The sequence below is a fragment of the Equus caballus genome, chromosome 13 (genome assembly GCF_041296265.1).
Source record: "Equus caballus isolate H_3958 breed thoroughbred chromosome 13, TB-T2T, whole genome shotgun sequence".
NCBI classification, from domain to species: domain Eukaryota; kingdom Metazoa; phylum Chordata; class Mammalia; order Perissodactyla; family Equidae; genus Equus; species Equus caballus.
This window is the reverse complement of record NC_091696.1, coordinates 44,434,230-44,676,079: the sequence shown is the minus strand read 5'-3', so window position 1 is coordinate 44,676,079 and position 241,850 is coordinate 44,434,230. Positions and strand designations below refer to the sequence as shown.

The window sequence follows — 241,850 nt, the reverse complement described above, 5'->3', positions numbered from 1 at the left end:
CTGACTTCCTCTTCAGGCACCAGCCAGAGAAAATGCTGCCCTCGTAAAGGATTTGTGTGATCAAGTGAAGCCCATGGGAGAATCTGGTTTTTTGTAAAGTGAACCACGTCATGCAACATAACCCAATCGCGGGAGCAAGATCCACATATATACACATCCTGGGGGTTAGGCGGGGCGGCGGGAAGCGATGGGGCTCTCTTAGAATTCTGCCTCAGCCTCTGAGAGCCGGGGAAATTTATACACAGAAATAGGAAATTAATGCAGTCGCTGATGGGTTTTCCAATATGAAACTCACGTCCTTCAGTTTTAGAGAATTTCTTCTCTCTGTTTCCTCTGTTTCTCTCTTTAACTCCTGTCAGTCGGGTGTTATATCTGGTGGAATAATCCTCTAACTTTCTCATCTTTTCTCTCGTATTTTCAGTCCTTTCCTCTTTGCAGATTTCCTCAGCCCTCCCTCCCAGGGCGGAGGTTCCACTTTTTCTTTCTGCTCCCATCTCTCTGGTCCTTCCTCGTTCTAGGAACGTTCCTGACATGGCCTCTTGTTCTTGGGTGATAGATGCGGCATCTTTTATTTCTCTGAGGGTTTTTTTGTCATCTTGATTTTTCCTGCCTTTGCCCCGCACTGGCTCTGTTTCCTAGAAGTTCTTTTCCTCTGTTGATTTGCTATCTGGCTTTCGTTTTACAAGCTTGCCTCCATGTCTGTGGATGCTCGGCGATGAGTTCCCATTGAAGAGCAGAAAACTGAGAACGGTCGGAAGCTCTGTGCCTGCGGGCGGGGTGTGTGGACGGGTGAGTGTCACCCAGGTGACTGGGCAGGGTCTGGCTGCCACTGGAGGATCCCAGAGGCAGCATCTGAAGCGTCTCCTGCTGGGCAGGTCAGAAACTCCTGCCTGGGGGAGAGCAGGGCTGCCAGCTTCCGGGGACCAAGCCGAGGGATGAGGAAGGGGCATCTTGCTGATGGGCACGTGGCCTTTTTCTCCACCCCTGATCCCACCCTCCACTCAGCCTGGCGCCCTCAAGTTCACGGCCTCCAGCACAGTTGTTATTTGGTTGGTGTGTTTATTAGGGGTGTGGGGAAAGAGGCGGATATAGAGACTGGGGGGCTGAGAGCCTCACAAATTATCCCTTGGCATCCCATGATGGCAGGTGGTGGGGAATAAAAATGAACCAGACATGCTCTGCTGTCAAGGTTGAAGACCTACTAATTTCTGAGCACCTACTGTGTGCTGGGCAATGAATCTGGATCACGGTTTTGCCCCTCAGGGGTACATTTGGCCATGTCTGGAGACATTTTTGCTGTCACAACTGGGGTGGGGGCTGGTTGGGTATTACTGGTGTCTACTGGGTGAGGCCAGGGATGCTGCTGAATGCCCCACAATGCACAGGACGGCCGCACAACAAAGGATTCCCCAGGCCTGAAAGCCAAGAGTGTCAAGGTGGAGACAATCTGTTCTAGGATTTCCTGACTTCACGGGAAAGGAGCAAAGAATTTCTATGTCCTCAGCACCAACTATGTGTTTTCTCAGCAACCTACAGCTTAGGGATCCTCGGCCCCACTAGGTGGCTGGGGAATCAGAAGGTGAACCAGCCTACAAGGGGACACAGGGGACGAGAAAGCTGGCAGGGGACAGCTCTGCTCTCTGCCTGCGCCAGGTATGTGTTCGGGGAGCGGGGGCCGCAAACGCCCGCCTTCCTGCCCAACCCCCTCCTCCCGACGGCCCCGGGGAGGGGGGAAGAGCAAGGGTGGCAGCAGCTGCCGGGGTGCGAGCCGGCCCAGACCTGTGGCCCTGCCTGACGTTTGTCCCCACCGAGCCATGTGACAAGCCCAGGCCACAAGAAAGAGGTTTCAACAAGCGTTATCGCTTCCTGGAACTCCGACGCGGCAACTTCCCCGAAGACCGGCTGTGCCTGGCGGGCGGGCTGCGCGCAGTGGGGACCAGGCTGCCCTGTCCTCCTCCGCTGTCTCCGCAGCTGCCACCCTCTATCTCAGTCTGACTACCTGGAAATGCTCCGCCCCTCCAGGCCCGGCTTGGCCGTCAGCTCAGCAACATCCTCAGGAGCCGCGGGGTGGGGCTGGACCAGAGGGTCCTCCCAGCGGCCTCTGGGATGCTCGGCCCGGGCTGGACCAGGCTGGGACCCCCGATGTCCAGAAACACAGCCCCTCTCCTCTCGGCCCCTGACGAGGGCAGTCGGCAATCAGGCTGGGCACAGTGGCCTCAGTGTTACTGGCAGCAAAACGGACACACATCTCCCATCCCGTTTCGTCTGCCCGCCAGCCAGGGGCCACTTGCAGGCAGGCACACGATTTCTGTTCCTGTCTTGCTGCTTCTGGCCTTGGAAATCCAGAGAGGTGGGAGAAAAAAAAAAATCCCATTTTGGTGAGGGCAGGGGGGTCAGTCAGAAACTCCGAATTCTTGGATGCCCGTTATCTCTGGGGTGGCTGTGATGACTCTGGAATAAGTCATTTCCTCAGTCCCCAGTTCACAGAAACCCCGGGCCGTAAATAGAGAGCCGACCGCAGAGGGGCGGGGTGGTGGGTGTGCGGGTAGCCAGAACGAGAAGGCGGGTGAAGAGGGAGGGACCAGGGACAAAATCGGAATCCTCGGAGCAGGCAGACCCCTCCTGGCCCCGCCAACGGGGTTCACTCAACCTGCGACATGAAGATGCTGTTAAGGCGAACCGCATGAAATTGCCAACACGCTGGTGTTTTTCACCTGCGGAAACGGCAATTTCGTGTGATTCAGCCTCACAGGCGCTGCCCGGAAGATGTTTGAAGAGTTGAAGGCGCTCCCGGGAGGCGCTCAGCACAGGGCCTGCCTGGCACACATGCTGAAGAAAGAGCAGCCCTCATGCTACCTTATAATGCACACTTTCTATCTCCTGTCTAGCAATAGGTGGCCAGTGATAATGATGGTAAATATTCCTGCCTCTTCCACCCATCCTCCCCTTGTCGATCCCATAGCGACTTCCATTTATGGAGCATCTCGCACGTGCCCGGGATGGGCGTCAGCATTCCCTGTTGTCACTAACGCTCGATGTCACGCAGGATTCCTGAGCACGCCGTGTGCAGGCACGATGCGATGGCTCACCGTTCGTGCCCACGGGGGACATAAGCCAACACCGTCACTGTGGGTCACTTCTCATTCTGAGCATCCCGGCTAGGAAGGTCCTCTTGCCGCATGAACTTGAGCAAGCCGCGCTGTGCTCACGGTTTGTCCCGAGCTCATGCTCAACTAGAGTGTGAAGGCCAGAGGTCACCCTGTCCCAGGACGATTGATTCTTTTAGCCCCAGTGTAGGACTTTGCATTAATGACTTAACTTTCACCTTGGCGCCCGCTCAACGTCTTAATCCAGAGCTCATTTGGGATCCTGATTCTGCTGGCCGGTGGGTTCGCCGTCCTTGCGGTAAACAGATTGTCTCGATTCCTAGGAAGGGGTCCAGGAAGACGGAATGAAGGACGGAGCTGAGGCCAGCGCTCTGGGGCACACCCACCGCTCAAGACCGCTCAGCCAGCTGGCCTGTGTGCGTGCGTGTGCGTGTGCATGTGCGTGTGTAGCTAAAAATTTACAAAGTCAGCGGCCCAACCTGGATGTTGATGCTTCTGCCTGGATTCAGACCTCACTGAGGTCTAATTCTGGTTTTGTCACCCATTAGCTGTGTGACCCTGGGCAAGTTGCTTCATTTCTCTGGGCCTCAGTTTCTCCATCTGAGAAAGGGGGCTAATACTGGTCCGGCCCCTATAAGGGGGTAAGAGGATTGACTGAGACCGTGTGTGTGTGTGTGTGTGTAGCTCCCAGCACCCAGGGGACACGTCACACGGGCTCCAGTTTGAGGAGTCTGAGGCATGACGCACTTCTGCACCAGACACATCCTAGAAAGTGAAGCTGCAGGGCGTGCATGGAGGCAGCACTCTAGCCGAGGCAGGGGTAAGGCGAGGCTGTCCCCCAGGGACTGGAGGAGCACTCGTGTCCCCACAGAGGGCCCCTCGGAGGGCCAGCCTCCCTCCTTTCCCCACCCCGCCCAGGGGTTCGGGGTCCCTGTGCCAGAGTGACAGCGGCTCCCTCAGCGGCAGTTTCCCCATCCATGAAAAAGGAACAAAACCTCAGTGGACAGTGAGAACATTCGATGAAACGTCCACCCCAAGGTCAAGCCTGGGCCCCTCCCCTGCTCCCACTGGGCCCCCGCTTCCTCCCCATCCTGCCTTGTCCGCTGTGACCTGGAGGGCTGCTCATGAAATGCTAAGTAGAAAAACTCGGTGACAATACGGGTCATAAAGAATCGTGCCCTTTTCTTTTTCAAAGAAAAAAAATCTATGTCTCGGTAGAAATCAGGAAAATATATATGATGCATTTAATACTAACATTATTGGTAGATGCTTTAAAAAATTTAAAAGCAAATGTGGAAATGAAAACGTAATGTGGATTGGTGTGGGATGTCGAACGTGGGGGAGGCTGTGCCGTGGAGGGCGGTGGGTACACGGAAAGTCTGCTTTCCATTCAGTTTTGATGTGAACCTAAACCTGCTCTAAAAATAGTCTGTTTCAAAAAATGGGAAGGGAAAATTTTTTTAATGTGGAATTTTTTTTCCAAAGCAAAGAAAGTAAGCTGTTAAGAAGAACCACGAATCCGGAGGTGTGAGCGTCTGCATTCCAACAGACATCACAGAGGGGGATCCCCGTGGGCCCCAGCTCCTGGCAAAACCAGTCTTGCCTCTTCCAGACCAGAGAGCTGTTTTGTCTCTTCTTAGGATGCGTGGCTCCGTTTCCCTCACTCGCCCTTCCTTCCAGCCAAACCTGACCCCGACCCTTGCTGCTCTTCAGGCTCTGATTACCCAGGGCTCTTTGGGTTGCAAGTGACAGAAACATAACTCGGACAGGCATAAGCAAAAAAGGAAACTCGTGGTGTGTCTAACAGGTAAGCCCAGAGGTGGGTTTCAGGCATGGCTGGATGCAGGGGCTCATACAGTGCATCAGGGCTTGCTTGGGCTCCATCTCTCCCACCCCTTTGACACAGTGAGCACAATGGCTGCCTGGGGCAGTAACACCGATGACGGGAGATGATAACATAGATCACTTTGCAAATGCTATTCCTCTGCCTGAGATGCCCTTCCCCACAGAGGCTGCCCAGGGGAACTCCTTCCCACTCATCCTTGAAGACTCAGACACTGATGCCTCCAGGAAGCCCTTCCTGACTCCCAGTCTCCCACCCTCCTCCCCACGATTCCTGGGCCTAATTACTTCTTCTTTTCTTGATGCCACCCCAACCCTCCAGCCACCTTCTTGTGGGGCCCGGATCAGGCGGTGCTGAAACCCTGTCTGTCCTTTTCTTCTCTCCGAGCGGCTCAGGTTCTCCTGCTCCGCCCGCATGTGCCACACAGGAGACGTGAATAAACATTTATGGGATCTGTGTGTGACCGTCACGCATCTGGGGAGCATGCTGCTGGCTCCAGCACGGGCCTGTCTCTGCCGGCGGCGTGGCACCCGCCAGGGCGAGGGGCCCCTCGGGTGCAGCTGGAAGCCCAGGCACCTGACTTCTAAGAAACCAGCTGAGGGACAGGAAGGTTGGGCAAAGCCCTGGACAGCTTTTGCTTTCAGTTTCCTGGGGCTGGAGTCCAGCAGGTGCCCAAGGTCCTCGGCTGGAGGGGAGAGGGTTGAGGGCACAGCTTTCCAGCGTCCAGGTTCGGAAACACGGTCACCACTTCAGGACATGGCCCAGGCCGGAGCCCAGAGAGGTCCTGCATCGCCCAGACACACAGCCATGAGGGCTGGAGCGGGCGGCTCCCGGGGCCAGGCGCCTGCCACCTGGCTCGGCCACCCTTGCTTCCCCTTCCTTCATTTGCCCTTTATTTTACGAGTCTCGTATTGTTTATTCCTTCGCCCGCTCATTCACTCATTCATCCTTTCACTCCTGCATTCCTTCACCCATCCACCCTGTGCCCCTTTTTTTATTCTCACACCCTCTCTGTTTCTCCCGCCTTCCTTTCTTCCTCCTCATCCTCCACCCCCCTTCTCCCCTCTCCCCTCTCTCTCCGTCCTGCTCTCTCTCCCTCTGTCTCCGTCTCTCTGTCTCTGTCTCTCTCTGTCTCTCTCTCTCTCACCCTCTCGCCCTCTTTGCATGTCTCTCCCCATCGCCATCTCTCTAGCGCCTCTTCCCTCTCTGTCTCTCTCTTTCTCTTTTCTTTTTTCACTCCAGCATTTCTCAAACTCCATCCTTCACCTAAGACATTCTTTACATTTTCTAACCAAATGCTCCTCCCTCAACTTTTTAGAACCCTAAATACCTTTAGTCTTGTCTCAGGCAGGAATAGCCACGTCAGGTTCAAGGTGCTAAGTTTTCCCTAATACACATTGCAATAAACATGCAAGAGAATTTTTGCCAGTTTTGTGCCTCACATATCTGTTGTGTGTGGGGGGAGGCACCCCTGCACCTCGGGGAAGGGCGGCGTTAGTGCCTCCTTCACGGGGGGCCCTGGTACCCACTTCTCTCTCTTTTCTCATTGCCCCTCAGTTTACTGTCACCTGTACTCATCGTGGATTGTTATTGCATTTCTAGAGAACTTTGTTCATACCAGGCATGCTTCTAAGCTCTGGACAGGCATTAAGACATCTACTCCCCCTAACAGTCCTGGGAGATAGCCACGATAATAATGGGGAAACTGAGGCACAGAGCAGCTAAGTAACTTGCTTGTATCACACAGCTAACAAGTTGGTCCCTGCCCTCCTGGCACTCACAGTGTTGAAGACAGAGCAAACCTCTCGGCACTCTGACGTGGGCTTTGACAGAGGCAGGAGAGAGGCAGTGCGGGCCAGCAGAGTCAAGGAGGGCTTCCCAGGGGAGGCGATGGCTGAGCTGGGCTTTGCAGATTGAGTAGGAGTTCGCCGGAGTGAGGAGGAAGCAAGGGAAACATCAAAGGCTCTCCCTGGCTTGCTCGAAAGGCCTAGGGAACGATGGGAAATTGGGATGATGGAAGCAGACGGGGAATGTACAAGGGATGGTTTGGCTAGAAATGTACATTGGGACCCGTGGTGCAGGACCTTGCCTCCACAGGAAAGGGGTTAGAATTTAGTGTCCAGCAGTTGGGCGCCACTGGAATGCTCCGGAGTCATCTTGCTGGGACCACATCTGCTTCTACTCCTTTTACCAGCTGTGAGATCACAGGCCTTAACCTCGCCTGAGGCCCCGAAAGTGCTGGATAACAGGGAGCTAATAGGAATCGTCATCGGCAGCGGGGGCTCGCTGTGCGTGTGATCAGGCGTGGGAGTGATTGAATGCGCAATTTGGGCAATCAGGCCCACTTGCCTCCTAGTGCCTGCAAAGGGGCCAGAGCCCGCCTCCCTGGTCCTCAGTATCCCCATCTGGAATCCAGCACGGGGGAGGCCCACTCATGGCTCAAGTGTGCATTCCCGCCCTGCCCCCACGCCCCTGCCCGCCCGGTGGGGGAGCCCACAGCCCCTCCCAGCTGGACCTGAGCGAGTTTCGCTTTGATCCACCTTCCAGGAACTGTGGCCCTTCCTGTCACCAGGCTAGCACACAGGGGACTCGGCGAAAGATGAGACAAATGACACGGAGGAGCCCCAGGCCGGGCACGTTGGGGTTTCATTTTCAGTGTCCCCAGCTGGGGGTGGGGGGCCAGGTCCCCGACAAAGGGCCCAGCCTGCCCTGCCAACATGGGGCTTCTTACTGAGCACGTCCTCTGCACTCAACGGTTTACATCACTTCCTTCAGTCCTCCATACCCTGTGCCATCCAAACGCTTACCCCGTTTCACAGGTGAGGAAAGTGACGCTTAGGGTCAGTAACGGGACTGCCTGCCCAGGACACACATCTGGCAGCCAAGCTGGGCAGTGTTTCTGGGCTTGAGATGGGTACCCTGGAGAGTCTCTGGATGATGGTGTTAGGTCTTTTCTTTCTTTCTTTCTTTCTTTTTTTTTTTTTGCTGAGGAAGATTGGCCCTGAGAGACCATCTGTTGCCAATCTTCCTCTTTTTGCTTGAGGAAGATTGTCGCTGAGCTAACATCTGTGCCAGTCTTCCTCTATTTTATGTGGGATGCTGCCACAGCCTGGCTGGATGAGTGGTGCTAGGTCCGCACCCAGGATCCAAACCTGCAAACCCCGGGCCGCCGACGCAGAGCGTGCAAACTTAACCACTATGCCAGCCCCTGCAAGGTCATTTTTATAAAACATTGAGCCCCCCCACCCCCCCTCCCGCCAGGAACCAGCAGTTTCCTACATTCATTCCCTTGCCATCTTTCTGCTTAAGTCAAGGAGAAAGTCCCATGGGGGGGCCACTGTGTTTTAAGCACCTCTCTGACACGTGACATATCCCGCTCTTTGCCTCCCTCCTTCTCAACCCCACACAGAGCTGACCTTCTCAGAGCAGAGCGAGCCGCCAGTACCTAGCTGGGACTCACGAACGTGGTCTGCATTTTGCCGCATCTTTCTAAGTGTCGCCTCTTTGTGGCCGGTGGCTCTGGCTTTCCGTGTGTGGGAACGCTGCATTTCCCTTGAAATAAGACTTCCTTAAGGAAACCGAGTAACTCCCCTTGCGGAAAATAATAATGGAAGGACAGACTAGCTGGAACGTGGATGGATCTGGCAAAAATCCTACAAGTGGAGCTCCAGGGCCTGACGGTTTGGCAGCCTCCGCTTAGAGCTTAAAAAGAGGGAACGGCTGTAAAATCGGGCTGCCTGTGTTAGAATCCCCTGGCTTCTGCCCTCTATCTGCTGTGTGACCCTGGGCACTTTCTTTAACCTCTCTGTGCCTGAGTTTCCTCATCTGCCAATGGAGGAGCATAAGAATGATTGTATCTGTTTCATAGGGTTCTTTGAGGATTAAATGAGATACCAGGCATGGAGGACATATGACAATGCTCACCGTCCAGTGAGCATTCCATGGGTTGGAGGCCCGGCAGCCAGCGCTGGTCTCAGCCAATGGCAAGCTGGGAACGGGAGCAGGTGTGTCTGCCTTGATGGCCATGCTGATTCAAATACATCTGCGCGGCTCGTGTGATGCGAAATGATAATTATTATTATACTTCTTTATTTGAATGGTGATGCATTTTGCCTCCACTTACATTAAATCGGTTGGTCCTGCTGACCCCTGGGGAGCAGAGCAGAGCGGGGGTAATCGAGTCTACTGCTTGTTTTACAGATGAGGCCACTACAGTCGGCAGGCTCAGGACTCGAACCCAGGTCCCTGGCAGCTCCTTCCGCTCCTCCTGCTGCCTCCGGGGTGAAATGCTGGTGGGGAGGGGCCAGCCCAGGCTGACCTTTGCAGGCCTCGCCCCTTCCTCTCCTTCATCGCACCTTTGGCTGCCCCTCCCGGCTGCACCCGGGTGTGGGAGGGCATACGCATCTCGTCACACAGGCCCCTGCAGGTCCCCAGGTGGAGCCGGCCCTGACTGCCACCCTCCCAGCCCTGCCCTGGCCCGGGATCCAGCTCTCTGGCTCACGCGGTCCCCTCCCTGTGCAGCGCCATTTGCATCCACAGCCTCATTTGCAGCCAGACCCACCGGCTCCCAGAGCCACTCCCAGGGTCCCATCTCGCCGCCGCCGCCGTTCTCCTAGTTCTGATGCAGCCTTGTGGATAAGCTGCCAGCCCACGGCTTCTCCCGGCTTCCCGGCCTGTGCCGTGGGGAGAGGGTGGGCCAGAGAGATGCTCTGAGCCCCAGCTGGGCCTCGGGATTGCTCTGAACATCCTCCAGGGGGGTCCTACGTGTCAGAGACGGAGCGCAAACCCATGAACCCTTGAGCATCGTAGTGGTAAGATCACGAACTTGGGCATCAAGCACCTGGAGTCAGATTCCGGCTATGCTATGCCCTGGACCCACGCGGGGCGGTTCCTTCCCCTTTCTGAGCCTGTCCCCTCACCACGCACCTGGTGAGGGGTTGGCACCCACCAGGTGCTCAGTAAAGGGCATTCTTTTAAAACAGCAGTAGTGCAAGGACCAAGAAGCAGAGAAGGCCAGTCCCGAGTATTGGAGGCACCCTTTACTTGGCTGCTCCCAGGGGGTGGGGACACTCATCCATCCTGTGTCCAGGCGAGGAGATGCTAAGGGCTGTGAGTCCGGGAGGCAGGGATCCATGTGGACTGGGATGGGGTGAGGTGCTTTGCGGTCTCTGAGGACTAGAGGGGGCGGGGAGACCCACTATCATGGCCTTGACCTGGCCTGCCCTTAGGACACACACTCTCTGGGCCCCGGTCTTCCCAGAGCCCACAGATGGCCCGCAGATGGCCTGTGAGCAGCAGCACGGGGAGGCCTTAGGACCCCATGGAGGCGCAAGGCTGAGGGGATCTGAGCATTGGTGCAGGAGTCATCGGCGCATGTCATCACCACATGTCGGCCAGGGGCACAGCATGTGCAAAGGCCCGGTGGCTGGAGGGCTCATGGTGAGTGCTGACACCAGACACGTCGGCAGGGACCACCTGCAGGCCTCGAGGGTCCTTGTGGGTCCTCGTGGGTGATGGGCCTTCTCCCAAGTGTGGCAGGGAGCCATTGCAGGACTGGGGCTTGGCGATGTGCCACCCCACACTGGGTATGTGGGTTGGGGAGGGGACCGGGTTGTATGGGGCCAGTCGGTGTACAGCCGGGAACCCAAGTTTCCCATGAGGGTGGTCTGTCATATCCCATGGCCAGGGGCAGGGTTGGGAGGGGCAGTCTGAGTGCCCACCTTGGGCACCATTGTCCCTGGGTGAATTTGCTTTGTTGAAAATTCCACTCCCCTCTCTGCAGGACCTTGAGACCCCGGAATCAGGGGAAGCCCATGTGATTCCCTGGAAGCCTCGGGCCCTGGGGAGTCTCTGGATGATGGTGGTGGAGGCCAGGGGAGGGGCCTGTAGAGCGGGCCTCCAGGTGGCATGGTCACACCCACCCTGTGCCGGGCCTCAGTTCACCTCCACTGAGGGCCTCGCATCCTCCCCCAGAGTTGAGGCCACCCCGCCCTGCACAGGTGAGCCCCACCTGCGCTCACCTGCACTCTGGGCCCTGCTCAGACCAGGCCGGGGGGGCTCAGGTCTTCCTTGGAGTTTCTGTGTGACGCCTGCCCCAGGGCCGGCCGCCCCAGGCCTGGCCCACGCTTGGTCCTGTGGCTGTCCCTGCCTTGCTGTTGGCCTGACTGCCTGGACGTGAGGGGTCTGGCCCAGAAGGAACCGGCCCCCATCCCTCCCCCTCCCCGGGATACACACATAAGGCAAGAAGCCGAGGGCCGTGTCTACCCAGCGGTCACCCCCAGGCCCTTGTCACACTCCACATCCACACTCCTCACCACGGCCCCCAGGGCTCCGGGCCTGCCCACCCATCCCACCTGCTCTCCTGCGCTCGCCTCCTTCTGCCCCTCCAGCTCGGCCAGCCTTCTGGAACCTTCTGGAAGGTGCTGAACTCCTCCCCAGCCGACTGCCTCTGCCCTTGCGTTCCCTCTGCCTGGAACTCAGCAGGTGCTCCGTGAGTGCTCATCACTGAGTGCTGAGATGGGCTGCCAGGTGCTGTTCTAAGTGCTGTGTGCATCACCTCAGGAAGAGGCACAGCTCGCTACTTCCTGGCTGCGGGACAGGGCCAGCTCCGCTCCAAAGCTGGGGAGGATCAAGCAGGTCGAGGTGAGGCCTAGGAATATGCCTTTTCACAGGCTTCCTCCCCTCCCCTCCCCCACTCTTTAAGAAACAATTGCCTTTAGAGTCAGCTGGACCCGGTGCCAGTCTTGGCTATCACTTTTGAGCTGTGTGACCCCAAGTGAGTGACTGTACTTCTCTGAGCCTCTAAAATGGGGATGAGCGTCCCCGGCTGCGGGGCGGCTTTGATGTGGGTGGAAGGCCACTCCCGCACCTGTACACAGTTCCCATCGCTCTCAAGAGCCGCTCCCTTCCCATCCTGCAGGCCCCATGCTGCCCAGCTCGCCCCCTCTGGGGAAGGACACCTCAGAGGCACCTGGGCCCCCAACCCGGGCCACCACCCCCCACACACACACACACACACAAACCCTCCTCTCACTTTTCATTCTTGTAAATTGACGTCAGCACTGCTGAATCATGAAGCTGAGGTTTGAGACAGAGAGAATCTGTACCTCCGGGGAAGCCACATGGCACCCATCGCCCCCGGCCCACCCCAGCCCTCTCTTCCTCTGCAGCGCTGTCTGCACACATCTGTGACACGGGCCTGCAGTGCGGCCCACTGTACACGGCTTAGCATAGATCTTTTTGAAAAGGACTCACAAAGAGAAGGGGCCGCCTCTGGGGAGCGTGCTCAGATGGGGGCCTCAATTCTTAGCTGCTGGGCTCCAGGTTTTCTAAGAGGAAGGGGTTTGTGGAAGGAAGATGTGATTTTTCCACTTTTTTTTTTTTCAAGGAGGAAAAAACCCTGAAAATATTGGAAACTACCTGCAAATTCACCCCTTAGATGCGGACCTGGTTCCTCATCTGTAAAGCGGGGATAGTCACAGGCCCTAAGTCATACACAAGGCGGGGGTGAAGGCTGATGTTTTAATATCAGTCACTAGGGGTCTGGAGTGGGGCCGGCAGTGACGCTATCTCTAAAAATGTCAGCAGCTGCTGCTGTTTATTCTTCTTATTATTGAAACCATTAGGCCCTCGTGGGAGGCTGTGTTGCCTTGTGGTACCCAGCCGCTGAAGCTGTACAAAGTTTGAAAATCTGGCTCCCCTACTTGCTGTGTGTCCTGCTAGGCCTCTCTGAGCCTCAGTCTTCCCATCTGTAAAATGGGGGAGCGGTTTTTAGCTCACAGGCTGGTTGTGAGGACTCAGCGAGGGAGCTCAGGACCCGGCATGCGCAGCAAGCGCTCCCTCTGTGTCTGTGATGTGCCCAAGCATCGTCTCCTTGGACCTCTCTGTCTCCACGCACTGCCCAAGCTGGCTGGGGGACAGGGAAAGTCAGGCCCAGGGCAGCAATGGATCCACACAGCCGACGACAAAAGGCAGGGAGGTGGTTCAAAGAAAAGGCACAGAGCCGAGCGTCAGCTCCCTCACTCCCAGCCCCTCATTAGAGGATGAAATTGCGGAAACTCTCCGAGATCCCTCCTCACCGTCCTTCACCTGGAGGCCTGGAACCTCTTTAATCCCCGAGACAAGCCAGGGCCGCTCCGGCTCTCCGACGCTCAAGTTAATTTTATGCTGCACTTTCGAGGCGGAAAGGTATTATTAAATATTAGGACACTCCATTAGAAGCGTGCCCAGGGCTGCAGAGAGCCGTGCCAACGTCTCGGAATGAAGCACAACGCGCCCGCTTCACCCTAAACCCAAAAGGGACTCGGTTCACTGGGGACAGCAGTCCAGCGTGGCTTATCTGTCAGGCCGGCCACAGACACAGGAGGAGCCCTAAAACCCGGGTCACAGGCTCTTTCTGGGGACGCGAGCCGGCCCCACAAACATCCTGGAACAGCGGCTCCCTCCCCTGCCCTTGCAAACATCACCTCCTCCGTAAGATGCAGACTGAGGGTTCCAGCAGACGCCTCCTCCTCCAGCAAGCCCATTTCGGAGGCAGACACGGAGGCCCCAAGAGGGGAAGGGAATTGCCCAAAGCCACCAGCAGGGCCCTCCTGCCACCACAGCCCACAAAGCCGCTTTCTGGCTCCAAGCTGTGTGTTCAGCGAAAAGTACATGAAACAGAACAGGGTGGGAGGGAAGTCAGGCCCAACCCCGGGTCCCCATCCCATCTAAAATGTCTCCCTTGACTCCGGGGTTTCAGAATGTGCCACTCCTCCTTCCACAAACTCATCAAGCGTCTCCCCCACCCCGGGTTCCTGGAAGTAGCTGTGGTCACAGAATGAAAGCAGTTTCCTCTCTGTCACCCATTTCAAACAGATTCTGGGTGGACAGCCAAAAAAAAAAAGACCCAAGTGTCTTCTGGGACACGGGAATGACCACAGGCCGATTCACCCCAGCCTTGGTTTTCTCTCCTGTAAAAGGGGGCTAAGAGGTGGCTTCACAGGGTTGTCTCTGTAGGATTAGATTTGAGCCTGTAAAGCACAGAATCGGGCCCGGCACACATTAAGCGCTGAAATGTGAACTTGCGTTTTCCCGGACACAAAATACCAAAACCAGACCCACGTCCCCTCGGAGCCCTGAGAGCTGTGGGTGGCCCCCAGCCAAGGAGCACCTCCAGCCAACCACGGCAGCCTTAGGGCCCCCCTCTCCCCGGCCCTGTTCACAACCAAGGAAAACCTCGGACAAAGCACACGCTCTAGAAACCTTGTTTCTTTAAAAAAAAAAAAACTTTCATAATAAAGTTTATTCCCTAATCTGGTTGTAAAAAATATAAAATAGGTTTCTGCACAGCAGAAAAATAACGCCAGAGGCCCTCCCCCAACCCCTGGTTTGTGCAAAGATAAGTGGGTATATGTAAACATGAAGAGGTAGGAGGTTCCGGCGCCAGACACAGTTAAATTAAGCTGCTACAACAACCAGGGGGACCCAGAGGGAGCACCTGGAGGGGGCGCGCCCGCCCCAAGAGCTGGGGAGGGGTCTGCGGCCTGGACCCCCGGCAGCCAGGGGGAGGCGCATCGCCCCCCCCCCCGCCCGCTCCCTCCAACCCAGGCGTGGAAGGCACCCCCAGCCCCAACGTTATTATTCCGGGGAAATAATAATTAATAATGGGAAATAATAAGGAGGCGCCCCAGTTAATGCTGCGTGCGCGGCCGCTCAGATCTGGAAAGGGAAGGAGCTCAAGTAGTCGCGGAGGACGGGGTTGAGGGGGATGCGCGCCAGGTTCTCGCGGCCCACGGTGGCCACGATGCGCTGGCGACACAGCTCCTGCAGCGGCCGCACGCGGCGCTGGCGCAGCGGGGCCCCCAGCATGCGGCGCGGCGCCGCCACGTAGTGTTCGAGCAGCTCGAAGAGGCAGTCGAAGGTCTCGCGGCTGCCGTCCAGGTGGAAGCGGCCGGCCTGGAAGTGCACGCGGATGCTCGTGGGGCCCGAGGCCATCTTCACGCTCAGGGCGAAGAAGCAGTTCCGCTGGCGGCTGTCGCGCACCAGGAAGGTGCCCACCGGCTCGGCGCGCAGCCGCTCGTGCGCCCCGTGCACGCTCAGGGGCCCCCAGTAGAAGCCGCAGGCGTCGAGGAGCGCGCTGGCGCGGGTGATGCGCCGGTAATCGGCGTGCGAGCGGAACGTGCGGAAGTGCGTCTCGCCCGGGGCCGGGGCCGGGACCGCCGGGCAGGGCCGCAGGCGCGCCGGGGCCGCGGGCGCCGCGGAGGAGGAGGCGGAGGAAGAAGAGGAGGAGGAGGAGGAGGAGGAGGAAGGCTCTGGCCGCCGTCGAGGCTCTGCTGCCGTGGAGATTGCATTGTCGGCTGCCACCTGGTTGTGTGCTACCATCCTACACGCGGGGCCGGCCGGAGGGGTGGGCCATAGCGTCCGGGGATGCGCTGATGGGGAGACAGAGGCAGTGAGCGGAGGCGCCGGGTGCGGCCGGGCAGGTGGGGGGCCGCGGGACCACTTGGAGGGGTGGGGCTCCAGGCTGAGCCGACCCCAAAGCGCCGAGGGCGGAGGATCAAGGCGGCGGGGCCCCTTGGAGCCTCAGTGGACGCGTCTAGTAAATGGGCTTCCCCATCCGCCGAGGGCTTCCAGGGTGGGTGCGGACTCCGGGTGGCGGGGAGGCGGAGTCCAGCCTCCAGGGCGCTCGGAGTTTGGGTAAGAGAAGGGGGCGTGGAGAGAGGTGCCGGGGAGAAGCCAGCCCCGACTCCGGCCACCTGGCCCTCGGCTCGCCGCCCCGCGGCCGCCGCCTGCCGGCCACACCGGGGATTGGCCGCCCGTCCGGGCGATTTGGGCAGAAGCAGGAGAAAAGCGGCGCTGCGGGAGCCCCGCGCGCGGGGGGCTGCCAGGGTGGGGCCGGCGGGAGCCAGGGGCGTGGCGGCCGCGACCCCAACGCGCAGCCCCCGAGGCCGGCCTGCCAGCCGCGATCCCGTCCTCCCCCGGCCTCCCCTGTCCCTCCCGCTTCCTTGCCCGGTGCCTGGCTCACCTGGCGGCGGGGCGCGGGGCCGCGGGCGGGGCGGCGGGGGGCTCCGGGGCGGCTCTCGCGCATGCTCCGGGGCCGGGAGCCGTGCAGCAGCCACGGCCGCAGCTCGCTCTGCCCGCGCCCGCCCCTGCGCCAGTCTTTTAAACCGGCGTGGGGGCGGACCCGGCGACAGGCCCCGCCCCGCGGGCTCCGCCCCCCCCCCCTCAGGACCCGCCCTCCCCGCCACTTTCGGTTTCTTTTTCAAGGGTGGCGCTGGCGCGCGGCGGGCCCCCGCCAGCTAGAGCTTTTCCAAACCTCCGGGGACCCGCTCCGCGGAGGCCCCCTACGCTGACCCAGGCTGCACAGCCCTAGGACCCGTCCATCAAGGTCTCCGGCCCCGCCCCTGAACCCGCTGGCCCCTTCTCGGGCGCCCCCTTGGGACCTGAAGTCCCTGCTTTTGCCCCCAGGACGCTCGATCGCGGGTTTCTGCATCCAAGCCCTTAGGATGCTCTGCACGGGTCCTGACGCACCCCTCGCCCCCGCCAGGTCTCTGTCTTCTACTCCCCTCGAGCTAGACCTCTCCACCGAGCCTGGGGTCCGGCCTGAAGGTCCGGGCCTCCCGCCCCTCCGCACTGCTCCCGCCGTCGCCCTGCCCCCAGGGTCCCGGGGTCCCGCCCCCGCACCCCTCCCGGCCCGTCGGCGTCCCTAGTCTAGTCTTGGGCTTCCCAGGAAGCGGCGGCCTGACCGCAGGCTTCGGAGGAATCCTTCGGCGGCGGGAAGGGCGCCTCTACTGCGGGCCGGCCGAGTTCCTCGGAAACCGGGCGGGGCGGCGAGGCCGGCGGCTGCCTCGGCTTGCCCTCGCCGCTGCTCCACTGCCGGGGAAACTGAGGCCCGGGCGGGGCCGTGATTCGCAGCGACTGGCACCTCGGGAGCTCTGCACGAGGCACACCCTCCGCGCTCTTAGCTTGGGGACAGGAGCCGCTGGGCACCTCCAGACGCGCTTTGGAGCCCAATGAAAAGATGGTTCATTTTCAGATGCCGTGGTTCCAAAACCTGCTTTGAGTTTCCCGGCCAGTCCTCCGCTTCCCCCACCTCTGCCTGACAGATTCCCCTCCCGCTGCCCGGTCAAGCATCTACCCGGACCCGCAGCCCCACCTTGGGCTCCGGATGATGGGGGTGGTGGTGCGGGCTATGATTTGTACACTGGTGTGTGTGAGCGATCCTGGGTCGTGGAAAGGGGCTGGCACATGTAATTTTTCAAGGAGAGAAAGAACAAATGAGGGTTGGAGCTGGTGGGTAAGTAGTGTTGGTCTCAGGGTCACACAGAAGACAGGCCAGGCTGGGGGCACGGTGGCTGGCCGCTCATTGGGGCACACTGCCCTCTACAGGCTGCAGCCCAGCCGGCACCTCTCCTTGAAGCCCTGGGTGCCTTTCTGGCCCTTTCCTTCCCTGGCCCCAGGCAGCTCTCAGGTCCCCTGTGTTTCCTCCTGGACACGAGGGAGTGTCCCCGAGCCAGCGTTTCTTGGGACCTGTCGGCTCCCTGAATTCGTGTCAGCAGCAGCTGGTGGTGGCCATTGATGTGGTCGCCCTGGGTCATGCGCTCGCACGCTCCGTCTTGTGCAAGGGGATGAGAGAGAAGACGCAGAGCCGAGCGTGTGCCAGTGGTCAGGTGCTGTGGTCATTCCAGAGCAGTGCTGGGGCCGTGCCTGTGGGGGGGTGCTGAGTAAGATATAAAGCAGTGCTTAAAAGCCACACTTTGGACCCAGACTCCCTGGATTTCAATTGCAGCTCTGCAAGCTTTCCAGCTTTGTGACCTTGGGCATAACTTAACCCCTCTGCCTTGGTGTCTTCGTCTGTGTGATGGAGATAACAGTAGCACCTCCTTCAGAGCGGTGGGGGTTGACTAAGTGACTGTGGGTCAGGTGCCTGGGACAGTCCCCCGTGAATAATCAGCTTGCAGTGGGCGTTGGCTGTCTGTCACTGTCTCTCATCCGAGGGTGCCTGTGGGCGTGGCAGCGTGTTGGAGCCTGCAGGCACGTGGCCTCATCCCTGAGCCCATTTGAGAAGCCAGAGAAGGCTCGGGTGGAGTGGAAGGAGGGGAGTTTTGGGGGTAAACCAGGCCCCTGGGTGCCAGCACTGGGTGGTGGGGGGGTGGCACCTCCTTCCCACTTGAGCTGAGGGCAGTGGTCCAGGCCCAGAGATGGCGGCCATGCTGGGCTGACTCCTGTATGACTTGTCTTCCTTGCATCGTGTCTCCTTGGCAGGCCTCTGCACGCAGGGAAATCTATAAATAGCTAATGGCCCATGTATCTCCCGTCGACAGCCTCGACGGCTACTGGGGACAGTATTTATTTTTCCCCGGGGACTGAGGCCTCCTCTCGGCCCCCCTCTTGCTGCCACACTCCCACCCATCGCTGTGGATCCCTCTCCTTCATTTCGTTTACTGCGATATATTGGCCTAAGCTGACTGAGCTCAAGGCTTTCCAGTCTTTAGAGCACTGGATTGGCACAGCCATCCAATCTGCCCATTTCACAGATAGGGAAACTGAGGCTCACAGGGAGAGTCACTTGCCCAGGGGCACACGGCTCAGAGCTGACACTCATACCCAGAATGTCAGATCCCAAAGCTTTTGCCCATGTCCACTGTGCTGTTAAACTCCCTCCACCCCCGGTTCCTGGTGGCCTTGCATCCTGGTCTGTTTTCTGGGAAAATAGTAGATGCTGAAGAAGTCAGAGTCATCCGTGTGTATCCTGAGGCTGCCTGGGGAGGAGTGGGGACTTCCCTCTCGTCTGTAAGCTTTGGGCCCTTCTGAGTCTCAGATTCCCGGCCTGGACGGTGGGCCTGGCCTTCCCTGACCGGATCCTGCTTGTGAAAGCTGTGGTGACTCAGGCACAAATCAGCCAGCACGTGTGTGTTCTCCTCGCCACCAACAGCGACAGTTGCTATGGCTTTGGTTTCATTTTCTGAAGTCCTGAGTTCTTTTGAAACCAAATCCAGATGCCAGAAGAGACAAGAAATGAGCTGATTGACACACATCTGCCTCCTGGACGGCTCTTGTGGAGGACCAGGGCTAGGCTCCCAGGAAGCCAGGCGGGGGTGGGGAGCCCTGAGGGGCTGCCTTCAGACTCCAGGCCTGCTGCTTCCCAGCTGTGTGACCTCCGGCAAGCCACTTGCCCTCTCTGGACCTCGTTTGCCCCATCTGCAAAATGGGTTCTGGAAGTTTGGTGCCTCACAGAGCAGCAAGGCATGCAGAGCTGGGAGCCAAGTGCCAGGCACAGGGAAAAGTGCTCAGCACAGATGATTTCCTGTCACAGGGCCGTTGGGACAGCCCTGTGTTCACAGCTTGCTGGACCACAGCCAGATGTGCGGGATGGTTCCCGAGGAGTGAGGGGCCCAGCCAGCAGCTTGGACGAGTCAAGATCCTGGCCCGGACAGCTAGGTTTTTCAGTTTCTCTTTCCAGCTCTGGCACAGTTCTGCTGGGAACAGTGGCCGCGGGACAGGGCCTGTAATCCTGAAACTGCCCTCTGCCCCCGTGCCCCTCAGCCCGCCTTTTCTCCGAACCCACGGGGCAGCCTAGGTTCCCAAGGGAGCCCGTGCCTCTGGGGGCCCTGAGCTGTGTGGCTTAGAGCCTCGATTCTGCCATGAGCGGCCTGAGTTTCAGTCTGCCACGTAATAAGCATGTGGCCTGGGGCAAGCTTCTCCATGCCTCAGTTTCCTCATCTGCAGGATAAGGGGAATAGCGTATCTATTTTCCTCCTTCAGTATTTATTCTGCAAGTATTTATAGAGTGCCTCCTATCTGCCGGCACCAGGGGCCCAGGGGTCTTCGAGCAGACAGGCGGCGAATTCACGCCATCATCTCAGATGGTGGCAGGTGCTGGGGGGCAATGAACAGGGAGAAAGGGAGCGAGGAGCTGTTGGTGCAGTGCGGGAGGAGTGAGAGAAGGCAGTCAGGGAAGGCCTCTTGGAGGCGGTGACAGCAGAGTTGAGGTCTTTCTAGAAGCCGGATAAAGAGGGCTCTAGGGAGAGAGAAGAAGTCCCAGTGGTGGGAGTGCTGGGCACACTGGAGAACCTGGGGGGAGCCGTGCGTAGCTGGTGTGGAGAGTGAGGGGGGGGGCAGGCCCTTGTAGGGGTGGAGGCATTTGGATTTTCCCCCTAATTGCAGGAGACACTGCAGGATTGGGTGTGGGCAGAGCTGCCTGGCGCTGGCCTTCCAGGCAGCTGTGGCGTTAGCCTCAATGACCTGCAGTAGAGGCCTTGGAACACACCCCATGTTGATCCCTGACCCCTGTGGGGGTCGCCACGCTAGCCCCTGAAATGGGTGCCACACTGGGACGTTGATGCTTTGTGGAAGAGAGCACTGCTCGGGGAGTCCACGGCCTGGGTTCTGGGCTCAGCCCCCGTACCCCGGGAGACCTGGGAAGGAACGGCTGTTTGCCGAGCGAGCCCCTGCTGGGGCGGGGCCAGGTGGCAGCTTTGGGGTCTGTCGCCTTATTTGCTCTGCCCCTGGTTGTGAGGTGGAAGCTTCATGTCGCCATTGGCCAGCTGAGAAAGGCTCTCCTGGAGCCGGTGGGACTTGGTGGAGGTGATCTGGGGGGGCCCCGGGGGTTGGCCAGACCCCGCCTGGAGAGGTGGCTTTGCTGTGCCGGTGGCCCCGACAGCCTGAAAGATGGCATGTCTCAGTGGGGGAGGGATGTGCTGTGGGGACACTCCAGCCCAAGGAGAAACTTCTCTGGGACAGAGGAGCCTGACCGGCCCCGGAGCGATGACAGGAGCGGTGGCTGGACTCCAGGTGGTGACAGGCTGGCTCCTCGGCTGTCCTCGGAAGGCTTGATGAGAAGCTGCCAGTAGACCCGTCATCCCTGTGTGACGGGGAAAGAAGGGAGAGATCAGGTCAGAGAGGCTGTGAAGTGTTAGCCGGTCGCTGTTATGGTGTTAGTGACACCAACACAGGAGGGGCCCGAAGGAGGACTGCTGAGAGCCCTGGTTGTGGAGTCTAGACGCCTGTTGCCATCCCAGCACCCCACCCCCACCAGCCCCGTGGCTTCAGGCAAGTGGACTTAACCCAGTGGCCCAAAGAATAGTGCCAAAGCCCAAACGTGGCAGAACCAGTGTGTTTTCGTCAGTAGCTCCCTCAGGACCTCCTGAGAGTCCATTTGTCATGTTTTCACACGCTATTCTAACAAGCCGATCTGGTACCCTATGCCATCCCATAGCTGCTGAGGACAAGAAGCAATCGCAGTTTCCTTTGGGAGCTGAACGTAGAGGGGAGGAAAGAATTTGCAAAAGCTGCGAGCCTGGACGTGAGAAGGGACCACACAGCAGGCCGGGGAGATTGAGAGGCAGAACTCAGTGTCCCCTAGCCACGAGAACGCGGTTGAGAGTGGCAGGCACGGTGATGAGAGGTCGGATCCGGCCGGCCCTCTCTGTCTGGGCAGGCCTGTTGTCTCGGGGCACACAGACAGGGAGGCCGTGACGTGGGAAGCCCAGGGTGCTGACGCAGGAAGGGGCGCCTGGCCAAGCTGGCAGGGCCCGGAGGCAGGCTGGGAGGAGGTGATCCTTGACCTGAATTTTAAAGATCAAGCGGGACTAAGCCAAGGGTAGACAAGGGAGAACATCCTGGCCGAGCCCAGCACAAGCAAAGGCGTGGAGACGAGAATCTGAGGACCCCAGCGGCAGGTGGCGGGGGTCGGGGAGTGGGGGAGGGGAGAAGGTAAGACGGCCAGCGGCCCCGCATGCCAGACCAGCTGGTGGTTTATAGGGTGGTCCATAGGGTGAGGCTGATAGGGCGAGGTAGGGCTGGAGGAAGGCAGGGCCTGGGCTTGGCTTCTCCCTGCCCTGGGGCAATGAGTCCCTCTGCAGAGAGCCTTCTGTGTCACCTTGCCCAGACCAGCTAGCCCAGAAAGGGACCAAAGCCATTGGCTCAGAAGAGATAATAACACCACTTTGCCAGCACAGAGTTTATATTCAACATTCCTGTACTATCTCTTTTCAGAGTCCGCAAAGCTTTACTAAGCACCCATCAGAGACCTCTCCCTGATGCTCGTTCCTTTTTTCCTCCTTAATTTGCTCTCTCAATTCCTCACGTAAAATAATTAAATCAGTTCCCCTCCCCAGACGTAACTCCAGGCACCAGCTTGGTCCCTGTCTTTCCAGATCTTTTTCTCTGCACCTCCATAGCTGCGTTTTTCCCCGTAAAAATACAGTGGCTCTGTGTAGAATTTGTTCCTCTCTCGCTGGTTGTGTCTTTCTCCATCTTGCTCTTTTCCTCCCGGACAACAGATCCTAGCCACCTGGATAGATCACGTGGCCATCACCCCATTATTCTAAAAACCGCCTGCTATTCCTCAATGAACCTTGTGTGTTCGTGCAGCCATCCCCTGGATGGACACATAGGTTGTTTCCAGTTTTTTTCCTCTTGCAACAATGTGACCCTTAACCCTCCCAGTGTGTCCTCTTGGCCCACGTGTGTGAGAAGCCCTTTATGGATTCGCAGACGCTGCCCAGTGTCCTGTCTGTGCGTGTCCCCCCGTCGGCAGCCGTGTGCGACAGTATCTGTTTCCCCGGGATGTCGCCCGTGCTTCTTGTCATCAAACCTTTTCTCATTTTGCTCATTTAATGGGTACACAAGTAGCATCTCACTTTTGTTTTAAGGCTTGCTCATTTTTTCATTTATTCAACAAAGAGTTACTAAGCTTCTCCTACGTGCCAGGCCCCCGTGTTAAATACTGGGGATGCGACAAGAACAGGATGCTCCCGTGGACCCCGTCACAAAGCATGAGATGCAACTAAGGCTCAGAGAGGTTAAGAGACAGGCCTAGGGTCGCCCAGCGAGGAAATGGAGGAGCTGGGAGTTGAACGTGAGTCTGTGTGGCTACAGTTTGAGGTCTTTTCCTCCTGAATTGGACCTCAAATGGGCCTCTCGACTCAGGCTCCGAATCCTCTTCTCTGACCACCCCCCTCCCCCAGGACTGCTGCGTCCCGTCCCGTTAGTGACCACCAGGGTGGGTGGAATGACAGCCCCGGGCAGCTGAGTGGGCAGGCCCACTACAGGTGGGGCCGTATCTATTTCGCAGACTCGCTGCACCCCAGCCCCCCAGCGAAATTGGATCTCTCCACCCAAAGGACGAGACAGGCCTGCTTCAGCCTCTGCACAGCTCTGGGCGGCTGCGTTTAGCATCTGTTTCTCTTTCCTGAATTTGGGTTTCCAGCAGGCCTGCCCCCAAAATAGCACTGCCCCACCCCAACCTGAGCAAGCGAAAGAATGAATTTGTGGTTTGATTTTTTTCCTCTCATCATCGTGTGTCTGGCGGTGAGAGGGGAGGGGTGTGGCGGCGAGCGCTTGTGTGCTTCAGGCTGTGGGAGGGGAGGCCTGGGAGAGTCTGCATGCATGCGTGTGTGCGCGCGCGCGCGCGCGCGTGTGTGTGTGTGTGTGTGTGTGTATTTGGGAATTCACACGTGAACCTAGCTCTCTGTGTCTGAGCGGATTTGAACGGCGACTTCTTTGTATATGTGACTGGCTATCTGTGTGTGCTTGTGCCGCTTTCTTTCTGAGTGCTGGTTTCAGGGAAATGTGAGGTTAATGACGGGTCCATAAACCACGCATGTGACCCAGTCTGTCTGCTTTCCAGTTGACTTCCTCTATTATAGAAATCATGTGTCTATAATAGATCCCCTGCTTCCAGTGATCATATCACAAAAGGACACCATCCAAGGAATAGGAGGTCTTTTGGTGAGCGGGGCTCAAAGTCCCTGACCTTATCCTCTGACCCTCTGTCTCTGTCTCCTCCCTTAAAACATGCTCCCTGGAAGGGCTTCCCAAACTCTGTTGCACTGAGGTGTTAATGACTATCATGGCATCATGGGGCCTTACATTTTTAAGTGGGAAACGGGATCCTGGGCAGAGCACTGACCTCTGATCGCAGACCTGCCCTCCAGGAGACCTCAATCAAATCATTTCACCTCTGAGTCAGCTTCCCCACCTATAAAGTGGGAACAGGAACTCTCCTGCTGAGGGTGTGTGGATTCAGTGGAAACACTTATGCCAAAGCATCTGGTATCCAGTAGGCGCTCCATAAATGGGGATTTCTCCCGCCTGCTTGGGCCTTTCCCCACACCCTCTCATGGGGTGCATGATGCCAACCTGGAACCTGTCCCTGTGGTGAGGGGAGGTCAAGGACCCCGGGGTGCAGACCGTGGCCCAGGCCCTCTGCTGGATACCCGCATGTGTGGGCTCTCAGTGAACCCCCCAAGGAGGCTCTTTGCCCTGCCATTTTCCAGACGAGGAGACCGAGGCACACAGAGGGGAAGTGACTTTCTGAAGTCACACACCGATCTGAAAGGAGACCTTCCCCTGCAGGCCACGGCCCGGGGCGGGCTCTGCTGAGCTCGGGGGCCTGCACAGCTCAGACTTCCTTTTTTTCCCATTGAGATAAAATTGACATCAAACATTCTGTTAGCTTTGGGTGTGCACCCCAGCGACTCGATATATGTATAGACTGCCAGGTGATCACCACCGGAGGGCGTTCCCCAGGGCTCCCCCGCGATGCTTCCCGGTCCCTTTGCCTCCGCCGAGGACAGCCTCATCATTTCCACGCCCGCCCTGCCTCCCATCTCCGCGTGCTCCACCCTGTTCCTCTAGCCCAAATGCCAGATGTGACACCAAAGGGACAGCAGGCAACCATGTGCCCCGCCCCATGCTAGGTGCCCTCACCGTGTCGGGCTGCTATGACCCGGCTCCGCCCCCCTCTGCCCTCTCTGCTGGCCCTCAGCCTGACCCCCGCACAAGCAGGTGCTCCCTCCCGCCCACCTGTCTCGGAAGATCTCCGGTGTCACCCTTCCGTCCAGGCCAGTGGTCCCTCTCTCCTGGCCACACCCGGCTAGCAGCTCTTTCTCTTGTCCCTTCTGTCCTCGACAACAGCCTCCAACAGCATCTTTAGAAACACGCTGGACCTTGTCACAGGGCCTTGTGTGTCTTCTGCGTTCGCAGAGCCTAGCACAGCCCCCAGACACATTCGGTTCCTTAGTAAAAGTTTGTTGAAACAAGTGTGGCTCAGAGAGGTTCATCCCCAGCCCAAGGTCACACAGCAGGGCAACTCAGTGATCCAGGATTCAAATTCAGGATGCTCTGGACTGCAGAATGCACATTCCTGACCCTCTTCCCGCCTGTCTCCCGCCATGCTCCTGGGTGGACTATTGCGTGGGGAGCACATAAACAGTGTGCGGGCCCATGGACATCCCCTGTGTGTGCACCCAGGAGGGCTCTGCCCAAGCAGAGTGTTGCTTGTCTACTTCACAGGCTCCTCGGAGTCCCCACCCCTCATTCGTTTCTGCCCCTGTGCCAGCATTAGCTCCTTATGCTTTCCTGAGGTCACGTGGCCTGTCCCTACTCCCTATGCAGCATCTTCCCGGCTTCCTGCTTCCAAACCAGGGCCCCGAACGCTAGACACCTTTAGTGCAATTAAAATGCCAACACAAGAAGAGTCATCCAGTGTGCAAGCTTTAATCAGTGTTGCATAGAAATCCCTGTAGTTAACGTGTTCCTGCAGAACGCTTTCCTTCTAGCGTTCCACGCGGGATGGCGTCCTCATTTGGGTGAAACCGACACAGGAATGAGCCGCGGGGTGCCTCTCAGTTGTGTTTCCGCCCTAAGGAAGGGAATGAGAAAGGGGCCCTTTAAGAGCTGAGTGTTTCCTGAAGTCACTTAACCTCTCCTTGGGGTCGGCCTGCTCCTTTGTAATGAGATATGCAGGGTGGATGGTGCTTAGACCATCGAGGTCCTTTTGACTTATGTGAATCCATCCATCCGTTTATCCCATTTATCACCCACCCCTCCGCAAGTTCACCCAGTCCGTCCATTTACCCGACATTAATCCAGGCTGCCCATCGAGCCCAGACGTCCGTTCTTGCATCAGTTGGTCCATTCAATTACTCCCTCCATCCAATTAACCGTTCGATCCGTTCATCTACCCATCTTCCAGCCACCCAGCAACCAGTGTTTGACCAGTTCATCAAATGCCCACCCTCCCATCAATACTCATACCTCCATCTTTCCAACTACGTCCAACCAAGTCACCATCCGTTCACCATCCACGTCCTTCCAGCCACGTCCAACTATCGTGGATCAACCGTTACCCAACCAACTAATTTCTTTCTCCCACCAGTGCATCGATCCAGTTCAGCTAACCACATCCATTCGAGTTGCTGGTCATTCAACAAGCATTTCACTCCACCCTCCCTCCCTCCCTCTCTCCCTCCCTCCATCCCTCCCTCCATCTCTCCATTCCTCCCTCCATCTCTCCCTCCCTCCATCCATCCCTCCCTCCCTCCCTCCCTTCCTCCCTCCATCCACTCAAGCAATCACGTAACCCTTCTATCACCCATGCCTCTACCTAACCAACCTTCTAATTTATGGATCCACCCTGCCTCTCATCCACCAGCCAAGCTTCCATCTAGCTAATCTGCCATCTGTCCATCCTCCCAATAACTCATCCAATTTATCCAAAGGACTAGTCCAGCAATGCATCACATATACAACCAGCCGGAGCCACCATTGCCCCTCCCTCTTGGCCCTTGCCTGTCGTTCCTCTGTGTTCCCCCTTGGAGGCTGCAGCCTTCTCCTCCCTGCCCCCGAGGTCCAGCTGGGCTGCCGCCCCTCCCCTGGGGCGCCCTGTGGCCCTTCCCGTTTGAAAGGTACCTGAGTGCCACCTCTGTGTTTTGCCAACCCGCTGGCTCCTCTTCACCACCTTCCTCTTGCTCCCCTGTCTTTTCAGGTTCTTCCTCTTCTTGGAGTAGCTGCAGGAGTGGGTGATGGGCCGTGCGGGACCGGAGTGGGAGTGCGTGGTGTGACTGTGATGCTTTGGCGCGTTGGGGCTTGACCTCTGGCTGCAGCGGCCAGTGGCGAAACTCTGGCTACAGTTCTGGCAGTGGTGGCTGCAGTCGCACTGGCTGCAGGTGTGGCTTTGGGGCCGAGAGTTGCTGTGGGGCTGAGAGTGGGTGACAGGGAGGCCCTGTGCTTTGGTGTCCATGGGAGGCCACGTCTGGAGGGGCAGAGGCCTCCCCTCCTGCTTTTCCGGCACGTCCAGATTTACAGAGGCCCTGGCAGCCCCTGGTTATATAGCTGGGGCCGATTGTGATGGCACAGGTCACAGGGGTGTAACAGATACTGCTCGGCTGGCACAGAGCCCTCTGTCCCTGCCCCTAACCTGCAGGGCGGGACAGGTTTCAGGGGCACTCTGGGGTCGTCCCATCTCTGGTTAAGAGTGGGGACCTGTGGGTCAGCTCGAGCTGAGTCTGCAGCCCAGATGCCCTCCTTCCTTTCCTTCTGGACACTCACCTCTCCAGGTCCCTGTTTCCCATTTGGTAGAATGGGGACAGCAGGAATACCTACCTCCTAGGGACATCGGACGGATTAAACGGGAGCCTCCGTGTCCAGCCCTCGGCTCAGGTCCAGCTCACCGGAAGAGCTCAATAAACGTTGTGTATGCTTTCTCGGGTGTTTGTCTTCTTCGCCCAGGCAACTCGGAAGCTGGGAGCCCAGGGCAGCCGGCCGGGGGGTGGGGGGGGGACAGGGTCGATGGGGAGACGACCGGGGCTCAGGCAGATGATGTCGGATGAGTTGGCTGGCTTACCGGATGGACAATGATGAGAGGAACCCAGTGGCCTGGGGGGTGGTCCTGGGGCCAGCCTGGCAAGCCCACCTTGCCAGCAAGACTGAACGCCGGGAGCTTTAGAGCCGGGTTCGAACCCCGCTTCATCCTAATGTCCAGTCTTGGGTGGGTCATTTGGTTTTCAAGGCTTGGTTTCCGCATCTAACAAAGAGATGTCATTCCTTCCTTCCTGGTATTCTCGGGAGCCTGAGGTGCCTGTGGAGCCGCCAGAGGCTCCTGGAAGCTGTCTTCCTCCCTCGGCTCCTGCCTCCTGACTCTACTCCACCCCCTGGTAACAAAGACCCGTGGGACAGCTGGAGTCACGCCATCCCTGCTCCGGCCTCCCAGCACCTTAAGAGGAAAGCCCCCATGTGTGGGCACATGAGGTCCCCTCGCCTCGGGAGTTCCGTCCACAGCCCCCCACCCCATGCCGTGGCCCACGCCCTTGGGCTCAGCTCTCGGCTGCTCTCCGCCTGTACCTCCCTCTTCTCCACCCACGAAACTCCCTCCGTCTCCATCTCCCTTCCGCCAGCCAGCCCCCCATCTGGACGCCATAGTCCACTTCCACTCCTGCACAACTTTGCCACTTGTTACAAGGATTTGCTGTCATCCGCTTTTATGGCAGTTTCTTTCTTTCTTTTTTTTTCTTGAGGAAGATTAGCCCTGAGCTAACATCTGCTGCCAATCCTCCTCTTTTTTGCTGAGGAAGACTGGCCCTGAGCTCACATCCGTGCCCATCTTCCTCTACTTTATACGTGGGACGCCTACCACAGCATGGCTTTTGCCAAGCGGTGCCATGTCCACACCAGGGATCTAAACCGGTGAACCCAGGGCCGCCGAAGCGGAATGTGAGACCATAACCGCTGCGTCACCGGGCCGGCCCTATGGCAGTTTATTTCTTAATAAACATGTCACATTGTTGAGGGTGGAAACATCCCTCATTCACCGAGCGCCTCCAGTGAGGCTGGGCTCTGGGTCCCGCCCTCTCTGGGCATCTTTGTCCTCGAGCCTCACAAGGACCCTTTGTAAGTGGGCTGAAGGGTGCCCCCAAAAGATAAGCCCACATTCTAACCCCTGGACCCGGCAACACAACCGTGTTTGGAAAAAGGATCTTCACAGATGTGATTAAATTAGGGATCTTGAGGGTGCCCTGGATCGTGCGAGCGGGCCCTGGACCCAATGACGTGTCCTTATAGGAGCCACAAGAGAAGACACACAGGGGTAGAGCCCGTGGGGAGGCGCGGGCACAGGGTAGCGTCATGCAGCCACAAGCCCGGGAACACCTGGAGCCGCCATGAGGGGACAAGCAAGGAAGGATTCCCCCAGGACCTCTGGAAGGAGCACCCTGCCCACACCTTGTGTTCAGACTTCTGGCCTCCAGACTCCAGGATAAGTTTCTGCCGTTTTAAGCCACCAAGTCTGTTATAATTTATTACAGTAGCTCTAAGAAACCAATGCACTCCGTGAGATAGGTACGATTGTTACATTTTACAAAGGTGGAACAGGCTCAGAGAGGTTGAGTCACCAGCCCGGAGTCCCACAGCTAGTCAGCAGCAGAGCTCGGATTCAAATCCAGTCCAGCCTTACGGTCACTACGGGATCCACAGGGATTACAGAGGGCTCCCGCGGCTCTGTGCTAACGGCCCTGCCTGTGTGGGCTCGGTGGGGCAGGTTGGGGCCGGGCGGGTACTGGGCCACGCTGTGAAGACTTTCTGGGTCTCTGGACATTCTCCCCCACTCCCTGGACCCTGGAGTGCATAGTAGGACGGAAAGTGTTTTTGATTCACGTTAGGGCCCCTAGTGACTGGCACGGTGTGTGGCTTACAGCAGGGGTGTGACAGGTGTTTGCTGGGCGAAAGGATGGGCAGGTGTGTCAGGGCGACTCGGATAAGAGGACAAAGCTGCTGACCGGGATCCCTGGTCAGAGGGCGGGGGCAGGACTCACGGGCCATGAGGCCCCCACCTGCGGACGGCGCTCGCCTCTGCCGCCTGCAGGCTCACACATGGTGCCAAAGGAGCAGGCCTCCCCAGGAGCGCCACCTCCCCCACCCCGGGAGCCCTGACCAGGGTCCTTGTCGCCGATGGCTGGTGCCCCGGGGGACTCCTGAGGGAGGAGGGTGGGGATCACGTGTGTCATGTTTTTCGGGAAGAAAAGGGTTAAGGGAGCCGGGGGCAGGATGAGAAGCTTCTGGAAGGAGAAGGAGGTAGGGGAAGTGGGCACAGGGCCTGGGTTCTGCAGCTTCCACAGCCTTCTGATGAAGGACCAGCTCTGTCTCCATCACTGGACCCCTTGATGGAGGCCGAAGGGAGCTCCTGGTGGGGGCATGGATGGCCCCCTGGAGCGTGAGACAGCAGCCGAAGACTCTGGCTGAGAAGGACTCGGGCCCCTCCACAAGCCCCGACCCCAAACCAGGGCTGGCTCGGTGGACAGACCCACCACGACTCCAGCACCAATACTGGTCTGACTCCAACACTCACCATGTGCCAGGCCCGACCCCACCAGGCATCTCAGTTCATTCTCCTGACCACTGACCTGTGGGGTAGCCATTAATCTCACCCTTAAACAGGGAGGGGCCGGCTGAGGATCAGAGACAGGCAGTGACTCACTCAAGGTCGCACAGCTAGCAGAAAGAAATTTGAACCCAAATCTGCTGAGCTCCAAGCCAGCCCTCTTTAAGATAAGACTGTCTGTGGTTAGAGTGGGAAAATGGGGGTTTGGCTGAGGGGGTTGCTCTGTCCCATGGGGTGCTGTGTCTGCTCAGATGTGGAGGAGAGCCTCCCCCCGCTCCCCCTGGCCTGACTTTCCAGCCAGGCCACCGCGTTTTCCACCCCCCAAAGCAGGAGACGGCGACAGAGACGTCACGGGGATCGGACCTTGTGACAGCTTCTGGCTGGACATCAGGGACAGGGGTCACTGACTCCTGCCCTTCAACCTCCCTACACACACACACACACACATGCACACACACGCGCCCGCACACATGCACCGGCACGGGGTTAGGGACACAAAGTAGGAGCAGCCTTTCTTGGAGACTCTTTATTGACTCTGTTCTGAAAGCTCTCCTCGCTGGAACGGCGGCGGGCACCTCGTCCTGGGCCGTCATCGCGGGTCAGGAGTGTGTCTGCTTGGGCTCCGGGCTCTCCTGGGCCGCCTCGGCGTCGTCTTCGGCGCCCTCCTCCTCCTCCTGCTCCGCCTCCATCAGCAGCAGCTTCCCCTGCACCGGGAGCTCCTCGTCCTCCTCTTCCTCTGCCTCCTCCTCTTCCTCGCCCTCCGATGACAGGGAGAAGTTATCTTGACTCACGCAGGCCACCAGCTTCTTCATGGAGGATTCGTGGCCCCGGCTGTGGCCCGTGCCCAGCTTGGCACAGTGGGAACCCATCGCTCACTTTGGCTTCCTCTCTGGACTGGGAGGGAATGCCACTGAGGGGCAGCGGAGGGGCTGTGAGGGTGGCGGGCAGGGCGCTGACATCACAAAGGGGCCCCAGAATACCCCTCCCCCACCCTGGACACCTGAGTCTGGGCTGACACCTGACTCAAACCTTGGCTACCAGTGGCCCCGCTGGGTTCCGGGAGGCAGAGGCAGGATACCATGTGACCCCACCACATGGCCTCCTCCATTGGGCCCCACCTGGCAAAAGTCCCCCTTTGAGCTGGGCGGAGAGTTGGGGGTAGAATTTCTGGAAGCAGGAGAGCACAGATTCCTCCCCACATCCCAGAAACACTCAGCCCAAGAGAGCTGTCGGCAGGACATGAGGATGGTTAGAACAGCGGCAACCTGTGTGGGGGGCTGGAAGCGCTGGTTTCTTGACCTGAGCGGTGCCTACACAGGTGCACTTAAGACCCGTGCGCTCTGTGTAAGCTTTACTTCTAGAAAACTAAAGAAAACCCTACTAACCCCTTCTCGTCCCCAAAAATCACCCTTTAAAGGCAGCGGGTCCTAAGCTTTGGAGGTTACAGGGCTCTTTGGCTACACACACCCGTACAACACAGTTCCAGCCCAGGAGAGGGGTGTCCCCTGGGTCATTTCTGAGCACTGGGGGTCCATTTTCCAGCAGGTCAATGAGGTCTTGCCGATTTTGAGCCCCAAGTCCTCTGTGGCTGCGGTAGGCTGCATGAGGACCCTTGCTGGATTGTCTGGGCGGGCCCTCCGTACAATAGCCTGCGCCCCTGTGAGAGGCAGTCAGAGTCCACACGGCCAGCACTGTGACCACGGATGGCGGGATGCGGCCACAGCCGAGAAACACTAAGGATTACGGGGAGCCACCAGGAGCTGGGAAGAGGCAGGAATGGATTCTGTCCCGGCGTCCCCAGAGGGAGCGTGGCCCTGCTGACACGGACTTCAGAAGTGCGTAGTAGTGCAGGGTCCCATCAAAACTCTAGCGACCCACAAGGCCCACACAATTCAGCAGCTTGTCTTTTATTCCCTCCGTGTTGGCCTTTTCTTGCTGGAGCATGCCAGACCTGCTTCCCACCTCGTCTACCCAGCATCCCTTAAGATTCTTTGGTTGTGGAATAGCATTGTGGTCCTTGGCATCATGGAAGGCCCAGCATCAAACCTTGGCTCTGGGTGATGGAGGATGCCCACAGAGTAACATGCCAGCATGGTGCCTGGTGCCTAGGAGGGAGCCCTGAGCCCCAGTCCCCCTTCCTGCCCCCACCCCCAGAAGAATTTGTGCCATTTGCGTAAAGAAGACCCTGACAGGCCAGCACGTTTCTTTTCTCAAGCTTTATTGGGTCGATGACTTTTGGCTCGTTTTATTCAAGATCTTGTGGGCTCCTTGCAAACTCAGGGCTTGAACATCCAACGTCGGGGGGGGATTGCTGTGGTCTTGAGAGGTGGTCCTTCGGCAGGTGACTTTCTCTTAACTTCCAACCAGGAGCAGGTCGGGCCCCGGAAGGCTAGTACCGCCTTCTGCATCTTCTCCTCCGCCTCACCCTTCTGCAGACTTTGGGAAGAGAAAGTCCCGGTTATGGGGCCATCTAGGGGATCCAGGCAGAGATGGGGGCAAGGATGGGGCTTGGGGACTGTCAAGGTGGACAGGGTCCCGGTGCTGCCCGAGCCACCCACTGCCCCCCGTGCCATGGCCTGGGGGTGTCAGGGTAGGGAGAGGGAGCGAGGTGGGGCGGCCGACCTCTGCGATGCCTCCGGCGCCTGCAGGGGCGTCTCCGGCGTCTCCTGGAGGAGCGGTAGCGCCGTCTACGGAGCCTGTACAGCCTCCTTGGGGAGCAGCGCCGTCGTCTGTAGCGGTAGTAGCTCCCGGCGGTCCTCCGAGCAGCCTCGATATTCTCCAGGGTGTGCCCCGACTCCTGACCCTGGTCCTCGCCTCCGTGCTGCTGCCCAGGCCCCGACTGGGGCCGTTCGCTGGGACTCCGCACACGGTATCGGACCATGGTGCTGACGGGGCAGGCGGCTCAGGCTGAGGCTGCAGCTGACCTTGGGGACAGGGGGGCCACGGCTCAGCCTGCCCTCCTGCTCTTGCTGTTACTGTTGGGCTGGTCTGCCGGCCGCTCGCGGGGGACTCGTATATAAAGGGGGCCCCCCACTATGACCCGGCGGCCCCGCCCCACTATTGTCCCCGCCCTGGCCTGCGCACAGAGGCAACACAGAGCCCGGGCCACAGCCAGTCGGGCCCAGAAGGGCGAGCCACCCCCTTGTCTTACCTGAAAACGTGTCCCTGGTCCCAAGGAGCAGGTGCGACTCTCGGGCCACAAGAAGGGCGCCAACTCTTTCTGGTCCAAATCCAGGCCCTCGTCCCACCCCACTGGTGGGAATCCATACATAGTCATTCCAGAATCTTCCTCACCACCTTTGGGGCTGTGCCGTGGGCGGGGGGGCCTTCATTACCCGTTATCTGTCCACACAGTTATTTAGGGGTTACTGTATGCCAGGCCCTTATTTACTTTCCACATACCCATTCACTCCTCATTCTTAGCCCCGTTTTCCATGGGGTGAAACTGAGGCATGAAGAGGTTAAGTGACTTGCTCAAGGTCACTCTGCAAATAAGTTGCAAAGCCGGGCTTCGGAGTCCGTGCCTGTGGCCCTCCGCCCCCTTTCCCAGCCCGAGGACGCCCTGCCCTCCTCCAGCTCTGCCCTCCTCCTGGGCCTCTCACGGTACAGGGATGACCCCATTAAAACCCCGAGTCAGAATCCTAGCAGCTGAAACACTGTGGTTCCCCTTCCACAGAGGGCCAGGAGGACAGCGTAGACAGAGGAGAGCCTTCCTCCCGAGGATGGCGGGGCCCTGATCCCCAACCCTGGGCATGTCACTCACATGCCAGAGTGGGTGAAGGGTCTAGAGTTGGGGGATCATCTGGGACTATCCAGGTGGGTTCATTGTGGTCACATGGGTCCTCCTAAGATGGAGAAGGGAGGCAGAGGGTAGAAGGGAAGACACTATGCCTCCGGCTTTGAAGGTGGAGGGGCCATGAGCCAAGGAGTGCAGGCGGCCGCTAGGAGCTGGGAAAGAGAGCATTCTCCCTTAGAGCCTTCAGAAGGAACACAGTCCTGCGCAGACCTGGATTGGAGCCCCTAAGCCTCATTTGGGAATTCCGACCTGCATAACTAACATAATAAATGTGTTTTATGCTATGAAGTTTTCAGGAATTTGTTACAGCGGCGACACGAAACAGATACGGACGGCTCAGTTCTGTCCTGGCGGCCGCGTGCTGCCTCTTGCTGAGGCTCCCTAGGGCGCTTGTTAAAAATACAAATGGCCGGGCCTCACCCCCAGACCCTGCCAAACCAGAATCTCCACGGCCAGAGCTGGTCTCTGCTCGGCCATCCTGCCTCCATCTGCCTGGGATCGGAGAGGCAAGCTAGGAATTGGGGACCTGGAAGTGGGTTCAGCTCCCTGCTCAGTGTCCACACTTGAAAAGATGGGGTTGTCCATACCTGTCCTGGAAGGTCGGTGTGAGGCCGAAAGTGATGGATGTGGAACCCCTGTACGCTTGATAAATGGAAGCCGCGGCCGTGACATTTCTGAGGTGCTGGGTGGCCCTGTCCTTTCAGGGAAAAGGGTCTCGGAGCTCCCGGTCCCTGATAAATGCCCTGGGCTTTGTGACCGAGCTCCGTGTCAAAGGATCTGACAGTTCTCTGAACTGAGTTGAGCCAAGTAAACTAAAGTCCACTGGGATCCCCTTTGTTGGTATTTTGGGAGCCGTCCTCACGTCTCCGGGCTTTGAAAGCCTGGGCGTGTCATGGGTGGAGCGGGCAGACGAGGTGGGCGAGTTGCCCTGTTTCTTCAAGTGAGGATGCTGTGCCTCCATCCATGAGGATTAACGTGAAAGCTCAGCTCAGCTCCCTGGGGGCAAGTCATCCCTCTACCCAGCGGAGCCTGAAACGTCTAGGGCTGCAACATGAAGAATGGGAAGTTCTGAAGCCACTTTTTCAGAGTGGGACTCTGAGCTTTGGGCTGAAATAAACCTGTGTGGGCATGTTGGGGATTGGTGGGGTGTAGTGATGGGCTAGTAAATCTCAAGCTGGTAAACGTTCAGCCGGCCCTCGACAGTGGGGCGGGAGGGACGTACTCAGAAACCAGCATGACCAGGCTCCTCTCCCCACCAGGGAGGGGTCCACAAAGGAGTGGTTGGGGGGAGGCAGATTTTGGGGTGTGACTTGGGAGCAAGTCAAGAGTCCGGAACAAGATCCAGTGTGACAACCGTCACTCTCGTGTCCCCTCTTCCCAGCATCCCCAAGCCCTCTCCCCACTTCCAATCCCCGAGCAGCAGCCCCCTCCCCTGAGCTCCCTCTCAAGGCAAAGAGACAAGAAGTGCAGTGATGTCCTCAACATTTATTGACAGGCGGCATTGTTCGCTAGCAGGCTCCTGTTCATTTCACTGGGATGGTGGCATTTTCAAGATGTGGCAAGGTCTTGAAGGCTGGTAAAATTTCAGGCAGGAGTGTGGTGGACTTGCTGTCTCGTGCACTATCGTCTTCTCCTACACCTCAGGACAGTGTAGCGGCGGCAGCACACTGCGGGGGGAGCGAGAGAGGGTGAGAGGCGATTCCGGCCCGGGCTGAACCCCCAGCTCCCCGCTCCACCCTTTTTACCTCTCCTCTGCCGAACGGATCTCCTCCTTCGCCTGCGACATCTTCGTCTCCGGCGGCGACGGCATCTGCTCTGGCTCTGGCTGCGGCAGCATCTGTATCTGGCCATGGTGATGGATGGAGTCGGCCCGGGTGCTCAGAGCAGGGGGTACCACCCTGGTTGAGCCAGCCAACCTGTGAGCAGGTGGAACTTCGTGGGCTGTGAGCCAGGGGCCGGCTCCCGGGCCCTCTTATAGACGCGGGGGAGGCCCAGGGCATTGTGAGGTCGCAGAGGCCTGGACCTCGCAGACCAGAGCTGTCCTGCCTCACGTCCGTATATGGGCATGTGGGGGGCCCTGGGAGAGGGCAGGGCCGGGTCATGATGCAGGAGGGCCTCCCGTGTCACCAGCCGAGCGGGGACAAGAGGACATCTCTCCAAGGGCAATCACTCATTCGTTCGTTCAGTCAGTCAATTAACAAACTATTATTGAGCACCTACGGCGTGCCACATTCTGGGCTAGGCCCCAGGGTACAGTGATAATAAGGCAGATGCACTGCTGCCTAATAAACTTTATAATGTAACTACGGGGAAACACGAATGAGATAACCACACAGAATAATTGTAATTGTGAAAAATGCTGAGAAGAGAAACTGCAGGTTTTTATGAGGGTGTGTGTATGGGGGGGGGGCATGTGACCTCATAGGAGGCCCTAGGACAGCCCCCTAAGGAAGTGCTGGTGAATTCCTAAAGGATGAGTCAGAGTCGGTGGAGGGAAAAGCATCGGGGAAGAGGGAACAGCAGGGGTGAAGTTCTGAGGCGGCGCACGGTGTGTGGTTCCCTTTATCAGAAGTGTCCAAAAGAGAGAAATCTGTCGACAGAAATCGACGGGCAGCTGCCCAGGAATGGGAAGAATGGGGAGTGACTGCCTATGGGGACAGGGTTTCCTTTTGGGATGACGAAAATGTTTTGGAACTAGATAGAGTTGAAGGTTCCACAACAGTGTGAATGTACCAAATGCTGCTGTGTTGTTCACTTTAAAGTGGTGAATTTCACGTGACATGAATCGTACCTCAATTGAGAAAAAAAAGCAGTTGTCAGGCTGAACCGTGTTTGGCGGGTGTAGAGAGTCAGAGAGGCCCACGTGGTGGGAGCAGAGAGCCCGCGAGAGCGTGGGCAGGATGGTGCTGGACCTGAGCTTTGTCTGGTCCCTCCCACATGCCCGTGGGGGTTAGGATGAAGAGGGTATCAGTTAGAATTAGACTGGGTTACTTAGAACAGAAAACCGAAATAAGTGGCTTTTGCATAGAAGTTTGAGGTTTCACTTAAGCAGAGGTGACTTGGATGGTCATTGGGGTGTCCTTGTTTTGGGGACACACACGGGAGTATATCGGGATCATGGGCATTGTGTTTGCCAGCTGCTCTCAAGTGATTCAGAAAACGAACAGCAACAACGGGTACACATCTACACAGAGAAGGAGGGAGGGAGGGACGGAGAAGGGGCTGGTGGAGTGAGCGGAGGAGAATGTTACCAATCGACCCATCAGCTGGAGGGAGTTCTTGGGTTGATTGTTGCAACTTTTCTGTAACTTTGAAGCTATTAAAAAATAAATTATTTTTTTTTAAAACCAAAAGGAAAGAAATCCGGAGGAAGACCTCCCAGGGCTGATGTAGGGGCTCTGCCCTTATCAAGGGCCCAAGCATGTTTCGTCTTTCAGCTCTGCCTTCAGCAAGTGCTTCCCATGTTCAAGGTTGCCTCATAGTCCAAAATCAGGGCTGCCATGGACAGTTGTGCAGTTCGTGTGCTGCTCAAAGCTCTCAGCCAAAGGACTGAGTGGAAAATGAAATCCAGCCTGTGCTCTGCTTGCCAAGCCAGGCCTGGCACCCGTAGACACACTTCTGCCCGTAGGAGCTGTCTTTTTTCTAATGCGACTGCTCACAGTGGAAGTCTTTTTTCTAGTTTGAACAAAGGCACGCTAAGGGCTAGCCTCGGGCCTGCTGGAAAATCACCCATATCCACTGTCCAACCAGAAGGAAGGGGGAGGGGGGCACGAGGAGTCCTGACCCTGGATCATCTGCCTTATGGCGAGAGCACCCTGCCCCTGGGAATGAAGCTGGGGTTCCTAGGGAGGAGAAAGGGGCCAGTGGATAGTTAGACAGCTAGTACTCTGCCCCAGAGGGGGTGCAGCCAGAAACTTCCAGAACCCCACCCCCTGACCATGATGTTGAAGCTGACATCCGCCGAGTTACTAGGAGGGCTGCCCGGGGCACACAGTAGCCTAGCCCTAAATTTTCATTTATTCATGCACGTCTAGATCGCCTTACAATTATCACCCCCAACCCCATAACACTCGATGCTTTTTATAGATGGGCTGCGTGGTCCCGAGGAGCCCGTGGGATGGCAGGGCGGCTGTTTACCCAGGAGACACATTTGAGACCTGTGGGCTGGCTCGCACCTTCATTCAGGCTTTTATTGAGCACCTGCTGTGTGCCAGCCACTCCTCCAGGCAGTGGGAACACAGCCCGAGCTAGAGGGACAAGCGTTCTTGTCCCAAGAAGCTTGCCTTCTAGTTGGACAGACAGCATTCACGGGAACAGAAAATGATCCAAGACTTCCAAGTTTATGACAAATGCGCAGAGAGTCGGGCGATGCAACGGAGAATGACTAGAGGGTGACTTTAGGGGCCGAGAGCCCTTTTCAGGAGGTGACATCTGAGCTGAGAGCCAAGTGACAAGAGGGGCCAGCTGTGCCAACATCTGTCCAGTGCGGATGTCCCAGCTGGGGAGGGAGCCAGTGGCTCTGCCGCACGCAGTCATTCAGGGCCTCAGGCCGACCAGCTCTGGCTTTCAGACACACAGCTTCCCGCTTGGCCGGGACGTCCACGTCCGGCCACTGGACGGAGGGAGACAGAGTGGGGAGGGCTCCAAGGCCTGGCAGTCAAGACCCTGAGCTGCGCTTCCCAGCGGCGTCACACCGCGGGAGGAAAGTGTGACTCTGGTGTGCTTCTCGCCCTCTGCCACAGAGCTGGAGGGACCCAGGGCCCGGGCGTGGACAGTGTGGTTGGTCGGGTGCCAGAACAACAAGGAGGGGCCACAAGGTCGCTCTGAGGAGGGGCGTGTGAGCTGAGACTGGGCTGGTGGGAGCTGTCCTCGGCAGGGGGACAGGAAAAAGCTTGGAACTGCAAGGGGGCCCTGTGGCTACAGAGGAAAAAACAAGCCTTGGCCCTACAGCTCAGTGCGGGAGGCGGCATTAGGGCCATCATTGCAGAAATGGGTTATACACCCGGGAAGAGGCCCGTGGAGCTGTGAGAGGGGCAACCGGCCTAGCCTGGAGCCGGGACTTCAGTGGCCATCTGAATTGTTGCGATTTGCTTGTTCCAGCAGCTGGCCGTTACCCTAAAAAATGCAGCGCTTGCCACTAAGTGGTACTTATTGCATTTATTTGTGTCCAAGAAGAATGCAAGTCCTATGAGATCAGGAACTCAGTCCCGTTCACTGTGGCACTGCCAGTCCTGGGAGTAACCAGTATGGAGAAGAAATCCAAATATTTGTTGAACGAAGACCTGAATGATTAATGGATGCTTTCTATGGGCAAATGCTTTTACGGTCATTTTCCAAATGCAAGATCACGCATGATTTTGGAAATGTCACGCACCCGCTCCCTGCCCGCTGCCCCAGTGCTGTGGGGTGTGGCCTCAGGCGGGAAACACAGCACTGACCACCGAGACCCCCACCAGCTGAACACACGCGGAGTCTCAGAAGGACGTCCAGTCCTGTCCCCTGAGGTCCTGGTTGGTCAGTCACGCTGTGTGCCCTGTCCCACCCCGACATCTTGATGTCACAATGGCCACCCACAGCCGCCTTGGTCAAGGAGAGATGTCAGGAAAGAGGTGAAGGCAGGGGTTGGGCATGGGGGCTCCCTCTGCCTTGAGAAGGGTAGAGCCGGGCAGTCAAGTCCCAGGATAATGAAAGGACCTTTTGGCAGTAAGATGACAACGTTATAAACATGCCATTGCCCCCACAATTCCGCAGCCAGGGGTCTGTCCTGCAGACGGTCTCACACGTGTCCGTAAAAGTGGGGTAGGAGGACGTGCGCTGGAGCATTGTTTGTGGGAGGAAAATTGGCAGTAACTTCTTACTGTCCACTCACCGTTCATCTTCAGGAAACGGTCAGTCAGTTGTCACTATTTGCAAACAGCTCGCAGCCGTCCAGAAGAACACTATAGAGAGATGTGCCCTGAGACGGAAGGGGTCCACAGTAAGTCCAGTTGCTCAAATGCAGGGCATCACCCCATGTTGGTAAAGAAATTCTAAAATAATTGTTCTCATTAGGGAAAAGTCCAGAATGGAATATATTGGATTAGCGGTGGGGAGTGGCATGATGAAAGATTTCACTTTCTATTTTACTCATTTTTGCAGTGTTTGGAATTTTTTGTCAGTCTGAGGGCCAGCGCACTGCTGAGTGTCGAATGAGTTATTTCCGTGATCAGAAAAAAATAACCACGCCCGTTAGCGCATTATCTGAGCGATTGCTATGTATCGCAGTCCCATTTAGGTGTGGGGTTATTCTTTTTTCTTTAATAAGCTTTTTCTTTTGGGAAAAGTTGGGAAGTTAGCTGCAGAGAGTTCCTGTACACGTCCCACCCGGTTTCCCCCGCCGTTAACATTTTATAGCACGGTGACACGTGTCACAACTAAAAAGCGTCCCAACTCCAGACTCGATTTGGATTTCACCAATTTTCCCACTAATGCCCATTTTTTGTTCCAGGATCCAATTCATGGTGCCACATCCAGTTCTCCTTATTTTTAACATCTTATACCAGGATGGCACCTTTGTCACGATTAATGAACCAATTTTGATCCTTTATTATTAACTAAAGTCTATGCTTTATTCAGATTCCCTTCATTTTTCCTTAATGTCCTTTTTCTGCTCCAGAATTCCCTCCAGGATACCACACCTCCTCAGGCGCCTCTGGGCTGTGACAGTTTCTCAGACTTCCCTCGTCTTTGATGACCTTGACAGTTTTGAGGAGCACACATCAGGTATTTTGTAGAACGTCCCAGAATTGGGATTTGTCTGATGTTTTTCTAACAGTCAGGCGTGGGGTCAAGGGGTCCTCCATGCCTCCTATCGAGGGCGCATGCTCCCAAGATGACCTACCACGGTCGATGTTGACCTTGCCCACCTGGCCGAGGGAGCGTTTGTCAGGTTTCTCTGTGGCAGAGGTACTCTTTTCCTTTCCCCGTTTTGTACAATATTCTTGGAAGGAAGTCACTCTGTGAGGCCCCCATTTAAGGGAGGGGACCTCACGTCCCACCTCCTTCAGGGCAGAGTACATACTTAAATTCTTTGAAATTCTTCTGCACTGAAAAACGGTCTCTGCTCCCTCACTGACTTATTTAATCATATATTTATAACAATATAGACTCAGGGATATTTCGTACTTTGGGCTACAATCCAGTACTCCTTTATTTATTAAGCTGTTCCAGCTGTGGCCGTGAGGAGCTCCTTCCGTTGGCTCCCGTGTCCCTTTGCCACGCCCCCATCATTGTGAACTTTCTCGCACTTCCTTACTTTCTGGCCCTGGGAGATGCTCCAGGCCCACCCTGTGTGCTTCCTGTCGCAGACCTAGAAACAGCCATTTCTCCAAGGAGCCCCGGTGCCTTGTTGGAAATGGTGTTAGAAACCATGATCTGGAGGCTGGGTGGCTCATTGCTATGGGGTGGTGTTGTCTCAGCTGACAGAGCAAGAAAATGTGTGTGTGCATATTCTCCTGCACATGTATGCAAATCTGTCAATATTTCTACGTGTAGCTACCTGGATCACTGTTAAAACCTGGATCAGAGTTCCGGCTGATGTCTCCAGCTGTAATCCACCAGCACGTGGGTGTTCTGGCCTCTTCCCTTGCTTGGCTGTCACCTCCCACCCCAGGAGTGGGAACCCTGGCACCTGTCCTCCACCGTCCATTTACTGAATTTTTCAATTCCAGCGTACCTGCATAGTGGCTTCAGAATTGTTAACCTTTACCCCAATCCCTTTCCATTTATGAATTTCTTGAGTTAATATTTATTGAATGCCCGTTGTGCTGGGCGCGATTCTAAGCAACATAAACAAAACAAAGATCCTCACCCTCATGGAGTTTATATTCTAGTGCAGCAGACAGAGCAAGCAACATGATAAATAAGGAAATGTATAGTATATTGAAAGGGAAACAGGAAAAGCAGAGTAGGATGAGGACAGCTAGGCTTGCTGTGGGTGACTGGGGATGACAATTCAAGGTGCTCAGGGCAAGCCTTGTTGATAAAGTGACATTTGAGCAAATCCTGAAGGCAATGAGGGAGTCAGTCATGTGGATGTCTGGGAAGAGTATCCCAGACAGAGGGAACAGCCAGTGCAAAGGCCCTGGGGTGGAGATGTATCTGCTGTGTTCAGGAAACACTAAGGAAGCCAGTGTGGCTGGAGCAGAGAGAGGTAGGGGGTCAGTAGAAGATGAGGTCACAGAGGTGGGGGGGACACCACTTAGAGACCTGAGGATTTGGCTTTTACTGGGAAGGAGATGGGGACCAGAGGAGCAACATTCTCTGACTTAAGGACCCCTCTGCTGCTGCATCGAGAAGACCGCAGGGGCAGGGGTGGAGGCAGGGAGCCGGGTAGCAGATGGGAGGGGCAGGCGGCTCAGACCAGGTGGCAGCGGTGGGCATGGCGAGGAGTGGTCAGATTCCGGCTCCGTTTTGAAGATGGAGCCAGCAGGACTTACCGGCAGCCTTGATGGGGGCAGGAAAAGACGAAGAGGAGTTGGGGATGGTTGTGAGGCTTTTGGCACGAGCACCTGGAAGGAGGGAGGCCCCATCAGCGGCGTCGGGGAGGAAGGCCCAGAACTGGGGCGTCTCAGCGGAGGCATCGAGTAGGCAGTTCGGTATCTGAGCCTGCCGTCTGGGCTGGAGGTGACCCATTCGGGCCTTGTCAGCATGTCCGTCTTGAGACTGGATGAGATCGCTGAATTAACGTCTGATAGCTGCTGTCACCAAGCCCCACAATTTCGCAGCGTAAAACAGCACAGATTGATTATCTTACAGTTCTGCAAGTCGGAATTCCGAAACAGGTCTGTGGGGCCGCTAGCAAGGCGTCCCCCGGGCTCTGATCCCGTCTGGAGGCTCCGGGGGAGAACCCGCTCCCCGGCCTCTGGCAGCTTCTGGCTGCCCACATTCCTGGGCTCGTGGTCCCTTCCTCCATCTGCAAAGCCGGCAGGGTAACATCTTCAGATCTCTCTGACTCTGACCCTCCTGCCTCCCTCTTTCCCTTCTAAGGCTCTCCCGTGATTACATTGCGCCCACCTGCATAATCCAGAATAATCTCCCCAGCTCAAGATCTTTAAGCACGTTTGTGAAATCCTCCTGCCGTGGAAGGTAACAGAGTCATAGTTTCAGGGATTAGCTCGTGGACGTCTTTTGGGGCCACTGCAGCCCCGAGGGGGTGGATGGAGATGGAGAGGAAGGCAGTCCCCATAGTCCCCAGCAGCAAGCCTGGGGACCCCCAGCGTTAGGAAGTTGGGGAGCTGAGGAGCAGCCAGAGAGGTCTGAGGGAGCCCGGAGAGTGCACGGGGTCCAGGGAGCCACATGGACCAAGGGCTCCAGGGAGGAGAGAAGAGAGCTGCCTCGACTCACTCGGCAGAGGGAGACGGGGAATTCAGGCCTGGAGGTGGCAACCTGGAGGACTCTGGCGACCTTGGGCACAGGTCGTGCGAAGGGGTGGGGCGAGGAGAGCTGGTGGGAGCGGGTTTGAGAGGGAAGGAGAGGAGAGGAAGTGGAGAGCCAGCGCTGACAGCTCCTCCAAGGACTTCCACTGCAAAGAGGAACAGGAGCTCAGGAGAGCGGGGCCAGAGGAAGTGGGCCCACGAGGCTGGGTTTGGTTTGGTTTTGAAACGGGAGAATCAAGCATGACTGTTTCCCGGCAGGAGTGAGAAGGAACAACAGAGGAGACCAGACTGAGGAGAGCGCGGCTGGAGCCCTGGCCCCGAGCCAGAGAGAGGACGCAGGACAGCAGGACGCTTGTGTCGGCCGGCTTCTGAGAGGAGCAGCGAGGCAGGGGCTGTGGTGCTGATGCTGCCGTGTGGGCAGATGAGCCGGCTCGACTGAAGGTCCCTGCGGAGAGCTTCCACTTTCTCATCGGAGGATGCTGATGGGGTCTGCCAGCGCCTGCTGCCAGGCCTCCAGCATCCCTGGTCCACTGCAGCTCTGTGCAGGCAGGAAGCATAGTGAGCCCGGTTTATAAAGAAGGGAAATGAGGCACAGAGGTTTGGGGAGCTGCCCAGAGTTGGGATTCCAGCCCCTGCCCTTGGTGCCACCTCCAGCTGAATTTTTGTTACTTAGTAAATAAGTAAACATCCTTATTAAAAAGAATTTGCACGGGGCCAAACCAGTGGCGCAGCGGTTAATGTCGTTCCATTTCAGTGGCCTGGGGTTTGCCGGTTCAGATCCCTAGTGTGGACCACTTGTCAAGCCATGCTGTGGCAGGTGTCCCACATATAAAGTAGAGGAAGATGGGCACAGATGTGAGCTCAGGGCCAGTCTTCCTCAGCCAAAAAAAAAAAAAAAATTTGTACCATTCAGAAGAAGATGGAGTAAAGAGTGGTGGTCCTCCTTTTCTGGTGCATTCACACACGTGTGCGCGCACACACAGAGACACACATAGGCACGAAGTTTGTTATCTTTAAAAAGAAGTAGATCCCACTGCATTTCTGCAACTGACTTTTGTTCAGTTACCCACATACCTCAGCAACATTTCCACGGACATTACTGAACTGAGCAATTCCACGTGCATAAATCCATCCTCTCAGTCAGGGCCGTCCAATAGAAACATAACGCAAGCTACCAAGGCGGGGTATGGGCCAGCTTAAATTTTCCGGTAGCCACCTTAAGAAAAAATCGCAAGAAACAAGTGAAATTCATTTTAATGTTTTATTTAACCTGGTATATCCAAAGTATTATCTTCTTAACATCATCAGTATGGAAATGATGAGACACTTTACATTCTTGGAAATCCAATAGATTTCACCCTCACGGCTCATCTCAAGTTCAACGAGCCACGTTTCAGGCACTCCAGGGCCACGTGGGGCTCGTGGCTCCTGTATTGGAGAGGGCAGCCCATGACGATGGACTGTGGACTCTCCCACAGGAGCAAAGACCACGTCCGTGACCAATTCATCACAGCCCTGCCGGTGAGAGCCGCACCGTTGCAGCCAACCTCAGCGTCCCTGGCAGGGGCTGGCAGGGAACTGATGGCCGGTCCTTCGAAATGCCACGGGCGGCCAGAAAGAGCAAGTTTAAGGACGGCTCTGAGAACGCTTGTGTGATTGAGAGCTGCTTTTCATTTAAAAAATATTAAAACATCTGTTAAAGAAAATATTCATTTTAGGGTTAATTTATTTATTTAAATTAATAGACTTTTTTTTGAGGAAGACAGGCCCTGAGCCAACATCCGTGGCCATCCTCCCCTACTTTATATGTGGGACACCACCACAGCGTGGCTTGACGTATGGTGCCACATCCGTACCCGGGATCAGAACTGGTGAAACCCCGGGCCGCCGAAGCAGAGCGTGCAAATTCAACCGTTAGACCACCAGACCAGCCCTTAATAGGCTAGGTTTTAAGAGCAGTTTTGAGCTCACAGATAATTGAGCAGAAAGTACAGAGAGTTCTCATATACCCAGCTTTCTGTCCCCCTCCTGCCTCAGTTTCCCCTGTTATTAACGTCTTGCATTAGTGTGGCACATTTGTTAGAATTGATGAACCAGTATTGACCCATTATTGTTAGCCGAAGTCATGGTTTACATTAGCGGGAACAGTCTCTGGGTTTGGACAAAGGCATAAAGCCACGTGTCCACTGTTACAGCGTCCTGCAGAGTGGTTTTACTGCCCTAAAAAATCCTCCGTCCTCCGTCTCTTCCTCCCTCCTCCAGCCTGGCAGCCGCTGATCTAATCACTGCCTCCACAGTTTGTCTTTTCCAGAATATCACGTTCATTATTTTTAAGGAATGCATAGACCCGGCTTTGCAAGTTTATTCACCACATATTCCGAGCAGATCTGGGATCGAAATGAGGGGCCCTCGCTTGTAACTTTAGATGTTTCCTATGAATCATTTTTAAAGAGTGTGTATCCATCAAAATCATTTTAATGAAGCTTCTCAGTCCTGTCAAATGTCTTGTCCCCAATCTCTGGCTTGAAAACGCACATTTTAACGAGATCTGGGTCCCCTTTTCACGCCTTGCTTCCCCATCTCATTCCCTGTCCTCCGTCTCTCCCGGGATATTGGTGTCTGTCACTCCTGGGCCCGTCTTTATGTACATGCGTGTGTCCCCAGGGAGAACAGTCTTGGGGGCTGAACCTTTGTCTGGCATCACACCGCGTGTCCCGCAGGACCTGCTCTGTGTGCCGAGTTGTGTGTGTGAGGTTCCCCCGTGGACACACGGGGCTGAGGACGAGCAGGGCTGGGCCTCAGTTGCACCGTTGCAGAGCCCCGTGCAGCTGCCGGCTGCATCTGCTCCCGCCGGACCCCGAGGCTGTTTCCAGTCTTCCCCCGTGACAAACGGGGACCAGCTTTGGGCCTGTGCACAGGGATTTCTCTAGAATACATTTGGCAGACTGACAGTTCTCAGCTCTCAGCATGCATCAGAATCTGTGAAAACACCCATTGCTGACACCCAACCCAGAAGTTTGGCTCTGGTTTTTTGCCTTGTTTTTCAGTGTGTTTGGGGCAGAGCCTGAGAATCTGCATTTCTGACAGGTTGGTCCAGGGCCGTGCTAGGAGTCCCCACAGTGGAGGGATGTGGGGCCGAAGGGCGCCCCCTTTTGAACTGGACCCGCCGTCCTCGCAGGCTGTGCAGGTGCTGGTACCAGTTCACTCCCACCCCGTCCTTTCTCCACACCCTCACCGACCTCTGGTGTTTCCAGGCTTTATCTTTCTTACCAACCTGATGGGTCTCTGTTTTAAACTTCTGTGTTGGCGTAATGTTGGATGTACAGAGAAGTTGCGAGGTTGGTAGAGAACGTTCCCACGCTCCCCTCACCGCGCTCCCCCATTGTTCACATCTGACACCACCGCGGTACGTTTCGCAAAACGACAGACACCAAGTTGGTCCGTTCCTAGGTCCGTTCCTATTAACAACATTGCAGACTTTATGCAGATGTCACGTTTTGCCGCTAATGTCCTTTGCCTGTTCCAGGATCCAGACCCGAACCCCACAGTGCATTTCCTTTTAAAATTAGTATAAGAAGCAACAAACCTGGGGACAACCTCACAAGTAGGATGGGTTCCCGTGAGGAGTGGGGGAGGGGCAGTGCTCCAGGGCCCCGGGGGGCTTGGCCCCACCCAGTGGGCCCCCTCCTCTCCGCCCAGGTGGGCTGGGGGTGGGGGGTGGGGCCTTTGTCAGCCCTGCAGGCCCGGGGTGGGTGGGCTCCCAGTGCAGCCACCATAATAAGAGGGGTTGGGGTACCCTGGGCTTTTATACCCTGGGGAGCAGGAGAGGTTGGGGGACCTCCGTCGGGGACCCCGTGCAGAGGAGGCTGGGGTAGGAGAAGAGGCTCTGAGGGGTGTGGACTCAGACTCAGGGTCTTTCCCTTGTATGGTAAACGTGGGCCTCCTGTGGGCCAGCCCTGTGCTGGTGCCAGGGGTCAGTAGGGAGCATGACCCTCCCTAGGCTCCCAGCAGGGGAGGCCCTCGGTGTACAAAGAACACACAAATCAATATGTAAAAGGAATTGCCAATTGTGCTAAATGCCACAAAGGAAAAGGTCAAGATTGTAGAGGAAGAATGAAGGGGAGCGACTGAAGTTGGGGTGCAGTCTGGGAACTCTCTGATACGTGACAGTGAAGCTGAGACCCCCCAGGGCGAGTAGGAGTTGGCTGGGAGGAGATGGGGAAAGGCGTTCTGCACAGTGGAACAGCAGGGAGAGATGCCCTGAGGAGGGAGAGAGTTTGGAGAGTCAGAGGACATGAGAGAGGACCATCGCCTGGGGTGCAGTGAGGGCACAGGGCACAGGTTGGCAGGGGACCTTGGTCAAGTCACCTGTCACTCCTCTAACCTCTCACCCACCCAGAGTGTGGGCAACCCTCTCGGGCTGGACATGGAGGTGCCAGATTGTCACTGCCCGGAATGGAGGGCCTGGGATCCCCTCACCCCCGAGTCCCAGGGGCCCCCAGGGCTGGCCTGAGACCAGACTCCCCGTGCCTCTCCCCTGCACACACCCATCTTCACCTCCCTCACCCTGCCTGCTGCAGAAACCGAGGATCCCGAGGGCCACCTGGCTAGTCTTCCAATACCACAAGGTGTTCCAGCCTCAGGGCCTTTGCACCGGCTGTTCCCACTCTCTGGAACACTCTGGCTCCATAGCTTTGCCTGGCTGGCTGGTGCTTGTCTTTGGCTCTTCAGAGAGGCCCTTCCTGGCCCCCTCTTGGATGTTCCTCCTTCTAATCTTTATCACATCCCCTGGTTTGTTCGCCGTAGCCCTGATCACGATCTGAAGTCGTCTTTGTGCAGACCTTGTTGGTCTTGTCCCCTGCCACATCCCCAGGGCCCAGAGCAGGGAGCCAAAGTCCATTCTGAATGCTTCTCGAATGAATGAGTGAATGCCTGCTGTCTGCCCCCTCCCTCGCTCTCCATGGTTCCGAGTCCCCGGCGCCCTCTCCCAGGGAACTCCTTCTGGGGCCATCCAAGATTCTCCTTCCCGATGCTTTGGAGGCCGAAGACCACCTGTTGGAGAACTGGGAGAAAACTACGGCCTGGCCCCAGCACTCAGTATTTTGCAACTGCTTTCAGGGTGCCCCTGGCCCTGCAGTCTGGGTGAGGGCACCTGACAGATGAAGAATTCTGGAAAAATCAGGTCAACAAACATGGGCCAGGCGTTCAGCATGGGCCAGGCATGCAGGGAGTCAGGGAGGCCCCGGACTGTGACATAGGCTCCTCAAAAGCAATATCCATCACAGTACCCAGAGCTCTTCTCTAAGAGGGTGTGACATCGGGGCCACACATCAGGCTTCTGGACAGAGGGACGAGAGAGGCTACTAGAGGGCTTCATGGAGGTGTGGACCTTTGAGTGGGGTTTTGAGGGGTGAATAGGAGTTCACAAAGTGGGTGAGGAAGGGAAGGTCATCCATGAGATGCTAAACGTATGTCTTGTTCATAAAAATCTCCCTCCAGATGAAAAACAGTTTGGGAAGTCAGTTCTTCTTCGTCAGACTGCCCCACATTGCTGAGAAACCAGTAGACCCACAGAGCAAATGAGTCCCTCAGGGCCAGATAATTTCAAAAAGCAAAATTAGAAAAGCCTCTGAAAAAAGTGTTTTTACACCCCCCCCCCCAAAAAAAAGATGTTTAATGTGGCTCACGGGTCGTATTGTAGGTTTGCTATGATGTGGAGTGGGGTTCTCCTTGCGAAGTCCTGCCGGGGCCTCCAAGGTCTTCAAACGGCTCGGTGCAGCCAGGGAGGAAAGCGTTGGCAGTTTCTCATAAAGTTTAACACACACCTACCCTGCGATCCAGCAGTCCCAACCCTCATTGTTCACCAAGAGAAGAGAAAGCTCATTTCCACACAAGGGTTTGTGCACGAGTGTGCACAGCGGCTTAGTTCCTCATAGCCCCCAACTGGGAATGGCCCAGACATTCATCCCCCGCAGATGGCACAAACAACTCAGACCTGTCTGTGCCAGGGGACAACGGTCAGCAATAAAATGGAGCAAACTATGGATGCACGAGGGCACACGTGACCCTCACGTGCGTCACACTTGGGGAAAGACACCGGACAAGAAAGAGTTGTACCGTGTGACCGCTTGCTCTGTAGGCACTTTCAGGACAGGCCAGGGGGGCTGGTATTGGAAGAAGGCAGAGCAGTGGTCAGCTCTGCTGGGGGACGGGGGGGGGAAGACACAGAAAGGAACCTTCTGGAAGGTTTGGGATGCCCTTGGTATTGATTTGAGTGGGGAACACATACGTATAAAAAAATCATCATGCTGGATATGTAAGCTTGATACGGTTCATACACTTTACTCTGTAAACGTTCTTCCTTGAGAAAACAAATACAAACTGGCTCCCGCTGGCCCCGATACGCACACAGCCCCGCGGACGATAAGGCATTCGATTGATGGGAAAGAGAAACTCAACCTCCAACCGCCCGCCCCCTCACCCACAGGGGTTTATTTTCACTTTCCTGCCGGTCTGCGGTGGGCTGTGCAGCTGGCCGCCCCATGGGGAGGCGAAAGGTGAGGCCCAGGGCGCGCGCACAGCCGGTGCCTTGCACAGGTCCCCCCAGGGGAGGGCTGCAGAGACGGGGCGCCACACGGGGGGCACAGCCCCAGCAACACTCCAGCAACAGCTCTGACTCACTCCAGGCTGGGCCTCAGTTTCCCACCTGCAGAAGGGGATTCAAGGCCCCATCTTGCAGCGTAGCGATGGAGGCCTGCACAGCGTGGGTCGGTGCTCCGGGTGGCGACGCTGGGGGCTGTCGGAAAAAGAATGCAGAAAACACGAATGGTTATGAGTCCGAAACTCAGACGATGTCCACATTGGTTTGCTTGAGAAGAGAGAACGGTGTGACATTTGTGTTACACCAATTGCTAACATCATTTTTCCCCAGAAGGCTGGATTTAAGGAAGGGAGAAGATGAGCACGTGAGCACTCGTACCCCTGTCCTGGGGCACACGTTTCAGCACACGTGGGTAGTAGTTTTGTCGTTTCACAAACAAGAGAAAAAGCTAATAAATGAGAGGAAAAGTGAGCACCATTTCTAGCTGTCCCCAGCCCCTGCGGTGAGGACCCCCGGGACCTGTCACAGCGCAGGGGTCTGCGTGTCTGGGAAACCCCAAATGTGTGTCTTCTGGTGCGGGCGGCCATGGGAGACACTTCCCACACGTCTGCTCTGCAGAAGCCCCTGGGATGGGCGTCATTAGCCCCAGTTTAAAGACGGGAAAACTGAGGTCAGCACAGTGTTCAGACTGGCCAGGAAGCCGGAGCAGGCTCTCTCCTGCCCAAAGCCCCTCCTGGAAGCCCCCGTCTTACAGATGGGTCCACTGAGGCTCAGGGAGATGAACTGACTTACCCAACGTGGTGACTTGGGTCTGAGGTTCTTTTCATTACCCTGGGGAGGTCTGGCATGAAATTCGGAAGATGGCCCTTTCGCCATCAGGACGACGGGGTTGGGCAGCCGCCAGCCCTGCCCCTGCCACCGGGGGCGGCGGGAGGGCATCCCTTGTTTTCCTCTCGGGATGATGAGCAAGGGTCAGGTATCCGTCCGCCACCTGCTCTAGCCGGGCCGGCCACGAGGTAACCAGCCACGCTCGGGGCCCCCTGGACGTGCACTGCTGGCTCGAGCCTCCCGGCTCCCCAGCCCCAAACCCCAGTTTTGGACCAAACGCCTCTGCCGAGGGAGGTAAAGGATGCCGCTCATGGAGGCAGGTGGCAATTGGTCCTCTGAGCCTCAGTTTCCTTATCTGGAAACAGGGCTGGTAAGAGGGACCTTATAGGTCTGGGTAAGGGTTAGAAACACCCCCAGAGCAGGGCCTGGCATGTGTGCCAAAGGGCAGGCGAGGGTGGCGGTTAGAGCCGGGGTCTAGAGAGGCTGCTTGGGTTCAGACCCCAGCTCTGCCCCTACCGGTCACATGAGCTTGGGCACAGGCCTTAACATCCTCTCTTCATCCAGTTCACGCTCAGCCGAGGTTAACTGAGCGCCTGTGGTTCACCAGACACGGCAGGCGCTCTCTTGGCCTCCGTCTCTCCATCTGTCAAACGGGAATGACAACGGCCCTGGCCTCATGGGGTTGTTGGGGGGATTAAAGATCATTTGACCCGTGAAGCCTGAAAGCCAGTGGGTGCTTGGGTTTGCTGTTCCAGGACCCGTGGGCTCCCAGGATGCTGGCTTGAAGGCCAGGAGGGCAGAGGCCACACACGGCCAGTCCTGCCTCCAGATCGGGCCTCTGCGCCCTCGCGGGGCCAGAGTTTGAAGCTCCTTGCTCAGGCTGGCTGGCCGCTCTCATTCCTCTGCTTCTGACGCTTTACGGCTTCCATGGATATTTTCTTCCATAAAAAAGAAAAAAAGAAAATTACACTGTACGACCGCATTGGTATAAAGACGACTATAACCCAGGCTGGAGTCATTCCTACATATTCATCATTACCGTATTTGTTTTTCCCTTTGATTTGAAAAGCACCTAAAATTAAAACATTTCCGTGGGCCCCAAAAAGGGTCCTGGCCCAGGCACGGGGCCTGCTGAGCCCCACAAAGGGGTCAGCCCGGGTTGGCCTTTTTCGGATCATAAATTGCTCCCTGTTACCTCTTCTGGGGAGGCCTCCATCGCTGGGCTGGAAACCCGGCTCAGAGTTTTCCAGGGAACGGAACCTCAACCCCGGGCTCCCGAGACCTACGCCTTGTCGCCCTTTCCTGAAGGGAGGGGATCAGAGGGTCTGGACAGGGCTTGCTGAAGCCATTCGACTCACTCTGAGATGGGAGCCACGACACTGGAAGTGCCCGCAGCTGGCATTGATGATGACCTACTGTGCGCCCACAAAGCGCCTTCACTTATATTCTCTATTTTATTTAACTATTGGTCATCTCATTGGACAGATGAGGAAACTGAGGCCAGAGGACCCGAAGAACTCGCCAGCCTTACGCAGCAAGGGATAGATTTGAAATCAGGGAGGCTAAGCGAGGAGTCCCCTAAAAGTCCTTGGTCCCCCCCATATCAGTATAAAATACCAGCAAGAACCCTCGTGCGTGTGAACTTAATAAATTGCGTTCATCGTCGTTCGTTTCCGAGGGCTGCCGTGACAAATACCACAAACCGTCTTAGCGTACAGCCCAGGGCCCGGCACACAGCCAGTGCTCCCAAGCCGTAAACACCGTATTTACATCGATGAAATGTTCCGTCTCAGAGAAAATAGTGGCATGCTCCAGTTTTGCCCACTTTAGAAGTTTTAGCAAAGCCAGCAGGTCTGCCTCCAGCTGGGACCCCCTCTCAGGGCTTCGTTGAAAACATCTTTAGTCTCGTTTTCTGTTTGGCAAACAACCACGCCTCGTGCGGCCGTTTCAGGTCGGTGCAAGCCCCACATGTGACTTTTTATCTGCTGTTTTCCCAGCCTATGGCCTTGGCCCCATGCCTCCCCCTCGCCCCCTCGGCTGTTGAGGTGTATTTTGTAAAAGGTGCTCAGTCTGTCCACCCCCAGCTCCAAAGGAACTCAGCCCAGTCTGGCCTGTACGTTGCCATGTCCTCTTGCCTACAAAGGAGCCAGATGTGAAGGTTTGTTGATTGACTAGTTGAGATCTTGCACCCTGCCCCCACCCACCTCTCCGAACCTGGCGTCACCCTCTTCCGCATCCATTATTATGCAGGGTTCCTGAGATTGAAATCATGTTCTGGCCTCAGGGCCTTTGTGGGGCTGTTCCCAATGCCTGGAATGCCTTTTTTATCATTCCGATCTCAGAGGAATGTCACAGGCCTGCCCTGCCTCCCAAGCCCGGCACAGCTGTTAGCATCCACTTATGTTCTCTGCCCGCCCCACGCCTGGATGGATCTGGGGTGCTTTGTCCAGACTCTGTCTGTTTGCTCTGTGCCTCCTGCCCCAGAACCTAATACTCCTGAGAGCAAGGATATCATCTTGCTCACGCGTGCATCTCCAGCGCCCGGCCAATCGTAGGTGCTCAGAAAATACCGTGTGCAACGTGTAATCACTTTGTGCTCTCTCTTTAAGACAAGGACTTACCGCGAACCGTGGGTTTGCAAAGGACAGAGAATCTCCTATAATTGCAGGCAAAATATGGTCCTTGCAAAAAGTGTTCTGGGGATGGGGTCGCGTTGTGTCCATTCAATTCTCGAGGGAGTCAGCGCTCCCCAGGCCCTGGGAACCATTGCTTTGTCTAAAACGCTGATGAAAACATCACCTGTCCATACAGCTCCTCTTCCTGTGTGTTCTCGCGTCATTCCCCTGGTCAGTAAACGGAGGCCAGGCTTTCTGCGTTGGTCAAGGATGATGAGGATTTTAGGCTGGTTAATTTTAAAACTGCAGAGGAGAAGCAGGCTCCGAGGACTGGAATTTGCTTGCTCTCTGATGAGAGATATTTGCATTTGTGAAGGAAGGGGGGGATGGCCTTATCTCTGGAAACTCTTAATGGGGAAGGCAAGAACTTAAGCTGTTTACTGTCTGGCAACCTCAACTCATGTAACTGACCCCTCCCCCCCCCCAAATCCTCTTTTGTCTTTAGCTGAGGATAATATTTAAGTGGTGCCTTCTGCCATTTACTCAATCCGGTTTGATTCTTATCTAAAAGTTGTGGGACTGCCCAATGGCCGGACCCTACCGGCACTGGTACCATTTTAACTTTTTTTTTGTCTTGTAAAGAGATAACTCACATACCTATGCCTTAAATTTAGCCTTACTCTCCACCCATGTTTGCAGCAGAAGCGGCAGCAGCAACATGCCGGCAGCAGTTCTGCCTGCCCATGGCTTCTGTCCCTATGCCAGCGGCGGCAGCAGCAGCTCCCCATGCCAGCCGCAGCTCTGACTGCCCGTGGGTCCTGTCCCCATGCTATTCCATACTATTCTCTAAATAAAAGAGCACTACTGCCAGATCTTAAGAGTCCAAGAAATCTTTCGACTCCTCGGCTCACTGACCCGGCATCAAAGGACACTAAATAATGCGAGGGAATGTCTTAGTCTTGGCCATTTGGATCCCCTAGTGCCAGGCATACAGTCGACGCCTCATTAATGCTGGCCAGCTGGAGGGAGGAAGTCAGATCCACTTCCGACTGCTCTGTCTGTGAGACCCTGGGCTGGGGACGTGTCCTCGCTGAGCCTGGATTTGGTCTGTGAAATGGTGCTCGTGAGACCTGCCCTGGACGCTCGAAGGAGCGACAGCCGGGATTGTCAACCTAGGTGGCGGATGGAACCGCCCCAGAGGAGCTTTACAAATCTTGTTGTCCTGCACCCACCCCTCCGACAAACTGGATCAGCGTGCCTGGGGCGGGGCGCCAGCCTCAGCGTGCTTTCAAAGCTCTCCGGGTGTATAACAGAATAGTGTTATTTGGCGGTAAAAATGAATGAAGTTTGGATACAGGCTTCAGCACGGATCAGCCCTGAAAACAGGCCACGAGACAGAAGCCAGACACAAAAGGCACGCATTCTGTGATTTCCTTTATGTGAAATGTTCAAATAGCAAATCCGCAGAGGCAGAAAGGAGATGAGCGGTTGCCTGGGGCCGGGGTAAGGGGAACGGGGCGTTGCCGCAAATGGTTACAGGCTGTCTTTTTAGGGTGATAAAATGTTCTAAAACTGACTGTGGGGATTGTTGCGCAACTCTGTTCGTACACTAAAAACCACCGTCCCTGGGTGAAGTGCACGGTTTGTGGGTTGTATCTTAATAAAGCTGTTATTTAAAAGAATTTCCACAATAGCTAAACTTCTCACGCTGCTGAGAACCACAGGGCTGGAGCCGAGGAGCGAGGAGGACCCGGCCCCCCAGGCCCCCAGCGGCAGAGGAAGCTGGGGTGCGGTGGGCACGGTGCAGCTCAACGCGGGGACTGGGGCCCCTCCCTCAGTCTTCTTAAAATGCAGGTTCCGGGGCCCACCCCAGCCCGCTGAATCCCAGGCTGTGGACGGCCGGGACTGGGAATGAGGACTTTAACAGACCTCCTAGAGAAAGGGCTAACCCCTGGGTTTAAGACAACAGTGTGTGTGTGAGGGGCACAGATGCCCTCGCACGAGCCACTGAGACCTGTGGACCCTTGGCCCGGAAAACCGCACGCTGCATTCTGCCGAGATTCCAGGGGCTCCGGGCCCCCTGAGCCCTGGGGACCCAAGACATGCCTGGCCAGCAGCTTATAAACTTTTGTAACCTCAGGAGAAGTCAGCGTGGTGATCACAAAGCATTGGAGGGAAATAGACTAAAGTTACAACTGTCCCACTTTCAAAGACCCTCGTTCACTCAGTTCCTAGGAAGGGGCCCTTCACCCGCTGAAAAGCGATTAGACCCTGGAATGCCATTCGCCTTTGGGAAAAGAAGGGAAGGCAGCCTTTGCCTTCTGGATCACTTTGGGACTCCTTAGGGGGTCCTCCTGGCTGCTGCACCACTCTGTGAACGAGGGAGGTCAAGACCCTCTCTGGGGTCTGCGGGACTGAGCGCAGAGGCTATGCGAGGGGCGATGATGGCGAGAATGCTAACGGCAATAGCTGATATCGATGGAATGCCTCCTGTGCGCCAGGCCCGTGCTGAGTGCTCTCCACGCACCATTTCACCAGCCCCGTAAGAGGGCAGTGAGATTATTCACACCATACAGACAAAGACACGGAGGCTCAGAGAGGGAAAGTGCCTGGCCCAAGGTCACACAGCTAGTCAGTGCCTGGCTGGGTCTTCAGCCCAGTCTGACTCCAGAACTGAGCTTCGGAACCTCTGTCCAGCCTCCCCCTCATTCGCGGGTGTGAAACAGTAAAACAAAGTTGTGCATTTGCACACTCAGGTTCGTAGCAGCGTTGTTTGCAATCGCCAAAAGGTGGAAGCAACCCAAGTGCCCATCAACAGAGGAATGGATAAGCAAAATGTGGTCTATCCATACTGATGCAGGGTCGGTGAGCCGAGGAGTCGAAAGAAAGATTTCTTGGACTCTCAAGGTCTGGCAGTGGTGCTCTTTTATTTAGAGAATAGTACAGAATAGCATGGGGACAGGACCCATGGGCAGTGAAGAGCTGTTGCTGCTGCTGCGTGGGGACAGGACCCATGGGCAATCAGAGCTCCTGCTGCTGCTGAGTGGGGACAGGACCCATGGGCAGTCAGAGCTCCTGCTGCTGCTGCGTGGGGACAGGACCCATGGGCAGTCAGAGCTCCTGCTGCTGCCCTGAGTTGAGGGTTAGGGCTAATTTTATAAGGCATGGGTACGTGACTTATTTTTACTGGAAAAAGAAAAGATGATGTAAAAAGTCATTAAATGGTTTCAGTGCAGATGGGGTCTGGTTATTGTACGGTCGTATAACTTTAGATACGAATCTGGTCATATAGATCGGCATGTAGGTGAGGATGCCCTGGGCTTCTCTCCCTGGGGCAGCCCTAATCCATACCATAAAAATCCACCGGGTCGTATAGTTTGGCATGTAGGCCAGGTCACCTTGGGCTTCTCTAACTGGGGCAGCCTTAATCCACATCACATACGATGGAATATTATGCAACTTTAAAAAGGAACGAAATTCTGACACATCTTACAACCTGGATGAACCTCGAGCACATTATGCTCAGTGGAAGGAGCGAGTCACAAAAGGACAACTATTGCATGACTCCACTGACGTGAGGCCCCTAGAGTAGTGAAATTCAGAGACAGAAAGTGGCATGGCGGTTGCCAGGGGCTGGAGGGAGGGGTATGGGGAGTTTAATGGGTACAGAGTTTTCGTTTTGCAAGATGGAGAGTTCTGGAGACTGGATATCCAACTATGTGAATGTGCTTAACACCCCCGAACCGTGCACTTAAAAATGGTTACGATGGTACCTTTCATGTTATGTGTGTTTTACTACAATTAAGAAGAAAAAAGAAAATAAATTACCGTGGCATAACGTAAAAGTACAGTGCCCGAATCTTCGATGGAACTTTCCACGTGGACACGCTCCTGCGGGGACCACTCAGACGGAGGCAGAGAGGATGCAGCTTGGGGGCTCTGGCGGGCCCGGCACGGTCAGTGTCTCTCCCGACACAGGTCCCTGGTGTCAGGCTCCATCCGCAGAGCATCCCCTCGTGTTCTTGAACGTCATAAACGGAACCGTGCCGCGGGTCCTGTTTTGTGTCTGAATGTCTGTGTGCTTTGCTCTGTTGACATGAGCAGTTTATCTATTCATTCTCACCGCTGTAGAATATTGTCTTGTGTGAATAGACCACGTTTTTTATCTGATCTGTTGTTGATGGGTTCCGTGTTCCCAGTTCCGGCTGTTAGGAAGAGCGCTGATCTGAGAGTTCTCGCCCTCATTTCTCTTGGGCATACACCCAGAAGTGGGATTTCGGGGTCTGTGCATGTGTCCAGCCTCAGTAAACACAATGTTGTGCCAACCCGTGCTTCCAGCAGCCACGAACGGGAGTCCAGTGGGCCCCCCGTCCACCACACCTGCTCTTGTCTTTTTCGTTTTTCCCCTTCTGATGGGTGTGATGTGAGTGGCTCCTCATTTGGGGTTGGGGTCACTGGTGAAGCCCCGGCCACCGGCCATGGCATTGGGGGTTGGCATGCTTGAGACCTTTCTTGAAGAATCCTTGGTCTGAGGGCCTTGATGACCAGCTCTTGTCCTGTAACGAATCCTTAAGGAATGTAGATAGCCACCGCTAATTGGCTTTTGAGAATGTTCTAGATGGCTTGTAGCAGCCGTTCACACAGTGTGGGCCCCAACCCCGACCCACAGCACAGCATCAGCTGGAGCTTGTTAGAAATGCAGACTCTGGGGTCCCACCTCTCGCATGCAGGGTCAGGAACTCGGGCATGGGGCCCAGCACGGCGTGTGGTAACAAGCGCCCCCAGAGGTTGGAGCACGCCCACGTGCGAGAGCCGCTGCCCATTGCTCAATGGTCTCACCTTGATGTGGTTCTTACCTGTCTGGTCTCAGTTTCTTATCCGGAAAATGGGCATACTAACCATACCTACTTCACAGCGTGTTTTCAAAGGATTAACTGAACTAATGTCTGTTCTGAGCTTGAAACGGTCCTTGGCGCCAAGGTGGCCCTCAGTAAGTAGTTGTAAAATTAGCAGATAAGCGTCTGCCCGGCCCAGGGGTGCTTGGCACCCGTGTGGCCTGACCCATCGCTGCCATGTAACTATCGGTTAAGTGAACACACAGAAAGCCTGCTCCTCCAGGCCCTGGTCCAAGACTGAGATGCTTCGAGGTGTGTGGGTGAGGGTGGGGGTGGCACAGGGCTGTCACCCCAGGCGAAAGGGAGGCCCCGGGTCCTTATCTCTGCAGCGGTAGCCACACAGCCAGGTCCCTCGTGCTCCAGGAGCCTGCAGCAGCACCAACACCTTCCTCTGGTTCCACTTTCAGTTTCTTGGAAAGCACGGGCCTTCTCTCCTCCGGGCCCCTCCCCTCAGCCCCCACCCAGGATCTGGGCACAAGAGGCGCCAGACGTTTTGAGTCCTGTCCAAGGCTGGCAGATAAGAAATGCCCCTTGGATCTGCCAAGGTCGAAATCACACACACCCGGCGCTGGGCGGTCCCACGTCTGGGAAGCATCTTGCAGAAGGGCTCCAACCGCAGTGCAAGGTGGCTGGGCCCAGCATGCTGTGGTTGTAGAAGATTGGAAACGACCTGTGTGCCCAGCCGTCCGGAAGTGGCGGGGTGAACGACGGTATATCCTTAGCACAACCTGGGTTTTATGTGCAGATGGAGAGGCAAAGGGCAGGATAGTAAAAACAGGTCTGGATGTAGAATATGTTACCATTTGTCTAGGTGAGAAGACAGTATGCATTTCCACGTGCTGATACACGCAGAGCATCTTTTCTGAAAAGCCATGCAAGACATTGATCACAGTGGTCGCCCCTCCCCCCCGCCCTGGAAGACAGCTGGGAGGCTGAGGAGGGGGTGGGAGGGAAGCTGTTTCCTGCAAAGCCTTGGGATGCTTTGAATTTTTGTTTAAATCATGTGCATGCATTATTGTTGTGTGTGTGTGTGTGTTTTAAGGAAGAAAGAAAACAAAGAAGCGTTGTTTCTTAGACTGGCTCGCTGGAGAGACACCCCACGCTGCTCATTTTCTGAGCGATTTAGGTTAAAATCACTTAGGGCTTTGGACTCAGCCTGGGTTCAGTCGGAGGCTGCCCCGCTTTGCAGCTCTCTCGGGCGGAGCACCTGACCTCTCCAAGCGTTGGTTATTGATATGATAGTCATATTCATACAGTGTTGATATTAATTAGTATTGATATTAATATGATAATAATATGTCCTGCCGTATCAGCTTGCTGTGTGGCTTCAATGAGCCACTGTAGGGACGTGCTTGAGAAACAGCCGAGCACGTCACCAGCCCCCAGTGGACAAGGTTCCCACTGCTATGGTGGCCAGCCAGGCAGAGAGCTTTATGCCTACTTGCAGATGGGTAAGTTGAGGCACAAAGTAGCAAAGTCCAGGGCAAGAGGCCTGGTTGGGGCGACTGGTGCCTTGGATCCGTCAGTCACCTGCTGTGTGACTCCCTCCGGCTCTCGGGGAATCGAGGGGGCTGGAAGGCTCTCTTGGCGGGGGGGGGGGGGTTGTGAAATACCCCGGGCGCCCGGTCTGGGTGATACAGAGAGGTCTAGGGATGGCCAAGCCGCTTCAAGGTCCAGGACATGAATCCCCTGGGGTCTTGCTCAATGGAAGGAGGATTCTGACCCAGTAGGTGCGGGCGGGGCCTGCGTTTCAACAAGCTCCCTGGAGAGGTGGGTGCTGCTGGTCAGAGGACCACACTGGGAGCAGCAGAGTCCCAATCTTGATCTGGGACGTGGTTTATGAGCCGGTACATAGGTGTAAAAATTCACCGAGCTGTGCGCTTCAGGTGAGCTCACTTTACTGTGCGTGGATTATACCTGGATGGGAAAGATCATGCACGTGCGTGCACATGCACACGCGCGCACGCACACTCACCGATGACTTTAGGTGCTACGTGGACAGGGAATTAAACAACATTGAAAAAAGAAATCCCAGCCCAAGAATGGTCTCCAGAGGAATGCAGAATGGCTAATGAGCCGTCGCCTGGGCCTGACCACCCACCATGCTCCCCAGACGCCCCCCTGCCCCCCCCCCCCCCCCCCCCCCCCCCCCCCCCCCCGCCTTCCTCTCCCCGACCCCATCCTCTCCATTTCCTCCCCAGACCCCCAGCCCCCCTCCCACCAGGTGCTGGGGGGATGGGAGCACCACACACCCCAGCCAGCCCTGCCTTTCTCAGGAAATGCGTGTGGTCCCCGGGCTTTGTGGATTCGCCCCAGAAGGAGGGAGGAGAGAATTTCCTTAGGACACCTTCCAAGAAGTGGGAGTACTGCTTCAAAGGGAGCGCAGGGTTGAGGGCACTGATAACCGCCAGCCGCCAGCCGGAAGAGGCCCAGCCACGCCTCCCTTTGCCCAGCAAGGGCTGCCCTTCCCTCCCGTGCTGTTGGTGACCCCTGGGGCCTTCTGCAAGTGGCCTCTGCCCCCTCTGCCCACCCCACCTGCTCCCCGACGTGGGCTGCCCTCGCTGTGTCCTCACCAGCGCCCCCCCCATTCCTCATTTTCTCGCTGTCCTCCAGGGCTGTGGGGCTGGGTGTCACAGAGTGTGGGCTCTGCAACCAGCGTTCGAGGTCAGAATCAAGCTCCCCATGGACTTGCTGTGTGACCGTGGGCCGCTACTTAGCTTCTCTGTGCCTTAGTTTTCTTGCCTGTAAAAACCGACCTCATGGGGTTGATGGTGAGGGTGAAAGGCACGAAGACAAGCGGAGCCCTTAGAATTTGAGACACATGTCACTCAGTAATGGCCCAGCTGGTGTCCACGCGTCGTCACTCCCTCCCCCAATGCGGGCCATGCCCGCTGTCTACCCGCAGTGCTGTGCGTAGTGCTGGCAGATGTACTGGCCCCAGGGCCCTCCTCCTGCTGGTCCCAGTCGCCTGCAGTCCGCTGAGGACTATTCCCAGGACATGCCTGGCTGCCTTTGGAGGCCCCCTCCCGCCCACAGCCTCTGAGTCCCTCCGCTGTGCTCTCTGGGGACGACAGACAGAGACCAGAGCAAGGATGGCACGGGTGGCTCCCTAGAATTCGGAGCCTCCCAGGTCGGGAATATGAGCCCCTGTTTTGGCTGCAGTCTCTGGGTTGGGGGTCTGCAGCTTGGCCCCGTTCTGAGACTGCTGCATCCAGGTGGCCTGCCTGGGAATCGAGGGGAGTGGGGGGCCCCCAAGTCCCCCCTGTGGTGGCCGGTGAATCCACTGGGGCTCTGCCCCTTTCTTCTGCTTCTTCCATCAGAACCGGAACCTTGGCGGGGTCGGGAGGGATGGAGGATGGGCATGGGGAGCCAGGGGGCCCCGCTCCTCAGCCCTGATCAGGTCAAGTTGGGGGTCGGGAGTAGCGACTGGGGCCCCCGAGGCCCCCAAACCTTGAAATCTCCTGGGCTTTGAGGTTCGACACCCCTGGGTTCGAATCCTTGCTCTGCCGCTCAGCAGCTTTGTGACCTCAGGCCCCGAGCTTCGGCTCTGAGCCTCAGTTTCCTCATCTGTGCAATGGGCGTGCTCGCTCCTTGCAGAGCAGGCAGCTGTGAATGGCTCTTGTCACTGTCATCGTCTCTGCAGTGGCTTCCCAGACCCAAGACCAGCCGTTCCCAGGCTCCCTGCGGGTTCCCTCTGCCCAGGTGAGGTTCTGAGGAAACGCAGGATCCTGGGGTGGCCCCACCTCCTGGAACCACCCGTTCTTGCTTCCTTGCCAGGGGCAGCTCAGTGACATTTCCATGGAAGCCCTGTGGGGCTGGCACTCCACAAGGGCCCCAAGAACAAGCTCCCAGCGCCACCTCAGTGCCCGGGGGCGATCGGGGAGCCTCGGTTTCCCCACTTGTCACAGAGCTTCCGTGGCCTCTGACCTTCGAGCATGGGTTCCCTGATTTTAGGATTTCACGGGTCAGCAGACCTCAGGGGCAGAGTTACTTGCCAACTTTAAAAAGTCACCAAGGGTGGAGTTCTGAAGAAACCAGCTGATGGCTACAGTTTTCATCCCTTCTCAAAAGGCAGGATGTGTGGTGTGCACAGGCATGCGCACGGAAACTCGTAATGTCAGATGGAAGCCAGTCCCTAAAATGGAATCTTCGTGGTGATGAGCTCTCACACGGTGCCAGGTGGGGCCTCACGGAGGCCCCATGAGCCAGGCGGGAAGTGGATGCCTGGGGACGTGATGTGCCCGAGGCCACAGGGCTGTTAGGTGGCAGATCAGGGTGCTAGCCCAGGGAGGCTGGCTCTCCCTCTGTGCTTTGCGCCCCCAGGCTGGCGGTTCTCAAACTTTTGTGGGCATCTGCATCACCTGGACTGTGCCGCCTGGAGCTCCTAGAACTCTAGGGCAGCCTGAGGGAGTTAGTTCTGACGAGCCCCCAGGTGGTGCCGATGCTGCTGGCCTGGGGACCACCTCTGAGGACCACTGCTCCCCAGGATGAGCTTTTGCTCCGTGAAACCCCTGCCGACTTGCCCTGCTTTGCTCTGTAGATGTCCTTGGGGGTCAGACATAGTTAGGGAGCCGGCACGTGGGACCCTCGACTGGGGCCAGGACTCCAGGTTTGGGGCTGTCCCCCGACTGGGGCTCAGTGTTCCCATCTGACAAGTGGGACTATCATGATCTTCTCTCTCTCTCTCCGGGGGGCAGGGGAGCAAGGAGGAGAACCCAGGGACATGCTTGGTGAGGAATCCTCTGCACCAGCCACCCCTCAGACAACATGGAGCATTCGCAGTGTGCCGGACACAATTTTATATGTTTATTTATCAAACATTTATTGAGAGATTTCTAGGTTCTGGTCAGGGACCATTCTGAGCCTTTACTTGTATCAACTCATCTAATTTCCATTATGAGGTAAGCACCGTCTTATCCTCCTTTTACAGGTGAAGAAACCGAGGCACAGCGAGGGTGAGTTCCTTGCCTGAGGTCTCACAGCAAGTACGAGATAAGGTCAGGATTCCAAGCCAGGCCAGAAGGCTCCAGAATCTGCCACTTGTCCCAACTGTGGTCTTGCAAATGATATCCCATATTAGGGCTGGGATGTGGGGAGGGCTCTGCCTGGTCCTACCTCTGGCTTACTGGGTGCAGTGGGTTAAACAGTGTCCCCTCGTAACACAGGGGCATGCCCCAACCCCCAGAACCTGGGAATGTGACCTTATTTGGAAAAAAGGTCTTTGCAGACGTAATTCAGTTAAGGATCTGGAAATGAGAACATCCTGGTTTTAGGCTGGGCGCTAAACCCGGTGACAGATGTCCTTATAAGAGAAAGACACAGGGAGATTGGAGACACAGAGACACGGGGCTGGGGGCGGGGGCGGGATGTGAAGATGGAGGCAGAGATTGGAATCGTGTAGCTCCAAGTTCCAGGCCTGGAGCCTCTAGCAGCTGGAAGAGGCAGGAGGGGTTCTCCCCTGGGGCCTCCGGAGGGAGTGCGGTTCTGCCGACACCTTGGTTTCAGATGTCTGGCCTCCGGAACTGTGGGAGAATAAATTTCTGTTGTTTTAAGCCATTGAGTTTGTACTAATTTGTTACAGCAGCTACCGGACACTGGTGCACTGGGTGACCCTGGGCAAGTTCCCTCCCCTCTCTGGGCTTCTGTGTCCTCACGTCAGGCCCCACCGTGCAGCTGCCAGGTCCCCTGCTCACGGGTCCCTGAGGCCAGCAGGCTAAATACCCCTTCAGGACCTGTAGGGGGATGTGGGGAGCCGGGGATCCTCTCCTGGGACAGCCCTGGGAGGGCGCTGGTGTGTGTGTGCCTGGACCTGCCTCCCTGTGCAGACACGGGGCTGGGGTCAGGAGGGGCGGGCTCCCCTGCAGCTCCTGGTGACTTGGACAAGACGCCCTTACCCTTGGGGCCTCAGTGTCCTCGCTGTGAGATGAGAGCCCCCTTGCCTCCTGGGGTTGCTGTGACCGTTCACGGGGTTCCACCTGTAAACATGGCAGCCCCTTAGTCTGTGGGAACGTTGTTTCTGTTCCTTTGAAGAGCTTTTATTGAGCACCTGCTGTGTGCTTGGCTGGCCATGCACACCTTCTAAGGAAGCGGTTGCCTTTATGATCACAATGATCCGGGCTTTAGTGAGGAGCGAGACTGGGGCCCACGGAGGTCCCATCCTTTGTGGGAGGCACCAAGGGAACAGAGACAGACCAGGACCCCCAGGCCAGGGCTCCCTCGTTCCAAGCAGCTCTGATTGCTGCGGGGGCTTCCTGGTGGGTGGGTGTGGAGAGGGGGCGGCCACTTGGGATGGGGCGGTTTGCACGGAGAGGCAGGTGTGTGCCCTACATGTGCGTGCCCAAGGGCATCTGTGTGTGTGCTTGCACATGTGTGTGTGTGTGTGAGTTTTGCTTTCACATTCGCTGCGGCCAGGCCCCGATTCCTGTAAAGCTCGCGGCCGGGTTTCCAGCAGACGTGCGCAGCAGGGGCAGTGGGCATGGTGACCCGGGCTTGGCTGCCTCTCGCTTCCCCTTCCCCACCTCTGGCTGCAGGGCGTGGCGGGGATGTAAATAAGGCAGGACATCTGGCCCCACTGCCAGTTGCAGGCCCCGCCAGCTGTGGCCTCTGCAGCATGAAGCCAACCGCAGGGGCCCCGGGGGAGTCACGCACTGCCGGGGCCACGAGGGAAGAGCGGTCTCAGGAAATGTGGGTGCATCTGGGCGACCCATCTCAGGGGTCACCAGGGCCCAACTGGCCAGAGAGAAAGATCTGTGGAGGAACCCACCCGCAGCAACTCCAGCTGTGTGGCCTCGGGCCCAGTTTCCCCTCCTGTGCAGGGGTGCATGCCATCATTTATGCATCCATCCGGGGAGACCTCGGAGACTCAGCCGTGAATGGGACCGTCCTCCTGGTGGGCGCAGCCTTTTCCTACCCTCATATGTGCTACCCCAAGTTAGCACGGAGGTCTGAGCACGAAAAGGTCACTTCTGTTCCCCTGAGAAATAACACTAGCTCACCGTTGTCCCTGTTTCTTCTGTTCCAGGAGCCAAATGAGGGAGTGCTCCTTTCTAGTCCTGTAGCTACCGCCGTGTGGTCGGTATTTCTGTTTTCAATCCCATTTTGCAGATGAAGAAATCGAGGCCCCTGAGGAACTTGCTCAGGATCACGCACTAGGAGGCGGTCCAGCCGGCTTTAGAGTCTCTGCCCTGGCCAACCCGCCAGAGGCCCCCTTAGAGGGGGCGGGGCCTCCACGCAGCCCAGGAGGACGAAAGGCACTCTGGCAGGAGGAACAGAGTGAGCGAAGGCCTGGAGGTGGGCCCCGGAGAGGGTGGGGAGAGTTCTGGACCTTGAGGAGCAGCGTGAGGTCAGGATGGAGGGGCAGCAGGAGGTAGGGGCGCAAGGTCCCCAAGTACCCATGGGGGCCCTCTGAGCTTTCCTTCCGGGGTGGTGCGAGTACCAGGGAGAAGGCAGGATACTCAGTTCCTGGCTGGGTGACCTTGCTCACGTCACCCTTGTCTCAGTCGAGGGACCTGTGTCCACCTGGTTGCCCGGGCCCCAAACCTGGGCATCAGCCTTGACTCCTCTCCTCACGTCCCGCCACCAGCCTGCTGTGAGGCTGAGCCATCTCCAGTCCTGCAGTGCCAGCCTCCTGGCTGGGCTCTCTGCTTCTCTGCCCCCCGGTCCTTCTTCCACTCAGCATCTTCCGAGAGCATCTCCTGAAAATGAAGATGGGAGCGCGCCCCTCTCTCCCCCGCTCTCTGTTGCATTTCAACGAAACGAGAGTCTCGGCCAGATCAGGTCCCCACCGACCTCTCGGCCTCACGGCCTGCTGCGCCATCACTCACTACACTCATCCCCGCTAGCCTGTCTGTTCCTCGCACACAGGGTTGTCCCTGCCCAGGCCTGGGGCAGCCCTGCTGTGCCTGGCATGCCCCTTCGTAGAATCACTGGCCTCCTCTTCTCATTCAGCTCTCAGACTGAGCCTCACCGACAGGATCAGGGCCCTCTGACCTCCCTGGTTTATTTCCTCCAGGTGCACACACATCACCCAAAACGGTCTCTTTCTTCCCGTCCATCCCCAAACTATAAACTTCATAAAATCAGGTCCTTGTCTGTCCTGTTCGTACTCCTCCCAGTGCCTGGCGCATCGCAAGCCTTCTGCCAGTTCTTGTTGGATGACCAAACGAGTCAAGAGACCAGAGTCCGTCTGTCTTTCTCTCTGTAGAAGGGGGCCCCTTCAAACCCTCCCGGCAGGGGCGTGGGGGGGCTCAGAGGGAAGGCCTGGACGCAGCCAGGGATCTCTCCCCTCGCCCAAGGGCTCCCTGGGCCACCCGTCCTGGAGCCTGGCTCCCTGCAGCTCCCCCAAGGCTGCTGTGCCAGCAGCAGGTGCCTGGGCAGAACGGCCATCCTAGGAGCTCCCGAATGGCACTGCCCAGTCCCTCTGCAGCCAGCCGTCTGCCCATTGGTCCCCGAGGACGGCAGGGGTCGGTGGGGGGGGTTGGCACCCAGAACCCAGCCCCAGGTTCATATGCAAACTCTCTCTCCCAGCCCAGCAACTGTAGCATCCTAAGTACAGCCTTTTTTTTCAAGAACCTCTGATGGTGACTCACACTTCCCTTGTCCCCAGCTGGGGTCACCCGAGAGTGTCGCTGTTTTGCAAGGCTGAGGTTTGGGTCCTCCAAAGGCGACCGCCGGGCAGGAGCGCTGTACGCCTCAGTGAGCTGTAAGCAGGGTCATGCCCCCCCAACCCGAAAACCTCAGCCCCAGGACAGTTGGGAAACTACCGCTTTCTGGCAGTTGGGGCATTCCGGCTTGGAGAAACAGCTTCGGCGGGCGGCCAGCACGTCCATCCCCCTGCCTCCCAGCCTTAGCCCACCCAGAACCCACCAGAAAAATGCACCTGCTGCCCTTGGCGGGGGGGCCGGCCACGTCTCACGTCGCCTCTTTGCCTTCCCGCCCTGTGAAAGGAGGCATTCCCATTCATGGCTTTTTTCTGTGCCGTGTGCATGGGGATGCTCAGTCCTGATTTTCTTGAACAGTTCCACTTTCACAGAACTGCGATCTTTTCAGAAAAAGGGGTCCCTTACGGTTACCACATGTTGGCCCGGGTTTTTTGGGTTTTTTGTTTACACGCTGCCAAGAATTTTCACATAAATCCGGCCACTCTGCTCAGGGGGAAGGAAATCCTGGACTGGACTCGGTGCCCCCAGTTTTGCTTTGGAAAAGGTGTTCTTTGAAGCCACGCATACGCTGATCCGAGGTGGTCCATGGGGCAGGGGAGAAGGAGTTGGCCAGCGCATCGGGTAAATAACCCATCCTTTTTTTGGGTGATTTTAACCCATTTTATCGCGTATGTCCAGTGGAAAGGACTCAAGCTTCAGAGGCAAGCTGATTCAGGGTCAGCCGCCTACTGGCTGTGCGGCCTTGGGCAAGTTACTTAACTTCTCTGAGGCCTGGGTTCCTTGGGGTAGATTTAAGCCATGGTTATCCCTGAATACTTTTTTTTTTTCTGGTTTGAAACTTTTTTTTTTTAAATAAAGATAAAATTCACATAACATAAAATTAACCATTTTAAAGTGTACGATTCAGGGGCATTTAGTACCTTCGCTATGTTGTACGACACCCCTTTTGTCTGGTTCCAAAACGTTTTCATCACCCGCAAAGGAGATCTGTGCCCATTAAGTCACTCCCCACCCCTGATGCCCTTTAACTTATGTACTGTTGGACTTTCTTGGGTCTGCTCGGCTGAGACCCCAGAAGAGCAAATGGTACTTTCCATCTGGGCCACAGCCAGTGACAACAGGCAATTTGCATGGAGACAACCAGCCCCAGGTCTGGGACTCTGCTCTCTGCGTGCATGCGTGTGTGCGTGCATGCGTGTGTGCATGCATGTGTGTGTGCGTGTGCACACGTGTGTGTGTACAGTTCTACAAATTTAAACACAAGGAGAGATTGGTATAACTGCCACCTCAACCAGGACAGCAAACAGTGCCATCCCCCACTTTGTGGTCAGCTCCCTCCCCCCGCCCCTGGCAACCCGTGATCCGTTTTTTTGTCCCTACAGTTCCAGCTATTCCAGAATGTCACATAAATGGAGTCCTACGGTCTGCGAACTTCTCAGACTGGACTTTTTGCCCCACAGAATGTATCTGAGGTCCATCCCAGTTGCTGCAGGTCCTGGTTGTCCCATCCTTTTCAGGGCTGAGTAGTATTCCTGGTGCACACGTGCCGCCATCCGTTTCCCCACTCGCCTGTTGAACGACGTGGGGCTTGCCTCCAGCTTTGGGTGACCATGAACAGACTGCTGTAACATTCGTGTTCTCGTGTGAACCTGTGCTCATTTCTCTAGGGTGGACGCCCAGGAGGGGGAACCCCGGGTTTTCTGGTGAGCGTCTGTGATTCTAATCTGTTCAGCCGTGGGTCAGTTAAGCCTCTTTGCCTCAGTTTCCCACATCTGTAAGATGGATGTAGTAACAGTGCCGGCCTCATCGGGTTCCTGTGGGGATGAAACGAGACAATGTGTGTGAGGCACAGACGTGCGTAAGTGCTCAGAGATTATTGCCTCTTGCCTTTATTTTGGGGGTGCGTCATCCACGTCTTTGGCAGCGTTTTTGCCTACCGGCCAGGGCTGGCATGAGAGGCGAGGTGTGAGGGTTTCCCTGGGGCCAGAGGTTGAAGTCCTGGGAGTCCACGGTCAGGTCTGGGGTGGACAGACACCCTGCCTTCAGGGAAGCCAAGAGTTAGGGGGACCCGACCCCTTAATTCCACACAAGGGGAAACTGAAGCTCAGAAACGGGCAGAGTCTTGCCCGAGGTCACCCAGCCAGGCAGTAGCAGAGAAAGAGCTGGTCCCAGGCCTCCTGGTTTGCCTCTCAGGGCCCCTCCGCCTTGATTCCAGGGCCAGAGTTTGTGCACGAGCAAATGAGCGAGTGAGGGCCGTATAGCAGTTATGGACACGATGCTGGAGCCACTCTGCCAGGCTCTCAAATCCAGCTCTTCCACTTACGAGCTGTGCGCTTTGAGCACATCCCTTGACCTCTCTGATCTATAAAGCGGGCACATGATTTTGTCCACCGTGTAGGGTCATTGAGAATTAAGTGAGGTGAAGCGTGCCAATGCTTCTCACACCGCCAGGCACACAGTAAGTGCTCAATAAAAGGTAACTTTCTTAAGGAAGGCATTAATGACGAGAGCGTGGCGGAGTTGCAAACAGGCTTCAGGGAGTTCATGAATCTGCCAGAGACAGAACAGATCGCCTTCTCGGGGGTTTGTGATTTATCGGAAAGTCCAGGGAAACCTGGGTAAGTCGTGCCCAGGGCCCTGTGGCCAGCAGCTGTCTAACTCAGTAGCCACTAGCCCCAGGAGGCAACTGAGCACTTGAACTGTGGCTAGTGTGAGTTGAGATGGGCCGTCAGAGTCAAATACACAGCAATTTCAAAGGCTTGGGATGTGCAAAGGTCCTGAGGCAGGAGAGTGCCTGGAATGTTTGAGGAACAGCAGGGAGGACAGCAGGGTTGGAGTGGACAGAGTGAAGGAGAGAGGGGAGGAGATGAGGCAGAGAGGTGACCTCATGTGTCTGTTTCTGGGTCTGTCCCCGCTCTTGGCTGTTGCTCCTTTGAGGAGGAGGCTGGGCCTGCCTTGAACATCTCTATACCCCTAGGGGCCAGCACGGTGCCTGCCATATAGTGGGTGCCTGCTCCGTGCTTGTTGAATGAATGAATGCAGGTCGGTGGGAACTAACTGCAGCTGTGCTGAACCATGCATCAGGGAGGGAGAGGACAGCAGCCTGCTATAGCAGCCACTGCGCTGTGTGCCTGGATCCGATCCGCCCTCTGGACTGAGACAATCCTCAGCTGCTGGGAGAGTGGGTGGCTGATGGCGCCAGCTGAGTCCCTTCTGGAATGGCCCCAAGTCACCTCCAATGATTGGTCCATATGGAGCCCAAAGGCGCAGCCTGCCTTCCCCCTCATAGGAGCCCTCTGCAGGGCGGTTCCAGCCCCAGCACTTCCCATGAGGTGGGGCCCACTTCAGCTCCTCCCTCGGCCTGTCCTGCTTCCCTCACTCCCTGGCAGGCGCTGCTCTAAGAGCAGCCCCCCAGGACACCTCCTGCTCGCCAGGCTGCCAGCTTCCCAGGGAACCCACTCCCCGGGGAGCCTGACCTATAACTCCTGCCACATCATAACCTTGTGTTCATTCATTCTTTCAACAAACATGTATTCAACAACTGCTATATCCCAGGCATTGTTCTGGGATCCAGCAGCAATTCCAAACAGACCAGGACTGTTGGAGGTTTTCAGATTTCACCAAGACCCCCTCATCTCCTGGCCCACCAGCGCCATGCCACCCCCAGGGGATACGACTCTGCTTCAGTCGCCGGGCTGGCCCGTAGAGGGTGTGGACGTGTGTCGGGGGAGTCAGGGAGCAGACCCGGGAAGCTCAGGTCTCTGGAGTCTGACAGATCCGGGCTCAAATTCCAGCTCAGTGCTTGTTTGCATTTCCCTAATGACCAGTGATGTTGAGCATCTTTGCACAGGTGTATTCATGTGCCATTTGTGTGTCTTCTTTGGAGAAAATTCTACTCAAGTCCTTTGTCCCTTTTTGGTTGTTTGTCTTTTTGTTATTGAGTTGCAAGTGCTCTTTATATATTCTGGATACTGGACTTTCATCCGAGATATGACTTGCAGATATTTCCTCCCATTCTGTAGGTTATCTTTTCACTTCTTTATCATGTCCTTTGATCACAAACGTTTTGAATTTTGATGAAGTCCAATTTATTTTTCCTTTCCTTTCTTGTGCTTTTGGTGTCATTTCTAAGAACTTGCCACATCAAGGCCTTGAAGATCTAGCCCTCGTTTTCTTCTAAGAGTTTAATAGTTTTAGTTCCTACATTTACGTCTTTGATCCATTTTGATATGGTTTGAGGTAGGGGTCCAACGTCCTTCTTTTCTTGCTGTTCCAGGTGCCATTTGTGGAATGAACTGTTCTCTCCCCGTTGAACGATCTTGTCGACCCTTGTCAAAAAGCAGCTGGCCCTAGATACATGGGTTTATTTCTGGACCCCGATTCCATTCCATTGATGTGAATGTCTGTCCTATGTCAGTACCCCATGGGTTTCATTGCTGTGGTCTTAGTGCCTTTTTGAGCCTCAGTTTCCTGCTCCGTAAAGTGGGGTGGAGGCAGGTCCCTGGCAGGGGTTTGTGGATGAAGCAAGCTGATCTGGATCCAGCAGCTGGCACTGTGCCTGGCCTGTCATAGAAGCGGTGGAAGCAGTTGCTGGTATTTTTATTATTAGCCTGGAGGGAAGGCCCTTGCTTCCGAGATGTAGGTTGGGCTTACAGGCTCCTCCAGGAAGCTGGGTAGGGGCTGGCCACCCGGAGTGCGAGGCGGAGACGGCCTCGGCATTGGTGCAGAGGGCCCAGGACTGTCGGTCATCCTGCCTGGAGCACGGAACTCTGCCTCCTCCTACCTGAGCCCAGTCCAGGGCTGGCCGGGTGCCATGGCTTCCATGTCTGGGGCTGCAGGAAAGAGGACCCCATGCTCTGGCATGGAGCTGAGAAAAAGGGGCGCCAGAGGCCGAGAAGTGTCAGTGTATCCAGCGACCTCCTGCTGGTGTTCTGCGAGTGAGGAAATAGGATGCCTGCTTGTCACTGGGCGGGGAGGCCGTTAGCACCAGGCGGCCTGGGGCTCCGAATCGCCCTGAGCTCCCACTCCAGGGATGGTGACACAGGAAGGCTGCAGTGTGACCCTGAACCTACAATTCTCCCGACGTTGTATTATTGGAAGAATCGTGCAGTCAACACCCATCCACTCACCACTGAGATCCTACAGCGAACTGTGAACGCGCCTACGGCCCATCGCTGCCCCTGTCTCCCCATCCACCCAACACTCACTTTACTTTTGGGTGCATTTCAAAGGAAGTTGCAGACATCAATGCACACCCTTGCCCCGTGCACACTTTAGTGTGCATTTCATCAACTACAGCTCAAGCTTTGTCTTTCTGACAGAACCTGTACTTTAAGAAATTTCCCCAGGTAATTCTTCCCTGGTGACGACCCAGGATGGTGGATAAGAGCCCCCATCACCTGGGGGCTTGATTTTTTTTTTTTTTTTTGAGGAAGATTAGCCCTGAGCTAGCATCCGCTACCAATCCTCCTCTTTTTGCTGAGGAAGACTGGCCCTGAGCTAACATCGGTGCCCATCTTCCTCTACTTTATATGTGGGACACCTACCACAGCATGGCTTGCCAAACGGTGCCACGTCCACGCCCGAGATCCAAACCGGCGAACCCCGGGCGGCCGAAGTGGAATGTGCGTGCTTAACTGCTGTGTCACCGGGCCAGCCCCATGGTGGGGTGGCTTGATTATTGAAAGACTCCTGAGAAGGCCCTTGGTTCTAGGTGGGGATGGGGATCCCTGGCTCTACCTCTTACCAGCTGTGGGGTCTTGGGCAGGTCACAAGGCCTCCCCAGCCCTCAGTGTCCTCATCTGTAAAATGGGCTTAAGAGAAGCACCCCCTTCTCAGGGCTGTCGTGAGGAGTGACTGAGACTCTGCACAGGAAGCCGCTGGCATGGTGCTTAGCACATAGCAAGCGCTCAGCGACTGAGAGCTGTGGCTATTTTGAAGATGTCACTGCATGGATAGCCTTCGAGAACAACCCGCTTTTCCTAGAGCCACAGGGTTCCATCTTTGTTCGCGTGACCAGAAGCCTCTGTGTCCTGATCTGCCCGACCCCCAGTTAAGGAGCAGGTGGAGTGTGAGGCCAAGCCCAGAACTCCCTGCCTCACTTGTGTCCTCGGGGGGCAGGAAATCCCCTTCAAGGGGCTTTGATCTCGCTTGGCAGCTGGCACCCAGGAGGGCCTGCACAGGGGTTGCTCCAGGCCCAGGCAAGGGGGCGAGGGGAGAGGGACTAATCCTCCAGGCAGCCAGGGCTCACCCAGCATGTCAGCATGTGTCCACAGTGCCAGTTGTCTGCTCAGGACAGCAATTTAAGACGCCAGCTTTGCAACTCGGGGAGCTGGTGAAACGCCGCAGCCCCCCGGGACATTTTGCAGGAGGTTCCAAGGACCTGCGTGTTAGTTAACACGCAAGCCGCCCGGGGGCCAGGGGAAGAGCCTGCATTCTAGGGCCTGGAGTGCAGAGTGGCTGCCCACGGGCCAAACCCCCCACGGACGGCTTCCAGGGCCACCCGGCCCTCAATTGTTTGTTTTAGAATTGAATGCATTGCCAGCATTTCTTAAAACATGGAGCTTATACATTCAAATGTATTGAAAAATCAAATCTGGCAACCCTGGGCCCACATTCCCGGGTGGCAACCATCGGCTGACGGGGACTGGCCGCTTTATTGGGACACATGAAGGCCAGCTTGTCACTGCCACACTGGGGTTACCTGCCTGGCTGCTGTTGGCATCTGAGTTTGGATTCCTGGTCCAGCCAGTGAGATGGACCCAGACTCAAGGATTTATGGCTCAAGAAAATGCAGCAAGTGTCCAAGGGCAGGGCAGCAGCTACCCAGAGTGGATGATTTAGGCCTCCAGGGGACATGCGCAACGTCTGAAGCCATTTTGGGTCACCACGGGTTGAAGAAGGTGCTACTGGCGCCTGGTGGGTGGAGGCCAGGGATGCTGGTCAACTTGCTACAGGGCACGGAGTACAGCTCCTACCACACGGTGACCCAGCCTCAGATGTCAACGGGGCTGAGGTTAAGAGACCCTGGGTTATGACCAAAAAGTGGGCCGGGGACATGAACAGACATTTCTCCAAAGAAGGTATACGGATGGCCAACAGGCACATGAAAAGATGCTCATCATCACTGATCATCAGGGAAATGCAAATCAAAACTACACCAAGATATCACCTTACACCCATTAGAATGGTAAAAAAATAACCAAAACAAATAGTAACAAATGTTGGAGAGGTCGTGGAGAAAAAGGAACCCTCATACACTGCTGATGGGAATGCAAACTGGTGCAGCTGCTATGGAAAATAGTATGGGGATTTCTCAAAAAATTAAAAATAGAAATACCATATGATCCAGCCATGCCACTACTGGGTATCTACCCAAAGAACTTGAAATCAGCAATTCCAAAAGTCCCATGCACCCGCTATGTTCATTGCAGCACTATTTACAATAGTCAAGACGTGGAAGCAACCTAAGTGCCCATCAACTGATGATTGGATAAAGAAGATGTGGTATATATATATATACACACAATGGAATACTACTCAGCCATAAAAAAGAATAAAATCATCCCATTCACAACAACATGGATGGACCTTGAGGGTATTATGTAAAGTGAAATAAGCCAGATAGAGAAAGACAATCTCTGTATGACTCCACTCGTATGTGGAAGTTAAACATGTGACAAAGAGAACAGATTAGTGGCTACCAGGGGAAAGCCGGGGTAGGGGTGGGCACAAAGGGTGAAGGGGTGCACCTACAACATGACTGACAAACAATAATGTACAACTGAAATTTCACAAGGGTGTAAACCATCATAATCTCAATAAAATTAAAAAAAAAGAAGAAGGTAAGAGACCCTGGGTTGGGGGTGTCAGCCAGCTGGTCTGGAAGGGAGGGATAAACTTGAGTTGCAAGGCTCAAGAATGGCTCCCGGAAAGAAGCGTTCTTGGTGGCAGCAGGCACTGGTGACTGAGCCAGATTTCCACCCAGAGAGCCTGGGGGAAGGCATGTCAGGCAGAGGACAGCATGAGCAAAGGTACGAGGCATCTTTGGTGGGGGGAGGCAGACCACAGCGTGGATGGTGAGATGGCATTCGTGGTTCAACGAGGTTGAGGTTTGGGGAAGATGGACTTGACTTTGAGTCCCGGCTGTGCCTCTGCCTAACCATTCTGCCTCAGGCTTGTCTTGATCTGAACCTCAGTTTCATCATCTGTCAAATGGGGATAAGAAATGAGGTTGGGGAGGTCCAGCCTCGTCTACCCAACTCCTCCATTGCACTCTGCATCTCAGCCATTCTGAAATACTGGCAGTATGCTGGGTGCTTCCTGCTCTCTCTCTCCTCTCTGGGCCCTCCGTGCGCAGGTCCGTCTCCTGGAATAACCACATTCTAGCTGTATGGATTATACCACTAGGAGGTCATAGACCGGGCACTGCTATGCCCAGACTTGTGTTTTGGAAAGATCACTCTGCCAGCAACACAGTATGGGGCTTGAGGGGTGTGTGTGTGTGTGTCTGTGTAAATTTGAAGGTCAAGAAAATGGTGGGAAATTCCCAGGCTCAGACAAGAGAAATGGGAGCCTCAGCCTTTACCCCAGCTCTCCCATCACTCCTCTGGCCTTCAGGGGCCTGGGGGAAGGCCAGTGGAGACCCACCAGGCAAGAAGGGGTTGGATTTTTCTCTTCGTTAATCTGCCTGCTCCCTTCTCAGCCCAGGAACCTGGTTATCTACAGCTCAGGGCGAGGTGTAGAGGGCAGGCCCCCATGGAGGCTACTTCCAGAGAGGCCGTAGGCAAGCCGCCTAGCTCCCGTGAGTCTCGGTTTCCTTATCTGTGTAGAACAGGCTTTATAGGGTGTGGGAGTCCGTGGGATGCTGCCTTCAAAGCTCTTAGGATAGGGCCTGGCTCAGTACGTCTTAGCTGCTTTATAAAAATCAAGCGCTTGCTGAATACCCTCCGCGTGCCATCTGTCTGCAGTGTCCTCTGCACTGCAGGAGGCCCTGGGGGGACAACGTCGCCTAAGGACTGGTCTTGACTTGAAGGATTGCCTGATTTAGCATTGTGGATTTTGCTGACTGGGGACACCCCATTTTTTGGAGCAATTCCATTTCTAGGAATTTATCTGAAACACGTGCACAAAGATTTAGCTCTAAGTACGTTTACTGTAGTGATTTTATAAAGTGAAGAGTTGGAAATAGCCTTAATGTCCAACTATAGGCTACTGGTTAAATAGGTGATGAGACAAATAGAATGTTATGGAGCCATTCAAGAGGAAGCAGAGGGATATTTGATGATATGGAAAGATGTTTATTATTAAGTGAAAACAATATACAAAACAATATTTATATATCAAAAATATATATGTGTATACATATTTTAAAACATGGACACTAACACACCCAAAACTTAACAGTGGCTATCTCTGAGTGATTTTTAAAGTTCTTTTGTGATCCCCAGATTTCCTTTTCTAAATTTTCAGCAATGAATATGCGTTTCTTTTGTGAAAAAATATAGTAATACATTTTGTTAACTTTTGTTATTAAAATATAATAAATAAAAATCGTAATAAAAGAAAGGGCAATTTTACTAGCTGTCCCTGTCCCTCATCCCAACCTTCTCTCTTGATTCGATTCTTGATCGCTCCCAATAAACATGGGTTCACGACGCTGCTATTCATTTCAGTATTTGCCAGGATTTATTAACCTCAGAGTGCCGCCCTATGCAAGGAGGTTTAAAGATGAGACCTCACATTCTCCAGGTGATTTGCACGCGGTCCAGATTTTGAGGTGCGTGGAAACGGAGTTCTTTACCTCCCTCCCTTTATTTATTTATTCTCTCTCCATTCATTTCGCCCATTCATTCCCAGCTTGGGGGCGTTTATTTACTTGACGTACGCATGCGCACTCCTGGCGGCTGGCTGGGGCCCAGCGGCCCCGCCCCCGACGCCGCCCATTGGCCGGCTCCGCCAGCGCCGCCGCTGATTGGCGGCCGCGGCCGAGCCCCACCGCCTATCAAAGTTGGCGGGAAGGCGACGGCGAGGCAGCATGGCGGCGGCCGCCGCGGACTCCTTTCCCGGCGGCGGCGGCCCGGCGGCCGTGAAGCTGCCGCCGTCGCCGCCGCTCAAGGTGCTGGCGGAGCAGCTGCGGCGCGATGCGGAGGGCGGCCCGGGCGCGTGGCGGCTGTCGCGGGCGGCGGCGGGCCGCGGGCCGCTGGAGCTGGCGGCCGTGTGGATGCAGGGCGCGGTGGTGGCGGCGGGCGGCGGCGAGGCGCGGCTGCGGGACCCGAGCGGGGCCTTCTCGGTGCGCGGCCTGGAGCGGGTGCCGCGCGGGCGGCCCTGCCTCGCCCCAGGTAACGCCGATCGGACCCGGGGCCGGGCCTGCGCCCGGGGGCCGTCCTGCCCCTCCCCCAGCCAGCGCCACCCTTGCGGATCGGATCAGCATCACCTGCAGCCGGTTCAGAAACACAGGTTCCTAGGACGCCCCCTGCCCCCTGGGGGGAATCTCCGGGGGAGGGACCCCCAGCATCTGTATTTGCAACAAGCCCCCTCCCCACAGGTGACTTTTTCCCCCTTCCATCAAGTTTTGGAAAATACTGGAGGAGGAAGCTTCTGTTCCTGGTATCTTCCTCTGGGAAGCTCTCCCCGACCCCTAGGAATGGGGAGCCCCTCCTCGACCTCCCCTTCATGGCGGGGTCTCAGGCTGTAGCTCGCTAATGCTTGCCTCTTTTTTTAAACTAGTGGGGCTCAAACCAGCATGCATCAGACTCACCCCAAGGGCTTGTTAAAACTCCCAGGCCTGGGCTCCACCCTCCTGCTCTCCGAGTCTGATTTCCGCAGGTTTGGGTGGGGCTGAGAATTTGCATTTCTCACCAGCTCCCAGGTGATGCTGATGTTGCTGGCCTGGGGGCCACACCTTGAGAACCGCTGGGCCTGGCTGCGGGAGGGCCAGACTGCGCGTCTCTGACCACTATCCTCAACCCTATAGGTTGAAGTCTGGCCCTGCCTCTTTCCAGCTGAGCTCCCTGGAGCACTTTTCTTAACTTTTCTGGACCTGTTCTGCCTTTTTGAAAACGGCCAATAATTCCTGCCTTTTGTTTGGATTCAATGTATAAAAAATGGCCTTAACACAGCTCCTGGCTGCTAGTGAGGGTTCGAAAAATTGTGCCCATTGTTACTTCTTATAGAACGCTCCTCCTCCCTTCTCGCGCCCCCTCCTGCCCCGTCTTTCAGGCTCCCCTCTCCCTCTGCCCTCTGCTGCAGTGATGTTCCAGAACGGGGTCAGCAAACCACAGGCTGCCACCTCCTTTCACATGGCCCGCGAACTAAAAACGTTTTTTACATTTTCAAGTGGTTGAGAAAAACCAGAAGAAGAAGAAGATTTCCTAACATGTGAAAAGTATGTGAAATTCAGATATCAGTGTCCATAAGTAAAGTTTTATTGGAACGCATTAATTGAGGTCATGTCTGGGGCTGTTCTCATGTTACAGTTACAGATTTGAGTAGTTGCCAAGAGACCTAGGGCCTGTAAAGCCTGAAATATTTAGTATCTGGCCTTTTGCAGAAAAAGTTTGCCGGCCCTTGGCCTAGCTTGTGACCCGTGCTGTTTGGTGTCTTGGCCTCCAGGCAATGCTCCTTGAAGGCAGGCTGGGGGCGTCCCCCGTGTGTGGTCCCAGCCCTGGCTTAAGGTTGGCAGTGGTACAAACCTTAGCGGTTAAACATCCAGCACCGGTGAACCTGTCTGACTTCCACTGGCCTGTGTGCCTGCAGGCAGGGGCTGCACCAACTCCTCGTGCTCATTAATACCCAGTCTTCATTGACAAGGCCGGTCACTGCCTTCTGTTTTTCTGGCAGGGAGCCGGGATAGTAAGCAGGCCACTAAAACCCAAAGTTACAGCATCGTAGGCCTGAGTGCAGGGTGCTGTGGGCGCAGAAGGGGACAACTGATGCAGGCCTGGGAGCCCAGGGAAGGATGCATTGGAGTTATCTGTAGGGACCCCCTCGCCCAGCTTGCCTGAGACTGAGGGGGGTCCTGGGATGCTGGACTTTCAGTTTTAAAATGGGGATGGTTGTCGCCCTCTGTGTGCAGTGGCAGGAGGTTGTGCAGGTCCATGGAACAGCATATGCAAAGGCTCAGGGGTGAGAGAGAGAGCGCAGCGCCTTTAGGGAGCCTGGGGCAGAATGGGGGGCAGGAGCGAAAGGTGGGAGGGCTCCCATCCTGCCGCCTGCTTCAAGGTGGCCCTTAGCCATCTTCATCACATCAGGACTGTACCCTGCTGCTTCTCTGGAAACACCCAGCTTTTGTCTCCCCAAATGCCAGGGGCTGCACAGGCAGAGTTGAGTCTGAACTCTCCCTGCCCTCAGGTTGCTCCCAGTCTGCAGGATGAGAGGGGAAAAACGGACGACTATCTAGACTGCCCTGTGATCTGGGGAGCCTGGACGCGGGAGCTGCATTCGAGAAAGATGGCGGCAGCAGCTGGGTGGGGATGGTTGTGACGAGGAAGTAGACCGACGAGAAGCCACTGAAGTGGTCGAGGCCAGAGGGCGAAGGCGTGCCCGAGGGAGGGAAGGGGGGACAGCGGCGAGGAGAGGGCGACAGGGGAGGGTGTGGGGAGAATGAACAGACTAGCACCCAGGTCTTTGAGCGAAATGTGTTTGAGCTCGTCCTTCTAGCCGTGTGCGCCTGTGCGGAGATGTCCTGTTCCCCCCGGTTGGGATCTCCTTGGGCTTGATCTTCCTTTCCTGGGTCTTCCGTCCTTCTTTTTCTAAGGGTTCCATCTACCAGCACCTTGGGACCATTCAGAGGGTATGGCAAGTGTATTTTTAGCACTAGTCCCTGTCACCAAGAAACCCCACGTAACCTGCTCAAGTAGACTCTGGAGATGGGTTCAGAGAAACCTGAGGACCCGGGGCCAGGGCTTGACAACAAGGGGGTCGGCAGTCAGCTTGCCTGGCTTCCCTTCAGTCTGAGCTCTGGGGCCCCCACGCAAGCTCAGCCCTGAGGCTGGAAGCCGCTTGATTCAAGCGGCCTCGGCCTCTCCGGGGCGGGCAGTGGGGCTGGCAGCCTGCCTGCTCTTCCTGCTGTGTTTGGGGTTTTTTACACAATTGAGTTTTGTGTGGTTAAGACTGGCCAAGTGTTGCTTTCAAGGAGAGCCACTTCCCTAAGGACTAAGAAGAGCAGCTCGGTTATATGTCATTAGGTCATCACCGTGGCAGCCTGCGCTCCTGGAGATCTGCTTGCGTGCGCCCAGCCGGTGGCCAGGATAAAGCGGGAGGTGGCAGGGATTGGTCCTGGGCAGTTGGAACGAGTGGGCGGCATGGGGGGGGTTGCCGCCTGCCCGGCTTTTTGGCAGCATCAAGGGAAAGTTTGGGATTTGCTTTGGTGCTGTCAGGGGGTGTCTTTGCAGAAAGAGGACGGGTCCTGTGCACAGAGACCGGTTACACACTCGGGCACCGAGCGGGGAACACGGGTTAAGAGAAAAGCTTGAGATTTCTCCCCTGCCTCAGAGCACTGTGTCTCATGATAACTCGTGCTCAAATGTGAGAGTCCTTCCATTCCTTGGGCTTGACTGTTTTGTGCACAATGGGTGCTGCGATTTCACTGTAACATTTTTTCGTTTTTAAAGTAAAAGGCTTTTTTTAAAATAAAGATTGACCCCAAGCTAACATCTGTTGCCAATCTTTTTTTTATTCTCCCCAAAGCCCCCTGGTATATAGTCATATATTCAGTTGCAGGTCCTCCTGGTTGTGCTGTGTGGGGCGCTGCCTAAGTGTGGCCTGATGAGCGGTGCTAGGTCCATGCCCAGGATCCCCGGGCCACCGAAGTGGAGCGCGCGAACTTAACCACTGGGCCGTGGGGCCGGCCCCTCATTTTAACCTTTTAAAACCAGAAACCAAAGAAGATACAGATGTCATCCTCCAGGTTCAGTGTTGAACTTATTGTCAATATATGTATTTTGGGGGTCGGCCCTGTGGTGCAGCGGTTAAGTGCGCACGTTCCACTTCGGCGGCCCGGGGGTCACTGGTTTGGATCCCAGGTGTGGACATGGCACTGCTTGGCAAGCCATGCTGTGGCAGGCGTCCCACATATAAAGTAGAGGGCGATGGACATGGATGTTAGGTCAGGGCCAGTCTTCCTCAGCGAAAAAAAAAAAAAAAAAAAAAGAGGAGGCTTGGCAGCAGACGTTAGCTCAGGGCTAATCTTCCTCAAAAAAAAAAAAAAACGTATTTTGATCCCTGCCTTGGCATTTTGATATCTCCTGTCTGCATTCTTTTGCTCCAGTTTGCCTCTGACGAAGTGAAGCCCTCTGAAGGACGAGGTCTCCATTTTGTTTTCCTTTTTTCTGATCCACTTGAACACCACCTAGGCTCTTCTTCTTCTAGGAAAGTACGCGATGGTGATGGGATTGGTCCTGGCCTGCCGCCCCGAGCCGTGCCTTCAGGCCGTGAAGATGACAGACCTTTCCGATAATCCCATCCATGAGAAGATGTGGGAACTGGAAGTGGAAGATTTACACAGGAATATTCCTTAGATGACGTTTGGGACCTTCACAAAAACACCCGGAATTCTGCAACGACTTAGGGTCTTAAACCACGTGGATTTCACGGACATCCCCCATTGTCTCTTTCTCCAGAGTTTCTCGGAGCGCTTTCCTTGGCTGATCGAGAAGACCGGATGGAGGGTCTCAAAATGCTGGGACGTTCCAGTGAACTCAGCCCCTGCTGCCCCTCGCTCTGACGACTGCTGATGAGAAGCAGATGTTGTGTTCTCGCTCTCTCTCTCTCTTTTTGGTTTATGCGTGTTAATTCTCTCTAAAGCACACAGAAATCCCGCGCTGCGTTTTCCAAGTTTTACATTTTCCATTCCCGCTGCGACCCCATTTTAAACAATGCAAAATGTAAACCTCAGCCATTGCCCGCCGTGATGAAAGTGTGGTTACGGGCAGGAAGGCAGACTGTGAAAAAGGAACGATGGCTCCCCATCTTCTCCAAGTCAAGAACTTCCACATCCAGCTTGGAAGTCAGACTGCGCAGGTTCTCAAGACACCGGCGGTTTCTGCTTCAGACACCGCTCAGCCGCTTAAGGCCGGTTTCCGGTAGATGCGACGATGATGCCCGCCACTCGTCCTTCTCTTGGAGATTTGAATCACTTTCCAGATCTCTTGCTGAAACTGAAATCAAGATTGAGAACGCCTTTCAGGCATTAACTAAACTTCTGCCTCGTAACTTTTGAGACATTTCAAGGGAGCAACCTCCTGGTTCAGAGGTCTTACGTTTTGGGGACAATGACTTTTTGTCGTGATTGTGTTGGGTGTGGCTTTCTGCTCTCTGCGTCTCAGCCAGCCCTCCTTTCTCCTTAGGTTGTAAATATCCAGGGAGTCAGGTTATGTTCCCGCATTGCTGGAGAGTTTTGCCGGGTTATTGATCTTCTCCCGCTAATAAATTGTTTTATATGCTGAATGGTTTCTTTTTTAATAGACTTTCTTTTTTAGAGCAGCTTTCCATTTACAGACAAAATGAGCGAAAAGTACAGAGAGTTCCCGTACAGCGCCTCCCTCAGTGTCTCGTATTATTGACATCTTGGTGTGGTACATGTGTTACAACCGATGAGCCAACATTGACACCTTATTGTTAACTAAAGCTCATAGTTTACGTTAGGGTTCCCTCTTTGTGACATACAGTCCTATGAGTTTTACAAAGACATGATAATATCATGTGTCCACCGTTACAGCATCATACGGAATATGCCCTAAAAACCCTCTGTGCTCCACCCGTTCGTCTCTCCGTCTCCCTTAGCCCCTGGGCACCACTGATCTTTCTCCCGTCTCCCTAGTTTGCCTTTTCCAGAATGTCGTATAGCTGGAATCATACAGTGTATAGTACTTTTAGACTGTCGTCCCTCACTTAGCAATATGCATGTAAGCTTTCTCTATGCATTTCTGTAACCTGATAGCTCATTCCTTTTTACTGCTGAATGATACTCTGTCCTATGGATGTTCCACAGTCTGTTTCTTCACTCACCTGTTGGATTCCAACTTTGGCCGAGTGTTAGTAGGGCTGCTACAAACATGTGTGTGCAGATTCTGGAGGGGCGTAAGTTTTTAACTCGAGTCTCTGTTTAGCCTGGTCAGAAGCTGCCAGACTGTCTCAGACCATGTGGGCTGCTGTAACAAAACGCCATACACCTGGGGACTTAAACACCACAGAAATTTATTTTTCACAGTTCTGGAGGCTGGGAACTCCAAGATCGAGGTGCTGGCAGATGCAGGGTGCTGCTTCCTGGCTCACAGACGGCTGTCCTCTCACTGTGTCCTCACCTGGTAGAAGGGGCGAGGGAGCTCTCAGGTTCTTATTAGGTTCTAATAAGAACACTAATCCCACTCATGAGGGCTCCACCCTCGTGACCTCATCACCTCCCAAAGGCCCCACCTCCCACTGCCATCCCTTTGGGGCTGAGGTTTTAGCACATGGATTTGGAGGGGACACATGGTCAGTCTATGGCACCGTCTTCCAAAGTGGCAGCGCCCTTTTGCTTTCCCATCAGTGGTGGATGCGAGTTCCTGTTCACATCCTCACCAGCATTTGGTGTCATCAGTGTTTTGGATTTGCTGTTTTGAAACTATAGCATTTCCTTTTAAAGGTGGGGCAACTTGGAAAGTATGCATTGTTTTTATTACTGATCCGGGTTTGTTGACCACTTGAAGTTTGTTTTGAGCCAGTTTATGTTCAAAGTTTGAGGATTTTCAGGCAATGTTGCTGAGCGTTACTGGGAGTTTGCAGCCCCGTAGACCTGAATATGAGCCCTTGTCTGTCCTTAAACTTGCTGTGTGACTGTGAGCAAGTTACCTAACCTCTCTGTGCTTCAGTTTCCTCACCTATAAAACGCAGATTACACCCGGCTCATAGCACTGAGGTGAGGAATGAATGAAGACGCCTGGGAATTGCTTTTACATGTGCCTGGCACGTAGTAGGCACAAAATGATTATTGCTAGTTGCCTTTAAAACATCCATCAGTTGCCTTTAAAAAATATTTTTTTTAGAATAGTTTTAGATCTATGGAAAAATTGCAAAGACAGCACAAAGATTGCTGTACACTTGCACCCAGTTTCCCTTATTATTAACATCTTACGTTAGGGTGGCCCACTTGTTGCAATTGACAAGTACCGAGATGTTATTAACCAAAGTCTGTACTTTATTCAGATGTCCTTAGTTTTTGCCTGATGTCCTTTTTCTGTTCCAGGACCCGATGGAGGACACCCCATGACCTTGAGTCGTCATGTCCAGGCTCCTCCTGGCTGGGGCAACTGACCATTTGCTTTTGATGACATTGACGTTTAAATTTGATGTTTCCCATGGCATCTGTTACAGGAGTCTTAGGTTAAAACTTCATTCCAGAATTATTACGGGATTCCCGTAAAAGTTAATAATTAATGCGGGGTCCCCCAACAGGAGCCCTTGAGCTGGGCGTGTGGGAGACTCCTTAAGACTTTAACCCGAAGTCTGCCCTAGTGAGCTGCTTCTTGTCGGAAACCTGCTTTTCTGCCAGAAAACTGACCCGGGCTGCTGGAAACCATATCCTGCCCGTCCGTCCTCGCCTGACTTCTGGTAAACAATGCCCGATTGAAAAACACCGCCAGGGCTGATACGGCCGCCCGGGCAGTGAACGATCCCGGGAGCGTGCGGGTGTGAGATGAGGGGCGCCCCGTGCTTTTCCAACGGTCCCCCTGGACGGCCACTGGCTCCCGGTGGCTCGGCACTGGAAGTGTGCCACCCCAGGATGTTCCGCGAGCCGTGGTGGTTTCCCCGAATATTAATAACTCTCACTGTCTCAGCTAGCGTTTCCTCCTTGACACCAAATGAAAAGGCATCTCGGGGCGGGGGTTTTAGTTTCCTGGTGTCAAATCACAGTTGGTTTATCAGCAAGCACCCTCGCCAGACAAGGGCAGGCTGTGTACCCCGGCAGCTCAGCTTCCCTTCTGCAATTGGCTCTTTTCTAAGAACCGAAAATAAGCACCCTAGGCCGTGACTTCACTTTTCTTGGAACTACTTTACATTAGAAGAGAAAAAAAAAAAAAGCGAAAACCCTCATTTAGCTGGTTTTGGATCGCTCAGTTCCCTAATTCTTTCTGTTGCGTATTCTTGTAAAGCCAAAGTTTTACCGCAAAATTCTTATGCATCAGGTGAAGCAGGAAGGGGAAGGAAGGACCCCGTGAGACGGTGCCGTGTTTTGTCTCCCGGGCTGTTTGTGTACGATCTAGTGGTTGAGGAGAAGACGAACCAGGAGAGACGCTGTGGGTCGAGTCCTCTTCACATGCCAAGGGTCTCGGCTGCGACTGTGTGGCCCTGATATCTGTGGGGCCACCAAATGGACAAGGGCTGGTGTTGCTAAGCCTCAGGCCAGGGTCCAAACTTGCTGAACAGCTGCCTGTTTGCAAGGATGGGGGAAAAATGCCTTTTCGGCCATAGTGACCTACATTTAACAGGCATCCTGGAGCCTGTACGGAGGGACAGCTGTGAGGGGCCCCTGCCTGCCGAGGATGAGCGAGAGGGCTCTGCCACACCTGGGCTCCGGTCCTGGTCCTGCCCTTTCCTCGCTGACCTTGGGCTTGCAGGTCTGTGAGCGCGGTGGGGATCGTCCTCTCACAGGATGGGCTGGCAGCTTCATGGGAACCGGATTTGATGCCCCTTCGCAGTGCCGATCTCTGTAGATAGGCACGTAAATTGCTCTGAAGTCATCTGTTCGTATCTGTCCCCGTCAGAGGGCCCCCAGTGATGTGATTGTGTCTTCCTTATCTCTCTGTGTCCGCCCAGCAAGGAGCCTTGCATAACACACACCCGCAGCCCATGAATGCTGGCTGAAGGGCTGGTTTTGGGTGGGAAGGCAGAGGAAATACACAAGCAAAGGCACTGCGTTTCTGGGATTTACGTTCACCATACAACAGTTTGCAAATGAAAGGAGCCCCCTTACGTGCCTAAGAGCACCTTTTGAATCGAGCGCCCCGGGAGCCCATCACCAGCCTGAGGACACTTGCCCGAGTGTTTGAGATCTTCTGAAGTTCAGTTCGAGAAGACTTGGTAAATACAAAAAAGGCTGGAGAAGGAGAGAGACAGCCGAGTCGAAAAAAAAATTTATGTGGTTTGGACAGAATCTAAAGTTATAGTCCTATGAGAACCATTAAGCATTGCTTGATGAAGAACGCCAATTCCACCAGGAGTGGCATGCCAGGGACTGCCGGCAGCGTTCCCGTCACTTCGTCTCCCTGTGTCAGCGCCTCTGGGACGTGCATCCTCCCCACTCCGGCTTATGGCTGTGTAAAGGGCAGCCGGGGCCTGAGGGCCGCCCAAGGGCGTCTGACCAGCAGGCTGTGGCAGCGGCAGCTTGGTGCCCCACGCTGTAGGGGGCGGGTAGCCAGGGCCTTAATTCTCAGACCAGGTCTGGGAGCTCCCAGTCTGCACACTTGGGCGCCAGCACCCCCTGCTGGCCGGCCCCAGGCAGCGCTGCCCTCTCCTTCGGCACTGGGATGACGGCCAGAACGAAAAGCCACGGAAGGAAGCAAAGGAAAAATAACGGCCTTGAGAAGGTTCGCAGCTGTCCAGCCCGGGAGTTTTGCCCATTATGGCCGAAGCATCTTGGGGGCGGGGGAGGGGAGGGGATAGGATCTGGCCACCAGGTGGATTCCTGTGGTCCTGCTTTTAACGCCAGCCCCACTGTTTACGCACTGGGTGACCTCGGGCAAGTTGCTTGACCTCTCTGAGCCTTCTTTCTGTCCTCTAGAAAAGGGATGATTTGGGGTCAGAGAGGCAAAGTAGCTTGTCCACATGGCTGTTAACTGGAATCCAGGCAGTTGTAGCAGGTGCTCAAAAATGTTCGCCTCGTCGGTCTTTCTGTGGCCAAGCACTTATTGGGCACCTACTGGGTTCCAGGCTCTGGGACACACACGGTGAACAGGAGACATGTGGTCGCTACTTGTGCAGCAGCATGGTGTCTGCTCACACTTCACATCTCTCTGACCCCGACTCTGCCTCATCTCTCCTGCTTACAGCCCAAGAGCATCCTCTGGTTTAAGGACTCACCTGATTAGGGTGGGCTCACCAGGATAACCCTCCCTGTCATCAGCAAAGTCCCTTTTGCCACGTAAGGTACCATATCCCAGGTTTCGGGGTTTAGGATGTGGACGTCTTTGAGGGAGGCTTGTACCCGCCTGGGCCGCCCTCCCAGCCCCAAAGATGCAGGTCCCTCCCGGATGCAAAGGCATTCGCCTGGGCCCAAGGTCCCCGAAGTTCTCATCCCGTTTACAGCATCAGCTCCACGTTCCACCTCTCGTCTAAATCATCTCTCTCTGGTCCGGGGGAGAAGGTTCTGAGTATGATCCACCCTGTGCACCTGTGGAACTCAAGACATAAGGGAACCTGCTCGCCAAATACAACGGGATTCCCCCAAAGGGATGCAGCCTAGTCCCGTCCCTGATCCAAGGGACCAGAGATGAGATATGGGCAGGAAAGATGAAGAAACAGTGCAACTGGAGCACCTGGAAAATTCCAAAGCCCTCAGCTTCCCCTCCTCCTGGGCAAACAGGAAAAGATAAGCTGGTTCTCAGAGCGTCTCGTAGCACCTGTGGCCACTGAGATGCGGAAACAGCAGGCGCAGAAGTTTTCATCACATAGGTAGGGCTTGTTCTAGAAAGTGCATCAGACTCAGGCCCTGCCCTGGGGTGTTCGGGGCCACGCCCGAGCTGCCTCAGGTGCAGAGACTTTCCCAGAGTAGCGCCCATCCTGGGGCACCCCGCACAAAGGCCTCAGGATTGTCTAGTGTGGCTGGTTATCAGCCGCACGTGGGCTGCTTTCCCCCTCATCTCTACCCTCATCTTTAATTAGAATCCGTGTGGGTGCGGCTCAGCACCATCTAAGTGTTTAGAAAGCTCAGCCGGGGGCTTCTTACAACCAACCAGGTGTGGCAGCCACAGATCGACAGCTTCCTGGCCGGGAGGCCCCGGACGGAGTCAGCCGTCCCGGCACTGAGTGACTGGTGAGCCCTTGTCGCCTCCGATGCAGACCCTTGCGTCCAGAAAAATCGAGCCTTGGCCAGAGGAAGGACGAGACGAACTCCGGAGCCCTTAGGACCGGGACCAAGGATGACACTCATCCCCCAGCTTCCCTGAGGAGGAGACAAAAGATGGAAAAGCCCATTCAGAGGAGACGGGCTAGACCGCCTGCCAGCTGCTCTGGGACGTCCTTCCTGGACCCTCCTCGGTGCTGGCGGCTGCCAAGGGGGTCACAAGGCAGTTCTGGTTTCCTCTTTAAAAAGTGAGTCCGTGTACGGGAAAACGTTAAGTGAACAGTACGAGTGGTACGTGAACGACCTATGTGGGGTAGGCCATGGGCTTTAACTTGATGTTCCAGAATAGGGCCGCCCTGTCCAACGCGATAGCCACTAGCCTCGGGTGGCTATTGAGGACTTGACATGTGACGAGTGCCACCGATAGGGTCACCAGGTTCAGTGAATAAAAATACAGGCTGCCTCCCCCTCCTTAAGTGTGGGCGGTGCACAGTGACTCCTTCCAGAGGACAGTGTGGAAAGGAGATCAAAAGAGTCATTTTACGTTTTCCAGTGGAGACAACGACAAACACACCTGAGCCAGGTGGCCAGGGTCAACGTCCACGGTGATAAGTCATGTTGAGAGCACGTGCCCTTGGTAGGAAAGACAATGGCCTTTTTCCTCTGCGGCCTTCCTCCCCAAACCCAGAACCCCCATCTACCGATGAGGGATGAGAAAAACATCCAATAAATCCCAGTGGAGCACCATTCTACAAAATACCTGACTGGTATTCCTCAAGGCCATCAATAACAAAGTTTGAGAAATTGTCACGGCCACGGCAAGCTGGATTGCCCCAGACCTGCGCTGCCCAATGCCACAGCCACCGGTCACACGTGGCTATTGAAATTAGCTGGAGGGGCCGGCCTGGTGGTGCAGTGGTTAAGTGTGCATGTTCTGCTTCAGCGGCCCAGGGTTCACCGGGTCGGATCCCGGGTGCAGACATGGCACCGCTTGGCAATCCATGCTGTGGCAGGCGTCCCACACATAAAGTAGAGGAAGATGGGCATGGATGTTAGCTCAGGGCCAGTCTTCCTCAGCAAAAAAACAAAAAGGAGGATTGGCAACAGATGTTAGCTCAGGGCTAATCTTCCTCAAAAAAGAAAAAATCAACAAATAAATCAGCTGGAACCTGAGGAGATACGATGACTCGATGTACCGTGGGATCCTGGAACAGAAAAGGGACACCAGGGAAAAAACGAAGGAAATCTGAACAGAGTACACACTTTTAAAATAATAGCATATTAACATTGGCCCATTGATTGTAACAAATGTGTCATACTAATGTAAGCTGTTAATAATGGGGGGGTCTGGGTGTGAGGTATATGGGAACTCTGTACTATTGTCACAATTTTCCTATAGATCTAAAACTGTTCTGAAAAACGAATTTGATAAAAAAAAAAATACAGGCCGCCCAGTTAAATTGGAATTTCAGATAAACTAGTATTTTTTTAGTACAAGTATATTCCATGCAGTATTTGCGATTTAGTTATACTGAAAAATTTCTGGAGGCCTGAGAGGCATTGAGGACGCAGAGTCTCTGGTAGGTGTGACAGTGGGGACTTGAGACCATGGGTCGCGCGCTGGAGTGCTGTGTAACAAACTGCCACACACAGCTTGTCCCGCTTAAGGGAGGAAACCCGCTCCTTTCACGAGGCGGAAATCCGGGTGTTGGCGGCCCGAGCTCTTTTCAGGAGGCGCTGGGGAGAACCAGCTTTCAAGCTCATCCAGGCCGCTGGCAGAACTCAGTTCCTTGCGCCTGCAGGACTGAGGTCCCCATTCCATGGGTGGCTGTAAGTCGGGGACTCTCGGCTCCCAGAGGCCACCCTCACTCCTCGCCGTGTATCCCCTCCATCTTCAAGCCAGGAACAACGTCGAACTCTTCTGCAGCTTCCAATCTCTGATTTCTCCATCTGTCCTCAGGCCCCAATTTAAAGGCTCGTGTGACCAAGTCGGGCCCATCCAAGTCAAGGTCAGCTGATTTAGGATTTTAATTTCAGCTCCAAATTCCCTTCGCGCAACACCTAGATTAGCGCCGGATTGAGTAAGTGGGAGAAGGTGTGTGCACACCAGGGGGAGAACCTTGGGAGGGAGCATCTCAGAATTCTGCCCACCACGAGGACCTGCCAGGCGGAACAGCGGAAAAGGTAAAGCAGGTTCCGGGGACAGACAACGCGATCTTAAGTCCCGGCTCCACCACCACTTGAGGTGTGTCCGGCCTGGGGCACACAGCCTCTTTGACCCTCTGTTTCCTCATCTGCAAATTGGGAATAAGAACGGCCTTGTTAAACTCGCCCTCTGGACTGTACCCGACAGCTTGGCGCTCTGGCTGTGACGATGTGCGTTCCTGCTCCTCTCACTTGCCTACCGCCTGTGGGCCCTGCCCACTGGGCCACCTACTTCATCTTCGCAGGCGTGAGAACGCCGTTCCCCCTGCTTTCCCCACATTCTCGGCCTTTCTGGCTCGTGACAAAGCTCTTTAAGGAGCATGAGCTCACTGGTTCCGGATTTTGGTCTCCCTACTTTGGCAGGCTGGAGCAGACTTGGCATGGGAAAGAAAGGTTGGTGGGAAAAATCTTTGAAAGAAATGCACGCATGTAGTAAAATGTATATCCAATTCCAAAATAAGCATAATTGGCCACGTTGGTGTGTGTTAATGAGCCCAAGGTGGGGAGTGTTTGGTGGGTAGAAGTTGATTTCCATCTGCTCCCTCATTGCACGGCTTGTAGAAGACGAGGCCGTTGGCTCTAGCATTCAGCTGCAGAAATTTTGCCATGAGCATCCTGTTTATTTCATGGTTATGGGCCTTTAGTACCAAATTTGCTTGAAAACCTTATGAAACTTACTGACGGAGAAAGAAAGAGGAGTCTTGGGTAATGTGAAAGCAAGCAGCCAGTTTTGCAAAAGTTCCAACATGGGTGGCTTATAACTAATTGGAAAAACATGTGTCATCTCGGCTGCCTTAATCCTTTTTGCAGTGCCTGGCCCTTGAGTGTTCCCAGAAGGCTTGAGGGGGCGTAATCCACTCCCAGGGTGGTCACCACAGTGACCAAAGGGCACAAAGAACCCATGTCTGTGTCTGGGGTCCCGCAGGTGTTGCCAGCTCGGTCTCGGGGAGCAGAGACTCGTCCATAGCCAGCCTTCCCGGCTGGGGCAAAGGGATGGGTGTCATGCACAGCGAAGTGGGGACTCATTCTGGCTTTGAATTTAGACTTTGGAACGAAAGGTTCTGGAGGCAGAGGCTGGGACCCAGACAGGAAAAGGAGATAGCCAACATTTAAGTTCTCTCTGAGCAGAGGAATCTCTACGCTTTTGATTATAAGTGCAGAGCTTGAGCTGTTCCACTTTTTCAGAAAGTCGTTTTCAGAGATGCAGAAGTTGTCGGTCCTGCTTTCTCCTCCTCGCTGGGTTTCTCAGTAAGAGAATGTTCCCAGGGCTGTGCCCTGGCCCCACCGATGTCCTTAAGAGGGAAACCTCTGTCAGCAGAGCGAGACCCAGCGCTGGCTGACACCAGCTCCTCTGGTCCTGGCACTGCAGAAACAGCCACAGACCTGAGCCCCCGGGGTGTCCTGTCCCGGCTTTGCTGGCCCGTCTCAGTCCCCAGGCCGCGTCTCTCAGAGCTGCTGTGGCGTCGTTTGTAAGATGGGAGAACGACATGCTCCCCTCCCCAGGGGTGGCTTCGGGACGCGATGAGGCACGGGGAGCACCCTCCCCCCACACGGCGTCTCCCCGGGAGGGGGCGCCACCAGGAGGGGACGCTGCTGCTATTAGAGTTATAAGCGCTTGCGGTTTCCGCTCTTTCTCCACTTCCTTCCTGAAACCCCAAAAGAGGCTTCGAGGGAAACGACGGCCTTTCAGATCCCGGAGCGCAGCTGGGAATGGCTGTCCCCAGTTAGGCTGGCTGGCTGGGGCCCAGGGAAGCTGGGCTGGGTTGTGGGCTCGATCCACCAGAGCCTCCTGCAGATACCACCTTCGTTCATCCCCAGGAGATGCTCCTGGATCCCAGATGATGAAAAGGGTTGTCGGGTCTCGTCCTGCTCAGGACAGGCCATTGATAGTGACACGATAAGGACAGACGGGTCCTGGACCTCTTGGGAATTTTTAGCACGGGATTCGGAAAACAGGTGGCTGCCCTTCGGCGCTGGCCCTCTGGTTACTGTGAGCAGCACGGTTGTGTGAAATGGACCTGCTCTTGCAGAGGTGGGCTGCGGGTCATTAACTAGTCATGTGGCGGGTTACCAAGCTGTTTAAGGCTCCCTGAGGAAGTAGTCCTGGGATGGTGATTCCAGACCTGGAGACTAGGATAACCTGTTGGCAAGGGCTCCGTGGCCGGCCAGCCCCTTGCTTTATGGAAACTCTGACCCGTTCCAGTCACCTGAGACCCTGCCTGAAATGGCTCTGAAGCAGGACCACTACATAATTTGCATAATTTCCTGAGCCCTGACTGCAGAGTTTGCGTGAAGCCGGCCCTGGTCTGGAGAGAGAGTGCGAGGCGGGCAGCTGGTCGGCCGCAGGTGGCTGAATTTGCTCACCCTATGCTTTGGTGGGTTGACTCACGTTTTCTAGACCGCTGGGCTTGCTCTAGTCTGGGCTGAGAGGCGGCCTGAGTGGGACGTGCAGTGACAAAGTGGGGGCAGGGCCCCCAGGAGGCATCTTTTCTCCAGACCAGGAGGTCCCTGAGTGTGGACACCTACTTGGCCATCCCTCACAGGGTTCACAGTCTATCCAGAAAGACCAGACAACGGTGCCTTAAAATTGTCACTCCCCAAGTCAAGCTTTTCCAAAACCATTTTTTTCCTAATTTGTCATATCTGTGATTTGGGGTTAGGCATCATTTGTTACTGTTTTTAGAGGAAACTGACCAAATTGATGAACTTCAAAAGCAAACCCGTCACGGCCAGGAGACCTTAGTAAACGTGGGCACGGAGGGATCGACCCAAATACAGCACAAGCCTTGGCTCCCGTTCTCTTTGCCTTTGGCCTCCAGCCCCGGGCCTTCCTGCAAATGCTCTGTCCATGGCCAGCCTGGGGGAAAACCTCCACTTTGCTGGTTTAAGTGAGGTTTCAACATGAACTGATGTCAGCTGGAACAGGACAGTCCTGTCACTGGAGAGCGAGTTGTATTGGAAGTGACTGGGCTGGGGTTGCCAGGGAAAACGTTGTTTGTGAAGTTTGGCTTCTGTAAATTATTGGCAAATAAGGAAAACAAGTGCCATTTTATTCCTTCTCCCAGATGGTAAACTGGAAGGAAAGCCCGTTTCTGGGTGAAGTGAGTCATGGAGCAGGGGCGGCTCAGGCCCCGGGCGGGCTATGGGACGCTCTCCCTTTACTTGGAGCCTCTTTCTAATTTACCTGCCAGCCTCCAAATTAAAAGGCAAACAAAGGCCTTTTATCGGTTGGGCAGGAGCAGACAAAAGATTCTCTGGGTGGGTGGATGGGGACTAAAGAAGTCTGCAGAAACTGAAAGAGGTTTTTCTTTTCTTTTCTTTCTTTGGGGGAAAAGAATCTCATTTTATTATGAAACCAAGATATCGCTTGCAATGCTTTCCTTTTCCTACCAGGCTTTTTTAAAGAATTGAGATATAGTTCACATACCATAAAATTCACCCCTTCAAAGGATATAATTCAGTGGGTTTTAGTGTATAAACAAGGTTTGCAACCATCACTGCTATCTAATTCTGGAACATTGTCATCACCCCCAGAAGAAACTTCATACCCATTTGCCATCATCCCCTCAATCCTCCCACCCACCTCATGCCCTCGCAACCACTAATCTGCTTTGTCTCCCTGTGGATTTGTCCATTCTGGACATTTCATATATGTGGAATTACACAACATGTAGCTTCTTTCACTGAGCATTGTGCTTTCATGGGCCATCCACGTTGCAGTGTGTGTTAGCACTTCATCCTTTTTTAAGGCTGAATAGTATTCCATTGTACGGATAGACCACATTTTGTTTATCCATTCATCAGCCGATGGGCATTTGCTTGTTTCCACTTTTTGGCAAAAGGGATGACAAATAAAAATGGCAAGTAATAGGATATATTGGAATATATGAGGAAGCCATTTGGTATACACCTAATTCGGCCTGACCTTGTCTTTCCAAAAGGACCTGACCGAGGCCGTTGAGCGTGCATTGTATGTCTGCTTTAGGGATTCCCTATGGCAAGAGCAAAGGACCTTGAGATAAAGGTGCAACTTCCCTTCCCCTCCCAACGTTGGCATCTCCTTAAGGATTAAGTATCTTTCTTTAGGCTGGGAACCAATTACAGCTCTCATCTGTGACCCCCCAGCCTGAGGCAACACACCTGCCACCCCTCGGCGTTCAGTGAGACAGCAGACCTGTCTGCCGTTTCCATCAATCGCTGTGCTGACAGAGCAGCCTCGTGACTATTGTAAAAGGGACATTTCAATCATATGTGAAACATACACTTTGAGGGTATATAACCCCCACTTCTTTGGAGTGCTCTGTTCCTTTGTGGAAAGACTCTCCCGGGTTATAATCCTCAGATTTAAGCTCAGAATAAACTCACCCAAATTTTCATTTATAGATTGGTTATGGATTATTTTCGTCGACAGGGACTTCCTGACACCTAATGAAACTGCAGGAGTCCCAGGGCTGGGCCTGGGTCCTGGGAAACACTCAACTGGAAGTTAGGAAAAAGATAACACGGTATGTGGTATTCCTTATGAAAAAAGCCTTTTTCTCAGTTTTTAATCGTTCCATTCAAAAGTTCTGAGGGGTCCCAGAATATGCCGCCCCAAAATATGTTTCTTTGGTATAAGGATTACAGTCATGTGCTGAATAACGACGTTTTGGTCAATGACAGACTGCGTACACAACAGTGGTCCCATGAGATGGGTACCATAGAGCCTCGATCAGCAGTAGGCTGTGCCATCTAGGTTCGTGTAAGTGTGCTCTGTGATCTTCGCACGACAGTGAAATTGCCTAATGGCGCATTTCTGAGAATGCATCCCCGTCGTCAGGCAACACGTGGCTGTACCGCAAGCTGATTATTCTGAGAATCAGCAGACACAGGCGAAGCTCTGAAATCAGAGCAGAGTTACCTTTTTGTAAGAGACACTTACATTTATAAGGGAAATCTCCATTTGTAAGGGTGTCTCCCTCTGAACCTGCAGGAGGAAGATGGCTGTGCCTCTAGAAACTCTCATCGATGGAGAAGGCACTGGATTCTGCGTAACAAAGCTTAACCTGTAAACATAAGCGCTGCCCCACACCTTTCTTTTGTCTTTAGCTGCAGATGGTATGTAAGCTGGTGGCTTAGGCCACCTTGGGACTCAACTCATTTTCCCTAGTGTCTCCCATGTGTACAGGACGTAAACATGTTGACAAACTTCTGTCCATTTTTCTCTTGTTAACCTTTTATTACAGAGGTCTCAGCCAAAAGCTCAGAAGAGCAGAGGGAAAATTGTTTTTCCTCCCCTACAGTTCCTGGTACACCCCACTTGCTCTGGAGCCTGCAGACAGCATCCTGGAAAAACGGGCCGAAGCCAGAGGAGGGTAAAAATTCTTACCAAAGTCAGCTTTCCCGGATCTCTGCCTGCAGTGCCCGGTTGAGAGAGGAAGGTAAGCATTTCTTGTCCTTTCCTTTCCAAATTCAGATCAGCAAGAGAAATGCATTTGTAAAAATTAGTTTTTTGATTGTTTCTCATCCCTTTCTTCGGATCTGGGCTTGCGCACAGGATCATTTCTCTCAGGTGGGAACAACTTCTTTTAATGTCTCTTGCACGGAGGGCCTGGTGGTGACAAATTCTCTCATCTTTGCCTGAAATTTCTTTATTTTGCCTCATTTTTTTTTTTTTTTGAGGAAAATTAGCCCTGAGCTAACATCTGCTGCCAATCCTCCTCACTTTTGCTTAGGAAGACTGGCCCTGAGCTAACATCCGTGCCCATCTTCCTCTACTTTATATGTGGGACGCCTACCACAGCATGGCTTTGGCCAAGTGGTGCCACGTCTGCACCCGGGACCCAAACTGGTGAACCCTAGGCCACTGAAGTGGAACGTGCGCACTTAACTGCTGCGCCACCAGGCCGGCCCCTTGCCTCATTTTTGACTGATGCTTTTGTTGGATATAAAATAGTAGGTTGACTGTGTTCTCCACCAGTCGTTCCAATTTCTTCTGGCTTCCACTGTTTCTAACGGATTCAGCTGCATCATTCTTCTTGTTCCCATGAACGTAATGTCTCTTTTGTCCTCTGGCTGCTTTTAAGCTTTTCTCTTCCTCGTGAGTTTCCACCGGTTTGACTGTGACGTGCCCAGGTGTCGTGTTCTTTGTATGAATCCTGTTGGGATTTGCTGAGCTTCTCAGATCTGTGGGTTGGTCTCTTTCATCAGTTTTGATAAATCACAGGCTGTTATCTCTCCAGATCTTCTTCTGCCCTCTTCTCCCTTTCTCCTCCCTCTGGGATGCCACTTACACGTGCAGTAGACAAATGGACACTGTCCTGCACATCTCAGACATTCGTTCTTTGTTTCTTTCTTCCTTTCTTTCTCTCTCCATTTTTAGTTCTCGTTTCTTTCTGTGCTTCAGTTTGGATAATTACGACTGACCCGTCTTCAAATGCACTGATGCTTTCTTGAGCTGTGCCCAGTCTGCTCTTAAATCCATCCGATGGATCTTTATTTCAGATATGTGTATGTTTCAATTCTAAAACTTCTATTTGGTTCTTTTATAGTTTCCATTTCATGTTATTTACATGTTAAATTTAAGAAGTTCCTTTATTAATGGCTTTATCTTTATACCATAAAGATCACCCATTTTACACGTACAATTCGACGACGTTTAGTGAATTTATGACGTTGTGCTGCCATCAGTACCTTCCCGTTTTAGAACGTTTCCATCACCCCCACGAGAGTCCCTGTGCCCATTAGCACTCACTCCCTGTTCCTGCCCACAGCCCCAGGCAGCCACTAACCTGCTTTCTGTCTTCATCGATTTTCCTTCTCTGGACATTTCATACCAATGGAATCATATGATATGTGGCCTTTTGCATCCAGCTTCTTTCACTTCACATAATGTTTTTGGGATTCACCTCGGTCGTCGCAGGTTTCAGGACTCACTTGCTTTTTATTGCTGAGCAGCATTCCACAGTATGGACACACCGCAGTTTGTCTGTCCATTCACCAGTCGATGGGCATTTGCATGGACCTACCACGATTTGTTCACCATTTAGCAGTTGACGGGCGTTTGTGTTCAAGTGTTAGCGTGAGCGTCTGTTTTCACTTCTCTTGGGTGCACACCTGGGAGTCAAACTGCTGACCCATTGGGGAAATTCATCTTCAACTTCTTAAGAAATTGCCAACTTGTTTTCCAGAGTGGCCATGCCATCTCACGTCCCCACCAGCACGTGTGAGGGCTGTGGTCCCACATACCCCCAGCGCCCGCTGATGATGGTTACATCTTAGCATGGGAACCTTCTGGATAAGGACATATGCAGTGTGCCTTTTTTCACATTGGATGTGTTTTGAAGCCTCCAGCAGCTTTTAAAAGATTTTCTCGTATAGATCGTATACATGGTGGTGCGTTTATTTCTGGGAGTTTATTTTTAGGAGGTGCTGTTATAAGTGGGATGTTTTCTCCTTTTTCTGTTAACTTTTCTGACGGCTTGTTGTTTGTACATAGGGAGGTGGGGTTTGGGGATGTGGCTGACTTCCGGGAAACCATCCTCTGTGAGGTTGGGCTCCCTCCCCTCCCCCTCCCACCATGAGACTTGCGGGATGGTGGTTTCTTTCTAACAACTTTCTCAGTTTCTTCTGGTATAGTTAGAGATTTCCTCTTTTGGTATTTGTTGGATTTTTTTTTCCCACCCGGAAAATATCCATTTCCTCTAGGTTTTCAAGTTTCCTTGCCTAGACAGCCTTTGAGGTCCCCTCCTTGTCTTGATGAGGTCAGCCGCCCCAGACACGCCTCCAAGTTGGTCTTAGAGAAAGAGGCTAAGACACACATCCCTCCCAGAGGCCCTGAGGCAGTGGAAGTCACTGGAAAGCGTCCTTCACATTCAGTGACCAAAGATCTTGCTCCTGTCCCAGCTCTGACTCTGAGCTTGCTGGCCGGAGGGCTTCAGGGTGACCTCATTTCCACCCACTCCTTCCGTCTTTAAAAATAATTGAGAGGTGGGGTTGGGTAATGCAGCTGGCTCAGTTTTTCCTAAGATGAGTGTTGACCGGGTCCATCTCCTCCTCGCTTCAACAACCGTCAAACGTGAGCAGTTTCTCCTCCCCCCTCTCTGTTCAGGTTACACTCAGTGGCCACATTTAATTTGGTCACAACCCACCGGACGGCGAGAATGGGCCTGATGGGGGTGAAGCGGAACAGAAGAGCCACCTGGAAATATGCCACTTGGGCATGAGCATTATTTTGAGCTGAAGGCATTTGAGCAGCCGCAGATACAGGAAAAGCTCTCCACACTCCCCCTATTTGCCTAAAAGCAGGACCTAAATTTGTTGAGGCACCCCTCCTCTTTTTTTCTTTTTTTTTGAGGAAGATTAGCCCTGAGCTAACATCTGCTGCCACTCCTCTTCTTTTTGCTGAGGAAGCCTGGCCCTGAGCTAACATCCATGCCCATCTTCCTCTACTTTATGTGTGGGACGCCTGCCACAGCATGGATTGCCAAGCGGTGCCATGTCCACACCCAGGATCCAAACCGGGGAGGCCCAGGCCACTGAAGCCAAATGTACGCACCTAACTGCGCCACTGGGCCGGCCCCTCCCCCTCCTCTTTCTGATGCGGGCTCGGTGAGCCGAGGAGTCGAAAGAAAGATTTCTTGGACTCTTAAGATCTGGCAGTAGTGCTCTTTTATTTAGAGAATAGTGTGGAATAGCATGGGGACAGGACCCACGGGCAGTCAGAGCTGTTGCTGCCGCTTCTGCTGCAAAGTTGGGTGGAGAGTAAGGCTAAATTTAAGGCATAGGTATGCGAGTTATCTCTTTACAAGACAAAGGAAAGAATATGTAAAAAAGTTAAAATGGTATTGGTGCCGGTAGGGTCCGGCCATTGGGCGGTCCCACAACTTTTAGATAAGAATCAAATCGGATTGAGTAAATGGCCAGAAGCCACCGCCCTAAATCAGTTACATGAGGTTACCAGACAGTAACCAACTTAAGTTCTTGCCTTTGGCATTGATTAAAAGTTTGTAGAGATAAGGTCATCTCCCTTCTTCCTGGCACAGAGAGGGAGGCAACTTTACAGATGGAGGTTTCCCTTAGAAATGTAAATGTCTCCCAACAAAGGGCAAGCAAACTCCACTCCTCGGAGCCTGCTTCTCATCTGCAGTCTTAAAAGTAACCAGCCTAAAATCCTCATCATTTCTACCAGGAGGGACAGAGTTAATGACTAGAGACAATTCTAGACCCTTATGGGCACCAGAGGAATCTACATAGCAAGCCCTGCTGAAAACCACCCTTCTCTACCTCGTTCCCCACATATTTACCTTCCCACACAGTTTACTGCCCCTGGAGCCTCAAAGTCCTTTCCTTTGCCTTGTCGCTTCTCTAAAACCATGTTGTTCTTTTGTTAAGATGCTACGTAAGCCCCTGGTCTAACCACCCCTTTGAGTTGCTCGTCTCTGAGGGCTCCCACGTCCACGCTGGATGCACGTGCTCATAAACATCTGTTTTTCTCTTTCAATCTGTCTTTTGTCTGCCTAATTTACAGGGCCCTGGCCAGAGAAGTAAGATGGGGAGTGGAAAAAGGTTTTCATCCTCCCATGCAGAGGCTTTTTCCAGAAAGTGACCTGCACGCTTTTCTCCCTGAAGATAGAACGTCAGCTTCAAGTAAGAAGGGGTGCCTGCCTCCTTCTCCTCTTCCTCCCTCACCGCTGTCTCCACCTCCTTGCTCGCCCTCCAGGCTTCTGCCCCTTTAAATATGTGCTGCTCACTGCTGCCCCCTCCCCCCCAGCCATTGCAGAAAAAAAATTCCTTTGAGCCTCTTTGTCCTTCCTTCCTTTCTTTTTCTCATTTTTAAAATTGTGGTAAAACACACATAACATAAAATTTACCATTTCAATCCTTTTTAAGTGTATAATTCAGTGGCATGAAGTATATTCACAATGCTGTGCAAACATCACCACCATCCACCTCCAGAACTTTCTCATCTTCCCAAACTGACACTCTGTACCCATTAAACACCAGCACCGCCCCCCCCCCCCCCCGACCCCCCAACCACCATCTACTTTCTGTCTTCATGGTTTTGACTACGTCTGGGGACCTCGGATGAGTGGAATCCTACAGGATTTGTCTGTTGTGTCTGACTTATTTCCCTGAGCATAATGTCCTCAAGGTTCATTCATGCTGGAGTGTGTGTCAGCATTTCCTTCCTTTTTGAGGCTGAATAGTATTCTATTGTATGGATGGATGTCCTAATTTTGGTTTTATTCATTCATCCCTCAGTGGACCCTTGGGTAGCTTCTTCCCTCCCTCCCTTCCTGCTTTCCTTCCATATTTAAAAAATCTCTGGGAAGAACAGCATCGTAACTATTACAAAGGGAATTTTAAAAGAGAAATAATCACCTGCAATGTCTCGCCCTTCCTATAGGAACTTTTTCCATTTTCCTCGATTCCCTGCGAGGTTTGGGTCCATATAGTCTTTTTTTTTTTTTTTTTTTTTTTTTTTGCTGAGGAAGATTGTCACTGAGCTAACATTCATGCCTATCTTCCTCTATTTTGTATGTGGGATGCCACCACAGCATGGCTTGATGACTCATGTGTAGGTCCACGCCTGGGATCTGAACCCACAAACCCTGGGCGCCGAAGCGGAAGGAGCGAACTTAACCACTATGCCACCAGGCCGGGCCCCATATACAGTTATTCTTGGTGCAAATTTTTATGCAGTCTTCTGCTCTACTTGGAGCTTAATCTTTTTTCCATGTGAATACATTTCCTCGTGTTGTTTTTTGACAAATGAGTTCAAGATAGCATATGCAATTAATATGCCACAACTTTAAAAAACCATTTCCCTGTTGGTTGTTCATAATTTTCAGCATTTTGAATAATGAAATTATTTTGAAATTTTTTGGAATCATTTCTATTTCCCTTCCCTCCCTCATTTTGAATAAGGTCCCAGGAGTGGGCTTATTAAATCAAAGGAATAAATGGTTTTAAGACTTTCAAAACACACTACGGAGGTTGTCCTCATTGAAAGTGCCATTTACAGAATTCGAGGCTCGCAGCCTCCCCAGTTCTGGGTATTATTATTTAAATCCCTATTTTGCAATGTAACAGGTAAAGTTATAATTGTTATTTTCATTCCCGTTAGATTACCAGTCAAGTTAAAATTTCTGCCTCCTCCTCGGTTGTGTTTTTCCTCTTTCAAACTGCCCACCTCCTCTCCTTTAACAAATTATCTCACAGAGACTCCGTTTTTTCAGAATTTATTTGTACTTGCTCTCTATCTGCTGTAGACATGAATATTTATAGGTGTTTCTAATGGAATCCTTTCTTCTCTCATCTGTTTTTCTGTAAATTCTGCACACGTGTGGGGCGTTGATGTTGACAAGTCTGCCTTGAGACAGGGGAGGGGTGTCTCCTTCCCTGGGTCTCTGCGGGGCCCAGCCCACGGCCGTGTCCCTGGTCAGTGCGGGGTGGACAGCGTGGGAGGCAGGCTGGAAGTCGCCAGTTTTGTTTCTGGACTGGAAATCACTGATCCATTGAGCAGATTTAGAAACCCACCGGTTGCATCGTTGCAAACTGTGAGCGCATCAAACTGAACTGCTCAGGGCTCCCCTCTGCCCCCCAATTCCAGCGACTTGCTTTCCATCGTGAACTCTCTCCTTTCCCCTCTTCCTGGGCTGAGCTCCGGCAACAGGGCCCAGCACAGCGCTTCCCCCCCGTTGTGGGTACATTTCTGACGGTGCGTGACACGGCTTCTGGGGCGTTTTAAGTTGTATGAGGAAAAAATGAACAAGCACTACATATTACGGCTTGGGGCAGGGCTGAAGTTCACCAGACTCTTTCTTAAAGGGCGGATGACACGGCACAAAGCTACTGGGAAAGTGGAAGGTGGATGACTGAGGTCGGGCAGCCTTGGAGGCCCATGCCCTGCTCAGTGCCGGCCTGGCCGTCTGCTGGCAGTGTGACCTTGGGTGAGTGCCCTGGGCTCTCTGAGCCTACTGCTTCTTCCATTACATGGGGCCATCCCTTCCTCGTTGGGCTATTAAAAGGACTAAGAAAAGGTCAAGTGTCTTTCAAAGAACAGGGCCTGGATTCCGGGCTCTCTGGGTTGTAACCCGTGACACCATGGCCCTCGCTCAATTAACGAGAACCCTCCTCCTGACCCTTTTCCCTCCAGAGGTGGGAATGTGCAGGACCAGCTCCCCGTCCCCATACCCTCCATCTTCTCAAGACTCTAGAACTCTCTAGATGTCCCTCTTCTAAACTTTATTAAGCACCTGCTGCATGCCAGGGGTTTACGTGGGGGGTGGGCGGACGACTGCGTCTGGCCTTCTGCTTGCCCCCGTCCTTGTGGCTGACACTTCGCCCTCTGCTCTAGAATCTGGACCCCGGGACTGGGTGTAGAGGGGGCCCCCTGCGGGTGGGCAGGTTTCCCAGCCCCCTAGCCTCCTGGTTCTCCAGCGGATGGTCAGCCCCAGCCACCCAATGGATGAGTTCGTGGATTCCGCCAGCCTTATTTTTCCGTTGAACATTCAAGGGACAAGCCTGCCACCCAAAGAAAGAACGACTTGGAGCGCCGTCTCCTCGGGGCCTGAGTGCCCAGTGCCCACGGCATGTGTCTGTGGAGACCGGCCCTTCAGGAAGGTGGGCTTTTCAAACACCCCCCGGAATGTTCCGTTCCAGATTCAGTAGCGACCCCAAAGAGGGAAGCTCCCCAACTGGGCTTGTGATGAAGGATCTGGGGCCATCAGCCCGCCTCAAGGAACCTCACGCCTCAGGGGAGACCCCTGCGGAGGGCAGAGGAAGCTAGGGAGACCCCGGGGGCAGCCCGGCTCACACCACGGAGGCCTCAGCTGAGCAAGTGAGAAACAGCCAGGACAAGGACAGTGGCCAGACTGGAGGCCCCACCCAGAGGTGGGTCCAGCGGCCAGGCTGTCTCCTAGATGATAGGTGTTGAGGAAGGTGGAGAATTATCCAGACCAGCTGTGGTCTTTCTTGTCCCCAGAAGCATTCTGAAGCATTGGCAAACTGCCCCTTCCGGTATCTGGAGCCAGCACCCTCTTCTCTGAGCCCCCCGGCGTCTCGTGCTGGTTGTTCCGTCCTGGCCAAGAATCTTGACCTTGCTGCGGAGCTGGGCTTGTGGTAGAAGGTGAAGGACTTTGAAATCTTGGCAGCCTGGTGCCGGCTTAAGGAAAATCTCAAACTGGGAAGAAAAGAGAAGAGAGGTAAGGCTGTGCCGTGGGCCCCCTGTTTCCTGGAATCGCGCTGGAGGCCCCATTACATCCCTGGCACTCTGCAGGCCCAGCACTGTCAGGCCAAGAGCGGCCCTCATCCAAAGGACATCCCCCTCTTTGGAAAGGCAGCAGGTTAGGGTTAGACGGGTCCCTACACCTGGGAGACAGAACCCGGGCATGGTCCCCCCATCAGGGGTTCCCAGCGGAGGGGAAGGGCTGAACCTCGGCACAAGATGCTTTGGGAGGACAGAGGACGCACTGAACCCCAACTGGGGGAGGCGGTGCAGGGAAGTCTGGAAGCGATGCCTGAACTGAATCCTGAGGGTGAAGAGAGGGTATCCAGGCCACAAAAGCAGCAGGGGCGTGAGGATGGTTCTAGAACATTTGGTGACCCCTGAATGATTTCTTTCCACTTTCAGAAAGAGTCCACCTCAGCCCCTGGATCTCTGGGTCCCACAGAAGCGCAGATCTCGTCAACTTAGGGGTCACAGATCTGGGCAGAGCCCCTGTGCCCTCTCTAGGGTGGTTGCCATTGGCAGGTGAGTTTTACCAGCGTCTTGCTTTCCAATCTCTGTGCTTTACCTCTTTCTCTGGTCTTCCTGAGTGGGACAGGATCCTAATACAATGGGCAATGGAAGCACAGACAGAGAGTGTCTTTATCTTGTCACCGACTTTAAAGGGAACGTTCAGATTTTTCACCACCGTGCGTGATGTTCAAGGCCGTACCCCGAACTCCTCACGCTATCAGGTCAAGGAAGGTCCCTCTTGTCCCCCATTTGCTAGGAGAATTTTCAAAAGTAAAGTATGAGTATTGGAGAATTTTATTAAATGCCTTTTCTGTCATCTATTGAGATTTTATTTTTGGTTCTTTTTAGATATATTATGCTTTTAATAGTTTCTAGTTCCCGGCCAAAATTTTCAGTCTGTGTCAGATAAACCCAGTTTTGAATTCCTGTGGGTTTGGGTCTATTGTATGTACCGTTTCTTGCTCTTAGAATTCTGTCTCCTTAAGTGTGTTTGTTTCTTGTTTTTGTTTTTTAAGGGAAGATTTGCCCTAAGCTAACATCTGTTGCCAATCTTCCTCTTTTCTTCCTTTTTCCCCCTCAAAGCCCCAGTACATAGTTGTAAGTTCTTCTGGTTCTTCCGTGTGAGCCACTTCCACAGCATGGCTACTGACAGACGAGTGGTGTGGTTCTGCACCCAGGTTCTGCTGCTGAAGGGAAGCAAGGCGAACTTCAACCACTAGGCCATCAGGACTGGCTCCTAAGTGTGTTCGTTCTTACAATGACAGTGTTTGTAAGGACAGGGTTCACTGTTGTATCCCCATGCCTCGCATGGAGCAGGCGCTCTGAAAACGTTTTGTAATGAAAAAAACGTTGGTGGTAAAATACACCTCACGTAAAATCTACTAGCTTAACCATTTACAAGTGCATAGTTCAGTGGTATTACGGACACTCGCATCGTTGTGAACCACCTCCAGAACTCTTTTTCATCTTGCAAAACTGAAACTCTGCCCCCATTAAAAAACAACCCCCATCCTCCCCTCCCCAGCCCATGGCAACCACCCTTCTACTTTCTGTCTCTGTGAATTGGACTATTCTGGGTGCCTCAGATGAGTGGGATCGTGCAGTATTTGTCTCTTTGTGACTGGCTTATCCCAGTTAGCATTACGCCCTTCAGGTTCATCCATGTTGTAGCAGGTGTCAGAATGTCCTTCCTTTGTGAGGCTGAACAACATTCCCTTGTATGTACGTACCACATTTTCTTTATCCATTCATCTGTCCACAGACACTTGGGTTGCTTCCACCTTTGGGCTATTGTGACTAACACCGCTATGAACACAGCTGTATAAACATCTCTTTGAGACTTTGGCTTTCAATTCTTTTGGATATATTCCCAGAAGGAGAATTGCTGGATCATATGGTCATTTCATTCTTAATTTCTTGAAGGACTACCATACTGTTTTCCATAGTGTCTGCACCATTTTATATTTCTATCAACGGTGCACAATAGTTCCAAATTCTCCCCATCCTTGCTAACACTTAACTATTTCCTAAGTTTTTGATAGTAGCCTTCCTCATGGATGTGAGGTGGCATCTCCTTGTGGTTTTGAGTCCCACTTCCCTAATGACTAGTGATGTTGAGCATGTCCTCATGTGCTTGTTGCCCACTGGTACATCGTCTTTGGAGAAATGTCTATTCAAGTCCTTTGACCATTTTTTACTCAGGTTGTGTTTTTGTTGTTGTTGAGTTGTAGGAGTTCTTCATATATTCTGGATATTAACCCCTTATCAGAAATGACTTGCAAATACTCTCTCCCATTCCACAGGTTGCCTTTATACTCTGTTGATTGTGTCATTTCATGCACAGAGTTTCAAATTTTGATGAAGTCTCGTTTGCCTATTTTTTCCTTTGTTGTCTGTGCCTTTGGTGTCATATCTAAGAAATCATTGCCAAATCCAACGTCATGAAGCTTTCCCCCTATGCTTACCTCTACGGGTTTTATTGTTTTAGTTTTTATGCTTAGGTCTTTGATCCATTTTGAGTTCATTTTTGTATATGGTATAAGGTAGGGGTCCAACTTCATTCTTTTGCATGTAGACATCCATTTTTCCCAGCACCGTTTGATGAAAAGACTGTACTTTCTCCATTGAGTCTTGATGCCCTTCTCAAAAATCATTTGACTACATACGCAAGGGTTTATTTCTGGGTTCTCTGTTCTATTCCACTGGACTATGTGTCTATCTTTATGCCGGTACCACGTTGCTTTGATTACTGCAGTTTTGTTATACGTTTTGAAATCACGAAGTGTTAGATCTCCAACTTTGTTCTTTTTCAAGATTGTTTTGGCTATTTGGGGGTCATCCGAGTTCCTATATGAATTTTAAGATGGATTTTTAAAATTTTGGCAAAAGCGTCATTGGGATTGTCATAAGCATTGCTTTGAATCTGTGGGTCACTTTAGGCAGTATTGACATCTTAATGATATTGTCTTCGAATCCATAAACATGGGATGTCTTTCCATTTATTTGTATCTTCTTTCATTTCTTTCAGCCATGTTTTGTAGTTTTCATTGTACAAGTCCTTGGCCTCCTTGGTTAAGTTTATTCCCAAGTATTTTAATTTCCTTTTCAGATGGTTCATTGTTAGCGTGTAGAAATGCAACTGATTTTTGTGTGTTGATTTTGTATCCTGCAACTTTGCCAAATTTGTTTATTAGTTGGAATGAGTTTTTTGTGGGGTCTTTAGGGTTTTCTACATATAAGATGATGTCATTTGAGGAAGAGATAACTTTTCTTCTTTTCTTCCAATTTGGATGCCTTTTATTTCCTTTTCTTGCCTAACTGCCCTGGCTGGAACTTACAGTACTATATTAAACAGAACTGGCAAAATCAGGCATCTTTGTCTTGTTCCCTATCTTAGAAGAAAGACTTCAGTCTTTCACCATTGAATATGCTGTTATCTGTGGACTTGTTGTATATGACCTTTATTATGTTGAGGTAGTTTCCTTCTATTCTTAGTTTGTTGAGTGTTTTTATCATGAAAGGGTGATGAATTTTGTCAAATGCTTTCTCCACAGCAATTGAGATGATTGTGTGGTTTTTGTCCTTCATTCTATTAATGTGGTGTATTACATGCATTGATTTTCCTGTTGAACCATCCTTGCATTTCAGGAATAAATCCCCCTTGGTTGTGGTGTATAATCCTTTTAACGTGTCCTTGAATTCTGTTTGCTAGTATTTTGTTGAGGAATTTTGCATCTATATTCACCATGGATACTGTTCTGTAGTTTTCCTTTCTTGAAGTGTCATTGTCTGGCTTTGGTAGCTGGGTGATGCTGGTCTCAAAATGGATTTGCAAGTGTTCCTTCTTCTTCAATTTTTTGGTAAGAGTTTGAGAAGGATTGGTTTCAATTCTTTAAGTGCGTGGTGGAATTCACTAGTGAAGCCATCTGCTCGTAGGCTTTTCTTTCTTGGGAGGTTGTTGATTACCAATTCAACCTTCTTGCTAGTTATAGGTCTGTTCAGATTGATATTTCTTCATGATTCAATCTTGGCAGGTTATGTTTCGAGGAATTTTATCTATTTCATCTAGACTGTTCAATTTGTTGTCATAAATCGTTCATGGTATTTTTTTTTATAATCCTTTTTATTTCTGCAAAAGCACTTGTAATGTCCCCGATTTCCTTTTTTTTATTTCAGTTATTTGTGTCTTCTCTCTCTTGTTTTTAATTGGTCAATCTAGCTAAAAGTTTGTCAATTTTGTTGATCTTATCAAGAAACCAACTTCTGGTTTCGTTTTTTTCTCTCATTTTTCTATTCTCTATTTCATTTATCTCTGCTCTAATCTTTATGATTTCCTTCCTTCTTTCCACTAGCTTTGGGTTTAGTTTGCTCTTTTTCTGTTTCCTTAAGGTGTAAAGCTAGGTTGTTGATTTGAGATCTTTCTTCTTTTTAAATGTAAGCATTTACAGCTACAATTTTTTTTCTTAGCATTGCTTTCTCTACATCCTATACTTTTGGTATGTTGTGTTTTCTCTTCCATTTGTCTCAAGGTATTTTCTAATTTACTTTGTGATTTCTTTGACCCATGGATTGTTTTAAAATGTGTTGTTTAATTCTGCACAATTTGTGATTTTTCCCCCCAGTTTTCCTTTTGCTGTTGACTTCTAGTTTCTTTCTATCACGACTGGAAAAGATAATTTGTATGATTTCAGTTTTTAAAAATTTATTAAGACTTGTTTTGGGGCAGCCCTGTGGCTGAGTGGTTAAGTTCACAAGCTCCGCTTTAGCAGCCCAGGGTTTTGCCGGTTTGGATCCTGGGGACAGACAAGGCACCGCTCCTCAGGCCATGCTGAGGTGGCGTCCCACATGCCACAACTAGAGGCACTCACAACTAGAATATAAAACCATGTACTGGGCGGCTTTGGGGAGAAAGAAAAGAAAAAAAAAAAAGAAGATTGGCAACAGATGTTAGCTCAGGTGCCAATCTTTAAAAAAAAAAAAAAAGACTTGCTTTGTGGTCTAACATATGGTCTATTATGGAGAATATTCTGTGTGCACTTGAGAAAAATGTATATCCTACTGCTGTTGGGTAGAGTGTTCTGTATGCATCTGTTAGGTCTAGTTGGTCTATAGTGTCATTTAAGTTCTCTATTTCCTTATTGATCTTCTCTCTGGTTGTTCCATCCATTACTGAGAGCTGGGGGAGGGCGATGATGTCTCCTCCTATTGTTGCAGAGCTGTCTTTTTCTCCCTTCAATTGCATCAAGGTTCGCTTCAGTTCTTTAGGAGCGCTGATGTTTGGTGCATATATATTTATAATTGTTACATCTTCTTGGTGAATTGACCCTTTTACCATTGTTTTAATTTCTGTGGGATAAACATCCAGGAATGCAATTGCTGGATCAAGTGGTAAGTGTATGTTTAGCTTCTTAAGAAGCTGCCAAACCATTTTCCAGAGCTGCTAAACCATTTGACATTCCCACGGGCAGCATCTGAGAGACCCCGTTTCTCTGCGTCCTTGCCGGCATTTGGTGTTGTCATTGTTCTTTATTTTAACAATGCTATCTCGCTTCCCAAATTGCTAGTACTGTCGAGCGTGTTTCTCACGTGCTTGTCATCCATGTGTCCCTTGGGTGAAATGTCTCCATGTGTTTTGCCCATTTTCTATTTGTTTATTTACTGCTGAATTTTGAGAGTTCTTTATATTTTCTAGATATGAGCTCTTTGCCAGATACGCGATTTGCAAATATTCTCTCCCAGTCTGTACTTTGTCTATCTACCCTTCTAAGACTGTGTTTCACAAAGCAAAATTTTAAAATTTTGATGAAGTCCAGTTTATTGACCTTTTTATTCTTTTATGAATCATGCTTTTGGTGTCTTGTCCAATAACTCTTCCCTAAGCTGTGCCTGTTGTCTTTCAGAGGTACATCTTATCCTACAGATTCAGTTGATTTAATACCTGTGAGATTCTTTAGGTTCAACACTCTTTCTCAAATCAGTTTGGGCAGATCCTATTTTTCCAGGAAATAATTTAAAGTAGGTTTTGAAATTTATCAGCAAAGTTGTTGAGTGACTTTTTGAAATCTCTACTGGATCTGCAGTTTTGACTCCTTGCTCGTTCCTAGTACGGTTTGTCTCTTTTTTTTTTTTTTTTTTTTGAGGAAGATTAGCCCTGAGCTCACTGCTGCCAATCCTCCTCTTTTTGCTGAGGAAGCCTGGCCCTGAGCTAACATCCATGCCCATCTTCCTCTACTTTATATGTGGGACGCCTACCACAGCATGGCGTGCTAAGCGGTGCCATGTCCACACCCGGGATCCCAACCGGTGAACCCTGGGCTGCCAAGAAGCGGAACGTGCAAACTTAACTGCTGCGCCACCGGGCTGGCCCCGGTTTGTCTCTTTTTTTTCTCTTGATCATTTCTCTTGTTTATTTCTTTCCTATTTCACTTGATTTCTTCCTTCTTCTTTCCTTGGTTTACACCAGGGATCAGCCAACTTTTTCCATAGCAAACACTCTGCTCAGCGATTGTAACACAAAAGCAGCCACACATGGCACGGGAGTGACTGTGCATGGCTGTGTTCCCTTGTGTGTGTCATTAGTGGTAAAGGCATTTTCAGATAGTTCAGTGCTGAGAATTTATTTCATCTTTAATCTTAAACAGTAGTTGAACTGGGCATAAAATCTAACTTGAGAATTATTTTCTCCTAACACTTTAAAGATTTATTCCTCTGTCACTGCTGGTGGGAGACAGATTATCTTCTTGTTCCTTGAAGCATCACCCCTCTTCCATCCTCTTTGGTGGCTTTTAGAACCTTTCGCTTTGGTTTTTCTGCGATTCCACTTGGATGTATCTTGAGATGGGCATATTATACGATTTTGGACACCTCATGCTTCCTGAATCTGAGGAGTCCCATCTCTCAAATGTCTTTATCTTCTCATTCTTGAATTTCTATTAACACATTGGGCTCTCTCATTTCACCTTCCCTCTTTTACATTTTCCATTTCATTAATTTTCTCTTCTGCCATTGAATCTGTTTTAAATTTCAGTGAATGTTTTTCATTTCTGGAAATGCGTTTTGGGATTATGCTCATCATTTTTCAGTTTATTCTTTCATGTCTTTCATCATCTCTAATTCTAGCATCTGGGGGTCTTAGAGAAAGCTTTCTCAGAACTGTCTTCTCAGCCAGGCCCTGACTTTCGGGCTTCCGTGCTCGTGTCCACATTGTCCAATTTTAGAGGAACCCTGCTGAGTCAGTTTGGCTAGAGCTCCTCTCCTCCATCACGGACGACCTCAGCATCTGCCAGGGCTCCGCCCCTGCTGGTGTCTGAGCACCTGGACCACCTCTAGCGAGAATCCTGCCAGGTCGGTTTAGCCGGAATCCCCCCGCCCCCTGCCCTGCTCCTGGGCTGTAAATGCCCACTTGTCCTCACCGTATCCAGAGTTGAGCCCAATCTCTCTCCCCTCCTGGGGCAGTGGTCCCTGCCCCTATTGCCATAATCCCCCTGAATGAGGCCCACCTCACTGTGTCGTGAACAGTGTCACAGGGGCCCACTCCTGGCGCTCTTGGCCATTGCTGACTTCTGTGTGTGGTGGGGCTTCAGCCCTGGGAATCACACACAACCTGACTGCACGTGTGCCCCAGGAGTCTCTGGACATTGTAGGAGTGTGCATGCAACCCCCTGACGTTAGACTTTCTCAGGAGGTGACTCTACAGCTGCCTGACCTCCCAAAGCTACTGTCTCCTGTGCCAGAGGTCACAAGGTTTGCAAGACCTGGCTTGGGGGGGGGGGTCTTTGGGCCTCTTTTTCTCTTTTTTTCTTTTGGTGAGGAAGAGTGGCCCTGAGCTAACATCTGTTGCCAATCTTCCTCTTTTTGTTTGAGGAGGATTGTTGCTGAACTAACATCTGTGCCCATCTTCTTCTATTTTGTATGTGGGATGCCACCACAGCATGGCTTGATGAGCAGTGTGTAGATCTGTGCCTGGGATCTGAGCCCGTGAATCCTGGGCTGCCGAAGCAGAACGCACGAACTTAACCACTACGCCACCGGGCTGGCCCCTCTCTTTCTTAGTAAGTACCCCTTTGCGCATAACTTTGACTCGCAGCTCATTGCTCATGACAAGTGGGTGCTCGTCCCCTGGGTAGAGCTAAGGGACAGGAAGTGGTCTGGAAGGCAGAGGTCACCCGGGGAGGGGGGGCAGAGTGCCTGCTGGCTGGGGCAGCTTACCACACTGCGGAAGCGGGGCGAGGTGCACAAAGGCCCGGGCACACAGGTGGATGTAGGCGGCCGCCAGGGTGCAGGCGGGCTGGAGATCCTGGGTGCCGCAGGCGTCCCGGATGCACAGGCTGAGGAATGGTGTGGGGTCCACCTGAAACCCAGCGCCACAGTCACTGGACCCTGGGGCCCAGCCTGGAGGAGGGGCGCAGGCTAGATGGGGACAAGGGCTTCCTTTAGTCCCCGGGTCCATCTGCTGAGTGGCCTCCGTGGGGGTCCAGCCCTGCCCCACACTCACCACCCTGAAGCAGTCCCCCAGGCTGGAGCCTGGGTCCTGGAAGCAGGCCAGGCAGGGGGCACTCTGTCCGGGGCAGGCCTGCTGAGTCTTCTCCACGGTCCTGCAGTCGCCCCCCACCTGGCGGGACAAGCACAGGACTCAGGCCTCCCACCCGGACCTCTTTTCTTTCAGCAGCTCAGCCTCAGGAGGAGGCGACCAGCCCCTTGGCCTGAGTTCTCTGCAGCGGCAGAGCGTGCTGGCCGGGAAGTGCAGCTAAGGTCCACGGCCAGCCCACACGGACGCTTCCCTCCCCGGGGCACACCCGGACCACTCCTGTTTCCATCCTCCACCCCAAGCACAGAGCCCAGGGATGCACAGGCCGACGGCTCACCTGCCAGGCGAGCATGAACTCCTCCAGGCTGCCGGCCACCGTGCCGTCGGGCAGCATCAGCTCATTGCCGGCCTCGTTATCGTTGGTTCCCAGGAGGCCGGCGGACACGCCTGTGGGGCAGGGGAGGCAGGCCACGCCGTGAGAGCCTGTCTCCCACCTGCCCGCTGGCCAGGGTTGGGGGAGATGGCTGAACCCCGTCCCTCCACGCCTGACCCCGTAACACCAGCCCTGGTGCTAAACCCTCATCAGAGGGAGAGGAGACAGAAAGGGACTAAGGAAGGCCTTTGTGCCTCCCCCTGTCCACAGTGGTCGGGGTCAAGTGCATGACGGGAGAGCCATTCTGGGGCTGCCCGACCAGAACAAGGGCAGGGGGGCAGCAGGAGAGTGGCCTTCACACTTGAGCAGCATGTCCCAGGGAGGGGGCAGAGCACAGGGCCAGAGAGCCCTGGGCTCAAGTCCTGGGAGCACCAGCCAGTCACTCGCCCTCCGTCAGGTCCTCTGTGCCACAGCTGACAGGTAGCATCGCGTGAGAAGCAGCGGCCCATGTGTATTACGCCGTTAGAACCAGCAGTCAACAAGCGGAGCTGGATGGAGCTGCGCTGCCCCGGGAGTGGGGCCAGGCCAGCACTGGACGTGACCAAAGCGGGGACAGATGGCCTTTGACCTCCTCCCCACTCTGAACCATTCTGGCTGTTCTCCTCGCGCCCGCTGAGGTCGTGAGCCCCCAGGGAGCAGCAGCGGCCGAGGGAGTCCCTCCCACCACAGCGGGGGCTCTCGCGAGGACACTGGGGTGCTGCTCATGGCTGACCCGTCGGCCTCAGCCCTGGGAGCTGACCGTGGTGCAGCCCGGAGAGGCCCTTCCAGGCGAGGCCCACCCCACCGGGGCGGAGGCTGCCAGGCCGGGGCCCAGACCCACCGTGCTGCCAGAGGCCCAGAGTCAGGCTGCAGAGGCCGGCTCGGACGTCACAGGCGACAGAGACGCCATCCTCACTGGTCAGCTCGATCCTGGGGACGTCCCTCCTCATCTTGGCAGGAGGCAGATCAAGGTTGGGACAATTCTCCCCAGGCAGCGAGGAGTCGTACAGCCTGTAGGTCTGTGGGCCAGACAGGGGCTGAGCAGGACGGGGACAGGCTCCGTGGGACACCAGGTGGGAGGGGTCTGCGGCCCAGGGCACAGGGACACGGACAGGACACAAGGCAGGAAAGTGTCGTCCCTCTGGGCCACCTGCCCCCTTGGTGGCTGGGCTCCCCCCATGCACACTCACCTTCAGGTGCGGGTAGAGAACGAGGGTCGTGTGGTTTAGCCTCACGGACAGGGACATGAGCCCCGAGCCCACCCGGCTCAGCGTCAGTGAGAACGTGTTACGAGCAAAGTCCTTGGCCAGCAGCAGGCCACCGCAGGGGGCGCCGAGACCCCACACCCGGCCATCGAAGGTCACCATGTACCTGGCCCCGGCCACCACAGCGTGGTCTGGGGAGAAGAGGCCGGAAGACGGAGTGAGCAGGGCCAGCTCTGCCCGCTGCAGTGGGGGCCCCTGAGCCCACAGGGCACCCCAGGATGGCCAGGGCCTGCTCAGCCTGCTCTGGGGCCTCTGTCCTCATGGGCAGCCCAGGGGGAGACGGGGTCTACCCACAGCTCCTCCTCCCTGGCCCAGCAGCCAGCTCCCCGGGGACCCCAGGCTTCAGGACGACTGGAGCTCTGGGGGTGCCCCGAGGGGAGCAGTCTATACCAGTCAGCAACAAAAGGAAGCAAGGACTGAAACAGGCACGCACCTCGAAAACCTTCTGCTGGGTTAAAAGCTGCCACAAGGGACCACACGATTCTGTTTATACAGAGTGTCCGGGATAGGCAAACCCACAGCGGCAGAAAGTAGACTGGGGGTCGTCAAGGGTCGGGGGATACAGATGGCTGAGAGATTCAAGGCGCCTCCTTGGGGTCGTGAAAATGTTCTAAAACTGCCTGTGGTGGGGGGTGCACCCCTCCATGCACAGACTCAAAGGCACTGAATCAGACACTTTAAAGGAGAGAACTGTGTGGTATGTGAATCATATCTCCGTGGAGCTATTAAAGAGTGTGGCCAAAGGCTCCATCCACGGGGCCTCGCTCTGCCCTCCTCACCGTGGGCAGAGGACAGCCTGAGAAGGGGACGGTTCTGACCCATCAGGCCAGTGCTGTCCCTGAGCAGCGGCTTGAGGGGTGGGTACGGGGCATCCGTGGGCCTGGGCTGGGGGAAGAGAAGCTAGGGGTACTATGAGCTGAAGGTCACAGGCCAGCCCAAGGTCATATACGCATGGGATGCAGACCAGGCCGTTCCTACACCACCCCGCCGCCTGGATGCGAAAGTACCACTGACTCTTGGGGGGGGGGGGCACCCCCTGCCTGAGCCTCCGCGGGTCCCCGTGTGGTCAGAGGAACCCGACTCTGACGTGCCTGTCCTGGCCAAGCCCAGGGGGCCACGCCTGCTCACTAGCTCAAGGCCCTCCTCGGCCCCAAGGAACTGGCTGCTAACAGTCTCACGCTTATTCCCCGTATGAATAAGGCTCCTTGCTGCCTCTGCGTTTCAGAGGGGAAACCAAGGCCCAGAGAGGTGACAAGCCTCGCCAGGGTCACACTTGGGTGTGAGCCACATGCAGACTCCCCAGGGGCTCCCGCCCCTGGAGCTACGTGTGGTCCTGGCGCAGCCCGCCCTGCCGCCCTGCCCGACCCAGAGTCTGGACTCAATTAGCGGCCTTCCGGCTACAACCAGAGGTCACCTTTTGCTTCTCTAGCAAGGTTTCCAGGAAGGGAGCTGGCCTGGATTCCTCAGTCACTTGCCACACCCCAGGCTCAGGCCCTTTTTTTCCGGACAGAAGCCCAGAGCTGCGGCCCAGCCCTCGTCCTCCGTGACCTTGGGCAACCAGTCACCTCTGGGCTCAGCCTGGGACCAGATGGGCCAGCACGGCGATGCTAGGGCTCCCCGTGCCTCTCGGGAGCAGGTCCACTCTCCATCTGCCCTTGCAAGGTCCTGCTGTCACATCCCAAGGGCAAAGGGGTCCCCGGGGAGGAGCGTGGCGCAGGACTCACATCCAGGGGGGCCGTCCAGCAGGCGGCCTTGGAGCCGGTAGTACTCGGCCAGCACGTTGACCTGGTACAGCTCTCGGAGCGGCCGCAGCAGCTTCTCCTCCACCAGGTAGCTGGTCACTCGGGCCACGTCCAGGGGCTCGTCCCCTGCGGGCAGCAGCGGCAGGGTCACCACCAGCGAGTGGTTCCTGGAGGGAGGGAGGGAGCTGGTTTTGTTTGGGGAGATGGCAGGATGAGGCGGGGGAGCAGAGGGCCGGCAGGGAGGCCGGGGGTGGGAGCAGCTGTCATGTGTGAAGGACGCAGGTTCAGATCTCGAGCCAGGGGCCTGGGACCAGGATGGGGGTGGGGCCCACACGGGGCCTCCAGGAGGTGGGACTGTCAGGGCGGTCAGAGTGTCGGCCAAAACGGGAGGTCAGAGCCAAAGAGAACGTGGAGCGGGAGGTCTGGGGAGTTCTCCCCTTGGTGGACTCCTGAACTTCCCCGGGATGGAGGACGGGGGTCAAGTCAACCTCGTGGGATCTGAGGGAGCCGAGAACTCAGGCCATCCTGGGGTTGTAGGGGGACAGGAAATACTCATATCTTCCGTGTCGGTGGGCTGGTGGGGGAGGCCCGGAGACTCCTGCCCCCAAGAAGCCCAGGGCACCTGTAGTTTGGGGCAGGAAATGGCCTGAGTACCTTTCATGGCACCAGCATCCAGGGGCGCCCCTTTGCTGAGACATCCAGGTGATGGGATCCCACACTGTCACCCCTTCCCTCTTCAACCAGCCCTGACTGGCATGCCACTCTCCATCCGAGCCAAAGCCTGCCCGGTCTACAGCTACCCTCGTCAGCCTGTGTTCTGACAGCACCCAAAGCCCTGCCAGCGTGAGCCCCCACCGCTTGGCAGAAACGCCACACGTCACCTCTCACCTAGCAGGAGGGAAACCGAGGCACAGAGAGCCGAGCCAGGGTGGCCCTAGACAGAGTTGGCTTCAAGCCCCAGCTTCCCCCGGCCCGATGCTCTGTGAGGCTGCCGGCTGAGGGAGGAGGGAACCCCCCACTCCAAGCCACTGTCCCTAGAGGGCCTCCTGCCTGTGAGGGGAAGGGGGGCGAGTGCCCCAGGCCCCGGGCCTGTCGCTGAGGCTGGCGCTGCCGCTCCTTCAGGGCCCGAGACTTCTCTGACAACTCGCAGGCTGCCCTACAGCTCAGCCTCAGAATGTTACCTGCCTCACGGCATCTTCAGCCAGGTGTTCCGATGGCTTCGTGAGCTCAACGTGTCCAGAAAGGATCGCCTATCCGCCCCTACGCCCACCACGCTAGGCTGGATAACAGCCCCCAAAGACATCCCGGTCCCTGGAACGGACGCCTTCCTTCCCTTATACGGCCAAAGGGACTTTGCAGGTGTGACTAAGCTAAGGATTTGGAGATGGATTATCTGAGGGCCAATTAGTCACAAGGGACCTTAGGAGAGGGAGGCAGGAGGCTCAGAGTTGAGACAGAAGCAACAAGGACAAAAGTCAGAGAAGAGAGGATGCTATGCTGCTGGCTGTGCAGACGGAGGAAGGGGCCACGAGCCGAGGGATGCGGGCAGCTTCTAGCAGCTGGAAAAGGCCAGGAGAGGGATTCTCCCCAGAACCTCCAGGGGACACCAGCCCTGCCCACACCATGACTTTGGCCCACTGAGACCCGTTTCTGACCTCCAGAGCTACAGGAAAATAAATCTGCGTTGTTTGAAGCCACTGAATTTGTGGTAATTTGCTTCAGCAGCAACAGGGAGCTAACAAAGCCCCAATGCCCCCCACCCCGGCCATCCCCCATCACTCCATAAACAGACCCTCTGTCCGTCCTTCCAGTTGTCAAGGCCAAAAAACTTGGTGTCATCCCCAGTTCCTCTCTGTCACCACCTACATAATCCATCAGTAAATCCTACAGCCTTGAGCTTGACCCATCCAGAATCTGACACCTCGCAACCCCTCCACGGCCACCGCTGCTCCGTGGAGCCCCACTCCCAGCTTGCCTGGACCTCCCTGCCTCTCTCCACTGCCCCAAGTCTATTCTCAACACCAGGGCCAGAGGGATATTTTTAGATGAAACGTAGGCCACGTCGTTCCTCAGCTCAAAACCTGTGTGTTCCCATTTCAGAGTAGAAGCCAAAGTCCTCACAAGGCACCCCCGGCCACCTGGAACCCCATAACCTCTCAGACACCGCCACCTTCCTCTTGTTCCCTCCAAGCCGGCCAGGCGCATTCCACCCCCGGGCCTTTGCACCAGCTGTGCCCTCCGTCTGGAACTCTCCTCCCATGGGGTCCACACTGTTCGCTCCCGCCCCTCCTTCCAGCCCGTGCTCACAGGCTACCTTCCCGTGGAAGCCGACCGGGGCTGCGGTGTTTAAAATGCCCCCTCAGCCCACTTGTCCCCCTTTATTTTTTTCTGTAGGCTTTGCCACCTAACGTACCAGATGAAAAGTTGGTAAACTATGGTCTGCGGGCCAACTCCGGCCTGTGTCCTGTTTTGGGACGTCCTGCAAGCTTAGAATGGCTCTTGCACGTTGAAGGGAGTATTAAGGAACCAAACCGGAGAATACGTGTGAGACCGCCGGGTCTACGAAGCCTGAACGCTACCCCCAGCCCTTTACAGAAAGGTCTGCCCACCGCCGGTGTGGATAACCTAGTTAGTGTGATTAGTGCCCGTCCCCACGTAAACGGTGGCCTGCATGGGGGCAAGGCTCTGTGTCATTCACAGCTGCACCTAAACCGGCGCCTGCTCAGAGAAAGTGCTTGTAACATATCTGTGCAGAGAAGAATGAGCCTCAGTTTCTTCATCTGTAAAAGGGAGATTGAAACGTCCGCGTGGCGGGGTTCTTGTAAGGAGTCAATGAGATGGTGGGGGGGAAACGCATCCAGCCTGGTTCCCGGCCTGGGGCAGGGACACGGGGGGCCCCGAGCTACCTGGCTGAGAAGCTGTACAGGTCCAGCAAGGGTCTGCAGAGCCTCCTCAGGGACCGGGACAAGGTGGCTTCGGCCCATGACTGCATCTGGTGGGCGGCCTGGAGAGGGACGAGGCGGTGAGTGCCCTCGGGGCCATCCCTGCCTCCGGGGGCCTCCGTCCCCCCCCCTCGCTCCCCCCTCACCAGCTCCAGGGCGCCCCTCGTGGCCTCCAGGGCTGCCTCGCTGGGTCTCAGCCGCCAGGCCCCCGGCATCGCGGACACCCAGGCCCACAGCCGCCGCCCCGCCTCCTCGGCCCGCTCCCGCCACACCTCGTCCAGGGGCCGCAGCGTCACTTCCAGGTAGGCGTCCTTCAGTGTGGCCAGGGGCCCTGCAACAGCAGCCACCCCCGACTCTGAGGCCTCCAGGCTCCCGGCTGCAGGCAGGAGGCCACTGCCCACATCCCAGGCCCCCCGCTGACCGAGGGCTCCAGGAAACAGGGCCACTACCCAGAAGGAGGAGACGGCCCCACAGACCGTGCAGCAGAGTCAGCCCGGCCTGCGGGGCTGCGACCCACCCTCTGCAAGGACACAGGCCGGCCCTTGGCTGGTGTCTGGGAGCAGGATTTCAAGAGGGTTCCCAGCGCTCCCAGACCTGATGCGGGGGCCTCGCTGCGCCCAGACTGCACGAACAGTGCCGTTTATGCCGTGCCCACCTCCTTCTGGGGTCTGGAAGGTTGTGTGCACCAGGCAGAGGCTGCCTACGAGACCAGCCCCCCAGAAGACCCTGGAGTCGGGGTCTCTGAAGAGCCCCCTGGTAGACTACACTTGACACGTGTGGTCACAATTCGAAGCTGGGGGGTGGAGGGCGTGCGTGTGCCCCGGCTCGGGGAGGACTGAGCTTGTGCTGGTCTCCCTCCGCCTCCCCCGGTCCCTCCCCTCGGCTGACCCTGCTCTCTCCCTTCGCTGTGACAAAGCACAGCGATGAGCATGGCACGTGCTGAGGCCGTCAGTCCCAGCGAGTCGCCGGACCTGGGGTGGCCCAGGGGGCTCGGACGCAGGGACATCAGCAGGGGTGACAGAACACAGCCAGTCAGAGGGATGCCCGGCCTGGTGCCGGGCTGGCTGTCAGCCCTGCGCTCCTGGAGTGGGGAGGCCAGAGGTCCCGGCACCGCCAGGCGGGCGCTGGGGGCGGCAGCAGCTCTTCAGTCACCAGGACGGAAGTAACTCATAAGTGCGCAAGTGGCACGGACACACGGGTGCTTGTCACAGAACCACAAACAGGCCCTGGAGTCCTACAGCAGCGGGCCTCACAGCAATAAAGCTGTATCCCCAACAGAAATCAGGCGGGGACTGAAGGAACTGGGGCAGCAGTCTCCAAAGAAATAAGGCAACAGGCATAAGGGACATCAGCTTGGAGACCTGCGAAATTGGAGACAGCCGACCGAAAGACTATGAAGGCTGTGGGTCCATGAGAAATAAGGCGGGGGGTCTAAATGAAGTTGGGCTGCAGACCACGGGAGAGCAGGTGGCCTTTCTGACTGAGACAGCACCCAGGCCAGCGTGAGGGCCCGGGTTTGGTGGCCCCAGGGTCAGGCGTGGGTCTGGGCACAGGGTGGCGCCCCGGCTCCTGCACTCACGTTCCAGCTCCTCCCGCAGCTGGTCCAGCGCTGCCTGTGGCCTCTGCAGGTGCAGCAGCACGTGGGGCACCAGCGCCCTGGCCCGGCTCCGGCCCCACAGCGCGGCCACCGCCCAGCCACTCGCCTGCATGGCCCCCAGCCCCGCTTGTGACAGCTGCAGGAGGGGGCCTGCCACACCATCCAGGGCGCCCGCCGGCTGCACCTGGCAGGGGAGTGAGGCGGGATCAGTGGGGGTCTAGGGCACAGAGCAGGCCCTCCTGCCTGGTGAGCATGGCGCCAGGATGGGCCAGAGGGGCATCCCCGCCCAGAGCCCCCTTCCTCCCTCCGGTCCCCCAAGCACCCCTGACACCCCAACACAGTCTACCCACCAGGTGCTGGAACCTTCTCACATAGGCATCCAAGCCTCGCAGCTTCTCCTCCAGCTGGGCTTGCAGGTGGGACCCCACAGCTGCAACCCTGGACTGTGGACACAGAGGGACAGGCCGGGGCTCCAGTGGGGCCTCGCAGGAATGACGCGGGTGGAAGGTTCTGGATGCCAGCAGCAGGGCCCAAGGACGTGCCTGCCACGCCGGGGGCTGCCTGCCGCTGGGTTTCGGGGCACTGCTAGGCCCAAAGGGTTCAGGGCTCCTGGTGCTGGGGCCTTGGCCCAGAGAGAAGGGTAGCCCCCTACCCCAGCCCGCTCACCTCCACGCGGCCCAGCAGGGTCCCCGGGCAGCCACGTGCACTCAAGCGCAGGCTCTGGTTGGCGGCCTGCAGGCTCAGGTGTCCCAGGGGCTGGCTGGGCTGCCCACTGGCCTGGATCAGGGCCTCCGCCTCAGCCGCCCGCCTGTGGGCACACGCCCGCAGCACCACGCTCTCTTCTTGGCTCCCTGGGGCCAGGAGGGGACCTGCTGTTGCACCCAGGACTCGTCCACATGCTCCCCGCTGCTCCCACTCCTCCACTCCACAGCCTTCTGTAGCTCCCTATTGCCCACAGGCCACAGCATTGGAGGGCCTCCAACTAGGCTGCCAAGTCCTGACCCCCGAAGCCTGGTTTCTTCTCCATCCCCCACCTCCGGTCTGCCCACTTGGACTCTTCCCGCAGCCTCTCCTGACGTCACAGTCAGTACAGGTGGCCACAGGGAGCTCACTGTCACTTCCAAGGTGAGGGGGCCACAGAGCCCTCACAGGGTTAGGCCTCGACACCCTGATCTCTGTCCCCTCTTGGGCCACCCTGGGGCCCTGCCCAGCCCGCGAGCCACACCCGCTGCCTCCACTCACCTTCCTCATGCGCCACAGAGGCCTGGAGGCAGGTGCGGGCCCGGGACAGCGACAGCCTCACTCTCTCGTCCCCGTCGCCCGCATTTCCCTCCAGCTGGAGCAAGCTCTGAGAAGCCGACGTGGAGACCCGGGCCCCCAGGCCGAGCCGCTGAGCCTCGGGGCCGAGGAGCTGCCAGGGGCCGGCAGAGGCCTGAGTGCAGCCTGGCCGCTGCCCCTGCTCTGTCCCCTGCCAGCCCCAGGCCCAGGGAGGGAAAGGCAACATCCGCCCCCACCCCACGTCTCCGGGGGGCACTGGGACCCCCGACCTCGCACCCCCGTCCCAGGGCTCAGAATCCTGACCCACTGCAGAAAGTGCTGATTAAAATCACAGCTGGGGCCCAACGACCCAGTGGCACCGCCATCTGAGTGGCCCAGGCCTCAGCCCAGAGATTCTGACTGAGGGGCCCCGGGGCCCGGGCATCAGCATTTTCACATCCCCAGGGCTCAGGCGTGTCCACCTGCAGAACAGGTTTCCTGTGTTTGCACGAGGACCCCTGCCGTGTTTCAGCAAGTTCAAGGAGACAGTGTGGGTGGCGCCTGGCAGAAAGCCCAGTCACTGAGCGGTTTATCTCAGTCCCTGCAGGCACTCGGCCTTGGGGGGGGCGGGGAGCGGGGGGACACAGGACAGGTGGGGCAAAGGCAGGAAAGGCCTCACAGGCCCTAAGAGAAGGAACCTGGAGAGACCCTGCAGGAAGGAGGCCACTGGGCTGACGGAGAAGCAGCGGGAGGTGGGGGAGCCACCTCCAGCCAGGACTCGGCCGCCCTGTATTCTAGGCCAGACACTGTGACTAACGAGCTGTGCAATCTTGAATAAGTGTGTTACCCTCTCTGGGCCTCAGTTTCAAAATCTATAAAATGATGTAGAATGGGGTTCTCAAAATTTACCAGGAATCAGAATACCTGTGTGTGTGTGTGTGTGTGTGTGTGTGTATGTGTAGGAGGTGTGTTATGGGTTAAATTGTGTTCCTCAAAAAGACGTGATAAAGCTTTAACCCTTGGTACCTGTGAATGGGACCTTAATTGGAAACAGGGTCTTTGCAGGTGTAATAAAGGTAAGATGAGGTCATCCTGGATTAGCGTGGGCCTCAATCCAATGATAATGTCCTTATCAGACGGCCACGTGAAGATGGCAGGGGCAGAGACTCGAATGATGCAGCCACAAGCCAGGGAATGCCAGGGTGCAGCGGCAGCCACCAGAAACTAGAATGGGCAGGGAGGGGCTTTGCCCCGGAGCTCCTGGAGGAGCGCGGCCCTGCTGACACGGGGGTTTTAGACTTCCAGGCTCCAGACCATGAAGGAAGAAACTTCTGGGGTGTTGAGCCCTGAGTTGGGGGTAATTAGTTACGGCTGCCCTAGGATGTAAACAGGTGCTCACTCCCGGGCGGGTTCCAGAATCTCCCTCCCGAGCTTTCCCCGTGGGTGGGCGGGGTGGAGCCCAGGAACCCGTAGGAGATTTCACAGCGCCCGCGGGAGCCAGATGGGGGCGTCTGCAGACCACGCTTGAGGTCTCTGCCCTGTGTGCCAGCTGCACCCTAAGTCACCGAATGGCGAGGGCCCCGCTGGCCGGCCGCAGGGGGAGTCCCTGACCTCCTCGAACCTGTCCCTCCTCTGCCCAGGGGCCACTGGGTTGGCATGAGGACCAAACGGGGCTGGACAGGCCCCTGTCCACTCCACGGACCCCAAAATGGGGCAAGCGGTGGGGGGTGGGTGAGCGAGAAGGGGTCGGACCGGCCGCCGGCACACTGGAGATGGCAGCAGGAGACAAGCTGGGCCCCACGGGGCTCGCTCCACGGCCTCCGATTCTGGGGAGACAGGCCTGGGGGCACTGGGGGCACAGAGGTGGGGGTGGCTGGGGCCTGGCTGGCAAACGGGGGAGAGGAGGCTGTGCCCTGAGAACCTGGGGAGGAAAAGCTCTTTCAAAACTGCCGAGGCCACTGGGCCGGGAAACGGACTGAGCGAGCGCCAGACGCTGGACGGGATCACCCATCCCGTGAGCGCCTACTGTGTGCGTGTGCTGTGCGAACCTGTCTCTTTTTCCTCTCGACAACTCTGCACAGGAGGTGGAGTTTGTTCCCACTTGACGGGAAGAGAAGACTGAGGCTTGGAGGAGGGCCACAAGGTCAAGGTCAAGGTCAAGGTCACCCAGCCAGGGAGACAGGCGGGTGGACGCAACACTGATGGACACCTACTGCGTACCCATGCTGTGCGGGCAGAGGTGCCCAGAGCCCCACCAACCACCTTCTGAATACAGCTGATCCCCACTTACAGATGAGGAAACTGAGGCACAGGGAGGCAAAGCAAGCTGCCAGCTAGGAAGAGGCTGGGCTGGGATTCAAACCCGGGCAGTCCAGCCGCTGCCTCTGGGTTATAGGAAGGGCTGGATGTTAGGGCAGCAGAGGAGGGGCTTTATCTCGGGGCTGGGCCAGGCCCAGGGGGGGTCCCACCCACAGGCCAGCTCTTGTCCCCACCCAGTGCCAGCCTGCAGTTCTGAAAGTGGCCACTAGATGGCGGGGCCGCCCAGGGGGTGAGGGCGCACTGGCCAGAGAAAGACAGACGGATGGATGTCAGGGCATTTTCCCACGGGGCGTGCAACCCCGACCCGACCACCCACCTCCAGCTCCCCGGAGAAGCCGGGCATCCCGGGCCTGCTGTGGTTGCGGAGGGTCAGACTGAGGTGCAGGCCGTGGGCGGGGTCCGGAGCGAGGCCCAGCTGGCAGTGGGAATGCAGCAGGAGCCCACTGCTGCCCAGGGTGTGCTCCCCGGAGACCGAGAGGGCCTGGGACGAGAGGGCGGGGTGTCAGCGGTCAGGGAGGCACAGGGGCACGGCTTCCTCCCCCACCACCCTGGTCCAGGCCGCCAGGACTGTTGCACTAGCCTATGGGTGGGTCTCCCAGCCTCCACTCCTGCCCCAGCATCCTGCCCTCCTCCACTTGGCAACAAGGTTGACCTTTAAAAAATGCAAATCAGACATGATCCCCCCGCTCCAAGCCCTCTGCCTTCCCATTTCACTTAGAGGAGAAGCTGCTCTCCTCGGCATGACCTATAGGTCTGCGTTATCTTCCTAACCTCACCTCCTTGCACCCGCTGTAAGGTCTGCCCTATGTTCCTCAAATACCCTAAGCATACTCGTGCCCCATGGCCTTTGCACTGGCTGTTCCTGCTGCAGAGCTTGCCCTAGTCAGTGAAGCCCCCTGCAGCCCCCTGACCCCTCTCCTTGCTTCATTCCTTCACAGCATTCACCACGCCTGACCACATATACGCATCTTGTTTCTCTTCCTCCACCCACTGGAATGTGAGCTCCAGGAGGACAGGCACCCGTCTGTCCCCTTCACCATCCTTGTCCCTGAACCTAGAACAGGGCCTGGCTTTAGTAAACCCCACACATGTTTTCATGAATGGATGAACAGACTGGTGGTTGGCAAACCGTGGCTCATGGGCCAAATCTGGCTTGTAAATAACCACCTGTTCTTGTAAGTAAATTTCTATTGGAACATGACCACAGCCATGCATTTACATATCATCTATGGGGGCTTTCACGGCACAATGGCAGGGTTGAGTAGCTGTAACAGAGACTGTTACAAGTCTAAAATATTTACTCTCTGGCCCTTCACAGAAAAAGTTTTTGACTCCTGGGATGGATGGATGGATGGATGGGAACGTAGATGGATGGATGCGAATGTGGATGGATGGATGGCAGGATGGATGGATGCATGGGAGAATGGATGAATGGGAAGGTGGATGGGTGGATGGCAGGATGGAAGGGAGGATGGATGGATGGATGGATGGGTAGATGGATGGATGGATGGGAGGATGGATGGATGGGAGGATGGATGGATGGATGGATGGATGGATGAGTAGATGGATGGATGGATGGGAGGATGGATGGAAGGGAGGATGGATGGATGGATGGATGGGTAGATGGATGGATGGATGGGAGGATGGATGGATGGATGGATGGATGGATGGATGGATGGGAGGATGGATGGAAGGGAGGATGGATGGATGGATGGATGGGTAGATGGATGGATGGATGGGAGGATGGATGGATGGATGGATGGATGGATGGATGGGAGGATGGATGCATGGATGGATGGATGATTGGATGATTGGATGCATGGATGGATGGATGGATGGATGGGTGGTGGATAGATGGATGGATGGATGATTGGATGATTGGATGGATGGATGGATGGATGGATGGATGGGTGGTGGATGCGTCAGTGGGAGGGAGGGGAAGAGGGAGGAAGGAGCAATCAATCGGATAACAAATCCAGGAGGGGAGGAACTTTGGGGGGAAAGGGGTCCTAATCCTTCACCTCTAACCGTGATGATGACAGCAGCCTTGGTTTATGTCTTAAACACTCTTCCTGTGTCACATCTCCTGAATCGCACAGTCACCCTACGTCCTGGAACCTACTGCTTCCTCCGTCCTCGGATGAGACACTGGGCGTTCAGGGAGGAGACGAGTCCTGCCAAAGTCACCCAGCCGGCAAATGCAGAGCCAGGGTCTTAGCATCTGGCTGCCTGGCTCATGCCACTGAGCTCGGCAGGTGTCCTCCTCTCTCCTCACCTTCCCCCGACCCAAGGGTCCCTGGGCCCCTCCTCAGGACAGACTGACCCTGGGCAGGCCGCAGAGCCCCAGGCGCAGGGAATGGCGCAGCCTGTGGGCATAGTCGGTCTCCACTGTCCCCCAGAAGTTCTGCGTGGTGCAGGGGGCCGTGAGGACGTGCTCCAAGGTGGCCTCCGCACGGATCTTGTCTGGCCGGGATGGCTGAAGCCTCTGGAAGAACAGGGCACCGTGGAGTGGGGCTCATCTCGTAAGCAGGGAAGCCGCCCCGGGAAGTCTTCCAGACTAAGCATCCCCATTACCCCGTGCCCCGGGCCCTGCAGAACAGCGCTCAGCCCCATCAGGAGCCCCCGGCTGGTGGCGATGCTGGGGGGACCCTGCCTGTGACACCCATGGGAACCTGAGCCCCGGACCTCCCCTCACCCCCAGCAGCCCACTGGTGTCACCAGCTCCTTCACCATCGGCTCCTGAGTGCTCCCCTCATGCTGGGCACCTTGCTGTCCTCCACTCCAGTCAGGGAAGGACAACTGCACCCATTTTGCAGATGAGAAAACCAAGGCTCAGGGCGGAGAAACGTGTCTCCTAGCTAGCACCTGCACCCAGGACCATGTGGCCCCCGAAGCAGGCCCTTTCTGCAGCCGGTGGGGCTGCCCCGTGGGTCGCCTGTCTGGGACCCGGCTCCCCAGGCCCCCCTCACCTCGTACGTCAGGTTCTGCTGCACCCGGCGATGGTCCCAGGACAGATCAAGCTGCTCACTGAACACGGCTGGGGTCTGTGTTAAGGCCCCACAGGCCCTGAGGGCGCCCAGGCCCCAGGCTTCCCGGAGCTGACAAAGAGGATGGGCTGCGTGACGTGGGGGCCCAGTCCTGGCCCGGAGGAAGGGGGGGCCCTGTGCCGGCCGTGCGTACCTGCCCCGGGGAGGCCGCCAGACAGCCTTCCCAGGAGGTGCTGTGCTCGGAGGACCCATTGGCCCACGTGAGATGCAAGGTCACGGGCGGCCCTCTGTTCCAGGCAAGCTCCACCTGCATTGAGGTGGAGGGGGAAGAGGAGAGGCTGACGCCCCCTGTTTGCAGAGTGGAAAGGCTGGCGGGGGGCGGGAGGGGGGGAGAAGCTGGGGGCCCCCTGCCCACCCCGGTGGGGGATCCGGGGGGCAGGGGGAGAGGACACACCGCCCCCCTCCCTGTCCACGTCTGCAGGAGCTCAGAGCCATGTCTGGACTGGGAGGCTGAAAGGTTTAGACGGAAAACGTCCCATTTTCAACACCCAGATGTGTCATTTCCAAAACCAGAACGAACTCTAAGCATCTCGCTGGGCCCCGGGGCTGCTCCAGGCTGCACTGTGTCCCCCAGACTCATATGGTAGAGCCTGACCCCCGGGGGACAGTCTGAGGACGCAGGGCCCTGGGAGGTGGCTGGGTTTAGATGAGGCCACGAGGGCCCCTCACAGGCAATTCGTGTCCTGACGAGAAGGGCCCCCAACCCTCGAGGACACAGCAGAAAGGCTGCAGGCCAGGAGGAGAGCTCCCCCCGGAACCTGACCCTGCTGCCACCTTGATCTTGGACTCCCAGCCTCTGGAAGGGTGAGAAATAAATTCCGGCTGTTGAAGCCCCCCAGCTTTGGGCAGCCCAAGCAGACTGAGACAGGAGCCCTGCCCGGTCTGTCCCTCCCCTAACTCATCTCCCCCGTCCCTTACTCTCCTCCAGTCTTAACTGCCTCCAGCTCTTCCTGAAGTGCTCCCGCCTGTTCCTGCCTCAGGACCTTTGCACTTGCTGTTCCTTCCCCCCAGAATGCTGCTGTTCCTCCTACCTGTCACAAGCTGGCTCCTTCTCATCTGTGGCCCTCCACTGACAAGCCACCTCCCCCAGTAGGCCCCCCTGACTCCCCCATCTAGAAAGTCCTCTTTTCAATTCTTCTCTGTCTCAGCATCATCTTTCCTTTCTTCACAGTGCCTATCACAACTCTTACTTTTTCATTCACTCATTGGCTTGAAGTCTGGACGGGGTCTTTCTCCTGCTCTGACTGGCACACACTGGCCTACGGTCTCCCATTTCACAGATGAAAACACTGAGGCTTAGAGAGGGGACGTGAACTGCCCAAAGCCACCCAGCTTGGCAGGGAGTCCAGCCCCTTGCTCCTTTACCCGTCACTGACTGACTAAACGATTGTACAAACGATGAATCAGAGACGCTTGTCAACTGTTTCCTCCATTAAAATGTGAGCTCTCTCAATACAGGGGCCATGTCTGTGCCTTGAACACCACCTGGCATACAGTAGGTGCTTAATAAGGTACCGATGAAGGAGTGAAGGACCCCGTGGGGTCCCAGCTGTCCTGACTGTGGGCTCAGTGCTCATCTCCCCAGAGCCCGCATGGGCCCCGCGGATGCGCCCGCTCACATGCTGCCCCCTGCCTCGGCAAGTCCCTGGGAGAAGCTGAAGTGGGGAGCGAGGGCCAGGCGTGCAGCCAGCTCGCCCCTCCCCAGCCACAGAGGAGAGGACACCGGCACCTGGCAGGGGGGACAGGTGAGCCAGAGGCCTCCTCCCCACTCAGCGCCGACCACCTTCTCCATCAGGGTCAAGGGGGAGAGGGCGGCCGGCTCTGCGCACAAAATCCCAGCCGTGGGGGACTTTCCCAGCCTGGCAGAGCTTCAGCCCATTGTGCAGAGGAGCAAGTCGAGGCTCGGAGAGGCGCAGACAGGGACAGCGTACAACAGAGACGGGACGGGGGTGGTCCACGTGGTGGCTGAGGCCAGAGGCACTGGAGGCATTCACGGGTTGGAATCCCAGCCCTGCCTTCCACGAGCTCTGTGACTCCGGGCGAGTCACTGTACCTCTCTGAGCTTCAGTCTCATCATCTGGAAAGGGGGCTGCTGTGCCTGGCACACGACAGGCCTTCAGGATGTGTGAGCCGCGGGAACTCCTGCTGCTGTTCAGGTGCTGCCCCCACCCGGGGTCTTCCCCATGCTCCCTTGGGGACCGGGCCCTGCCAGGTGGCCATGGTAAGGCTCCTCGGGCAGGGCAGGGCCCCAAGTGTCCCCCTCGGGCTGCAGAGTGGGGCTCGCGGGGTCTCCTTCCAGCCCTGACGCCTACCTGGTCCTTGCCATCCCAGCCCGCGAGCAGGTCCTCCCGGTGGCCGCGTCGCGAGCGCTCGGAGGACAGGTGGAGGCGGCAGTGTCGCGGCAGGGGCAGCGGCATCCGGTGGGTGAGCTCCACTGGGCGGGGCACAGGGAGGGGTGGGCGCGTGAGCCGCAGGGGCCCGGGGGCCTCAGCTGACACGGCCACCAATGCGGCAGGGGGCCACTCGGGGCCACAGGCTCAGACAATCCGCACAAAATCCAGAGGCCACCCCTCGGTGAGGCACCACTGTGCTCAGGCACTTCCTTACGTGTCTCCGTGAGAGCCCCAAACAGCCACTCCTCCCTTTGCAAGGAAGCCTGCAGCCCCCCCATCCCAGGCGGGATCTGTCTCGCGGCCCTGAACCCGGGCTGCCCTGGGACTTGCTGACGGGATCTGGGGAGGATGACATTGCCTTAACAGGCCTCGGTTCCTGCTCGCTCTCTGGGAGCCCTGCCTGGCCGCCATGAGAGCAGAGCCAGGCCGGCCTGCCGGATGGTGACACCCCATAGAGAAGAGCCCCGATGTCTCAGCCAAGGTGATCCTGGATCAGCTGACAGCCAGCCAGCCCCCAAACAAGTTAGAGAGCCCAGCCCAGATCAGCAGGGCCACCTGCCCAACCCGGGGCTCACCCTGGTGGCCGAGGACGACCAGAACTGGCCAGCTGGCCACAGGCTCAGGAGCAATGACGAAAGCTTAGGGCTGTAAGCCACTGAGCCTCTGACCATCGGTTACACGGCAGACGCTGACTGATACACCCCCTACCCAACAGGCTGTATCACAGTCTGGTCCCTCACGCTCGCGGGTTACCCAGGCCCCTCTGAATGCCCCACACCCACCTGGCCACAGTCAGCTGTCCTGTGTTCTCATTCCGTCTTGGGGTGTGACACGGGGGCACCCCCACAGCTGAGGCCCCTTGCCCTGGATCTTCCTCCTTCACCCCTAGGCTGAGTCCAGCGGCCTTGACCTCCTGCATCCCGTGACCCCATCTTGTGAGGCCACCAATTGGTCCTGCCTTCCCAGACCCCCGGAGCAGGGGACCACCTGAGATCTCCTTGCAGACCATGGCCACCCCGGTGACTTCTGAGCTCTCAGGAAGGGGACCCACCTGTCCCTATACAGGCACCTGGGGGCTGTGCCCAGAGACAGTGGCACTAACTGGCCCTCGATGCATCGTCCGGTCATCAGTCCGGGGCACACTGACCACATTCGTGTGCCCTGCACTCAGAGCCGGAACCCCTCGTTCCTGCCACCTCTCACCCGCCAACTCCACGCTCTGCAGCCTCACAGCAGTGTCCTTGGGCTGCGCAGCCCCACAGGCCCCCTGAGTGTGCACATACACACGCACGCACACGTGCACCCTGCCTTAGCGTGCTGAGGATCATACATTTCCTCTGCCTCTCGGGGCACACGTGCGGCCACCGTGACCCTGGGAGAGTTCCATCGGGCCACTCAGCAAGCCATGCCCTGGGGCCGGACACAGAGACAGACAGTCTGTGAGGGTGCACAGCCCCCTCCAGGGGGCCTGTTTCTTGGAGCACCTTGGGGGTCACAGGTGCCATCACTGAGCTGCTGTGGGAGGCCCTGTGGGATGGCACTCCCCGCCGCTGCCACCCACCAGTTGGTCAGCCTCCACTCCAAAACCCCCCGGGGAGTTGCCACACCTTCCCCACCCTGCCCCTTCTTCCTGTCTCATCACACTCAGGGTAGAACCCCAGCTTCTGGTTGGGGGTGCGACCCTGCGTGACCTGGATCCCTAACCTCATCACCTCATCTCCTTCCCCGTGCTCCTCCCTTCACGCCACTCCAGCCATGCTGGCCTTGTTGCTGCCACTCCAGCACAACAAGCTTATTCCCACCCACCCCAGGGCCTTTGCACCCGCGGTTCCTCCCGCCTGCAACGCCTCTCCCCAGACCTTCATCATGACCAGCTCCTTCTTGTCACTCATGGCTCAGCTTGGATGTCACCTCCTCAGACAAGCCCTCCTAGACCCCCCCATCTAAAGGAGCCCGGCACCCCCAGATCAAACCCTGCTCGTCTTCACAGCCCTTCTCACTATTTAGTTCACATACGCATCCCTGCTCACTGCCTGTGTCCCTGAGGGCATGGACCTGGGCTGTCTTATTTCCCTATGGCTCCCCAGGGCCTGGAACAGCGGCTGGATAAGCAGTAGCTCGGTGATGGTTCACTGAGTGAGGGAGTGAATGGGCCCCTGCCAGGGCCTCTGGGACACTCACCCTGCAGGCCGAGGCTCCCGGTGGGCTCGGGGAAGGACCCCGAGAGGCTCCCGTTGAGGGCTGCCTCCTGGCCGTCCCACAGCACCGTCTGGTGCAGGACGCGGGTGCCACGGGTGCACTCGCACAAGGTCTGCAGGACCAGTGCCCCAGGCAGGGCGCTGAGCTGGAAGAGAAGACAGAGCCGGGTCACTGGGGAGCGGCCCATGCGCCTGCCCAGGGGAGGAAGGGAGAGAAGCTTCCAGGACGAGAGAGACGAGGAAAGCTGTGGAGCGCCACCAGTCACCAGGCTGTGACACACATCGGGGGTCATAAGTCCAGACGCTTCCTGGGGATAGATAGAGGACACGGCGCAGGGGGTGCAGGAGGGGAGGGCGATAGACCCTGGGTGCCCCGTAAAGACGACAGCCCCCTCGGCTCCTCTTCCAAGCTCTGTGGCCTTGGGCCAGTTTCCTAACCTCTCTGAGCCTCAGCTTCCTCATTTGTAAAATGTGGCAGCATGATAGCACCCGCCTCTGCGAGATCATGCGAGCCCTGGGCTCAGCCAGGCCAGACCCTGGGTGGTGCCGGGCCAGGCGGGAGCCACCTCGGTGGAGGGTGGGGTTTCCCAAACTCTAGTGAGCGGGTCTCATGGCACAGACCTGGTGCCGAGTGTTGGGGCACAAGATGACCAAGGCTGGCCTGGCCTTTGGGGCTGCCCAGATAGTGGGGAGACAGTCACAGAGACAGAAAATGATGGCGCCAGGTAACAGGGTAGCCACGGAAGATACTCAAGGGACGAAGGAACGCAGAGGAAGAAGTCGGTGGACAAGGCAGGGAAGGGCACTCTAGGAAGAGGGAACAGCCTGTGCAAAGGCTCAGCGAGGGGCACTCTCCCTGCTGGTGGTGCCACCACCAGAGGGTGGCTCAAGGGCACAGCAAGGGGACCTCTGGGACAAGGAGCGGAGTTTACCCTGAAACGTCTCTAAACCTCATCACCACAGCGGCTTCTTTGCTGTGTCTCTGCTGCCCCCTGTCGGTCCCTCCCCACAGCAGCCCGGGGAGCAGAAATCACCCTTTGGATCATGTGCCCAAAGGCTTCCAATTTCAGAGAGAATAAAATCCAAGCTCCTCCCTGTGGCCTGCCCTGCACGAGATCAGGACCCACCCCCCTCCCCGCCCCACCGCCTACTGTTACCCCCTCACCCACTCTGCTCCAGCCCAGGGGCCAAGCCTCCAACATGCCAAACTCATCCTGCCCCAGGCCCTTTGCACGGGTTGTTCTCTCTGCCTGGACTGCCCTTCTACCAGATTTTCAAATGGCTGACACTTGCTTGTCAGCTGGGGTTAGCTCAGATGTCACCTCCTTAATGGGGCCTTTCCTGGCCACCTAATCTAAATGGCTCCTCTGTCACTCTTACTCACATGGCCTCATTTTGTTTTCTCTGTAGGATGTACCACCATCTGGTATATTTTCTTATTTATTTACATGATTTGTTGTTGTTGCTGTCAATCTCTTCACTGGCGTGTACACTTGGTGGGAACAAGGACTATCAACCCTGTTCTGGGCAATATCCTAGCTGCTGGAATGGCGCCTGGTGTGGCCCCTAGACGCTCAATAAATAAAGGAAGGAAGGACAGCAAGGCCAGCTGAGAAGCCATTCTGGCAACTTTTGCCCACTTCCCAGCCCTCCTGCTCTGGGTCCCCCTGGGAGCCAGGACAACTCCTCTTTTCTCAGAGGGCTGCCCCAGGAGCCTCCCGGGCTGCCCCGGCCCCGGCCGTCCTCCACACACCTGGGGGAAGTTCTGTTCCATCTTGACGGTGTTGGTGAGCCTGGCCTCAGCAGGCACCAACCTGGTGCTGATGCGGAAGTGATGCTCCTCCACCGCCAAGACAAATGCGCTCTCGGCCTCCCCCTCAGAGGACCGCAGCTGGGTTAGAGGAAAAGCAAGTGAGACATCTCTCCATCCAGGCTCGGATGGAATATTCAGGAAGATGCTGGCTCCAGGCTGCAGGCTCTGCCTCCCAAAGCCCCAGGCCCAAGAGACCCACTGCTTCCTGGACTGGATGAACTCTGATGAAGGGAGGGTCCCGAGCCTCCGTTTAGGCCACTGGGCACTGCCTTGACAGCAGTCGCCCATGCCCTTCAGGCCGTAACACTGACTTGAAGACGGCTACTGGCCTGGGGCCGGCGGGTGAGAAGTCGAGCTGTTACACTGTAGCCAGCAGGGCCGCTTAGCACAGAGGACGCCGCCCAGGCGCTGTCTCCAGCAGACCAGGGCTCCCGTCCTGCTCTGCCACGCAGGGGCGGGCGACCCCCACTGGTTCCTTAGCCTCCAAGCCTCGGCTTTCCAACCCGATAAACGGGAACAATGACACCCACTTTATTAACGTGTTGATATGAAAACTGTGTGACCAGCCGAACAGCAGAATGACTTCGGGTACTTGTTAAAAATAGAGATTCTGGGCCCCCACCTGAGATCTGTAAAAACAGAATCTCGGGGAACAGGGTCAAGAATTGTTTTTTTTTTTTTCTTTTCTTTTGGAGGAAGATTAGCCCTGAGCTAACTGCTGCCCATCCTCCTCTTTTTGCTGAGGAAGACTGGCCCTGAGCGAACATCCATGCCCATCTTCCTCTACTTTATATGTGGGACGCCTGCCACAGCATGGTGTGCCAAGCAGTGCCATGCCTGCACCCGGGATCCGAACTGGCAAGCCCCGGGCCGCCGAAGCTGAACATTCGCGCTTAACTGCTGCACCACCGGGCCGGCCCCAAAAATTGGTATTTTTAAGAGCTCCTCAGAAGCCTCGTTACCTTCGTGGTATCCCTGTCAAAAATCAACCTGAATTCCATCTCACACAAACCATCTGATCCATTGAAAGAGAGGATTTTTACGAAACTGCCTGGACACTGCAAAATTGTCAAGGCAGGAGTTTCTCTCTAAGGCGGTTGATGACAATGCAAGATTTAGGGGGAAATACGTCAATACCTGTAACTGACTTTGAAATGCATCAAAAATTAAGACGGATGGAGAGTTAGGCGACAAAGCAAGAGGGAGTGAAATACGAATGAGAAAATCCCGGCGGCGGGCATGTGGGTGTTCGCTATAAAATTGTCTTAATAAAGTTTTATTAGCACACAGCCGCGCCCATGTATTCACATATTGGCTAAGGCTGTTTTTCTTGTTACGAGGGGAGAGTTGAGTCACGCAGCAGAGAGGGTATTGGGTGTAAAGGCTGAGATCTTCATTATCTGGCTCCTTACAGTGAAAGTTTGCAGACGTCTGTTTTAGATTAAAAAGCTAGAGACTTGGCTGCAAGGTGCCCAGGGTGACCATGGAGCGCATCCCGGATTCACAGCAAACACAACGAAACAGCTCGAAAGAGCATCATTGGGACAACTGGGAAATTTTATTAAGGACCGTATATTAGATAATAGTATTATGTCACATGCTCCATTTCCTGAATTCTGTAAGGATATTGTGTTATATAAGAAAATCTCCTTGTTATAGGAAACACTAAAGAATTTAGGAGTAAAGAGATCTCACGTCTCCAGTAAACGTCTCTCCACCAACTCTCGATGAGGAAGAAAAAAGCGCCTGTGACAGTACAAATGTATCTAACACATCTGAGTATCGACAGAAAGATGTGGCAAGATGCTAACAGTGTGGGGATGTTCGCCGTCCTACAATAACTTATCTACGGGTTGGAAATGATTCAAAATAAAGATTAGAGGGAAACAGAGTAGTTCCCTGAGTGACCGTGCAGTCGCTAGGGGCTCGGGGAGCAGGGCAATGGTGTGTGAATGGGTCGATGCAGGGCCTGGCGCACAGTAGGGTTCTGTAAATGGAGGTGGCCTGGGCAGGGGTAGAGAGGGCGCTTAACAAAACTGGGTGGCTGGTGGGACAATGAAGTGACCCGCGGACAGGTGTGGTCACGCCCTCACACAGTCACTCGTTCATTCTTTCACTGAGGCCCTACTGTGTGCTGGGCTTCTGTGCCAGGAGCGGCTGATTTGGGGAAGAGGGGCAGACAGGGAGACAGACAATAGAAGCTCAGAGGGTGGGGGACCCCATCCTGGGTCTCACGGGCCCTCCTGTCGACCGCAGGACCCCCAGATGCCACACGCGGGGCAGACACACGACAGACGGATGTCCTGGGGGCTCACAGGCCAGGGGGGAATGGGGTTTGTGGACAAGGGCGGGAAGACATACAGGGGCCCGAGCCGTGGCAGGCAGATGGCACCCCTGGGAGGTGGTGCTGGCTCAGCTCCAAGGGCTGTGTCACCCGATCCAGCTGCTGGGAGCGAGCCAGGTAGGGGGTACATGGCGCCAGGCCCAGGGCGGGCCGGCCTGGCCTGGCTCCCGAGGGTCTCATGGGCCCGGCTAGGGGCTGTGGGGCCGGCCCAGGAATGTAACCCTGGGCATGTTTGGGAAAGCTGGAGCCAGGGGGTCTCCCAGGGTGGCCCACCGCGGCCTGCTGCAGGCCCGCACGCCGACAGATGTGGACGTGGTGGCGGCCCCGCCTGCCTCGGCTGGGGCATCTGGAAACAGTTAGGGCTCGGGCTGGGGCAGCTGTGCTTACCTTGGCTGCGGCCGAGGCTCTGCTGGGGCAGCGGCCCCGGAGGGCAGGGAGGCGATGCCGGCCCCACAGCTGCAGCTCTTTGCTGGAAGGGAGGAAAGAGCGTGCCCGAGGCCTGGCACTAGGGCGCCCTGGGCAGGGACCCCGGAGACGGGCTGGGACCAAGCCGACCTCCCCAGCAGAGGGATCCACAGCCCTGCGAAGGGCCATTCCTACGCCCCGAGCCTGAGGATCATGCGGTGTAGGGGTTAGGGCTGGACTCCGGCCCCGGGTGACCTGTGTTTGAATCTCAGCTCAGCCTCTGCCTTAGTCCTGGCATGCTGGGCGAGCTCCTGAGTTGCCCTCTCGGAGCCTCAGTTTCCCCATCAGTACAGGGCTACAGTGGTACAGGGCTTGCGTCTCCTATGGGCGCCTCCCGGGGGCCCTGTCCACACAGTGCGCCCCTCTCCGCTCCCCCCAGGCTGGACTGCTAGCTCCCCACTGCTGCCAGCCCTGGGGAGGACCCCATCCTGGGGGCTTCTCTACCCCAGGCTGGCTCAACTGCAACACCGCCGACCTCTGAGGCCACATAACCCCTTGCTGGGGGCTTACCTGTGCCCTCCAGGAGGTTGAGTAGCATCTCGGGCCTCCGCCCTCTAGAAGCCAGCACCTCCCCCCTCCCCCAGTTGTAACAACTAGAAATTCCCCCAGATGTGGCCCACTGTCGCTGGGTGGGCAAACTCGCCCCCAGGTGAGACCCATGGGTCTACACCGTGAACAAGCACCTTACTCATCTCCCTCAGTGACTGGGTGTCAGTGCCGGAGCCTGGCTGGTGGTCCCCCTGACTTCACATATGTGTAAGACCACCGAGTTCTGTGCCAGGCACCCAGTAGGTCTGCAGACTGAAGAGCTGGAATGGTTAGTCATATGTATTTGAGGCCTGGGGTGGATGCATTCAGTTTGTGAGACCAAGAACTCCTCATCCATGTCCTGCCTCCAAAGCTCAAGGTTATTTTATTAGCTGTGTGACCTTGGGCAAGTCACTTTGCCTCTCTGAGCCTCTCTTTCCACATCTGTGCAGTGGGGCCATGGGGAGGATTCAAGGAGGTGCTGGGGGGCAGGGGTTGGGTGTCGGCACACAGTAGGTACAAAGCTGGTGGCTCCCTCATGCATTCCTCTCCTCTCAGGGGCCCCCAGAGGCACAGACAACCCCTCACCTGAGTGCCCGGTTGTGGCCACGGACGTCAAGGACCAGGCTGGCTTGAGAATCGCAGGTCAGCTGCAGGAAGGAGCTCATTTCTTCCTCTGCCCAGAGCCCCCGGACCACGAGCTGAGGAGGGAGCAGGAGGGGGAGCAGGCTGGGAGGTGGGAGCAGGGCAGGGGCCTGAGGACATCCCCACCCCCCTGCCCGGCCCCTCTCACACCCCTGTGGACGTGGGGACCTTTGGGCGGGGCCCAGGCCTGCTCCCTCCTGGCAGCCCAGGTTGGCCGTGCCCCCCGTGGGCCCCCAATGCAGACCTGCAGCCCAGACACCAGCCAAGAACAAGCTCCATAGAGCTCTGCCACCCGCGGCCCAGGAAAGGGGCTGACACGAAGTCGGGGAGAAGGGAATCCGGCCACTCAGTGGCGGGTGGAGAGACACAGACGCGCCACACGGGGCTCTAGAAAGCAGCTTTGACGCTGGGTCCGGAACGTGTTCTGCGACTTGTGGCAGGTGGGAGGGCCTGGCCAGGCAAGATGAGGGGCACCAAGTGTCGGGGGCCAGGGCGCAGCCCCGTGCAGTGGGGGCCACAGCGGTTTCCCTTCTCAGAGGTGGGAGGGCATTGCGGGGAAGGGCCCGGGGCCAAGGCCGAGTCCCTGTTTTGCTGCCTGCTTGCTATGCGACCTTGGGCAGGTCACCTGCACTGTCACGTGTGACCCAGAGGTGATGAGGATGATGGGAACGCCGATCATGACCACTGTCATTGTCATCACAGCAGCACCTCTTTCTAAGCATCCGCTCCACCAGGCACTGTCCGAGGTGCGGCGCTGGTATCAACTCATTGCATTCCCAGACACACACGTTCCCGGTGCAATCGTTAACCCCTGCTCCCAGGTGAGGAGACCGAGGGCACAGAGAGGCTAAGGAATCTGCCCAAGGCCACACAGCCAGCACGTGGCAGAGTCGGGATGGAATTTGTAAGAACCCGGCCGCCCTGCCTCTCCCTGGGATGTTAGGAGGAGGAAAGGAATCAGCGCAGAGAAAACTCTCAGAAGGGTGCTGAGCACGCAGCAGGCGCTCCACTGATGGAAGCCGCACTTTGATTCTGATCAAAGAACGGAAGGCAAAAAGGACGCAGGACCAAGAGCCAAACATGGGGCTGCGCGAGGCCAGTCCACACCAGCCACATGGCTGGGAACACGGAGGTTGCTCAGCGGGTGCTGGTCATCACTGTTAGTATTATTGATAAAGCCTTTACAAACTGTAAAGTTCTGGAGAAACAAACTGTAAAGTGCAAGGCAAGAGTGTCCCTGTCAATTATGCACACAGTGGGTCCTCTGCACGCCAGGAGCGGGCGGGAGTGGCCCCTGCCCGGGCTGGCCCGTCCATCCTCACCTGGCTGGTGAAGGGCAGGCCCAGCCTCCGGAGAGCGAGCGCCGAGTGGCTGACGTTCACCACCAGCTCCAGAGTGCCGTTCAGCGGCCGGGCCACCAGGGCTGCCACGTCCACACTCACCCCGCTGTCCCCATGGAGGGCCACACCAGCGCGGGTCTGGGTCTCTAGAGGCAGGAAACAACACTGGCTGCTGAGGACTCGAGGTCACCTCCCTTCCCAGCTCAGGGATGCACAGAGACTGCGGAAGGGGCCACGCCCTGAGGACACTAGTGGGATGGAGCCTGGGCAAGCCCTTCACCTCTCTGAGCCGCAGTGACATCCTCAGTCATGAGGCGTCTCCCCATCTTGGCCTGGCCGGCTCCTTCTCTCATTGGGGTCACCGCTGAAGTGACACCTCCTCCGAGAATCCCCCCCACCCCGATTGCCCATCTAAAGTCCCAACCCTTCCTGCTCCCTCCCCTGCCAGAACATCCGCCTGGTGGGGACAGGGCCTTTAGTCAGGTTTGTTCCCTGCAATGTCCCCAGAGCGTAGCACAGCTCCCAACACACAGCAGGTGCCCCGTCCTTGCTGACGGAATGAACGAATGAATGAAGGCTTCTCTCAAGGGTGAATCAAACACCAAATTGATGTCAAATGACACTGACCCATAGCTCACCCACCCCGCGTGGGGGCGTCCCTTCCAGGGCCCTGACCCCAGGCTGGACAAGCCTCATCTCGGCCAGCAGTGAAAACCCCCCAGAAAGGAGAGTCCAGGGCCCGGAACCTCACAGTCGGGGGTTGAGTCTTACGATTCTTTGACTTCAACTCCTCCTGCCACAGTTACAAAAGGGTTCCCGGGAGGGAGGAGGTGAGGCCGAGCCTGCGGCAGAGGCTGGCTCCCAGGGGCAGCTCGCTCCTCCGGCCCCGGCCCCTGGCATCGGGGCCGGGCAGGGGGGCAGTGCTCCTGGGCCGATGGGGACAAGCCTGCAGCTCTGGGCCTCGATTTCCTCACCTATGAAGTGGGCACAGCCCGCCCACGCCAACAAGGTTGACTGGGACATCACACCTGCCCGTGGGCACACAGTGGGTCTCAGGAATACTTGTGCCCTTCCTTCATTATTCGACCTTCAACCCTGTGCACCTACTATGCGTGGGGCAGGACCGGGGAGGGGACATGGTCCCCAGGCCTAGGGGCTTCCTGACTGTCAGGGACACCAGGATGCTAATGCCAGGCCGAAGGGGTCCCCTGAGGGGTTGGGATAGCAATGGGGGAAGTGAGAGGTCACCCTGGCTGGAGGTGACCACACCAGGCCCCCCGGGGGTCAGGGGCAGAGTGGTCAAGGCCCTCCCTGGGACGACCGTCCCATCCCTTACCCGCCATGTCCCCAACAGACCCTTCCTCAGAGCGGTCCACGAGGTCAGCCCACAGTGACACAGTTCCTATCTGATGCAGGTCCCCGCTCAGCCCACAGCAGGTGGAGGGCCAACGTGGAAAAGTTTGGGGCCAGGAGAAGATGACCCGAGGGACCGGGGCAGCCCCCAGGGGTCCTGATCTCTGCAAGCTCCTTCGGGGTCAGAGGGCAGCCCTGGACTCGCCCTGCCTGGGTTCAAGACCTGACTTCATCCTCAACCAGTTGTGTGTCCTGGAACAAGTGACTCAACCTCTCGGAGCTTCCATTCCTCCTCTGCAGAATGGGGTGGTGTTACCAAGCCCTACTTCATACGCTCATGCATTCATTCAACAGACATTTAATTGAACACCTACTCTGTGTCACACTGTAAAACAGACCAAAGTCCCCCCCTGTCCCGGTGGAGCGTATATTCTAGCATGGGGAGGGGAGAAGACAGGCATCAAGAAATGCAGGTACCGGATAAGTCAGTTACACAGGGCGTTAGAATGACAGAGCCAGAAAGAGGGATGGGAGAGCTAGAGCGAGGTGGGGGGCAAATAAGTAGCTTAGGTAGGAAAGGTCTCACTGAGGAGCTGACATTGGAAAAACGCTGGAAGGTGGTGAGGGAGTGAGCCAAGCAGATGTGTAGGGGAAGAGCATTCCAGGCAGTGGGAACAGCCTGTGCAAAGGTCCTGAGGCAGGAGCAAGGCCAATGTGTTTGAAGAATAGCAAGGAGTGGAAGGAGCGGGGGCCCGAAGATGAGGTCAGAGAGGTGAGGGTGAGGCTCCTGAGGGCTCAGAGGCCCCGCTACGGGCGTTGACTTTCCCTGGGTGTGAACGGGACAGTTGAGCTGATTCATGGAGCTCCCGTGTATAGACATCTTGTCTGGTATGTATGCAGTAAGCGCTCAATCAATGCTGGCTCTTATTACTCTTCTCTTCCCTTCCCCCTCCATGATGGGTTACATCGCTTCCCCCTAAAGCCCTAATGGCCCCCACAGCTGTGCAGGGGACCTTATTTGGAAAGAGGGTCTTTGCAGAGGTGATCAAGCTGGAGGAGGCCGTGCCGGGAGAGGAAGGGCCCTGATTCACCGACGGGTGACCTCGAAGGAGAAGAGGCGCAGACACAGGCAGAGATGGAGCGAAGCTGCCACCAGCCCAGGAACCCCGGGGCCCCCGGAGCTGGAAGAGGCAGGAAGAATGGTCCCCTAGAGCCTTCGGGGGGAGCCTGGCCCCGACGACACCTGATTTCTGACTTCCGGCCTCAGAGCCGCGTGAGGATAAACTCCTGGTGCTTGAAGCCCCCAGTTCGCGGGACTTTGTTTTGGCAGCCGGAGGAAACGCATCCACGCGCCCTTGGGAATCAGGCCCTGGAAGGGCAGGGGGTCCAGTGCGTGCTGGAGCCCAGGGCCACGCCAGGCCTTGACGGGGGTCTCGGTGCGCCGGGGTCCAGGTGTGAGGCCGGTGGGCAGGCTCCCAGCGGGGGAAGCCGCTCTCGGTCCCGGTGTAGTGCGCTGGGGGTCTTACCGTGCGTCTGCAGCTCGGCGCTGAGGCGGGCCTCGCCCGGGAACCCCGCCCGCCGCAGGGCCCCGCTGTCGTGCTGGCTGCGGCCGGAGAGCTCCAGGCACCCGGCACGGTGACAGCCGCTCACGGAGTAGTTCAGAGAAGCGGGCCCGGCCCAGATGCGCCCGGAATGCTCAAAGCAGGAGCCGCCGTCAGGAACATCCACGGAGAGCTGGAACGACACAACACAGAGCTGGAACGACATCGAGGGGATGCCGGGCCACCCCGGGGAAGGGAGTCACCCCGCCCGGCTGGCCCCGGCTCACGCAGACCCACATCTCTGTGCGGGAGGGACTGAGACCCCCTCGGGGGACCAGCCCTGGGCAACAGCTGGGTCCCCCCTCGGCTGACCGCACACGTGCTGTTTTGCTGGGCGGACCGTTCTGGCCGAGAAGAGACTGCTAACAGGTACGGGGTTTCCATTTGGGGTGGTGAAAAACTTCTGGAACTAGAAAGTGGTTGTACAATGTTGTGAACGTACTAATGCTCCCGAATTGTACACTTGAAAACAGTTAAAATGTAAACATTATACGTATTTTCCCCCCATAAAGGAAATTTTTAAAATATGCATAACTTGGATAACTTGGAAGATTTCAGACAGGGCCTGAGCTCTCTCCAGCCGCACACCGCCCACCAGACACAGTTTCGTTCTCCTCCGGCCCCCGAGGGTGGAGTTTGCAATCTCTGCACCACAGGCTCGTAAGCGAATGACAGAAGCCACAGCAGCAGCAGGGCACGAAGCACGTGGCCGCAGGGGGCGGGGCCCCTCGCCGCTCTATGTCACCCGCTTTATAAGGCAGGGGTTCACATCGACTGCGCTCCTTCTGGGTGCCGAGCCCCGATCCACATGCGGGGAGGGCCGCCCACGGAACACAGAAACGCCTGACCCCGAGGGGCTGAAGCGCCAGGGGTGGGAGACAGCTCAGGACGAGGTGACAGCATCGCAGGCATCAGGTGACGGGAAGATGATGGAAAAGAGAAAGCTGGGACGAGAGGGAGGCGTGAAGGAAGGAATGAATGAAGTATCTGTACACCTGTCTCTGCCCCCAGACCACTCATATTTGGTGTTTGACCCCGGTTCCTGACATAGAGCTTCTAACCCTGCAAATTCTTGAGTGATGGGGAGATAAGAGCATCTGACACCCCGAGCTCCTAAATTCCTCGGAACTGCCTGGGTGAGAGAAGTGTCTTTGGATCTCGTGAGGTGACTCTTGGTGGCTCCTAGATGAGGGGGGTCACCAGAAAGACCGAGTGGTGATCAGAAGCTTAGAACTGCCAACCCCACTCCCAACCTCGGTGGAGGGGAGAGGGGCTGGAGATTAAGTCAATGATCCATCACGCCTACGTGATGAAGCCCCCACAAAAATCCCTAAACCATGGGGTTCAGGGGGCTTGTGGCTTGGTGAACACATCCATATGCCGGGGGGGGCGCTGTACCCCAACTCCATGGGGACAGAACTCCAGACCCCCGCCCGTGTCCCTCTTCATCTGCGTCCTTTATCACGTAATAGACCAGCGAGCGTAAGCAGGGGTTTCTGAGGGCTGTGAGCTGGCCTAGCAAATGACCGGGCCCCAGGAGGGGTCATGGGAACTCCGATTTCTAGTGGGTCAGCAGTGCAGGTGACAAGTTGGGACCTGCGGTTGGCATCTGAGGTGGGGGCAGCCTCGAGCCCTTCACCTGTGGGGTCTGTGGTAACTCCAGTGTCAGAAGTGAACTGAACTGTAGGACACCCAGCTGGCATGGGGCACCCCACACATCTGGTCACAGACGTGTCCTGAGTGAGGAGTAGAGAAACGAGAGGTTTTTCTTTTACACAGGGTCAGGGCCGGGGTGACATTCACCAGGTGGCCAGGGAAGGCCTGAGAAAGGACGCACGTGCAAAGGCCCGGGGGAGGCCAGGAGTGGGCTGCAGGCATCAAAGGGAAACAGCGTCGGCCTCAGGCAGAGGTGCGCCGGGTGAGTCTGAAGAAAGGGCTGGAAGGTGAACGTGGCCGGAGGAAGGTCGGCGAGGGGAGCTGTGGGGGGCGAGCTCAGAGAGGAGGTGGGCAGATCCCGGCCAGAGGCTCTGTGACGCTGGGCTGGCCTCTGAGTGAGCGACTCAAATGGACTTGGGGGTGCTGCTGGGTGGGGACGATACCAGAGGGGACGAGGGTGGGCGCAGGGAGCCCAGAGCGCACACGGCCTGGACACAGGTGGGACCTGAGGAGGCTCGGAGCAGGAGATGAAGCTGGAGGGGGTCAGAAGGGGTCGAGTTCTGGGTATGCTCAGCATTTCCTGAGGGTGGGATTCTGCGTGAGCGAAGACGAGAGGTCGAGGATGACTCTGAGGGTTTGGACTGCACGGCTGGAAGGACATGGGCGGTGCCATCCCCAAGATGGGGAAACCGGCAGGAGAATGAGGCTCAGAGGGAAGTCTGAACTTTGTCTACCATCTCCCGTGTCCTCAATGTTTTCAAGGTTTGTTGAGTGAATGAATGATCGCTGGCTGCATGCATTTCCATCATCACTGGCGCTCGCCAAGGCTGACCTGCAGGCCCATCCTGTCCTCCACGGGGAGCGCCCGCAGCGTGGGGACGTTGTGCTGGAGAGCGTAGCTCAGGGAGACGTGCTCCGGCCGCCGAGTGAAGGTCAGCTCCTCGGACACCTGTCGGGGCGGAGGACCGTGGGACCTGGGCCACCGGGCTGGGCTGTCCCCACAGCCCCCCAGCTCCCCGAGGCCCCGCCGGCAGAGCCCCACACCTGTGTGCCATCCACTCCGACCCGCAGGATGCATCTGTAGCTGGGCCCGCGCCTCTCGGTGGCCAGGTCCAGCAGGACCCGGGCTGGGAGGGCCCAGCGGCTGGACTGGGGCAGGCTGTGTGTGAGCAACAGGTCCACCTCCTGCTGGGTCTACAACGGAGCGAGAGAAACAGAGACTCACGTGCCTGGGAGGCGGCAAGATCCTCCCAGAGAGAGAAAAGCAGACCACTCACAGACAGGAAATCGAGCCTCTTTTCTTCCCTTCCCCATTGGCCATTCCATCGTGTAAAAACAATTCGGTAGATTTTCAAAAAATGTGATGAATGCATTTGGGGGGTCTGCTCTAAGGTAAGTGGCATGTACAGAATTCACTGGGGAGGTGCCCAGGGGAGGAACCTCAGAGAAGAAGCCTTCAGTGAGGTCCAGGGAGGGACCCACAGAACGTTTGGGAAGCACATGCCGTACTGGTTGGTTGAGATGCAGGGGACACGGGAGACCATCAGTGGCCCAAATGAAAAGTCATGAGAAGTTCAGAATGAGGCTCAGGATGACCCACGATGGGCCTGCTTCTCACGCGGGCGGCTCTATGTCCCAGGCCCACAGCTCTCTGTCACGTAAGTGATGCAATGCTTAGGGAATTTCCCAGGGAGCTCTGGGAAGGCCAGCCGGTTCAAACGAAAACTGAGGAAGTGAAGCTGGACCTGCACAGCCCGTGACCCAGCGATTCCACTGCTCGCCTCGGTCCACTGAAGGTCGTGCGCAAGAGGGGTGGAAGCAGCACGAGTCATCAGAGGCAGAAACTGGACACACAATCAAGAAGAACTGAAAGCAGGGTCCGGAGCAGACATGTGCACACCCACCATTCACAGCAGCCAAGGGGTGGAAGCGGCCCAGTGCCCATCGACAGACAACGGGATAAACAGGTGGGCCATCCATACAACGCAATGTTACTGAGCCTTACAAACGAAGGGGATTCTGAGCCGCGCGACAACACGGAAGAACCCTGAGGACATCACGCTAAGTGAAATGAGCCAGGCACAAAAAGACACAGTCATGCGCCCATAATGACATTTTGGTTAACAATGGACCGCATATGCGACGCTGGTCCCGTAATATGAGTACCACAGGGCCCAGGTGTGCAGTGGGCTGTGCCGTCTAGGTTTGTGTAAGTGCGCTCTGTGATGCTCACACAACGATGAGATCGCCTAAAAATGCGTTTCTCAGAACGTGTCCCCGTTGTTAAGCGACGCGTGACTGTGCCGTATGGTTCCCTTTATCTGAGGTACCTAGATTAGTCATACTCCTAGAGACAGAAAGCAGAAGGGTGGTCGCCAGGAGCTGGGCGGCGAGGGGAAGGAGAAGTTACTGTTTAACGGATACAGAGTTTCAGTTTTGCAAGAGGAAAAGAGTCTGGAGATGGATGGTGGTGATGGTTGCACAACGATGTGAATGTTCTCAATGCCACTGAGCTGTACACTTAAAAAAAATTAGGATGGTAAAGTTTACATTCATCTGCATTTTATAATAAGATATTTTAAAAATAAAATAGAAACATGTACTGGATTAATGAATGAAATAATATACAATAAAAAACTGGCACTACTCCAATGCTTCTTGATAGACGAATTGGGATAGAGCCACACCATGGAATACTATACAGCAGTGAAAAAGGACAAGCAACAACAACACACAGCATGGGTGACTCCCACAAACACAATGTTGAACAAAAGAACGCAGACCCGAGAGGGAGCATGCTGTGTGATCCTACATGCATGCCATTCAAGGGGTCGGATGGATGGGGACTCACGGGGTAGTTGGTAAATGGAAGGGGACCAAGGGAGCTTCTGGGGTTCTGGTCACATTCTGCCCCTTGAGAGAGGTGGTAAGTTCATGAAAATTCACCAAGCTGTGCATTTTTCCCTCTGCCCGTTTCTACAGTTATATAAATAAAACATTCTTTAAAAAGCAAACAAACAGGAGGAAAGTGGGGCCCGCAGGGCGGGGCAGTTGAGGAGTTTCTCCTTGGAAGCCTCACTCCTCTACTGTGGGTCCTGACACCCTCCTCTCCTGGGTCCTCTTTGGAGTCAGGAACGAGTCCGAATGCTTCTCCTCGGGCCCATGAGCACGTGGCCCGGGTACCCCGCCCAGGCCACCCCGGGCAGCCCGCCCCCCCACACCCTCACCTCGCTGGTCCTGAGGACGAGCAGCCCCTGCAGTGTGCTGGCGTCCACGGTGACCAGGCCCTGGGCATCCAGAGCCCCAGAGTCCACCACGACGTAGCCGGAGCCCTCGACTCGGCCCGGGACCCCCAGGGCCTAGAGGGGTTTACAGACACAGGAGAGTAGAGCTTCCTAAGCAGGGCGCGGTCCAAAGTGGGCATCAGGGGTCCTAAAGGCCCTCTTGAACTGGCTGCAGAATGGGGCGTGAGTGTGCACAAGCGTGCGTCTCTCCAGCAGAGGGTCTGTGACCACGACAGGTTCTCAGAGCGCCTGAGGGTCCCGCATGGGCAGCTCTGCCCTCGCAGCGAGCTCCTCCCTCCCCCTCACACCCCCCCCACCCCGGACCACGAGTTCTCGAGGTTTTGCAGCAAGAGAACCAAGGCTGTGACACCAACCTGGCCGAGACTCTTGCACCCACTGGCAGCCACGGACCTCGCCTCTCCCACATCTTCCCGCTTCCCTCTCCTCCTCCCCAGGTGCACACAACGTCCGCTCTCCACAGGCAGACAGACAGACAGACAGGAGCCCGTCCATCCCGGAAACAGGCTGCTGACGGGCGCCCTGAGCATCTCTGGGCTCCTCCCGCCAGCATGCCACCTTAGCGCACGGAGGGGAAAGACGCCGCCCTTCGCCGCACGCCTGGTGTGCACGGGGCACTGCGGGGCGCGGGGCGTCTAACGTTTCACTGACTCCTGATGCTGGAGGAGGTGGTCGCACCCCATTTTATGATGATGAAACTGAAGCCCAGAGAACAGCGACTTGCTCCAGGTCACCCAGAGACCAGGGGCAGAGCCGCAAGGCACAGCCTGGCGTTTCCTGGCTGCCAAGGTGGGCTCCCCAGCCTGGGCCTTCCTGAGACCCCCATGAGGCTGCTGCCTGGCCCGCCACCTGCCCAACATGGTGCTCCACCCCCCTACCCCTCCCTCCACTTAGGATGCCTGCCCCCCGCCTCCGGGACCCCTTCTCCCTCCGGGTTCCTCCTCCTGCCTGCTCGTCCTTCCCGTCCCTGCAGCTTTGCAGCCTGGGTGCCCTGGCTCAGTCTGCGCCCTGCCCACGGCCATCACAGCCAGTCTCGTGGCCTTAAAAGGTGACCCCTGGAGGCCGAGGGCCCCCAGTCCAGAACATGGCTGACCCCCCAACATCTCTTCTTGGGCATTCAACAGTCCCATCAAATTTAACACAATAGGACTCATGAGTCAGTGACACCGCCCTCTCCCCGTCCTCTCCCTCTGGCCGTGCTCCCATCACTGGGAACGGCAACCCCGGCCCTCTGGTCCCGCAGGACAAAAGCAGGGGCACCATCCTGGCTCCCCTCTTTCCTTCACACCCACGTCCAAACATCCCCCTGCTCCTCTCCCTCAGCCTCTGCAACGCATCCTGAATCTTAGCCCTCTCCCACGTCACATGCTGTTTACAAAACGGGACTCCGCAACCTACGGCCCCCGGGCCACATCCAGCCCACCATCTGCTGTTGTAAATAAAGTTTTATTGGCACATGGTCCAGCCCATTCATTTACACAACATCTGTGGTATTTTGTGCTACAAGGGCAGCATGGGGTGCTTACAACAGAGGCTGCACGGCCTGCAAAGCTGAAGATGTTCACCGTCTGGACTTTTACAGAAATGGTCTGATCCTGGTCCTAGAGAATGCCCTTCCTTGTGTAGTGCTGCCTCAGGGCCTTTGCACTGGCCATGCCTAGAATACTCTTTCCCCAGATATCTGCATGACTCCTCTCTTCTCTCCTTCAAGTCTGGGCTCAAGTGTCCTCCTGTCTTTGGGCCGACCTTGACCGACTTATATAAAATTGCAATAGCCGCCCTTTCACTCTCCCCATTCTCACTTCCCATCTCTCCTTAGTCATCAGCACCAGCAAATTCACTGATCTATCCTGGGGATCGCCTGTCTCCCCGAGGCAGGCGTTTGTCTCTGCCTTGCTCACGGCTTTATCTCCAGGACACAGACGAGGTCCCCAATAAGTAATGATGAGTCCATCCTCTGGGGGCCGCCCCACCTCTCTGGTTTGCCAGTGGTCGGGAAACAGACCCCTGTCCTGCCCCCCGGAGACCCTGTGCCTACCCCTCACATGCCCCCTGGCTCCACCTACCTGCAGGGCCTCACAGGAGCTCTCAACCAGCACCCGCCCCTGCAGCCTGCCGTCCAGCCGCAGCTCGCCGCCGCCCCGCAGCTCACAGGCCCCCGCCCGCAGCTGCAGACCCAGCCGGTGCCCGGCCCCCCACCCGAGCCGGCCGGTCAGCGAGGTCTCTGCAGGGACGGCCCACAGCACGGGCAGCGTGTGCCTCAGCTTCGCTCGGAGCGTGGCCTCAGCCTGGAGGACGGCCGTCACCAAGGTCAGGGAGGCGGTCTGGCCAGCCACCGCAAGGGCCCCGGACACCTCTGCTTCCCCACCGGCGGCCTGCAGAGAGCCACTGAGCTGCGTCCCTGCGGCGAGGCCCAGGCCCTGCTGGACCACAGAGAGAGGGGTCAGAGGGGGGTCGCATGTCAGGAGTGAGCCTGATTCTCCATCCTCCACCCTCTTCCCCTCCAGCCCACCAATCCGTGCTCCCCCCATCACGGTGACAACAAAATAGCACCAATCAGAATAAACACAAGTACCCATCACAGAACCCTCGCTGCCCGCACAGCCTCAGGCTGAGAGCTTTACAAGGACGCTCTCTTCCCATCCTATCTGACAGCTCTGAGATGGGTGCTTCCCCACCTCACAGCTGGGGAAACTGAGGCCCAAAGGGGGGGGGAGCAAATCGCCCAGGGTCATACAGCCAACAGCAGAGCTTAGGTCTGAACCGGATCTGTCTTCAGTCCGTGCTTCAAATCTGTGCTGTCCAATGGGAGAGTCACCAACCACATGGGGCTGTTTCAATTCAAATTAAAATGAAGTAAAAGGAAAACTTCATTTTCTCGGTCACGCTAGTGAGCACGTTTTAAGTACTCTGTAGCTACACGTGGCTGGAGACTGCTGGCCCGGACAGCAAAGAACAGGACATTTCCACCATCATAGAAGCTTCTAGCGGGAGGCCTGCTTCCTCCCTTGATGCTTTACTCTCTCTCGTGGCTCAGCCGCGTGCCAACTCGATTAATACTGACAGAACATCTGCGCGGGCCGGGCCCTGTGCTCGGGGAAGCCGAGTGGACCAGCCCACGTGTCCCTGTCCCCAGGGAGCTCCATCAGGGGAGGAGACAGACAAGGAGACAGGCAGAGCGGCTGGTGCCACTCAGACGTGGACACTGGTCCTGTCTGCTCACCCGGGACTCCAGCATCCCCCCGTTCTGAGAGTCACAGTTTCCTCTCCCCCAAATACCACCGGACGATTCTCAGACAGTCTCCCAGCACAGATCAAACGCAGCCGGGGGTTTCTAAAGGGTTATGAAACCGACACGTGACTGTCCCCACGGTCAGCTGAGGCCAGCTCCCCTCATTTCCTTCCTGCGCTCAGAATTTTATAGAAAGACAAACTCTTAGCAATTCCGAGTCTGTGGTCCTTCCGTTTCACAGCGTTGCGTGAGTCTAACCTCTCCCAGCCTCAGTGTCCTCATCTGCCAAATGGGACACGGCATTGGAGACAAGAGGAGCCAAATGGCCGAGAGGGCGTTCGGGAAACAGTAGCTGGGGGCCTCGGGGAGCCCCTGGAGGGAGGTGCCGGCCAGGCTCACACCAGCAGGGGCCCTTTTTGCTGTAAGCCGCCTCACTGCTCGCCTCGCTGGCCTGCCACACGTACCTCCAGCAGCGGGCAGCCCGGCTCCGTGGCCAGTGTCCATGTGCTTCGGTCCCCAGCATGCTGCTCCAGCGCGCCCTGCAGCTGGCACGGCCCCATCTGGAGGGCCAGGGAGCGGTGGGCCTCGGGGCCAGCCCGGGCGGTGAGGTTAATGGCACTGCCAGACGGCAGGCCCAGGCGGCCCAGCAGGGGCAGCGAGTGGCTCAGGCGCCCGAGGACCGAGATCTGGGGCCCGCAGGGGCGGGTCAGCTGCAGGTGGGCGTCTCCACGGTCACTGTGGAGGCCCGTGGCCAGCGTGAACTCACAGGGGCCCCAGCTCAGGATGCCCTCAGAGCGCAGGGCCCGCGGGATGCTGGCTGCCTGGAATATGGGGAAAGTGGTGGGGTTTCAGGGTGGCTTCAAAAGCCAAGGTGGGGGGGCTGGAGATGGGCCTGGGTGGGAAGAGGGCAGCGTGGGTCCCATGGCCTCGACTCTGTTGGGACCTCTCTCTGCAAAGTGACCAATCGCATGGGTACCCCAGCGACAGCCGTGGGCTCGAGTTCTGGCTCCACCACTGTCTTTCCAAACTAGTGACCTCAGTTTACCCACCTCTAAAATGGGAGTTGACCACAGCATCATAAGTTGCTGGGAGACGTAAATGGGTTAACACTTGTGACTTGCTAGCCCCAGGCCAGGCGCCCAGAAAGCATTGGCTATTGGGAATCCATCATTAACCTCAATGATCCTTGGCTGGAGGGCAGAGATCCTAAGTAACTGGCTCCATGGGGGCCCACAGTGCACCCACCCGAGGCGGGGGCGATGGAGCTCACCCTGCTCAGGTCTCCCAACCTCTCTGGCCTCAGTGCATCCCCTGGGACTAAGGACACGCAGCCCCTTCCTAACGGGGCTGAGAACTTAAGGAGTGAGGCGCACGGTGCTCAGTAAACATGAGCTGTTACTCTCTACTGTTCCCACTGTTCCTCCTGGAGCCTTGACCCCCCAAGTAGGATAGGCGAGACCGTGAGAAAAGAATCCGCCTGAGCCCCAGAAAGGAGGGGATCAGCATCTCAGTAGGGCCCTTGGTGAAAGGGGAGGAGATGCAGTTCAGGTCCCGTTTTTGGCTCAAAGCTTTGTGGTTGATAAGGCCCCAAATTCAAGGGACTAGGGTAAAAAAAGAAGTTTCTCGTGCTCAGGGCAGAGCTGGGCATACAGTAGGCAGGTAATAATTTGTGGAGGGCAGTAGGGTCCCTGCCAGGACTCTGCGCTCACCGGTGGGGAAGGAGCTTACCTCCAGAGGGGGGCAGCCATTCTCCAGAGACAGGGTCCAGTTGGCGTGTGTGGCCTCAGTCCTGACGTCCCCCCAGGCATTCAGGGTGCATGGGCCCAGGGCCAGCTCCAGCTGGGCCCTGAGGGGTTTATCTCCCCCCACGGACACTCGGATGTGGTTGTCGGGGGCAACCCCCAGAGCCTGAAGCGGAGGCCACACATGCCGGAGGCTGGCGTCCAGGTGGGCACTGTGGCCGCGGGATGTGTGGACGTGCGCCCGGGCGAATGAGTCCGCGGAAGATACCTGAGCCGCCAGGCTGGCCGCGGAGGCGTGGACCAGGAAGGAGCCATTCAAGGACAGCACCGCCGGATTCTGTCCCCAAGAAAGGCAGGCTGAGGCCGAGCAGGGGTCCCTACAACACGCCACCAAGCGGCAGTCCACCCTCTGCTTGGCCACGTCAGTCGAGGGAGCCCCAGCCCCCCGGGCCCTCCGCATCCCCCATTAACACGGGGACTTTGCTCCTGCAGAGGGCTTCTCTGTGAAGAGCTGAAACCGGCCACCCGGGTCACCAAGTTCGACCTTTCAGAGCATCTCAGGGCCCCCGACGTCCCCTCCCATGACGCACAGGCCGGACACTGTGTCCTCCTCCGGACTCTCCTCCCATTTCACAACAGAGGCTCAGGTCGCTCGACCTCTCTCACGCGGCTTGTCTGGCCACGGCCTCTCTCAGTGACCCCAGGGAAAGTCACCAATCCTTGAGGAGGCGTGTTCTCAGGCCCTGGGGGCCCAGCCTGGGGACCTGGGGGGCGTCTGCACCCCCAAGAGAGAACCAGGAGCTGCTCACAGCCTCTTCCTGTCACCCAGAGCTCATCTGGCTGTCTGCGGTGGGGACAGCGCCACCAATGACGGGGCAGACGCACACAGCCAGCCCCACCACAGCCAAAGGGAGACCACAGAGGAGCCACGTCGCTCCGGGGTGTCCCGCCTGGATGCTGCTGACCTGCTCTAGAACGGACGAATGCCTTGATCTCTAGCCTTTCCCCGGGTTTCCAGACCACGGCTGTCGCAGGGGAGGGCCATCCACTCGCCACCCATCCTCCCCCCCGACCACAGTTAGTCCTCCCAGAACCGCCCCTCCCCGAGCCTCTCTCATACAGGGAGCTGCCAACCCCACACGGCCCCCTGCTCTTAAATTTCATCCGTGGGGAGCCAGCCCATCCGTCCAGCCTGTTAACACCCTCTAAATCCTGATCCTTAATTCTCTTAGTTAACCCTCCCACCATTCAGGCCACTGTGTGACGTTGGGAGAGTGACTTTGCCTCTCTGAGCCTCTGTTTCCACATCTGTAAAATGGGCTTATGATTCCCGGTAGCTGGGTAAAACAGAGGACATCATGTTGAGATGGCCACTCGACACGTGTCGGCTCACTTCATGCTCGACACCATAATGCAGGGGTTGTCATCTGCAGTTTACAGATGACGAGGCTGAGGCTCAGAGAGGTTAAGGCCTTGCTAAAAGTCACACAGCAGGTGAGTGGCAGGGCTGGGCAGGAAGCCGCGTTGGCCTGATTCTCTGGCGTTTGTGTCTTTCTGTGTTGGGTGGAGCCACTACCACTGGCTAAGCTGGATTCATGAAAGGACTGCATTGTTCATGCTCACACAGACATGAAGCTGGCAGAAACAGTGCTCCCCGAGGAGGCCATGTTCCGTCTCCCTGGACGGCCAGGCAGCGAGCCCACGGTGCCACCTCCCAGAACCCCTGGGCAGTGCCCCAGGCCGGACACCCTGCAGGACTGGGTCAGCACCTCCAGGCTCACATCTCCCCACTTCCTCCAGGAGACGCAGCACGCAGCCAGGCCAGGACGGTGTGCCTCAAGAGCAGAAACACCTCTGTCCTCCTCCTCCAGGCAGTCCTCAGGTCTATGCTCACTGGCCGGTGCCCCACGGCCAGCCAGGCAGCAGAGCTCAGCCAGGCCAGGCCTGCAAACAGCTGCCCACTAAGCTGACAAGGTCCGCAGGTGGCCCCAGTGGTCGCCCCACGTCCAGTTCCCCTACAGCCACAGGGCCCTGCTGGAGCTCTGGGAGTCCAGGCCCTGTGCTCAGGCCTCTCCACTGCCCTTTGCCTGTGAGGGAGAGGGCCCACTGCCCACCTGCACCCTGGCCTGGAGGGCCCAGAGATACCTACGCTGGCTGGGCTGCGTCCCAGCCCTGGCAGCACGTGCCAGCTGTGAGCCCCACGGTCTGTCTGCCTCGAAACGCCTACATGCGCCTGTCACCCGCCCAGCCACCCGTGGCACAGGCTGTCTTGAAACACTCAGATTCTGGGTCGATGTCTAAGTGTGCTTGCAGAAGGGACTGCCTATCTGCTGTGAGGCTGGGCCGGGTCCCACTCGGAGCTGGGAGCCCAGGTGCGCATCACTGGGGACGTGAAGGGCTCGGAGGTGGGGACCGTGTGTGTGGGTCAGCCTGGCAGTGGCCACAGGCCCCAGTCCGTGCTGCAGGCAGCCCCCTGTGCTCAGGCTCTGCCAGCACCCCCCACCCCCGGAGGTGGACTGCCATGTGCCACCACTGCCCTGCCAGTGACAGAGACCCTTGTACCTCAAGAGGCCACCACCCGTCGACGTGTCCCCAGCACAGTCCTGACAGCTGGGCAGGCAAGGCGTCTCCACTGCAGTTGACCTGCGGAGACCAGCTGGGTGGGTAGGGGGCATGCCGACAGACATCACTGGGAAGATGGCAGAGGGAGGCCTCGACCCCCGACCTTGACCCCAGACGGAGCACCGAGATCCAGCTCGACCCCATCTCCCTTTCTGAAGCCCCCCTGGGACAATCACCCCCAAAGAGAGGTTTGTGCAGAGACCGGAGGGCTAACCCACAGCATCGTCACAAAGCGGGTCACCAGAGCCCGCGTCCTCACAGGGCCTGTGTGTGCCGGGCTCTACCCGGTTCCTCATCTGACCCTAAGGCAACCTCAGGGGGCAGGGATTGCCAATAGGCCCTATTTGCAGACGGGGGCACTGAGGCACAGAGGGAGCACCAGGTGAGTGAGGAAGCAGCCTGGCTTCAGACCCTGATCACTCGCCCCGCCTCCCACACCCTTCCGATGGGTCACCGGCCCTGGGACGACACGGAGGTTCCTGCTTTCCCTTCTTGAGAAGGATGCAAGAGACGGCCGTGTGCCCGCTTCCTCATCCAGCCCTCAAGCTTCCTCCAGGGGAGGTACCAGAAGACAAGCGATGGCCCAGGGTCGCGGCAGTTTCAATTTTATTAGATAGGACCAGAGTCCTCCAAAGTGGCTGCCTCAGTTACACTTCCAGATATGGGTGTGCGTGGCGGGGGGGGGGGGGGGGGGGGAGTTGACAGGAGGACGGTGGATGAGAGGACAAGAGGACAGAGCAGAAGAAAATGATGAAGAGTAGAAGGCAGGGTAGGGAGGATGGAAGGGCCAGGAGGGTGAGAGGAAAGGAAAAAGGATGAATGGGAGGAAGGAAAGGGGGGTTAGGTAGACGGGAGGGGCCAGGGTGGTGGGAGGGGCTAGTGCAGTGGGGACTAAGGTCGGGGGCGGGGTCAAGGTGAAGGGCGTGGCCAGGGTGGGTGGGAGGGGCCAGGGTGGTGGGCGGGGCTATGGTGGTGGGCGGGGCTAGTGCAGCAGGGACTAGAGATGCTGGAGAGGCAGGGGTTGCTCTCTCTTCTCGCCATCCCAGCAGTGAGGGCAGCCGCCCGCCCACTGGGCCAAGGCGGTGGGAGGGTCAGGGTGGGCAGGCGGGGCTAGTGCTATGGGGACTAGGGTGGTGGGCGGGGACTAGGGCGGTGGGCGGAGCCCGGGCAGGAGCCAGCCGGATGGGCGACTAGAGATGCTGGAGGGACAGGGGTCGCTCCGGTCTCCCCATCCCAGCAGTGATGGCAGCCGCCCGGCCCGTGGGCTTCTCCGGTCCCTCACCTGGAGCCCCGATCGGCCGTGGTGCAGGCCCAGCGCCAGCCCCTGGTGGCCGCCCTCTCCCCTCCGCTCCAGGGCCACGCGAAGTTGCTGGCCGTCTACACTCGCGGTCAGCCCGGCCGCCAGCCTGGGTCCCGTGCTCTGGGTAGAAGCAAAGCCGTGGGTGTGCCTCAGACCCTCTGCCCCCGCGCCCCGCATGCAGGGCCGGGCCCAGCCCCCCGACCTACCTGGAAGTGCCCGGCGCCGTCCACGGAGAAGGGGAGGCCCCAGCGCCGGAGGCTGGGCACCGTGTGGCCGAGGCTGGCGCGGAGCCGGCTGCCCCCCGCGCCGGGAGCCGGGCCCTCCAGGCCGAGGGCGGCGTCCAGCTGGCCTCCCGTGCTCCGCAGGGCCATGTGCACTGAGAGGTTGGAAGCCGCGTGGGTGTGTGACAGGAGCATCTCTGCCTCCGAGGGGAGTCCTGGGGGCCAGAGGAACCATGAAGATGGCGGAGCCGGGTCTACCCTCGATGGGAGTCAGAACGGGGGTCCCTGTCTCTGCCAGCCCACCTTCTCTCTGGAGGGTCTCCTGAGCCCTGAGGCGGATTCGGTCCCCCAGGTCTCACTGCCCCCAAATATACCAGGTCGAACCATATGAAATTGTCAACATTCAACCATTTCTGACCCACGAAAAGGTCAGTTTCCCCTGGTCCCACCTAAGCCATTTGGCCCTGCCCATCCCTCCTACCTGCCCCACTCAAGGTGCTGACGTTATGACTCAGGCTGCCTGAAAGCTGGCCGTGCCCAGGGCCCCAGGTGCAGGCCCCACCCAGCGCCAGGCTGCCAGCTTTGGCACGGAGACTGGCCTGGCCCCCAAGGCTTCCTGGCTGAGCCTGCAGCCGCCCTCTCAGCCAGAGCTCCGCTGGCAAGGCCTGGCTGCTGTTCTGGGCGAGGATGCAGGTCACGCTGTGCACGCTGGTGCTGTTCCCTGCCTTCTCATGCTTGTCCCGCAGGAGGAAGCCCAGCACAGCTGAGTCAGCAGTGACTTTGATGGTACCTGCAGAGGATGGGAGAGAGGCCATACAGAGCAGGGGGTCAGCCCAGGAGACTGGGCTGCTGTGGGAAGAATGAAAAGGGTCGGAAGTTCCTAGATCGATGATGTTGTGATTCTAACGTCAGGAGGGCACACCTGGGAAATGGACCCAATTAAATCAACTTCTTCCCAGCATGCTCTGAGGACCAAGCCAGCTAATTCACAAATAAAAGGGCTTTGGCCAAAAAGCAGCAAGCCCGGTAAGGGATGTCCATTAAGCCCAGCGCTCAATTCCTGCTCAGGAGAGTCAAAGACCACTTGTGGAACGGTCCCATTTTACAGACAACAAAACTGAGACCCAGGAAGCCTTGAGGATCCCAACCTGAGATCTGAGCGATGGAAACATTTCTTAGAGGTCTCTTCCAACCAAGCCAGCCCTGGGGGTCTAGCGGTTAAGATTCGGGGCTCTCAGCGCCCTAGCCCAGGTTCGTTTCCTGGTCTGGGAACCACACCACCCGTCTGTTGGAGGCTGTGTGTGGCTGTGATGCTGAAAGCTGTGCCACCAGTATTTCAAACACCAGCAGGGTCACCCCTGGTGGACAGGTTTCAGTGGAGCTTCCAGACTAAGACAGACTAGGAAGAAGGGCCTGGCCACCCACTTGCCAAAAAACTGGCCATGAAAACCCTGTGAACAGCAGTGGAGCATTGACTGATGGAGCACCGGAAGGTGAGAGGATGGTGCAAAAAGACCAGGCAGGGTGCTGCTCCGCTGTCCACAGGGTCGCTAGGAGTTGGAATCGTCTCCACGGCACTAACCACCGCTCTTCCATCCAGAGAAGATTCCACCCCTTGGGCCGGTCCCATGCACATGCGTAACCCAGGCACTTCATCAGAACCGTTTAGGTCTCCTGACCCCAACCAGGTTCTGTCGGGGCCTTGATGTGGTCTAAGTGTCCTTATACCTTCCCCTGTCATTCAAGGTTTGATGCAGGGGTCACCACCTCCAGGAAGCCTTCCCGGGCCCTTTGGCATCCCCAGGCTGGGTTAGACACCCTTGCTCTGTGTTTCCAGACATAGAACTCACCCCCAACTCTATCAAGAGTACAGAGCACTTTCCATACACATAGAACTTTCTCGCAGAATCTTGAAATCATCTTTTTACAAATCCCTTGGTTGTGGGGCCCTATGTCACCATGTCCTACAAGAGGTTAACCAGTTTTTTCATCTGGAAAATATGGATAACCAGAGTAAAACTTCACCAGATTACTGTGAAGATAAAATGAAATAATGTCATGGAACAGAACCGAGTCCAAGAATACACACATATGGGCAATTGATTTGCAACAAAGATGCAAAGGTCATTCAGTGGAGAAAAGATAGTCTTTGCAATAAGTGTGCAGAAACGATTGGAAATCCACATGTAACCATATCACCTTGACTGTTATCTGATCATCCACACAAGTTAATTCAAAATCACCACAGACCTAAATTTAAAACTTAAACCAGAAAGCTTCTAGGAAAAAAAAACACAAGAGAAAAATTTTGTGGCCTCGGTTTAGGCAAAGATTTCATCTATGACATCCAAAGCCGGCTTTTCCGATGGATGAAAAGAAAAGAAAAAAAATGATAAGTTGGACTTCATCAAAATTAAAAACCTCCACTGTTCAAAAGATGACATTAAAAAAAAATGAGAAGACGAGCCGTAGATCAGGAGAAGATATTGTCAGAACATATTTCTGATAAAGGGCTTATATAAATGATTCCCAAACTCAATAATACATAAACAGACAACTCCGTCTTTAAAATGGGCAAAAGCTTTGAATAGACACTTCACCAAAGAAGATTTACAACTGGCAAGTAAGCCTATGGAAAGACGTTCAGCAAAATTAGTTGTTGGGGAAATGCAAATTAAAACCAAAATGAGATACCACTAGAAATCAGTAAGAAAGACAAAATTCCTCCCAAAAAACTGAAAACTGACAATACCAATTGCGAGCAAGAAAAGCAGGCAATCAGAATTCTCACACGTTGCTGGTGGGAACGTAAAATGGTACAGCCACCTCGGAGACAGTCCGGCAGTTTCCTATAAAGTTAAACGGATCCTTGCCAGACAATCCTGCAATTCCGCTCCTTGGTATCCACCAAGAGAAATGAACCCATAAGTTCCTACAAAAACCTGTAAGCCAATGATTAGAGCAGCTTTACTCATGACTGGAAAATTCTGGAAATAACCCAAATGTCCTTCGACTGTGCGTGGATAAACGGCAGCACATCCATTTAACGGAATACTACTCAGCAATAAAAAGGAATAAACTGCAGATACGTGCCACCACTTGGGTGACTGTCAACCACATTAGGTTGGGCAGAAGACGCCATACTCGAAAGTTGACGTACTGTCTGATGCCATTCACGTGACATTCTGGAATCACCAAAATGACAGGGACAAACAGCTCAGTGGTTGCTGGGGACGGGGGTGCAGGCAAAGCTGACTACAATCAACAACAGAAGAACTTTCTGGGGAGATGGAAGCGTGCTGTATCAAGCCTGTGTTGGTGGGTACACAACTGTATGAGTTCATCAAAATTTAAAGGCTATTTTCCTGTATGTAAATTAGACCCCAAGAAATCATACCTCAATAATTGCCTTCACAAATGAAGCCATGTGTGTTAAGGATTAAGAGATCAGGAAGGGGATTTGTTACCCATCAGCTGAAAATAGTCAAATAGTAAACTTCAGAAAGACGAAGGGGTGGCCCTCAGTGTAACGCCAAGTAAACTTGACAAGAACAGTACTGTTGTGACATTTTTTACTTGACTGTGTTGAAATTTTTTTCAAACCTATGTCATATTTCATGAGGAAGTTTGGTTTTGCCACAATTTAACCAATTAGGGGTTAGAAGGGTCAGTGTCGATGTCACTATAAGACCAGAGAATGACAATATCCCCCAAGGTTGGTGGAAGAGCGGAGCCTTCAGCTTCTGACACAGCGGCCCTGGACGGACGTCCAGCCAGGGCACTGTAGTCAACAAGGCTTGAGTGAAGGACCCCTTTTTGTGTAACTCTGACTTTTGGAACCTTGTTAATGTTTCACATAATCAAAAAATAAATACATAAAATCAATATGGATGTGGGAAACCTAAAAATGGAATACAAACAGAAACCAGCGGACCGGAACGTATTTCAAACGATTAGCAGAATCACACGGGTGTGGGTGGGAGAAAACCCCAGCCCACTTTGAACACAGTGGCTGGATTTATGACCTTAGGATTTATGTCTAAACAAATACTGAATTCTAGTGCATAGGGTTTACTTTCTCCAGAGGTATAAGTTCATAATTTTGAAACCACTTTCTACATATTCCAGGGCTGAACGAACAAGTAAACACATTGTGGCTAACGAGTCAGGTTTCTCACTGTTGGAGAAGAGAATGAGAAATATGAACAGGGAAGAAACCAGAATGCGCCTTTTGACAATGGACTGGAATTGAGGACATCAGTATGAACTAATGGTTTTTGTTGTTGTTGTTGTTGTTTTTTTGAGGAAGATTAGCCCCGAGCTAACATCTGCTGCCAATCCTCCTCTTTTTTTTTTTTTTTTTGCTGAGGAAGATTGGCCCTGAGCAAACATCCGTGCCCATCCTCCTCTACTTTATATGTGGGACACCCACCACAGCATGGCTTGACAAGCAGTGCCATGTCCTCACCCGGGATCCGAACCAGTGAACCCTGGGCTGCAGAGGCAGAACATGCACACTTAACCGCTGTGCCACTGGGCCAGCCCCTGGACTAATGGTTTTAAATGTATCTATCTGTAGACAGGTAGATGTAGATACAGGTGTGTGTTTGTAAATACATCTATTTTCTAGGGGTGTCCACGGAGAGGCCCTAGAAGGACTGATACTCCAGCAGGAATAAACACACCAAGCAGCCAGATCTTAGTTTCTAAATACTATTTTGCACCCGAAGGAACCAGGAGTCCTTGGAGAAATAGCTTATTCCACATCAGGGAAAATACAAAATGGGACTGGAACATCTTTCTGGTCATAAAGGAAGGAAGTGCTCAAAGAATGATAGGGCACGTCAAAAGGATACGGGAGTTCCACTTCCATTAATGGTGGGGAAGCTTAACTGGACCACCCTGCCCAAGATGACAATTATGAACTCTGGACAGAATCTAAGAAACACCTATCTGGGGTGACTGGAGAGCGACCACAAAGAGGCAGACACTGGAGGGGAGTCAACACTTGGAGGAAACTAACACTAGGCGAGTTCCATGTTTTCACTCCGACAGAAATCTACAATCTTACTGATCAAACAATCAGAGAACAGAGGTCAAGGGGACGACAGCAAATGGAAAGTGAAGTGGGAACTTCCTGAAAGAGCCACCCAGGGGAAAACCCAAATTCTACCTATAAACTCTGTCCAAATTTTGGCTGATCCCTGAACTTCACATGGAGTTCACACAGAGTCCAAACAGCCCAGCTAAGATAAGAAAACGAAAGTGATGTCCGCTGTGGCCCCCCCGGGGGGGGGGCCAGAATTTGGATTCTGAGTCCAGCCAATGTAATTGCCAACTAAAATAAGCAAAAAAATTAATACTCCAGAGAAATACAAAAGAATTCAGGGTCTCTACATCATCCAAAATGTTCGGAATACAATCTCAGATTACTAGACATACAAAGAAGCAGGAAAAGTGACCCATTTTTAAGAGAAAAGGCAATCATCAATGGACATCAACCCCAAGATGACTAAGACACTGGAATTAGCAGACAAGAGCTTAAAAACAGCTCTTACAACTGTGCTCAAGAATATAAGGAAAATATTCTTGTATTGAACAAACAGATAGGAAATCCCAGCTGTAAAACAGCAACTATAAAAAGAACTTAATGGTGATTTTAGAATCAAAAAAATACAAAATCTGAGATGAAAAAAAGCTAATGGGCGGTCTAAAAAAATTTATTGGGTAGTGTCTGCAGAAGACAGAAGAAAGAGTCAGTGAACTGGAAGACAGGTCAAGAGATATCTGCAAAAAGAGAGGGAAAATACCTTAAAAAGTCAACAGAACTTCAGAGATCAAAGTTTTAAAACCTAAGCAATTGGAAATCCCAGGAGGAGAAGAAAGAGAGAATGGGAGAGAAAAAAATCTGTGAAGAAATAGTTTTCCAAATGTGTTAAGAGATAAACAGATGCATTTACAAAACAGGCTTCAAGAATGAAGGCAAAATAGGACATTTTCTGATAAATAAAAACTAGTAAGCTTGCACTACAAGAAATGCTAAAGGTGGTTCTTTAGGCCAAAGGGAAATGATACCAGAAAAAAGTTTTGATTTTTAGAAAGGAATGAAGAGCATCAAAAAGGATGAATATGCTGGTAGATATAAAAGGCTACTTTATTTCTCTTAATTTCTTTCAAATCAATACGACTGTTTAAAACAAAAATTATAATATTGTCTTTGGAGGTTTATGGTGTATGTAGATGCAATACCCAGGCCAACTACAGAAGACAGCATGGGGCACGACAAAATGCTGGGTTCTTACAACTTACATGAAGTGTCTCAATGTTAACTCTAAGTGAAGAGACATAAGTTAAAAGGGCAACAGATAAATTAAAACTGAGGTCTAAAAAGTTTTAAATTCATCCAAAAGAAGGCAAAAAAAAAAAAAAAAAGAACAGAGGAACAAAAAATATATGGGAAAACAGAAGACAACTAGCAAAATAGTAGACATAAGTCCAATCTCATCACTAATTACATTAAACGTAAACCAACTACATACTAAAATTAAAAGGCAGAGATTGTCAGACTGGATATAAAAGAAAAATCCAACTATATGTGAGCTATAAAAAACGTACCTGAAATATAAGGAAATAGATCTGTTTAAAGAAATAGGATGGAAAAATATATACAATACAAATGCTAATTAAAAGGCAGAGTGGCAACATTAATATCAGATGAAATAGACTTCAAGACAGAGAGTCCTAGGAGAGAGAAACAGTACATTTCCTAATGATACCTGGGTCAGTTCATCAAGAAAGCATAGCGATCATCGATGCTTATGTACCTAACACCAGGGATGTCAACATACAGGAAGCAAAATGCACAAAATCAAAGGAAGAAATAAAGAAATCCACGATAATAGCTGGAGAGCTTAACACCCTTCTCTCATTAACTGATACAATAACAAGGCAAAAAGATCAGTGAGTGTATAGACCAGAAAGCACAAGCAAGCACCTTGACCTAACTGACATTTATGGACTATTATACCCAACAACAGAAGAATGTAAATTCTTTTAAAGTGCATAAGTTATGTTCACAAGCTAGATAATATACTGGTTTATAAAACAACTCACAACAAATTTTAAGACTGATCCTACAGGGAGCTCTTCTGACCACAATGAAATTAAATTTAATATCAAAAAGCTCTCTTGGAAAATCTCAAATATTTGGGAATCAAGCAACAAACTTCTAAATAATCCATGGGTCAAAGAAGAAAGCACAAGAGGAATCTGAAAATACTTCAAAATAAATGATAATGAAAATACAAGACCTTAGAACGTGTGGGATGAAGCTTAAGGAACACTCAAAGGAAAATACATAGCTTTATATGCTAATATTAGAAAAGAAAAAGACCCTAAAACTCAATGGCTTGAGGGTCCATCTTAAGAAACTAGGAAAAGAAGAGCAAAGTAAACCCAAATTAAGTGAAAGAAAGTAAATAATAGACATAAAGATTGAAATCAATGAAATCACAAAAAGGAGAGAAAATTAACAAAACCAAAAGTTGGTTCTTTGAAAGGATCAACAAAATTGATGAAATCCTAGTTAGACTAATAAAAAAGAGAGAAGAAATACAAATAACAACTATCAGGAATGAAGCAAGGTTATCCCCACAGACCCTGCACACATTAAAAGGATGATACAGACACAATGAACAACCTTATGCTAATAAACTTGATAACTTAGTTGAAACGGACCAACTCTTTGAAAAATATAACTTACCCAAACTGATATTTGATGAAATAGAAAACCTGAATAGCTTTACACCGATTCATTTTCCAAAAGAATTTTCCCCAAAGAAAACTCCAGACGGCTTCCTGGTGGAGCCTATCGGACATTTCAGGGAGCGCGAACACCACTGTCACACAAACGCTTTCAGAAAATAGGAGAAAAGGAAATACTTCTCACCTTGTTTGATGAGGTCAGCGTGCAAAGGAAAAATGAAACCTAACCGTGGACCAACCTGGCAGACGCGACCTTGATCAAGCGATCAAAGCTAACGTCACCAATTTGGGGACAAACGGACATCAGGTCCCTCTGGATACAACGCCGCGTCACTTCTGTGGTATTTTGCCCATTTGCTTTCTTGAAAGTCGTCAAGGGGAAGCATCCGACAAACCCCAAATGAGGGATATCCTACAAAATGGCTGCCCTGCATCCTTCAAAAATGTAAATATCATGAAAGACAAAGAAACACTGAGAAACTGCTCCAGAATAAAAGAGGCTGAAGAAAAAAATACAAGGAAATGTAACACAGGATCCAGGATTTTCTTTTACTGTAAAAGACATTATTGGGACCAGTGGTAGGATTCGAATAAGGTCTGTAGATTAGATGACAGCATTGTATAAATGTTAATTTTCTGGGCCAGCCCCAGTGGCCACTCTGCTTTGGTGGCCCAGGTTCAGATCCCAGGCACAGACCTACACCTCTCTGTTAATGGCCTTGCTGTGCTGGTGGCCCACATACAAAAAAATAGAGGAAGACTGGCACACATGTTAGCTCAGGGCGAATCTTCCTCAGCAAAAAAAAAAAAAAAAAAAAAAAAAAAAGGGGTAATTTCCTGATTTTGATAACTGCATTGTGGAATGTAGGAGAATGTCTTTATTTTTAGGAAATAAACACTGAACTATTTAGAGCAGAAGATCCACCATGTCTGCAACTTAATAAAATCGTTCAGGAATAAAATATATTTTTCATAGACAAACAAAAATGTTTTATACACACACATAAATGTATGTATAGAGAGAGACAGACAGAGACAGAAAGAGAGAGAGAACATGAGAATGAGAAAGGAATTGTGGTGAATTGTCAATAATTGGTGAAGCTGGGAAAAGGGCCTACGGATTCTTGGTACTATTCTTGCCATTTTTCTGTAAGCCTGAAATTATGTCAAAATAAAAAGTCTTAGAAAAAATATCCTTGGCGAACACTGCACTCAGTTCTCCCTCTTGGCTATTTCCAACGTCCATTAGCGTGTTAAAGGTTCTGACAAGTCCTGCACGAGGAAGCCTGTTTAGTTAGCGGAAGATTCGCTTTGTCAGAACGGGTATTAATTCCTGGCACAGGGGCACGGCCAGCGCGTGTGACACTGGCATGGAGCATCCGCGGACTTGAAAATGCACAGGATTGAATCTGCCCTTTGGTTCCACAGAGAGCGCTCGCCCAGGATCCCCACTGCCGTGCCCCGTGGCGCTCTGCTCACCCTCTCTGAGCGTCTCCATCAGCTTCAGCACGGCCCTGAGGGTCAGGAGGCGGGGCAGGGCCGCCCAGCCGGCCACCGTGTGCTGCGCCCGGCTCTGCAGCGTCAGGACCCGGCCTCGCCTGCGCTCCGCGGACGCCCTGAGGCTGAGCTCTGCCGCGTCCTGGTCCAGCAGCGCCCTGGACAGCAGCCAGATCCTAGGAGGGAAGGTGACGGGGTGACAAAGGGCGGCCTCCATCCCTGCAGGCAAATGGCATTGTTCCCCTTCAGATGAGCAGGCCAGCCGCAAGAGGCGGGTTTCTGAACCCCATTGTCCAGGCCCATCCCAGGACCGGACTGTCTTTACTGGGCCCTCAGCCCACAGCCACGCAGGGTAATATGGGGTTTAGATCACGGGCTTCTGGGTCAGGGAAAGCCGGGTTTGAGTCCCAGTGCTGCTTCCAACTGTGTGGTCTTGGACAAGGACATAACCTCTCTGAGCCTCAGTTTCTTCTTCTGTAAAGTGGGGGATAAAGTGGAACTAGTGATACTGAGCTGAAATTGCTCACGAGCTACCCATGCGTGTTATTACAGGGAAGTATGAGAAAAGAAACAGCTCCGAGAAGTCTCCTTGGAGAGTTGGGGCAGGGGACACGGTCCCTATCACCCACACGGGATGTTCTTTATAGGGCACCCTGGGAGACACTTCCCTTGGGTATCAACACCAGGAACAAGATCAGCCATGCTTTCCTTGGTGCACATTCACACAAGTGTGTGAGTGTGTGTTTCCTTGGAGCCTTTGCAAATAACACCACTGGCTGGTTTCTCTTTTTGCATTGGCTACCAGGAAGCTCAGAGCCAAATCTTCAGCTCAGCTCTAGAAACTGTAGAGGACTTCACGGCATGCGTTTTCTTAACTGATGCCATTTTGAGCACCTTCTCATTTTTCTTTTCCCTTCACCCTAATTTCCTCGTGTATTTTTTAACATCTAGAACAAGTGTTGGGGGAAACTATGGGCCCTTCGGCCAAACCCAGCCCACCACCTGTTCAGTAAATAAAGTTTTCTTGAAGCACAGCCACACCTATTCATTTACAGGTTATCTGTGACACTTCTGGGCTACAACAGAGACCATTTGGCCCACAGATGGGAAAATATTTACATCGGGCCCTTTACTGAAAGTTTGCCAATTCCTGACCTAGGACAATACATATTTTTATAATCGGCCTCAAATCCTTTTTAGATTGGGGATAAGGATGGGCAGTCGGACAGACAGATGAACAGATGGATGTACAGACAGCTGGACATGGTGATCCGGGGACAGGGTTATCTAGGATCACGCCCCAAGTCTTGGGTCCCCTTGAATTCAAAAAAGCTGCCAACGCCGGGGCCGCCGAGGCCCAGTTTGTGCCAGAACGTGCGGCACTGGGCCTAGCCGCGATAATGCCAGCTGGGTAGGGGACATTGTCACTGGCCAGGCACTGGTTTGGAATTCACATGAGCTGTGCACTTAATCCTGGGACAACCCTAAGAAGCAGGTTGAGAAACTGAGGCACAGAAGGGAACAGTGGCTTGCCATCTTGCAAGTCAACTATGATGAATACTGCCATAACTGAAAAAAAAAAAAAGGTAAAAGTGGAAAATTGAATGCTTCCTGCTTCCACTCCCTCGATGCCTTAAAACCAAGAATGGCACCACCGGGGGTAACTGCAGCCTGGTCTCAGAGGGACAGAAGACGGCACCTCTGAGTGGTGAGTTCCCGTGTCCCCGGATGCCAGCCCTTTGTCCTCAGAGGCCCCCTCCCCCTTGCAGGGCACCTGGGCACCGTCACCTGGCTGGGGCGACCTTGCCGGACAGCTGCAGCTGAACAGCCCCGGGGGCTCTGCAGGCCGCCTGGCGGAGGAGGACGCTCAGTCCCCAGCCCCGGCCGCTTCTCCGGGTGTCCTGGCTGGCGTCAGCCTCCAGTAGAACCAGCTCCCGGCCGGCCGTGTGCACAGACAGGGAGCCACCGAGGCTGCGCTCTCCATAACGCCTGGCGGCCGCCTGCACCTACAAGGAAGGAGGAGAGGGCTCAGAAGGGGAGGGGACAGGAAGGGTCTGTGGGAGCTGGTATGGGGGAGGGCCCCTTCCTCCAGGAAGCCTTCCTTGCCACTCCAGCTCTGAGCATCACCGAGCACAGCGGACAAGGACTCAGGAAGAGAAAAGAGACACAGGGAAGAACGGGGGACAGCCGGCTCTGACCCCGGCTCCTGGCCCAGGGACAGTCTCACCTTGTCCTTTCCACCACATGTGAAGTGGGAATATCCATCTTACGAATAGGGAAACTGAGGCTCAGAGAGGGGCACATAAGCAACCTGGGGCTGCCTGGCTCTAAACATCATGCTTATGCCTGAAGGGAAAGCAGGAGAGCCCTGTGCAACTCAATTACGGAAAAGGAGCCCCAAACAGTGTCCCCTGGGGCCCATAGGACCCCCCAGAAGCCCTGGTGGTCAAAGGGGAGCATGTCTGTTGCACAAGGCAGGGCCACACCAGGGGTCAGGTTGGAACGAAGTCTTGGCCAGTCTCACCCGGCGCTGGGGGGAGGAGTGGGGAGGGAGCAGGGAGGCCCACCAGCCCCCAGCTCTGCAGGACCTGAAGCCCCTTCCTCATCTGTGCCTCAGTTTCCCCATCTACAGGACAGAAACTTGTCTAGCCCAGTCTGCACATTACAATCATTCGGGAAGCTTTTGAAAGTATGCTTGGGGCCCGCCCGGTGGCCTAGTGGTTAGGTTCGCGCACTCTACTTCGGTGGCCCAGGGGAGTTTGCTGGTTCAGATCCTGGGCACGGACCTACACACGGCTCATCAAGCCATGCTGTGGTGGCATCCCACGTATGAAAAACAGAGGAAGACTGGCAACAGATGTTAGCTCAGGGCCAATATTCCTCACCAAAAAATTTTTAAAAATATGCCTGGTCCCTCCACAGATGAATTGATAAACTGTGGTACATCCAAACAATGGCATATTATCCAGTGATAAAAAGAAATGAGCTATCAAGCCATGAAAAGACAAAAAGGAACTGGAAATGCATGTTACTAAGTAAAAGAGGCCAGTCTGAAAAGTCTCCATACTGTATGATTTCAACTAGATGACACTCTGGAAAACGCAAAACTATGGAGACGGTAAAAGGCTCAGCAGTGGCCAGGGGTAAAGGCGGGGGGAGAGGTGAACAGGTGGAGCACAGGGGATTTTTAGGGCAGTGAAACAGCTCTGCATGATCCAGTAAAGGCAGATATATGACATCACGCATTTGGCAAAACCCATAAAAACACCCCACTCATCTGTCAGTGGCCATGCTGTGGCAGCAGCTCACATGAAAAAAAAAGAGAAAGATTGGCAACAGATGTTAGTTCAGGGCCAATCTCCCTCAGCAAAAAAAAAAAAAAAAAAAAAAAAAAGTATGCCTGAGACCCCTGACCCACACTCAGCATCTCCAGGCTGGGGTATGGGTATATTCTAAGGCCTTCCCAGGTGATTCCAACATGGAGCTCGGGCTGAGAATTCCTAGGCATCACCCATGTGTTCCCTGACTGGTCCCTGTGGGCCTGAGGGCCCCTGCAGAGTATGCGTTGTCAACAGGGGCAATATCGCCCCCAAATGCAAAAATTGGATCTTGGGGGTGTGAGTAAAAAAAATTACCCTTTTATGCATAAATCGTAGACATGCATACAGCACGTAAACAGGAATACAGCGTGTCTGTAGAATTAAAACTTCATAAAGTGAGCAATTAAGGAAAAAATATTTTAGAAGGCTCCCTAAAGGGGCGATCATGAAAATTAGGTTGGAAAACACCGGCGTAAAGAAACCTCAGGGAAATTTCAAGAGCAGGGACAGAGGTTGAGAAGGCCCAGCTCCTGCCCCGCCCCCAGCCCCCCCTCAAACACAGAGATAATGTGAACACGGGGTGCTGGTGCTTTAAAAAGTTGTCACAGAGTCTGAACTCGTTGGACGACGCAGCATCCAGACTTCTGGGGACCCACCCTCCTCTCCCAGGTGGGGCCGGGGGGTAGCTGGGCTCTGCAGCCAGACTGCCTAGGTTCCCGTCCAAGATCCCCCGCTTATGGGCTCAGTGACCTTGTGCAAGTCACGTCCCCTCTCTCTGTCTCAGATTCTCATCTGCAAAATGGTACGACAGCATAAGACAAGGCGTCCACGAGAGGGTTTAGAACAGACCCAGCACGTGGGAAACCCTCCACAGACATCCGCCCCTGTGACAGCTGATCACAGTGACATCACGTCCTCAAACCCGAGGTGCCTGTGGCCCTCGGATGCACCACGATGTCAAGGACCGCAGGGAAATCGAAAGACTGCTGAGGAAACAGTGAACCAGTGTGGGCCTCAAGATGCAGCCTGAGTTCAGAGACGTCGCCACACGTGCATCTGAGAATTCTGTTCCCAGCAGTCAGAGCCCTTCTCAGGCTCCGTTCGAGTTTCCTTCCGAAACCCACCAGCCCAGTGCTGGGCGCAGAGAAGGCATCTAAAAATTGCTGTCAAATGCCGGCCTCTCACTGCTGGATTACCGTCTACACCTCCAACTCCCCGGCCCACCGCCTAATTCCTGTGCACACAGCACACATGGATTGCTCAGAGAAGCAATGCACATGGGGGGCTTGCCAAGGGCCCGGGCTCCGGGGGGGCGAGCACAGCCTTCCCACCTCGTCCTCTTTCTCCGCGCCTTTCTCTCCTCATAGCGTGAAATCCTCCAGGGTTTCTACCCGACCCCAGGCAAAACACCCTGGGGTCAGAAAAGGATCCTATGGCTTCTCCCAAACCCAAATTCAGGACATGGTCTGAGGACAATTCCGTTTCTCTCCAAGTTCGAGGGTGAAATGTGATCCTTTTCACACACACAACCCCCACCCCCCAGGGAGCTGAAAACCGTTCTCGTTCTCGCCTGGACAATGACTTCCAAATGACAGATCTGGAAACGTCCCTGCCATCTGTTCCTGATTCTGGAGGGGCCCGTCTGGCTAAGCTTAACATTGTGGGGGGGCCTCCTCCATCGCTCCTGCCTCCCTTCCTTCCGCCCATCTCCCAGCAAGCTGGCTGCTCAGAGACAAATTTGGCCGGCAGTTCGAGGTCATCCCGAAGGGACCACCGTCCGAACCTGTAAGTCTGGAGGAGATGTCAGTCCGTGGGGATGTCTGAGCTGGAAGAAAAACACCAAGTGGGAGTCAGATCCGTTCAGCTGGAGCGAGACCTGTTGGGAAGGGGGAGTGGGAGAAGGGGGGATCAGAGGGAGCAGTGGGGTGGGACAGAGAACCCCAGAAAATGGCTGGCTGGGCAGCCGAGCAGGGACAGGGCACCCCAGAGTTTGCCCAAAGCCCGGGTCCACCAGCAGATGCCAGAAACCGCCATCCCCCCTCGACGTTTCTCAGCCTTAATCTTTCTCGGGCTGCATTACTCGGAAGCTTGAGAAGCAAGGCCCCAGACACAGGGCTGGGGGGACAGCTCTGGGACCCCAGGCCCCTAATGGTACCTGTCATGCCCCCCATGTCCACCGCTGCCTTCTATTTGACCCTGACCACAAACAGGCACTGACTTTACAATGATCACCTCATTTAATCCTCACCCTGGCTCCCATAGGCTGGTATTACTATCCTCATTTCATAGCTGGAAAAACTAAAGCTCAGTGGGATTGAGTGATTTACCCAAGGTCACACAGCTAGTTGGCAATGGAGCCGGAATTTGAACCTAAAGGCTCCTTGGAGATGAGGACAGAAACACAGTCACCTGTGCATCCCCAGTACACAGCACAGAGCCTGGCATGCGGCAGAGACACAATCCATACATGGTCAATGAATGAACAAATATACCTATAGTGGCTGCTATACAATCACCAAACTGCATTTCCTTTTCCTCTTGGGCATGCCACTAAAACTACATTTCCCAGCCTCCTCTGCAGCTGAAACTACATTTCCCAGCCTCCTCTGCAGCTGAGTGGGGTCATATGATGAGTTCTGACCAATGGAATCTTGGCCAGGAGTGGCACGAACTACTTATGAACCTGGTCCATGGAAACCTCCTGCATAATTCTCATCCTCTCTCTCCCCATGCACCAGCTGGGGCAGAGCCACAAGGTGGAGGGAACCTGGGTCCGTGAGTGACTGCATGGAGCAGAGCCACTCTGAACTATGACATAATCGGGGATTAAACTTTCACAGTCAAGCAAACTTTTAACAACAGTTGGGGCATCCTGACTAACCACACACATACTGCCAAAATAAGAGCCGTGCTGTCAGCCTTCGAGGGCCCCTGCCTCTTCCTCGGCCATCCCATACAGGACACCTGCACTCTAAGATTAAAACCCCTCCTCCCTCAGCAAGGAGGCAGAACTCAGCCTCCAGACCTGGGATGTGCTGTTGTGGTTGACGTCAGCCCTTGCGTCCACGCTGCCATCGAACGCTCCCTGGGGACTCCACCTGAAGACAATGTCCCCATCCAAACTCAGGGCCTGGGGGAACCTCAGCTGGGAAGAAGCAGACAGCATCCTTTACTCTCGCCACAGCTGAGCTCCGCTTGGAGGCCACAGACCAGTGTTTCCCCAACCCGGGGGCCCTACCTGGGAGGAGTGGGCGGCGTCCAGGGCCAGGCGGTGCCGGATGGCCCCACGCTGAGATCTGTCACGGTGCAGACCCTTTAGATGCAGCACAACTTTCTGGTCGACTTTCAAAGTGGCCTCGAACTCCCTGTTCTTCGCCTGGGTGTACAAGAACCGGCGGCCCTGAGAGAGGTTACTTCCCCACTCCAAGGGCCTGCAGAAGTCACCCTGGGAAGCCGGCAGTCAGAAGAAAGTGGTCCCAAGACGGACGGCTTAAAGCACAGTCCACACTGTTTCACGCACAGGGCGGGAAGTGGGAGCACGGGCACACGGGGTCTTTCAAACAGGGACAGCAAACTCCAGGGCCCACGGGCAGGGTCAGTGGGGTGGGCTCGAGGGGGCAAACTCGAGGGCCTGTGTCCCATTCAGAGGGGGTGCCCCGGTAGGAGCCTGTTCTGTTCACTGCTGTATTCCTGACACTCAGCACAGGTCCTGGCGCATAGTATGTGCTCAATAAATATCTGGACGAATGCAGAATCGCTAGTTACAGCCTCAAACCCCGACGCCAAAGCCATGCTGAGGTGGAAGGATGTTTTATTCCTAGTGAGGCGGGCAGGATGGTACCCACGCTCCCAAAGTGTCCACGTCCTAACCCTGGAACCTGTAAATACATTACCTTTCAGGGCAAAAGGGGCTGTGTAGTTAAGGGCCTTGAGATGGGGAGATTATCCTGGATTATGCAGGGGACCCAAGGTAACTGCCCGGTTCTCACAGGAGGGAGGCGGGAGGGCAGAGTCAGAGAGAAAGTGGAAGACGCTGCTCTGCTGGCTTTGAAGATGGAGAGCAGGACCAGGAACCAAGAAACGTGGGTAGCTCTTAGAAGCTACAAAAGGCAAGGAAGTGGATTCTCCCCTTGGCGCCTCTAGAAGGAATGTAACCTTGCCAACACCTTGATCTTAGCCAAGTGAAAACCATTTTGGACTTCTGATCTCCAGAAGGGTAAGATAAACCTGTGTTGTTTTAAGCCACGAAGTTCGTAGTCATTTGTTATAGCAGCCATAAGAAACTCATACACCTCGTTAACCACTTATTCACTCAGCAACCATGGAGCTTCAGCCACGTGCCAAGTATACATAGCAGGTTGCCATCTTTTCCCACCTGTGTTGGCTGAGAAGTTAAAAATGTCTGGTCACAGAATTTTTTTCTTTTTTTTAAAGATTGGCACCTGAGCTAACAACTGTTGCCAATCGTTTTTTTTTCTTTCTGCTTTATCTCCCCAAATCCCCCCCAGTACATAGTTGTATATCTTAGTTGCAGGTCCTTCTAGTTGTGGCATGTGGGATGCCGCCTCAACGTGGCCTGACGAGTGGTGCCATGTCGGCGCCCAGGATCCGAACCAGCGAAACCCTGGGCCGCCGACGCGGAGCGCGCAAACCTAACCACTCGGCCACGGGGCCGGCCCCCGCAGAATTTTTATTACTGGTGTACATCTTTAAAAGAATACATGGCTTTATTTTAGAACCAAGATGGAGGAGGAATAAAGATCCCAGAGAACAGAAAAATGGGTGTCCTTAAACAAAAATATGGTTTTAAAAAGAACAGCAGCCAAATTAAACCAAATGGAAAGGCCCCCATCTCCTTGGTTCTAGCCTGTTGTTGTCAGATGAGATTTTAGGCTCAGTGATTCAGATCTTCCGAGTTTTTTGTTTTTTTTTAATTAGAACCAGAAATCTGGGTTTCATCCCAAATCTTCTGATTTTATTGCTGACAACTAATTTTTTTTAAATGTACATGCGAAGCAGGCCAAACCAAACACACCTGCAGGTTGCGTGGGGCCCAGGGCGCCATTCTGCAATCTCCGGTTTAAAAACAGTCAACACCACTGGGAACATTTCTGCAGGTGTTTGGGGTGTCGGCCTGCCTTGTTTCCCCTCAAGGACTTGAGCTCCCAACCCTCTGGCAGCCATTCGCAGCCCGTCTAACTGGCGGGGAAGCGAGGCCCCAGAAGGACAGGTGGCCTGGCATCACCCTCCTGCCAACAGATTGTTCATAAACTGCGAGCAAGAAACCACCACCGCGTTCCTTGTCCGGGAGCTGGCACTCAGTCGGCGCTCAATACATGCTTGCTGGAGAATGGGCTATCTCCAGGAGCTTCTGCTCCTCGTGGGGTCAGGAAGGAGACGTGGAGGAGGGCCTGGGAAGCGTGTCTTAAGGACTCACGAGAGATGATGACATTACGCTTCGATTCTCACAGCCACCAAGTGAGAAATAAGCACGCCGTCTCCATTTTATAAACGAAACTGAGGTGCAGACATGAGCTAATTTGCTAAAAACACACAGGCAAAAACGAGTTGCACCCCCAGGAAGACTCACAGGGAGACCCTCCAAGTCAGGGCTCAGGAAACTACAGCCCGAGGGTGAACACGGCCTGTTTTTGTAAATAGGGTCGTCTTGGTTCAGGCTGCTATCACAAAAGCCCCCGAGACTGGGCAGTTTCAACAACAGACGTTTATCTCTCACGGTTCTGGAGGCCGGAAGCCCGGGGTCAGGGCGCCGGCACGGTCGGTCCCGGTGAGGGCCTGCCTCCCGGTTGGCGGGCGGCCGTCTTCTCGCTGTCCCCACGTGGCGGAGGGAGAAAGGGTTCGCTCTCTTCCTCTTCTTCCAAGAACACTGATCTCATCGTGGGGGCTCCACCCTCAGGACCCAATCACCTCCAAAGACCCCACGCCTCCAGATGCCATCACGTTAGGGCCTCGACATGTGAACCCGGGGGACACACACATCCCATGCAGAGTGTTATCGGAGCACAGCGACGCCCATTCATTTGCGGATTTTCTGGGTGTTTCTAGAGTCGAGTAGCTGCGACCAAGACCGCAGGGCCTACAAAGGCTGAAACAGTTATCTAGTCCTTCACAGAAGGAGTTAGTCCGCCCTGCCCTGGGTTGGGGACGTCATGGATTTTCAATAACACTGAGGTGACAACTATTCGTGAAGCGCCTACTATGCGCCAGGCCCCGTGGGCACCATGGGAAATACAGCAGACACGGTACCCATCACGGATCCTACAGACTGGCAGAGGGGACAGCGACTGGCCAAAGAACCACACCAAGACAGAACTGGGGTTCGTGACAGGTGCCAGAAGCAAGTGGTACGGGGTACGGAGGAGGTGTAATGGGGTGTGAGGTGGGCTGGGGGTCAGGGAAAGCTCCTCAGAAGAGATGATGCTGGAGCTGAACCCCAGAAGATGATGAGGAAGGGAGGGAGGGAAAGCTGAGTAGAGAGTGACAGCTCTGGGCACAGAGTACAAAGGTCCTGGGGCAGGAGGGAACCAGGCAAGGAAACGAAGGAGGCTGGGTGAGGTGAACGCGCGTCTCCGGTAAGGCTGGAGGGTCAGCCAGGCCAGAGGGTCAGGACTGGGGTCTGTATCCCAAGAGAGGCGCCGAGGATTTTTAAGCAATGGAGTGACGTGATTCTGTCGGCATGGTGGAAAGGCCCCCTTGGCTGTCAAGTAGACTGGAACAGCAGGGACAGAGTGGAACAGAAAACTCAGGCAGGAGAGTGTTTTGTTCATCCCGTGGAGAGATGACGGCAGCTTGAATGGGGGACCGCCGGGGCGGAAAGGTCTCTGGGGTTTTCCCACTTACGGCGTGTCGATTCCAAGCAACCGCGCACCCTTCCAGGCTCCCGGGCACGGCCGAGCCGCTGTATGGGTGGGTCAGGCCCGCACAGACCTGCGAGGGACAGCCATACATGTGCGCACAGGCAGAGACGGGACGGGTGGGGGCCTCCCTCCTGCGCTCAGGCCCCTCCCCAGCTGCGCCCTGGAGCCCGCTCACATAGGGGCGCCCCGCCTCGTAGCCCAGGACAATGGTCTGCATGGTCTCTGCTCGGCCATCCAGGACAACCCTGGTCTCCAGGGAGTACCGCTGGTGCAGCTTCTCCGCCGTGAAGGTCTCCTGCACAAGGATGCTCTGTGGGATGCGCGGAGTCCAAGGGTGCCTGGCGTGGAGAGGGGAAATGGGCGACACCATTAAAGAGCTGGCGGGGTCGGGGGACAGCTGTGCCCTAGGGGCTCAGCCTGGGCTTGTCACTGTCTTGCAGAGTTAAGACTCTGCGACAGGGACGACAGGAACATCAGGCCACACGTCAGTCCTCCGTGTCACCATTTGCCAATCGACACCCGTTCACCATCTCGCCGTGCCCTTGCAACAACCCCGGGAGCTGGGCTCAGCTGGGGTCATCAGCACCATGTGGCAGCAGACACCCAAGGGACAGGCAGCACATGGGGTCTGGAGTCCAGGCTCTGCCTTTCACTAGCTGTGTGACCTCAGACAGCAAAGGACTTGATCGGCTTCTCTGTTCCTCAGTTTTCCCATCTGTAAAATGGGGGCTAAAATAACCACACCCATCGCACACGGTGGTTGGGATGGTTAGCGATAACGTGTGTGCAGCGAATACAAGCTTTCTGAGGGCCGGGATTCCTGTCCTTGTTATTGTCTGCTGTTTCCCACATGCCCAGAAAAGTACCTGGCTCATAGCAGGTGCCCGATAAATATAAATGAAATTTAAAAAATGACTGAGACCTTTGCAAAGGACAGCTGCCGTTACTTTTTGGCTATTACTGTTGTTTTGACAATAGATGACTACGCTCATCCAGCTGGTCAATACCCAGCCTGGGGTCCAAGCCAGGTCTGCTGGCTTCCAGGCCAGGGCGACAAGCCTCTGATTTCTGCTCCCATCGTAGCGCACCCATGCAAGGGGCTAGGGACGCGGGGGGCTTCCAAGGCGGGCAGCTCGTCTCGAGCACTGGGTTCTGCCAGGCCCTGCGGGTCAGCGTGGGCCTCTCCAGGCAGCACTGGACACCCGGTTCCCCCGGTGACCCTCAGGCTGGAGAGCAGAGGCTCGGGCAGGCACCGCACCTAAGGGGACTCGGCCTGGGGGAAGGGGCTGCAGGTACCTAAGGAGGAAGGTCCCCCGCTTCTGGTACGACACCCTGTCGCGCGTCAGCTCCTCCAGGTCGCCCTCCACCTGCAGGCCCCGAGGCTGGCCCCCAGCACTGGTCCCCAGAGCCGTCAGCGACACGTGGGTCTTCCGGGGCTGCAACGAGGACCAGGCCGATGGGGAGGGATGGCAGCAAGGACCAAGCTGCTGACATCCTGCCCTGGGGGGGCACAAGGGGCGGCTCCCACTGCCCACCCATTGCCCCCGGGAACGACCACCTGAGCAGGGCTGCTGAACCTGGCTGTGGCTTCCACCCCAGTCAGACCATAAGCTGGCGTGGGTACGGCCAGAGCTCCCCAGGTGCCCAGCCAGCAACGAGGAACTTGGGCTTCTGGCCCCAGGAGCCGAGCTTTGCTCTGGGGTCTGTGCTAATATGACCAGGGTCCCTTTTACAGATAAGGAAACTGAGGCTCAGGGAGGTCCCAGGTAATAGGCTGAGTTGGTGGACAAAGCCCTTCCCCATGCCAGGTGAGGGATCCGGGGTCCCTCGGGGATGGAGCCTCCAGCACCGGCCGCTGGACTCTCACCTGCTCCACGTGCCTGTAGGCTGCCGTTAGGTTCAGCTCCCGCTGGGGGCCATTCAACCAGCAGTGAAGGATCTTACGGTCCCGGCTGTTCTCAGCCCGGATCTCACTCTGCATGGCCGCACTCCAGGCTGTTTCGACTTCACTCCGGCTGCGGAAGAGGCTCCGTGCCAGGGCCGTCACCATGGAAACCTGCAGTGCGGCAGGAGACGGTGACCAAGGCCTCTGCACACCCTATTCCCTCACCTGGGGTTGTCTTTATACACAATTCCTACTTGGTGAACTCCTACTCATACTTCAAAACCCCTCCAATGCCATCCCTGCAAGGCCTTTCCTGACTGGTCCAGGCAGAATTGGTTGTTCCCTACAGGGTCACCTTGAGTGGACATAACTCCCTTCGTCCTCTCTCCCCTTTAGCTCCAGGAGGGACTATGATCTCACTGGGCCACTATTACTAGCGGGCAGGGTCTCTGTGCCCTGAGGAGCACTCGCCTGCCGGTGGCTTCTCTCCCTGCATCGTCAAGTGGTCTTCAGGCCTCAGAAGAGCTGGGCGTTCTTTTGCCTTGCCTTGGGGCTGGGGGAGGAGAGCACTTCAGCCTTGCGCTGGGCGGGACCCCTAGCCCCAGCTCAAGCCCACTAGAACTATCACGGTGCCTGTGTCCTGCCCGCCACTGTCCCTGTCCACACAGCTCACTCAGGGGCCTCACAAGGGAAGGTGATGGGGCCAAGATGCGGTTGGGCATGGTTGAACCTCCCACCAAATGCCTGAACTCCGTAACCCTCCTCCCCTATGTGACCGACCCTCGGTCTCCCCCTGAACCCGTGGGCCCCTGGCTGCTGGCTTCGCCATTTCGGCACATGGTACTTCCTTCTGCCCAGCTCCTTGGGCCAAACCCGGGGGTCATTAGTCTCTTCTCCTTTGTTCCCTCCCCACTGCCAATCCATCAGCAAATCCGTCAGCTCCACCTTCAAACCAGTTCTGGAATCTGGACACCTGACCCTACCTCTACTGCCACTGCCCGGCACGGCCCGTCATCACGCTCTCTGGCTGGGCCATCCGCGGGAGCTGGCTGGCTGACCCTGCCTCGCACTCCTGTCCTGGCTCCATCTGCCATACGGAGGCCTCCTCAGGTCCCTCTACTCGCCAGGAACACCCCGATCCCCCTGATTCTGACCTGGGACCACGGGGCCCCAGCCTCAGAGGGGACTGTGCTGTCCCCCAGACGGGCCCACTGAGCTGCCTCCTTCCAGGCCCAAGTCAGGGCTGGCCCACCCTGCGTCTGCACAGCATCCCAGCATGGGGAGAGGATTTATGCGCCAGGCTCCCTAGGGTGACACCAGGGAAGTCCTTCTCTAGTGATAAGGCTGGTTGGTTTTCTTCCAAACCCTGTTACGCGTCTGTGATCAAATACACGCTAAAAGGCAGACTTAATTACCCTGAGAAGTCTGTATAAAACTGACCTACAGCCTTTAAGTTTTCATTCTGGTTTTCAGGAAAAGCCCCAAGGTCTACTTGCTTCCAAGCTACCTTTCAACCTGCTTTCATATTTTGCTTTATCAGCTGCTAAGCAAGAAGATGGGAAAGCAAGAATGATTTTCGGGTCCGCTCTTCCAAATCCACCTGGCAACTATCTCTGAAGGTTGTAAACAGCAGGTGAGCCGAACTCCATACATCGGAGACCTGGTATCGGCCCACAGCCAGGTTTCCCCCGCTGCAGGGATGACTCGAGGGGCCGGGACCGCTCTTGGGCTGGGGGGGGGCGGGGGTGGCTGGGGGCGGGGCCGAGCATGCGCACCCGGAGGTAAGTGGTAGCTGGGGTGTAGACGTGGATCTTGCCTTCCCTGTCGAGGCCCCGGCTCCTGCAGGCCACGTTCATCACCAGGTTCTTGAGAGTCCAGGCCTTACCCAGCGTCAGCTCCAGGACAGCGTGGAACGTGGCCGGGTGGGGCCAGGACAGCCTGTGCACCGCAGAGACCGTCAGCCACGGACTGTCCAGGTTCAAACCTCCTGCGAGGGGCCAAGAGGGAGAAGCCGGTATAAGGGGTATGAAGGGAGCTTCCGGCAGGTAGCAAGGGGCTCTGATGGCCTCAGCACAGCCCCCGTGGGCACATCTCAGGACTGGGAACGACTGGGATGGGGCGGGAGGGAACTTTCTAGAATGATGGTCATGTTCTGAATCTTGACCGTGGGCACCTGTCAAGACTCATCAATGGTCCCCCGGAGATGTGTGCATTTTGCTCTATTTAATGTTTAGAGGTGACATGCATCGATGTCTACAACTTACTTTGAACAGCATCAAAAAATAAGATGGATGGGTAAGTGGATAGATGCCTGATAAGACAAGTGGAGGAAAACGTTAATGGTAGGATCTGGGTTGAGAGGATGTTGGTGTTCACCGCATAATTCTATGCACTTTTCTGTATGTTTGAAAATTTCATCGTAACGTGTTGGAGAAAGGAAATGCTGGAAGGAGTTGGAGGGGGAGCATTGGAGTGTGATAATAAAGCGCATGGCCTTTAGTCTTCCAAGCTGTGTGAGCTCCTTGAGGCTGGGCTGCCATCATCTGTCAAATGGGCACAACAGTACTGATCCCGGGTATGGGATCCATCAAGAAGACTAAAGGGCACAATCATCACCATCAATCAGCAAGAAGGTGACATTCAGCATAACCTTCTGCCCTTCCACCAGGAACTAAGCTAGGGCGCAGAACCCTCTCCTCCTTTGTAATGAATATTACGATTCGACAAGTATCACTCAAGACGTGGGATCTGGCAGTGAACAAGCAGTCGCGGCCGCTGCCTTCGTGGACCTTGTCGTCTGGGGGTGGCGGATGGGGGGAGGGACCGGTCCCGAGCAAATAAACACGGGTCATGAGACCTGAGTAGAAAATGCCGAGTGCTATGGAGGAAAATAAAGACGAATTCCCTGACGATCAGGCAGGTCAGCCATGGCTTCCATGAATATGTGACAGGTGAGCTGAGACCCAGATGAACGACAGTGGGAGGCTGTCACAGGGGAGGGCAGCCCCACCCTGCGCTGAAGGTGGGAGATTTACTGTCTGGGGAAACTGAGGCAGGGAGGCGCAGATGCAGGCAGGGCACAGAAAAAGCAGAGGGTGAGCGCGAAGTTGAGAAGGGGGAGACACTGAATAGAGCAGAGCCCAGTGACTGCCCGCTGTACCCGTCCACAGGCCATGCGAAGATTGTCCCACGGCAGCACAGAATGACGGGAAAAAAAAGATCCACAGATACAGGCTCTGGGGGTCCCCAAGGAGAGCCAGGTCCCCACCTGGCCGCTCGGCAGGGAAGCCCACCAACCAAGAAGTGCACCCCCGCCCTACACTTAGAGCCTCCTTCCACTCCGGTGCCAAGTGGCCAACTCCTCAACAGAAGCACAGCCCCACGTCCTGCCTGGCGTTTTGGGGAGACCCACTAATGGGAAATTCAGAAACAAAAAGAAATCAGGGAGAAGAAATCGAAGCACCCCCAATTCTATAACATAAGCTCTCAGAGAAGTAAGAAGAGAGGATGCATTCACAGAGCCAGGCGCTATCAGAAAAGAACTTTCTGGAACAAAAAAAGGGCTCTTGGAGATAATAAGATAGCCAACATTAAAATGTCAGTCAAAGGACTGGCAGATGAAGTGGAGGAAGCCAGCCCTCAAAACAGAACAAAAGGACAAAGAGATGGAAGAAGGGAAAGAAAAGAAAGAAAATGAGAGGTTCCATCTCTGAGGACCAACGTCAGACCAACGGGATTCCAGAACACAGAGGGAAGGAAATTATCAAAGAAAAGTGCCAAGACCCAAATTACGTGTTTCCATATTGAAAGGGCTGATGCTAAGTGCCCAGGACAATGGATGAGGGTAGGTACACTCCAGGGCTCGTCATGAGAAGATGTAAAGACAGTAGGAGTACAGACAAGCTCCCAAAAGCTACCAGACAGCGAGAAAAGGGGCACGTGCAAAAGAAGATGGATCAGAAATGGCGTCAGACCTCTCAACCAATTCGAGACAACGGTGGAGGGACGTCTTCAAAACCCCAAAGGGGAAACTAGAATTCTCTCCTCAGACGAATTACCCAGGTAGAAGGAAGCCAGTTTAAACATTCGGGGTTTCAAAATGTTTACATCCTGTTATGGGTTGATCTGTGTCCCTTGAAAAGATAGCAATTCCCAGCCCCCAGTAGGTCAGAATGCGACCTCATCTGGGAATGGGGTCATCACAGGTATAATTAGTAAGATGAGGTCGTACTGGAGTAGGGTGGGCCCTAAGCCCAGTAGGACTGGTGTCCTTACAAGAAGGGGGAAGTCTGGCCACAGACACAGAACACCGTGTGACAACAGACAGAGATAGGGGTGGTGTAGCTGCAAACCAAGGAGCTCCAAGCATCAGTGGCCACCACCAGAAGCCAGGAAGAGGCAGGGAAGGATTCTACCCAGGGTCACAGAGGGAGGAGGGCCCTCTGACACCTTGATTTCAGAATTTCAGCCTCCAGATCTGTGCAAGAATACATTTCCATCGCTTTAAGCCACGCTGTTTGTGGTAATTTGTTAGAGCAGCTCTAGGAATCTCATACACCTCCCATGCACCTTCTCTCGGGAAGCTACTGGAAGACGTGCGCCATCAGAACAAAAGGGTAAACCAAGGAAGACGATGACATGAGTCCAAGAAACAGGGGCTGTGACCCAGAGGGGAGGAAGGGGGAATTCCCAGGATGAGGGTGGAGGGACCACAGCTGTGCACCTGGTCTGCCTTGGAGGAGGAGGACAGAGGCTCCAGGAAGAGGGTCTCCAGGAAAAATACGAGAACTAATTGAAGCTGATAAATAAGCTGATGAGCTCGACCTTTTGGAGAAAAGCTTTGCCCCACGGTGGAAGATTCTAGAAATAATTAGCAAGAGGAAAATAGAAAACTAATCAAACAGTGGAAAAAAAGGCAACCATAACTCCAGGAAAAACAAAAAGTTAGAATCGTAGAACACCATGTGTCTTGACTAGGAAGGAAATTTAAGAGTCACAAATTTGTAAACACTGAATATTAATGAAACGTGACTCTTTCAGGGGAATGGGAGGAATTAGATATTTGAAAAGGGTTGGTGTAAGACTTAAATTCTCATCCTGTCTAGTCAGACACTGACGGAGAATACATAAAAGAAAACTCAAGAAATAGTAGCATGATTATATTATTTTAAAAGATAGAAAGTATAACAAGAAACAGCTAAAAGAATTTATAGTGATTGCTGTTTTATGCAAAACTTGCGATAGGAAGACAGAAAGCAGAGAATTACTCTATTCCTTATAAACTTTTTTAAAGCTTTAAAAAATTTATTTTAAGTACACACATGAGTAGAGAGCATAAGATGATGAGCCCCCATGTAACACTCACCCACTTTCAACATTCACCAACTCATAGTTGAATTCACTTTTCAAACTATGTATTGCTTCAATAAAAATAAAAATTAATTCAAAAAATTAATTCAAGGATAAACTATGGTAAATCCACTTTTTTTTTTAAGTGAGAGAAAGAGCATTCCAAGGAGAAGGAACAGCAAGTGCAAAGGCCCTGAGGTACATTTGGGGAACAGAAAGGAGGCCAGTGGGGCTTCAGGATAACGCACACTGTGGAAAGTGGGGTAAGATAAGCTTGGACAGGTAGGCAGGGACCTGTCATGTGGAGCTCTGTTGGCGAGGGTGAGACACCAGGATATAATTATAAGTGTCACGGGCTACACTGAAGGTCTGAGTCGAGTTAGCCAGGCAATGAGAAGGGAAGGGTGTTCCAGGTAGCAGGCACGGCTTGAGCAAAGGCCTGGAGACCAGAAATCTTAACTGCTCGCCAAGGAGATTTCCTAGACGACACTCACCTTCCCACTTCCACAGGGTGGCCCGGGACGTGTCCTTCCACTGCAAGCCTGCCACGAAGGGCAGCCGCCCATTGCACTGCACCTTCAGGTATGTGCTGCTCTGCACGTGGGGCTGGCGGAGGCTGGAGTGGTGCAGCTGCATGCGGTAATCCACATGCCGCACGGGCACCTGCAGCACGAACTGAAGAAGACCCACACCTGAGATGCTAGCCAGGTCGGGCTGTTCCCCACCTAGAACATTCCACTGGCTCTCCACTACAGCCGGGGGTCGGCCGGAGTGCTCTGGCCATCAGAAACTGCCCCAGCCCATCCCCCAAAGAAACCCTGTGCCCGTCAGCAGTCCCTCTCTATTGCCCCCTCCGCACAGCCCCTGAAACCACTGATCTACCTTCTGTCTCTACGGATGTACCTATTCTGGGCTTTTCATAGAAACGGAATCATACAGTGTGTGGCCTTGGGGTCTGGCTTCTTTCACTTAGCACGATGTCTTCAAGGTTCATCCATGTTGTAGCCTGTGTCAGAACTTCCTTCCTTCTTCTTGCTGAATAATCTTCTATTGCGTGGGTACATCACATTTTACTTACCCACTCATCTGTTGATGAATGTTTGTTTTTATTTTTTTGGCTATTATGAATAACGCTGCTATAAATGTTCACGTTTTTTGTGGACACATGTCTTTAATTCTCTTCCAAACAGTCACAGCATTTTATGATCCCACCGATATATGAGGGTTCTGATTTCTCCACATCCTCACCAACACTTATTATTTGTCTGTCTTTTTAAATTTTAGCCACGGTAATAGGTGTGAAGTGGTATCTCATGGTGGTTTTGATTTGCATTTCCCTAGAGACTAATGATGTCGAGCATCTTTTCATGTGCTTATGGCCATTTGTATACCTTTTTTGGAGAAATATCTATTCAAATTCTTGATCTTTTTATTATTGAATTGTAAGAGCTCTTTATATATTCTGGATACCAATCCTGTATCCGATACATGATTTACAAATGTTCTCTACCATTCTGTGGGCTATTTCGCTTTCTTATTGGTGTCCTGTGAAGCATGAGCATTTTTAATTTTGATGAAGTCCAAAGCATCTATTTTTCTTGTTATTACTTATATTTTCAGTGTCATATCTCAGAAACCCTTGCCTCATCCAAGGTCAGGAAGATTTACTGTAATGTTTTCTTCTAAGTGTTTTATAGTTCTTAACTTTAGGTCTGTGATCTATTTTGAGTTCGTTTTTATATATGGTGTGAGGTAAGGGTCCGACTTCATTCCCGTGCACATGGATCTCCAGTTGGCCCAGTACCATTTGTTGAAAAGACTATTCTTCCCCATCTGCAAGTGTCTGGGCATCCTTGTCAAAAATCAATTGACTGTAAACATAAGGATTTATTTCTGGTCTCCTAATACTACTCCATTGGTCTATATGTCTATTTTATGCCAGTACCACACTGTCTTAATTACTGTAGCTTTGCAGTAAGTTTTGAAATTGGGACAGAATGAGTCCTCCAACTTTGTTCTTCTTTTTCAAGACTGTTTTGGCTGTTCTGGGTTCCTTGCAATTCCATGTGAATTTTAGGATCAGCTTGTCAACTTCTGCCAAAAAGACAGCTCAGGTTTTTGTAGGGACAGATTTAAGGAATTTTGAATCAATTTGGGAAGTACTGTCATCTTGAAATTGAATTTTCCAATCCAAGAACATGGATGTCTTCCCATTTATTTACGTTTTTAAAAATTTCTTTCCATAATGTTTGGTCATTTTCAGAGTATTAGTTTTACATTCTTTTGTTAAATTTATTCCTAAGTATTTACTCTTTTTGATGCTATCGTAAATGGAATTCTCTTCTTCATTTCATTTTCAAATTTTTCATTGCTAATGTAACACAACTAATTTTTGTGTATTGATCTCATATCCTGCGACTTTGGTGAACTCATTTATTAGCTCTGATAGGAATTTTCGTGGATTCTTCAGAGTTTTCTAAATACAAGATCACGTCATCTGTAAATAGAGATACAAGCATACCCCCAGATATGCAGGTTCGGCTCCAGACCACCACAATAAAGCAAATATCGCAATAAAGCAAGTCACACGAATTTTCTGGTTTCCCATTGCATATAAAAGTTATGTTTACTCTACACTGTAGTCTATTAAGCGTGAAATCGCTTTATCCAGGAAAAAAAAGTACATACTTTAATTAAAAAATACTTTATTGCCAAGAAAATGCTAACCATCACCTGAGCCTTCAGTGAGCTGTAATCTTTTTGCTGGTGGAGGGTCTCGCAAAAAAGCCAATATCTGTGGGGAGCAATAAAGTGGGGTGCAATAAAATGAGGCATTTGTGCCTGTGGCTTTACTTCTCCCATTCTGGATGCCTGAGGTTTGCAAAGAGGCAAAGTGGAATTTAAACCCAAAATTCTGCCACCTAGTCGCTGTGAGACCTCAGACAAGTCCATTTACCCAATTGCTCGTCTGGAAAATGCGGACAGATAATGCTTACCTCACAGGGATGAAATGAGATAATACAAACGAAGTGTCAGACACATGGTCTGGCAACAAAAAAAAGGCTCATCACTGCTCGCTCTGCCCTTCCTGTCCTGCTCACTGTCAGATTCTTAAGGATGTTTAAGAAGATTAAGATTATTTTATTCATATTTGTCTCCCAGACCTAGCGTGGTGCCTGCCACACTTGCATTGATGCTGTCACAGGTCTCCAATTTCTTCACTAAAACCCTGGGGGGCACGGGTTTTCTAGAAATAAGAAATGTTCACATTTTAGAATTGTCCTATGACACATCTACGGCAGTTATATAAAGAACTCCTACCAATCAATAAAAAACTCAAGTATTCTAATTTTTTTCCAAACGTCAAACGATATGAAAAAGCAGTTCACAGAAAGGTTAACGCAACGGCAGAATAAATACACAAAAAGATGGAGCCCGGCCTCATGAAGTAATCAGGGAAGTGCAAATTCAAACAACAAGACACCATTTCCACCCATATCGGCAATATTTTGCAGATGGTGAAACTCGAGTGTTGGTGAGAATATGGAAACCGCTTCTCTCGGACGTGGCTGGGAGGTGGGTGATGGGGGCAGACATTTTGGAGGGCAAATTGGCAAAAGCCAGCAAATTACAAATGCACCAATTCCGTAACCCAGCAGTTCCACATTGTGACAGCTGCCCTGGAGACCTTGTCACACGTGCACCCAGGGAGACATGCCCAAGGATGTTCAGGCATACATTAGAAACCACAAGAGTGAAACAGCCAAAGAAAATGCAGGATAGCCACATATGGAACACGATGCAGGTGTTTAAAAGAATAAGGTAGATCTCTATAAAACAACCAGAAACATTCTCCAGGATCCATTGCCAAAGGATGCACAGCAAGCCTCACCAAACAGAACTAAGTGTTTGTGATGGGTCCACAGAGCAAGCAAATAGGAAAATTGCTCTTCTCCAGTGCCCCAGACTATAACCGTGGTTCCCTCCGGGCAGTGGCAGAGGGACCAGGATCAGGGATGGTAACTGGAAAGGAATTTTAGCCTTATTTTAAATGTTATACATATATTTTTTTTCAGAAGGAGGATTTATTCATGTCGTATTGGTATCACTTAAAAGCAATTTAATACTTAGGAATGAAGTTAACCAAGAGGGCAGATGACTTGCACGGTGAAAACTACAAAATGTTGCTGAAAGAAATGAAAGGGGGCACAAACAAATGGAGACAGCCCATGTTCATGGATTGGAAGCCTTAATATTGTTAAGACATCAATACTACCCAAAGCAATCTACAGACTTAACACAATCCTTATTAAACCCCAGTGGTATTTTTTAGGGGGACAGAAATAGAAAAAGCCATCCTAAAATTCATATGGAATCTCAAGGGACCCCAAATAGCCAAAACAATCTTGAAAAAGAAGAACAAAGTTGGGGGGTCTCACAAAGATACAGTAATCAAAACAGTATGGTAGTGACATAAAGACAGACACACAGACCAATGGAACAGAACAGATTGCCCAGAAATAAACTCACACATGCATGCGCAAATGATTTTCAACAAGGGCGACAAGCCTTTTCAACGGGGGAAAGGACAGTCTTTTCAACAAATGGTGCTGGGAAAACTGGATATCCACGTGCAAAAGAATGAATTTGGACCCTTATCTTATACCATATACAAAATTTAACTCAAAATAGATGAAATATTCTCAAACTCTTAGAAGAAAACACAGTATTTAAAAGCTTCATGACATTGGATTTGATGACGATTATTTCAATGTGACACCTAAAACATAGGGAACAAATGTAAAAATAGACCAGGGCTGGCCCTGTGGCCTAGTGGTTAAGTTCAGTGCGCTCTGCTTTGGCAGCCCAGGTTCGGTTCCTGGGCGTGGACCTACACCACTCATCAGCAGCCATGCTGTGGCGGAGACCCACATCCAAAGAGGAAGACTGGTGCAGATGTTAGCTCAGGGCCAGTCTTCCTCAGGAAAAAAAAAAAAAGAAGTAAAAATAGACAAATTGGACTATACCGAAATTAAAAACTTTTGTGCATCAAAGGATGCTATCCATAGAATGAAAAGCCAACACAAGGAATGGGAGAAAATATTTGTAAATCATATATCTGATAAGGGGTTAACATCCAGAATATATAAAGAACTCCCACAACTCAACAACAACAATAAAACAAACAACCTGATTCAAAAATGGGCAAAAGACTGAAATAGCCATTTCTCCAAAGAAGACATACAGATGCCCAATAAGCACGTGAAAAGATGCTCAACATCATTAATCATCAGGGAAACGCAAATCGAAGATACGAGATACCACCTCATAGCGATTAGGATGGCTACTATCAAAAAAAACCCCAGAAGTTATAATAACAAGTGTTGGTGAGAATGTGGAGAAATTGGAACCCTTGTGCACTGACGGTGACACTGTAAAATGGTGCAGACACTATGGAAAACAGGAGGCAGTTGCTAAAAATGTCAAGCACAGAATCACTACTTGATCCAGCACGTCTGCTTCTGGGCACACACCCAAAAGAAATGAAAGCAGGGACTCAAACAGGCGTTTGCACACCCGTGTTCACAGCACCGTTATTCACAAGAGCCCAAAGGGGAAGCCAAGTGCCATCGGTGAATGACCGGATGAACACAACGCGGTCCATCCACACAACGGAGTGTCCTTCAGCCTTAACAAGGGAGGAAATTCTGTCGTGTGCTGCCAGCTGGATGGACCCGGGGGACGTGATGCTAAGTGAAATACACCAGTCACGGAAAGACAGACACTGCCTGATTCCAGTCCTCCGAGGCACCCAGTCACACTCCTCAGGGACAGAAAGCCGAATGGCGACTTCCAGGGACTTGGAGCGAGAGGGAACAGAGAGTCAGTGATCCACGGGAACAGAGTTTCAGCTTCACAAGATGAAAAAGTTCTGGAGGCGGCTGGTGGCAGTGATCACACGACAACGGGAATGTGCTTAATGCCACTGAACGGTACACCCCAAAGTGATGAAAATGGTCAATTTTATGTTATATATGTTTTACCATAATTAAAAAGTTTTTTAAACAATTTAAAAGTAAACACACAAAGCTAAGCGTGTGCCTTCTAAGAGCACATCGCCCGTTCAGGGGCTAAGGGCTTGGTTATTCCTGACTTACCAGAAACGGCTACCCCTCCAGTAAAGCCTGGAAGTGAACTCGTTTCCAAAATGCACTTTTTACAGATGGAAATCTGTGCTTTTACAGTTGGAATCTTGTTTCCCAAGCCCTTTGCAGACAACAGATTGCAAACAGCCTTGCAGACGAGCCCTCTTACAAACGGCCCCTTAGCAGTCCTTGGGACTCCCAGGGATGCGGGGGCTGGAGATGCAAAAGGTAAGGTGACTAGCCTGAGGCTTTTTTTATTTATTTATATTTTTTTTTTGCTGAGGAAGATTGGCCCTGAGCTAACATCCATTGCCAATCTTCCCCTTTTTGCTTGAGAAGATTCACCTGAGCTAACATCTGTGCCAGTCTTCCTCTATTTTGTATGTGGGTCACCACCACAGTGTGGCTACTGACGAGTGGTGTAGGGAACTAAACCCAGGCCACCAAAGCCAAGCACCAAACTTAACCACTAGGCCACGGGGCTGGCCCCAAGCCTGAGTTTTGGCTGCCTGTGTCCTTGCAATCAAGGCCTCAAGAGACACTGGGCTGGGGGGTTGGGGGGAGTAGGATTTTGCGTTGCCCAGCTGCCCCTGCACTCTGACCTCTGGCCTGCAGAGGTCGGGCTCACCTCCATGAAGTAGCTGCTCAGGGCCGGGCCGGAGTCGTTCTGGAAGGTCTGGCTGAGGCGGACTCGCCTCTTATTGCTGCTCTCGCCCCACTGCTTCCCGTAGCTCACCTCCAGCTGCGAGTGCAGGCGGCCCGGGCCATCCTCATGCCGGAGCTGGACCTGGGGACACACCCCACCAGGGAGACCCCCGAGGAAGACTTGTCTGCGTCCTCACCACCACCCGCCCGGGGAGCAGGCTTCTCTGGGGAGGCAGTTCCAGAGGAGGTGCGGGTTTGATTGCAATGATTTTGATTTTGTAAAGTATCGCCTTGGAACGCGATTCGCCTTCGAGACTGCGTTTCTGGTGCCCCTTAATTTCTGAGCCCCAGGTGAGTGCTTCTCCCTGCTCCAGGCCCCATAAGGAGCGAAAGAGCCAGGAGCCGGGGGAGGATGACTCCTGACCTGCTTCACAGAAACCCAAGAGCCCCTGATCCCCACTCTCCTGGGCAGCCTCCGGCTCCCTGGACAGAACCCGAGCGGATCAGGCTTTCACCCCTGAGGCTTCCTGCTGCCTTCTCCTACCTCTGAACCACAGGCTCATCATTTATTCATTCATAGAACACAATTTTCCAAGTACCAAGTAGGTACTAAGTGCAGCACTGGGCACCACATACCCAGGAATGAAGGAACCAGAAGACCCCGCTCTCGTGGGGGCAACGACCCAGCGGGAGAGGCAAACTTGAAACAAGTAAATTAACAAAGGAGCAGCCGCTCCTCCCTTCTCCTCACCCCGCCAGCCACTCTGGTGAACTGCCAGGTCCTTAACCGCTCCATTTTCCCTCCTGCCCCAGGACCTTTGCACCTGCTGCTCTCTCTGCTTGCAGCATGCTTCCAGGGGAACAGAACTGTCCCATGTTTTAATTTCCAGCTTAAAATTTATTTCTCCCAAAGAAGGTTTCCCTGGTGCCCGTGCAAACTAGATTCCCCTCTGTTATGCTCTCAGCCTCTGCCCCTTTACCATGCGTGGGCAGTTAAGTCTCCCTTGATTTGGACTGTCTTTCATTCTGCCCCTACCCAGCAACAGGATGGCAGAAACGAAGTTCTGCCTTGTGCGCAGCTCTCCCCACGGTGCAGACAGTAGGTGTTTAATAAAGACTAACTGAACAAATGGATGGAAAACTGAGACCGACGTTCCAGTTCCAGATCCGCTCCCGTCCGTGACCTGGAGCAAATCCGTCTCTTCGAGGACGCGTTCAGGGTGCTCAGCCCACCACCTCCCTGACCCGGGGCTCCCTCCAGACTCCCCGCCCGCCCTGGGCACCCACCTTGTGGCTGAAAACCGGGAGCTGTGTGCAGTGGAGCTCGTGGTCCAGCTCCAGCTGGTAGGCGCCCTCCGGGCTGCTCTCCGCCCGCAGCTTCTGGCCGGTGCTGCACTCCTGAGCCGGCTGCTTCGCCTGACCTACGCGGGGCGACCCAGAGACCCCTGCCCTTCCTCCGCCAGGCAGCCCTCCCTCCCCGTTCCAAGGACAGGAGTGTTCAGCCCAGCCTCAGTCCATCCCCCAGGATCCACCCCACCTAAGGTCACTCAGTGGGACCTGCTGATGGGGAGGTTTTAAGAGACAGGTTTCTGTCCCCCTGAACACAGGCACGTGCGTGCGCACACACTTTTATTGTAATGAGCAGGTGCTCAGTGCCATTCAGAGCCGATGGAATGAACAACTGGCTAAGGAGCGATGCGGTGAGGCCAGAACACCCAAGGTGACAGTGGTCCCTTCACCCTCGGAGCCACAGCTCCAGCAGATGGTGATCCTGCCACCTCCCGCCGCGCCCCCCGCACATGGTGCCGTACCCAGGAGGCCGTACTTGACGCTCAGGGAGCTGGTCCAGAGGCCGCCCCGCTGCCGCAGGAGGCCCCCGGCGCGCAGCCCCACGAGCCCCGGCACGAAGAGCTCGCCGCCCAGGGTCACCACCTGCAGCCTGTCCTCTGCCTTCTTCTCCAGCAGCGCTGTGGGGAAAGCGGGCAGGGAGGGGACGGGCATGGTGGTTCCTGGAGGGTGGTCCATGCATTGGAGGGGGTCTCAGGGGGGTCATACGGAAGCCGTGAACAGACACAGAGGCTGGAGTTTTCCTTAGATGGGATGTTAACGTTGGCAGGTTCAGGGCACAGGAACGACAAGTGGGGCACTCAGCCCGCCTCCCGGAGCACCCGGCCATGGAGAAGGTGTGGCAGGAAGGGGTCCCTCCTCCTACCTGACAGGTGGGCCTGGTCCCTCAGCAGGTTGTTCAGGAACACGGAAAATGCCAACTTGCTCCCCGCCTGCCGGCTGAGGTTCCCGGCGATGACCACGGGGCTGCCCGCTGTCACCAGCTTCACCTCCAGCTGGGCCTCGAACCGCTGGGCCTCCTTGCCCGCCGCTGGCCGCAGGTCGCTCCAGCCCTGGAAAGGCCCCAGCATCACCTAAGGGGACGGGCTCGGCCAGCAGGCGTGGTCCCCACCACAGGAACTGGGGCCGGACAGAAGGCAGGGGACGGAGTCCAGCTAACGGCCTTCTAGGCCGATCCTTCTCCAATTTCTTAAACTTGATGTTTTTCAAACTATTACGAATCCAGACGGAAGGCTAAGGGACTCTTTGTCTCGCCCTCTCATTCCTCCCTCGTCCAGTCCATCAGGGACCCTGGTCAGCTCTCCCTGCGGAATATTTGGGGAGCCGACCACTTTGGCCACCTCCACACTGCCCGGCTCAAGCCCTGGTCATCGTGCCTGCATCGCTGCGACATCGTCCTCCCGGCTCTCCCGCTCCCGCCCTGGCCCGCCATCTGTTCACCCGGCAACCGCGCGACCCCTTTGCGTCATGCAGGGTCACACACGCCCATCTTTCTCAGGGGAAAAGCCACTGTCCTCGTGGAGACCAGCAAGGCCAAGACTTTCTCTGGAGGTCAGTGGTGCAGCCCCGGCCAGCAAAGGCAGAGCCGCCCGCAGGGGGACACTGGCAGAGGGGACGCAGGAACGCTCGTCTTTGATGGTCCCTGCCGACTGCAGACCAAGCCAACAGCACTCTCTGTTGGCCGCCAGCTGATCTGTTTACCCAAAAGGTGTAAAAACAGCCTCACTGTTCCCAGACTGTCCGCTACTTTGTGCTCTCTCATAAATCCTGTTTTTGCCTTTGCTCCTTGACAACAGTCACAAATCACTGTCTTCTGATTACTGTTCGGCAAGGTCTTACACGATCTGTCCTTCCACCTCTGTTCCCTTTGCTATTCTGCTCCAACCACCGGGGCCTTCATGCTATGCTTCTAACACGCCAGGCACATTCTCTCCTCAGGACCTTTGCACATGCCGTGCCCTTTACCCGGAATGCCCTCCCTCCACAGAACCACATGGCTCTCTTCTGCACATCCTTCACGTCTTTGCCACAAGTTATCTTCTCCATCAGGTTTGTCAGCCTATTAAAACTGAAGCCGACCCCAGACCATTCCTCTCACGTAACTTCAGACCCCTGTACCCAGCTCAATGATTCCCTTTTCTAATAGCACTTACACCCCCCTATCACCGTGCAGGTTGCTTATTCATTTTACTTACTGTCTCTCCCACGAGAATGCAAGCTTGAAGGGGAGAGAATTTTCTGTGTGTGTGTCTTCCATCGAGCTGTCTTCCCAGACCCGGCACCCTGTAGGTGCTTGGTAAAATATGATTGAATAAATGAATAAAGACACTGAAAAATACGGGCCGCGTCCTCCTCCTTGGTGTCCCGTCTCCTTCACGGGGAACAACTGTGCCCCACTTCTTGTGCATCTTCAGGAGACAGCACGGGCCTCCATGAGTCTGTCTGCACGTGTGCGAGGGTGTACGTGTGTGCACACGAGCACACATATGCGCGCTCCCCCTTACGTGAAAACAGAGGCAGGCTCTCCGCTCTGCTCTGCTTCTCTCACTTAACCGTGTGTCTTGGCGACGCTTTTCTCGGGTCTCTATCCGAGGCTGAGGGGCGGTGGCTACAGCACAGCCTGTGAATAGGGTGCCTAGAATTTCTCACCCAAACCAGGACACTTAACAGTGGGAGAGAACACTAGTCATCATTGCACTGGGTCAGCGGGTGTAAACCGGGCTCTCCAGGGAACCAGGAGCTCGGGACGCCCGTCACTGCCCCCCGGGCGGGGTGGGGGGCGCCGAAACCCAGCAGTCGCCCCCTTGCCATCCTGAAACCCCATGAACTCTGACGTGAGTTGAACCCCGCTTTGCTGGCTTATATTCCTGAGCTCATGTGCCTCAGTTTCCTTATTTCACACGAGTTTAAAAGGAGGACTGAAGGAGGGACCCTGGGCCCAAGGCCACCTGCATTCCCCGCTCCCAGAACAGGCTTTAGAAAGTTTCGGAGGCCCAGCTGTTCCGGCAGGCGGGCCTGCGGGGAGGGGCCGTCAGCTCTTGTGCGTCTAGCCGACAGCTGGAGTCTCCAGGGCCCCGGGGGTTCTGAAATGATCGGGTAGCTGGGGCTTTAGGAGGAGACGCTCTCCTCTGCCCAACACTTGGCCGCCTCCCCGCCCGGGCCGGAAGCCCATCTGGGAGCCCAGAGCGTGTTTACGCAGCAAAAATTCCAGCCCCAGCTCCAGATTCTCAAGTCTGGAGCTGTCTGAATGGACACGGGAAACCGAGGCAGGATGGCCAGACTCAAAGCCCAAGGCGCCCGGAGGTCCTGCCGGGCAGGAGCGAGTGTAAAGCTGCCGGTTTCACCCCTTGGGGAGTCCCAGACCCTCTTGAGCATCGCACGGAAAGTCTCAATTCTCCCCCACAAGGCAGGACAGACACAAAACTTCATAGGATTGCAAGGACCTCAGCGGACCCACCGAGTCCCAGCCAGGCGCCCAGCTGAGAACCTCGAAAAGTACCGGCTGAGAGACAATCGCTCTGCTCTGCTCTAGAATTCACCCCGCAGACATAGGGGCGCTCAGGGCTGTGCACGGACAAGACCAAAACCCTGGGGAGAACGCAGAGCCCTTTGCTACGGAACCAGCTAAATAAATTCCCTCCATTGACGATCGCGCAGCCGTTCACAACACATGGACACACGTTCATTTTCAGAAAGGTTGGGGGGGTGGAAATATATGGACACCTATTTGCGGACTGTGGGCATGGATTTTCTCTGGGAGGAACCACAAAACGTCAGCAGCGGCTGGCTTTGGGGCGGGGCGCAAGGGAGAGGGTTTAACTCTTTGCCCATGCTGACCAAGAGAACTTTCTGCAATGATGGAGAAATTCGTGGAAAGTGGCTAGTGCCACTCAGGAACCGCCTCTCTCATTTTCTTTACTTCTAATTCCTTTAGACACAGCAGACAGTCAGTTCTAGAACCTCTCATATCTTTTGAACCTTGAATCATTGAAAGGTGTTACCTATTTTCTCCTTTTTTTTTTTTTGAGGAAGATTAGCCCTGAGCTAACATCTGCTGCCAATCCTTTTTTTTTTTTTTTTTTTGCTGAGGAAGACTGGCCCTGAGCTAACATCCATCCCATCTTCCTCTACTTTATATGTGGGATGCCTGCCACAGCATGGCTTGACAAGCGGTGCCATGTCCGCACCCGGGATCCGAACCGGTGAACCCTGGGCCACCGAAGCGGAACGTGCGCACTTAACCACTGCGCCACCGGGCCGGCCCCCCTATTTTCTTTTTTAACACAATAAAATTTAAATTGTACCAGCACACGCTGGTACAAAAAGTTTGCCAAGATACATTTTGGCATAAAACTAACAGCAAAGAGAGAACAAAGAAAAGTGTAGGACCTTTTCATGGAAAACAAATGAACAGAAACTAAACTCAAAACTAAGAGGTTTTGCAAATCTACCGTATTATGGGCAGAACTATGGCCCACCCAAAAGCTGTTAAGTCCTCGCCCTCAGACCTGTGAACGTGACCTTGTCTGGAAACAGGGTCTTTGCAGGAGGTCAAGTTAAGACGAGGTCCTGAGGGTGGGTCCCGACCCAGTGTCACTGGTGTCCTTACGAAAAGGGGAAATTGGGACACAGAGACCTCCAGAGGGAAGACAACGTGAAGACACAGAGAGAAGACAGTGTCGACAAGCCAAGGAGGGCCAGAATCTTCCAGAAATGAGGACGGGGCCGGAACAGATCCTCCCTCCCCGCCCTTGGAAGGAGCCACCCCCGCCCACACCGTGATTCTGGACTTCAGCCTCCAGAACCACGAGAGAGACATTTCTGTCATTGAAACCCCCTAGTTTGGGGCGCTCTGTTACCCAGCCGGGGGACACGAATACAGATTTCCTGGTGTGTGCACTGACACTTCCGGAAATTGGGGGACAGACATGCTTTAACTTGCCATTTTATACTTTACTCTGAATTTTTAAAGCACGTTCCTGTGTTCACTAATATCATCAATCTTTGACATCAATGGTGGTGAGATTTGAGCCCATTTTTTCTTCTTTATACCTTTCTGGCTGACGAGAAGTCACAAATGTTATTGCTTGGGGGCAGGGAAAGAATCGCTAGAACTCCAAAGGAGGTGGCGATTATTAAGCTGGGGCTCTGGGACGGGGGGGGGGGGGTGCAAATGCCCGGGAAGGTGGCGGGCGCCACACAGGTGACCGAGGACATGGAGCCAACCTTGACATAGTAGACGTCCCTGTCATCCAGTATCAGCTCCAGGTGACCCACGCGGCCGCTGTGGAGCGTCTCCATCTTTCCTGGGGGACAAAACAAGAATTCAGAGACCGGGGCTCAACGTCCTGGCATTCACCGGAGGACGCCCCACTCATTTCCCATCTCTGAGCCCGTCAACACGGCTGGACTTAGTGCTGACCCCAGAGGTCGCTGGGGGATCCACGAGTGAGCAGGCAGCAGGGGCCCGGCCCTGGGTCTGGCACCCAGCGAGGGGCCCTGTCATTACCGTCCAGCTCGAGCTTCTTCCTGGGGTGGAGAAGCTTCAGCCGGAACTTCCCCTGGGGCCAGCTGTAGCTGAGGTCCAGCGCAACATCCCTGGGCACGTGGGACCCGGGCGTGCCCATGAAGAGGTGGGCGGATGCTTCCTGAGGGAGCCAGCTGTCCTTCTGGAAACACAGTGGACTCTTCAAGGTCATGAACCCCATCGTGCTCATGGGGTCCCTACTCTTCCTGAGAGAGGACCCCTGCCTCCACTGTTCAAACACGTGAGTTCTTTTTTTTTTCTTTTTTGGTGAGGAAGATTAGCCCTGAGCTAACATCTGCTGCCAATCCTCCTCTTTTTTGTTTTTTGCTGAGAAAGACTGGCCCTGAGCTAACATCCGTGCCCATCTTCCTCTACTTTATATGTGGGATGCCTACCACAGCATGGCTTGACAAGCGGTGCCATGTCTGCACCCGGGATCCAAACCGGCAAACCCTGGGCTGCCAAGAAGCGGAACGTGCTAACTTAACCACTGCACCACCGGGCCGGCCCCAAACACGTGAGTTCTTATGCTCATCCTTGACCTCGCGAGACAAGAACCAAACCAGGAATTTGGGGGATCCAAAAATAGTATCCTGGAGAGGACCAGGGCCCTGCAGGACCCAGGACCACGGCGACAGGGTCTTGATTTGTTCAGTAAATAGCCGGGAGTGAAGCCAGGCGTGCACGCGGCATTGGCGCCCTGCCCAGCTCCCCTCGGTCCCTTAACCAGCTCTGCCTGCTCGTCTCCCAGCTTTTGCACGCTTTGCTGTGAGGGCCTGGCACCTGGGGCCTCCAGAACATCGCTCGTGGCACAGGAGTGAAGAGCATCCAGCTCTTAGCCTCGAGGGAATCAAGCTCTGAGACAGAATGCCTGCTCCGGGGCTCCCCAGGGATCAGGCCGAGGCTGCCACTTCACCCCACAGCACCCCCTGCTCAGCTTCTTCCCTTTCCCTGTCCTAATTTCTCCTCCTGGAGTCTTTTCTTGTTTTTCTTTTTTTCTTGAGGAAGATTGGCCCTCAGCTAACATTGTTGCCAATCTTCCTCTTTTTTCCCTTGAGGAAGATTAGGCCTGACCTAACATCTGTGCCAATCCTCCACTATTTCATATGTGAGTTGCCGCCACAGCATGGCTGACAAGTGGTGTAGGTCCACGCCTGGGATCTCAACCCAGGAACCCAGGCCACCCAAGTGGAATGTACGAACTTAACCACTCGGCCACAGGGCCGGCCCCTGGAGCCTTTTCTCAATCAATCACTCTTGCGCGAATCCTCAGCTCGGGTCCGCTCCTGGGAAAACAGCCTAAGACACAAGCCCCGTTTAACATCCTGCAGTAACACACCTCCACTCGCACCAATGAATGTTCACTACCGTGTGCAAGGCCCGGCTGCAGGCACAGGGAGGACGACGGAGCGTCAGATACACAAAGTCCCACCCTCACGGGGCCCACGCTCCAGACAGGGAGGCACAGGACCACCAGACACAAAGGTACATAAGACGGCAGCTGGTGATGGGGACCCGGCTGACAAATGCAGGGGGTGAGGGGCCCTGGCAGGGTGTCAGGGAAGGTGCCTCTGAGGAGGGGCATTCAAGGAGACGAAGAAAGCGAGGGAGGGAGTCAAGTGGACGTCTGGGAAGGTGCTCCAGGCAGGGGAAACAGTGCAAAGGCCCTGGGGCAGCAATGAGCTTGGCATTAAAAAAGGAGGTCAGTGTGTCTGGAGAGCAGTGAGCTTGGTAAATAGTTGGGGAAACGGGGAGGAGAGGCTGGCATGGCTGGATCACGGGGGGCCCGTCGGTCAGGGCGTCTGGCACCTACTCAGAGCGATGGGGGCCATTGGAGAGTTCCCAGCAGAGGAGACATGATCTGTGGGGATTTTGGAAAGTCCGTCTGGCTGCCGGTGGAGAACAGATGGTGAGGAGACAAGAGTGGGAGCAGGGGACCAGACAGGAGGCTGGTGAGGACTCATTCTGTGCTAGGCGCTGGGGTCACGGGGGTGAGAAAAGCAGGCACTGGATCTGTCCCCAGGAACTGAGTGACAGGTGGGGAAGACAGACACAAGCGACTAACTTCCGTTAACGAACATACAAGTGATCTAAAGGGGAGGAGCATCAACTTTAGAGCGAGTAAAAGAGGAGCATGACTACTTTGGGGTAATCAGGGCAGGCTGCACTGAGGAGGTGACCCTTGAACTGAGATATGAAGACTGATTCAGAGTTAATTAGTCATAGAGCCCCAAAACAGAGGATCAGCATGTGCAAGGGTCCTGTGGCAGGATGGAGCCCACAGCAGGAGCAGCCCAGCCCAACAGGTCCAGAGGGGAGACCCCTGTCTTTATGAGGGAGCCCCAAGGCTGATCCCTGGGGAGCCCCACAGTCTGGCTGGGTCAGAAGGAGCAATTCCACAGGGCCTACCTGGGGGTGGACGGTATAGGCGGCTTCCAGCAGATACTGTTGGAGCCCGCGGTCCTGCTTCTTCAGCGTCACCGCCGCAGACACGGGCACTGAGAGCAGGTGGGGCTGACCAGCTGCCGGCCAGGCCACTTCCGTGCACAGCTGCCAGCCCCAGGTGTGGGCCACTGCGGAGACAGGCGAGCAGCAGCATGGGGCCAGGGGTCTCCAGGCGGGCCCGCGGCTGCTCATGCCAAAAGGACAGAGCCGCTCTCTTTTCTTTAGGGAAACAGTACTGTGTAGACATTAGACATAGGAGGCCATGCTGTGTAGACAAGTGTTTCCCAGCCTCAGCGCTACTGACCGACTGGGCCGGGTCATCCTTTGTTGGGGGCTGTCCCGTGACTGCAGGATATCGGGCAGCACCTCTGAACTCCACCCCCTAGATGTCAGCAGCATCCCCCACGCTAGTCATGACCATCAAAAGCATCTCCAGACGTTGCTAAAGATCCCCAGCGCCGCCACTTCCCAGCTCTGCAACCTTGGGCAAATTACTTAACATCTCTGTGCCTCGGTGTTTCTTATCTGTAAACTGGGACGGATCGCAGCCCCTGCCTCCTGGTGTGACCGTGAGGAGGGCCAGGTCCTTAAGGGTTTGGGACAGGCGGGGCCTCAAGTAAGACATTCACCTAAATAAGCCCGTCCCCGCCTTACTCAAAAACGACCACAGGATCCGCGGCTCCCTGGCACATTTCCACCCCATCTTTTTTGAATTTTGTTGCCTTTGCCCCCATGTTCTCATCCAAGACTTTCCTGTTATTAAAATACCTCCTTCTCTATAGGGTTTTAAAGTGACCGGACACCTCGATCGTTTACTAAACCAGGAGGTGGCAAACTTTTTCTGTCAATGGCCGGAGAGTGAACTGCGCAGCCCTGTGGCTGCAGGACCAAGGCAGCCCCAGGCGGACGAGCGGCCGTGGCTGCGAACCGAAGACACTTTCTTTCTGGACCCCGAAACAGGAATTTCACGGATTTTTCACATTATGGAATTTTCTTCTTCCGATTACTTTTTCAAGTGACACTTGAAAATGTGAACGTCTCCTCTTGGCTCACGGACCCCCGTACGGAGCCATGCGCCCCTGTCGGATAATTGAGCGGCTTCCTGTTTTTCCCTCTTGTAAGTAATGATGCCGTGAACGTCACAGTGCGCAGGCATTTTAAAGCAGCTTAGGTTTCTTCTCACGGGGTGTCATTCCAGAAGCAGAATCAGCGAGTTAAGGGTATAAACTCGGGAATCTGGAGCCGCCCCCGGGATGCCCATCTTGGGACCATGACCGGAGGCCTGGCTTGCTGCCTACCTTCCTTGTGGGTACAGGATCGGGCCTCGGAAGGGCCGGGAACGTGACCGAGGGTCCGTGCGCCATCCGCAGTGACGAGGTACAGCTTAGAGCTGGGCGGGAAGAGGACAGTCCCAACAAGTCATTTCCACGCACTCGTCAGACAGATACGCCTTGAGCTGCCAGAGCACTGGGGCCAATTCCACCACCAACAGGACAGGCCTTGGGGGAGCTCACACTGTGTCGGGGGAGACACTCCACGAACACAGAGGGTGACAAGCCCTGTGAAAAACTTAAACAGGGGATGGCATGGGCATAGGGTCTGTCTTGGGGACAGGGCTGGGCCTTCTTTAGCTGGGGGTGGGGAGCTCTCTGCAGAGGTAACATTTGAGCAGAGACTCAAAGCATGAGAAAGAGCCAGCATTCCAGACAGAGGGAACAGCAAGTGCAAAGGCCCTGGGGTGGGAATGAAGCGGCCTCTTTAGGAGCTCAGAAAGAAGGGTGGTGTGAGGCGGTCAGGGTAGAGGAAGGGGAAGCCAGGGGCAGGAAGTAGCATCAGGAGACAGGTGAGAGAGGTGGGCAGGGCCCCCACCGGGCTGGACAATCGTGTTGACCTAGAAGCAAGTGAGGGGTTTTAAACAGGTAGGGGGTGTGACAGGTCTTAACGGACATTTTAAAGGACCCCACTGGCTGCTGCTGGGAGAAGAGCCTGGAGGGCAGGCGTGGGGTGTGGGGGGCAACAGGGAAGGAAGCAGGTGGGGGCGGGTGTAGCCTGTCTTCACCCCTGTTTCCTCTGAAATTACTGCTCCAGGGGCCAGGGACAAGCAGGCCCAAGAGGGACCCCTCTAGGGAGCTGAGGAGTATGGTAGCTCCCCACCCCACCCCTTGGCCACCCCCAGTCCCCATCACAGACACACCACCCCACATGACACACGCATACACACACGTGTGCACACAGACACACAGTTACAGACACACAGGACACGCACAGACACCCCCCACTCACATGCACACACTGTCACAAACATGCCCACAGATACACATATTCACACGCACAGACTCACAGGCACACCCTTACGCACACACATGGTCATGCAACACACACACACAGGGGATCAAGCACACGCACTCACACACACGCACACAGCCCTCAGGCCTCACTCACGCACACTCACGCGCACTCCGGCTCCCTCTGCTGGCACGGGACGCCCACCTGAAGCTGAGCAGCTCCACGGCCTCCTCCTCGGGCATGTTCAGGTGCACCTTGAGGTCCCGGCCCCTTCTCGCCTGGACCCCGCCGTCCAGGCTGGCCGTGCCACAGACGCCGGTCACCCACCTCAGCCCGGCCTGCCCCAGGGCGCCCGCCGTGCCCATCTGAGCCGAGATCTGGAGCAGGGCGCTGGGGAGTGGCACATGCCAGCTGCACCCTGCAGGCCCGGGGACCGCAAACCCGGTGCCCACCCGCCCGCCACCTCCAGTCAGACTGTGCCCTGCGGTCCTGAGCTGGAGCGGCCCCTCCACTGCGACCCCTGCTGACCACGCGCTCCACGTGTGCCAAGCACGCTACACGTATCGCCCATCCTCTCCTCGCCAGCCGTGGCCCCTTTTTATAGACGGGGAAACTGAGGCTTGGAGAGGTGAGACCACTTGCTCAGGTCCCATAGCTGGGATGTGGGACAGCCAGGACTGGAACCCTGTGCATTGAGCCCAAGCCCAGGGTCTCCACGTCAAAAAGCAGCCAGCACGGCACACCCACGCCCCCCGCATCAGACCCAGAAACCAAGGACAGGCCGGCTGAGTGGCTGGGGACAGTTGCCCAGCGGGCCCGTGACAGGCTCTGCAGTCGAATGAGCATCGCCCAGACCCCACTCAGACTCGTCCGTGCCGTGCAGCCCTGAGTCTGCTTCCTCCCCCGTCAGGGGGAATAAGAAAAGTGTCCACTGTGTGGGCGGCTGTGTGGGTCCCGTGGGGTCCCTCGCATCTTACACGCTCCTCCCTCCTTCCCTCCTCCTCTCCCCTCGGAGCCAGAGTGAGGCGGAGGGAAGAGCATGTGCTGTGACACGAGACCAGAATCCCAGCCGCCTCACGCTGCTGTGTGACCTTGGGCAGGTGACCTGGCCTCCCTAAGCCTCAGTCTTCCGCCCTGTAAAGTGGGCATAACCGCCCGGCATCTCTTCATGGTGTCTTGGCACAAAAACCCCTCAATCGACAGGCGCTGTGTGATGAGGGATCCCCTCCAGCCCATGCTGACGCCCCCACTCGCTGCAGCGCCCCCCACCCCACCACCTCCCCCAGCTCCGAGGGGCCAGCTACCTGGGCTTGACATAACCATTCACAGAGAAATCCGAGAGGTGCTGGAAGTCGGCGGTCCCTCGGACCCGGACACTGATGGCGGCGGAGGCGTTCAGGGCCAGCCGGGCAGGGAGGCCAGACATGGTGGGGAAGGTGAGCTCCTCCAAGAGTAGGTTCAGTCTCCGGTTCACTTGCACCTCCTGCCCCTGCAGCCAACGAGCCATAACAGTGTACGTGACAGGCCCCGCTACAGGCCAGGGGCACCAAGCGCCGAGCACCGAGCATGGAGCAAGCACTGAGCACCCAGCACCAAGCACCCAGCACTCAGCATGGAGCACTGAGCACCCAGCACCCAGCTGGAGCACCCAGCACCGAGCACTGAGCGTGTGCAACCTCACGTAGTCCTCACACAACCCTCAGAGGGCCATTACCATCATCCCCAGTTTCCAGATGAGAAAACTGAGCCCACAAACAGACAAAATAAACCCAGCCAAGTCCACATAGCTAGACACAGGCCCAGCTGGGGTTTGAACTCAGACAGTTTACTACGGGAAAAGGTCAGAGGTCAGGGAGAGCCAGGTAAGGAGAGGCATGGGCCCGGCAGGTGGTACAGAACACCTAGTCTGGGCCAGGCGCATTCTAAACACTTTGTTGCATTTTTACTGCTTGAAGCCACTTGATTCAACAGCTCTATGAAGTAGATATTATCATTATATCATCCCCATCGCACAGATGCAGAAACTGAGGCCACGACAAGTTGAACGCCTTGATCGTGGGCGGCCTGGCTCCACACTCCTTGCTCTGAAGTGCTCTCCCCACAGTGCTCAGAGGAAGCAGCCCGGGCGGCAGGGCAGGGAGGGGTGGGGCCCGGCCCGAGGCACCTTCAGAAGCCTGATGGCCAGCTCAGCCAGGCTCAGGGACCGGCGTCTGGTGGGACTCCCCGTCTCCCCGCAGTCGACAAAGCTCAGCTCGTGCCCGAACACCTTCATGCTCAGCTCACAGCGCAGCGCCCGCCGCTCCCCGCGCCTCTGGGCCACCTGCGACCAGGAAGGGGTCTGGGTGAGGCAGGCAGGGCGCCTGGACGCTGAGACGGGGAGGGGGGCCTGGAGAGCAAGGCCAAGGACTGGTGGGGTCCGGAACAGGGCCTGCAAATTCGTGCCCGCAGGCAGAATCCGCGATGTGTTTTCTCTGAGCTGCACAGCATGCCCGGTGCAGAGTGTGTGTGTGTGTGTGTGTGAATAAACTTTCTGTTCTGGAATGATTTCAGATACACAGAAAAGTTGCAAGGTTAGCACAGAGAGCTTCCACATACCCCCCACCCTGCTTCTTCCATCCTTAAGATCTTACATTGCCGGGGTGCACGGGGAAAACTAATGCTGGCACGTTACTATGAACTAAACTCCAGACTTTATTCGATTTTGCCAGTTTTTCCATGCGAGTCCTCTTTCTATTCCAGGATCCAATCCAGGTACCACGTTGCATTTATTTGCACGTCCCTTCAGTCTCCTCCGGTCTGTGACCGTTTCTCAGCCTTTCTGTGGATTCCATGCAGTGCGAATTTTTTTAATTGAATTTGTTTCTAACATTTAAAAATTGGGAGATTTTTATACAAAATCCAGACCTCCACCTTCTCGAAAAAGAGAAATATTGGCCTGCGTCCCTCCCCCGACCCACAAGGGGCAACAAGGGGCCAGAGCTGAGCACTGGCTGCCGCTTTTAGCTGAGACATGTGTTTCTCCTGTCTGCCATAGTCCCCACCACTCCCTATTGTCTCTCCAACACTGAGGCCAAGTTTTGTTGCCATTCATCACCGTGCTTGTGCAAAAGAGATCTTGGGATGTGAGGTTCTATCAAAAGTGAGAAAATCACAGAGCAAAGGGATTGCGGATTCTAAGAAAAAATGTTTATACTCAGCCCACCACCCTCACTCAAGTTACTTACTGGCCCGAGATCTAGTCCAAAAGACTTGTAAGGGCAGGAACCACATCCTCACTATCTTTGTGTTCCCGGGCCCTGGGTTCACACGTGGTGGTTGGTAAACATGTGAACAAACTCCCCAGCCACCCGCCTTGACCACCCTCAGATGCAGGCGGCAACAAAACCCAAAAGCCATTAAAAGTAGACTGGATAAGGGAGACGTGATATGGAACAGCACCCAGCGAGGAGAAGAAGCTAATAGTAAGGACAAACAGCAACGTTGATGGATCTCCCAGACAACGTCTAAGTAAGAGAAGCCAGATGTCAAAAACAGGACACGAGTAGTATCGCTCACACGTGCCAAAAGATGGAAACAACCCTAATGTCAATCAGTGGATAAAGGGACAAACACCGTGTGGTCTGTCCACACGATGGAATGTTACTCAAAAAGGAATGGAGAGGGGCCGGCCTGGTGGCGCAGCGCTTAGGAGCACATGTTCTGCTTCAGCAGCCCGGGGTTCGCCGGTTCGGATCCCGGGTGAGGACATGGCACCGCTTGGCAAGCCATGCTGTGGTAGGCGTCCCACATATAAAGTAGAGGAAGATGGGCACGGATGTTAGCTCAGGGCCAGTCTTCCTCAGCACAAAGAGGAGGACTGGCAGCAGATGTTAGTTCAGGGCTGACCTTCCTCAAAAAAAAAAATAATAATAATAAAAGGAATAGAGAACTGGGACATGTTCCAACACAGAGGAACCTCAAAAGCTTGTGTAAGTGGAAGAAGCCAGACGTAAAAGGCCGCATAGTGTATAATTCCATTTATATGGAACATCCAGAATGGAGAAATCTACAGGAGCAGAGAACAGATTAGTGGCCGTCAGGGGCTGGCTGGCGGGGTAGGCGAATGGGGAGGGACTGCTGACGGCGGGCATGGGGTCTCCTTCGGGGTGACGAAAGTGTTTCAGAACAAGACAGAGGTGACGGCTGCACAACCTTGTGAATGCACATTACTGAATCGTACACTTTAAAACGGCTAATTTCATGTTATGTGGATTTCACCTCTTTTTTTTTTTAAGAGTATGTGGTAAATGACTCCATCAATACAAAGTTCATGAGAGGAACTGGGTGTGACTTCTGCTGCCAACCAGACTGGAGGAACAGGGACTGGATTGACCTTCCCATGTTGAAAAACTGGAAACCCAGATGAAATCATGTAAACACAAGTTCCTGAGACATCAGACGACAGGTAACGCAAGACAATGAACCGGACGCATGGGAAACCAGCGAGGGGAGCCCCGGCTTTCCGCCTGGAGAGAGTCCAGCCTGAGGGGCGGGGGAAGGGGGAGGAGAGCATGGCAACCTCTGGAGCTGGGGAGCTGGGAGCCCAAGGTGGCCGGACCTCACAGGACAGAGCACGGGACAGGACAGAGCCGTGCAGAGAGAGCGCTGGAGACCCACAGCGGGTCCTAAGAATCTCTGGGACATTGCACTGGGCAAAGATTTCTTAGACCTAATGCCCAAAGCACTGGGCATAAAAGACATTGATAAACTTGACTTTACCTGAATCAAGAACTTCTGCTCTTCAAAACAGACCACTAAGAGAGTACAAAGACCACACAATACACTGGGAGAAAATATTTGCAAGCCACATATCAGATAAAGGATTTGTTTGCCGAACAGATAAAGAGTTCTCAAAACTCAATAATAAGAAACCAATCTAACACAAATATGTATATATATTTGAACACACACTTCACCAAAGACGTGTGGATGACAGATAAACACATGAAAAGACGCTCAGCATCATCAGTCATGAGGGAAACGCACATGAAGCCACAAGATACTACCACACACTATTAGAATGGCAAAAATTAGAAAGTCTAACCATACTCAGTGTTGGCGAGGTCGTGGAGGAACTAGGACTCTCAGACGCTGCTGAGAGGATGCAAAATGGTGCAACCCCTTTGCAAAAACAGACTAGCAATCTGTTAAAAAATCAAGCACACAACTACCATACAATCCACCGGTCCCATTCTCAGATATTTGCACAAGAGAACTGAAAACCTATGTTCACAGGAAGCCTTGTACACAATGTTCACAGCAGCTCGGTGTGTAACAGCCCCAAACTGAAAACAACACAAATGCCCATTGACAGGTGAACGGATGGACGCACGGTGGTACTTCCATACGATGGGGCGCTACTCAGCAATAAAAAGAAAGAAACTCTTAGCACGTCCGGCAACATGGATGAATCTCAAAATAATCATGCTGAATGAAAGCGGCTGCCAAAAAAGAGTATATGCTTAAAAAAAAACGCTGCATGATTCCACTAATGGAACATTCTGGAAAATGTCAACTGACTTATAGCAAGGGAAAGCCTATCAGTGGTTCCTGGGGACGGGGAAGAGAAGGGGGAAGGGATTATTAAGGAGCATAAGAAACTTCTCGGGGTGATGGATACGTTCATTAGCCCTATTACGGTGACGGTGTCATGGACCTGTGCATATGTCAGAACTTATCAAATTGTACGCTTTAAACGCACACTGTTTATTGTAGGTCAATTATCCCTCAACAAAGCTGATTTTTAAAAAGTAAAATTAACCGATGCCGTTAGAAGTCAGACTGTGATTACCCTTGGTTGGGGGGTAAACTAGAACGTGGGGAGGGGGGCCTCTGGGGTGCTCGTAGCGGTCTGGGCGCTGGTTACAAGGATGCGTCCCGTTGGTGGAAACGCACTGAGCCGCACACTTACAACTTGGGCATTTTGCCATATGTGTGTGATGCTTCAACAAACAGTTGTTCAAAAGAAGGCAGGCTAGGGGCCGGCCAGGTGGCGCAGCAGTTAAGTTCACATGTTCCACTTCGGTGGCCCGGGGTTCGCCTGTTCGGATCCCCGGTGTGGACATGGCACCGCTTGGCATGCCACGCTGTGGCAGGCATCCCACATAGAAAATAGAGGAAGATGGGCACAGACGTTAGGTCAGGGCCAGTCTTCCTCAGCAAAAAGTGGAGGATTGGCAGCAGATGTTAGCTCAGGGCTAATGTTCCTCAAAAAAAAAAAAAAAAGAAGGCAAGCTAACAGCTGGCTGCTCAGATCTGGACCAACAGCTGGTTTCTGCAAGACTAGGAGGGCAAGGTCAGAGCTCACGGACACCTGAGTCCCCAGTCCACAAGCCCAAACCGGCGCCTGACTGTGAAGGGGGTGGAAGCCGGGTGGGTGTGGGCACTGCCCTTACCTTCTGCTGCAGGTCTCTCATCTTTCTGGATCTTTCTCCTGGACAGTCAGGGCTGGCTGCCTGTGCTGTGGGCCCTGGTTCTGGCTCGGGGGGCTTCTCCGGGTGGGCCTCTCTCTCCTCCTCCTGCCCCCAGAAGGACTTCAGACCAAACAGCTTGCCGGCGATTTCTTCGGCATTTTCCAGCCGGAGCCCCAGCTGGGAAGGGAAGTCAGGGGTTCAGGGAGGAGTGACTCGGTCACATGAGTGATCACGAGCTGCGGGGCTGGGGGCTTGTACAGAGCACCCCAGGCCCCCCAGGGTCCACCCAGGCCCAAGGAAAGGGGCACAACCTCAGGAAATCAACCAGCACCACATCAGCTTGACAAATGCCACACAGTGAGAATCCCCACCGATTCTTTAAGGCCGCCTCCAGGAAGCCTTCCTTGAATTGCCGAGTCACTCCCTTCCCATAATCCCCCCACACGCAGCCAAAGTGATCATTCGTTCCTCCAAGTGTTGAGCACACAACTCCAAGGTCACACTCAGGCTAATCTGCGTGTCTGTCTCCCTCGCAAGACACTGAGCTTCATGAGGGCAGGGACCACGTCTCAGTCACTAGGCACACTCAAGGCCTGTGTAATGGGTAATTTTGTGTCAGTTTGATGGGGCCACAGGGTGCCCAGATATTTGGTTACACACTATTTTGGGTTTTTCTGCGAGAGTGTTTTTGGATGACTTTAATATTTAAATCAATAGACTGAGCCAAGCAGATTGCCCTCCACAAAGTGGGTGGGCCTCATCCAATCAGTTGAAGGACTGAACAAAACAAAAGTCTCATCCTTCCTCCAAATACGAGGAAATTCCTCCCACCTGACTGCCTTCAGCCTGGACAGACGGGAACTACACCTTCGGCTCTCCTGGGTCTGCAGCTTGCTGGACGCAGATCTCAGGGCCTGTCGGCCTCCATGATCCTATTGGTTCTGTTTCTCTGGAGAACCCTGACTAAGACCCCTGACCTGGATGGTCTCAAAATTTGATGGATGAATGAAGGAGTCCTTCCTTCCGTCCTGCCTTCCTTCCACCTAGCCATCTGCTCACTTGTTCTCTCATGCTTCCCATCCATCCACCCAACCATGCGTCCTTTTATCCTTCTGGACTCCTCTCCTTCTTCCCATCTATTCTGCCCTCCACCCTTCCATCCAGACATCTCTGAGAGCATTTGGAGAGAAATCACCAGAGGGGGATTTGGCAGACACGAGCCCACACACCCAGCTGGCAAAGTTTGGGTGACAGGTTTCCTATTCTCCATCAGTTAGAAAGGGTTGGGACAGGGCGCAGAGCTCTCCCCATCAGACAGGCTCCAGGGACTGGGGGAAAGAGATGGAAGCACCCCAAGGTGATCCATTACTTTAAAGGATACTGGACATATGACCTCAAGAGAGTCTCTCTTCCATTGCTGCCCTCCACAATCCACCTTCCACACAAGAGCCAGAACTCTCAAATCACATCCCGTCACTCCCCAGCTTACAATTCTGCGACGTGGCCCTGCTCCCTCCCTGCCCCCCATCCAACCACTCTCCTCACTTTCCCTACTCTACTTCTCTTCCTTGAACACACCAAGCCCTTTCTCCTCCCAGGACCTTTGCACATGCTGGTCTTATTCATCCTTCCAGTCTCAGCTCAAACTTCACCTCCCTAAACACACTACTTAGAGTTGCCATTGTTTTATCAATGTGTTTACTCAGTTCTTATCTGTCCACCTCTCTGGGCTGTGAGCACCAAGAGGGCAGGGATGACGTCTCTCTCATTCATCGTCATCTTCTCAGAGCCCAGCACAGTGCCTGGCACATGTCAGGTAGAGGACAGATATTTGTGCAATGGATGGCAGGTGGATAAATCGATGGATGGATGTCGATGGACATGGATGGATAGATGGATGAAAAGATGGATAGATGAGTGGGAGAACAGATGAAGAGATGGGTGGGTGCATAAATAGGCAGATGGATAGATGGGTGGGGGAGAGGGCAGATCAAGAGATGGGCAGAAGAGTACATGAATGGATGGATGAGAAGAATAGAAGGATGGATGGATGGACAGATGTATAGATGTATGGATGAGTATGTGGATGGATAGGCGGGTATACGTACGGATGGGTGGGTGTATGCACAGGTGGGTGAGTACGTAGGTGGATAGATGGATAGAAGGATGGATGGATGGGTGGATGACTGAGAGAACGGATGAATAGATGGGTGGGTGAGAAGACAGATTGAAAGATGGGTGGGAGGGTACGTAAATGGATGGATGGATGGATGATGGATGGGTGGATTAATAGACGGATGGATGGATGGATAGAAGGATAAAGGTGAATGGAGACATGAATAGACATGTGAATGAGTGGATGACCGGGAGAACAGATGGGCAGGTGAAAGGGTAGATGGAGAGATGGATGGGAAAGTATGTAGATGGATGAGAGGGAGGGAGAGAAGGAGGGATGGGGTGGAGGTTAGTAAACGGATATACGGAGGGGTAGATGGGTGAGTGAATAGATGGGTGGATGAGCAGAAAAATGGGTGGGTAGGCGGATGGAGGGGGCTAGGAGTAAAAGATGTGAGAGTGGACCAATAAAGACAAGAGGTGACGGAGGGAAAAATGGAGAGATGGGATAACATCTGGCCTCAAGTCCAGGAGAGGCCCTGAGGAGCGTGAAGCAAGGTCCCCTCTTACCTCCAGGAGGTTGAAGGCACGACCAAGGGCGTGGACAGTCAGGTTGGCCGTGGCAGAACGGGGGAGGAAGGAGGCCGGAGAGAAGAGAAGGGTCCCCTCCATGTTGGCTCCCAGGCTGCCAGATGCTAGGAGAAGAGAGAGAGAATGGGTATATCCTGCACCCCTCACAGGGCAGGGTCTGGCCACGGAGGGGCCGTAACCTGAGACCCAGTCGGACACGTGGGGCATCCTCTCAGCCAGGATGGCGGGCTCAGCCTTAAGCCTCATCAAGGGCAGAGGGAAGGTCAGGACAGAAGAGTCACAAATGTACCCACACCTGCCAATCAGCGGAGAGGGGGCAGCCAGGGCACCCACTCCCCACCCCCAGGCTTCGTGGAGTGGCTGAGCTGGTCTAGGTGCCTGAGCTAGAATGGGGCTCCCTTTTTGACTCAATCACAACGAGGAGACGGCATTCTCAGTGGGTGCCAATCTCCCTTTTTAACCCAGGGAGAAACAGCCCTCAAATTCACAGGGACAGCATCTATGAGAATTCACGAACAGCACTGCATCGTCACTGTATTTCCTTTGACGATTCCCTTCTTTTTACAGAGTTAAACGGCTTTTCTATTAACGGCAGTGGGAGAAAGTTTCCTTTTAAATAGGTGTAAGTTAAAAAGAACCAGGTTAGAGAAAAGATGGAAGTATTCCATCGAATGCTACGAAATGGCTGATATTTAACCATTTTTGACCTCTTCCAACAAAACCGCCAGGTGCTACAGGGCTAGAGCAGAAAATCCAGCAGGTGGCATGTAAATATTTGACATTTGGGGACCGGCATCCTGATCCACAGGTGCTCAGGCGTCAGCGCTCCCAGATCCCTATGCCTTTGTGGCCCCAGAGCGGAAGACCGGCTTCCCAGGAGGGCCACACCTGAGCGGAAAGTGATGTCAGAATAGGATGAGTGTCTCCAGGTCTCCGGACGGAACTCCCGGCTGACGATGTCCTCGGGGAGGGCCCGTCGGAAGGCCTGTTTCAGGGGGTCGTCCGTTTCCAGCAGCTGCAGGAGGTGACTCCACACAAAGGAGCCCACTGGAGTCGGGTCACAGCCAGCAGGAAGAGGAGGGGAGGGGCTTAGTGAGGGATGGGCCCGGAGCTGTCACAGCCCAGAGACAAGACCCTCCCTCCCCCGAGCCCCCATCCCGGGTCCTCCTCTTTGAAAGACAGTAGCAAACAGCAATGCTTTGAAGGAACTTGGAAATCTAACCTATGCACGGAGCTCTGATGTGCTTTCTGGAAGACAAAGGGAGGGATGGCGGGGAAAGACCTTGCTTGAAAGTCAGCCCCAACTCTGAATCCCAGGTCCCCTATGTGTGAGCTGTGTGACCTTGGGCTAGTCACTCCACCTCTCTGAGCCTTAGTTTCCTCATATGTAAAATGAACTAACAACCTATCTCCCAGGGCTGAGAAAAATCTGTGATAGGGACGCTCTCAGGATCTCTGGATGCTCCTGAACCCCTGCACCCACCAGCCCCAACTCCCCGACCCCCACCTGCCGCCGCTCACCCTGGGTAGATCGCTCGCCTGCCTGGGTGCGCCGCACCAGGGCAAACAGCTCCTCTCCGGGGCACCTCATCAGGGCCAGGTAGGCGTTGATGCGGATCTCGGCGTCCTCCTCGGGGCTTTGGTACAGGCGGGCGAGCACGGATCGCTGGCTCCGGCAGAGGGAAGGCCATCACCCAGGGCCCACCCGCTCCACCAGGACCGCACGGCTCCTGCCCTGCCTGGGCCCCAGCAGTGGCTCTGCCGCCTTGCCCCAGCTCTGCTGACATCTCCATGGCTCCCCGACACTCCTCGCCCCGGGGCCCGGTTGTGGGAGGGGGAGGCTCCCCGCTCACTGCTGACCCCCGGTCCTCCCGCAGCCCCAGCCCAGAGCCTCGTCCATTTCATGTAACAAGTGGGCGCGGCTGCATGTCAATAAAACTTTATTTACAAAAGTGCCTGACACACGGCGGGTATCACCAAAGGGCTTGGCTTCCGGCTCCCTTACCAAGCAAGCCGCCTCCCCCAGCCCGGGCCTCTCTCCCTCAGCACCTGCCGGTTTCCTCCATCGCACAGCCGTCCGCCCATGCACTCATGCAATATTTACTGAGTGCCTACTATGCGCCCCGCACTGTGCTAGGTGCTGGTGACAGTTGTGAGCAAGACAAACCCAGCTCCCGTCCACCTGAAGCTTATGCTCTAGGTCAGAGAGACAGATGGTAAACAAGGTTGATGTATGAAATATAGAGTCTGTTGGGTGGGACCAAGTGCTAAAGAGGGAAGAATAAAATGGGGAAGCGGGAGGCGTGGTGGGGGGGTAGGGGGGGGACCTGAGAGGTTCCATTTCAGGTGAAACAGCCAAGGAGGAGCCCACGGTGGAAGTGATTTTTAAGTAAAGACCTGCAGGAGGTGAAGGAGTGAAGCCTGGGGATATTTAGGGGAAAGGCATTCCAGGAATGGAGAACAGCACGTGCAAAGGGCCTGAGGCAGACAACAGGGAGACCCGGGGGTGGGGGTTGGGGGGCGAGGGAATTAGGACATGAAGTCGAGAGGTGCCAGTGGGCCAGCAGTCAGATCCCATAGGGCCTGGGTGGTCCCTGTAAGGACTCTGGCTTTGACACTAAGGAGAGAGGAGCCACTGGTCCAGGGATCCGCGATCTTTTTCCATAAAGGGACAGATACTAAGTTTTTTGGCTTTGCGGGCCAAGCAGTCTCTCCTGCAACGACTCAACTCTGCAGTGGTAGCAAGAACGCAGCCCAACACAGTTTCACACAGAGAAACAGGCAGCAAGCTGGCGGGAGCGATGGGCCTCAGCTTGCCAAGCCCCAAACCACGGGGTCTGCAGCCCAGGATGGCTTCTCCATGGTTTGCAATCGTCTGCTCATCTGTGTATTTATCTGATGAATATCTGCCTCCCACTCCAGACACAGGCTCCATGAGAACAGAGACCTGGGGTCACCTCGTCACACCAGCGCCCGGCACACAGTAGGTGTCAGGAAATACGTGAGGAAAGAACGACCAAATGAAGAAGGGAATCCGCAGACACTGGTTGGAGACCCACTACCGCCCACCGCAAGCCCAGGGAAACAGCACGCGGGGGCTCACGTCCGCAGAGCAGGGGACCCTCCGGAAGGCCTGGATGGCTGCCAGCCGGACCTCAGGGGGGCGGCTCCGCAGGGACGCACAGGCGCTCAGCGAGGGGGTGAGGGCGGTGGCTGCCAGGCCGGCATTGCCGACTGCGTTCAGCACGAGCCGGAGCTGAAACCAGAAGGCAGTGGGGCCTGGAGGTTGGCGTGGGGGGTGGCACCCGGCCCCTCCCGCTCAGCCTCCAGCTCATCCCCTTGGCACAGGCCCCACAGCAAGGGGCCGCGCCCAGGATACTGGCCGTCCTCACCTGGTCAGCGTCCGAGGGCTCCTGGAAGGCGCAGTCTGCACCCAGCGCCTCTCCCAGGATGCTCACGAGGGAGCCAACGCCTGGCAGCTGCCCGCAGGGCCCATCCAGGGTGGCACAGACGCTGTGCACCAGGGCTGAGAGGCCAAGGAAGGTGCTGGGGCTGGCCCCCGGGGTCTGCAGCAGCGGCTGGGGACAGAAACCGGCCCCCACCCCCGCCAAGAAGGCCGGTGAGGGGTCCTCCAGAGGAGAGCTGGGCCCTGCCACCCAACCAGGTCAGCTTCCCCCACCAGCGTCACCAGCCTCCCGTTTAGCATCTCTCCGGGAGGAAGAGGGACGGAGGTGGCGGCTGGAGGGGGCTCCGAGACCACCACACCGCCCGCTTGCCAGCTGGGGCGACTGGCACCATGCGGACCTGGGGAGGGCTGGGGGGCACCCCTCCTGCTGGCAGTGGCCTTGCTCTTCCATCAGGGTCTCGATAGGAATTGGGCAAAAAAGGTGGAAAGGGGAAAGGACTCGCTCTGAGCACTTAGACATTTTGTTCTTAACAGAGGCGGCTCTGCATCTAATCGGAAAGACCCAAAAGGGCAGCGCACGGCCAGTGGTACTGGGGCAAACGGCAGCAACCGCCCCGCCCACCTGCCCAGCCAGGGACAACACACAGCCCCCACGCGCAGCGCTCGCCAGCGTCCGCAGCCGAAGTGTTCCCGCCACGGCGGTGCCAGCAGCTCGGTGCACGAGGAGCCCAGAGGGATGGCGTGTGGCGGGTGGCGGCAGGCACACGGTGCCGTGGCGGGTCCACACACAGACACTGCCAACACAAAGAAGCCGGAGGGCGTGGACACGGGGCAGCGGAGCAGGACAGCTGGGAACAAGGATCTGTTACCTTTGTTTGCGTAGCGTTTCTCTAATTGCACGCTTCTATCGTTGAATCTTTCACAAAGGCTGTGTTTATCCACCAGCTCTGAAACTGCCCCCGAATCAGGACTCCCTCGTCCCGCCCGATCCCAAAGCACCTGCTGGGGCCCCTGAGTCCGGCTCCCTGAGGAGCAGGAGGAGACCCCAGCCCTCCTTTGGGGGTCAGACGGCTCTACCCGCCCAGCTCCACCAGGGCCGTCTCCTCCAGGGTCCTCGCAGTGGCGGTGACCAGACCAGTCTTGGTGGGACTAGGGTCATTCCAGCTCTTTGGCAGAGCCTGAAGGCGGCACTCAGCCACCCCACCCCCGGGACACTGGAAGGCAAAGGGGCGGGGGTGGGTGGGGGACACTGAGGAAAAGGGAGCGCTGGCTCCAGGCCTCTTGAAGGAAAAGGAGAAAGATGTGTTTAATTAACAACACTTAGACGGACTCCCTATGTACAGGCTCTGCTGTAAATCACTTGCTTTAATCCTGAGACACAGAGAGGTTAAGTAACTTGCCTGAGGTCACCCAGCCAGGAGATGGTGGAGCCAGGACTTAACCCTGGAGGGTCCAGCCCCCAGGCCAGGCGCTACCCCCACACTCACAGCTTCTCAAAATGCAAAGCCTGGGCTCCCTCATGAAAACCAGGCCCCAGACGCTGGACCCTCTAGATCCTTCCACACATGCCACCCCAGAGCAGGGCCCGCCCGGCAGCTGGAGGGAAACACGATCACAGCACCAGCTCTGTCCTTCCGTTGGATCCGTGGTTCTCAGCCGGGCCTGTGTGCCCACACGCGGGTGTCCACGCAGGTGTCTGCGTGTGCGTCTCGGGGTTCGTGTGCTTTAGAATCTCAGTGTGTGTGTGTGTGTGCATTCCCATGTCGGTGTGTGTGTGTGTCTGTGTGCATGCACATCCCAGTATATGTGCATGTCCTGGTGCACGTGTCCCCGTGCACATGTGTGCACATGCCTAAGTGTGTCCCAGTGTGTGTGTACATGTGTACTGCCAGAGCATGTGTCCCCGTGTGTGTCCATGCATGTCCCAGGGTGTATATGTACACATGGCCCAGGGTATCCTGGTGTGTATGTGTGTGTCCAGGTGTGGGTGTCCCAGTGTGTGTGGATGTGCATATGTGACATGTCTGTGTGTACATCTACACCCCCAGGATATGTGTGTGAGTCCTGGTGTGTGTGTCTCAGTGTGGGTGCGTGTGCATGTGTCCCCGTGTGGGTGTCATCAGGGTCCATGTGTGTGAGTCCTGGTGCACGTGCATCTCCATGTGTGTTTTCTTTGTGAAAGGAGGGGACACGTGTGGCTTGGACAAGCACCTCCAGTGTTATTCTAGATTTGGCGAATGAAAACACAGCCTGTTTTCTTAATACAGAGGAGGGAAAGGGGCTTGGCTGGGTGGGCAGGGGTTATGAAAAAACGGAGGGAAGCCACTCAGACACCCGGAGGACGACTCCCGTCGCCCCAAGGGCAGGCTAGGGCCACTCGGCTCCGTGGGAGCTGCAGGCCTGGACAGTGGGCCAGCGTGGCCTGGGCCCCGGGAGGGTCCAGACAGTCACAACCCTGTTCCGTGATGGCTGCCCTGGGGGTCTGCCCAGCACCGCCAGCTTCCTCGATTTCACAAGAACCAAAACGCCAGATTTTTATGCAAAAATCCCTAACTTAAACAGTTTTGGTTACATTTCAATTAAAAGTCTGTCTAAAACTTTCCCTTTTTTTTTTTTTTAATTTTTAAAGATGGACAAAATTATCCGCAAGCCCATGACCATCAGACAAGTGACTTCGGTTTTCCAGGGGCCACTGACGCTCACGCATCCGGCCCCCTTCCCACTCCTTGACTCCAAGCCAACCCTCCCCGAGAGATTACACGGCAAAGCTGGTGAAGAAAACTCCGGAAGCTGCCGGACCTTTGGGAGGGAAACGCCCGCTGGAAAGACGGATGAGCCGGCTTGACCAAACCTAAGACTTCCGCTCTTCAAAGGACACCACTGAGAAAGGAGACGGCCCGGTAAGGAAAGAGAACAAAATCCGGCACACACATGTACGCACACACGTGTACACACGCACGCATGTACGTGCATGGACAAGTCTCATGGAGAACGTGGGAGAAAGAAACCAGACTCCAGGGTGCACATGAGTCCAGGGGTGTGAATGTCAGAAGCAGGCAAGACTGAGTGATGGCCTTGGGGTCACTGACTGGGAAGGGCACCGGGGAGCCTCCTGGGAGCCAGGAATGTCCCGTATCTCGCTCTGGGGGTGGTTACACGGGCACACACGGGTGTAAAAACGTCAGCCTGGACCCTGGAGTGTAGTGTGGGCTCCTGAATGTGTAGTTTCAAGTGTAATTAAACACACACCCACCAGCCGCAGTGTGGAGCCTGGGCAGGACCCTGGGACAGACAGGACCGCAGTGGGAAAGGGCTGGGGTCTGGCCAGTGCCAGTTTCTTAGCTGTAACAAAGACATCCTGGTGATGGGAGATGCTAATAATGGGGGAGGCTGGGGGCGGGGTATTCAGGAAGAATCTGTACTGTCTTTGCAACTTCTCTAGCGTGTGCTCACCCCCACCCCCTGCTGGTGACCTCTGATCCCTGGCCGCTACCAGTCTGGGACGACAGGGTAAGGAATGATAAGTGACAGCACCCCCAAGGAAGCAGGGACATGCCCTGTAGTCCAAGGGAAGGGGAGAGAGCTGTGTCCCCCTGGGCAAGCTCCTCAGCCTCCTTGGGCCTCAGTTTCCCCATCTGTAAGATGGGAGTAATAAGAGCACCTACTTCGTAGAGGCATCTCGAGGGTTAAACAAGGTTCCAGGTGTTGTCAGAAATCCTCAGCCCGGTTTCCCACGCCTTCCTAACCTCAGGACTCATTAAATATGTTTGTTTACAATAACGACAACAGCTCCGACTCCGTGCCAGACACCCAGAGAACTGCCTTGCCTGCAGCATCTCATTCCTCACCACGAGCCTAGTGGGGAGGCACTGTTCCCTCCCCATCTTCCAGATCAGAAAACAGGCTCAGAGAGGTTGAGTCACTCGCCCAGGATCACACAGCTGGGAGGCACATTGCTGAGACTCAACCCCAGGTCTCTCTGACCAGCCTCCACTGGCCCCACAAGGGGCTGGCACAAAGTCTAGATGAGCGCAGGTCAGCCGCCACACAGGGAAGGGACAACACGGGGGCTGGGGTGGGGTGCAGGGGCTCACCAGCAGCATGTGGACCATGGCATCCGTGGGCTGCGGGATGAAGGCCAGCGACCAGAGCCACGCCTCCACCTCGTCTGCCTCCACCTCCCCCGCCGCGATGAGCTCCACCATGAGACCCACGCAGGGCTCGGTGCCACAGGAGGGCAGGGCGTCCACCAGCGGCTGCCTGAGGTCACGAGAGGCCCGAGGGACGTCACCCACATGTCCTGAGCGCCTTCCGCCCCCTCTCGCGGCAGCCTCGGGTCAGCCCGGGAGCAATCTGAGGCTCAGAGAGGCACAGCAGGGATGTGTCCACACTCACACACCTCGGGGGGTGGGCCGAGCTGAGCCTGGGTTCTCAGGGCCCAGGGGACCCCAGTAGCCCAGTCTCAACTCCTGCCACTCTGCCCACCCAGGAAAACGGCGGATTTGGGACACGTGAGTCCCTGCCCACAGCTCTGCTGAAACCCAGCCCAGGCCCCGAGCAGGGCCGACAACCCTCTGCCCTGAACAGGAACCCACAACTGGCAAGTTGCCTCTAGTGAAAACCTCCCACGCTCTCTGCAGGATGTATCTTTTTCTTCTCTTTTTCTTTTTTGCAGGGGAAGAGATGGCAGCAAAGTTGAAAAGCTCAGTAAGGTTTTCGACCTTTGTACCACGGTGGGTCTGAACAGAGAAATGATGAGCAAACACCAGGGTCCCGAGGCCACAGTGGGAATCGGAGGCCCCTGCAGCTGGGGCCACACGAGCCAGCGGGGCTAAAGAGACGGGTGGACTGGGCTCCTCAACCCGTCAGCCCCGATGAGTCGGCCACAGACCCCACCTTCATCCCGACCCTCACCATCTGCCCATGAACAGTCTCCAGCCCCAATTTGCTGATCCGTAAAACAGGCACGCTGATGACTGGACCGGCCCCAGGATGCCCGGGGGTCCCCAGGAACACACAGGCCACGTCGTCTGAGCAACGTCCTGCTGTGGCTCCCATCCCCTCGCCCTCATATTTCCTCTCATTTCCTTACAGATTTGGACCCTGGGGGACCAGGCTCTGGGCAGTGGCAGAGGAAGACATGAGGGCAACAGACTCTATCAGGAGAGTCAGACCTCTTGGAAACTTCTAGATTTAGGAAGGGCCTCCCCACCTCTCTGACTCCCCAGCGACAGGCGAGACACAGGGGCTTGTGGGAAAATGCAGACGGACAAGGAGGGTGTGTCACCAGGGCAAGAGGCAGCTCCTTAAGACAGGGAGGCCCCTCCCTACATCAAACATAATGAAAATGTCCCCAAATCAAATAATTTACAATTAAGCCCATAAGAATTGGATGGAGCAGCACAGGCCGCCTGGGTTCAAATTCCAGCTCTGCTATGTGACTTTGGGCAAGTTTCCTAACTGCTCTGTGCCTCGATTGCCTTCTGTAACCCTAAGGTAGAAATACTAAAACCACCTACCCCCCAGGGTCCTTGTGAGGATTAAAGGAGCCATTATGGACAAAGGGCTCAAAAAGGATCTTTGCATTAGCTATTATGTTTAGCAGTCATTCAATTAAACATTGGGTAATGCTGATTTTGCAGGGGTTTTTCCTTTCCGATTTCAGAGCTGATAAAATATTTTTCAGGTCTCAAAATATTTATAAGAGCCTTGAAAAGCTCACAGGCCTGAAGTTGCATCTCCGGGGCCTGGTAAGTGAGGGGCTGGACTCTGAGACGGAACCCCGAGCTCTCCCTGCCCCCCGCACAGCCCTGAGCCCTTGGTGCTGGTTTCTTGGAGGTTCCCCTCCATGCCGCCCGGGTCTCTCTGCACCCCTTGCTGGCCCCACATTTAGCAGGGTCACAGGGGGTGGATCCCAGCCTTGCCCCACACCCCCACCCCCTCAGAAGGGTACCGGGCGCATTGGAATGTTAATTCCAGCTCTCACACGAGCATCCCCGTCTGAGGGAGAGAACAATGGCCGTCTTTATACCCCAGGCCCCTCAGCTTCTAGACTCCAAGAAGGCCTGGGCCCCCGTGGGAACCTCCGAGCTCCCCACTTAATCGCCTTCCTGGCAGATGTCCCCAGACTGTAGGACTAGCCAGTATCACGGGGATGAAATGAGACATCAGCCTCCACCCTTCAATGAGGACATGGGAAGAGACCACCCAGCCCCACCGGGACCCCCAGCCAGCTCCCAGTCCAGCCCTGTCCGACCCGGGGAGGGCCCCTTACCAGTTGCCGTGGCATTTAAAGGAAGAATGTCGCCAGAGTTCCATCAGCGCTTCCAGGGTGAGGCCCTGGAGCTGGGACACCAGAGTCAGGAGCAGCTCTGCGGCCTGGGGGTCAGAGGGGGCAGCGTGAGAGGCCCAGCAGCGTGGGGGCCCCAGGGTCATCGCGTCCATCCCCCCGCCTCCAGACACGGCTGCAGGGGAAGCAGGAGGGAGGCTGGGAGCTTCGCCCTAAGGTGCCACAGACGCGGAGAGATGGGGCCACAGGTCTGGGCTGCTCCCCGCTGAGTCCCAAGCCCCGTTAGGCACCTGCTAGGGGCCAGGGCTGCGCTGGGGGCCAGAGGTGTGGTGGGGAGACGCAGACACGGCATGTGCAGTCGAGGCCTTCCCGCTCTAATAAAAGCAGCACAAACATTCACCGTGATTCTAATCTAATTATCACAACGCGTCTTAGCACAGTTCACACGGTTAGCGAGGTGGCTGTCTTTCCCAATAATTTTAATGAAAAAACATGCAGACGCTTCGCAGAATCGCACATCAATGGCTCGCAATTTTAGTCCTTTGTCTGCAGGCCTGACCAGCACAGTCGCCAGGTGTCCAAAAACTCACCAAGAAATCAAGGGCTCGGCTCAGAGCCCGCCCCCCTCGGGTTTGGAGAGAACCGGGCTTTGGGACACCGGTGCCCCTTCCGTCTCAGGCTCCTTGCCTCGGCCTGAACCCAAAGCCACAGAAAGTGCCACCAAGTGCTGGATTCCCGCTGGCAGTCCCCACGCGTCCGGGCTGGGCCAAGGCCAGGCCTGAAGCCCCTCTTCCTCCCACTGTCCCCAGCCAGGGGTCCGCGGGTGCTGGCACTGCGTGCCTGGCCTTGGGCCTCCTCTGCCCTGAGCCGTGGGGACTGAGTACCCACACACACAGCTTGACCTCAGCAAGATGCCCCTCTCTGGCCAGCTTGGCCCACCCACGCCTCCGCCAGGGTCCGGGCAGCATTCCCACAATGTGGCTTCTGTTGGTGAAGCTGTGGTGACCCTGAGCTCTGCCTTTACTCCCGGTGCAGGACACACAAGCCAGCCCCTTGTGCCGGCTGACCGCAGTTGGCCTCGAAGACTCTCTGTCGACCCCATTTGGGGTGGTTCCCCTGGGGAATCTGGTTCCAGGCCCGCCACCTGCCTTTGGGACGGGCTCAGCTCCATCTCCCTCCGGCTAGTGGCTGCCGTTCCCCCGCGAGTCCCTGGGTGCAGACACGTGTGCTTTTAAGAGCTCTGGCAATGTGCACACCCTGTGCCTGGCTGGGGAGGGCCGGGCGTCCTCCCTGGAGCTCTCCTGCTGCTCCCTCCGGCCACACGCGTTGGCTTCGGGACCAGCTTTCCAGAGCCAGGCACGGCAGGAGGACACCGGAGGCTCATCCTGGTTTCCCCTCCAGCAGGAAGAGGAGACATTCAAAAGGAGAAAAGAGGCGGGGACTTGAAGGAAGGGGACCAAGAGAAATAAGTCCTAGGGACGTGACGGATGCACAATGAGCGTAGGTACCACTGCTGGACGATACAGAGGAAAGCCGCTAAGAGCAAACCCTGAGTTCTCATCAAAAAGACAAGGAGAGAGAGGCTGGAGCCAGGAAGGCTGTGGGGCGGAAGAAAGAGCGCGTAAGGCTCCCGCCCCCCGAGTGAGAAGCCCGTCACCTCCATCGCCACTAACAACAACGACGGGCAATGATAATAATAACAACAGCAGCAAGCACAATACCGCCACTGGTTCCTTAGTGGGCGCCTTGTTCCAAGCACGTCTCAGACATCGCCTCTCGTGACCCTCACACACCCCACGAGGAGCGGCTGTCACCACCCCCACTCGACAGAGAAGGAAGGTGACACTGGGAGCACATCCGTCAGGGGCCAGCGGCCTCCCGGCGACTAAGCGGCAGGGTCAAGACTGGAACCCAGGCTGTGCAGCTCCTAGACCCACACTCTGAACCAGCGTCCCACACTCAAGGGCATAAGCAAGAGAGAAAGCCCCGACGTGTAGCGTTTGCCAATTTCCACGCTGTAGACACGCCCAGCACGGCCCATTTCCAGGGTCCGCGTGCTGTCACCGAGCACAGAGCTGGGAAGAGCAATGCAGAAGCATATCATGGGTTGGATTCCCACCAAGCAGCCACAGTAAATACAACAACCTCGAGGGCAGAGATAACAGTAACGTGGAGTAAAGTGACCAGGTACTGACTAGCAAGGGTGTCAACTCGCCACCTGGGTTTCTAGGATGATTCATTTTAATGGTAACATGGGATAATTTCATTGTTAGCAATGTCTGTGTTTAACAACCAGCCTGCAGGACTCCTGGAAATCTAGCCATCAGCTCTGGCTCACCGCTGTCTACACCGTCTCTAAAACGCTTGGCTGTACACAGTCGGCGTTTAATAAATGCCTGTGACTTGGGTTCTCTATTCTTAGAATATCGGATGGTGGTCATGAGCTGGGCCCCCTCTGGGGCGTCCTCCCTGGCAGCCCCGGAGGTGTGGGGTCTACCCAGATGGATCACCTGCTCCTCTCCCAGCCTTCTTTCTCCTTCCCTCAATTGATGCCCTTGGCCACCCCAGCTCACGGCGCCCCCGCCCACCCACCCCCGTGTCGAAACTCTGGGCCCCTCTGTGGAGGTCAGGCTGGGGAATTTGCTGTCTACTGAGCACTGAGTCCTGCTTTTGTTTCCAGACTGGAAACCAACCTTGTCTCCTGCCCACCAACAACGGGGAGGGTGGAGGCGTTCCCAGCTGAAGGCCAGGGTCGGTCCCCCGGGCAACCAGGCGGGCCCTCAGCCCTCCGGGGGGCCCAGGAGCTGCTTGACGTGCACTGAGACATCCCACAAAAGCCACTTTCAGGAGCAAGGTCCTCAGCAATCCACCCCCAGCCCAGGGGACCTCCGTGGCGGGAACAATTGACTTCCTTTTCATGCTATAAATACAGGACAGCTGCCCTGTGCTCTCTGGGGCTGGCACTGCCAGTCTCCAGAGGGGAGACACAGGCCCACAGCACGCCCTGCACTGAGCCGCCTCTGCCAGGGGAAACGCCGTCAGGGGGTCAGAGGTGCTCCGGGGGCCTGACGAGAGGAAGCGGGCCTGTCCTGTGGCTTCCCAGCATTTCACGAGGTTGGGTAGGGCAATGGTTAGAACACAGGCCGTAGATCAGTTCCCAACATCTGGCAACATCTGGAGACACTTTGGGTTGTCACAACCGGGTTGGGGGGGGATGCTGGCATCGAGTGAGCAGAGGCCAGGCATGCCGCTGAATATCCTGCAATGCACAGGACAACCTCGGCAATAAAGAATGATCTGGCCCGGGGGGACGCCACTGCCAGGATGAGAAACCCTGCGAGGGGCCAGGCTGCCCCAGTTTACAGCCAGTTCTGTCACATACTAGCTGGTGGCTTGGAGCACATTTCCCAAAGCCGGGAAACCTCCATTTCATCATCTGTAAAATGAGGATGATGCTACGAATTTTACTGAGAGGACTCCATAACACAAGTGAGGCTCTTAGCTTATTGCCTGGGCACACCGTAAGTGCTCAATAAAATTGTGGTGGGCTGAGTGGCGGCCCCTGAAAGATACGTCCACGTCCCAGCTCCCAGAACCTGTGAAGGTGGCCCTTATTTGGATAAAGAGGTCTTTGCAGATGTAATTAAGACTCTGGAGACGAGAGCATCCTGCATGATCTGGGTGGGCAATGACAGGCGTCCTTATGAGAGAGAGAAGAGATGGTAGTGTGAAGATGGATGGGACACGGGAGCACGCGGCCACAAGCCCAGGGATGCTGATGGTCACCGGAAGCTAGGAGAGGTGAGGAATGGTCTTCCCCGGAACCCCTGGAGGGAGCCTGCCCGGCGGCACCTTGATTTTGGACTTCTGGTCTCCAGAAGTCTGTGAGAATAAATATCTATGGGTTTGTTTTTTTTTTTTGAGGAAGATCAGCCCTGAGCTAACATCTGCTGCCAATCCTCCTCTTTTTGCTGAGGAAGACTGGCCCTGAGCTAACATCTGTGCCCATCTTCCTCTACTTTATACGTGGGACGCCTGACACAGCGTGGTGTGCCAAGCGGTGCCATGTCCGCACCCGGGATCTGAACCAGCGAACCCCGGGCCACCAAAGTGGAACGTGCACACTTAACCACTGCGCCACTGGGCCAGCCCCAATATCTATGGTTTTAAGCACACGGTTTGTGGTCATTTGTTAGGACAGCCCTGAGAAACTAACGTAACAATGTATCTAGTGTTATTATTACTATGGTACAGCCCAGCTCAACGTGAGAGAGCGTCCACACTCTTCCACAAGCCTGTACTGAGCTCAGCGCGTTCCCCCGCTGGGTGTAACGGGGATGAAGGCAGCCTGGGACCCTGGCTCTCGGGATGGGGAGGCGGAAACAGAGAGTAAACAGGAGAGCACGTCAGCTTGTGGTTATCCACAAAAGAAAAGAAAACCAGAGTGACGAGGCAGAGAGGGTCGGAGCCAGGTGGCCGCTTGATGGTCGGGGCAGGGCCCTCCGGGAAGGGACACTGGGGCACGCGCCGTGGCCTCCCTCCGCTGACCACCCCCCAGAGCCACATGCTGACACCACATCTCCTCCAGGTCTTTATTCAACGTCACCTCCTCAGGACAGCCTTACTGGGCCGTCCATCATTTAAAACTGCCTCCCGCGCCAGCCCCACCCGCTCCCTCACCCCCGCTTCCCTGCCTTGTCTCCTTAGCCCTCTGGACTCAGGACGTTCAGCTCACCCACATTTCTGGGCGTCCCTGCTAAGTGCCCCAGGTGACCCTGTTTCCTGCAGTCAAGCAGGACACGGGGGGTCTGCGCCATCTCAGCCCAGACCCCCAGAAACCGAGGCGGACTAACCCCAGCCTGGATGCCTCAGATCTCTACGTGTCTGGAATGTTCTGGAAGTCATCCTGACCAGCTGGCCCCTGCTGGTCCTCACTGCCTATCTCCAGCGGGGCTGGCCTGCCTCTCCGCGAACACACCCACACGGTCCAGATTCAGGACTCGGCCCGGGCAAACCTTGCTTTCAGAGGGCTCCTGTCCCCCTTCCCAAGGGACCCCCCCACGTCTCAACTCCAACGTCCTCGGCTTTAGAGCCCTGGTCTAAAGTGCTCAAACGGCCACACCCTGCTCTGTTCTCCTCACGGCGCTCAGGACAGCTGCAATCCGCGCTCGCCTGCCATGGCTACCGTCCATCCTCCCTCCACCAGCTTTCATGCCATGTGCCAGCGGGCACTGCATCCATCTCGTTCATCAGAAGGGCCGAGGATGGTGCCAGATCCCACAGGAAGCCCCTCGCCTTGCTGAACAGAGAGTTCACAGCCTGGGTGGACCAGCCAGCATGGGCCCTGGGCTACGGGACCTCCACATCACGGCCACCCCCTGCCTCTAAAGGGCTGGGAGTTCCAGAGGCCTGGGCCCCGTCTTCCTGACTTGGTTGGGACTTGGTGAGAAGTCTTCAGTGCTGAGGCCTGGATGTGGCTAGAGATTTCCCGACAGATCTCTGGGACAGGCCACATTCAGAAGGTTAGACTGGGCCCCAACAGGACTGCCCATAACAGCAGATGAGAAAAAGGCCTCCTCTTTGCTCACATCCAGCCTGCACTGGGGCACAAGGCCCGGCACACACCAGCTAGACTTCTTACTCTTCTTTGCTTTCGCAACCAGACACGGTTGTGCAGTGCGTGACCTGCTCAACTGTACACAGCACCTTGATACTGAACATCTGGGAGAGTGGGTCATAAAGGATCTGGGCAGGAAGAAGAGGGGATCCCAGGGACCCAGGCCCAGGGCAGACTAGCCTGGGGCTGGAGAAGCTGCTTACCTCAAAGCTGGTGGTCTGAGCCAGGCACAGCTTCCTCAAGGATGCAGCCGCTGCGGCCACCGTGGCCTGGGGCAACGTCTCCTCCCATTCGTACAACAGGCTGCTCGGGGTTAATTCTCCATCCTCTGGATCTGAGACTGGAAGCGCTGGATGGGGATGACCACATGAGGGAACACCCGAGTGAGCCAGACGGCCCCCTGGGAGCTGCCCCACTTCCCGCTGACGCTGCCCTTGACGTGCTTCAGGCAGCAGGCGAGCGGGACACGCATGAGGAAAATCACGGCAGCACCGCTGCTCACAGTGAAAGATGGGAAACAACCCATGTGCCCATCAGTGGGGGATGGCCAAATAAGCCATGAGGATGTTCACTTTCCCCGACTCCCCAAACCACCCGTCCCCTAGCCTCAGTGCTCCTTACAAAGGGCTGTGCCTTCCAGATGCTGTCCAACACGGGCCGGCTGCCCCCAGGTCAGGGCACTCACCCTGTGTCTGTCTATCTCCACGCAGGTGCACACGGTCATCCACCTGTTCCTTAGACCTCTCCTTAGCCCTGGGCACCTGGGACTGGGAGGGGGGGGCCACTCCTGCCCCAGGGCCTTTGCACTCGCTGTTTTCTCCCTGGATGCTCTTTCCCACATCTTCCCACAGCCAGCCCCTTTCACCCTTCAGCAAAAACCTCCCTTCCTCAGAGAGGTCCTCTTGACCCTGCTGTCACTTGCCATCACATGGCTGCTTAATTTCACTCGTACCACGTATCAACAGCTCCAACCACCTGGTCCACATTTTTGCCTCCCCCATGAGAGTGTCGGCCTCAGAGCAACAGGGATCAATGGAATCTGCTGTGGTCGCAGCTCTATCCCCAGGGTGTGGGCAAGGCCTGGGTCACAGGCGCCCAGACACACGTCAGCAATTGGCGTGACCAGGAGCACATTCCCAGAGATCCGGGGAAGGTCTTCAGATCTGGGGAGAAGCCTCCGACAAACGCTGGGAGCCAGGCGATCCATGCCCACAGAGGACAGCCCAGGAAGAAAGGGCTAGAGCAAGCCAGGGCTGTCTGTGCCAAGTGCCAAATTTACAGAAAGGATAAGACTCCTTTCCGAGAGTGTTTTTGGAAATTCAGGCCCTACAGAGAAGGGGGACAGGGGACGTGGACCAGAGTTTACAGATGCCACAAGCCAGGCCCTGTGCCAACAGCTTTCACCATTTCCTCTAGTCCTCCCCATAACCTCCGGGGTAAGGATTGGTATACTCCTATATTTACAGCTAGGGAAACTGAGGCACAGAGAGAAGCCAGTGGCCCAAGTCACACACCACAAAGTCAGGACTGAAATCCAGTTCTGATTCCAAAGCCCTCTTAAGACTGACAGAGAGGACACGGAAAGTTCACCCAGATGAGGAGAGATTATTCGGCAATAAAAAGAATAAAGTCTGACACGTGTAACGACATGGACAAAGCCTGAAAACACGACGCTCAGTAAAGAAGCCAGACACAAAGGTCACAGACTGGATAACTCTATTTACGTGAAATGTCCACAATGGGCACATGCACGGAGGCAGAATGTATATCAGTGGTTACCTAGGGCTGGGGGGCAGGGGCGGGCGAGGATTGGGGGTGACAGCTGACGAGTGCAAGGTTTCTTTTTGGGTGTGACAGAAATGTTCTAAAGTTGATTGCAATGATCGGTGTAAAACTCTGAATATCCTAGAAGCCAGAGAATTGTTCTCTTTAAATGGGTGAATTGTATGGGATGTGAAATATATTTCAATAAAGCTGTTTAAAAAAAAAAAAAGATGAGGGGCCGTCCCGGTGGCACAGCGGTTAGGTGCGCACGTTCCGCTTCGACGGCTCCAGGTTCGCCGGTTTGGATCCCGCGTGCGGACATGGCACCGCTTGGTACACCATGCTGTGGTAGGTGTCCCACATATAAAGTAGAGGAAGATGGGCACGGAAGTTAGGTCAGGGCCAGTCTTCCTCAGCAAAAAGAGGAGGATTGGCAGCAGATGTTAGCTCAGGGCTAATCTTCTTCTTCAAAAAAAAAAAAAAGATGAAAAGTTCATTCGACTCGAGGGGGAGGCACCAGGTCCCAACAAGACTAGAGGCCCCGGTCACTGGCGGTGTCTGTGCCGGAGGAGGCTGGGAGCAGGGTCTTAGCCGCCATCCATGGAGCCAGAGGGAAGCTGGGGAGCCCCGGGACTTCAGTCGCCACCTGCTGGGCTGTCCTCGGGTGGTGAGGGGGCCCATCCGGGGAGGCAAACGCCATCCCCAGCCTGGGCTGTAGGACGGACCCGGGCGCTCAGATCCCAGCTCTGCCTCTCACAAGCTGTGTGACCTTGGACAAGTCATTTCACCTCCCGGAGCCCCAGTTTCCGTGTTTGAAAAATGTAACTAAGAACAGTACCTTCCCAACGGGGTGATGATGAGAACGAAACGAAAGAACCCCCTAAAGCACTCACGACGGCTCCTGGCCCACAAGAAATCCTTCCAAAATGTCAGCGACAGGAAATAACCAGTCTCAGATCAATATTCAAGGGACTAGCTGTTTCTCAATCCTGGAAAAAGCTCTCTTCCCCTCAGACGCACACCCTGCTTGTTTCTTTCCAGCAAAACTGTTGGAGAAAGCCAAGCCCCAAGGAACGCTACGTGTTGGCAGGAACTTTCCAGAAAATCAGGAAACCTGATCCCCAAAATGGTCAGGCTGAGGGGTCATCAGAGGTAAGGCGAATTGTCCCACAAAAGCTGGGACCAGAAGATGCCATCTCCACGGAGAACACTCAGGGAGAGGGACAAGGCCAGGCCTGAGTGTCTGAGGCAGCAGAGACTTCCAGAGAAAGTTCTAGAACAAGAGGCTGACTCTCCTGACCACAGCCGTTCTCAGAAAAGCTTCAAGGGTGTGACAACAGGGACAGAGCGATGGAGCCTCGGCCTGATTGAGGCTCCTCGAGGGGTCCCCCCACTCGCCCCCGGTCACCTGCCACAGCCGGATCCGGGGGCACCTCCTGCAGCAGGGTGAGTGAGGCAAGGGTCCACATCTGCACGGCTCTCGCCTTCTCGGAGAGCGGCCCCACGGCGTCCAGCTCTTCGCAGGAGGCCTCCCGCAGCACGCCGGCCTGGAAACGCTGCAGGCAGCTCAGGCGGGAGGCCAGGCCGGCCTGCGGACCATGCTGGGGAGAGACAGCGGCTCAGGCCAGGCCCGGCTGTGATGGAACCCGGCCGGGGCCCCTGAAACTGGCAGTGAGGGCTGGACAGGGGGCTACATCAGAGGACCCCTCCACCTGGATTGCGGCAACAGCAGCCCGGACGAAGGCTGATGGAGAGAAGGACAGGAGAGCAAGAAGGGCCGGCCAACTGGAACCCCAAGGAGAGCAAGCGAGCCTCAGTGTGAAAACGAAGCACACCAGAGTGGGTACAGCGGGCAGCAGCCCCCAGATGCAGACTCTGTGTGGCAGCACTTAAGGCTAACAAGGCCACCTCTCATCCTTGTCCAGACATGCACGACTTACAGAACCCTGTCATCTGCAGGACGCCGGACTGGAGGGGGAGGGGAGGGAAGGGGAGAGGAGTGGGGAGGAGGCGGAGGCGCTTACCGCTGGCAGGGGCAGGGCCTGGGAGCGCAGGGAGGAGCGCGCCCTGCGCAGGGAGCACCGCGCCAGATCCTTGGTCTTGCGCAGCGTGGCGCCACGTTGCTCGTACGTGGTGGGACACCTGCCCAGGACATCCACCTGGGCGAGTGAACGGGACCCAGTGAGCCCCTGCTCCTCCCCTGCCCTCCGCCCCCCTCCAGGCTCCTGGCCTCACCTCGTCTGTGGTCTGGTGGCCGGGGGTGCCGGGGTGACCCTGGACCAGGCTCAGCACCGCACGCTTCACGTTCAGCGCCCAGCGCGGCTCGGCACGGTGGGGACACAGGTGGGCCACACGCCCGGCGCGCAGAACGAAGCGGAGCGGGACGCGGCCCAGGGCGGCACTGCGGGTGGGTGGGCGTCAGGCGGGCCCCTCCCGGGCCCCAGGCCGCATCCCTACCCATCTTGCGCCACCCGCTCCTACAGATCAGCCCACATCAGAAGCCCCCCAGGGTACCTCCACATCCCCCATATGGCCTTGCTTCCCTTCTGGGCTGGGCTCTCCAGCAACTGCTGAATCAAACACAACGGCCGCCAAGGCTTTGCTCAAAGCTACCCCCAGTCTTGTGGCCCCTCGGACAAAAGGTACATGTTTGTGACCCCCCCCCTACAGCCATGAAATCGTAGAAAGCTCAGCTTCCAGGGGCTCCCTGGTCCCAAAGCTTCTCATTTTCCCAGCCCACCAGCGAGATATTTAGCAAGCCCCTGCCCACGTCCCAGATGAGGACCCTGAGGCTGCGAGCAGGAAAGTGACTTGCACAGGGCTGCGGCTGGGATTCAAACCCAGGCAGCCTGGCCCTAGCGTCAGGGGGCTCAGAAACCCTGAGCTGTAAGTGACTTGAGATGCGCCCTGGTGCAGACAAGGAAACGAGGCCCAGAGAGGGGGAGCCACTGGAAGGGATCACACAGCAAGTCGGGGAGGAGCTGGGACCAGAATTCAGCCCAGGGCTCCTCCCGCCACGCCTCACCTGGCAGGAAGGTGCCTGTGTCTGACATCTGCCCAGAGAGGGGCTCGGGGATGCGGGGGAATGAGGGATAATGGAGTCCCCATGTTTGTGCATGGGGGGTTGGGGGACCACTAAGACCCCAACCCCCCCCCCCCCAGGCTGTCAGCAAGGCAGAACCTTGAGGGATCAAAGACCCTACTTGTACGTCTCCAGGAGGTCACGGCCCCCTCTCCAGCTCCAACGGGGGTCTGGGGCCTTCTGGAGGCAGCCCCTGGGTCTCAGGCCTTGCTCCAGAGAGAAATGCCAATGGTGCCCGCCCCTTCCAGAATAGCAAGTGTCACTCTGGCCTCAAGGAGCTGACAGCCCCCCACCCACTGACTTCGCATTTCTGATGAGGAGCTCAGGGACAATAGCCCTCGCTGCCCCGGGGAGGGGACCATGGACCACATAAGCCTTTCAGCGGATCCGCCCGCCCCTTGGCCGGCATCGCCCATCCCTGTATCCTTGCACAAAGGCTTTATTTTTTATCAACCGAATTTGCAATAAAAAAGGAAGAGGACTCTGCAGAGACGGGTTTGTCTGCAGGCTGGCGGCTGGACAGATCGCGGAGGCCACTGAGGCCACTGTCGGAGCGTCCTGGGAAACGAGCCCGTGGGAGAATTCCAGGCTTGCCTGGGTCACCAAAGCCGGGCTTAGCTTGGGCAGGGAGAGGCCATGAGTCTCCAGGAAAAGCCCCATCTGGGCAGAGAGGGGGAGGGGAGAGGGGCAGGCCTCAGAGGCAGCCCAGTGTCTTCCAGAATGTTCTCAAGGATGAGTCCAGAGGGTGCTTGGCTGGTATAAAATCTGGGCATGTTGGGGGGTGACAGGCAGGGGACACAGGGGCGAGTTCCTTTCACAGGTAAGGCAAGGCCACCTGAGGCTCTTCGGAGTCACTCAAGCCTCCTGCGCCAGGACACCCCCAAGTCGTCCTCATCAGTGGTCTCGTCTGGGGGGCTTAGCAAGGTCAAAACACACCGATGGAGCCCTCTGTGAACTTCAGCCCAAAATGGCATCTCTCCTCTGCAGGGGCTCCCCCTCACTGGGCTCCCCCAATCTAACCTGGCGCACCCAGCGCCCAGCAACCATCCGGAGAGGGGACAGGGCTCACAGGTCCGTCAGGGGCAAGGCCCAGTCAAGGCCAGCGCCTTACCTCAAACGCTCTGACTCCTTCAGGACTTCCACCATGGCCCCCAGGATGGACGTCACCTGGACGTCTTGGAGCTGAAGCAAAAAGTGCCATTGAGTTGGTGACCCCCCAGGACATCCCGGGACCTCTTCATCACCCCCCGTCCACTAAGCAGTTCTGGGGCCCCAGGTTAGGGTCGCTCCCTTGCACTGAAGGTTCTAGTTCCTGCGTGCTGGATGCCGAGTACATCGAGGGGTAATAAATGAACCAGCCAGGCACCTGCCGCTCCCTGCTGCATGTTCTGGAAGGTCCGGTTAGCTTCTCATTTGGCCCAAAAGGCCCTGGAAGTTTGGGTGAGAGATTCTCATGACTATACAGTATAAACGAAAATGTTAGGATTGCAAAGCAAATAAAAAAGGCTTTGCCCATCATGAATGAGTAGGACGTCCCAGGGTCACCGCGGTTACGTGTGAGTGTGTAAGCACTTATTGCAAAAGAAGACGGGCTTTCCAAGGATGAAAAATAAAACCACCCTAAAACCTGCCTCCCAAACAAGACCAATTTCACACTTTTTTAATAGACTATTTTTAGAGCTGTTTTAGGTTCATAGCAATGTCGAGGGGGAGTACAGAGATTTCCCTACGCGCCTGCTCCCGCACACGCAGCCTCCCCGTCATCACCATCCCCACCACGGGGGGACATTGGCTACCATCAATGAGCCTACGCCGACCCATCGCTACCACCCAGGGTCCGAAGTTTACACCAGGGTTCACTCCTGGTGTGGCGCCTTCCGTGGGTCTGGACAAGTGTGGGGTGACGTGTGTCCATCATGACAGCGTCAGACGGAATAGCTTCACCAGCCTATGATTTCACTTTCTCAAGGTATCTAATCCTCATTCAGTTTGCTTCAAACCCAATTCTTCTGTCTCCTCAAAACCAGCTCCCCTCCCATCCCCAACAGAGGGCCTGCCATCTCCCCGTCACCCAGGCTTGAGATCTTGGGGTGAAGTGCAGTGCCACTGGGCCCCAAGATGACGCCTCAGCCACGTCACCGATACCACCTGCTTGAAAGCATTTCGTTATAACTGTATTCCATATGTTCAAAAAGATAACTAGGGACATGGAAGATATACAAAAACCCACTGAACCGTATACTTAAAAATGGTTAAAAAGGGGGCCGGCCCCATAGCCGAGTGGTTGGGTTCCCACACTCTGCTTTGGTGGCCTGGGGTTCACCTGTTCAGATCCTGGACACGGGCCTGCACACGCCTCATCAAGCCATGCTGAGGCAGCATCTCACAAGGAAGAACCAGAATAACCTGCAACTAGGATATACAACTATACGCTGGGGCTTTGGGGAGAAAAACAAAAGAGGAACGCTGGCAAGAGATGTTAGCTCAGGGCCAATCTTCCTCACCAAAAAAAAAAAAAAAAGGTAAATTTTATATTATGTGTTTTTTACCATAATTAAAAAATAAAAATATTTTCCTTTAAAAAAGAAAAATAAAGTTCTGATACAGGCTACAATGTGGATGCACCTTGAAGACGTTATATTAAGTGAAAGAAGCCAGTCACAGAAGGTCACAAACTCATAGTGACACGTGATTGCACTTATCTGAAGTGCCTAGAATAGGCAAAGTCACAGAGACAGAAAGTGGAATAGAGGTTTCCGGGGGCGGGGAGGGGGGAGGGATGGTGGGTACAGTCCTTCTGTTTAGGATGATGAGAAAGTTCCGGACCTGGACAGTGGTGATGGTCCCACAACGTTGGGAATGTGCTTATAGCCACTGACTTGTAGCCTTGAAACGGTTAAAATGGTCAATTCTATATTATGTATATTTTTTGACAATAAAAAAAAATCAAAAAAGAAAAAGAAGCCAGATACAAAAGAGAATGGCCTGTATATTCCATTAAAGAGAAGCTCGAAGACAGACGAAGCTCGTCTATGGGGCTAGTGGTCAGCTAGGCTGGCTGGGCCTCCGAGAGAAGTGACCAGAAGGGAGGAGGGGGGTTATGGGGTTATGTTTTGATTCTTGGTCTGGTGGCAGCTATACAGGTGTCTTCAGTTTATGAAAATTCATTGTTCTAAATACTTATTTTCACACAAAAATATATTTAATCGATCGCCTCCTCCCGAATGACTATAAAATTCCCATTTTCACAGAAAGTCTTCAAAATAAGCTGGTTCTTTCTACCCTTGCCATCATTTGACATTATCAATTTTCTTTAATGTTAAAAATAAAGCAAACAAAATGAATAAAACTGCAGCAGTAAGCCATTTCTTTATGAAAACTGGCCCTGTAGAAAAAACAACTGCTAATGTTTTGATGGACGTGAAAGGATGGCAAAGACTCTAATAAAGTGGCAGCTCTGACCAGAACAGACATTTTGGATAGTTTAAGAATTCAGAGGTATCTCAAAGCAACCCCACGAAAGACCCCATCCTGTGGTCTACATGAAAACATAACAAAACAGTTTTGAGAAACTCTTTCCAGCGAGCGCTCCAGCCAGTTCAAAAATGCTTCTCAAGCATGAGGTAAGACTTCAGTGGAAAGTGAGAGTCCATTTATGCAGGGTGAGAGGGTTTGTTCAGGAAACACATGAGAGTCATCAGAAAGGGAATAAAGAACAATATGAAGGGGCTTCCACTTGCAAGAATATGGGGGAGCTTCAGGGAAATCTTGACAAAAAGAGACCCACAACCCCCAAGGAAGCCCAGCTCATAATTCCACCTTGACTGAACCCAGACGACCACCACCACTCCACCTTACCATTCACCTTTAACCCATGCCTGTGGACCCCGGCACTGCAAGGCCCACGTCCAGTACAAAGGAGCCCAGGGCGGGCCTGGAGGCCCCATCCAGGCCGTGGGTTTCCACCCTAAGCTGGTCCTCCGTCCACAAGGCTCTGACTTGGTTTGACTTCGCTCACCCCTGGGACCTGCAGCTTCCCTAGCTGTGACCCTCAGTCCTCCCAAGGACACAGCTTGTCCCCACCCTGTCGCTCCATTTGTTCCAAGGAATGCCCTCACCCCTTCCTGAACCCCTGCTTCTCCCCCACTGGGCCCACCCCAGCACCTCCTACAACCAAGATGGCGCCATGTTCCCATGTTGCTCTCCAGAGCCCTCAGGTGCTGAATTTGGGATTCCTCAGAAAGCTCCTCTCTGTTCAATAGACAAGTTGGAAACTGAAAGGGCTGTGGCCTCTCCTGGGCACCCCCCAGTGTCAACAAGACCTCTCAGTTGCCCAAAGACACTCACCTGTAAGGCCATCTGGCACGGGCCAAGCACGTGGAGGGTGACCAAGCCTTGGAGGCCAAGGCCACTCCTCTCCTCCTGGGCCCCCTGCAGGCCAGTGCTGGTGTTGGTGGCAAAGCGATAGGTGTATCTGGTGCCCACAGGGAGGTGGGGATCAGCTGACCCTGGAGAGCAGAGGGCGTGGTGTCACCTTGACAATCCGTCACCCTCGGAGACCCAACTCCACCTGGAGCACTGAGCCATCCCGGCTCCTGCCTCCCTCTCTCCTCTGGGCCACGAGCTGCCTGCTCCCAGCCGGGGGAAGGCTGGGTGGCTGCAGACCCCACTGAGAGTGAAGAAGGAAATAAAGATAACAGTAAGTGCTTAATAAATGTTAGCCAGGGTTAGCACGTGCAAGGTCCGCGTCTAAGAGCTTTACACACATCAGAGTTGCTCAGCCTCAGCACTATTCATAACTCTGTGGTGGGGGGCCCTCCTGTGCACTGTAAGATGTCTAGCAGCATCTCTGGCCTCTCCACCCTAGATGCCAGTAGCACACCCCAGTTGTGACAAGCAAAATGTCCCTCGACATTGCAGAATGTCCCCAGAGGGCACAGTCCCCCTGGTTGAGAACACTGATTACATTTACCTGAACTCATTTAAGCCTCAGAACCAACTCTGAGGTGGGTACTCTTATTTTTGCCATTGTACAGAGTTGAAAACTGAGGCTCAGAGAGGTGAACTAACTCACCCAAGGGCACACAGCTGGGATCCAAACCTTGGCGGTCTGACTCCTCACCTGCTGCCTTGGTGGATAGCGAGTGGGGGCAGGGGCTGGGTTGGGGAGGTCCTCCTGCTCTTTCTAGGAGATGGAGCTGTAAAGCTGGCCAGCCTCGGGGCATTGTAGGGTGGGGAGGAGTGGCCCCGGGAAAGATCTGGTTAGGGAGCAGAGAGGTCTGTGACTCTCCAGTCTTCAATTAAGACCAGGGGACCGATTGCAAAACACAATGAGAGTATTAATTCTGACACCCCACCCTCTCCCGGGCTGGTAATTGAATGAACACTTTCATGTCGATTTTATTGAGCTTAAACGACACCGCACCCCACGTTCCGCAAAGGCTCCTCTCTTTCCAGAGAATGTGTGCCAAGTTCTCTCATCTTCTCCGCCCCAAGGTGCAAGTGGACCCACCTGGCTAGAGCCTCATTCCACCTGGGACCGCGGCTGTGGGGAAAAGGCCCGAGGCCGTGGGGATGAGTGGCGTCTCACCCTGGGTGTGTGTTCTCCTCTAAATGTTGTGACTCAGTGGCCTTTGCAGAGCCCGTCTTGCTCCTGCCAACTGGCCTCTCTGGGAGTGTGGACAAGGCCCTCTGGGGTTGTCCCTAATCACACCTTGCATCACCCCCCACCCCAAACCCCCAGCCCCCATCCTGCCTCAGGCTCCTGGTCACCAGAGGGTGACAAGGTGTCCTGAGAGACACGCTCACCTGTGCACGTGGTCATGCAGGAGGCCGCCTGTCCTGCCAGCATATCCGGAATTTCTGAAATCACAAATCAGATGGAACCAGGCAGGGCCAGAAGGAGACATGGGACAGCCCCACCCCCACGGGCCACGGACCTGCTCATGAACAAGACATTTAAGGGTCTAGGGGGCCAAGGGGACAAGAAGGGATAAGGCCCGCTCTCCTCTCTCATGGGGCCGGAAGTGACCTCCCCACCTTTCACCCCACCTGCTCTTCCCCATCTTGGGTACTGGCACCACCATACCCCGCCCCAATTGATCAAGCCGGTGACCTGGGAGCCATTTGTGCTCCCACACTTTTCCCTCGTCATCACCCCCAAGTCCAATACATCAGCAAGTTCTGCCAATTCCATCAACAGATGCACGTCTTTCTCCCTGCCTCCCTCCCTCCCTCCAACCATTCCTCCCTCCCTCCCTCCATCCATCTATCCCTCCCTCTCTCCATCCATCCCTCCTTCCTTCCATCTACCCCTTCCTCCCTCCATCCCTCCCTCCCTCCCTCCCTCCATCCTTCTCTCTCTCCATCTCCACAGCCATCACTCTAGGCAAAGCCACCCCTTCTCTTGCTTAGACGTCTGCAGTAGCCTAACTATTCCCCCTGTGTCCACAATTCCTCCTCCACAGCTAGAGTCATCTTTGAAAAACCTAAATCCCATCCCACCGCTCCCCGCTTAGCAGCCCCTAAGCCCCCCCACCACGTGTGCTTGTAACAAAATCCTTACCGTGAGCACCGGCCTCTGCCGCCCCTTTCGCCACATCTCACCCACTCGCGCCCTCCAGCCACGCGGTCCTTCTCCAGCTCAAGGCCTTTGCACCTGCTGTTCCCCCCGTCTGAACGCTCTTGCTCCTGCTCTCCACATCCCAGGCTCCTTCAGGTCTCAGCACAAAGGCCTCTCCCCAGGGCCCCCCTGACGGCCCGGTCCAGAGCGGGTGCCCTGCCTGTCAGCCTCTATCTTAGCACCTTGTTCTCTTCAACACTCTTAAAATGTTTATGAGTTGGTTACTTTGTTTTTCTCCTTTAACATTGTGTCCCCCAGCTCCCGGAAAAGGACCTGGTCCCAGTAGAGACTGAAATGAATGAATGAATGAATGAATGAATGAATGAATACAACCGACACTCATACAGCACTTACTCCACGTCATGCGCCGTTCCAAGCAATTTATATATTCAGGTCCTTCAATCTCCTGACAATCCCCTGACATGAGTGCTATTATTACTCTCATCTTACAGATAAAGACACTGAGGCTCAGAGACCTTAAGTGACTTGCCCAAGGGCACACAGCTAGTTAGTGGTGAAGCCAGGGTTTGAACCTAGGACCCTGGCTCCAGGGTCCACAGCCTTACCCACTGTATTATCATCAATGAATACGTGAGTGATGAGTCAATCAGTGAACGAATGGATGCATGAACCAACAGAGGCAAGACAAGAGGCCACAGCCGTACATAGTAGTATCTAGCGCTGCTCCTGGGGGGGGGGGGTCTCAGGACCCCTCATTGCCTCACCCCTCATGTCTCAGCTGCTGAGGACAACCAGGGTACGAACAGAATGGGCTAGGATCTCCTCAGCCCTCAGCTCGAGCCACTGAGGACACTCCAAGGGGGTCCCCACCCTCCTCCCTGGGAAGGGCCAGCACCCCCGCATCCATCCCAGCCCGAGGACTCCCATGTCCCCCTACCATCCACCCTCCTTGTCCTCCTTCAGCCACTGGCCTGGACCGTTCCTGGGCACCATCCGTGCCCTCCCGGGACGGCCTCACCCACGTGCCTAACTGCAGCCACTTCGTACGATGGCTTTTCACTAATACCATTTCCACCCTCCAAGCCACCGTGCCTCAACCGTACTCATTCCACACACCAGCCTGTGAACCCCTCGAAAAACAAAACCCTCCCCCTAAATGGGGAGGAAAGTGCGTTAGACACCATTTTGTTTCGACCTTTCGAAACAACAGGACACGGAAGGACATTTGGCAGAGTTTTCCCCTGAATATTTTGGCTCGTCTGACAAAATGCTCTTCGCATTGAAGTCGAATATCCCTGGATAAAACCACATTTCAAAGACATTTAACCCAATCGATTTCCTTTCCAATTTTCCTTCAATTCTTTGACAACCTGGACTCTAGGCACCCCATTAAACATGTTTACGCATCATCATTAAACTCCCAGCTGTGCACAGAGCCGGCATTCTGCCTGTTCGCTTTGCCGCCAGCTGTGCCCCTGAGCAGGGGAGGCTGCAGGACCCCGGCCGCCACGAGCTCCCAGAAGCAGGCGGTGATCTGAGAGCATCCTGCTGGAACCACGTCTGTTTCCTGTCCATTTCTCAAGCACTTAAAAAAAAAAACTCGTCTAAATTTTTTTAAACGTTTTCAGAAAAACAGAGACCATTCAAGGATCCTACTAAATAGAGCCACCAAGAAGGTGAAAACGTTGAGCGTTGGGAGGTAATAAATCTTTTCGCCAGATCCGACCCATTTCTACAGAGGGAGCTGAAATGGACTGAAAGTGATATTTCTACAGCCCGAGTCTGATTTCAGGTGTCTCAGATGTCAGTTCTGATCCCCGTCCAGCCAACGCAGATTTAACGAGTACCTACTGTCTGCCAGGCAAATAGATGCTGAATATACATGGAATGAAACAGCTCTGGTCTGACCTGCACCGTCCAGTACAATAGCCACCAGCCACATGTGGCTATTGAGCATCTGAAATGTGGCTGGTGTTATGGAGAAATTTGTCATTTTATGTCATTTTAATTAATTTAAATTTAAATTAAAAACTGATATTCAAGTCAGTTTTTTTTTTTTTTGGTGAGGAAGATTGGCCCTGAGCTAATATCTGTTGCCAATTTTCCTCTTTTTACCTGAGCTAACACCTGTGCCAATCCTCCTCCATTTTTTGTATATGGGACGCCGCCACAGCACGGCTTGATGAGCAGTGTGTAGGTCCACACCCAAGATCCAAACCCACAAACCCGAGGCCGCTGAAGCGGAACATGCAAACTTAACCACTACACCCCGGGCCGGCCCCTGCAAAACTTTTAAGTACGCTTGAAACGACTTAGGAAATGAAACTCCTTTCTCCACCCTAAATTTTAGGAAGTCTAAATACAGAGCAAGTATTCGCAGTGAAAATTTAACATCCAAATTGAACTATACCCTCACTCTAATTATTACACTGGATTTCAAAGAACAGAAAATATATTTCATTATACCTTTTTATATTGACTACATTTTCTAAGGATACTTTAGATATACTGGATTAAGTACAATGTTATTAAAATCAATTTCACCTGCTTTTTTTTTTTTTGCATTTTTAAAATGTGACCACTAGAAAATTTAAAATTACATATTGGCTTGCATCGTACTTCTATCGGATAGCTCCTCCCGGGCCCTCCCACGGTAAATAAACAAGAAAATTTATAAAAGACCGTTTCCCGCGGGACCCTGCATGGGGGACTGCTCAGCGCCTCGACCCCTTCAGACGCGCTGAGCGCCCCGCGCACGGGCTCCGCCAGCCCCCAATTCCGCCTTCCACCGCTCAGGATTCCACATCTGGTCCCAGTTTCCAGAAGTTGGGAGACGGGAGGGAGAGATGAGGGACCCACCTGTATTCTCTCCCTCCTTTTTTCCAGGAAAAGCAAAACCAAGGGAGGCAGCGAAGGGACGTGGAAACAGGGTGCAAAAAACGCCACCCCAGGTGGACCCGGGCTGCGCCCCTTCACCCCAGACAGAAGCGGACGCAGAGCCAGAAGCGCGGACAGGACGGCGAGCGCGTCACTTACTCCCTGAAGCCGCTGCCGCCAGTGTCCAGAGCAGGACCAGACCCAGGAGCCCCCCGGGCGCCAGCATCACCGCAGCCCCAGGGAGCCCCGCACCTCCAGCCGCTCTCCAGGGAGGCTCCGAGCGCCCCGCAGAACCTTCTTTCCCCAAGGGGCCAGCTCAGCCTCGGTCCACTCCGCCATCGCTGGACGGGGTGGGAGGGGGCTTCCAGGGCAAAGCCCCAGCCAATCAGAAACTCCAATAAAGTTCTTAGCCCCCACCCCACCCCCCCCACCCCCACCCCCACCCCCAGGAGGAAGGGAGGGGGCTTCGGACCAATGAGGGGGAAAATCCCTTTTCAGTCTAGGGGAAAAAAAGGGTTGGCCTCTTTCAGCCTTGTCAATGGAGCTCTCAGGGCAGAAGGCAAATAGCCACGGGCTGATGCTTTTGTAAACTGCAGTCTAATCTATGTAACACAAAATTTACCACTTTGACCATCTTAAAGGGTACCCTTCCATCAGTGGCACTGATTACACCCGCAACATGGCCAGCCACCACCGCCTCTGGTGCTGAGGGCTGATGCTCACTTGGCTTTTCCCGCAGCTCCAGGTGGGCCGCGCCAATGGGAAGGCTGGCTCAACCAGGCCTGGGAGCCGGCTGTTGTCGAAAGGGGGACAGCTGCAGGGGTTTTCAATGCTCAGGCCCCAGGCCACCCTCCTTGACGCGTTAGGACCCCCAGCTGTGAAGACAGGCGAAATCCTTTGGGAGGTGGAGGCGGTGGGGGGTCTGCTCACAGGTGCTCAGCATCTCTCCCAGGCCCCCACCTCCCCCTGCACCTTCGGTTTTTAGTCTGCAGGCAGCCAACTTCCTGGGCCACCCCCTCTTCCAGCCCTCTGCTGGCCTCAGGGACAGCCCCTCCTCATATGACCTACTCCCACAATGAATGTACTTTTAATGAACGACTTTATTGAGATCTAATACGTATCATACAATTCTCCCGTTTAAAGTGCCCAATTCAATGGCTTCTAGTATCTTCACAGAGTTGTGCAACCAACACCGCCACCAATTTTAGAACATTTTCGTCCCCCCTCAGCAGGAGCTCATCATTCCTGTGGCTCCGGTCCCCGCTCACCACTGATCTGCCCCCTGTCTTGACGGACTTGCCTATTTTGGACATTTCATATAAATGGAATCATTCAATATGTGGCCTCGAGGGACCGGATTCTTTGCCCGAGCATCATTTTTCAAGGTTCATCCTGCGTCAGTACGTGGTTCCTTTTTGTGGCTGAATCCTATTCTGCTCAGTGGGTAAACCACAGTTTGCTTAATCATTCATCCCCTGACGGGCAGGTGAATGTGCTTTAAACAGAACCTTCTTAGAGTTAAATTAAGACACAGCTGACGCTCGACACACCATGCTTTATGGAGACAATCAATTACGCGTTTAGACCTGGGCTGCTGTCTTCACATGTTTGGAAGCCAATCGCTCTGCCCTCCCCGCCTCCGGCTCGAACATTCTCACGGGCCGAGCTCAGAAGCCCCCAGCCCACAGGGCTGACGATTTCAAAGGTCCCTCAGCTTACAGCTGCCTGGGACCCACGATGCGTTCTGGGGTGGTGCCAGATGCTGTGAGGACGAGAAGAAAACGACAGGTGACAGCGTCGGCCTCAAAGCCCAGTAGGGGACGGAGATGCTCGTTGAGAAGATGGGAAACGCACCGACGAGAGCTCCGGTTCCCAGAAAGGAAGGGGCTGCTGCGCCAGGCGGTGGGCGGAGCAGTTCATGAAGCAGAGATTTCCTCGGGACCTCAAAGACTAGATAATAAGAATGTTATGAGAAAACTGTGTACTTGCGACCAGGAGGCAAGTCCTGGGGACCTAAGACACAGTACAGCGATTACAGACAACAAAACTATCATAAGCTTTAAAGGCGCTGAGAGACTCGATCTTAATTGTTCCCAACACTAAAAGAAACGATCATTATGCGACGGGACAGAGGGACTGGCTGTCACTAACTATGTAGAGATGACAATGTGACGCTACAATGGCAACCATATTGCACTATAAACGTATCAAATCGGCAGGTTGTACAGCCTCATCTTAGACAAGGTTTTATGTCAAATACATCTCAATACAAAAAAAAAGAAAAGTGTACGAGGCGCTGGGCAAAACACTCATTGAATATTAATTCATTCAATCAAATCTCCCCCCACCACCAACAGCCTGCAAGGTGGAACTAGCATCAACCCACTGTACAGATGAGGAAGCAGAGACACAGAGAGGTTAAGTCACTTGTGCAAGGTCACACAGCTCATGAGTTTAACCCGGTGTGGCTCCAGAGTCTCCTTTCTTTTAACTCTAGCAGCCTTGCTAAGTGGTGGAGGAGGCTTCTTTGCAAACCGTCAAAAGACGGTGTGCTTCTGCAGCGAGAGACGGTAGAGAAGAACTGACCGGTAGGGGGCGCGGTGAGCTCTTCTTGCCGGGGTGGAAGATCTCGGCCTTTGGGAACTGCTGCTGTCATATATTTTTTTCTCAAGACTTTGTGTTTTTTTAGAGCATTTTTTGGTTCACAGCAAAATTGAAAGGAAGGCACAGAGATTTCCCGTACACCCCCT

At 55.0% G+C, this 241,850-nt stretch overlaps 7 protein-coding genes and 3 long non-coding RNA genes across 10 annotated transcripts; 3 read left to right on the top strand and 7 right to left on the bottom strand.

Annotated features, from left to right (window-relative positions):
* Nucleotides 1-14,197: 14,197 nt before the first annotated feature.
* Nucleotides 14,198-16,066, bottom strand: SOCS1 (suppressor of cytokine signaling 1). Its single transcript, XM_023616313.2, has 2 exons — nt 15,956-16,066; nt 14,198-15,362 (listed from the first exon to the last, which is right to left on the bottom strand). Exon 2 carries the CDS (start codon nt 15,310-15,312, stop codon nt 14,644-14,646), a length of 669 nt encoding a protein of 222 aa, XP_023472081.1. The 5' UTR covers nt 15,313-15,362; nt 15,956-16,066; the 3' UTR covers nt 14,198-14,643.
* Nucleotides 16,067-25,562: 9,496 nt separating this feature from the next.
* On the bottom strand, nt 25,563-26,959 carry TNP2 (transition protein 2). The gene is given in 2 exon segments (NM_001135102.1): nt 25,563-25,579; nt 26,629-26,959. Coding segments are annotated over 2 exon segments (348 nt in total).
* A 3,643-nt stretch (nt 26,960-30,602) lies between these two features.
* PRM3 (protamine 3) lies at nt 30,603-31,087 on the bottom strand. Its single transcript, XM_001490146.5, has one exon. It carries the CDS (start codon nt 30,958-30,960, stop codon nt 30,691-30,693), a length of 270 nt encoding a protein of 89 aa, XP_001490196.1. The 5' UTR covers nt 30,961-31,087; the 3' UTR covers nt 30,603-30,690.
* A 1,205-nt stretch (nt 31,088-32,292) lies between these two features.
* PRM2 (protamine 2) lies at nt 32,293-33,091 on the bottom strand. The gene is given in 3 exon segments (XM_070231293.1): nt 32,293-32,465; nt 32,468-32,511; nt 32,714-33,091. Coding segments are annotated over 3 exon segments (432 nt in total). The 5' UTR covers nt 32,973-33,091; the 3' UTR covers nt 32,293-32,336.
* Nucleotides 33,092-33,242: 151 nt separating this feature from the next.
* Nucleotides 33,243-34,817, bottom strand: LOC138917017 (uncharacterized). The gene is made up of 3 exons (XR_011424342.1): nt 34,475-34,817; nt 33,855-33,936; nt 33,243-33,433 (listed from the first exon to the last, which is right to left on the bottom strand). It is a non-coding gene; the product is annotated as an uncharacterized lncRNA (long non-coding RNA).
* Nucleotides 34,818-35,357: 540 nt separating this feature from the next.
* On the bottom strand, nt 35,358-35,834 carry PRM1 (protamine 1). Its single transcript, NM_001083596.2, has 2 exons — nt 35,633-35,834; nt 35,358-35,554 (listed from the first exon to the last, which is right to left on the bottom strand). The coding sequence occupies exons 1-2, from the start codon at nt 35,736-35,738 to the stop codon at nt 35,508-35,510; spliced, it is 153 nt and encodes a 50-aa protein (NP_001077065.1). The 5' UTR covers nt 35,739-35,834; the 3' UTR covers nt 35,358-35,507.
* A 3,636-nt stretch (nt 35,835-39,470) lies between these two features.
* Nucleotides 39,471-44,022, top strand: LOC111767645 (uncharacterized). The gene is made up of 4 exons (XR_002799458.2): nt 39,471-39,864; nt 40,543-40,649; nt 42,915-43,013; nt 43,562-44,022. It is a non-coding gene; the product is annotated as an uncharacterized lncRNA (long non-coding RNA).
* A 32,899-nt stretch (nt 44,023-76,921) lies between these two features.
* Nucleotides 76,922-82,349, top strand: RMI2 (RecQ mediated genome instability 2). The gene is made up of 2 exons (XM_023616312.2): nt 76,922-77,242; nt 81,273-82,349. Exons 1-2 carry the CDS (start codon nt 76,939-76,941, stop codon nt 81,419-81,421), a joined length of 453 nt encoding a protein of 150 aa, XP_023472080.2. The 5' UTR covers nt 76,922-76,938; the 3' UTR covers nt 81,422-82,349.
* A 19,007-nt stretch (nt 82,350-101,356) lies between these two features.
* Nucleotides 101,357-239,326, bottom strand: LOC102148840 (uncharacterized). The gene is made up of 67 exons (XM_070231012.1): nt 239,260-239,326; nt 235,449-235,502; nt 233,988-234,148; nt 230,752-230,822; nt 228,794-228,959; nt 228,583-228,717; nt 227,974-228,147; nt 225,386-225,395; nt 224,998-225,134; nt 219,163-219,266; nt 216,983-217,148; nt 212,875-213,060; nt 212,586-212,738; nt 211,004-211,148; nt 210,371-210,529; nt 209,462-209,586; nt 206,759-206,953; nt 202,489-202,644; nt 201,629-201,813; nt 200,529-200,714; nt 199,337-199,428; nt 198,003-198,166; nt 195,576-195,735; nt 195,293-195,372; nt 190,932-191,118; nt 190,531-190,686; nt 190,007-190,140; nt 188,703-188,861; nt 182,423-182,603; nt 178,355-178,566; nt 176,562-176,750; nt 175,991-176,130; nt 174,870-175,032; nt 174,678-174,764; nt 171,055-171,192; nt 170,842-170,961; nt 169,600-169,692; nt 166,285-166,502; nt 164,479-164,672; nt 155,717-156,025; nt 155,221-155,450; nt 154,997-155,134; nt 153,655-153,735; nt 141,086-141,293; nt 138,189-138,352; nt 136,810-136,922; nt 135,616-135,697; nt 132,825-132,962; nt 131,055-131,217; nt 128,793-128,914; nt 126,614-126,727; nt 126,403-126,531; nt 125,757-125,918; nt 123,750-123,914; nt 121,100-121,268; nt 120,524-120,708; nt 120,208-120,300; nt 119,840-120,041; nt 118,407-118,591; nt 118,225-118,322; nt 115,301-115,485; nt 113,502-113,707; nt 113,153-113,330; nt 112,237-112,346; nt 111,867-111,983; nt 111,581-111,722; nt 101,357-103,315 (listed from the first exon to the last, which is right to left on the bottom strand). The coding sequence occupies exons 1-67, from the start codon at nt 239,324-239,326 to the stop codon at nt 103,311-103,313; spliced, it is 9,795 nt and encodes a 3,264-aa protein (XP_070087113.1). The 3' UTR covers nt 101,357-103,310.
* Nucleotides 102,904-113,163, top strand: LOC138917016 (uncharacterized). Its single transcript, XR_011424341.1, has 5 exons — nt 102,904-103,026; nt 103,118-103,337; nt 103,766-103,885; nt 111,303-111,423; nt 112,041-113,163. It is a non-coding gene; the product is annotated as an uncharacterized lncRNA (long non-coding RNA).
* Nucleotides 239,327-241,850: the final 2,524 nt, after the last annotated feature.

What these genes read in the sequence shown, in the direction of transcription:
- SOCS1 (XM_023616313.2), bottom strand. Translation starts at nt 15,312, where the DNA reads ATGGTAGCACACAACCAGGTGGCAGCCGACAATGCAATCTCCACGGCA.
- PRM1 (NM_001083596.2), bottom strand. Translation starts at nt 35,738, where the DNA reads ATGGCCAGATACAGATGCTGCCGCAGCCAGAGCCAGAGCAGATGCCGT. An exon ending in ATCCGTTCGGCAGAGGAGAG is followed by an intron (nt 35,555 to 35,632) that starts GTAAAAAGGGTG and finishes CTCCCCCCGCAG; the next exon opens with TGTGCTGCCGCCGCTACACT.
- PRM3 (XM_001490146.5), bottom strand. Translation starts at nt 30,960, where the DNA reads ATGGGTTCCCACTGTGCCAAGCTGGGCACGGGCCACAGCCGGGGCCAC.
- RMI2 (XM_023616312.2), top strand. Translation starts at nt 76,939, where the DNA reads ATGGCGGCGGCCGCCGCGGACTCCTTTCCCGGCGGCGGCGGCCCGGCG. An exon ending in GCGGCCCTGCCTCGCCCCAG is followed by an intron (nt 77,243 to 81,272) that starts GTAACGCCGATC and finishes TTCTTCTTCTAG; the next exon opens with GAAAGTACGCGATGGTGATG.
- LOC102148840 (XM_070231012.1), bottom strand. Translation starts at nt 239,326, where the DNA reads ATGCTGGCGCCCGGGGGGCTCCTGGGTCTGGTCCTGCTCTGGACACTG. An exon ending in GTGCCTTCAACCTCCTGGAG is followed by an intron (nt 206,954 to 209,461) that starts GTAAGAGGGGAC and finishes TTCCCTTCCCAG; the next exon opens with CTGGGGCTCCGGCTGGAAAA. An exon ending in GCTGGACGGCCCCCCTGGAT is followed by an intron (nt 113,708 to 115,300) that starts GTGAGTCCTGCG and finishes TCTTCTCCCCAG; the next exon opens with ACCACGCTGTGGTGGCCGGG.